The 262500-nt window shown below is 39.9% G+C and overlaps 13 protein-coding genes and 1 non-coding gene across 19 annotated transcripts in view; 10 read left to right on the forward strand and 4 right to left on the reverse strand.

The window, feature by feature from the left end:
- zfand4 (zinc finger, AN1-type domain 4) overlaps positions 1 to 13202 on the forward strand; it is a 16855-nt gene extending 3653 nt beyond the window's left edge. The window contains exons 4-11 of the mRNA XM_059359411.1: positions 589 to 664; positions 1410 to 1477; positions 1622 to 1808; positions 2245 to 2392; positions 2916 to 4154; positions 4995 to 5049; positions 9851 to 9968; positions 11369 to 13202. Coding sequence (XP_059215394.1) covers positions 589 to 664; positions 1410 to 1477; positions 1622 to 1808; positions 2245 to 2392; positions 2916 to 4154; positions 4995 to 5049; positions 9851 to 9968; positions 11369 to 11504 — 2027 coding nt within the window. The 3' untranslated portion in view covers positions 11505 to 13202. The remainder of the gene's footprint in view (positions 1 to 588; positions 665 to 1409; positions 1478 to 1621; positions 1809 to 2244; positions 2393 to 2915; positions 4155 to 4994; positions 5050 to 9850; positions 9969 to 11368) is intronic.
- Positions 13203 to 17546: 4344 nt separating this feature from the next.
- Positions 17547 to 97706, forward strand: marchf8 (membrane-associated ring finger (C3HC4) 8). Of its 2 annotated transcripts, XM_059359070.1 has the most exons (9): positions 17547 to 17809; positions 38457 to 38665; positions 72827 to 72877; positions 81562 to 81641; positions 82069 to 83010; positions 88696 to 88876; positions 89822 to 89957; positions 91751 to 91765; positions 93608 to 97706. In XM_059359070.1, the coding sequence occupies exons 2-9, from the start codon at positions 38558 to 38560 to the stop codon at positions 93910 to 93912; spliced, it is 1818 nt and encodes a 605-aa protein (XP_059215053.1). In that variant the 5' UTR covers positions 17547 to 17809; positions 38457 to 38557; the 3' UTR covers positions 93913 to 97706. The 2 variants fall into 2 exon arrangements, with proteins under 2 accessions (XP_059215053.1, XP_059215054.1); XM_059359071.1 differs by lacking the exons at positions 82069 to 83010; positions 91751 to 91765.
- Positions 97707 to 98679: 973 nt separating this feature from the next.
- Positions 98680 to 108050, reverse strand: alox5a (arachidonate 5-lipoxygenase a). The gene is made up of 14 exons (XM_059359470.1): positions 107488 to 108050; positions 104951 to 105149; positions 104757 to 104838; positions 104555 to 104677; positions 103607 to 103713; positions 103351 to 103523; positions 103116 to 103262; positions 102822 to 103025; positions 102659 to 102745; positions 101436 to 101614; positions 101091 to 101212; positions 100644 to 100744; positions 99219 to 99389; positions 98680 to 99009 (listed from the first exon to the last, which is right to left on the reverse strand). Exons 1-14 carry the CDS (start codon positions 107635 to 107637, stop codon positions 98830 to 98832), a joined length of 2025 nt encoding a protein of 674 aa, XP_059215453.1. The 5' UTR covers positions 107638 to 108050; the 3' UTR covers positions 98680 to 98829.
- An 818-nt stretch (positions 108051 to 108868) lies between these two features.
- slc25a16 (solute carrier family 25 member 16) lies at positions 108869 to 119389 on the reverse strand. The gene is made up of 11 exons (XM_059359694.1): positions 119369 to 119389; positions 119063 to 119264; positions 118191 to 118322; positions 117333 to 117425; positions 117115 to 117248; positions 116813 to 116876; positions 114686 to 114807; positions 113731 to 113797; positions 113460 to 113622; positions 113274 to 113342; positions 108869 to 111387 (listed from the first exon to the last, which is right to left on the reverse strand). Exons 3-11 carry the CDS (start codon positions 118288 to 118290, stop codon positions 111231 to 111233), a joined length of 969 nt encoding a protein of 322 aa, XP_059215677.1. The 5' UTR covers positions 118291 to 118322; positions 119063 to 119264; positions 119369 to 119389; the 3' UTR covers positions 108869 to 111230.
- A 2107-nt stretch (positions 119390 to 121496) lies between these two features.
- tet1 (tet methylcytosine dioxygenase 1) lies at positions 121497 to 155742 on the forward strand. Its single transcript, XM_059359390.1, has 12 exons — positions 121497 to 122140; positions 122746 to 125030; positions 145893 to 148143; positions 148962 to 149052; positions 149534 to 149627; positions 150420 to 150628; positions 150711 to 150861; positions 151114 to 151203; positions 151302 to 151439; positions 151539 to 151715; positions 151825 to 151969; positions 152423 to 155742. Exons 2-12 carry the CDS (start codon positions 122916 to 122918, stop codon positions 153466 to 153468), a joined length of 6507 nt encoding a protein of 2168 aa, XP_059215373.1. The 5' UTR covers positions 121497 to 122140; positions 122746 to 122915; the 3' UTR covers positions 153469 to 155742.
- A 3506-nt stretch (positions 155743 to 159248) lies between these two features.
- On the forward strand, positions 159249 to 168470 carry eif4e1c (eukaryotic translation initiation factor 4E family member 1c). Its single transcript, XM_059359651.1, has 7 exons — positions 159249 to 159377; positions 160518 to 160606; positions 164825 to 164920; positions 165209 to 165272; positions 165429 to 165542; positions 167035 to 167174; positions 167281 to 168470. Exons 1-7 carry the CDS (start codon positions 159360 to 159362, stop codon positions 167393 to 167395), a joined length of 636 nt encoding a protein of 211 aa, XP_059215634.1. The 5' UTR covers positions 159249 to 159359; the 3' UTR covers positions 167396 to 168470.
- A 1287-nt stretch (positions 168471 to 169757) lies between these two features.
- On the reverse strand, positions 169758 to 176104 carry si:dkey-228d14.5 (uncharacterized protein LOC796266 homolog). 2 transcript variants are annotated; one of them, XM_059359708.1, is made up of 8 exons: positions 175943 to 176104; positions 175767 to 175833; positions 173554 to 173601; positions 173403 to 173468; positions 173105 to 173172; positions 172898 to 173028; positions 171879 to 172056; positions 169758 to 170456 (listed from the first exon to the last, which is right to left on the reverse strand). In XM_059359708.1, exons 2-8 carry the CDS (start codon positions 175829 to 175831, stop codon positions 170263 to 170265), a joined length of 750 nt encoding a protein of 249 aa, XP_059215691.1. In that variant the 5' UTR covers positions 175832 to 175833; positions 175943 to 176104; the 3' UTR covers positions 169758 to 170262. The 2 variants fall into 2 exon arrangements, with proteins under 2 accessions (XP_059215691.1, XP_059215690.1); XM_059359707.1 differs by having other exon boundaries at positions 175939 to 176104.
- A 1688-nt stretch (positions 176105 to 177792) lies between these two features.
- On the forward strand, positions 177793 to 183985 carry zgc:110319 (uncharacterized protein LOC796111 homolog). The gene is made up of 8 exons (XM_059323829.1): positions 177793 to 177884; positions 178359 to 178450; positions 179557 to 179692; positions 181394 to 181460; positions 181554 to 181665; positions 181767 to 181830; positions 182642 to 182816; positions 183156 to 183985. The coding sequence occupies exons 1-8, from the start codon at positions 177820 to 177822 to the stop codon at positions 183222 to 183224; spliced, it is 780 nt and encodes a 259-aa protein (XP_059179812.1). The 5' UTR covers positions 177793 to 177819; the 3' UTR covers positions 183225 to 183985.
- Positions 183986 to 184907: 922 nt separating this feature from the next.
- ccar1 (cell division cycle and apoptosis regulator 1) lies at positions 184908 to 201960 on the forward strand. 2 transcript variants are annotated; one of them, XM_059359227.1, is made up of 26 exons: positions 184908 to 184963; positions 186045 to 186206; positions 186330 to 186505; positions 186629 to 186760; positions 187338 to 187370; positions 187841 to 188037; positions 188275 to 188401; positions 188740 to 188859; positions 189588 to 189780; positions 189959 to 190103; positions 190207 to 190362; positions 190515 to 190740; positions 191597 to 191710; positions 192033 to 192199; positions 193018 to 193228; positions 194417 to 194500; positions 195667 to 195855; positions 196165 to 196356; positions 196513 to 196749; positions 196845 to 196974; positions 197247 to 197335; positions 198024 to 198164; positions 198275 to 198395; positions 198846 to 199028; positions 199762 to 199967; positions 200890 to 201960. In XM_059359227.1, the coding sequence occupies exons 2-26, from the start codon at positions 186095 to 186097 to the stop codon at positions 200968 to 200970; spliced, it is 3762 nt and encodes a 1253-aa protein (XP_059215210.1). In that variant the 5' UTR covers positions 184908 to 184963; positions 186045 to 186094; the 3' UTR covers positions 200971 to 201960. The 2 variants fall into 2 exon arrangements, with proteins under 2 accessions (XP_059215210.1, XP_059215209.1); XM_059359226.1 differs by lacking the exon at positions 184908 to 184963 and adding an exon at positions 185187 to 185494.
- On the forward strand, positions 191752 to 191818 carry LOC131958825 (small nucleolar RNA SNORD98). The gene has a single exon (XR_009389315.1). It is a non-coding gene; the product is annotated as a small nucleolar RNA SNORD98 (small nucleolar RNA).
- An 11973-nt stretch (positions 201961 to 213933) lies between the features above and the next one.
- On the forward strand, positions 213934 to 238973 carry stox1 (storkhead box 1). Its single transcript, XM_059359513.1, has 4 exons — positions 213934 to 214441; positions 233234 to 233386; positions 234204 to 236823; positions 238454 to 238973. Exons 1-4 carry the CDS (start codon positions 214111 to 214113, stop codon positions 238605 to 238607), a joined length of 3258 nt encoding a protein of 1085 aa, XP_059215496.1. The 5' UTR covers positions 213934 to 214110; the 3' UTR covers positions 238608 to 238973.
- A 4161-nt stretch (positions 238974 to 243134) lies between these two features.
- si:ch211-198a12.6 (uncharacterized protein LOC563253 homolog) lies at positions 243135 to 249606 on the reverse strand. 3 transcript variants are annotated; one of them, XM_059359391.1, is made up of 2 exons: positions 249440 to 249606; positions 243135 to 246736 (listed from the first exon to the last, which is right to left on the reverse strand). In XM_059359391.1, the coding sequence occupies exon 2, from the start codon at positions 246612 to 246614 to the stop codon at positions 244959 to 244961; it is 1656 nt and encodes a 551-aa protein (XP_059215374.1). In that variant the 5' UTR covers positions 246615 to 246736; positions 249440 to 249606; the 3' UTR covers positions 243135 to 244958. The 3 variants fall into 3 exon arrangements, with proteins under 3 accessions (XP_059215374.1, XP_059215375.1, XP_059215376.1); XM_059359392.1 differs by lacking the exon at positions 249440 to 249606 and adding an exon at positions 248646 to 248889; XM_059359393.1 differs by lacking the exon at positions 249440 to 249606 and adding an exon at positions 248207 to 248440.
- A 2447-nt stretch (positions 249607 to 252053) lies between these two features.
- Positions 252054 to 256174, forward strand: ftr14l (finTRIM family, member 14-like). Its single transcript, XM_059359629.1, has 7 exons — positions 252054 to 252693; positions 252795 to 252890; positions 253001 to 253234; positions 253352 to 253511; positions 254158 to 254343; positions 254888 to 255024; positions 255425 to 256174. Exons 1-7 carry the CDS (start codon positions 252247 to 252249, stop codon positions 255803 to 255805), a joined length of 1641 nt encoding a protein of 546 aa, XP_059215612.1. The 5' UTR covers positions 252054 to 252246; the 3' UTR covers positions 255806 to 256174.
- Positions 256175 to 258154: 1980 nt separating this feature from the next.
- Positions 258155 to 262500, forward strand: part of zgc:154058 (Transmembrane protein 150A-like) — a 30713-nt gene continuing 26367 nt past the window's right edge. The window contains exons 1-2 of the mRNA XM_059359488.1: positions 258155 to 258375; positions 259219 to 259462. Coding sequence (XP_059215471.1) covers positions 259398 to 259462 — 65 coding nt within the window. The 5' untranslated portion in view covers positions 258155 to 258375; positions 259219 to 259397. The remainder of the gene's footprint in view (positions 258376 to 259218; positions 259463 to 262500) is intronic.

Consider the following 262500-nt stretch of genomic DNA (forward strand, 5'->3'; position numbering starts at 1 on the left):
AAGCCAAGTGTTTTTGTGAAGGAGCAAACCACTTTGCAGGGAAAGAACCACTGCTCGCTCACTAACACTGGCTCATGTCCAGCGCTAGGTCAGCAAGTTCACTCATTGTGGGCACAGAGAGCTTCCTGACTACGCATACACTCCATCTAATTTCAAGGAGCAGCTCTGGAGAGACTTTGTATTAATTAGGCTGTCATCCATCAACTGGAATCACATTCTTTTTGGTCAAATTTGTAATAATATTACATTTTAAAAGTTAGACCTATAATAGTCCAACCAACCTAATTTATTTTGGCTGTAAGTCTTTATGGTGTGGTAACACTGTAGCACATCAACAAGATTTTTTTTTTTAATGTGCACTTTTTTAGTTAACAATGCATCTGTTCAGTGTGCTCTTTTCAGCAATTTCACAGTTCTGTCTTTAGAGGGCAGAGCAGAATCATGTTTAGTGGTGGATGGTTGCTTCTGTTGGCAGCATTGCCATATTGCCAATCTGTCAGCTTTGTGAACTTAGTCCATAAAATATGAACAGGTCCTTGTCAACTTTGCTTGTTTTCTCTCCTACCCTCTCTCTGACTGTCTGTGAAGGTATCCCTGTTGCCCAGCAACACCTTATCTGGAACAACCTAGAGCTGGATGATGAACATTGTCTACATGACTATGGGTAAATCTGCTCCTGCCAACCCTTTCTGTCCTTCACAGCACTGACACTGAAGCAAAATCACACCTACGACTCTGCTTTTTAGACCAATTAGGAGCAATATGTTTATATACACTCATGTACATTTAGAGGCACTTTGTATGAGCACTTTAAAAGCCTCCCTGCTGCTGCGGTGGCTCAGTCTAAATTCAGTTTAACATATCGTAAAAGAGCTAGAGATGTAGAAGCGGATGAGACAAGTGACATACTGGTCATATTTAGAGAGCTTGCCCCCTCCGCTCCTGTCAGTTTATGAGATGCAGACCTCACCCTCCAGTGCTCTGCTGGCTGCAGATGGTGGTATTGTTATGAATGCTTGTCACTTAATTTTCCACATGAACAGCCTCTGGTGAGATCTTGCTAGGCTCGCCTATCACACTGCAGCATGTTTTTTGAAGTTTAGAAGCAAGAGAGGGGTAGAGTAGGCAATGAAACATCTGCTCATCAGAAACAAATGTTCCAGTGGAATTCCCAGTCGTGCACTTAAGTTCATCTGGAAATCATCCTGACCCTTAGAGTGCTGTTTACTTTATATCAGAGCCTCTCCCCTCTGCATCAGAAGTAAACCATTTTAGCCTAAATGTAAATATGTTGCCTACTGTTGTTTCCTTCCCTCCAATTACAATTACATACACTGGGGAATGGGCTATACTTTATATACTATGCTTATATATTCTGCTTTATTGATCATCATTGTTTGTGTTTGCAGCATTGCAGAGGGCTGTACTTTGAAACTGGTCTTAGCTATGAGAGGAGGCCCAATTAACACCAGGAGAGGTAAGGAAAATACCAAAGAGCTGGACATCTGTAGTTTGACATTATATCAAAAGAAATAAATTCTCATACAAAGAAGGGAATTTAAATATACTTTCTTCCTGTTTTAATCACACAATGTTTGTGTGTTTTGTCTTCTTTGGTCAGTAACCATGGAGGATCCTATCAAAGATGTGACCGATCTAATGGAGAGCACAAAGGAAGACGGTTGGGAGAAAAGCCTGGCCAATAAGCAGGTTACATTTGTGGTCTATCGTGAAAATGACCAGCTAAACTTCTTCCGAGTAGTCGACAGAGGAGATGGCACCCTGACCCCTCTGTCTGAATCTATGAGGTTGGGAAATTTTCATAAATTCTTTGTTATTACATTATGTGTCCAAATACTGAAACAACACATTGGGCCATGTCATACCCATGTAAATATGTGATTAACCTTAGCTGTAAAAGCTGTGGAAAAGAAGACACAATGATTGAAAGTGCTTTGGAAAAGGTGTAGTCAACCTGTCACTAAGCATAAAGTGACAGTGACATCAGGCTTATAAACAAAGACTTGGATATTAAGAATGGTGCGAGGAAAAAAGAGGCACAAACAGGATAAATAAGTACAATTATCTATTAATACAGCCAGGGTGGAGTTGAGTACTCAACATTGATTGTTCAGTAGTAGGTGTGGCAGCTGAGTTCAGTGAGCAGGGCCACTGCAGAGACTGCAGACAGCTTTGTTAGATCACTAATAGGCAGAGTGTTTTTCTCCCTCTCATATTTTCCAGTGGTGGCTCGGTGTACAATGTGTGTGCAGAGGAGGAGGAGGATGGAGAGAGTTCTGCAGCTGCACAACAAAGCCTTGAGAACTCCATCACCATGAACAAAATGAAGCAACTCAAAGCCAAGATGGAGGACATGAACCTAAACAAAAAGGTTGGAAGCTTCTGAGATACAAAAAAAAACCCAGCATTAACACTGTATTTCCTCTCAGAAAGTGCAAATGCGGCCTCCACACATTCCTTTTATCATTTTGAATGCAGACATCCAAAAAAGGCATTGTCTATTCTCCGTGAAAGCTATTCTTTAAGCAGTTTTTTCATGGAGGATTTTTCTTTTGGCAATAAAATAATAGAATTATGTCTTTTATTGTCATCATATAGAATGCTGCATGTCATAATCACGGGATTTGAATGGTAGCCTGCACCATTTTGCATAATGCAGATGTACTGCACCAAACACTAATGTCTTGATAGTTTTTCAGTACATAGAATTGTATTGGCACTTAAAAGATTTTTTATGCTTATAATTAGTTTATACAAGCAGCTTAAATCAAGTGATGAGATGACCACTGTGATTTTCTTATTTAACAGAATAGAAAAAGTATTAGTATCAGTAATACATTTTTTGAGGCTTAGGGTATAATTTGACTGCCTCTGTTTGTGTCTCTGTCCTTCAGCCGAAGAAGTTGGCAAAGGTAAAACCACGGCCCCCTGTCAGCCCACATCCCTGCGGTGGCTCCCTAGGACCTTCCAGCACGCGACACCATCATCGCCTCTTTCGTTCGCTCCCCCAGATCAACCAGTCTTGGCAGTCAAATGCACAACTACCTCCAATTGCAGACCATGAATCCGTAGATCCTTCCCTGCCCTCGGCTGCTGCAACATCTGCCCACTTTTCTATCCCTAGACGACCCCCGCCTTCTTTCTCCTCTGCGTCCTGTTACATGCTTCAGGAGGAGGAGCCATGGGAAACATGCCCACCATTTGCAAAGATACGCCCCCCTCCCAAAGTGTCCCGGTTGGACATTGGCAGCACCAGGTTGATGAGGGACTGTGTGTACCCCCAGCTCCCTCCACTGTGTATCAGGGGGCCACCTGAAGCTACCTTTGACCCAACTGAGCCTGCAGGGGAATCAATCGGGCTGGGTTTATTAGAGGAAGCTCCTGGGCTTGTGGTGCCAGCACAACCTGGAGCACCATTTGGCGACCTGTTAGACCCTCTGAGTCTGGATGTGTCCAGCCAGCCAGAGGGAGGTCATCTGTCCCTCGACATTGGGACTCAGCACCAGTTGCCAGTCTCCCCCTCCCCACTCAGTACCTGGACACTTGGAACAAGTGATACTTTTACCAGCAGAGGTGATAGGACACAGCTCGGCACACCATTTCATACCAGCCCCCCCTCTCCATTGCCAGGCTGCACCTCACCATCCACTTCTACTAGGCTGCTGCCTCAGGCTTTTGATTCCACACTCTCCTGTTTACAGCCCAACCTTCAAGCACAAGCCTCAGCACAAATTAGGCCAGACAGCACATCCCCTCAACCCTCCACCACCCCGTCCAACCATCCGCCACGCCTTCGTGGTGTTAAAGTGGAGTCACCTGGCAAGAGGCCAGAGCTTATCTCCAAGAGGGAAGCAAGAGGCATCACTAAGATGGCCAACCAAGCCCGTAAGGAGCCACTGGGGTCCCTGAACAACGCTGAACTCTTGGCTTCTCTCTCCACAAGGGCTCCAGAAAGCAGCAACAGAGACAGCCTTGGAGAGAGTCTGGGACTCACACTGGCCTTGCCCCCTGCCACTGCCTCAGCACCAGACAGCCTTGGCTCCAGGCTGCCATCTATTCCAACTAACAGGCTCATACAGGAGGATCTAATAAGACAAATGTCACCATTGCACCGAGCAGCAGCGTCTTACATGGTGAGTATGGAGACGTGATTTGTGGAAATATTTTCGTCATTAATTTGTGTTTTATTCATCAGTGATCTTCAGTGTTGTTTTTTTTTGTATTTGTGAGTTTTTAAACATGGTATTCTGTAAATTGATCTCACTTAAATTTGAGTAATAGTGACTGCCAGAACTTTAGTCTATGCTCATCCCAACCCACAGAGGTAGCAGATGCTCCAAAGTAAAGTAGGAGTGGGTGATGAGAAATTATTTTTGCTATAATTGTCACAGCAGTGTCTTGATAGGACATTCACTGAAATATCTTAATCAGTTTCATCAGTGATTCAGATTGCTTTGTTATTTTTTTGAGCTGATCAAAATAGATCAAAAACTGCATACATTGTACTGTCACATATTTGAGAATTTATGCTGTGACAAAATCCTGCTGATCAGTCATTTAGAAATGAGAATTGTCGGTCTTGATATGGGTTTAGCCACAAGATAGGTTAATTATATTATCTTCCAGGTCTAGAGCAAAGCACACAAGATAATGATAAATGAAGAAAATACTGACATTACTTTTCAGTTCACATATTTTATTGAAAGTGCTGTAGTTGGACTTCATCATGAGACATAAGCCCAATGTGACACAGTGAGGTAGACTATGTAAGGTTCAAAGCACATACTTTTGATGTAAGACTAATTCCTACTGACACTGTTCATAGTTTTTATTACTTCACCTGTAATATTGATAACTTTAAGCTCTTTTCCGGGACAACATTAAGTAAATATGTCTATTTTCCCAACAAAAAGCACTGCAGTTGTTTTGATTTGCTCTAAAAATATTTCATATTGCTGTTTTTTTTTTCTCAGGCCACCAACAGTTTTGCATCAGCTGGTGGAGTCATGACTTCCTTCGGGAGAATAGGTAAGGTAGACACACAAATGCCTTTATGTGTTCATTAGCAGGGATGTAACGATACATGCTACTCACAATTCTATACAATTCTTGAGTGATACAAAAAAAATCTCTTTAAATACAAAAACTAAGGCTTGGTGTGATTTTTAAACAGGAAAGTGCATCCTGCAACTGACATGTTTTTCCACCTTAATAGGGTTACTGACGTGAGGGATCTTGGATGTCTTAAAGAAAAAACACACAGCACCATCTGTTTTTCAAAATAAAAAGAGTTTTTGAATCGCCACCTATTTATATTGTAGATTAACTGATCATTACATCCCTATTCATAAGGATTAAATACTTTGCCATATTACAATGATTGATTCAAATTTATCTTCGTGAGATCACTTAAACAAAGACACAGAAAGACAAACTTTGTAAAGCCACTCACTCATAAAGCACATCATACATTAAACAAAGTATAAAATGATGTATCCACCGACTAATCATAAAAAGCATAAAACAAATGGGTAAAATACAATTAAACACATAAGAACACCCTAGGTAAAATCCTAGCACCTGTAGGGAAATTAGCAGGAACATCAAACGGCCCACTAGATAAAGTGCTTCAAGTGCATTAAAAACATGGTCCCTATTGCACAGTTATTTAACCTGCGAAATGACCTGCACTGCAGTGTTTGTGGTGCTAAGGAGAACGAAAGCTTCAGGATATGTGCTGTCCTGGAACCTGGGCATTCTGGTCGTAATGCTTTTTAGGTTTTTGTGAGAAGGGAATACATTTAAAAAAAAGGTTGTTAGCCAGGTGAGAAGAATCCATTAAAACTTTAGAGCCCTTCTTATGTAGTCTAGCCTTATAGATTTCCATTAGGGATGGAGTAATACATCAGTCATTTTGGATACAGTGTGCACCACTTTGTACACCTGTCTCCTGTCCTCAGCTAACATACTGCCAGTCCACACAGTTATTGGGAAGGTAAGGATGCTCACCACTTACCATGCATCCCAACTGGATCCTAAAAATATAATGTCATCATGTGGGAATCACAGGATCCTAAATCGAATGAATATCTGATGTTTATACTGATCTCTGATGTTGATTAGACCTATCAGCATCCTGTGAGCAGCCACTGGCAGTTATGGGAGTGGTTTAGGTGTCTGTGACAACACAGAGAGGCAACTGTTAGTTCAGAACAACAAGGGTAGCTTTTAAAGTTAAGTTTGAAGTTAACATAGATCCTGTAATAGCATCAGGAGAGTGCACAGAGCAAAGAGTAGCACTAAAGGCTTTTCTTGATGGAAACAATGTTCGCTCTTCTTTGACTGTCACACAACTCTTATGGTGGCTTCTCAGATGTTTCTTTGTAACAAACCATCTAGTGCATCAGGTTAGCCCTGCACTGCTGCTCTATAAAATTGTACCGAACCATCCCTGGATAATGCCACAATTTTTCATTTGTCTTAAAAAGAACAGTGTGCTTTCTTGAGAATAGTGGCAGTGTTGTCTCCCCATTTCAGGGTGGCGGTGATTGTCACTCCCAGGAAAAAAACTACCATTGAAAGAAAGTGTAGCATTGTGGTGGTGGGATCGCACATTTGAGTTGTGGACTTTACAGCCATCTGTTGTACCAGAGTACATTGTAGCCAAACCGCTCTGAACTAAGATGCAGTTCTTGAGAGGTGCAGTCACATACAAAGAGGATGTTGTTATGTGAAAGCCTTCAGTGCATGTTTGTGCTTGTGTGAGCGCTACTACAAAGCACCGCAAGGGTTTTAAATATTCATTATTGCTACAACTGCAGAAGCAGCACAAACAACATAAGGCGCCAGGCCTACACATAAGCACACTCACTTATTTATGTCGACCACTGATATGCTGAGACTTTCCACAGAGAATAAGGATAACTATACATCAAGTAGTGAGTCAAAGAACCCCTATTTTTCATAATTGCTCGACATGTACTTATCAGTGTTTCCAACAGGCTGCAGTCAATTATTGATCACCATCAATAAATTCTCAAACAGCATTCAAAAATGGTATTTGAGTGGACATCCAAAATAAATAACATCAATCAGAGACACTACGTATGCTGACACTGCTGTTCACACATGAGTCATTCAAAAATGATTAATTTAGTCTTCAAAAGATTAATTTTATAGACACTTTTGGAACTAATTACAGCTTCCGGTCTTTTTGCCTTTACTGGCTTGACACACATTCACTTTAAGGTTTCTCTCATTCTTTCACATAAATACCCACAGGCGCTTTCAGGATATGTGAGAATTCTTGGAAATCTCAATATATATTTTCAGTGAGGTCCAAGTTTGTACTCTGATGAGGCCACTCAAGGACAGACAGTCTTAAATCCACTCTGTTATTATCCTGAGTGTGTTGTTGTGGTTGTTGTGCTGAAAAGTGAGTCATCCCTCCGCTGTGAGATTGCGTGTGCTCTTGACTATTTTTTCCCCAGGGTTTGTCTGTATTTGACATCATTTATGGTCTGTCAGGACATATTCCACTTCAGTTTGATAAGAAACATCCTCATAATGATGCATGATGCTCTACCTGCTTTACTGTGGAGATGTGTTGGCCATATGTAAGCATTTGGCATTCATGGCAACAGGCCAGAGACTCTTTTTCCTCATACTTTGAGTTATTGAGTGCAGCTTTTAAGTTGTTTCAGTGACTTCTCTTTGGATAAGCAAAATAAATGAGACAGATTTAAGCTCGGTCTGCTCATAACAATCTAACAAGCACACACTATGTAAATGAGGCTTTTCTGTAATTTGTTTTGTTATTTTGTTAAAAATGGCTGCTTACTTTGTTGCTGTTGGGTAATGTGCAGGTAAAATAAAAAAAATGTCTGTATCTTCCTAATAATTTCCCAGAGGTTTCCTGGAAAGATCTGTGTAAATTGATGCTAATTATATGAGAAGTAGAGATGATGTTCGATTAGTTTCCAATAGTAACTTGGGTTTCAAATGAGTTATTTCAATGGAGTGTTTTTTCTGGGATATTTACTACCTCATAGTTGTTTCAAGGAAACTTCCTTGGAAATTATCAGGAAAGTCCAGACTAAGGAAGGGCAACACAAACATAACACAATCAGGTTAAAGGTACAGATATAAACACTGATAGCAAGTGACTAAGGGTGGAACACAATCGTCATGGCTCGGTTCATAGCCTAGTTTAGGAGTTACAGTTTGGTGAAATATTACATTTTTTAGCAACAAGAAACTTTGGTAAACTGTTTTTATTATTAATGAGCAATTCAAAAACTTGTATATTACAATTTACAAACACCGAACCGACTTTCCCAAAAGGCAACAGATCACAACAGGCTATAAAACTGGAAAGCGTCTCTTATGCTATGAGACTGAAAATCTCATAATGCATAGAAAAATAAAAAAGCAAAAGTCGTGTATGAGGGGGAGTTTTTCAGTCAGTTCCACCTTGGGCATATTGAAATGAGAAGTTCCCAAAAAGTTACCTGTCTTCCTCTCAGTGCACCATGTCTATAACATGTTGCTGTGTACGTATCAGGTCCTCCTCCTTACATTATTGAATTACATGGTCAGGATTCGGCGCAAAGAAAACTTGATGGAACAACCCTTAATGAAATGTAATTAAATTCAAGTTAGGTCTGCTAAACAAGAGAATGTGGAAAATGTGCTTAGGTCTGAATATATTTGAACCCACTGTATGTCTGTATGGCAGCAGATTAAAGTGCACCAAACAAATAAAAAAACCAATCCCACGCCCAGCTGCTTGACACCGAGCTTTCTCTACCTTCATCACAGAGCTGTCAGTTTTATCTGTATGTTCCTGTATCCCCACGGCTCACAAACCCTACCGAGCTGCATGCTTCCACAGACACGATTATCACGGGTACAAGCTGACATAAACCGGTGTTCCCTGACTAAGGAAATTAACAGTTTGTTTTCTGGCTTTTTTTTTTTAACATTGCGACAGGGTAATGGTTCGCATGGCAAAGCCTGAAAATGTCCTAAAGCCCTCTTCAAGCAATTATCTTTGCCATTTCATGAATAACAGTGTAATTACTGCACTCACTATTGACTACAATTATTTTAAACTTTATCATTAACCAAGCTTGAAATGAATTGCCAGAGTAACTAGGAAAACCCTAGATAAAGACAAGAATTTCACAGTGTTGTGTTTTTAAGGGATTATTTTCTGCCAGTTTTTTTTTCCCTGTGGGTATCATGCCACAGACATTAAGCAGACATACGGCATGATATGAAAGCACACTTCCTGTGCTCAATGAAATGGCAATAAGATAGAAACGTAGACAAGACAAAGTGAAATGGTAAAGACTGACAGGTTTTTAGAAATGTGCAGTGACTTAAAAGCACATTGCTTTTTTGGCCACACTCCAGCGTTTGATTTCACAGCAGGTGTTTTGCCTTTTGACAGCTGGTGAAAATGGCTGCTTTGACATCATTGCTGGGTTTTGGTAAGAAGTACAACATGCCTGAAAGTACTGGATAGAAAGAAGTGCATTTTTCCTCTCCTTAGTTGATTCTTTGTTGATCTAACCTTTAATGGCGTCATGATTACTGTGATGGATCGAGCTTGAGCAAATTTGATGTACAAATTAAAGCGCATGTTGTAAAATGTTGCGCCTCATGCAGACATCAGGGACACTTAAAATGGTCTAAATTACAGATGAGAGCCAAACTACGTGACTGGGCTGTGTGTAGATTAATACAAACTTTCTCACTACATTATCAGTTATTCCACAGTGGCTCCTGAAGGGTAAATAATAAAAAATGTTTGCTCCTTTCTCAGGCACTCCAACATACCACCTACCTCCAGTCAAGGCTCCCACAGGCAGCAAGAAGAAGAGCTCAAAGCATTGCTTCCTCTGTGGCAAGAAGACTGGCCTGGCTACCAGCTACGAGTGCAGGTACAAGTGCCTCCAGCATTTCCACCTGTACGCACTCACTCGCCCACTCGCTGCCTGACTCTAAATCAAATCTCCCCCTATTTGTCATTCTTGTCCTTGAAGCAGCTGTTTTAGAAGAAAGTGGTCTTTTCCTAGTTCATCATTTTGTCTCTCAGCCATCTCCAGAGGAAACATGTCTCTGTTCAGTGCTTGTTCTGCCACAAGTTATTAGTATTATCAAAGTTTCTCCCCACGACATCAATCTGGATCACTTCCCTCTCCCGAGCCTTGTCCGGGGCGTACACACTGACTCTGATGCAACAGTATGTAACTTAGAGCTCCCAACTGCGTTCAAAAGACTAAGTGGTGATTCTGTGATTAAATGAGTAATGTAATTTACTTAATATTAGGTCAAGTAAATGAAATACATTACAGATAGTATGTAGTAGAAATAGTGTTGCTCCTTTGACTAATGGACTGATCAAATACGGAGATTAAAGTGCATACAGGAGGCTTTCAGTAAAAGAAGACTAAGCTGCAGGAGTTAGAATAAGGAGGGAGTAATGCGACTCTCCTCAGCAGAATAGCCTGGTTATTGAGCAGATCATGTTTGCTGATGGAGAATGATTTTATTTGCTGACTGTGAGTCTCTAAAGGAACATACTATAAATATATATGCTATACATACACTTCATTAGGTACATCTTTCTTGTCCCAGGTTCAACCGCTTTGTGCCTTCAGTACTGCTTTTTTATGGCATAGATTCAATGAGCTTTAAACTTTGCTCACACGGTTGCTGCAAATTTGTCAGCTGAACATCCATGATGGATGGGTTCCACCACATCCCAAAGGTGCTCTTTTAGTTTGAGATTTGGTCACAAATACAGAGAATTAATTGTTATGTTCAAGAAACCAATCTGAGATTATTTGAGCTTTGTGAGGTTGCACAAAACCTTGCTGTACACCATTACCCCATTACCACCAGCCTGAACCATTAATACCGGCCAGGATGGATCCATACTGAGGGTGCTCTGATCAAGTTGTTTTGGGCCAATCAACGTTTGCTTGTGATCAGTAGTTACAAGTGGTTATTTGCGTTCCTGTTGCCTTTCTGTCATCTTAAATGAGTGGCCCTTCTCCTCTGACCTGACCTCTGCCATCAAGAAGACATTTCCGCCCAGAGTATCTCTGGATATATTCTGTAAACCCTAGATGTGTGTGCGTGAGAATCCCAGTAGATTAGCAGTTTCTGAAAGAACAGCCCGTCTTACACTAACAACCATGCCACTTTCAAAGTCACTTAAATCACCTTTCTTATGCTCATTCAGCAGTGCTGTCACATAATTGGCTGATTTAGATATTTACATTAGTTAACAGGCAGTTTAATAGTGGTACTGTATTTGTTTATTTAAATCTTTCAGGTGTAGTCACAACTTCTGTGCCACCCACCGCTACGCAGAGACGCATGACTGCACTTATGACTACAAGAGTGCCGGACGGAGATTTCTGCAAGAGACCAACCCTCTCATCAGTGCTCCCAAGCTGCCTAAGATCTAGACCCTACAACTGTCGCCTCTCTTAGGGGACGACCTGCAGAACTACAGGTTAGATTGACTGAATGGAGGCGATTCTGCAAAGTCATTTCTAGCAGAAGGAAGGAACTTATTCACCACTGTGTGCTTTTTTTATCAGCCAAGTTTGCTTAAAATTTAAATAAAATATTCTGTAAAGCCAAGTGTGAACAAACAAGAGTAGACTGAAATGGCAAATAACTAATTATTACTTATTGACAATGTGAAGATGTTTATCCTTTTTATCTGTTACCTTGTTCTTTTTTCATTGTGTAAAAACAAAAAAAAACCTGTGCTTGTATGTAGGTAGTTTTTGCTAAATATATCTGCTGCACGACAGACATATCTATTTTTAGTTTTATCAGCCTTTTTTTTCTTTAAAAGATAGTACCGCTGATGACTTTTCATTCGACAAGTCTTTGACAGATGCACTTTAGAACTATCATATTTATACATCTGACTTTCCTTATTGTGAGGGGGAGGATACTTAAATTTTTTGTGTTTGTCTTATGAAGTCTTTATGTTGTCATCCAAATTTTTATATATTCTTCACATCTAAAAATCTTTCTTACATGGGCACATACATACCGACATCACTAATGAAATCTTTTCTCTAAAGAGAACAGTACACCCACTTATTAATGAAATACTTAATATTTATTAATGAATATTATTTAAATTCAAGGTTGGTTTTGAAATAGCAAGTATGCAATGTGTGTAGGTGTGAATGTCAGTTGTAATCTGTAATCCTATCAAGTAAACTGTATTAGGATTGGGGGGGGGGGGGGGGGGGGGGGTGCTTATGGTATTTATGATGTGTCTATAAGTAAGGTGGTTGCCATAAAAAAAATCTTTTGTAATTCTTTTTTATTGCTCAGCTGTTGCAAAAACTTTAAATGCTGTTATGGTATCTACAGGGGTTTGGTCTAATAAAGTTTCTTTCCATTACATACTTTACATCACTGACTCCAACAACTGTCTGATAATTATATTTTCATTTGACTGCTTTTTTTTTTTTAACAGATACATAATTTCTTCATAGTGTCCTTGCTGTTTCAGCTCCTCATTATTTGCACATTGAACATTTGAACCCTAATTGTTCTTCTCATATTGCTGTGAAGTAGATGAGAAAGTGTTTGTGTTTGTTATCAATGACTAATTCTGGTCACATTAAGTACCCTGTCCCCCTGACGCAGACACTCAGCTAGTTCCTTAGCAACAAGCTGAAATTTGCCTCACACCTGCTGAACATTAGACCCCCCCAATCCAATTTCTAGCCAAAGTTTGAACAGATATGGTTGAAGAGAACATCTTGCTGGGTCGTCCTTCATTAGCGATGTGTCACCATCTCCAGATGCGATCACATTAATGAGATGCTTTCCAGTCATTTGTGTTTCTCAGCAGGTTGTGTGTTATAAGTGCCACAACAAGACACCACTCGTGTTTAAAAACAAAACAAAAAAACATCTCTGACCAAAAACAAAAGTGAAAGTGGTCAAGCTTTTAAATTTGGTTCAGATAGGACTTTGCAAAGATGGATTGACCCACGCTGGGCTTTCTGCCACTGGTTCACATTTTCAAATGCTATGTCTGCATATTAATTATTTTTTCTGTGAGAACACTTCAAAGCTATAGTCTGTTGATATAACACGTTCATGTTCAAAAAATAAACTAATTGAGGAATTTGGAGTGCAGATACTGTTGCAATCGGTAAATGTGAGAATGCTTTATGGAATCATAACTATGTTGCCTTTTTATGATTGTGAGTCACTGAGTAGATATGTTTCAATGTAAAGTGAAGGCTGTACTCATTGTACACTTTTCTTTTACTTATACGGATGCTGTTCCTGTGCAACAGACAAACCCTGACCGGAGTCACGTCTTAGTGTTTTTATGTTCACTTTACTCCTTCATGTTGTCTGGCTTTGATTCAAGATAATTGGGCTGTGCAGTCTATACTGCTGAAACACTGCTTCGTCTCTCCAGGCAGATAGATAGATGCCCCTTAACATGGAGAGGGACATCTGTTAAAAAGAAAGAGTATTCACAGGCTTCATTGAATTTTAGAAAAAAAAACATCATAATGGGTTTATTTCAACCTGCTCAGTGAAGAAGCAAGAAGTACCAGGTTTTATTATTAGTTTTTGTCATGGTCTGTCATACTGAAGGATTTCAACAAAATTAGTCATATAGCCTACCAGTAGGTAGGTGTGTGTGTGTGGGGGGGGGGACCCAACAAGACCCAGCATTCGTGATATGCACGCTCTTAAGGCTGTGCAATTGGGCAATTAGATGAAAGGGGTGTGTTAAAATAATTGCAGTGTGGCATTCAATCAGTGAGGTCATCAATTTTGTGAAAAAACAGGTGTGAATCAGGTGGCCTGTATTTAAGGATGAAGCCAGCACTTGTTGAACATGCATTTCTCCTTGAAAGCCTGAGGAAAATGGGTCGTTCAAGATATTGTTCAGAAGAACAGCGTACTTTGATTAAAAAGTTGATTGGAGAGGGGAAAACGTATAAAGAGGTGCAAACAATTATAGGCTGTTCAGCTAAAATGATCTCCAATGCTTTAAAATGGAGAGCAAAACCAGAGACACGTGGCATAAAACGGAAGACAACCATCAAAATGGATGGAAGAATAAACAGAATGGCAAAGGCTCAGCCAGTGATCAGCTCCAGGATGATCAGAGACAGTCTGGAGTTACCTGCTGTGACAGTTAGAAGACGTCTGTGTGAAGCTAATGTATTTACAACAATCCCCCGCAAAGTCCCTCTGTTTAAAAAAAAAAAGGCATGTGCAGAAGAGGTGACAATTTGCCAAAGAACACATCAACTGGCCTAAAGAGAAATTTTGTGGACTGATGAGAGTAAAATTGTTCTTTTTGGGTCCAAGGGCCGCAGGCAGTTTGTGAGACGACCCCCAAACTCTGAATTCAAGCCACAGTACACAGTGAAGACAGTGAAGCATGGTGGTGCAGCATCATGATATGGGCATGTTTCTCCTACTATGGTGTTGGGCCTATTTATCACATACCAGGGATCATGGATCAGTTTGCATATGTCAAAATACTTGAAGAGCTCATGTTGCCTTATGCTGAAGAGGACATGCCCTTGAAATGGATGTTTCAATAAGACAATGACCCCAAACACACGAGTAAACGAGCAAAATCTTAGTTCCAAACCAACAACATTGATGTTATGGAGTGGCCAGCCCAATCCCCGGACCTTAATCCAATTGAGAACTTGTGGGGTGACAAAAATGCTGTTTTTGAAGCAAAACCAATAAATGTAAATGAATTGTGGAATGTTGTTAAATAATCTTGGAGTGGAATAACAGCTGAAAGGTGCCACAAGTTGGTTGGCTAAAAAATGAATACAAATAATAATAAAAATGCATTAATCTGGTTAGTCACATTGGACTGCTATTATATTGAACACTACTATATATATATATATTTATATATATATATATATATATATATATATTTAGATATATATATATATATATATTTAGATATATATATATATATATTTATATATATATATATATATATATTTAGATATATATATATATATATATTTAGATATATATTTAGATATATTTAGATATATATTTATATATATATATATATATAGATAGATATATATTTATATATATATATATATATATATATATGTTTTGTCTGAGTATTTGATTTGGTTTCCTACAGCTGTTTCTTCTGTGGAACAGTCCAACTGTTCCTGTGCAGTGTGTCACATAACAAACCAAATGCCTATTTTCTACTTTCTGTTTCAGGATTATTCAGCTCGCCTCTTGCAACTCTGCCAAGTTCTGCAAGTCTATATTTTCCACAGACCAAAAAACAATGCCTTTTTCTCTTTTTCTAAACATGGCTTTTAGAAAGAGAAATCCAGCTCAGCAAGGCTGGCAGTGGACATACTGAATACAAAAACATATACAGGACTGGAAAGGACTTAGAAAATATACATGTTGTAGATTAATTAATACCCTCACTGCAGTATTATATTTGGGCAAATGAACTGCACATTATACCTAGACATTTTACTGTTGCTTTCATGTGATAATGGCCTCTTTAATCCACAAAAACTGCACTTAGTTAAATCTCACATATTCAGTACAGGCTAAGACTTGTAGTGCTGTAATATGATTCTTCAATCATTATCAACCACTAGACTATTTCATGATTGCAAAAGAGCACACTGTAAACTCTAGAGTTTGCATGCACTAATGCATAATGAGGAACAGTGATCACAAGTTGAAACTAACCCACAGGAATGTGACAAACATAAAGTAACTAAAGGTTTTGCAGACATCTGCTCATTTTAATGCAATGATGCCTCAAAATCCTTTTTTTATCAAGTATTTACAGTACTTATTCAAAGGTATGTGCACTTTTTCTAGAATCAAAACTCTATCTGTGACCACTCAACCATGTTGTTGTTCTAAGTAATATCTGTGGCAGTTTAAAATGAGAGCGTCAACGCTGCTGAGTCATGTGTACAGCACAGGGCCAGAGGGATCAAAACACAAGACAGTCAAGCACCACCAGTCTGACAGGTTCACGCTGCCAGGTAAGAAAGCAGAAAGCACAAACTGCCAGGAAATCTTTAATCACTTTAAAACAAACAGAGGTTATTTCCATTTCATCCCCCAATCTTCCCTACTGACAGGACAAACTCCTCTCCTACATATCTGCCTGCTCACCATTTGTATAACCCACAACTCTTTCTTCCTCTTTATTTTTTTGTTTCCTCATTCTTATGAAGTCCTTCCAGTTAAACTAACACACCCTCCTCTAATCTGTTAAGTGTAAATTCTTGATGTTTGTTGGTAGGGTTGGGTTCACCAGTTGAACTCAGTGTAGCACACGGTTCACTGCATATTTGTTTTTCTGTCCTTCTGTCCAGTCCTGTAATGCGGTGAAAGGCTGTTTTAGTGTCACCAAGACAGCTGAGTTTCACTTGCCTGCTTCTATTCACTTTCAGCACACAACAAGCTACATCCTAATCTTCCCATGCCATGCAGCAAGACAGCCTGTATCTCTCTGACGCAGAGACACATGCATGACAATTTGGCAGACTCACTTCTGAGGTGCCCACTTTGTCCAGACAGAGCACAGAGGCTCCGTTGTCCCACCCCAAGGACGAAGCGGCAGACTGTGCATCAGTAATAAGCTCAAACACAATGACAGGTTTCACAGAGATGGAGCTGAGGCTTTGAGTCAACGAAAGATACATTCCCTCATTTAATAAGTGAGCCTCTCCAAACATAATGCACAGTGATTGAGGAGCTCTTTTAGTGTAGTTACAGTACATGGTGTTATTCACTAGAGTCCTACAGTACACTGCAGCCCATTCATAATCATAAATAATGACTATTGTATCACAATTTATTAATACAGTCTGACTGGATTCAAGTAGCTTCACATAAAACGTTAAATGCATTAGAAAGATAGAACAGAATGACATTCAATTATAAACATTTAACGAGCAGATACAATATTTAGGGGAAAAAATTAAAAGTTAGCTGATAAAATATCAAATATCAAAGGAATAAACGTTACAGGGCAGTATTACTGAAAGAAGTTGTAAGTGGTATGGCATTTTCTGCCATTTTTACACGAGAAAAATATTTTAAGGAGAAATCGGAATCAGTTGGCAGACTAATTGTTACAGCTCCAGTTGGATGATAATGCTCTGTGGGTTTGTCATTACTGTCAACACATTTATAGTAATGAGTTATTAATATAATGTGATTAGTTGAGATTTAAACATTAGGCTACATTGCATCTACCATCATCCTCATGATAGGCTACGTTTTACACCCCTCCGTGCGCCCGCGTGCGCCGCCTGTCCTTTAAATTCATTATTTCCCTTGCATTTTTTTCACTCCATCTTAACGCGGAAGTCAGTGACGCACCACTACACACAGCTGCTCAGCGGGGGCAATGAAATAAACAAAACGTCGTCATTCGGTGCCAAACACAGGGGTGAGTTTCTTCTTTTTCTGTTAGTTGGAATATGGACCAACATTTGGTCCAATGCAGCTATGCGCCCATCCACACTGAGGCTCCTCTGTCTCCGCTGCGCCTCTCGCTTTATTAAATCCAACCGGAGGCGGCTGACGGTCGGTCGGTCGGTCGGACAGGCGGACGTGCGTCTGGACTGTGATGGGATGTGAATGTGTGAGAATTTGCTTTTTTTATTGCCCGCTGTAGAAGCCAAGAGTCGGTCCCTAGCGACGGTCACCGTAGCCTGTTGTGATTAAGGTATGAAAATTCAGTTTAATGTCAGTGGCTGGTGCGCTCTGCAGCAAAAAATAAGCAACGCGTTTGTGTTTGCTCAAATGCCTACTGATTGTAATGAATTTATTGCTTGGGTTTGTCCATTCAGCATGTGCCTGTGACTCCAGAGAAGCCGTAATGTTGACTGTGTCCGAGCAAGCCTTTGTTAGTCTTCTCTAAGCCTTTGTAATGCTCAGTTTGCGTTGGAATAAGATGGGACACCAGCTCATGAAAATATAATTTATTGCAATCCGACACGATAAAGCATTAGGCTATTACACCGGGTAATTTAGCATTGCTTCCCGTCATTGTTGTTAAAGGTGCTTTAAACATGCATTTTCATATGTGTAGATCAGGGATCACAGTGATAGCAGCTGGTCTGTCCCTTCCATACGGGATCAATATTGATTGGGATGATAACAGTGGAATCTGCATGATGGCCCACAGAAGCCTCCTTTGTGTCATTACTGTATTTTCACATTAACTGTAGACTTAATGTCTGAGGCACACTGTTCGACTGGATGCTCCCTTATTATGAACCATAAAGCCAAGTGGATAGCAGCACTGCTTCATTAGGCTAGAGCTGCTGAAGAAACATGAAGAGTGATTCTAGTTTTATATAATCCACTTGACCTCACTAACAACAATTCCACACTTTGATTAAACTGTAAAATGTGGCTTATTTGCATGACAAACAGTGAGGTTTGTACATTATTCTGCCGTCAGTGAATTGTTACAGTTTCTCTCACATTACACTACTGTCTTATCATTTGCTTCAGGATCAGCTTTCCCCAGTTTGTTCCACCTTACACTTCACGACTTCAGTCCTGCTGTGTGCCATGATACCCGCTGTATAGTCTATGCATGTGCAGTGCAGCTCGTTTGAATCTTTCAAATGCAAAGTATGGTAAAGCTTTATGTTCTCACTACCACTGTGTGGATGCCTGCTGCGGTCTTTTTTTTTTTCTTCTGTGGGAGGGCAAATCTTTCACTCATCTTCATTCCAAGGTAACGAGTCCTGGCATCACGTCAAAGACGGCTTCTTATAATACCACCTTTATGATGCAGGCTTCAGTGTGGTGTTCAGCTACTGTCAGGGTTAGAGGAAGAACCAGCTGTGTCTGTGTGTGTTACATCACTGTAGCCTTTGGTTATGTCTTTGCTAGTGTTGTGAAATACTGAGGGCTTGTTGCGATAAGAAGACTCATTGTCCCATTGGTATCTGTGGAGTGCGCATGCATAAACTTGCAGATAACACAATGTGTATTCTCTCTGTTGTGCTGCTGTGTAACTAATCCTGCCTCCTCACATGGGATTACCGCATATAGATTGGCTTCTTTCCTACCCAAACACTTTAAATTTCTGACACAGTGAGTGTTTGAACACTAGTGATGGACGGTGGCCTTTTTGTAGGGTAGGCAGTTGGAGCTCTAATCTTGGTTTCATGCTTAATTTGAACAAAAGGAATATCTTGACTTTGAAAAATAGTAATTGGAACGCTTTTAATTTGTATTAGTAGCGGAAAAAAAGAGAAGGCAGCCTTTTTATTCATTAGCCATTTTCAGCATGTCAAAGGTTTTATATTTTTAGATGATCTATAGCGATATTATCAAAAGTTCAGGGTTTGATTTTCTGAGAGCGTAATAAGTAGAAAACCATATGAAATGATTTTGTATTCGGCAGTAATTTCCCGAAAGTTTGACTGCATTTCCACCAACTTATTTGCAGTACAAAATTCCCATGAGCATTTCCTACACTTCCGACACTTTCTGCCTACTCTGGCTTCCTCTTCCTGGCATGGTCTTCCTTCATGATAGGCTGGATGACTTACTGCCCTTAGACAGTGAAGGATTTTGCAGACATCAACAAGCATTCTGCCGTTATGAGAAATCTCATCCATTGCAGACCCCGAGCTGCCCAAGCTGTCAGCAAACTCTGAAGTCGTCAGTCGTCCTGTCAGGACTGACTGCAGGGAGAAATGAGAAAGTAAAGCAGTGATTATGATTCCAAACGGGAGAAGGAGCGCGACTGAGACTGTCTGTTAAGCTGCTAAAACTGCAAGCGAAGGAGCCTGCAGTCTTAATGGACTGTGCTATTGTGCGCTTGCAAATTAACTCATACTTTCTGTCTTCAGAGATATGTTCTGAGAAAAGTAATTGGAGGGCGGAAAGAATGCAATCAAAAGTATCTGAAGGTTCTGATAGTAGCTTTCTGCCAATTAACTGCAGTCATTGTTTGACACAATTGGTTGTGATGGTGAAATGTGCCTCCCACAGTATTTTACAATATGGAACAGAGCATGTGTCTGACAGCCCCTATTGTGCTATTCTATAGAGGTTTCAATCAAAATCAATTTAACAACATTTCGACTGTCAGCAGGGTTTCAGAAAAGGTTTTTAGCTCTGGTTCACCCACAGTAATCTTTATTTTGGCTTATAAGTTTGTTCCAATACCTAATGCTAGTCTTTACTGATTCCGTACAATATGTTTCAAAGGGCCTGAAGCCGAAACTGAATAAACTGTATTTGCATTGACTTATTTTTTTTTTACAGCCAAACTGATTCTTTGTTAGTTTTGTTAAAGCTAATCAAAATGCAGCTAATTATTTTTTCCACCATTGACATGTGTTAGTTATTTTCTCCAGTAATTGTTTTGTTTATAAAATGTCAGGCAGCAGTAACAAAAATGGCCATAATAGTTTCCCAAAGCCCAAATGAAACCTATTCAAATGTCTTGTTTTGTTCGATCAAAAATTGAAAGATATTACATATAACCATAAGAAAAAGAATGATTGACAAAACAAAACAAAACACAAACACAACATGCTGCCTTGAAACTTGAAGGGCACTTGGAGAGTGCAGACCTCCACCAAGACATGCCCTGTCTCACAATGTTAACGTTCCAACTGGAGGGGGTGTTTACATGAATTTTCCCAGTTCTGAACTAATTTTACCAATTACTCTAGCACCACATGAATGCTGCACAAATGTTAACACAAGTGAAACATAATTCGTTTATCTGCCCTGTGATTTGGATCCACTGCAAAAATGTAATGAGTTTTTCAGCACCATGCTGACAAAAAAGCTAACAGTAAAAGAGAGAAACCATACCTCCTCTGCAGATGTAAAAAAAAAAAAAAAGTGTTAATCCAAAACAATAATTGATTTTTGGCCTGTTGTTTGAAGAAGTTTATCCTCATCAACAAGACAATGTAACTCTGTCTCCCCCAGTCTCTCTTGCTCTCTGATCCGCGCACTTCCTTTTTGTGTTTCCTGTACACAAACACCGGAGGATCTGATAATGTTCTAGTAAGCCGCACCACTTGTGATTTGCACCCCAACCAACCAACAGAAATAGTCTTCAGCTACTATATTTCTACTGCAATTATTAATGTCAACCTGTTTCAAAATGGCACCTGCAAACACCATTCTCTGACTCACTCTGCATCTTTACATCAGCTGCTTAGCCCCTGTCTCCTCGCTCTGTTTCTTAATCTGTAAAATAATATTGATCGCATTCTACAAAGAGACAGGAAATGGATCCAGCCAACAAAAATCAGACTTCATACGTATCCTGTTCCCTTTAACAGGAGTATGTGCGTACTTTATTCAGGATGTTAGTTTTCCTGGACTCCTGTGACTTTAGGGAAGTTCTGATATTGTCATTACCTCTCTTTAGTAGACTCCAGCTTAGCAAGTTTTGCTTTTTAATTGATACTCCGCTGAACTAATTAAAAGTCTATTAACAATATCACCACCATATGGCAGCTGCAATGGTACCACGAGGTTTCCAGTGCCTTGTAGACTCTGTGCAGCTGTCCCATACTGCTTGTGTTATCAGATCCAGGACAATAATCATATGAACGCGTCCCCTGCTAGTCTTGTTCTATCAGCGTCTGGCTGACCTGTAATCTAATAACATAATAAAGGTATATAGCATGTTGTTTCTCTTTGCCTCCTGTGCACTAACTCAATCCTGGCCTGCTCTGCTACATGGTGCCCCGCTGTGGTCTTCATCTGTAGGGAAAGGTAGAATAAGAGTATTGATCCAATCTAATGACTTCCTGCTATGATGATGTCATACACTCCTGTGAACCAAACCTCACTTGACTAATGCTAATGGCAGTAGTTAAAAACATTGGATACTCAGACACTCAGACTTACAACACGTGTGTGCGGTTGTATGTCTGTGTGTTGCATGGGTGCAACGAAATGATAATGTGCAGGATGAAGATGGGCGCAGCTCGACAGCCGATATACATCAGCCGAGCAGAAGTGCTGGCTCAGCTGAACGGACCGACGGATGGCACTGCTGGAGGTAGCAAGCTATGGTTGATGATGTCATTAGGGCTTTCACGGTCTCCCAAGGTTTCTGTCTGCTCATTGGCAACAAATCAAGGAGAGGGTGTGGAGAAGGAGCCACAACAGAACAATACTCTGTGTCGCTGTCGCCAGACACAACACACACTTGTGAAAATGTAAGGGCTTTTATGTTTGACTTTTATCGATTTGATGCTGCTGTTTGGAGTTTTATATCCGAATGAACTATCCAGATATTCAAAATGATATCCCCTGCTGCTCTGTTAAGCTGGTTAGATGCATTTGGATTGTCTCTTGTGCTACAGATTGATGACAAATCACTGAAAAACATGTGTCTTAAAGCTGGGCACAGACTGTAAGCTTTTAGAAACATTCTTGTTTAATTCAAACACCTACTACATGAGTTAATCATGTGCGATGTAAAATTAAAGGCACTGAGCTTGGCCAAAAGCCGGAAGTTTCTGTTATCAGACAGTAAGGGTTTGTTTGTTGTTAGTGCCTCTGTCCTGCTCTTCATTTGGAGCCCAATCTGATCTGTAAACTGCAAAGGGCATAGTGAATAATTCACATTATTTCCATGCTCATCAAACCATTCAATGACTCTTTACATGTTGTATGGAAGAATCTGCATGAATTTTGTTTCTCCTCTTGTTTCTTTAAGCCTTTCCATTTAATGTGCCACCTTTCTGTGCCTTATTGGTGGACTGACTGCAGACTTGACACACTAAATCGGCAATGTTGATGGTGGCAACTGCAAGCAGGGTGACAGTGTGAAAATAGGGGTGAAAATTGTCTTTATGTTCCACATTAAGAATTGAGGCAATGCGTCTTTCATTTATATGGATGTCTTGTAAGTGTCTATCTCTTCAGTGTTTGACTTCACTGTTTTCAGGGCAGGACTTCAAACGATATTTGATTCATTTTTTCAATCAAAAAACGTGTAGCTTTTTTATTATAATCTATTTCCGAGCATGTTGAACCTTACTGTTTCTGAACTTTGATTCATAAGAGCAAAGCTTATTTAAGCTCCAGTCTTTTACAGAAGGCACTACACTACAAAGAATGCTGCATCTCTATCAACTGTTTTCTAAAGCACATCACATTTGATTAGATTTCTTAAAGCCAGTCAGCCTTTCATTTTCATTACTTTTATTGCAGTGAAACCTACTTGCAGAAATGTTTGTGATAGCTAATCCATAATAACAAACATGCTTCCAGGAATCATTTTTTGTCAAAGCTGCAACTTAATTGATACACACACTGATTTGAAAAGTGTTTGTATGTTTCTTTGTGCTTTCATGTGGTAGTGAATGTGATGGTCTGACAAATGCCATGTCCACATTAATGGTCACAATTTTCTTTTGAGCAAAAAAGAATCAACATGATTTTCCTAGTATTCATTATCAGAAGTTCCTTTCTGTCATCCAGTCACCTTAAAATCAGACTTTCCATATCAACTGTGCCGTTAAGTTTCAGAGATTTGTCTTGAAGTAAAGAAAATGCGGCATGGAAGTATGCTACATTAAATAAATAATCTGTGACCTTTGTGTAAATTTTCGTTTTCTAGCCACTGTCTGTCACGCTGATATTATGCAGTAGCGACTCATCCTATAGGCATCTAATGAAGGTTTTCATTTGCCTCTAAACACGCAGCATTTTGTTTGGCCTCAGCAGCAGCAGCCACTGTGCCTGAGCAAACAAAGAAAAATAATTTACATGTCATGTAATTCAAACACCAATTGTCATGCGATCTTTGGGTGGTGCTGTGCAACCTCTGGAACTTTTTTTTGGGGGGGGGGTTCCTTTGGAAGATTATCAAGCTAGCATTTTATATGTGTAATTTTACTTCAGTGCTTGTAAACAGAACAGATATAATCAACTGCTTTTGATGTGGATTCCAAACCAACAATAACATCCCAACAGCAGAATCCCTCCTGCCATTCCATTATGAATATGAAATTAGGTTTTATTACTAATGACTTTTCTGTCGTTCCCCATCGATTATTATTGCTTGTGGAGTTTGGATTGCCAGAGGAGGTAGGGAGAAGTAATTTTTACTTAAGCATATTCATGATTTAAATCTCATCAAACAATACATTCATGTCAGAGTCAGTCCCCTGTTAAAGCTGCAAAAGTAATTCCCGCTCTGAATTGCTACTGTGCCTGAATATGGCACCATTCTTTAATCAGTTTTAATGTGTTGCAGTTATTAATAGTGATTTAATAATTATCCCGTTATTGCATGTACAAATTGGTTTTGTAGACATAATTTGATGGAGTGGGTATGAATGAGTTTTTCAAGCAATAAATTAGTTTGTTTGACAAATATTAATTCAGCTGAGTGAATGCAAGTTGCTCTGTGTGTACAGCTGTTGAAGCTGTGTGATCACATGGACAGTTGTGCTAAAATTTAAACTGCTAGCACAAGGTGAACAGCTGTAGTGATCGGTTGGAGGGCAGAACTGACTTTTTCTTGACAGCCTTTAAACAAGATCTCCCATGTAAACGACAGAATAACTGCCCATATGAGCGTTTGTCAAAATGACAAAGTGTTGAGTGTTTTGCAGACCGGAGCGGAACATTCTAAAAATATACATACATCATTATACACTATGGGTAGCAAAAAAAGCTGCAGTTTTGTTGAATTTAGGCTACAAAACCACTGATCTAAGTTTAGGGCAAAAAACATCCTGTTTAGGTGATGTGACTACCGGAAGTGTTACAGATATGTAAAAACATAAAGCACAAAACATGAGGCAAGGAAGTTCTGTGATGTTTCAATCACATTGTTGACTTTTCACATAGGACACAAACCCCGTTCTCCCGGGTGAAAGTCTGATGTCTGGGGAAACTAGTGTCTAGAGTCTCTAATGTGTGCTGTCCAGGGAGGCATTAGCTGCTCTGTCAGGTCTATGAGGCACTATCTGGTTCCGTATGTGACATTTTTAGGAGTTCACAAAGGCAAATGTGTTGATTATGGCTATGTTACAACCAGTGTTCTTGGTTCCTGCTTGAAGATATTCCAAGCTGATTGTCTTAGGGCCCTGACACACCAGGTTGATGGTCGGCCAATGTCGAGTTGTGAGTGAGCATCTGTGGCCCTAGTTTTTGTGGTTTGATCTGCACTGCTGGCACAAGAGTGCTCTTGTCAGCATATTTCCAGCCAATTGAGCATGAATTGGCAGCAAAGCCAGGTGATGAGAGGAAACTCAAAAGTTGTTTATGTTGTCATATTTGTTGCAACTGTCACTATATCCTGACACGAGACAGATAATCTGTGAGAAAATCATGTTCTTCAGCCTCCTCTTAGTGCTACTAAATGCATGTGTAAATTCCACTATGCATGACAGAAAACAACCAATCATAGCAGAGTCGTATTACTGTACTGTTTTGATGTAAAATGAAAGTTTGTGACCTGGTCCATTTTTTGAGAGCAGATGGTCTTACAGTCTTAGCAGAGAGGAGAGGGGGAAAGCTGCAAAAGGAGGTCCCACTTGATTCCAAATACTACCACAAATTCTGGCTGGGTTTTTTAATGCCTTTTCCTGTTTTCTGCATTCTTCAGCTTTAAGCGAATTAGTCCAAAAGAAAAAAAGTGTGGAAAGCAAATGACTAAAGTGAAGAGGGCATACACAGAAGGCTCTTCTGTTTTGTTTTTATCTTCGTGTCATTTGATCAGTTCAAGAATATTTTTTAGATGACCTGTTCATTTGGAATTAAATAACTGAAATGCAGCTTTTTTGCGATGCAACAGTCCGCTTTCGTTGCCGCTTGTATTTTAATGTTGCTTTGGTGTATCCGGGCCTTTAAAGTCACCCTGTTTGACCAACCAGCATTGTACTTGAAGGAGTGAAACTTGTACCTGCACAATGGTAGATCTAGTTTTGTGAGCATGTGCAACATCAAATGTGGGTTATTTTGGAGCCACGTAGGTCTGATTATCCCCATTACAAAGAGATGAGGGCTGTATGTGGAGGATGCTGGGGCGCTTTGTCAAACCAGCCTGACATGTTCATTTGTTCCATTACCTTGGATATGACTGCTGAGAAGAAAAGTGGGAGGAAGAGGGTCTAAATCAAGACATGTCTAGATGTGTCAAAGGTTGTGTGATGAATAACCCACTCTCTGTATGTGCACCATGTCTCATCAGCCCAAACATCGATGTTAGATCTCCAGAGACTAAAAATGCCTTACAAAAACAAATATTTTTCACATACCCCTTAGTGGCATGTCGTGGATATGCAGAAAATTCTGTTTTAGATGCAGAGGTTCTGATAGGTTTAACATGTAAAGCTGCAACAATTAGCAAATCAATTCACTATTCAACAGAATATTAATCAGCAATTATTTTGATAATCACTTAATTGTTTCAGTTTTTTTCTACTGCTCCAGCTTCTCAAATGTGGATTAGATACTTTCTCTGTCAAATGCTGCATTGATAGCTAAGTATATTCTTGTTTGCATACAACAAGTGTTTCAATTTGTCACTCTAGCTTCTGAGCAATTATTTCACTATTGTCTGGCATTTTATAAACAAAATTATGTCACTTCTTTGAGAAATAAGCAGATCAGCAGATTAAATGAGGCTCATGATATTAGTTGCAGCTTCAGTGACGTGAATGGATTTTTGTAGTTTGGCATTGTGCTCATTTAATTGGAAACACTTTTATTTCCAGAGACAATGTCCCACATACTCAGGATAATCCACAGTTCTTAGTGTGAACAGTGTTTATTTACTTTTTTTAAAAAGTACTTTGAGGCCATATTTTCTTCTTATTAGAGAAGAAAGGACTTGACAGGAAATGAGGGAAAAGAGAGGGGGAATAACACGCAACAATTTCCTCATCCAGACTTAAAGCAGTTCCTGCTATTAGATGTCAGCTTTTAAACCCACAGGCCACAAGGACATCCTGGAACTGCTTTCTAATGAAGAAATAGTCCCTTTAAAAAGTGGCTCGATACCTAGGTATAAGTGAGAAAATAGTTGCTCAGTCAGTTGCTGTTATGTAATATTATATAGATGAAGTGAGCTTTTAAGATTAAGACTGATTCTCGTCAAGTCATCATGACTCCTCAGCTCGAAAATATTTTAGGTGTAAGTATCCCCTGAGTCATTGATGGGAGTTGATAATCTCATATAACAGCAGGTATCAGGAAATGTGGAACTCTACCGAAGTTAGAGTAGGTGTGAAGAAAGCGGTGTGACTGGTCTTGGAACATTTCCACTTGTATTAGTAATCTCCAACTGTTTGCTGTGATAAGCCTTGTGATATCCTGGAAGTATTTAGTCTTTTAAAGGTTGATTTCACATACTGTAAAATCTAACATTTTCCTGGCTATTTCAAATGAGTGGGCACCCCCTTTGGAGTTAAGCAACTGAGCTACACAGACAAACGGAACTACTAGAAATCCAAGAAGCAAGTCCTGAAATTATTGCCAAACCATCAAAACGTTTAGCAGGATTTCATGAAAGTAAACATGTTTATGGTTGCTGTGCTTGTAGGTTTCATTTCACTGGGAAACTTCTGTTTAGTGGACTATGGTTCAATATCAGAGATAAGAGCAATGCATAATGGATTCTGTGCTGTACTTGACTAAACTCTGCTGTCCAGGCCATTACCGCAGCAGCATTGAACTAATTATATTTCAAAGCAAGGCTAAAACACACTAAGCAACAACAATAACAGAACCAGAGCTAAAGCAATAAGACATTAAGCTGTCAAAGATTTTGATTACAAATTAATTGTAGAAGTCATTTTAAGGCAAAAATACCAAACCATTGATGGTTACAGCTTCTGAAATGTGAGCATTACTTTTCCTTGTCCTTAATTTTATTAAATTGAAAACGTTTTAGGTTTTATGCTGGATAAAACAAGATAAGCTTGGGTTCTAGGAAATTGTAATGCTTTTAGACAGATCGAATGACTAATTGATTCAAAACAGAGCTAGACAGTGCAATGGCAGGGATTTGTTTAACACCCTGTTGGCATTTTCATGCACTGAAATCCACAACAAAAATCCAGTTGTGAAGCACTTCACCTGCTGTTGCATCTTTCAGTTTTGGCAGTGTCTTGTTAAAATTAACAGCAGGCGTCCATACAACTTTCCTCAACAACTTCATCACTGGCTCGACCTGAAGCAACAAATCAAAAAGAAGGAGCTTAGTTCAGTTTGAACCTCAACGCTGCTGGGAATATGTGTCAGAAATGAAAGCCACTTGCTTTTCCTTTTGATTACATTTTAATTTCTTGTGTCAGAAGTGTTATCAAGGCTGCAAAAAAACAAAACATTTGCAGGTGTGATTTTCCTAACAGCTAGTGTTCTACAATTTGCACCTGCTCACTTACCATAACTCAATTTGGATACCAGCTTTGGCTACATTCCCAAAATGTAAATGTGAATCTGTAAAGTTTGCATCTGTGCCTGTGTGTATTTGTCTGCCTCATTATCGCTTAAACTGCAGTCTGACTGGGATTAGACCTGCAGAAAAGAAAATCGAAAATGAAGTTTATATTCATGTTTTCCTGCATATAGTACAGTTAGCATCTCTTCCTCTTTGCCATGTTTTACTTCTCCTTATCAGTATCAGTTGTAAGAAAGATCACAAAAGCTGTAAACTCGGTGTGTGTGTTTTGTGGAGTGTAGCTACAATGTAAGTGTCTAACAATTTCAATGCCTGTCTTCACATTCGGGATTTTTGATGTGTTTGCACTTTTCTCGCCTGCTTTTGCTCTACAGATATTTCATTCTGCCCCTCCAGCAAAATCAGCACTCATCTTTCTTGCATTCTCTGTTTACTCTCTTACTTTGTCTTATCTTCCTATCTCTCACACACACACACACACACACACACACACACACACACACACACACACACACACACACACACACACACACACACACACACATGCAGACTTGAATAGTATCCTGTCAAAACTCTTATCAAGTTCTCTTTAAATCAGCCGTGCATTAATATGGTGTTACTTTTCCCTTTGTCTTTCAAGTATTTAGATTTTTTTTTCTGCCTTGTCATGGCAGCTTGTGAGGTTATCAGAGATAGAATACAATTTACTTGTGGACTAAAAAGGAAGTTTTTCTTTCTATGAAAAATGGCAGACAGAAATAACCCCTACTTGTCCTTGTACTTATTTAGAGCAGGTGTGGCTTTGCCAAAACTGATTTGAGATCTGTACCCACCTTTTCGTTGGATGAGAAGGCATACACACTGCAGTTTTGTGTTCACAACAACAAACAGTAATCAGAGTTTCAGGTTGGCCTTTGGGTTAGGTATTTAGGGATTTACCGTTAATTAACTACAGGCTGCAGCTGATATAATCTGCTGCTGGCGATGTTTCTCATTTTTACTGGTGAAACCGTCATTGTCTGATAACAATGCAAGGCCTGCTTCCTGATTATTTTTATGAATCTGTCTTTGTTAATAAAAGACTGAGGAGAGATAAAATATTTGTTCGGAGATTTGTTTTTGATTTTTGACTTTATTGAATCATTGGTGCTTTTTGCCAGCCTGAAACAAAATTTGAGACTGCTGTCTCCCAAAATTGACCCAATAGGTTTCTCCAAGCAGCTAATTGTGACCCATATTTGTCTTTTATTGTTGGTGGTGACCTCCAGTGTTTTAAGTTATTATGACGGATGCAAAGGAGGAAGTCAGGAGTGGTTTAAAGAGTGAGAAAGTTTGTATCAGGATGGATCAATGGGTCTAATAAACACAAGACTTTGACCCAGGACACCACTGTTTATGTCCAGTGTGAAGCCAAAAGTTAATATTGAGTTGTTTTAACAAGGTAATTTATGTAAGATATGTATTTTGACTTATATTGCATGACATACTCTTTTAAACCAAACTATAATCTTTTCCTGAACCTAACCAAGTAATGTTGGTGCCTAAACTTAATCAAACTGTGACAGTTTCAAAATGTAAAAAAAACCCTGCCGTTACCATTAGGTGTGAGGACATGTTAATCTCCTGCAGTGCTCCAGTAGGGGAACTGATTTTTGAAACGCTTCTGTGGGTCTTATTTGAGGACAAATAGGAAATTCAGGAAGTCAATGTCGAACTATTACTGTAAGAGTGGGAGGCCCCAACTTAAAATTCTTGACAATGCTTCATACGTAACGACCTGTCTTAAAGTCTGAATTCTTTGAAATCAAATTTAGCAAGATGGAACTTGTAGGAAAAGAAACCAAAAGGTCTTTAGAGGTTTACTCATGAAAATGCATCACCTCATTTTGGGGCTCATGCTGGAGGAGTGGCTCAGTGAAGATTTATACCTTCATGATTCTATGCAAGTATATAACTTGTTTCCTGTGTCATCCTGAAACAGAGACGAAACGAATGAAACTGCTCTTCTTATAGCCTGTTGGGAAATCGATGGTGAGGGGTAGGTTGACGGCAGTTTAATGATTTCTTCATGTGTCTGGCAGTTCAGTGATCAGAGTGTCTTCCCGTCACTACACTAATCCCTGGAATACAACAAGAATGCATTAAAAGAATCTTGAGGAAATAATTTTTTTAAGTGAACTTTGAATGGCCTACTTTCCCGTATGCAGTGACTAATTAGTCACTGTTTATTGTGGAAACGGTACTGAAAGTAAAGCATTAACTGTAAATGAACGTATCCTCCTTCCTTTTTTTGAGATTGACAGGAGAGGAAGTTTCTCACAGGGTGTTATTTGTACGTGTGTGTACTTGCATCTCTGACATCTCTTTGGTGTCTTGTCTCTCTTTGCGCTGGCTGGCCTTCACACCTCCTTGGCAGCTGAGAAAGAGTGTAAAAAGTGAGAGTAGTTTTGTTACATGTTGGTAAAATACCATAGATGCTGGTGTGTGTAAAAAAAGTCTGGTGTTTGCTCCAACTAACTTGTCTGTTTATCCCAAATGTCTGTTCAGAGCTAATCTCACCAACCACACAATTAATCACATCCAAACTGGGACTCATAAACATATAATAAAATGGGAAGGTTAAGAGAGGCATTATGAATGCAGTGACCTTAAATATCAGATGCTTCTAATTAAACCTACCTATAGGGTAAATACGCAGGGAGACATTTAGGAGGCAGAGAAGAAGTCACAGTTCTATTCAAACCACACTGGTGCTGATAAATGATGCAGCTACATTTGAAATGACAATGACCTAAAAAAAAAAGCATTATGATAATTTATTCCCGCTGTATAAAAAAGTGTTCAAGTAATCACCAGTCTTCAAGCTCCGAGCCACACAGGCCTGTGTGTTTTTGTATAATTTCATAAATATGCACACACATACAATGTCAGTGACGGTAAAATTATCTACCAGTTTAGGTTTGACAGTTAAATTTGTTTAACAACCGATCCAAATTCATGAAGAACTGTGGTGGCAAATTAGATCTTTCTATTCGTGTGTGTATGTGTGAGGATGTGGACTGCACTCTTTATCAGCGGAGTCCATCAGGTTTTACTGACGCTCTGTTAATCTGTGTGTGTGTGTGTGTGTGTGTGTGTGTGAGAGAGTGAGTTCTGGCAGGGCATTAAGTCCAATCACTGCTGCCAACACAGCTATAGGCTCTCTGCCGTGATGAAATTAATGCCCCCGTCTCTCCCCTGACTCAAACCTTTCAGCAGGGGCACAATTCCAACCTACAGGCATATTTGTAGCATTTTCTTTTTATATAAAGTCTTTCTTCTCGTAAACGGATTTGTGACAAACACGCATCACTTAAGGGAACAGCAATCAAAACAAGAAAAATTTTCCAAACGTTGCACAGTACCTGCCAATTGAACTTTAAATGTACGTTTCTGTGGAAGTAAAATTTATGAGAACTGTCTAAATGAGGAACACCTAATAGCCTGATATATTGCTGTGGCTACAGTAATCAAATCAGGGCTTCGTCTTTTTTCACAGTGTCAAATGACTAAGTGTAATATCAGCATTAAATCAAAGATTAAAGCTGGGCTAGACAGTTTATGGAAAAGGCAAAGGTAAAAAAACAAAACAAAAACAGCCCTCTTTCTGCATCTCTCCGCTCTCTGATGTAAGCCCCTCCTACCAGTCGAGCATGGGCATAGTGACACGCTTTATACAGTAACCTGTAGGGATACTAATCTTTAATTTCAATCATCCCCATTGTGATTGTGATCCTAATTCTTTTATTTGGCAGCAATTCTATGATAACCATCCTGTTTCCTTTTGCGAAATTGTGGGCCTGTAAAAACCCTTTGAGATGACATACTGTGATTCAAGACTTTCTTTTAGATAAGTGTCTTGCTTTTTATTTTTTTTATTTTGTCTTTTTTTGGTGTGAACAGCTGAAGTCTCCCATCTTGGGCTACATTTCTAAAGCCTGAAAGCAGAGCCAAAAGGAGGTGCAGGAGTCTAGTTTTCTCTCAGACCACTTGAATTACAATATGCAGAAATGTTATGTTGTTATAGATTTTTTGCGCAATTACGGCAAAACAGACTGCATGCCCCTTTTGTAATGAGGCTGACTTGAAATCCAAAATACAGTTGTATTAGAGCCAATATTTCTAAAACCCTTAATCTATCCTAAATTGTGCTGCAGGTCTCTTTCATAACCCACCAGTCCTCGGGGAAGACACGCCTTTAAATTATAGACTATAGCTGTAGTAGAGAAATGTTAGGATTGATTGATACACAGCCTAGTTTTTCTGCTTGATTGAGCATCAGAACTGGAGAATGGGCTCTCAGCCATATCTCAGGTCTGATCTGACAGCAGGGACACAGAGAGGCCTCTTGGCAAGCTGAGTAACAGCAGAGCTCAGCTGAGCAGAACGTGGAGGACACAGGACTGTGATTTACCTGGCGCAGGAGCAGAGGGGGAAGAGCTGGGGAGAAGGGCTGAATCGTGTTTCTTTAGAATAAATTAACTTTAGTGGTATAATAAGAGCTGCAGTCAGATTTTGATGAGCTTGTCTCTCTGTGGACCTCTTGTGGTCAGGACTCTCCTCTGGCAGATGTTAATGATGTTAACATTTTCATGATGGTTCACTAGGGATGGGCAATAAAACGGCCCTTGACTTCAATATAACAATAGTATCATAATATTTTCCCTTATCAATAGTATCCTGATGCCTGCATTACCATGATGAAACTTGGCCTCCACAGTTTGGTCACGGTCGGTTGTGTTAAACTAGCAGCAGCTGATGTAGCCTCCAGCAGCTCACTCCTCATATAGGAGATAAGGATTGGGCTACAGAAATCTGGTAAACTCAAAATCATACTGGATTTTGTAAAACAATTAACATGATAAGATCATTTCACCACAATACAGTTCCACTGAAAGTAAGTTAGGGCTGCAACTAATGATTATTTTTAATCAGCCGATTGTTTACTAGATTATTCAGTTTATTTTTTACTGTATAAAATGTTAGAAAGTAGTAAAAAAATTCCATCCCAGTTTCTCAAAGTCCAAGGTTATGTCTGTAAATATCTTGTTTTCTCAGTCCAAAACCCAAAGATATATAGTTTAATGAAATAGTAGAGTGAAAAGTATGAAATATCCGTATTTGAAAGGCAGCCTTTTCTGCCATTTTTGCATGAAAAATTACCAAAATAGCTTGATTTAAAAAAATCAAATATCCTGCCGCTCTAAAGTCAATAAATAATAATATTGAGTTAACAGCCAGTCCCCGTGCTTACTTTGAAACCAGACTCTGACTCCAGACTTTGACAGTTACTTCATAACCAGTCAGAGGTGCATCCGTTTATCCGAAGCTGTTGTCCCCTTACCAGCTCAAACAGTGACCCCTGAGCTTCTGCCATTGGGAACAGGTCAGCGTCAGATTGAAACCACAGGAGGTCTGTGATTGGTTGGAGTGCTGCTGGATTTGTAGCTATTAATATTTTTGCAGTGAACTCTTTGACTGGCAGCAAGCCCGGAGGACTCACACAAACATACACACAACTAGTTATCTCACATCCAAGGGACCTTCTGACAGCTTGATTGACAGATTCAGTTTAGCTTTTTTTAATCCTAAAATATTCACGCTATAGCACTAAACTCCATGTTTATAAGTGTGTGTGTGTGTATATGTATGTGTGTGTGTATATATATATATATCTCACAAGTGGTGACTATACATATACATACCCAGCACATCTCTTGCCCCATTAGTGCATCCCCTCAGATCTTAGGCTTGAAACACAATGCCAATTAAGAGTGGAGTGGAGGGTTTTACTGCAGTTGTTATTCTTTGGATTGCACATTAACGACCTCTCTGGAGCAGCAGAAGTCTGTGTTGTGGCCGCAGTGATGGATGCTGTTTCATCGGACTGCTGCAAAACCACCACAGCCCTGCTAATGTCGTGCACAAATACATGACACAGACCTTCATGATTCATTTTGTTCATCCCTCTTATTTACTTCACAACATAGCTCGGGATATGACACAAGAACGCCCCGCTTTGTAAACATTTGTGACTGAAATACGGCAGTAGCTTTAATGACGTGACGATGCCCTCAGGGTGGTAACTCGGTCTCCTGACCCACACTCATTTACTGTAACTCATTAGCCTCAAGCACGCACACACACACACACACACACACACACACACACACACACACTTACAATATGACTCTGTGTGCTCTCTGCCCATCAAAGTGACCTGTATTCTGCAGCCATAGCTCTCCACTTCACAGTGAGGTCACATAATGGCTGATGATACAGACAGAATTACCAAAAAGGGATTAAATTACTTTACTGGCTCTGCATTCAGGTCACAAAATCCACTTCACTTTTAACATAATCATGACCGATGACTGCTGAATGAAGGAATCAAGGCGTGCGGGCGAAAGAGAGTTGAATTGCACTCCGGATGTAAACAGGCTATCATACGTTTTTGTTAATAATATCCATTGCCAACAGATGCAACTACAGTAGCATCATAACAGGCTTTTAAAAAAAATCAAAATGGAGGTTCATGTTTGGGTTGAACATCAGTGGAAAAAGATGAGTCATCCTTTCAGCAGCATCTGAAGAGCTCTGTCCTCCACCACTCTGACCTGTACATATAGTAAAGGGCACGCCGCCTCCTGCATTAGCTCACTAAATTGTGTGCTGAATTTTCAAATGTATACTTCTTATTTTTTCCTGAAAAGACCTGACTGACTGCGTAACTTCTTTTGCGTTTCACAACAAACGCCTTGTAGGTTTTTCACTGGCATGTGAATCAGAAGCTCAAGACAGAAATGTCAGTCTTTGGTGAACTCTCCTTCCGTTCTTTTTTCCTCACATTGTGGTATTGAGTTAACCTTGCTGCTCTATAAACTCAATTAGATTATATACCTCGTCAAGGTTGATGTAGTGGGTGAGAAATTGAAATAAAGAAATCCACAAGGCTCCAGAAAACTTCCTTAGCATGGACTAGGGCTGCTTATTTTCATTATCTGTTAATCTGCCCATTATTTTCTCAACTAATCATTTTTCAATAAAATGTCAAAAGTGAAATATGCCCTGTGTAATCTCCCAGAGCCAAAGTTAATGTCTTAAAACTGGACCAACAGTGCAAAAATCTAAAGCTATTCAGTTTATTATCATGTATCACAAAGAAAAACCTCTAATTTTGACATCCAAGAAGAATGAAACCTGCAAAAATGTGTAATAATACCAAAGCTATTATTCAATTCTCAAAATAATAGCCAATTAATATTCCTTTGAATGACTAATGATTATTTGACTAATTGTTGTAGCAATACTCTCTAGTTCTCTGAAACTATTTCGATAAATATTGGTATCCTGCTTATAATCTGTATGAGATCAGAGTTATCTTTCATCAAAAACATAAAAAGATTAATTGATAGGGGCTACCTATCTCATATCACTGGATACTGAAAGGCTTCAGCATGAAGTAGGAGTTGTTTTCAAGTCACGTTGTTTGAAGTCATATTCAGTCATTTAGAAGTCTTTGTGGATAAACAGTGGGAGTATAGAATTGGTATGTTTATTTGTCAAGTGAGCAAACAAAGTGGTGACTAATGCTCAAACAATAATTATTCTATTTGTTATGAACTAGTTTTTCCTGTGATCAGGTTTGTGATTCTCATTCACCCTTGCCTGCATCCCGTATTCTTCCACTGTGTCAGGGAGTAGTTTACAATTTAAATTGATGGAGAAATAATGAGTGCTGAAGTGCTTTCTGGTTGGTCTTTATTAACACATGATTCCTCCACCCTCTTTGGCACTGAGCTGAGACTGCCAGCTGTTGCACAAGAAGCTCATATGACCGCTGACCGTGTGTGTTTATGAGATCATATGAGCATAATCACCACTCCATCTTGATAAATACTTATCAGAGACATTTCAACTGAGGTGGCAGCTCTGGCTGTGCTGTTCTGAAGCTTCTATTGGACCTGTGTGGCATTCTCAGTCCAAAGCCAACGCCACCCCCACCCCCCTCCCGCCATCAACGCTGGTTTCTGATTACTGCCATTTCACTGACCTCCCATCTGTCTGCCTGCTTTTTGGTTTCTTAATCCTGTCATTTTTATACTGTGGCGCTTAAGGGTTTGCTTGGCCTGTGTGCAAACGCACATAGACACACGGCCTAGTGGTGAGAAGGAGCAAAAGCTTAATTGATGTCAGTGGCAGTACAGATGGCTGCATTAACTGAAGTTATAATGACCCTTATGTAAAACCTCTGGTGTAACTCCTCAGGACAGCCCTATAATGCTGCTCCTGTCATGACTCTTTCTGCATCTATCGAGGAATGATGGGGAACCACATGGATCCCTGCTCTCTTTTGTGGAAATCATGACCCCGAATCTCCATGTCTTTTGGAAAAAAGTGAATTCCTGCACACACAGATTTACCTCTGTGGTGATTTATTACACACATTGGAGATCACCTCCATGATAATTTATTACACTCTGTGCTCCTGCTATTCTGAGACAAACTTCCGCTCTCCTGTGGAAAATCACAAGAGACTACTGTGCCTTTGGTGGTTTGAGAATAGCTCAAAGTTTCTTACAGTGTACTTTAGGTCAGCACTGGCAAAGATTGATGAACCTGCTTTTGTAGGGCCATGATGTGATTTAAAAACTATGGAGAAAAAAATTCAGGATAAAATAAAATTGCTTATTTTTTGGTTAATTTTGCAGACATTGTGCATCCATTTTGTTTTATGTTTAGCATTTCCAAAGATCTCTGTACTGAAACGTTCCCAATAAATCCCCAGAAATCCCCTGGCATCCCTTTCACAAACTCAGCTATAACTCTGACTTATCATTTTGTCGACTTATCAAAGAATAAAACTGCCAAGGAACTCAAAATTTGAAAAAAGCAACACAGGTGGACCTAATCAGGTTTTTTTGTTTGTTTTTTACAAATCATGCAAAATATTATAACCATTGACATAATGAAATATGGATATAGTCTCCATGACATCATCCTCTTAAGAGCTCAATTTGATGGCTCCAGCCATTGCTGTCTTGGCAGTGCATGACTCCTCCTGACTCCTGGCCAATCCAAAAATGGGCAAAGAGCTGGGTGAGCTGAGGTGAGTCGAATGCAGCCTGGTTGCTGAAGCTTGCCACCTGTAATGGCAGCAACCTGTCATTTAAAATGGCCAAGCCTTAAAATACACTCAAAAAGCTGAAAAGGGAGGAGATATATAGGGTCTATGGGGATCAACTAACTTTTAGAGCGTTGGCTTTATTTTTCAGCCCCTGAGGTTGCCACCTCTTTAGCTCCTTTTTAAATTTTCTTACCCCACGTTCATGATTTCCCTTTTTTCTCAAATTCTGCTGTAACTCTGACTTTTCATTTTCTCAATTTTGCATTATAAAAGAACAGTTTACAGTGTAAAAAATGTTTATACACTATTTATGCACAAATACGGCAGAAAAATGAAATGACACTAATCCGGGCTACTTAAAGTGATTTTAGCCCAACAAGTTTCTGTTGAAAACTGGTTTTCCCAGCCTGTACGTCTGCATGATGTTTGAATAAATTTGTGTTGCTATAAATAAAACATGCTTGGTCTATTAACCAATGAGAAGACGGATTCCAGAGAGTCTGTGACGCAGAGGGCCCTTTTTCATTAAAATCTGAATTTAATTTATCTGGGTTTTGAACTGAAAAAGTTTAAAGAACGCTGGTGGCTGAGGAGGCTGTGATCAGCAGACCAGATGAAAACACTAAATGCAGCTGTTTGAGTTTCCTGACTTTCATTTCTTGTTACTTATTGTGGACTTCCTCCAGATGCACTTATAAAGGCGTAAAGTATAATTTATTGTTTAAATGTGATTTTTGTTATCCAGTACCTAATCACTGTGTGTTGTCTGTTTGACCTCTGCAGGGCAGCACGGGCAAGGTGTCACAGTTTGGACCAACATGCCCTTTGGTCTGGCAGCAGGACAGGAAGTGTGTGTGTGAGCGCCCCTGGTTGGCTCTGCTGGGATGAACATGCCACTGCACCAAATCTCTGTCATCCCCCGTGATGTCACTTCATCACGGGTGTCGGGCAATGGGAAAGCTAAGGACAAGGACAAGGACAAGGACAAGCAGGTATGTGAAGAGTTAAAAGGCTGAGGACACAACTGAGGATTAGTCTGTATAAAGTTTATTACCATACGAGAGATTTTCTACAATGGCAAGGGGGGATCCTGACCCTGATCTTGGTGCAGACTAATCTTGTCCCAAACAAGACAAGTAGAGACAAAATGAGTACCCATCAGAAGGATTCAAGACACTTCCACCTTGCATTCTACATTATCTCATACTTACTTATCACATGGTTTCATCATAAAGCACATTTATTTTACAACAGGTTTCAGAATTTCAGGCTCAGAGAAACCATCAATAGTTTCCTCACTTCATGAAACGTGGTGTTCTGTCGGGGATGGACTGAGGAAGTGAAGGGTTGAAAAGTTCTCCTTTTATCTGTAAGGGTGCATATAGGCTGCCAGGAATAATGAAAATACACTATTCATGAGAGTGTTTGCATACATTTAATAAAGTTGCTGATAGCCTGTATTTCCTCCCTCCTGAAAATAATCACAGGCTACCATTCGTTTTTATTCACAGTGCAAAATAATCTCCTGGGTTTTTACAGCAGCAAACAAAACCTCAATTTAGTCTTGTGACAGTTTTTGTTTAATCATTGTTTCAAGTGGCAGAGTGAACTGTTTTGGTACCAGTGCCACATTAAGTTATGCTCTGCTTACTGTCACTCACACACCCACTGGAAGAACATTGTTGCCAGATGCCTTAAAAACTTTATCATGTCTCTTCCCTTTTTGTTAATTGTGTCATTGTTTTTAAACCCGGTTTGACAGTGTGAAATTGTAGTTGTAAAAAACAATTCTTTGTTACATAGAAAAAAAATACAACAATCTACTGAATACAGAAAGATTGACAGAAATGTCAACTAGATGTAGACAAAGAGCAAAGAGTTTTAATCTGAAATGACAAGGGTTGAAGGGGGTTGGCGAGAGTTACCCTCGCTGTCCTCTAGTCATTCACCAGAGAACAATCAGAAAGCTAATTTTCTAATGCCAGGGGTGTCAATCCTAACACAGCAAAATGAATTCTACATTACAATGTTTCTCTCACAAACAAATTATTTCAGTGCTGCCTGTGGGTTGAGCAGAGGTTTTGCATCTAATGAGGCTGGTCAGAGCCTGGTCTGTCTTTTCCATTTGTGCCTAAAACTGCCTGTAGGACATCTGGTTTTGCAGTTTAGTAGTGGATCACATGCAGGATTTGTTACCTTTCATGGGATTTTGTAAATACTTTTAAATTTACAAAAGGAATCAGTAAAATCACCAGCTGAGATGACTTTTATTCATCATCTGTGCTGTGTAGAAAGGTTTTTTGATTTTGTTTTTTCAGTATAGTCCCAAAACATCTGGCCAAATAAAGGCTTCAAGCAATCAATCAGGCCCCTGCTTGGAAGGAGATTTGTGCTGTATCTGAAAAGAATCACAGATTTCTGATTTGAGGACTTTTCTCAGAATCCAAAGTCTCTCAGAAATCTTAAAGCTGGACATCATTACATGGATTGTTTTTTATGTCTGAGGTTGTAATCACTTTTGATTTGTAAATAACAACAGAGAAAGCCAGATGCATGATCCTGACCAAAGTCTTTTCTCAGTCTCACATGCAGCTCATCAATCTTTACCCCCTCTCTGTCACTGTACTCCAGCAGCATCAAACACCACAGTGAAGTGCTCTCAGAGTGCAGTAGCTTTTTTTGAGCCTTGGAACAAAGCGAGGTGCTAAGACAATATGTCCGTGGCTTGCCCTCCCTCCTCGGCCTCATCTTCTCACAATAGAGGCTGGGCGCTAAGTGCAGCAGCACAGGTGTTCCTAAGAGGCTTTTTCATGCTGCATATGGTGCTGTGCTGAACAAGTGATAGTACACACAAACTTACATACAACATATGTATTTTTTTACTTTATACACACACCTAGCTGGTGATTCATTTGTTTGCCTAATCTGTGTTCCCTGTGAAGCTCAAAATGCCTGGTCATTGCAGAAGTGAAAGTGAACTGGAATCCACTCCAACTGGTTTCATTTCTTGCAAAGTTAACAAAGGTTCGAGTTTGTTTAGCTGAGATATCTTTCTATACAATGCATGGTTAACAGGATTAAGGTGTTTAAACTTTGCGAGCAGTTGTAGCAAGGTTACATTAGCCTGCTGGGGAATAAAAGTGAAACTGAGCTGTGTAATGTCTGGGGGGCATTTGGTCTCCCTGCTGCCATGTTTGCTAACAGTGTAAGGATCCAACCCTGCATCTCTCTGCTCAGCATCACCCTCTCCCTCTGTCTGTCTCCTGCTGGCTGAGCCTCCTTTTTTTCCCCTGGGGAATAAGTGGATAAACAGCAGCGACTCCCGTCCTCCCTGTGGAACCATCAGCAGAGTGGAGAAAGGAGAAACATAGTGTAGGAAAAGAGGAGAGAGTGTTTACTTTGAATGCTGATCAGCTTCGGAGTCCTGGGTGTGTGTGTGTGTGTGTGTGTGTGTGTGTGTGTGTGTGTGTGTGTGTGTGTGTGTGTGTGTGTGTGTGTGTGTGTGTGTGTGTGTGTGTGTGTGTGTGTGTGTGTGTGTGTGTGTGTGTGTGTGTGTATGTGTATGTGTATGTGTATGTGTATGTGTGTGTGTGTGTGTGTGTGTGTGTGTGTGTGTGTGTGTGTGTATTTATGTGTGTATTTATGTGTGTTTGTATATATGTGTGTATTTATGTGTGTATTTATGTGTGTTTGTATATATGTGTGCGTGCCCAGAGTTTAGTCACAGAGCACAAGCCCATCTGGCCCTCTTAGACAACACAACTGGTCTTTTAGCGCCTCAAGAAAAAAAACAGAACTTTCCTCTACTTAGAATTCAGAGTTAGTCATCTGCTGCTTTAGAGAGCAACACATCTTTAACTGTTGCTGGCCCCTGACTGGCCTCGCTCCTCCAGCTCCACTCAAGTTCATTTGTCTTCCTCGAAAATCCTTTTTGTGTATGTGCTTGTGGGCACTTTGTCCGTGCACCAGGGGTCTTCAACTTGAGTACTTGTGTAGATAAATTGAGGTTTAAGAAATATGTTTTAAGACGGCGTCAAAAGCCTTGGAGAGCAAGAGTTTTATTTCATGGGGGAAAAGAAAAGTTTCTTGACAGTTCTCAGCTTTGGCAAATAATACAGTCAGATTTATTTGAGTCTGGGGTTTTTGATAAGGCGAGCAGGGAATTGATTATGCATGAGTTGACAATAAAGTGAGCTTTAGCGCAGGTTTGCAGGTAGAGAAGGAGAAAGTCTTGTGATGTATCTCGGAAATGCATACTGAGCTGCAATTGTTTGTTGATTATCTTATCTTTAACCCCATCTGCAATGTCACTTGCTCTTTACAGTAAATATAGTAATTTACATGGGCAGCGTGTGATTACCAACAGAGCTGAGATATATAGCACAATTTCAGTGGACGCAGCTGTAGCTTTCATTTTCACATTAACACATACATTCACACCAACATGCATGACCTCGCTCACTAGTTTTATATTTAGCAGTACATCTCTGTGACTGCACACGCACTGAACACTGTGATACTTGATACCCGCCCTTTAGATACTGCATGTATTTTTTATGAAAGCACAGAGAGCGCTGGAAGCTTTGTCCTTCGATAAGCTTGTGTCGGAGTCCAAGGACAGTGAAAACTCCCTGTCTCTCCTCTGATGTTTTGTGGTTTGATAACAGCCGCCGTCGCCGCAGAGCTCCTGGGCACTGATTTTGGTCTCCACAAAGCCCAGCTCCATCAAACATTGACCGCCATGGCTGGCAAAAACTTTCAGTGCAGCCTCTAGGCTAGACAGGGTCTGTTTAATGTGTCTGCCTTTGCTGTTTTAACGAAGCTCTTCTAGTATAGTGACATAACTTTTTTTTACTTGCAACAGTGTTCTTGTACTTGTGGCTTAGTTGAAGAATTTAGCAGACAGCAGGGTAGCCTGTTTACACCCAGCATTACTTAAAATATTGCCCACCCTCTTAATAAATACTGTTTGATGAAACGCATTTTAAAAATATTTGAAAATGTGTTTTTCAGCCTTGAGGCAGAGAAACATTCTCCAAACATTTGGTGGATCTAAACTGTCCAAATCAGTCCTCTCCAGATTGCCGTGCCCAGAGGCTTGCAAATGGAAATGCCATGATAATCACCCAGAAAGCCTTGGGGCTGGGTAAACTAGGCATGAAATGCTGAATTATCAGCAAATGGAGTGTTTACATGTGTGTGACTCGAGTACATAAGGAATAAACTTAAGGTGGTCACTTCTAGTAGGAAGCAGAGGATGTTATTGGTTTACTTTGCAGACATTAAAGGTGCAAATACAAAGGATTGTCATTTAATGTGTTTTGTGAGGTTATGCACACATTTTCCAGTGTAAATCCATTTAATATTCAGGTTACAAAAAATGTCACTGTGTGTGAACATATTTTCTTTCTTTCTCACACACATGCACTTAAAAACAACCCATATGTTCATCCTGGTGTATATGTTCTGAGGCCAAACAGGTTCCTCTGGCCTGTCTACAAAGCAGAAGCTGGAGAGAGAAGATAACACTTAGGCAGAATGGGATTCTCTCTATTCTGGCAGATGCTTTCATAAAGGTATGAATGTTGTGTGTCAGCAAACTAACCTACTTTGCATATGCCACTCATGGAATTCAGAAAGATTTCATAAACCTGGCGCGCATTCTGCCTTGAGCTGCAGATGTAGAGTAAATGGAAAGTCATTACTGCAGAAAGTTAAAAAGTAAATGTTATTCTGTGGTGCTTCTCTGTACTGGTAGTAGGCAGTAGGGCTGGAACTAATTTTATTTGATTAATTTCATTAGCATTTATGCTAGCATCGGAGTAACACTGATTTTTAATGTGGAACCACTTTATCAATGTTTTACTGGTTTTAATCACCTGGTCTGTTTATTCAATGTTTGCCATTTTTGCTTGATAAATGATGTAAACGCCCGACTATTTCTTTCATCGACTCATTGTTTCAGCGTTTCCGTGCAGGATTCACTGCCCACAGTATATTTCCTGCAGCCCATTAACCTGCCGCTGTTCTTTCTCTGCCTCTTGCCTCTCTCTTGTCTCACTATCTGAGCCCCTCTTTCAGGATACACACATGCAAGGACGTGCAGGTACACACACAAACACGCACATGCCAGCAGCTGGTGTTGTTAGTCAGCCCGTCTGTGCAGGACTTGCAGGAGTCTCCCGGAGGACCCGGCTGCGCTGAGCCACTTGAGGTTGAAGTGCTAAAAAACATAATTAAATGTGGAAGAGCGGACATGACGGCCGGGCCTTTGAGGGCCTTGACTGTTGTAAGGAAGGACTTTGGTTCACCTTGTTTCATTTCATTAGCTCCTACAATGACTCCACGGGTTATTTTACATTCTTTTGGTAGCCATGACACAGTGCTATATTAAGTTTTATATATGTGATTACAGTTGACCTGTAGCAGCAGAAAATAGACTTTGAGGGGCATGGCAGAAAATAATTACAGTCCCTTTGGCTGCTTATATTCTAGTAGACATGTACGTATGATAGCTGAAGGAGCGTTTGCTTTGTCTCCAGTGTGAGGGGGCACAGCGTGCATTTCAGCTTTGGTTTCAGAAGAGCAGCTATTAGCAGAGGGAGAGACGTTCAGAGGAGACAGAGTCTTCTAATTAACCCCTGCCCCGTCGCCATCCACCACCTCCACCCACGCTTATATAGACACTTTCACAGCTCCGCATGAACACTTACTGTTAAATAAGGAATTTCAGCAAGCAGATTTGAAATGTTCTCTTCGGTAAAACACATTTCCAAATGATTATCTCATGATTTACATATTATGTGGGCTGTTGTATAAGCTAATCCGACAGATGTATAGCCATTAACCTACTAACCTACAGAAATTTGTTTGGCCTGTCGCACGCTGCAGGAACAGAAAGTGCACCTGAACCCAAGGAAGCTTTCAGCTGTGAAAGCCAATTCTGCAAGACTAAATTTAAAGAAAGCAATTTAATTTTAACAAGGTGCATTTCTCAGATTTTGAATCTCTCTGTTATAGGTTCGACTGTGGTTATAGTGCACAAGTAAAGCACCAGCAGATATCCAGAGACAGAGAGGAAGCAAAAAAAAAACACAATGAAGTTAATCAAGTTATTTCCAGGATTGAGAAATAAAATCACCACAAGAAAAAATTCATCTACCGCACCTCTCTCCTCTTTGAGATGCTGCTGCTTCAGTCTTTGAACAGTTCTCCATCCAGAGTCCTTCTCTATTCGCTGGAAGGTGTTTCTGCAGGGTGTCTGAGGACATTGTCTAATTGCCTGTGACATGCTGACTTGACTCCAGTGACTCACATGGCCCTGAACATTCAGCCACTGCCAGCCAGATCAATGCTGGACTCCTCTCTGGGCTCTCCCACAGCGGCCATATTCATCTTCCTGAGGAGACACTGCAGATGTTCCCCTCGCCGCAGCCTGTCGTCGAGTTCTGCGGACTCTGACGCACAATGGCTGCCTGATGTATGCTATTCATATGCAGTCGTACGCCCCAGCTGTATAATGAGTCTGATAGGACTCATAGCTCTGTCATCCTCCATTGTGGTGGCCAGTATGTGGCAAGCACACAGGCACATAATAAGTCTCTTGTGCCTCAAGTGAAAGATAGTGGGCAGTCAGTCACTTTCCAGTAAGATATGATAATGTGATTCCCCATTGTGGATCATTTGGATGAGGAGCAAGTTTAGAATCTCCTGCAATGAGACTGCATCTTACTTTTGTCCAATCCCTGTCCCCCTGAATGTCTTGATCTCTCTTTCCTCCTCCCACCATCTCTGCTTTTTCATCCTCCTCCTCCTCCATCATCCTCTCATGGTGTTATCCAGGGGAAGATTAGTGCAGTTAATCTCTCCGCCTATAGATTCACTAGTGTGGCCACACTGTGAACTCCTCCTTGTTGCTGTCTGGCTGTCTGGGGAGGCAGATGCCCAACAGCTGCAGATGTTGACTCAATTTCACTTGTCTGTGGAAAATGCTGTGACTGCTTATTTTGTAATTCTACCATGAGGTATAGTGAGCACATAGTGGGATTATCACCTGGGTATTCTCTTGTTGTAAAAAGCAGCATGTTAGACAATCCCCTTACGTAAGAACTCCTTAGCCATGCTAGAAGTTTGCCTCTAGAAATGGCAGTGTTAGTCTGTCAATCCTGGTGACTTTGGCAACCCACTGACTTTTAGCGCCATCATCAGGTCAAAATTTGTGTCCAATATTTTGATTTATGAAAAAAACCATACAGCAAAACTAATGACATTCCCATCAGCCTCAGCTGTACTTTTTTTCAAATTTTAGCATGCTAACACGCTGAACTAGCGATGGTTAACATGCTGGACATTACAGCTTCTTAACATCACTATGTTAGCATGCTGACATTAGCATTTAGCTCAAAACACTACTGTGCAGCCTTGCAAATCTGTGAGTGTGACTGGTATAATTGACAAATCCATTTTATTAAAATTTGGGTCATATTTTTTAAAGTTTTATACATTATTTCTGCTGGTGATTCTGCTGTACTCCTAATCTAGACAAGCTAACAATTAGTGCACCCCATAGTGTTTGATATGATTCCATATTGCCCAAGTAAATAGTTTTAATGCACAACTATAGCAATAAGCAGAGGTCAAAACTGAAGCATGGTTGTTTGATGGGAAGCCTTTCTTTTACCATTCACTTTTGTTTTATCCAGCAAGCACCATTAGGCTAATTGGCCCCTGTCTGACTTATCTCTGGTGATTTCCCTATTCCCAGAGCTCAACACATACGGTGATGATTACCGTGTTATCACTGATGGGAATGATGGACAGAACAATTTAATTGTTACTCAAGTTGTAATAAACTGTTTCATGTCCATTTTTTGTGTATGACCAGAATGACTTGTCTGTGACCTTGCTCCACTGTACTGAGAGCCCTAAATGGCACAGTGGAGTAAACAGTCATTACCTTTGATTTCAGCTTTGAGGACTTTTTCTCAGCATGGAGCAAAACAAGCCAGATTTACTCCAGTTGTTTACATTGTAGCCAAAGAATGGAGGCTACATATAATTGGCATGTACAGAGTCCGTCTGAGAGACTGGAATAAAACCTGATTTAGACACATTTTAATTTCAAGATATCAGTTAAATTTAGCCGAATGTAATTCCCATCCTCAGAGTAAATTACCACATTGCAGTGTGTGTGTATAGGCTGCCACGTGAGCGTCATATGTGGAAGTAATTTACTTGACTTGTGTCAGCAAAGAACACTTTTTCAACAGTTAACATGCTGCAAAAATCTGAAAATGAAAGCAGTCCAATGGCCACTTGTAATATTTGCTCTTTCCAATGTTACGTTAAAAAAAACCCAGTAAGATAAGGTACCAAAGTTTTCACAGTTCATTGGAACAGAAACACTGCTGTACTGTTTCCTTTCTTGACCTTCTTGACGTGGCAAATAGAAAACAATTTGTAGGATGTTCTTTGGTTTTGGCTTTATATCATTATATCATTGACAGCTATGACATTTTAATTGGTTTGGGCTGTTCCAGAAAATGAAGAAATCAAAGCTTTAAAAGCTGCAGAATGTTTTTTGAAGCACATCTTCAAAAAGCAAAATTGCTTTCACTGTCTTTAGTGTGCACAGTGCAGCTGTGTGATATAAAAAATTGCTATCAAATAAAAGAATGGTCTGGCAGATAATATAAAATGATCAGGATCAAGGGAACATTGCTGCATGTACGCTGAATGTAAATAACACATCATTTAACCAATTGTGAAAAATGTCTTTCTTGCAAATGATGATTCTCATGGATATTTTATGGCCACCTGTGCTGCGCTGATCATCATCTGCGTCAATTAGTATCAAACATTTCTAACCATCTTCAGAATTTTTTTTTCAGTTGTATAATTTTATTACAGGAGAGCTGCTCAAGAGGCAAATAAGCGTCCATCCCACATCATTCTTTCATAAATGATTGACATATCAAAAATACATCAGCATTGTTTCAAAACCACAAAAACTTTATCTAATTGACAAACCTGCTACTTTTTCCCCATTTAGGTTTATTGGAGACAAGAATTTGTTCTTATGTTGAAAAGAAAGAAGAAACGAAGCATTCACAAAGAGTCCCATGAGCAGAGTAGAATACCAGATGTTTGTTGCTTAGAAATGTCTGCAGCTTGAAGCCCAGAGCACATTTTAAAATCTTGCGATCCATCTTTAGCAGGCTTACAGCACATGTCTCAACAAAGATTCATCTTCAGAGGCTTGTTCACAGAAATGAAATCTGTCTGAAACTGTCTCTTAAGACATTTTAGACAGAGGTTTTTATGTAAATGAATTGCTTCTGCAGGTATAGTTCGAGGCAAATGTTTCCTCTTCACACCGGGAAGTGAATATACTATTTTCCCATTATTGCACCACTGGACCACTTCAAGACAAAAGAGTAAGCGATAAAGATAAAAGGCAACTCGAGTCATGATGCTGTGTATTGCAGGTCATAAGCCACTCTTGAACCCATGAAATTGTGTTCACAGTGCTTATCTTATCCCTCCTCATCCTGTTGTGGGCACAGCTGCATGAGCGCACTAGTACCTGGTCCCCTGATGAGGCTTTCACTGAGCTCTGCAGAGTGCAGAGGACTGCGGCCTGGCATTGACATTCACCTCTGTCTACCAAGAAGAGAAATTGAGTCCAGGTAGAGCGCCATGAACAAGCACAGAGAGAGGGTCCAGGTGAGGGAATAAAAAGATAAGGTGAAAGAGAGCACAATTACACTGTGTTGTAAACAACTTGAAGGAGGCAAGAGTGTGAGAGGAGTATGCTGTTGCCGTAGAAACAGAGGGAGTCTAGGCTAACAGTGCAATTGCAATTCAGGACTGAAGCAGCAGAGGCAGAATGGTGAGAAGTAGCGTGCTGTTCACCCCAACATGTCTCAGCTTTGCTTCTGTCAGGGCTGTCAAATGGTTTATGTGGCAGAAGCGTTGTGGTTTCCCACTCTGCTATGTCTATAAGTATTCAGGTAGTGGTCTCTCTGAGGACCAAATGCTAGCCGCCATCCAAACCAATGTCCTGATCCGGAGTCCTCTGCAAGGGCAACCCGACTCAGAAAAAATGTATTCTCTGTGAAATCGAGGTGAAGCCTATTTGTAAGAGCAGGGGCTGTGGATGCTCGCTGTCAGCGATCCGTCATTTTGATTGATGTGTTTATTTGAACCCACGACACCTTCCACACATGCCTAAAGAGGCTGGTGGCTACTCCATTATTCGTCGCCTCAGGTTACGCCGCCGGGGGTGACAGCAATCAACCTGTATCTTTTGAATGCTTGCATGCACAACCACACTTTTTTTTTCTCTTGCAGGGCTTTGGCCTTCCTCAGGCTGGCTGAAAGATAATGATTCTGCTATATGTAAAACATGTGGCCTTTCCCTAATCACAGATTTTACATCACCGATTTCCTCCTCTCCTTCTGTCATTTTGCTGATATTTTAAAGTCATGTCAATTAAATATGAGGTGGGGCACAGCTACATTATTATTATTATTATTATTATTATTTTGACTACATTTTTATTCTCAAATTCTTAAGCAGAAAGACAAACTTTTCGGATCTGACTGTCCATATCAAATACATTTCCTCATAATCTGAATGTACAAACAAAAAAAGCTTCTAGAAGGTATAACCACTGTTAGCTTTAGCCCTCCTTGTGATGTTTGTAACTTGATAACTTGGTACAAATCGAGAACTGAAATGAGAATGGCTCATCACTATAAAATCTACCTCCCAAGGACTTTGTGGAGCTGCTTTTTAAACCAGCATTGTTTTTATCTTTTTTACTTCACACCACAAGGACTCCTTTTAATAACTTTACAAGGAAAATACCCCATACCATAACCATTATCCAGTTTCAGTTTAACAAACTCAAATTGACTATAATTGCTTTTCTGGCAAGCACACAAAGAAGCACACACACTGTTTATATTAACAGTAATGCTTTGCACACACTTTGCACATTTGCAACATTCAACCTTGTTTGTTTTCAGCGTTTTCTACCAAACAAGTCAAGGACAGGGTTGCAGTTGCATAGCTTCTTAGGAATACATTTGGAGAGAAAAAGTGTTGGGATGTTTATGTGAGAGAACACATTCACGTTGACGCCACCGTCACATTGTGAATCTCTGGAAGCATCACATGTTGAGCGATAACTTAAAAGTACATATGCAGTCAGTCGTGACAACTGATAGTGTTGGCAACCGGTCGCCTGTTGAGTGCACACAAAAAACAGAAGGGGACAAAAAAAACAACAACACAGAGACGATTCATATTGAAAATAGTATGTTGGTGTGATGACAGTTATCCACAGTTCAACAGAGTCTGCTGTGTTTAAAGCTGCACACACTGACTCCAGGAAGTTTGCAGATCTGGGCAAAGGAAGAAGGATTTTTCTCAGCAAACCTGGTGAGGATGCTCACAGCGTGTAAATATGTGAGTGTTATCTAACTTACACACATACACATAGCAATGAAGCCAACCATGATTGAAAGCTGAAACTGCTGTGCAATGATAGACAAAGACTTGTTATGATACAGAATTGAGAGAGGACAATGGTGTTTTAGTGGCCGGTGGAAGAGGATCTGATGCGTTGCTTCTGTTGACCACTCGAACTACTCTGACTGAATACAAAACATATAGACTGCTGTTGGTCTCCCAGGGAGCTGGATTACTCAGCTGAACAAACAGCTGAAACTCTAGCTGCAGAAACGAGGCACTTTGTATGAATGAAAAGAAAGTAAAATATGCTGCTTACATAAAGATGTTATCATTCTCTTCCTGAGGGCATTTGATATCTTTATTAGCTGGTTGATGTCTTTTCTCCCTGTCGTCTCTCACATATTCCAAAATAAATGCTTATGTTTCTGAAATGTGCAATACTTGCATGCTTATCTAAGTGGAATGAATATCTAATCACCACTTAGTAATTTTACTGCGAAATGTGAATAATGACTTCTGTTTCTGGGCTTGGAACGGAGCCGTCTCCAGTGAGTCTAAGTTTCAGTATGAAAAGTCATTGTTGTGTGTGTTTATTGGAAGCCACTTCACTCTAACACTGTTGACTCAGGGCTGAGATAAAGACCATGGAGCTCACGACTCAATCCTTTCTACTTTAAGGAAAGGTTGTTGAACTTTTTGCGAGGCCTCGAGTGTGATGAAAGAGGGAGGGATGGAACAAGCGGTGGAGAATTGCTGTAAAAGCCAAGAGATGTCATCAGGAAAGTATCGCCATCTGCTCCCTCTTTGAGAGCTGATTTCAGTCCCAATTTCATGTGGAAACGCCACTCTTTGCGATATTTGTTTAAAGCTGTCTGCACACAGACGGAGAGCTGACCAGATAAATATTGACAGGGTGGAGTGAGATTGGAGCGGTGATTGGAAGGAGGTTTGAGTAAATGGAGAGTCAGTGGAAAATGAAGATGAAACGTAGAATATATAGCGGGGGGGTAGAGAATATGTTTCAGATGGCACCAGTGGGAGATGGAAATGAAGAAAAAGTAAAGGTTGGGAGTGTGGACCAGCTGGGAGCGATGGGATTTTGACTTCATGCTTATCACTTCAAAAGACTGGCTGTAAAAAGCAGTCTGCTCCTCTGCACACCTTCCATCTTTCTCTCTGTCTCTCTCCTCCTAACCAGAGGTGAAGTGGATCATTTTGGAGAATGTGAGGCCTAATAGTTACGGTTTGATATGCTGTGCAGTTTTCTTTCACAGAGACAACCTCTATATCCCGGGGAACTAGCTCATTCAGCACCGCATGTAAGCTTCGGCTCTGAGCTCCCCCCTGCTTAACGTGAGCAGCAGTGGTCACGGACTACAGCCTTTTTGGAGTGTGACATCGTAGCTGTAACAGTTTAAACAATCCTCCAGGGGGACAGGGACAGTTTAAGATATTTAAAATTTAGCATATTGGTGTCAAATGTGACTCTGTTTTGTTTCACGGCATGATGTGCCTCTCATCCATTTCACTGACATCTTGTAGTGTCATAAAAATGATCTGGAGAACGTCACAACAGCTTGCTGCAGCCTCATCGTGAGCCCCCTCACAGCTGTGTCATGTTGCACCGAACAATCCTGACCAACGCCGTTAACAGTGCCACCCATATGGAGACAAAAAAATGGAGCACACATGTTGATGAGATGTAGCCAGTAAGCATGTGAAGCAAACAGCTTGGCGCCTGTCAATCAGGAATCACAGCTGAGGTGACAAACATGATAACAAGGTTGATGGATGGGAAAGGCTGCGTTAGGCTTCAGCTGAGACGTCAACAGGGGAGTGGTGTGGATGTTTGAGATGGCAGCAAAGGTGAACGATGAGAGAATGCAGGTTCGTGTTGCTTTGGGTTACTGTGAGGAGAGGATTATCACATTTCATATATCTTGTAAAGAAGTCTGCACTGTAATTTATGTTGGTATTATATTGTACGAGTCTTTGCATTTTTACTGTTGAACAAGTGGCTAAATTCCTAATAATTAACTCCTTGGGTTTTTCTGGAACAAACTATTTAATTTTTCAGTAATTTCAGGTTAAATAGAGACCATGTTTAAATGCTACACAGTTTAAGGAGATATATTATGAAAAACTCACTTTTCAGTGCTTGTGCACAGACATTTGGTATCTGCAGTGTCTACCAACCCACAAGCTGTGAAATAAGACAACCCTGTGGGCTGCCTTGGTCAGATTTGACAAGGCCTTCAAATCTGGCTCCCTTTCCTATGTCACATGCCAGCTAATTAGAATAGACCCCCCCCCCCCCCCCCCCCCCCCCAACTGAGTATCTCCCCCAACGACTTGTGAACTAACTCTGCAATGGTGCACCATCATTTTTTTGCAAGCCAGTCAGAGCAGACTGGGATATTTTTGGCGGAGGGCTTAAAGAGACAGGCGCTAAAAAACAAAAACTGTTAAAAACAAAAACGGTTATATTCAGACAGACAGCATGACAACAATAATGTTTTATTTGTTGTTGGGTTTTTTTTTTACATTAGAGCATGTAGACATGACTAGTAGAAACCCAAAATACAAGTATGAAGATGAGCATAATATGTCCCTTCAAGTAACTAGTCTTTAAGTCACACAATTAGGAATATTAAATGTAGCAGTACATTCAAGGAAATTCCACTGTAAAATAATTCTATCTATAACCCTGATTCCAAAAAATTAGGATGCTGTGTAAGACATTAATTAAAACAGAATACTTCAAATTCAGAATTCAGAGTGTATATTTACATAAACGTTTGTATATATTTTCCTCTATCATTAGTACTATAATATATAGTCATTTTCTGAGAAATTTAAAACAATGCAACAAAAAAAGACCCATAAAATAAAGTGTCATCCTCACTCCTTTGACCCTCAAGAAAAGTTTTTTGTCTAAGTTCAGTAGAGGGTTTATGCAGGACCAGGTCAGCAGGGGGCAGTAGAGCAAACGGTGTATTTGAGCTTATCCCTCTTCCCTTGCAAGGCCAGAGCATTCAATGTCTTTTGATGCATCACAACACTCATATTTGTTTTATCTCTCTTCTTGTTTTGGGTAAAACTAGCTTGCAACCTCCAAACCAGTACGCTGTGTTCTTAATGTCTGGTGTGCTGCCCAAGGAGAGAGATTCTGTCCTAAATGTGACCTGTTTCCTCTTAAAACTTTGTGAACTTGAATCTAAGTTGTCAGGTTTTTTTTTTAAGGTAACGAGCAATAACAGCACTTAAATCCATAATATTGTATCTCCCAGGTTTCCCCTTCTGAGCTTTTGAGCATTTTCAGGCATTCAAAATGCAAATGTACCTTTCAGTGAATTGCAGGCATGAGGCATGCAAGACGAACAGCCTTTAAATGCAAATTGCTGCTGCTGCTCTGGACCGTATTTATCTGGGAGCCAAATGAGGCCGGACCTTAAAATGGCGATTGGAGTAGGTGGGTGTGGGACAGATTCATTGCTCCATCCTTCATCATCAGTGCACGGCGGTGGGAGAGGAAGAGGGTGTGTAAAACCAAGGTTACTCGCCTCAGGTAGCTGTAGTGTAGACGAGTGAATAGAGTTGCAGCCCACTGGTATACAGAACATCAAAGCGTCGAACACGACAAACAAGCCGTGCTGGAAAGAAATGAAAGTGTCTGAGGACTTTCTGTTTACTGTAGTCTTTTGTTCATTGGCAAAACAACACACCTCTGAGAATGCTGTCCTCTGATGGTAGGACGTAGAGGAATTATTTATACTTCCTCTTTGTGTAGTTTGCTTTGTGACGAGATGCACGCTGTGTCGTTGCTCAGCTAGATCAGAGGTAAAGCAGTTCGTCCTCGCCAACATTATATTACTGCTGTGCTTCTACACTGTCATTAAAACAGTCAAAGACTTTTTGCTGAGGTTATTTTGACCTGTTGTTTGCTGTGGATAAAGGAAGGAATTGAAGGTTTAGATGCAGAAGATGTAGCTTTGTAACCCCAGCCGTGTTTGTGTGCCAGGAGCCCCCCCGCTGAGGGTTCGAATGCTGCAGGGAAGCTTCTTACAACCCTGAAAACCTGATCAGATCTTTAAAGGGCAAGAAAAGTAAAAGTGCAGCTCTGCTTGAAAAGGATATTGTATTCCGAGTGTGTGCAGGTGTTTAAAATATCCTAATCCGTGTATATTTGCAACGCAGACTTCTCCACCTGTCCAGGGTCAGTAATGGGCCGCCATCTGTTTAACAGCAGGTGATGATTGATGATGTCATAGCTTGTGGACTAGAGCCAAAAGAGAGCAAGGCGGGTACTGAGGAGGGGGATGAATTATTGTTTCTTTTTTATAAGCATGCAGTGCCAGTATAAATAAGTGAACACTTTGGATTTACCTACATTTATGCACAATTTGTCCGTAAAATGTGGGTTAATATTCAAAGTCACTGTATTAGAAACTTTATGTAAACTAAAAACATTCAAATATGCAGTGTAGTTCTGCTTAGTTGTGCCTTATTCTGTAAATATTACATTGGCAACATGAATAAGATTTAACTTGTTACTAAAGCCAATTGATTTTGTGTCTTTTGTCAACCTGACTTTTACTTGTTTAAGTGAATAATGTAAAAAGTACATTCAAATCTGAAATTTGTTTTTATGTTACTATTTCAGGCAGATGTAGCTTCCCCGTTATTTTGAATTTGAAGAATATCAGACCACACTTTCTGACTAAATTATACAAAAATTACCCTTTTTTCTATATGCTGAGGTTATTCCTGCAGTGATGCACATTTACAGCAAAGGTTCAGCCCAGACGATAGATCTTAAAAGAGTTTTTTTCAAAGAAATGCCTGAATTGAGTATATCAATCATTTTCACACATCCTTTGAAAAATCATCCCTTCTCTTTTTTCCTAGAAAAAAGCTGAAGAAAGTCTGGGCAAATAAAAAACAGAGCATTAAAACTGTTATTGCTGCCTTCTTATTTGAGAGAGACATGATAGGAATCATAATTACCCTCATCAGACTCCTGATGTTTATAGGAGACAGAGCTAAAGCCGGACATTGATTTTACTTCAAAGAATGCATACAGTTTCTGTAATGGTTTTTCTGCCAGTAAAAAGAACTTAGCAAACTGTGCGGTTATTCAGTTTTAAATACGTGCTGGTGTTTTAGCCATTGCTATTCATCTAACCTGTGGTCACACTAATTGTGTGATGCCAGAGACATGAGGTCAGCCAGGTCGAGAGTTGAAAAGCCCAATGAGCTCTGCAATCGTGGCTCTGTGCCGCTGTCTGCATCTCAATAGCTTTTGATGACTCGTTTCAGCAAACACACACTCGCATGCATACTGTAGAGGTTTAATTAAGTGAGAAACATTCTTGTCATACCTAGTAGCTCTCTGCTGCAACTTACGAACCATTGAGGTTTTATTGATCCACCTTGCTGAGAGCGTTATGCAGGATCTACGCCTGTCGCTGGCTCCTGCTGTCGTCCCGTGCTCCTCGTAGAGCCTAATGCACTGGTGAAATACTTATCTAATTTAGAAGGTTATCACTAGCCCCAGGTGCTGATGTGGAGACCGATAGAGTCAGTGCTTCGGTCTACACAGCGAATGCTGCAGGTGCTTTTTTTTTTTTTTAAATGCTGATAAACCCAGATGCTGGCAGACCTTTAAGAGAGGGCTGCATGGCTGGTGGCTAACGCATATCTTCAGTGCAAATTAGATAACAACCATGAGCCAGTACCTTAACTCTCACTGAGGAAATGATTAAAGAGCAAAAGTCTGTCTTTAACGATTGACCAGCAGTTTGTGGTGCTTTCTCTAAAGGTTAGAGAAGCAGGATTTTGACTGAAAGGTTGTCGGTTTGATCCCTGGAGCTGCAGGATAAATGTGGGCGGGTAAAGAGAAAATGAGCTGCTCCTCCTTTTAAATCACTGAGGTGCCCTTGAGCAAAGCTCTGCTGTCGTGGAATCTGCTGAATCCCAGACAGACCAGACTGTTGTTGAGCTGGTTCCAGATTTGAATGTGAGCACCTGTGAGAATGTCCATGAATACTTTCATGAAACTTTCATAGTTAAAAAATACAAGGCATTACAGCGAGTTGGCGTTCTAGTTTCAGTATATTTTACATCTATTGCTTTTTTCTATTTAATGTCTTTGAAATCTTCTGCACTGTCCTTGTTAAATACACATCTATGTAGATAAATACATTGCAGTGTTTACAGACACACACTCACCTCTCTATGACACCATGAGTGTGTGTATTTACAGTGATACACAGGATTCTATTACATAGCAATGAGATCTGGACCTGCTGGTACTTTTAAATAACATAAACAATGGCTGAATATTTGGGTTAGTGTACTATTCCAGGGTGCTTGAGCTCAAACTTTGCGTGCACTGTGGACCTTTGAATGAGACACTGTTATGTTTTTTGTTTTCAGATGTTACAGTTCAGTCACATGCAGTTTATGCTCAGATGTACTGTAACTGCTGCTTTGATAGGACACTGTGACCCTGTCTATCACCACATTTCTTTTAAGTACAGTGTGTTCTGCTCTTTGCCCTGACTGTGAGTCACTCATTAGTGATACAGAGCCTCTTTTCTCTGTTCTGTAGTCTGCAGCCGGGAAAGCACTGAGACTGTGAAAAGACTCGGCATCACAACTGATATTTGCAGATTGCGCTCTCAGAGAAGAACACTGCGTTCATATTTTCTTTCGAGGGGACAGATTGGACTCTGTGCATTAGGTTAAACAGGCCTGACATAATAGTGGCAGCTCTGACTTGTTTGAGGCAAAGCCCGGCGGTGAGCGATTCAAATCCCTAGGCCTTAAACATTACAAAGTAGTGTAAATTGTGCTGACCTGAATAAAACAAACTGTAGACAATAGAATTCCCAAGCCTGAAACATTTATTTTGGAACCTTTTCTATGCAAAATATTAGCAGATGAATCTCTTAGGGACCAAAACATTTGCTGTTGGCCCTTTGCTAACCTCCCACTTACCACCCACTGTGCAAGTGTTCTGTCAACTTCCCATTACACCGAGTAGTAATAGATTCTTAATTTGTCTTGGATTGAGGTAAATTGATTAAGCACTGTGCAAAATTATTAGGAATATGCATAATTTGAGCTAGCTGAACTGACTAAATAAAACTGTTAAAAATAGATTTTGGCAAAGGGTCCCTCTCTAAGAAAAAAAAACAGTCAGCTTATAGCAACTTCCTTTGTTACAATTCTTAATTAATAGTGCAATTCCGAAACAAATTTAGCAATAAATCCAATAACCAAAACTTATTGGCATGTAGTGAACCCTAGGATTTAATGGGGGAAAAGGAAGAAACCTCAGGAAGAGGAGGAATCCCTTTTGTTTTTTAGTATTAACAAAGATGCAATTCATGTAGTACATACAAAATAAACTCTTTGAACCTTTATGAAAAACTACAAAGGCCAAAATTGGACATTTTTTATTCTTTAAGTTTTACATTGTTTCATGTCCCTATGCACATGAGTGGCTGCTGTTGTCCATGTTTGTTTTGCCTGCCACTATCTTTCCAGACTTGAAAGTTAGATTTTGTGGCCAGATAAAGATAATAACTCAGCTTTGAGTTTTATCAGTTTGATTTAACTCCTACTGTTTCTGCTTGTTGAACAAATCATTTTTTTTAATTTTCCATGGGGAACTTTAAATGTGCTGCTCAGTGTTGTGATGATTCCCTCCTACATCTTTAGTTACTGTTAGCAAATTCTTTATCTTGACACCACTGTGAATGCCTGAATTTTGACTGTTTAAACACAGTAATCAGGTGGATACACTGGCACACTCCACAGGCCTGACGCCAGCCTCGCAGCCCGGCCAAAAATAGCCTTTGAAAGTGTGGCTCCCAGAAAGAGGTCACTTTATAGTTCATTCCCCTCCACCCGACTGCCCCTTCCACAGTCACGTGTGCTCACAGCCCCTTTCCACAAATCTCCATCGGCTTTCACAGGTCGAGATAGATGAGCTCCATTGGGTGTCAAAATTGGAGAGATGGTGAGATACTGGGCAAGACGACAGTGGGCAGTGAGAAGAGCTACAAATCAATAAAGCTGCTACAGCCAGCCTCTTGTTATTTTTGGGGATGGTGATTGGTTGGCATTGTGCCGTGGCCGTGCTGCCGCAGTGACAGCCCACTTAATGTTTGTGTATTTTGGTCTGAAGATTATGTCCCATGAATACACGAGGCTCAGAAACCATCCTCCGCTACATTACACAGAGATATGTAAATGAAAAGCAAAGCTTCAGATCAAAGCACTGCGTACGGTTACAGCAGATAAGCAGCAAAGGATCCCTGTTCAGTTTTTCAACATTTTACAGAATATTAAACAAGGAAAAGAACTTGAAATTATTTCCGAAGAGTTTGTCTTTGATTTTTCTCACGGACCATCTCTCCCCTTCTTCATTTCCGTCTCGCTCCCCTCTTCTCGTTCTCTTAATTTGAGGTAGATTTGATTGAAACGTGCAGCAGCCAGACAAGCTGCAGTGTTGTAGTTATCTGTATGCATGACTGTATTTGAATATGAACTGAAAAGGCTATTACAGCTCAATTTCACGCCCAGCGGGATATCTGACATGTTTCTCCCTCAGTAGAAATCGGTCACTTTTTCTTTCTTTCTCTCTCCCTGCACACACTGCCTTAAATGTCTGTCTTTACCCCCTCCATGCAGCTCTCCAATATTTCACCTCTTCTCCTCTCATGCCTCCTTTGCACATCTCCCCTTTCCTGCTGTAAACTTGATCAGACTGTTATACATCAGCTGGGATTGATATTTTCTGACAGGGGCTGTAATCAGTCCAACATCAGCCCTCTATAACCCACCTTTTTCTCACGCTATACATTAGAAAGCCCTGCAGTAGTGTTGTCAACCTGTACTCAAAAATCACTTGCTTATTATGTGTTGTTAACGTGACGAGGCTCTTATTTGACAGACAACCACACTTGCATCATCTGCAGTAATAGCATGTTCTCACCTGAGCCTAACAATCTGTTCTTTTTTTGTCCATTTTTCCTCTGTTGATGGCTGAATCATATCCGTTTGTCTTAAAACATGCAAAGATTAGTGTTGCTGGAGCAACAGGATCGGAGACATTGTGTTGATGTGCTGTAAATTGGATGCATCATCTCCACCTGTACAAACCATTGTCATCCTGAATGGATTCAGGAACTCGTTATACAAACCTCCTCACTCCGTGAAATCGGCAGCTCACTCGCTCTCTTGTTCCCGGCTGTTGTTTCATCACTTAACTGCTACCTGGATCCAATTTCACACTGTTCATTTACAAACCATAAACTGCTTGGGGTTTGTACCCGCTCTCATTTAACTTATAAAGACTTTTTATTCAGTATTGAAGTACACCAGAGGAAATGATCAAATACCCAAACAATTTCAGTGGAAAATTTAGCTTAGTGCAAAAAGAGTTGCATAAATTGGGTTACCGATGGGCTTTTAACAGATGGATAAATATTTTTGTTTTAATTTTAGCTTTGATTTTATGCTGCAGATACCAATTGTCCCAATGTAGAACTTACCTAGGACATCACAAGTCAATCTCATCTTAATACAGTTTCTTCATCAATGTCTTCATAACATCCAGTTTTTTGACTCAGTTGCATAAGTTAAAAATGATAGACTTTTCTTACTGAAGAAAAAAATTGTCATACTACAATATAAATGTATTTCATTACAAGTAACTTTAAGTAAAAGTTTTGAATGCAAGTCCTGCATTCAAAACTTTACTGAAGTAAAAGTATAAAGGAATTATGAACAAAATATACAATCTAAATGACCATACTATGCAGAAAATGTTAATATTATCATTTTATTATATGATTATGAGGATTAAGGTAGAGGGTGTTGAACTGTTAGAATGTTAAAAAAAAAAAAAAAAAAAAAAAAAAAGATAGGACAGTTTCTTCTGTACTTAATTTTAAACATAGTAGTATACAATTTGAGATAATCCAGTAATACAAGTAGATTCAGTGATTGGAGACTAGTGTAAAGTCTGCAATGTTGCTGTTGTTATTGTGTTAAAAATACAAAATCTCTCTGTTCAGTGAGCTGGCCAAAGTCCATAAGCCAGGGCCAGTGGACATGCTGTAAGACCAGGTATTTAGAGGCCAAAGCTGTTTAAGTGGTGTTACTCAATGAAAGTAAAGTGTAGCTCAGCTCATTATCCAATGGAAAGGACCTGATCTGACGTTAGTGTGTATGGAGAGCAGTAACTCTCACTGCTAATATAAGTTTTGTATCAAAGTACTCATTCAGCCCCAAAGGTTGTAAGCATCTCGGGTAGGAATCCAAAGTTCTTTAATCGATATTGATACTGAACAGAGTAATTATAGTCCACAATAACACAGAGTTGAGTCTTGGGGAGCTTAAGGGATTCTGTACATAGTGTATGTGACGTGCTGGTGACCGTACAAGTATGTCCACATGTTTTAGCATTGCTTAGAGTATTTGAATGGCTGCAAGTCACACACTGTGTTTAAACCTTCTAAGTGAATCAATGTTCTATTAAACAGTTTAATCAGTGTTTATTAGTGGACGTTGGCCTGCAGTGGCCTTTAGTATTGCTGAGTATTTGAGTTATTGTCCTGTGTTGTTACTTTGCCCTTGAATACAGCTGTGAGGATGTGTATAATAAATTACCCTCTGTCATCTCTGCTCCACCTTGCATCCCACTGTGCCTGCTGGGGATTGGTGAAACTGGCAGTAACGGCCTCTCTGATTGGTGAACAGTGGTAGTGGTTTATAAGAGGTTAGGTGGCAGACTCTTTGTTTAATTCAGAGGCAGGAGTGTTGTGTGTGTGTGGTAGCGTGTAGTAGTTGCAGGACAGGCTTAAGTAGGGTTAGGGGAGGGTACTTTAAGGTTAAGCTCAGTGTGCAGAGCAAAGGGAGTCTATTTAAAGGACACCACCTCCCTCTCATGAATGATTCACCAACAGTTTGCCCCTCCCCCACCTCTCATCAAGATCAGCTGGAGGAAGTGGTTCCTCGGCCAATGGGATTACAGTACCGGATTGACTCTGTGTGTGTATTTGTGTGTATATGTGCAGCTGAGAGGGAGAGCAAGCCTGGACAAGTAGCAGCAGCAGCTCTGCCTTTCTGTTTGTGTGTGTGTGTATGTGTGTGGAGAAAATGTAGGGCAGTTCTCCCTCCCTCTGCCATCTCTCTCCCTATCTTTTCCTCTGTCTGTCTTTGTTTCCGCACTCTGCTGCCGTAGCTGCAGTCGCCACGGCGACGGCTGACATTGTTGCTGCGGCTCCACTTCCGTATTTGCAAAGGCTCGGCTCTCTCTCTCTCCATTCTCCTTCTCCGTCTCGGCTCACCTCGAGGATTTACAGAGGGGGCATGTAACCTCCCTGAGGAACCATTGTCTGCGTGAGGGTGTGTGTGGGTGCATGTGTGTGTGATTGTGTGTGTGTTTGTGTGTGTGAAAGAGTAGCTTCAGGATCCAGACATGAATTCCTGTTGGAAAATGAAGATTCAGGTACATATCTGTTGTTCTTGATGCTGTTTGTTTTTGTTAATGGTGCTGTTGTCGATGTTCATTGTTGTTGTTATTATCCTCAGTGCTGCAGGGTGAATGCTCTACACCCCCTTATAAATAACATAGCTTTACATCACATCTACATGCATAGTCGATCCTATACAAGGCGTCTGTGAAGAAAAGGCGATGGCATTAAAAGGAAATGGGGCTCATTGCAGTTTCCATTCAGTGGTTGTTATGGTGAGGCCTTCTGTCTCGGTGGTGATGGCAGAGCCTTTCTGCTGCAGTAACCGAGAGATGAAAGAGTTGCCAGGAATGTGTGTTTTTTGTCTATTTGTGTATGTGTGAGAGAGGAGAGGATAAATGGAGAGCAAAATGAGCAGGGACAGTCAGAAATGGTGTGTCTGTCCATCCTATGGAGCAGAAGTGGTGGTATCAGCTGATGTCTGGAGTTATGAATGTGTTTACATTATGTTTTGCTTGTCTTTCATATCTGCATGTGTTTTTGAGTATTCAGCACTAATCTGTCAGGGATTCTGAACCCTGTTGTGGTTTCCTGCATTCGGTGCATGTCCCTGGGTGTGCATGCATGACATTACTGTACATGTTTGTTTGTGCGGTTCAGAGGAGCATCTGCCACCTCTTCAGTGTGAAAGGTTGACCCACTTTCTCCTGCCCTTTGTTCAGGATGAGTGGGGGTGCACAGAAATACTGTATGTGCCTTGTGAACCTGAAAACCCCATGTGCATTGTAATATTGACTTTACTGCAACCATTTTTGACGCATCCTTTTTTAGACTAAGCATTGTTTTGCACAACGATCTCTTCGGGGTATTTGCATGCTGTCACAATGATTGATTGCTACTGTAAAATACAATATTTGGTCAGATTCAGCAGCAAACATGAACCCAGTAACCCCTCCGCTCTGTCATCGTGACTTTTTTCTTTTTTCTTTTTGCTCATGTGGACTGCCACCCAACTCTCCTGCAGGGAGACGGTCTTCTCCATGGAGTGTGATTGTTTGGTAATGGGTGCAAACAAAAACTCCAAACAAACGCACAAGACCTCAGTGGCAGTGACCTGATATAAATATATATATTTTCCCTCTCAGTCTACAGCTTAGCATATCACATCATCAACTGATGCACCAAATCACAGAGCTTTGTGTCAAATCTGCAGCTGGGGGGGGCAGGGAGGGGGAGATTAATGCAGTCACATGGCATGGCAGAGCTTAAAATCTGTTGGAGAGGGAGGGGACAGAGGGAGAAATGAGGAAGAGGAGGAAAGAAAGAACGAGATGAGGCAGGACAGGAGTGGCAGAGGGCATCATGCACACAGGTGTGTGTGGTTTTCCTGCAGCACGATACTGCTTGCACTCATAAGTTGAGTATTTCGCGACATGCCGACAGAGCAACCTCAGTTAACAACAGTGTCTTGCTCTTCATCTTCTTGTTTTGCCCCCCCCCCCCCCCCTCCCCCCCAGTGTGGTTTTTAACATTAGACAGTGCTGACAACTCATGCAGTTAGTATTCAGCACTCTAGATGCTGAATCATTTTTGGTCTTTTTTTTTTTTAAAACAGGAACTTGTTTCAAATGTTCCTACACTAGATGGGGTGTTCATATTCCCAGCGGGTGCCAGAGCTAATGCTTCTCTAAGCAGCTGCTGTTAGCTATAAAGAAGCTTTAGGTGGGCTCAAACCTCAAGCTGTTATGGACTCTTACTTTTACTGTCTGCATTAGAGTCTGCAAGTTCCTTCTTCTGAAGTTTCGCTGAATTGGTGTTTCATACCCGCCACTTGATATGCATGTTGGTCAATAATTCCTCATCTTCTCTTGTCATTGCTGAGATGATCTCTGGACCATCTGTGAGCATTTCTTTGTTTCTGCCAGCCTGTTATTGAAGGATCATATCACAAGGGGACTGAGGGTTCACACGCTAATAACGGAGCTAATTAGGAGGCGCTGCACTGAACTAATTATCTGTAGCTTGACTTTTTCCCATAAGTCATAAATAATGACTTATGTCATGGAGAAGACAGCAAGTTCAGCTAATGAGGAAATGTGAGTCTCAAAAAACTTCACCATATCTTTGGATCTATTGCTCTCATTATTACTCTTACTTTTAAGAAATCACACCCTGCAGTTTTCGTCATATTCCACATTTCCTTCATGTTCCTCTGCTGCTTTCTGACTGTAGCTATCATTATTGTTGAATTATACTCTGATATTGCGTCTATAATACTTAATAGACCCACAGCCAGACTAGGTCACCGTCCACATGGTCCTGCACTGAATATTATGGTCAGTGTCTCTTCTCTTCCATATCCTGTTTGGACATACTGATGTAATTATGCCAGAGATGAAGAAAGATGAGGGACAGATAGAGCAGGAGGAGGAAGAGGAGGAGGGGAAACCACAGGCTCACATCCATGAGAGCACAGACAGAGAAGCTTGTTCACACACACACACACACACACACACACACACATACACACACACGCAGTCTGTGGGTGTTTCCTACCTCCTCTGCAGTCTCACTTTACATGCTATCTCAGTTTGATGTGGTTTTATGATACGCAGTGAAACACACACACAGATGCTGCAGGCTGATACTGTAAGGCTGTTGTTTTGCTGAGCTGAAGCCTCTTGTGTAAAAACACTTTACCATCAAATATGGCTGCCAGGTTAAACAAGTGTTCAATAGCTTTTTTAAACTTTCTAACTCTATCTATTTCCTTTCTCTTGGCATCTCTTTAGCATGTTGTCCGTCTCCTTTGCCCCCCAGACACAGTAATCCCAGGTCTGGTTAGACGTCTGTGGTCAGCCAAGCTCTCTACTGTTTGTTGTTATGGTGCATAGTTGAAATATCTCCTCTGCTGACGGTCTCCTGCCCAGCTGCCCACTCCTGCATTTCCTCCTCAAGTGGCTGCTGGACATTGACGGAGATAGGAAACCACATAAAGGCCAACTTTCTTTCCTGAAGGGTCTCTTTGTATGGATGTTTAATATCACTTTTGCTGCATGGATGTGTGTCTGTGACCTATAAGAGGGGAGGAACTGGTCAATCCAATGTTTACTCATATATGGATGGATGGATTTCTGTTTCTTCTCCGTGTGCTTTTTTGTGCATCTGTTTTCAGACTAACGGTGTGTTTATTATAGTCAACTTTACATCACTGGCATTTGATTTTTCTGATTTGAGACAGATTTCTCTGAGGAGCTGAGACTATTCAGAGAATTCTCTTATCTCTGTCTGGGAAATTTTGTGTATGCTTCTCTGTAGCAACTTGTGCATTTAAAAGAAAAAAAGAAAAACAGAATGGCCTCATTTTTAGATCTGCATTTGGCAGAATGATCAGCCCTTAGCAGATCATGGTATGCTTATGTCATTTTATTTCAGGGAAAGCTATTCAGACATAAACACCGCATTGTGAAGTCTGCCACAGGCTTTCTGTTGTCATACCTGCAGATTCACAGACTTTACTACCTCACCTGTCAGTCTAATATCTGTTTATCTGTAGATTCATGGTGTTGAACGGAAAACAAAGTGCTTTTTTATGTGCTTCAGTGTGCTGTGGTTTCCTCAGAAGTAATTTTCATAAACCATCATTCTCATTTATGAGTGACACTGACAACTTGAGTTAAAGATGCATGAGTGCATCCTTGCATAGGTTTGTGTTTTACTGACACCAGAGCCCACAGAATGCTGCAAGCAGTCTGAAAGTGAAACCAAGTGTGCCGTGTAAAGCCATTAATTGTTTCATGTGAAGTGAAAGCTGAGATGAAAGGGTCAACCTTTCTTTTGCCTTCAGCTTAGCCTTCATCCTTCCCTCAATTTGCACTCCTCATACATCACTTTAGGTGTCGCAAATTTAGTTTTCTTTAAAAAAAAAAGGTAGCTGTGAATGCAAAACAGACTCACATTTGTTCCGTGAGGTTAAAAGTGACAGGAACAAACCAATCAACTACTGCATACAAGTCAATGTTAACTAACCACAAATGTCTGGAGAAAAACCGATGGACACTCCCATCATCGTCATTGACACATACAAATATTGCATACTGTGTTAACCAGTGCCCTGTTTCTCATCATAATATAAGCTATAGGAGGTACAGTCATGGAAAAAAACATTTGACTACCCTTTTTCTGCAGTGTCTTGTTCCTTTTAATGCCTGGTACAACTTAAGGTACATTTGTTTGGACAAATATAATGATAACAGCAAAAATAGCTCATAAAAGTTTAATTTAAGAGCTGCTATCTAGCTATTTTTCTATGGTTTCTTGATAATAACCAAAATCATTATTTATCCAAACACCTTTAGTTGTACCAGGCATCAAAATGAACAAGAAACTGAAGAAAACAAGAGTGGTCTAATCATTTTTTCCATGACTGTCCTTTTTTTGACTGGGAAGCAAAAGTGCGAGAGGTGCCCTCATCATGACATGAACTGTGCAAGGATCAGAACCTAAAGTGCTTTTCAATCGACATATAATATCGAAATGCAGTTCAGGCACTGTTCTCTTTGATATCACAATAAAAACTATATGAAAAAAGACCTTAGATATTTATGTATTACTTTTGGACTGTTTTACAGATGGGGAATATTCAAATGTCTAAGGTTTCAGCTGCCCTATACCTTTTGAATACAATCACGATAACTAAGAAGTTGAATAATGTAAATATACATTACACATTTACTTGCTTTTCATAGTAATAGAATCACCCCATCGGTTGAGCAGCGGGTGATAAAACACATACTATGGTCTGCATCAGGAAATCTTTGTTATTTAAGCTGTCGGAGATGGAGGTGTAGGTAAGCTGCTGGGCATCTAACTGTGATGATTATGAAATTATACCGCTTCTGTTGAATGAGGAGTTAAGCAGCTTGCAGAGGCCACTTATAAATGTAATGCATTTACAGGGGAAGAACAAAGAAGGAAGAGAGAGACGTACTCACTCACACACGCAAACGTCCGTTCATTCATTTCACTAATTTAATTCCTTCGACAGTCACCTCATTACCACTGTCTGATAGCTATCATTCATGTTGCTTCTGTTTCTTACTTTATGTCTCTTCCTTTGTCTCTTTTTCCTATAATCAATCGGTCGCTTCCTCTTAGTCTTGTTAAGATGTAAGCTATTTGTAGTGGGAGATGATTAAGTGAATTTTTAGGCTCTTATTCAACAGAGTAACTGCTACATTAAACAAGTCTCTGTTGCTGTTTGGAACACTCTGCAAAGAGCTGCTTACTGTGTGAAAAAACTCCCTATGTTCCAGATTTAAAGTTAAGTGCATTTCCTGTAGGGAGGTTCCAAAGTTAGACATCAAGTTGGATGGAGGCCAATTTCCAAGACATCTGTTGAAATGCCCTTTATCGCCCAGAATCAATTTTTTACCTGCTGGTATTCTGAAAGAAAACTCTTTCACATATCTCACCAATTATCAATCCAAAAGCAGCGTTTTCTTACTCTGTGTGATTCCATTAACCTCTGAGAACAGGTGGTTTGTCATTACTGTAGATTGTAGAGTTGCAGGTTATGATTGGCTTTGAGGCAGAGGAAGCTGAAGGTGTTTTTTAATTACGTTTGTGCATGAAGGAGTTCAGTGTTCTTTCTTTTCCAAGCTTGAAGCATGTTGGCAGTGTTTTATTTTTATATTCATGATGCATTTACAAGTGGCCAGACTGTTCCAGGCAGCGGAAACATTTGCTTCTACATGTTGCTGACGATGATGAGATCTGATGGTTGATTTATCCGCTGATAGAAGCCTAAACACACGATAATGCACTGCAGCTAAAAGGCTACTTGTAAAAGAGCACAGAGGTGGCTTATTTACTGCTGGAAAAACAAACTCCTGTGACAATACTATTTCTACAAGTGTCCCAATCACTTTCACTCTCTACTGGAGAGCAGATGTCCAGACAAGTCCAGACAAGTCCTCTGAGCAGTGCCTAAAAATACTCCGGAGATAAAGATGAGCCAAAGTAGATGAAGTCAGTTAAGGAAATGGATGCAACAAGTGTGCATGTATGCATAATATGTAATATATAAGCAGTAATGCATATGAAAGTCGATTTTTCCTTTTAAAAGATCTATTTTTGTCTGCACCATATTATAGCTGTTGTTTTAAAAAAAAACTCCCATTCTCTCATGACAAAAAAATGTTCAAGGTGGAGGGTTGCAGCTTGACAAGCACTTCTCATTTGCGACCCTGACCTATCGTGTGAATTCCATTTCGTGTCTGTGTGGGGACTGAAACTGTTGTTGGTATAGACGAGTGCAGATGGTGCAGTAAGCAGCCTTGCTGACGGTAGGTCTCAGGTTTTTATTCTGAGAAGCTGTTGACCTCAAACACCAACCTATGTTTATGCTCAGCCTCTGGCTTGACACTTGCTGGTTTGAAATGGTGCAGAAACCAAGAGAAAGAATCTCCTTGCACAATTCACTTCTCTATTTTAGAGATTGTCCACAGTGTGACATATATTTTTAAATTCAAGGCTATTTTCAGTCTCCTTTAGTTACCTTTTCACAATCAGTCTTATAGGACTATTGATTGATTTAAATGGTTTAATGTTAGTATTCCATGTGCATTTCCATTCTGCTTTTTTACATTTAGTGTTTGCATGTATGATGAGATAAATATGAGAGCTGCAATCATTAGTCTATTGACAGATTATTAATCAATAATTACCCAACAGTCTTTGGTCAGCTTTTTCAGCGTGAGGATTTGATGCTGTCTTTGTCATATATCATAAGAAATTCAATATAATATTTTTGCGACAAGGACTGGTGGTTGAACAAACGTCAAGAAAATAACAGTCACAACCATCAATAATTATTAATATCAACCCTAAATAATATACAGTCGTTATCAGGAAAACCAGGAAATGTTATATATTCAATATAAAATATATTCAATTAAAGTAATAAAATATAGATATATATTGAGATATAGTCTCCTGCCCGATCTATGACATCTTGATCAAAGACTGCTCAGATGGTCTATTCAACTCCTAAAATGAAAAAGTTGTATTGAGGAAAGAAACTTTGTGAATTTAACCCTGCCTCTTTGAAATGTGACTTTTCACAAAGGTTTTATCTTTAGAGATTCTTGCATAAAAATGGAGCTGAGCCCTCCTCCCTTTGGGCTGAGAACAGAGCCCTGAAAGAGGCAGCGATCCCTCTGAATATGACCTCTCCTCTCATGCTGTACTCTCCTGAGCTTCGTTTTCTTACAAGCCTCAAGTCTTCAGAGTCCAGTCTGAAAGTTGTGTTATCAAAGGCTGGGGCTGCAAACAGACCCACAGAGGAGGTGGAGAAAGACGGACACAGCGGTGTGTGAAACCTGAACCCTTCTTTTACAGAATAATGCATGAGCCAAGAGAAAAAGGCCCTTTATAGTCTACAGTCCTGGCTGCAGTGAAGGTGACTCCCAGAGCTTGTACAGGTAGTACACTTTGAGAGGATTTTTAGAGAAATGGGTTAGAAAGAAAGAGGGGATGCATGGATATGGCGTTGATCTATTTCCTTTCTCATCTTTTGTCATCCATCTGCAGCCTTTCTTCTCTAATCAATGCTGTTCATGAAAGCCATCGGTCCATTTGTGGCCTTGTTATTTCCCAGAAACCCTCGGTCAGCTTGTTATTCCATTTTTGGCCGAGAAGGATGGATTAAGGGCAAGGTTAACCAATTTGTTCTCTTCTTTTGCAGTGCCTGTTATATCTGTCTGTCATCTCCAGTAAAATAAAACTGTATTTTCTCTTTGACAATCTGACAATTGATTTGCAGCACAAATTGCACCCATTGAGAGCTGTCTTTATCTTTTTGTGACATTATATTGAAGCATTGAAGAAATAATGACATGGAGATGGAAAATAACTGCTTCACTTTAATCCACTAGTATATTAGGAGAGTAATATCTGCAGAACCACTGGTATAAAATAATGTTTTATAGGATTTTTCTGTCCTCATTTCTCTACTTTTGCATGTGAATTGAGCCTTCAAGTTGTGTCACTGCATCAGCCAGGAAGTGCGTTTCACAGGAGGTTGGCAGATTTAAACAGAAGATGAAATTCAGTGTGAGATTAGAGATAATGGCCAGAAGCTCGCAGCTGACATTTAGTCAGTTTATTAAACCGACAGGAAATTGCGTTAAGATGTTTATTCAGAATTTTGTTTTTCTTCTGATGAAATGTCAGCTCATTGCTTCATCAGATAATGGACACGTTTGCTATTACTCTGTGACCAGTAGACTTTATGAGAATTAGAAGTGAGATTTAAGAGATGTCTGATGTGGGTTTAATTGCACTCTCTGCTCTGACCACAAATGTATAACCCTTTGCTCCCAGTAAGACCAGACAGAATGAGGGTGACACAGTAGTTTAAAGCTCAAGAATTTGAATGTTTTTGGTGTGAGTGCAGTCACGCTTGTCTTATCTAAACACCAAAAGCTCAATTTCATAAACTATGTCCTAGTTGTTGTCATATCCATGTGGCTGGGACATTCTGTGTGTTTGTGTGTTTTGTTTTTTTTTTGTTTAAATGTCTTCAGGAGTTTAGTGATGCACTAGGAAAATAAGGACGGAGATGGAAGGAAGCAGGGATAAACGGAGTGATGGAGAGACTTGGCACACACATTGGTCCTCAATCACCATGGCAACTAGTCACGGCGAGGACAAGAGCAAAACGCAGTAGTAATTAAGAATTTGAAGCACGTCAGACACTCTTTTTAGTGGTATGTGTGTGTGTTGACTCATGGTTCATGAGTTTCTGTTGGCAAGGTTAATGTACTTCCTGTTTGGACAAGGATGGCAGAGGTAACACTGAAGCATCTTCTTAATAAGAATTCTTATTAAGAATGTTCTCAGGGCCGAGGTTTCCACACAAGCAAAGGCCGCCTGTTAGTATAAGTTTGTGTGTGTATTTGAGGACAGCAATAAATTCAAGTGTAAACAACACAACACTAGGATGCTTTGTAATCCGATCACTTTCCCACTTGCCGAGGTGATCTGGGACGCATTTGACCACATATTTTATGCAGTGCAAACACTAAAGCGTCGTGATGGATCTCCAACAAGGATGTAACATGAACATACATCATTAATGCAGGACATGGTGGTTGTTTTGGTGACAGTGCACCAACTTCTATTACTTGCCCAATTTAGGAAGAGTTGGACGGAGTGTTGCCTTACCATCCATTGTTTTGCTCCATGGAATGAACAGGCCTGGCATGTTACCCATTCACAGGGTTATAACATGTGTATTCTGAACACAATTGGTCAGCTGGAGACACATGATAGAGAAGGGTGTGAATGACAATTGGTTTTGGCTGTCTAGTGTTTTATTTAGTTATTTATTATTGACTGGAAAGGTTCATCTGTCTCTGTTGATGTCCTCTTTTTCAACTCTGAAATACAAAAGCTACAGGTTAACTACTCTTCGATTGTCCAAACCCTATTTTGTTAAAACGGGTAATAAATCTGCTAGTGGAGAAGGGTATTTCAGTTTGTTTACAATGAATACTGAATATATATCAGCAACTTTTGCTGTGGGCATTTTGACATTTTTGGTCCCTAGAGGATGAAGCCTAGTGACTTTGGGGCTTTAACTCTAGTGTCAACATGAATATACAAAGTAGTGCCATGTGCGGTCCACAGTGTGCACTGTATTTAATAAAAGCTTGCCCCCTAACAGTTAACTGGGACCATGCACTGACAGACAGTATAGACAGAGCTGATTTCCCTTTGCATAGATTTGTGTGTCCAAAGCACCACAGCCCTGTCAGACCCAGTGTGAACTCAGCATTATGTAACTATGATTGATTACTCATTAAGAAGCCACGCAGGGCTTTAATAACAACACTAAATTCAGTGAAACACCCCAGTGGCTGTTTATGTGAGTCTCAGTTGCAAGCCGAGAACATTGAGTGGGAATCAAGGATCATTACAGCCTCAGAACAAAACTTCTCTGTGCAGAGTGTTGACAGTATTGGCCTGCTTTGCTCTCTGGGTAATGATACAAATATTGTGACAGCATTTGATTTGGAGTTTGGACGGATGTGCTATGTAATCGCCTCGTCCTCCTTTCGTCTCATGCCAGAAGAAGTTGATTTACCAACTTAAGATGCCAAACAGCTCAGCCTCAGCTGCTGAGAGATGTAGCTTTGCTGTGCACATAAGGAGACAAACCATGAATTCCCATTCCTGTTGTAGCCTTCAACCATATTTCCTTATTCTTATTATCTTTTGTGCACAATCAAAACCTTTGCTAAAGTCTGCTGGTCATTGTAAAAAAACTTTTATCAACGCTAGTAGCACGGCTCTAGAGATGGCAGTGTCAAGTGGTCCACCACTTTGGTCCAGACTGACAGTGACAGGTCTCAACTAATATTAAATTTATGGGGATTAAATTTGGTTCAGACATTCATGATACCAAGAGGATGAATTTTATTGAGTTTTGAGATCCCCTGACATTTCCTGTAGTACCACCAGCAGGTCAAAGTTTCACCTATCTAGTGATGTTTCTGAATCTGTATTGGTTTCCCCTCAAGATGGATTGTTCTAACGTGGATGACTCCTAAACTTTTCACAATGCCATTATCACAACAGAATTTCGCTTTGTCCAATACTTTTGTTTATGACCAAATAGCGACTATAAAACTATTGACACTCCATCTTCAGCTTTACTTTGTGTTTAGGGCTAATTAGCAAATGTAAACACTGTAACTGCATGCTAATTTCAGCATTCAGCTCAAACAGTATTCCTACTTGAAGTTCTCCACATGTAAACTGCAGAGTTCAGCTCAACTTGAAACTCATTTTTGGTAAAATGTCTTTTCCTGTATGTCATTTTTCACCGCAGATAGTACCCAGTTAGTGTAGGCAGAATTCTCTGCTGACCTCTGCATCTCGTCAATTGTGTAGCAGGGTTTAGTGTAGGGCATAGTGTTAATGTCTGTTCTGTTTGGTCAAATAGTGCACAATTCATTACAAAATAAGTATGATGGAAATAGTAAATATGGAACATGCAGTGTGTCAGTTTCCAATGTGCAGAATACATGTGTAGATTGAACAGCATTCATTTTCTGTTTCTGAATGTGTCTTTTGCACCTGCTTGAACTGTCTTTTCTTCTCCTCTTTTACAGAATGAAAAGCCTCTGGGTCATTCTGCAAGCAGGTCCAGCAATATATCAAAGGTGAGCAAAGCACACACAAATGGGGGGAAAAAATGAATGGATGATGTGTGGCTTTCTACGCCACAAAGGGAGAAAAGAGAGAAGACATAAAGAGGAGAATACGGCCGGGAGGTAAACTGTGGAAGAGGCAGAGATTGACAGGAGAGACAAACATGCAGCTGAGTGATAGTAGCTCTCTCAAATCACCCCAATCAGAGCTGCCCGTCTGATCAACCTCCAGAGAGGTTTTACACCTCCACTCCTCAGCTCACTGTGGCTCTCTGTTAGACAGGATGTTTCTCTGTGACGCTTGTCTTTGTCTATTTTCTTCCTTCTTTCCTCCCTCTCCTCTTCTGCGCTCCCTCAGGCAAACCTACATTGAATCTGACTCCAGGGTTTCAATCCCTGTTCTCCTGAGCCTCTTATAGGATAAACCCTATACTTGTGCTAATAGACGTCAGGGTCACTTCATCACCATGGGACCGCTCCTGCAATAATGTTGCCAGTCTCTCTTTAAACGTGAGAGAGATGCAAGTTAATGCACCTGAGTGACATACATATAAATATAAAGGCTGAGTATATCTTATCATACTTCTGATTTAATTAGAAAACCCAAAAGTGAACAGACTAAAAATGTTCTTTACATTCCTCCATTGCATTGTAAAATTGTGTTGTGTGCACAGCTGCAGTGAGTCCGAAGTCTGTCAAAATTTATTCGGGAAGCACACATGCAATATAAATGTTAACAACAGTCAAATTATGTAAGAACTTTAAAGTATGTGTACAAAACAGAGAGATGACTATGAGCTTGTGGTCACATGATTGAGTTGTGTGGTAAAACTGTCATTGCCTCTATATCAATGACCTTTGGTAGCTGATTTAATGAACTGACCTGTAACATGCAGTAAAACCACAATTTGATAAGCAAGAAGATTCAACATGTTAATTAGTGAACTTTAGATGTGGCTGAAGATGGATCTTGTTACCTTTGATCAGAGCCAGGCTACCTGTTTACCTTTATTTCCAGTCTTTATGTTATGCTAAGCTAATCAGCTGAGAGCAGCAGCATGGATTGAACAAACAAATATGAGAGAGGTATTAAACCTTCTTCAAGAAGGCATATTGCCCAAAAAAATATGTATTTTTTTGTTTATTTGACAGGGACAATGCCCCATTTCTTATCTCTGCTGGAGTTGGCTATAAGCTCATTTTTCATCTATATTCCCTGGACAGGAAACAAAGAATAACAGAAAATGTACAATATAACAAAAACAAACTTTTATCATAATTGTTTCCAACAGTTTACAAGTATCTTTGCGTCTATGGAGACAGTAATGTCAGTCTGGAGCTGCTGTAGCAGGATAGTGTCATTTGATAGTTTGATGAGGTTAACTAAACAGATCTATTTAAACGTGCCTGGCTTGGCTCAGATACATAGATCTTGTAGACTGGCTCGGGGAATTAAGGTTATTTTGAACATTCAGTCTAGTTGCAACTGTACAACTGAATATATAAAAATGTGATGGGAAAGATTGAAGGTTTAGACGCGTATGAAAAGTCTGGAGTCATAGAATAACTTTTATCTTTTGTTGCACTTGATTATACTCACACACTCGTGAAAATTAAGAAGTTGTAATGGCAGGTACGCCATGCATAAATGGAGTGGCTATTTAATTAGTAAGTGGTATCTGGATGCCATGCATCGTCATTGAATGTCCTACGTAGACCGCCATACCACTGACAGATGTGTGTGCAATGGAGTGATAGACATAAAGTATGAACAAGGCTCTTAAGTTTGACAGATTTAATTAATAACCAGCAGTCTGCCTGCCAGCTGGTGTTTCCTGCGCCTTCCTAAAGGGAAATACCACTGACTGGCAGGTTTTAAATCTGTATAAATTGTTCTCTGTGTAGACAAGTCTGCTGGGAATCTCAACAGTTAAAGGGAGTGAGACAGCTTGTGACTGGAAAGGTTGCTGGTTTGAATTGCTAGACCTGTTATGAATATCTGAACAAGGAAATAGAAAAAGTCCTCGACAAACTCTTGTGGGATATTGTCATAGAACTAGGGCCTTATTGAAACTATCTATAGCGCATTGTCTATGCATATGGCGTAAGTCCATTTAGGGTGTATCTAGCTCCACCTATGATAGCTAAAAGGCACATAATTTGGGCGCAAAGTAAGGCGTGACGTGTCCTTCTACACTGCTAAGACGCAAAACTCTGCTCACGTCGCCTACACGTTTACGCCACATACATGCGCCAGTGAAGGGAAATAAACAAACATGTCGGATTATTTCCATGCGTCAGACCTTCAAGTTGCTCTGGAAGCTCTAATAAACTTACAGGAGTCTTTCCACGGACAGGATATGTACAGATAGTATTACTGAACAGAGAAGGATCTGTAATTACCACCAATTCATTGGAGGCGAGCCAGACGGCTTTGGACGAGACCTGGGAGATCTAGTCGATGGTGGGATAACTGCTGATGAAAATGCGTGAAAACTTCCGCATGAGCAAAGATGCTTTTATCGCTTTAAGTGATGCCGCCTGGCATGCATACCCAATCGAATTCCACACACTTTTGCGTCACAGTATGCACGCAGATTTCCTCCCGAAAACACTCGTCTGAACGCGGGATAGGTGAAAGGTAAGTAAGGAGGTAAGTGAAGACGCGACACCACGTCTTCTGTTCAGACCGTCATCATGTAAACGTAGCCCGAGTCTCCACCATAAGATGCCCTGGGTCAAGTTTTGACCCATCTTGTATAAAGTTCTCCAATTTCTTCCATGTTGTGCCGGTCAATTCTCATTCTCTATGGTTGTCCTCCGGCAGGAGCTCAACAAAATGGATGTTGATTACCATTGCAATGATTGAATCTTCTGTGTGGCAATGTGAGGCTGCCTATGTATCCTGTAAATAGCAGGAAAACACTGTGCCACTAACTGTATACCAGGTTTTTGGTGGTTTTCTGCTGCCTCAAGATAACTGTGGAAACAATGCGCCTGACCACACCTCATTTTATGGCCAGCGTGAAAATCACAACTGCGATAGTCTGAAACTAGAAAGGGCTGTTGTGCTGCGCTGTGCACCACTTTACGCAGAGTGTAAGATGAGGCCTGAAAACTGAAAACACGATTTAACAGTGGGCTGTTATGAAAGTGTTTTATATTTTCTCCTTCCTGAAACCACCCTCCCTGGAAGCTGCCTGAATCAGAATATGATCTAAGAGACTACAGAAGATCATTTTATGCATATATGCAGTTTCCCCGCACTCTGCAGTATTGGCAGGATGGAACGGAAGATTTTCATATTTTCAACAGTGACTCAAACACTCCTTGCTTAAAGAATTTAAAATGTAGATCAAGTTTATTTATGCTGCAAAGCTCCATAAAATGAAAGATAAAGGCACTTTTGCGGATCACGTCGTATAGCTGGGTAGAAGTGGAGTTTATTTACACTTGTGCCACTGCTTTTGACCACCTGATGGATGATCTTGAGTGACACGTTTTGTTTTTATTAATTTTCACATCAGCTCCAGACAGACTTAAATGAAGGACACCAAAACAAACCCCACCGTGCTGCTTCACATGGCATAGATTCAAGCTGAATCACATCGGCTCATGTCAGATCAAATCAAAGATGAATGTGCTAGTATTCAATTGTTGACCTACTTAAAAAGATATCTCTCTACATAAATAACCACAGCGTCGGCCTGAGAGGAATATTTCATAACCTCTCCAGCTTGGCACGGCAATAGAGTCTGTATAATTTGCTTGTGAGAGCTCAAACATTACAAGAATGTTTTAATTCTATCAGGGCACCTGCTCTAGTTTTATACTGATAATAACCTGGATACTGGTGGTTCCTTTTTGGTGTAGACAGACGCTCAACTAAACAAAACCAAACAAAACCACAAAAACTTAGCAGGTATCCAGTTCCTTGTAACACTCACTGGAATACCTGTCATGAGACGCATACCAGGACAGACCACTTCATATAATAACAGAAAAACAAGCTACAGCATTTAGCCAGGGGGTAAATACTTTCATAAAGATGATATTGCCTCCATCAGTGAGCTTGTCACTGTGGGGGGGATTAAGGTGTATGGGCTTAGATACAAATGTATAAGTGTATCCAGAGCTAAAAACTCATTATCTCTCGTCTGCTGTTTGTTTTTTTGTTCATTGATTCATGTATTCAGAAGGAGTCTCCTATCGAGCTGTTTTTTGTCTGGAGATTTGTGAAGTAAAGGTGGATTTAAGGGCAAATATAATCAGCGTTTTTGTTAAATGAAAGAAGGGTTAGTGTAGAATATATAAATGCAGCTCTGAAAGCAGTAGTGAGCTGAGGATTGCCCGCTGTTTTGGCACGAGTAGATTTTCCACTCGGTGAGGTCAGGAGTCTTAGCTGTAGCTGTTTCTCTCTTTAGCACCGTGCCAGGGAGCTGTGCTATGCCTCCTACACTGTTTGGGAAGGAATTAAACTATTACAGTCCCCATAAAGACACAAAGCAGCAACCCACTGCTCAGTGGGCTGCCGTTGATAGGTAGCCAAACATCTGGTGGGGCTCTAAAATTCAAGCTGCTGCAGTTTTTGCTGTGTTTCAGGCTTCATTGCTGCTATGCACAAACCAGGTCTATCCTCCAGATCTCTACTGGACCGGTTCTGCTGCTGGTCGGTTCGGCTTGGCGGGCCACTGATGTTGGAACTGAGCCAAGCCACTTCTTTGAAAAACAGTGAAGTTAATTGTTAATTTCTTGGAACACATTGTGGTTTGTTTTGTTGTCTTTGTTGAATTGCTCAATCTGGCAGCATTGCTCATTTTTACTGGTCTCTGCTGAAGCTGGCTCTAGTCCTCGGAGGAACCACAATTGAATGGTTTCATTACAAAATGCTTTTGGTGAAAAATTCCATTATTGCCTATTTGTCTGCGAAGTTGTGAAATGACACCTACAGGGGTTAGGCTAAAAAAGATAATATAAACACTGATGGAAATTGCACTTTTCCTCTGAAGCAGCCTGATCACATTTACAAATCGCTGCTGTGAGGCAATTCACACCTGGTCATCCGCTATTTAGGGCTGCAACTATATTGATTATTTTTGTGATGGATTAATATGCAGATTATTCCACAGTGAATAGATTCTTTTTTTTTTAAACCTGAAATCCATCCAAAGTCCAAAAGATTTTTCATTTCTATCAAATATAAAAGAAAAGCACCACATTGTTGCATTTTAGAAGCTGGAACAAGAAAATGTTTAGCTTTTTTCTTCAAACGATTGCTTTAAAAGAGACTAAAACTAATTAGCTAGCAAAATAATTGCTTATGGAATGTATGTCCTTCTGACTAACTGATCAATCAACTGATCATGTCAGCCCTACATCTATTATAGAATCCTTATAAGCATTTTAATCTGAGTTTCCAGAGGAACATGATACAACAAACAAGCCCACCTGCCTGTGTGGGGTTTGGGGTAGAGTTAGGGTTAGACCAGGGTTAGGATTGATGCAAACCATACCAGACTCCACATGAACCTTACTCGTTTACACAAATCAAACAAACTGGATTTTGGGGTTAAGTGTACTCAGATCTTGGCCCAGGTCCCTGAATCCATAATATAATGTAAAAAAGATGAGGATAAGTGGATGTATACACCTTGAGATTGTTTTGTATTTTCAAGGTGAAGCATACATTTTGATGCTTATCTTTTATGTTAATTTTCTATTTGCATCTTGTCCACATCTGGTCCATTCACACAGTCTGTGCAGCGATGTGTCAGCCCTGTTAAAAGCTTCTCATTGGGAGGCAGTGATTCCTTGTTCCTGTTAGATTTTAAAGGTTGTACTTTGAAAGGCCCCTGTGGCTAGAAAATGAGAGCTCTCGTTCTCTCTAGGTACAGATGGAGACGGTAAATGAAGAATGAAGGCCGCGGTAACAGCAGATGTGATAAAAGAGGTGTTGGAGAAATAAAAGGAGGAAGTATAGGTATAATAAGTGGAAAAAAGGATGATTTATGCATGGATGAAGTGCGTGTAGTGAGTGGGAGTGCTCAAGGAGAGAGGTTAAATAAGTAGTTATGATAATGACTTGAGAGACTGTTTCCAAGCACAATAAACAGGGTTCATTACAATGAGATTATGATATGAGACTATATCATATACAATTAGCACATTTAACCAAATGAAAACAAGAACTGAGTGGATAAATTAAGGTGTAAACACTCTTATATTTACAATTTCCATCTTCTACAGTAAAATCCGGTCACCTCTCCATTAAACGCAGGCACTCATTTTCTCATCACAGGTCCTCTTTATAAAAAGAGGGCCATTCTGAGAGCAGATGTCTGATCGTTGTTAGGAAGTTAATCATTACTATCTCAACTACGAGCAGTCTCTAACAGCAGTGATGATAGCGGAGACAGAGTTGGTTATCTATCAGCCAACTCGCACGAGATTAAAACACAAATGATTAACAGAGGCATGACAGCAGCAGAACATTATGTTTACACAGCTAGAATAAAATGAGGAATAAAGATACCATCCAGTGTCATCAGTAGAAGCACGATTTACTTCTGTTTTATCAGTTTACAGTCAGATTTCAGTCACAGGATGCTTTAGCTCAGCATGTGTCATCGGCTTATTCTTTTTAGTCGTTGTCGAAGTGATGCGCTGAAGCAGCATGCAGTTAAATATAGTGCTGGTTGCTATAATAATGTTTTATGGCTTTGATCTGATCTTTTTGTCTCTCACGCTGTTCTCAGAGCTGTCTGCTCATTTTTTATTCCAGCAGCCTGCAGGAGCCCCAAACAGCAGCCTCGAGTGTCAACTATGAAAATAAGAAAATTAAAATAAATATGAAAGAAACATTAAAAGCATCCTTGGGTTAACTATTTAAGAAGAACAATAGAAAAGACAGGGCAGAGGGTTTGTGTGCAAGTGAAAAAAGACACTGTGCAGTTCAGAAAAACAGACTGAAGAGCAGAGCCGGACATTGAATTTTCTATTGATTGGTGTCAGGCCATGAACTATAAATTCCCCCTTAGTTAGAAATGAAATCGATAAGTAATTAGTTCCTTATTGAAATTACCAGGCCCCCTGTGTCTTTACGTTAGCAACCCAAACACCATCTGATCCTGTTCTTTACTACTCCCTTTGTGTGCTGTAGCTTGTCACACTTTGGATACATCGTCAAAGGAATATAATATTTCACATTTGTACAATATGCTTATTGACTTTTTTTGTTGAGAGCTGGATGCTAAATAGAAAAGTAAAACAAGATATAAAGACTGGGAGCAGGAGAACAGCTAGTCTCACTATGTCCACAGTTAAAAACTGTGAGCAGGGACTCCAGGAAGTCACAAGTACTTTTCTTAGCAAGATTTCTAATTTGGGAATTCAGAATAATGAATACACACACTTTCCTGGGGGGGAAAAAAAGCTTGGTCGTAAGTTGTTGTGGCCATGGCTGGAGAAAAGCCAAGAGGTGCCACAACTTTAAAAGGCTGATGGATGCTCTGAAGTCTCAGTGTTTTCTTTTCTGAAGCTGGAAGCAGGAACTTGCACAGAAATTCTGGAGATGCCACCTCGTTTAAACACACTTCACAGAAAGATACTTCAATATTGTATTATAACACTGCTGCGCTGACTGATTTGGTTGGTGTTGGCCTATAAGAAGTTACAGCATCCTATGTGCAAGATTGTACAGTATAAATGTATTGTATTACCAATGAATCCCACCATCCAAAAATGGGGCATGCATCTGTACTCCTGCCTTGCTAGTTTGTTTGATTACAACAATCATGGCAATGTACAGAGCTGACCATAACACAGGGAAATGGACATGTCTCACAAACTGTAGGAAAAACTCCAAATGAGATGTTTATATTCTTTCTACGAACAACGCTTCTTAAACCTGAATAATATCGGCATATCCGGCATGTTTGAACAGAAACTGCTGCATTTGAAATACGTCCTAATCCAGAATATCCAAAAAGAAAATGCTGTTTACTTGACCAATGTCATATTTGGAGTAATAGTGGGATATCAATGTGCATGTAAATGTAGTCACCGTTTCATAAAGGGCAAACATTTTTTTTTTGTGTGTTTATTATTGTTAATATTACATTCATTCTATGGAGGTCAAAACTTTCTAAAGCCCATGCTGTGATAAACCAGTTATTTCCTTTTTAAACCATTTTAAGTAATCCTCACCATACCGTGTGTGAACCATAAATATTGTGAAAGCTACATTAAATAATGCTGAAAGTATTTTTCCTATAACAGCCTCGACCTTCAGGTGCATCTGTTTAAAAATTCTCTGTGGAAGCTGAGAAAGTCTGCAGCCTCACGTCCTCCAGCTGTGTCTCTCTCAGCGTCTCATTCTTCATAACTCTCCCTCTGTCTCCTGAGCGCTTCACTCCGTGGCGGCCCGGTGTTTCGCCGGCTCTGTGATGCGCTGAGACAGATTTTGCCTGGCACTACTTTAATCAGACAGATTAACTGCCAGGATTGTGTTTTTTCTTTATTATCATCTTGTGCATCAATGCGTGCCGCACTTTCACTCATTCTGTAAATATCTGATTCAGGCTGCAATAATTCTCACCACACTGGACCTTTCCTGTCAACACAGGAAATATGATTTGATCCTGTCTTGAATAATACAGTAGTTGTTTCTTTAGTTACATCTTTGTTTTCTTCTTCAGGCAGGGAGCCCGACCTCAGTCAACGCTCCATGCAGTTTCTCCAGGTCGTCGGTTTCCCCTTCCAGCCAGGACATCTGCAGGTAAAAACCACCTCATTTCACCCTCATATCATTTTTGTTTACAGTGATATGAACACCTGAGGACAATAAATTGAATCTATTTATCAGTCCATTACTGATAAAGAACCCAATCAGAGGCTAATTTTCACCCTTTACCCTTGAGCAATACACTCTCCCTGTGAGAAGCAGCCTTGTTCCAATAAAACCTGCAGTAAAATGAGTTTTATAGAAACATGGGCTATCCAGTGTTTGGTATTTTCCTGCAGAGGCAAAACTTTCAAAACCTTTTATCTCCCTTTTTCAAGTCCCTTTGTTATCAAATGCATGACGTCTTTTCCATTTCTCTTTTTTGTCCTTTCTCATTCCTTCTCCTGCTGTCCTTTACCACTGTCGCTACTCATGTTCCTCTTTCAAAAACACACATGCACAAACACTTTCACACTCTCAGTCAGGATCAGGACGGTCAGAAGCAGACTACAGTGGTTCTGTTGAATGCAAACGGTAAAAGCTGTCAAGGTTCAGGAGGTATTTCAGTGACCACCATCTGCACAGACGCCCTACAGGCCTCCAAACATGCCAAACAACGAGACTGGCTCTCCCTGCTCCGCCCCTCCTCTGTCAACATCCGCCCCAGCAGCCCGCTCAGGTTTTCTGTGTCTCTGAACGATGTGGGCCAACGCGTGGACAGTCTTTGTCGAGGTTTGCACTTCATAGACCGCACATGCTCGGAGGGAGAGCTGGAGCTGAAGCCGGAGCCGGAGCCCGCTCAATCACCTTCGGATCGAAGGGCGCACACACTCAATGGCAAACTGGCTGCAGCACCCACACACCAAAACCCAAATCCCGTCTTCTCAACATGCATCCATCCCCACCTAGTCCCCTCCTTCACCAACAACTACAAATACATGTTAGGCCCCTCTCCCCCCAATTGTCTCCTACCTGACCCGGCCATCATCGCCCCTCCTCCTCCTCCTCTTACCAACACACACCTCCACCCTCATCCCTCTCCGAACGCCAACTTCCTCCGTCTCCTCCTCCCCTTCTCTCGATCCTCTACCTCGGCCAGCCTGCAGTGCTCTGAGATGGGCAGCTATGCCTCTCACCTCCACATCAAGTCTTCTAGCGCCGTGCTCGATGGCAGTGAGGCAGGGTTTCCCGTCGAGGAACTACTGGGAGATGACGATGTGTTTGAGGAAGACTCGCCCAATCCAGCTCCAGTGGGACGGAGCCAGCTGACCACCCCAGATAAAGTCACTGAGGCTGGGACAGGTGCTCTTCTAGCCCCTCTGTGCTTTATGGATGAGGACAGTGACTTGGACTGCTGCCCGTCCCCTTTGTCAGAGAAAACTGGGCCACTATCACCCTATTCACTTTCTGGAGACTGGTGCAGGTGGGTGACTGTCTGGATGGTTTAATCCACACCCACCCTTCCTGTGACTTGGTAGAGCCCAGATCATCCCTGTGCCGTTATGTGGCAGTGAACCCCAGAGCCCTTTGGAGTAGTGGAGAGCTTCTCACCCTGTAGTGTAACTACCCAGCAAAAATCTTATGTCACAGCAGCATTTGTCCTTAAAACCTTGGAGTGCAGCTGCTAATCAGGAGAACCTGCACATAGATGCTTTAGTCTACACACACACTGCAACACCATAAGCTGTCCTGATTCAACCCCCCATGCGTGCCTAGAACAGAAATATGACCATGATCATTTCATTTCATTTCATAACATTTCATTTCACTTCACAGTTATCTCAGCGGCGTGTCATGTTTGTCATTGTGCTGTCAAGCTGTGTTTTTAAAATAATTTTTCATTGTTACTAGATCGATGAGACATTAAGGTGTCTTACATAGGCAGTGAAAATTTGTGATTGATTTTGCCCGTAAGCTTTAATCTTTGCAGTCGAGGGAGAAATAGGAAAAGATAGAGGGGCAGAGGTTAGGGTAGAAAATGTAATAGTATTGAAGAATTGAGTGTGTGTCCATCTGAGACAAAGCAGACGGGGCACAATAAACGGCATTGAACCGATGGAGTCTGTCTGTTTGGGTCAACATGGCCGTCATTAGTCTTTTTCACCTGGTTGTCTGTGTGCAATCAGATAGGCAGAGCCAGGCTATGCTGAGAAGGACAAATTGTGAGAAATATTTGATCGCAGGCCAGGTCATGGCTGTGTGGCCCCTACTGATGAGGCTTAGTTGCAGTAGATCTTACTAAGTCTCTAAGAAAAACATTGTGAGCCCTATATGGATCATGTAGAGGTCCTATGGGTTACAGTATCTGTCTGTCAATACTCTGCCTGACAGATTGTTAAGTCTTAAACACAAAGGAATATCAATTACATGTGTCTGTCATGTTTTATTTTGGCCCCTCAGCTGGTCTGTGCATGTAGTCCGTTTCAGATTAAACATCTCATATACGTCAGCTGTGGGCTGACAGAGAAACGTGAGCTGAGAGCTGGCAAGGTGACCAGGATCAGAGATCAGGAGACAGATTATTGGCTTCAAATAGCCTGTGTAGTCTTTGACCACACACACACACACATACACACACACACACACACACACAAACAACGGCAGCTTTCTGTCAGGTGGCTTGAAGCGTGAGCTCAGAGCCTGACCTCACCTTTGTGGGTGGGTGGTTGTTTTGAACAGACGAATGGCATGTTAATTATTAGTTAGCTCTTTTATTGACAACATTTGAGGAAGTAACAATTAAAGGTCTCCTGAGACACAACTTGGTCTCTTTCCTTTTCAGAAATGACTTTAATGTACAAACAAAAGTTTATATTTAGTCTTTCTCACCAAAACACACTGTGTGTGTCCTGACAAACGTATTGACCAATATTCTTTTTAATATTCAATATCCAATATTCTCCTTCTCTTTAAAACAAACGAACCCAGTGATTATAACCGGCTAAAATACTGAATACAGCAGTTTCACGTTGAAAATCAGTGTTTCTTTGACACTGTTCTGCGAGCCAAGCTGCTGCTAAAGATTGCTCAGCTTGTTTCCCTGATAGCTTAATATTGAGATGTCTGACAATTGAAATCCTTCAACCTGTTAAAATCAACCTTGTTCTATTAAAAGTGTAAACATGCTGCTTAGATCAGAATAAAAAAATTAATTTAGGGCAGTTTCTGGCAGACAACCACAACGCTGATGCATGCACAAAGGCGATATGACACCATTCACAGGAGACTAAATGAAACAGACTGTTGCTACCTTGATCAGAATAAATCCTTTTGGGTTTAGACATGTTAATGCGGAAAAGGTACATATTATACCTTTAACCTCTCTTTCATTTGATAGACATGGACACCCTTTGAAGTTTATGGTAATTACTGCAGTTGGGCTTCATTTCTTATCTGTGACTGTCTTTTTCTCCTTCTCCAGTTCTTGCATCTTGCTTTAGCTCATCTCTTCTTCTTCTTCTTAGTGTTTTAAGCCTTGCACGCTCTGCTCATTTGCATTATCGTCCTCTGTGGTCCTCATGCTCGAACTAATAGAGCACCACAGAAACAAACAAAACGGGGATCCGAACATAGACCTCTAGTACCTTTACGCTTTTAGGTCAAATATAATATAAACCGCTAGAGTCTATGTAATTCCTAACCATCCTACTAAAATTATTTCTTCTTGTAATATTCTCTTTTAAGGCAAGCGTGGCCACAGAACGAGAGACAAGTTACCTCTTCGGGCGTGCAGAGAGGGGAAAGGAGTAAAATAGGAGATGGCTTCCAGTGGTGCTGCCTCTAATTGAATTGTGTTTTTCTCTGATCAGCGTGTCTCTGCCAGTGTGTAAACTGTTCAGACTGAAAACAGGCTGAGAACAAAACGCCTCAGATGTCACACACTGCCCCATACCACCCATATGAAAACCTGCTTAGCAGAAACACACACAAACCAAAAAACAAATACATGAAAAACAGATGGTGTTGTAAAATTAATTAGAAAATAAATACATAAACATTTTAGGACGAGGGCAGAGAAGGGAGTAGCTGAAGGGAGGGGGATCTGAAAACGAGTGAAGAGTGCAAAGATCGGCTGCATGCCACAGGAGAAAAGTACGAGGAAGCAGACATGAGCGAACAGGAATGAAGTGAATGCCTCACCACAGCTGTAATGTTGTCGAGCTTGTTTCCCCTCTCCGCTTGCGATTTCCCCACTCTGTTTTGCTTCTCACATTTTAATGTTGACATACTGTAACGGTGCCTCTGCCATCCTTTAAGTCACTGTTGAACAGGGTGTGTTTTGGCTGCTTAAGTGATGCAAATTAAATTTTAACTTTCCTCCAAAGCCTAACAGTGCTTGGAATATTCTGCTGCTGCTGACACAGATACAGAGAATTTAGCTGTTTGAGATTATTCTGTTTAATGTCACTTTGAGTGATGAAGCTGTGTGCCTATTTGTGAGATTTCTATCTTTAAAGTGCCTTTTGCAGCAGTTTAGAGACGGGCATTTAGCATGAAACCTACATTTTTCAGCTTGAGATCCCTACTGTGCTTTTCCATTGATGTTGTCTACTGATCACTTTATTTCTACTGTGACTCCATGTGGAGCTTTAGGGATTTTTCTGTTGTTTTTTTACTCCTACGTTAGAAAAAAATCCACATCAACATTAAAATAATTTGTCAAATCGGTCCATTTCAGCAGGCGCCAACCCTTGATATGAGCAGCAAAAGAGTCCAGGTCCTCAGGCAGGTTTTTGTTTTGTTTCTTTTTTTTCTTTTTTTCTTTTGTTTTTGGAAAGAGGAGTGCACAACGGTATGTGTGGGAAGAGAATCTGCAGTTCATCATTTTGTGATCCATGCAAACAAACAAAGCAGCTCAGCCATAACCATTACAAAAAAACACTCTTCTAGAGATGTTAATTGTGCCTCCTCTATCCCTTAATCCCCCAGTCCTCATTCCCCTCCATCCACCTCCTCCTCTATTTGAGAAACCCGTATAAATGAACTATTTTTATCCCCCTTTGTTCACTTTGTCGTGTAATCTTGTAACGCTTTGGCCAGATCAGTGTAGTCTGGAAATAGACGTCATCTTGCACACTCACTTTCTAATATGTGTGGGCGCATGTGGGAGTGCATGTGTGTCTCCATGTGTCCTTATCTTCTGCTGAAACAGGATAAAGACAAACCCATTTAAACACCCTGCTCTCTTCTCTTCCTCCACCTTCTTTCAATGCCTTCGTTTACTTGTTTATTCATTCCCAGAGAGAAAACCACTACTCTCTGCGTCTCTCTCACGGGAAAAAACAGTCGAAGCCTTTTCCTGGTTTATGTATCTGGTAGACATCAGTAGAAAAAGTGCATTTGATGTATGTGTTTGAATACGGACTAGTGCCTTCCCTTCCGTAGCTTGTTGTACTTGTACTTGTTGTTGAAGAAAGCTCTCCCAATCTGGAGGACTCTGATATAAAGAGCCATAACAAGGTTAATGTCCTGACATTACATTCTGAGATCATAATGACTTTAGCTTCTGCTTCCTGCAAGTGGTGTGTGTGCATGTGATATTGATTTGACTCAAAGGTAATAAGTTGCTCTAAGAACTTTCTCCAATTCCTGATTTTGTCCCTCACCACTTGACTCACTGTGTTGGCAGGCTTGCTCGTGAAAGTGTGCACATACTCTGGATTCTAACACAATCTATCTACCCTGCTCCTTAGAGTCTGTGACTAATAGCTCCTGTCCTCCAACCTGTCAGACAGTGTCCGATATGTGATCTTGAGGAGGAGAGGGGGACCACTCCGGTCCGATATTAAAATCTGATTGGTTCCTCTGGCTGAGAAAAGCCTGTCCAGTGGTCCTTAGAGGTAGCAGACACCAAATCGAATGTTCCAGCTGTCGGTATCTGTGCTCAGAATACCTTACAGAAGACTTAACAAGCATCTACAGAGGATGGGCATAACATCACAAACACCTGTTAAGCTCAATGCAATTGCATGGAGTAGCACTGCAGCAAATACCAGATTTGAGAGGCTTTAAAAATTCAGCTGAGGTTAATTTGTACGTTTGTAGTGATTCCCAACCGGGGGTACTTGTCTCCCAAGGGGTATTTGGAAAGATTGTGGAGTAACTCAACAATAATAAGTCACAAAGTTAAAGACAGACAGAGACAAAAAAGGGCACAAATGATTAAAGTAAAGAACAGCTTGTTTCAGGTCGAGGCAGCAGAGTAAAAGAGGGCTTATAAACCAAATTCTGTATGGACTAAGGGGATGGAGAGAGTGATGGAGCCCCTAGAGGCTACAGCAGAACTGTTTGCGTGACACAGCCTGCAAGCATGAGTGGTGGTGTTGATGGAGGAGTACTTGAGTCCATCTGATGGTGCTGTGAGGCTATTTGTGGGGGTATATATAACACAACAGGTTGGAAACAACTTTTGTATTAGGGTTGCAGCGATATACCGCTTTCAGGGTATACCATAGCATGAAAGTTGACGTTTTTTTCTTGTGTTATTTTATATCCACAGTATGTCACTAAATATGACGGCTTTCTGCAGAACAAATTTAAGGAGAAAAATAACATATTGATGAATGAGCTTGTTAGGTTGCTAACATAGTTCTCATTACTGCCGACTTGTATCCGCTCTTCCAACAGTGAGACTTGAGTTTGCTGCTGCTACAACTGCAGGGTATCTGAGATTAGATTTGCAGTGTTTAATTTTGTGCAGTGACATTGCAAGAACACAGGAGGTTATTTCCTGGAAATGTTATTTTCATTTGCAAATGAATTGCTTTGAATCAAATTAGTTTGTCTTGATTGAGTTTATTCTTGTGGGACATGTGGTCTCTTCTGCGTTCAGGGTGTTTTATTTGTGAAATAATGTTCCCACCTGTCTTCAATATCTGTCTAATTGTGGAATAAATGAGCGTTTTTCTAAACATCTTGTCTTATGGTGCGTACAAGAGAGTAGGCTTCACTTATCTTCCAAAACTCAAGTTCTGTGGAGTTTGGAGAAATATCTGTCAGCTTTGCATGCCAACTTCTCTCTTTTTGATCTGTCGTCTCCCCTGTCTTCCTCCTATTACAGCTGCCTTGCCTCAAGCTTAGTGTTGACTGTATTCTTTGGCTCCCGTAGGATTTGTCACTGTGAAGGGGATGACGAGAGTCCTCTGATCACACCATGCCACTGCACGGGGAGCCTGCGCTTCGTCCACCAGGCCTGTCTACAGCAGTGGATCAAGAGCTCCGACACTCGCTGCTGTGAGCTCTGTAAATATGAGTTCATCATGGAGACCAAGCTCAAACCGCTGCGCAAGGTAAAGCACAGTTTGCATGTTTATGTATTTGTCTGAAGTCAATTTATGCACAAGTTCGTTAGCTCAGCCTCAGCTGATAAATTCAGGCTGCAGCTCCGAGGGTCCCAACTTAGCTCACGTCACTGCTTCGTTATAGAGCCGAAAAATGCCAAAAGCAGCCTCCAATCTGTCACGCAGATAACACAAGCATGACACTGAGCTTTGAAGCCGTTTTCATAAGAGGAACTTGTTTGGGGGGGGGGGGTTGTGATTCATTTCAAATGGTTCAGAGGCAGTACACTCCCATTAAAGGCTCTTATCAATCGTGGTGGCCTGGAGATAGCAGGACACTCTAATTAAAATTCCTCCACCCTTCATTAGCTGCACAAAGGGCCTTAAACAAATGCTCCGCTGTTAATAGCTTCTGAATCCCACTGGTGAACACTGAAGTTCATGTGTAAGTGTGCAAAAACGAGATGTGGAAGTGTTTATCATAGGATTCTTGTTTTCATCTTGCACTGCGGTGCTTGTTTTATGTCCAAGTGGCCCTGCAACTATGTCCTTTCATCACTGAAAACAAGACGAATGGATTTTGTATGTTGGGAGAGCCTGTAGCGCCTATTTATTCATCCGGTATTATATGTTGTGTACTTTTTGTATTCCTGATCTATCTCTCCTGACAGGGCAGCAGTCCTCTGTTTGCCGGGTGCTTTATGCCACTTTCTTTCTCCGTCTCCCTTACCATGCCTAGAAACATTATGTAGCATCGGATCGTGATCACAAAAGCTGAAATCTTTCCATTAAATATTTCTCTCACACTCCGAGCTGTTCCAGAAAACAGAGCCAACAGTTTAAGCAATTAAAGTGTTAAGTGTGTGTTTAAAAGCTTTTGTCTCTGTGTGTGAGTTGTGTCATTGACCTCCTCTAATGTCCTTCCTTTTGTCCTGTCCCTGCCCTCTGCCGCAGTGGGAGAAGCTACAGATGACAGCGAGCGAGAGAAGGAAGATCATGTGTTCGGTCACCTTCCATGTCATCGCCATCACCTGCGTGGTGTGGTCGCTCTACGTCCTCATCGACAGGACAGCGGAGGAAATCAAACAAGGTCAGCAGAGACTCAGACGCACACACAAAAACACACAAAATCGTTGAAGTAACGTTGTCTGTGTCCGTGTTGTTAGATGTCATCCATTCATCCACTGTCTCTGAGTCATTCATGTGCAGTAGTTAATGACAAATCTGCATAACTGTAGTGTTTATTCACTGTGAGTATTAACAGTGTGAATACTTCTCCAAGACTGGAAGATATGTGGGCGTAATTCACTCGCAGAAGCTCAGTGGGCTTCAAAGTCACGAACAAATGTGTAGAAAAGTGTGCCGAGATGCTTTAAGAGATGATTTTCTGTCTGTACATTTTCACTTCATTTCAGTTCACTTTGATTTCAGACCTGTAGTCCATGAAAGAGAAAGTTGGGAGATAAAAGCAAAGAGATTAGAAAAGTAGATATTTACATCTATCATTCTAAGATCCAATTTGAGATTCAGACTTTCAGAGCGAGGTCATCGCAGCAAAGTGAGGTGATTTTGGTTCATCTGTACTTCTTGAAGGGGTTAGATTGAGGTTTTGTGTGCGTGGTGTGGATAAAAATGACTAGTTGAAGGTCACTTAAATGAAAAAAATGGCCCTCATGAGTATAAAAGTGTGTGTTTGTTTGTGTGGTTGTTTTTACCACTATGTGTTATCACAACACAGCAAATAACTTGGTGTCACGGCATTGTAAATGAAGATTGGCACATGCATGTTTGTGGCAAAGACTACATACAGCAGCTGAAAGTCTAAACATAAAGTGATCTTAATATTGTATTTCTGTGGAGCAGTTTAAAGAAATAATTTTACTTTCTGCGAAATGCTTTTATTTGTTTCATTGGCTCGTTATCCTGGTTTCCAGTCTTTGTGCAAGCTAAGCAGCTGCTAACTCTAGCTTCATGTTTACACACACGAGGGAAAGTATCAACCTCCTCATTTAACACTAAGAGAGAGCTCAAATAAGCATATTTTCACAAAATTCCCCAAGTATTCATTTCAGGAATTTCTGGCTGATCCTTGATGAACCAACAGCTTGTGTTAGCATTTTTTGTCACCGCCATTTACAATATTATCTTTATGTGCCAAACTGGAGCCTGCTGCTGACCACAAACTCTGAAAACAAGTGGTCAGTCGGACGTTATGGTCTTTTAAAATGTTAGAATAAGAAGCAAATGTGACTAGGACTATCAAAAGCCCCTTTAGCATCCCCATTGAGCCTGGGCTACATCTTTCTTGACCAAAGTGATCAACAGCACCTTGTTAGGGTCAGATTGACGGCCGGCACCGCCATCAGAGTTCAGCGCTCTCGCTATCAGGGCTAAAAATGGAGACGGCTGCTTTAGTGATGAGCTGCTGTATCATCTGCTGGCATGTTGTCTGCTGCCACTCACTCCTCTCTGGCATATTTGGTGGTGCTGAGACAGAGTACAGATGGAAGAGCAAGCTGTGCTTGTTTAGCCCGACCTGATGATTCAGACTTGTTAGAGTCCCCGAGGGCTGTCAGGTTCAATCACCATGGTGATGCCAAATAGCTCCTCACATAGTCCTGTTTGTCCTCTGCCAAGTCACACAGAGCCGCGTTATGTTTTTCTCTCAATTTTCTTGCAAAGATTACAGCAGCGTTACAACTAACACGCCTTAAAATGTCTTCTATTGTCTACTTTGATTTATGGAGCGGATTAAATGTTTGTGATTGCATGATGAATAACATCCAACTGTAATATTTGACTTTGAATTTCTACGCTTTTACTATCAATCTGTTTGTGAGTCTTTGGTAATACATGATACTTACACTTTCTTTACTCATGCAGCCGGAAGAATCCCAGGTAAACATTTCAACTTTGACCTTTTGACTTTCCAATTGTGTTTCTCCCGTCAGCCTTTCTGTCCGCTGTGTCCAGTTCTTTTCCAACTGCACTTTACACCCCTTTCCTTCCCTTGTCTGCATTGATTTCAGGTTTAAAATAATCATGCTTTTCACCCTTAACCCTCTGAACCCCAAGCAGTTTCAGTGCATTTTTGCTCCTGTCACATTTTACTCCCTGTGGCTGCGTTTTTCACTGTAATATATACAAGTCCTGCACCTCTGTAGAAGTAGGAAGAATTAAATATGTATTTGTGTGGGAAAAATAACTATTTTAGGGTTACATTTAATATCTTTCCTGATAGAAACACTCACACACAGTATGTTCAAGGGCTGTCTGAAAATGTGAAAATCAGACCAAACTTTGATTATTTCTTTAAAGAAAACATGCAGGTTGTGGGGTTCTTTCAGGCCGGTTATATTCACTCCACCTCACTGAATGTTGAACGCAGAGTCGAGCAACATACTGTGATCTGTTTTCTCTGTTATAGTTGTGATTAAAACAAACCCCACTGACATATTGTCACACAGCAAACAACCAGTTAATCTCTTCTCATAGAGCTATGCAGGCATAGTTAATACCATACTGATTATAATGTGTTCGCCTTGTTTGAACTGGTATTCTTCATATTATATGAAAAATGTTTGTATTTCATGCTTCATATAATATTCTATCATCAAGGGAAGGATTTAGTTATCCTTTTGCCTTCATATCTCAAGCTACCTGAAATATAATAGCCACATGAAAAGACGGAAGGGTTGCAGGTCAGCTGTGTATTTTCAAAGACTCTCCTTATTGCTTTTTTTTTTGCTTTGCTTTTTGAAGATCCCTGTTCTGTCTCTTAGTGCTGCAGCTTATTACAATTATATGCACTTCCCCAATTTTTGCCTCTTACTTGGAGAAGTATGTTTCGGGGGTTTTGCATTTAGGAGAAATGCTGCAATAGCCTCAGAGACCACAGAAATGTTTTTGCACGGTTTAGCAAATTTACTGCAAATCTCCATCCTGTAAAGCCTGCTGTAGTGTTGTAATTTGTAGTGGTGTTGTTCACACTTTTCCAACAGTCATTTGTTTCTTATTGTTATTTATATAATTCTTTTGGAGGATATTGATGTCTTAATTGGACAGTGAAATGAGAGCCCACCAGGGAGCCCCTCTGTGTTTTCTTCGATGTAGCTTTTAAGTCTGCAAGATGATTTTCAATTACACATTGAACTTTTTTTTTTATAATAGTTTAGTTATAAGTGCAGTCTGATTTTAAAAGTCTTGAAAAGGAATGTGTAGATGTTATTTTATGTCACAATATTGATATTAAGTAGTAAATGTTCTGGAAAAACGCGTAGTTCAGTAAATGTAATATGATAAATCAGGAAGCGTTGTTGGATTGATTCAAAAGTGAGAGATTGGCATGCAACCAGATGTCTAAGCCTCAGATATAATAGGATTAACATCTGGTTAATATAAAGACTACAGTACATCACACACACAATAGGATATTTTTTATTTTAACACCCTGCACACCGTGTTTCAACAAACAGTTGAATTTCTTCCCAGTTGTTTCTTCTGTGCAGCATTGGGTTGAGTCTGATTGTAGATCTGTTTTATTTTAGTAGCTTCGATATAAAATGTGGATATCTTATCGTGGTATTGGAAAAGTATCAATGTATTGATACTTTTGACAGCCTTAAAAGTAGTATTAAGAACCAGCTTTTGCAGCTTCAGCGTTTGCATTGTTATTTTGTTCAGTCTGGTCTATGTTTGACTGGTGCACATGTTTCTTTTTGTCTGCTCTCTGCTCCACAGGGATCCTGGAATGGCCTTTCTGGACCAAGCTGGTGGTGGTGGCCATCGGCTTCACGGGTGGACTGGTGTTTATGTACGTCCAGTGCAAAGTCTACATCCATCTATGGAGGAGACTCAAGGCTTACAACCGGGTCATATACGTCCAGAACCGTCCAGACACATGTAAAAAGCTGGCGCTGGAGAAGCCGCCTCTCATGGAGCCCAGTCTGGAGAGCAAGGAGGCTCTGGCGCCGAACCAGTCGGACACAAACTCGTCCCAGTACACAGAGACAGAGGACTACAGTATGGAGGTGCTCCATGTCTGACCACTCAGTCCATTGGTTGTATGCTACACACACAAACAGGCCCACAGTGAAGAGCAGCCGTCATGGAAATGATTGGTGACTGAGGAAAGACCACACACTCCCCTTCCTTCCTCTGATCCCAGACTGTCCCTCTGTCCTCTTCTGGTCGACTTATATTCACAAATCAAAGACGGACAGACTATCTTATTCTTTCCTATTGGACCCTATCCCTCCCTCCTACCTGAACCCTCTATCCACATTCCCGCCTCTTTCCTTTCCATGGACCGGACTGTTTTTATTGACTTCTGTAAATGTCTGAAGAGGCCTGGAGCATACCACTTTACACACACACACACACGCACGCACATGCACGCACACACACACACAAACGCACATGCACACACACACACACACACACACACACACACACTTGTGCACCTCTGGGAGAGCAGGACTGAGACAAAAAGACTCACAAACGGCTCCAGAGGAAACGTCTCTGATGCGTGGTTTCTTTGCTTGTGGGTTTGTTAGATTTTTTTGGTTTTACCTCTTGTGGGCTAACCTGCCGTGGATCAGTATGTAGCGCCGCACATCGGATCTCTGGAACATTCCAGCTACTGCCATCTCTGTTGCTGCGGTCCGTCAGCTCCGAGCTGGTCTGCATCCGATCAGGCCTTGATCTGGACATGCATCGAAGCACTTTTGTTTTTTAGTTCCCACAACAAATCCCCTCCCCTCCTTTTGCTCCTGTTTTCTCTTTAATATGAATTAAGTCTTACTGTATATGTTGTACGTTCGGGAGCGCACATTCGAACTCCTGTTTTATTTGACATTTCCTCAAACACACCTATACATACATGTTAACCCTCCCATGGATGACAAAAAAGGAAAAGGGGGTTAACAAATGGAACCATGCTGAAAGAAACATTTGAGTGTTTTAGTCAAAAATAGACAAAATGAGTTTTGAATATGACGTCAGGCTCAAAGCTCTAAATGCAGATCATGGAAAATCCAGCCACATGACTTCTTCTCTACCCCAATATGAACTTTCTGAAGGCTTTGAGAATGTAAACTTTTTTTAAAAAATGATTAAAAAAAATAAAGAAAATGTATAAAGAAAAAAGAAAAACAACATTTTTTACTGGTCACAGGAAATTGCAAGATAATTTCCGTGTCTTGAGAACATTACGAGAGCCTTTGGGCATAAACAGCGTCACTCGTGTTTTTCTATCATGCGAATGACACAGTATTTACAGTGTGATATTCCATGTGCAGTTTTTAATATGTTGATTTGTTTACTTAGTCACGGGATGCGCCCTGAGAAATCCACAGCTGCCTTTTTTCAGTCTGTCCGCTGGTTCCTCCCACTGTGCAGCAATGCATCCACTCACCCTCAAGAGATAGTTTTGATTAAAAAGCAGGCAGACTGTAAGTGTGTGCATTTGAATTTGACTGCTCTAAATAAGCTTTCAGGACCCGCAAATTTATAATCCATCCCGTCAGTGTTGTTATCCTCACACAGAGTATAAGATCTGATGTTTGGTTGTGACGCATAGGATCATTACGGAGCGTTCCAGACGAGCAGAAGTCTCAGTTTCACAGTGAAAGTGTCTTGTTTCTTCTTGCCAGACTCTCCTCACATGGTGGAGCGTCTATTTTAGTGTTTAATCACAAGACAGCCAGCATGTTGCCTCCCATTTGATTGAGTGTTTTTTTCACATCTGGCTCAAATGAGACAATTTGTTTCAACACTTTAATTTCTTATTCATTTTTTAAAGGAAGCACAGCTGGAATACTCAGCATTTATGATTTTTTTTATGAGTGACTTAGGGTCATCAATTTCCTTTTTTTTTCTTTTTTTTTTTTTTTTTAAATAAAGGCAATGCATCCATACATTTGCAGCCTGTGACAGATGCACTCAGTGGCCAATTTATTAGGTACACCTATATAATTGTATACAATCCATTGCAGGTCTTCAGCCTTAAAGGTTATGATGCCCTTAATGTTTATTTCAATTATATGTTTAGCATTGAGATAATAGTAGTGTTGTTGTACCAGACTGCATTGTACTGAGGTGTTTCTAATATTATCGTAAATATAATACAATATCCTGCCCCTTATGTGTATAAATAGGGAGGACAAAAAAATAGAAACGGCACAACACCACTGCAAACTACAACCTCAATAAGAAACGTATAATTGAATTGACGCATTCTTGGCAATGTCAATAAAATATAAACATTATAAGCTATGTTAACGTAGAATTTACGGCAGAGCTGTTGCATTGTATAGGTAAACTTCATAAGGTCACTGAGTTTACATCCAGTATGCATCATGTCTCATTGATAAGCTGACTGCAGCGCCGCCTGCTGGTGAGAAGCTGGCGGTCCAGTGTGACGTCGGCAGCAGTTGATTTCTCAGGGCGATGTGTTTTTGGGGGCTTACAGTCATTGTAAGTGCTTTTGTGTACGTGGAAGCACAGCGATGCTAGGCTCATGTTGAGCCTCACAGCCATTCCAGCAACACACACACACACACACACATTTTTAAAAAAAACCTGTCTTTGATACCAGTGTACTGTCTGTGAACGATGATGGTCCAACAACATATGTGACAATTCCTGCTCAGCAGCAATAATAAATGAAATCTGCGCTTTGTTTTTTGCAACAATTCATACTATACTTGTGTATAAGCCCCACGGTGACTTGAGATCTGGAGTCTAATATAATTTTAATACATAATATGAGCCGAGGGAGATGTTATGTGTCAAGTTGGATTAAGACCTAGTAAAGAGGAGCTTCTCTGAAACTTGGATACCCGCGAGGCTCCGTGCAATTAGACAGATAAAAAGTGCAATTACCCTTTTGTTGTTATTCTATTCTATAGTTATGTAATGGTGTTTAATGTCCAGGATGTCCTCTGGGTATAAGATGATTATTTCTTCATTTTGTGTTGTATTTATTTTTAAAAGAAAACAGAGTACAATTTGTTCATTTAAAAAAAAAAAAAACCCTTTCATTAGTAATTTTATGCGACTGACACTTGTTTTTCCCAGGCATATACACAAGAGCATTACTTTCACTCTTTTTTTGCACTTCAGATATTAGAGTTGTACAAAGCTTGGCTGCTCCACCTTTATGTCTCGCTTTTTAAACTGCTTAATGAATTTTGCTTTAAACATGCATTTAATCACAGCATTACATTTAAAAAAGTTGGTTTTCACATAAAAACATTGAAAAATATTTAGACAGGTGTAAGGTCGAAGATTTAAGATGTGGATTGTGCTTCTTTTTTTTTTTTTTAACTTTCTACTCATAGGAGCTGGCTCCTTTCATGAAGTTTCGAGGCCACTTTAGGACGTTTTTACAAGCAGGCATGTTCCTCTCTGAGAGCAGATTCTCTTTCCTTTCGTCCAGCATCATGAACTGATTTCTGCATTTTATAATCCATTTGGGCAGCAAATCGGCTGAGAAGGAAATGTCCTTTCTCAGCCTGGCTGTTCTGGGATTTTAGGTTTGTTTTTCTGTCTGTCTGTCGTTCACATTTGATCATGTCTGGGAAAAGTGTAACTTGCATAAAGCTACGTTTGTTTACTACTGACTGGACTTGAACATATATGACTGTTCCCCTGTCTTATGATATCATTCCACAAGTTTGTCTGTGAATTTACTTTGGAATAGTAACTGTAAAGAATTTGGTAAAAGTACTTATGTTTTTAAAAGAAATATTGATGTGTTTTCAGTTTAATTTCCCATTATTGAACAAAGTATGTAGAATTAAAAAGAACAACCAAATAAAAATTAAGTTACTTTTAATGCTTTGTTTTTTTTCAGTGTAAATCACATGTTCTGATTTCATGGTTTTGCTTTTAATTGACACTGTTGCAAAATAATCACTGTTATCAGTATTATCAGATATATATATATATATATCTTGAGTTTTACACTCCTGAAAAAGGTGCAAATAGAAATTACATACAGCAGCTTCCAATTAAAACATTTTAAATGCCAACTGACATTAAACTAATTTTCACCTACATAAGTGACAAAAAAAATTAGAAGCAAAGTTGATGTTTGCAAATTGGCTTATTTGTCACTGCGCATTTAAATGTATACAAAATCACACAGTTTTCTGATAGCATATTTGGACAGCTCAGTGATATCAGCAGAACATCAGTGTGCTATTTGTAAAATATCAAAGGAGCAGTGTGCAGGATTTAGACCGCTTTTGCAACAATTTATGGGCTGCGACAATTAATGCAGGGTTGTACCACAGTGTGGGAGTGTTACTCATTTGTCTCTCTTGTGTCCCCCTAATTATGCAGGATGTGAGCCCTATCAAAGTAGAGGGTTTTTAACAGGTGTAAGCCTAATTGAATTGTTGGGTTTGTCTGTTCTGGGCTACATGGCAATGCAACATGTTGGACTCTATGTATACAGTCATGGAAAAAAATATCAGACCATTGTTTTCTTCAATTTCTTGTTCATTTAATGCCTGGTACAACTAAAGGTACATTTGTTTGGACAAATATAATGATAAAAACAAATAAAACAGTTCATAAGAGTTTAATTTAAGAGCTGATATCTAGCCATTTTCCATGGTTTTCTTGATAATAACCAAAATAATTATCAAGAAAACCATGGAAAATGGAGATATCAGTTCTTAAATTAACCTCTTATGAGCTGTTTTTTGTTTTTATCATTATATTTGTCCAAGCAAATGTACCTTTTGTTGTACCAGGCATTAAATGACCAAGAAACAAGGGTGGTCTAATAATTTTTTCCATGACTATATATCAAGGGCTCATTCTAAGCTAACAAACACACGATTCTTAGTTTCAGGTGATTATATACCAATAAAACATAGTTATGGATATTATATTTCTGCCAATAGCTCTACTCCACACTGCTCCTTTAAGTAGAGACCTGATTTTAGACCTCAGACAGCGACACTGTTTGGGATTTTGTCTGGGGACATGTTGTAGTACGGCAGATGCTTCCCCTCGTTCCTCCTCTTGATGGAGCTGCTTAGCTCTGCCAGCTGCTTGCTGAACTTCTTCATGGCTGCCTTCACTGGCTTCTCAATGAAGTGCTCATCAGGATACATGCCCAGGTACAGCTGCAGGGGGGGAGAGAGCAGACGGGTCATTCAGCCAGGAGAGAAGCACATGTTGAATTGGAGTGAAGCTTCTTGGAAAGATTACAAATGTATAGTTTGTATCAAGCTGCTTGTTAAAACAACCCAGTTTTACTGAGAAGTGTGTGTGAGTTCAGCGATAATTATGTGTGTGTTGGTGTGTGTGTGGACACAGAGTGCCCTCCATGTACCTCGCCCTCCTGGTACTGGCTGAGGGCCCAGACGGCCCCCAGGTGCCAGCTGGAGCGCCCGCGATCAGGGAGGGTCTCGATGATGTAGTTCACATCTGCCAGGCCCTTCTTGTTGGGCGGGGGCCTCCTCATGGTAGACGGAGCATTGGGGATCCAGGAGCACCAGTCATACTACCAGTGGTGGAAAAATCATTCAGATCCTTTACTTAAGTAATAGTACTAATACCACACTGTGAAAGTACTCCACTACAAATAAAAGTCCTGTATTCAAAGTAAAGTATCAAAAGAAAAAGTACTTGTTAAGGAGAATGAACCCACTCAGATTGTTTTATATAATCTAAATATATTATTAGATTATTTGTATTGATGCTTTTATGTAAGCAGCGTTTTGTAAAGATGGGGCTCATTTAATTACTTAATATACTGTTCTAAGATTCAATAAAAAAAGTCTAATCTCTTTCATGTTTTTATGTTAAATCTCGACCTGAAAAGTCATTTAGGCTGGCAGCTACATGAAGTAGAGTAGAAATATAAAGTTACGTAAAATGGAAATACTCAAGTAAAGTACAAGTACCTCAAAATTGTACTTAAGTACAGTACTTGAGTAAATGTACTTAGTGACATTCCACCACTGCATGCTACACAATGAACACAAAGATATAAAGTATATGAACACAGTACATTTACTCAAGTAGGTTTTGAGGGCTATTTTCTGCTTTATACTTCTACTCCACTATTTCTGAGGCAACCACTTTCATCTGACTGCTATATAGTCAAATGACAGATTTTACACTGAAAATGCCTTTATACAGATTTCTTTTTTATGGAAGAGGAATCTTGTAATAATAAAAAGATTTTTGTGAGAGCACTTTGTTTGTTTTCTCCACAAATATATATTTTCTATTATTTGGTTGGAAACTAGTTCTCAGGCTTCTTCCCCATCAGATGAAATCTGGGGTTAAAGATTAAACCTGTGTAAAAACAGCAGTCTGGGTCCACTTGGGGCTCCTTTTTAGTTGAGTGGAGAAGTAGACTTCTCACATTGTTTAATGGACACGTGCAATAATCCAATATTTCACAAAAAATGAAGTTATTTTGATGTTTTTGATACTTCTGTATTTTTTATAAAATAGGATTTTGAATAAGTATTTTTTTTCTGTACTAATGTACTAATATCGTTTATTTGTTTTATTTTATGATATTTTTTTACAGTGCTGTTTGTTTTTAACTGTAGAGTTATCTTTCCACTTCAGTTACTGCTACTTCCAGTCTAGGACAACAGTACTTCCTCCATCATCATTTATGTGAGCAAACACACAAAGCATTTGTTAAACTGTGCAGTTACTTAACTTTCATAACTAACTGGAAATGACTCTTGTAAATAATAGATATTGACTGTCAGGTTCCTGTTTGTCTGTTCCTCACCTGTCCAAAATTGACGGCTGCATGTTGAGCTGAAGCACTGAACACAGCGACGGTCAGATACTCGATCAGCGCCTCTCGTGTCTTCAGGGACTTGGGAAACTCTGTGTACAGACACAATTGACAAACCTTCACAAAGAAACCTTGCACAGATCCTTGCACAATGCAGGTAATGGGGAAATGCAGGAAGAATATTACAGCACTAAAGCACAGCAAGGCTCCTGTGGCTTCCTGTCTTCACCCTCAAACCATTCATCTATGACAGAGCAGATTTGAATTTGTAATGCTGTCAGTTCCCTGGCGTACCTGTCTCCTCCAGAAAACCCCACACCAATAAAAATATTGAAGGTTGAGTGAGCTGCTGCTCTCCTTGGATAAAGAAACTTTACATATTGGTTGGTTGCTGCATTTTTATTGTTGTTGCACTTCTAAAAGAAAAATTAAACCCACCACAGTGATCGAAGTCCTGCATACCGAAGCTGCACACATCCTTAACGAAGGCCTGGATTTCTTCGTCTTCCTGCACCGTCTCATCGCTGTCGTAGTAAATACCCACCACATCAGACACAAAACTGCCAGAAAAAGAACAGGACAGCTGTCATGTATAGAGAAAATAAAAAATGCTGTAACTTCTCTCTCTTTCTCTCTCTCTATCTCTCACACACACACACACACACACACGGATAGAAATGTTCCCACACTGTTTATCCTTTGTTAGTGTTTTCTCTCCCTCAAACACAAACAATTTATCTGTGCTGTCTATGAAAACTCTTAAAAAGAGTTGCTGTTCCTCACCTCATGGTAGCCTCCCACACCTTTTCGCCATCGTCTCTGTAGAAGTAGGTGGGCAGCTCGTTCTTGTCTTCCATGCCGCGGGATTTGATCATCTCAGGGAAGCACAGAGACTTGTAGGTCAGATTCTTAACAGCCCGCTGAACCAACTGGACGTGACCGCCTCCACCTGTGGCGTTTGCCTTGAGAGAGGATGGAGAAGATGCAACACCATCAAACATCACTCATTACTCCTGCAGCTAATGAGTCTTCTTCTTCTCTTTTGTCCTATTTTTATATTTCTTGTTGAATGTCCATTACTTTATTGGACACAAAAAAATGCATACGTCTTCATATATAACTTTGACTTTTTTTAAAAAGTATTATTTAGATTGAGGAATGGGGGGGTTGGGCACAAACATTAAAATGGTTTTATCACGTTTCCTACATGCAGTAGAACCAAGACAAAGATTTTGTGATGCTTTCGCCTCGTTTGTTGTTTTCCATATAGTTGTTTCAAATCTCTCTGTGATTTTGTGTCTCTTTATGGCAGTTTTGTGTCTCTTTATAGTCATTTTGTGTGTTTTTATAGTCCTTTTGTGTCTCTTTGTAGCAGTTTTGTGTCTCTTCATAGTAATTTTGTGACTTTTTATAGTCATTTTGTGTCTCTTTGTAGCAGTTTTGTGTCTCTTTATAGTAATTTTTTATTTATTTATAGTCATTTTGCCTTTTTATAGTCATTTTGTGTCTCTTTGTAGTAGTTTTGTGTCTATAATAATTTTGTGTCTTTTTATAGTCATGTTGTGTCTCTTTGTGGTAGGTTTGTGTCTTTGTAGTCATTTTGTGTCTCTTTATAATAATTTTGTGTCTCTTTGTAGTAGTTTTGTGTCTTTTTATAGTCATTTTGTGTCTCTTTGTGGTAGTTGTGTGTCTTCATATAGTTATTTTGTGTCTCTTTGTCTCTTTTGTGGTCATATTGAGTCTCTTCCTGGTAGGCATGTGTCTCTTTGAATGACATAATGCAGGTAAAGACCAGGGGGCCCTGACACTTTGGGCCCTTGGGCGTCTGGTAGCCCATTTTGTATTCAAACCATGGTTACAGGAAGTGAATTGGCCTTTTGGAGGCTTTTTCTTTATTTTCCAGCACCTAATTTTCTTTTACATTTGCTTTGAATTAACAAATTAAAGCCAAAATAACTGCACTTCAAAAATAAAGCCTTAGTTGAGTTTTGTATCTACAAACTCACCTTGTCAAAGATGCCACACTCACAGATGAGCTGCTCTCTGGCCTTGGTGTTGATAGCCATGGTAAAACGAATGTGTGGGATAAGTAGCTGGGAGAGGGAAAATCAATCCATGAATCAGTCAGTCAAGGGAATGAATCAATCAGTTAATGAGTCAGAGTCGTACCTTATACACAGGGTGAACTGCAGGGAGCTGTCTGTACATGGCAATACCAAACACCTCTGTTACCAAATGGGTCCTCAGCAGGTGTGTGACGGTCTGGTGCTGCTGGAAGTCAGCCGAGCGGACCCAGATCTTAGCCAGCAGCCAGTCGTACTGACCATCAGTGGGCAGGAAGATGGGGCTGTCTTCACCTGGAGTCTGTCCAAGCTGGGAAAAGACAGGGGACGAGGGAGAAGTGCTTTTATACTGAAATGTTTCTATCACAGTATAACACACACCTGCTGCTGCTGACTGTACCTGTATGGCAATGGGCAGGATCTTGTTCTGAGCGTTCTTGTAGAGCAGACAGATCGGAGCGGCCACGTACTGCAGCGTGCACGGGTCTGTGGCGTTTGCACTGATGCCGTCTAAAATCTCGTAGTCTACTATGTAGATGTTACCTGCCTGGAGAGAGAACATTAATTCACATCTTACGTCAGCTGGAAAATTAAAGAAGACAGGACTTCACAGAAACAGACACAACTATGTGTACCTCTACTTCCTCTTCCAGAGTCAGATCCCTCTCCAGGCTGACAGAAACCATCTCATTTGTGACGGGAAACTTGTCAGGAATTTTGGTGCACTTTCGGATCACTACGGGGTTGCATCCGTTTAGAAACTGGTACCCAAACATGAAGTCCTCCTTCCAGTGTTTCATCACATACTCTGGATAATACAATACAATACCATATATAATAATATACAAGATAATGTAATAATAGCAATATAACATAATTATTTAAGCTTACCTGAGATTGTGTTTTTGATTCTCATAAAGATCGTCTCAAAGTCATTGAAGTCGCTCCAGGAGGACTGGAACATGTGCATGAAGTTGTTCACACACAGGTTCTCTATTCTGGAAATTCATCATCATCATCATCATCATCATCTCCGTCGCAATATTCATATTAAAAACGTCAAAGTATGATGCATTTTTGTATAATAAGTCAATTAAACACTACAGTGTAACTATGTTTTAGAAAATAAATTGACGGTGGCTTCAGAGAGTATTCAGACTCTTTTGCTCCTTGCACTTACTTTTTGATTTTAAATAAATTTACAGTTCTAAAAACATGATTTCACTTGGATAATTGGGAGTAGGGCAGATTTAGCAGTTTTTATCTTTTTGAAATACATCAACACAGTAAAGTGTGCAAAACGTTTGAATGCTTTCTGGAGCCACTGTGTAGTTATGATCATTTTTGCGGCATGAAGCAGCCTTAAAAGCAAATTTACTTCCATAATTTCTATCCACAGAGGAGCAGCATTTCTGACAACACCTCTGAAGCTCACTATGCCAAATTGCACGACTAATTTTCCATCTTCTCCACTCCACAAATCAATATCATTTTCAAAGGTTTATCTTTTTTTCTTATCTTTGTCAAAACTCCTGCATGAGCCCAACAGTTGAGTTTTGGATGTGTTTTGTGTTATTGTGTGTATGTGCCAGCTCTCCTGCCTACGTGCAAGCTCAATGCAAATGACCATGGTGATAAACAGACAATGACGCCTCTGTTTTTCCAGGAAACCCTGAGTACATAAAATAGAAGCATAGAACCGCATCTGCTCATGGCACCGTGAAATCTTTGCATTAAAAAAGCCAGCAGAGGTTAAAGCTCCACTGACTCCCTCTCTTCTGTCCCCACAACTACTGTAAAGCTGTTTTACTACAGCAGGATGTCAGAGGAAGCACGTACGCCTTACTGTAGTTCAGTACAAAGTCCACCCCCTTCTCACTGTCAAACTGGATGTCCCGCGGCAAATCGCTGTGTCTGTTTGCATCTATGCTCATAGGAAAGCCGGGCTGCCACTCCTTCCATCTGTGAAAGACAGCAGAGAAGTTAGTGAGCAGCCTCCGATAACACACACACACACACTGCATGTGTAGAATATACTTGCCTGTAGGTTTTTCTCCTCATCTCCAGCTCTTTTTGTCTGTGCTGCTTGACCAGGCTGGTCTTATCATCCTGAGGCAGATGTGCTGCAACAGACAAAGTGAGCGATGGAACAGACTGCACACTGTGACTGATGATAAAGAGGGGGCAGGCAGTCTCTTCGCCAAACAAACTAGTAAAAAAAATGAACTGATGTACCTCTTCCATCCCGCAGCACCACTTCCTTGTCATCCACCAGCCAGCGGAAGCAGGGGAACTCCAGATACTCTCCAGACGGGGTCTTGACTGTGATGTACCTGCAGTACCAGTCATCCTGCACCCAGTACTTCTTCTTCTCAATCTTCACCAACACGATCTCACCCAGTTCCTCCCCAACCCTCACGTTGTAGGAGTCCACCTGCAATTCAGTCAGGGGTTAATAAATCATATACAATGGTGGAATGTAACTAGGTACATTTCCTGAAGAACTATACTTTAGTACAATGTTTAGGTTTACTTTACTTGGGTATTTCCATGTTCCATGTGTAACTTTTACTCCACTACATTTTAGGAGCAAATATTGTACTTTTTACTCCACTACATTACACACTACTACAAAACAGGTACTTAAAATAAGCCCTACTTTAATAACTAAAATGTTGCTAACATGAATGCATGAATAATAATAATCCAATAATATATTTGGAATATATATAATAATCTGAGTAGAAACATTCTGCATAACAACCACCTTTACTTTTGATACTTTAAGTACATTTTGATGCTTATACGTTTGTACTTTTATTAAAGTAAGTTTTGAATAGAGGGCTTTTATTAACAGTGGAGTCATTCTGCAGTGTGGCCATAGTACTTTTACTGAGATAAAGGATCTAAATACTTCTTCCACCACTGATCATATGTGCTGGAATGATTTACTGAATCAGGTTTCACATTTCATATGTCAGCACATGTATGTAAATACATGTTTTTTTTTGGTACAGAACATGGATTTTACAGGTTATAATATGAAACAACAGTTCACATAAATTCACACATAGTCACATGTAGGCTTAGGACAATAGGACATCAGGACACATGTGGGTTAAAGCACACAATACAGCACATGTAGATTTACACATGTAAAAAATGGATTTAATGTGTATTTTAAAATTATCTGTTTGCCTTTGTGATGTTAGTGGACGTTAGCCAGGCTAAGTGGACATGCACTTATCAAATTTGATCAAATATTATTTTTGAGATTTTAAGACCATTTTATATCACTTATAATGATAATACAAACCCATGATAACGCAGAAGAAGTTTTAAGTCTAACATATATGTGACATTAGCACCTTATATTTTGTTGTAATAAAATATTATTTAACTCAATAAAAATTTATTTTTTCGACTTAAATTTCTGGTTTGCAGGTTGAAGGTTTGTCTCATCACTGGGTACAGGCATTAAGAATAACTATATAGACATAACCAGTCTTCCTGTTGTTTGATTATGTAGATCATAAAGGGGCATCAGTATAATAATAATAATAATAATAATAATAATAATAATCATCATCATCATCATCATAATAATAATAATAACTGTATTTATATAGCACCTTTTAAAAACAGAGGTTTACAAAGTGATTTGACATTCGACACGATATGTCCTGACGGGTCCTGACGAGTCCTGACGCACATGGTGCCAATAGATTCCTTAGATATTTAGTTTCATATCCTAACCCTGTTAAAATAATCGCCTAACTCGTTTTTTCAAGTTTTGCAGGAAACACAAAAAACACTAAAAAATGATGTAACAAAGGATGGCTATTGACATAGTAATAACACTGTGTGTAAATTGTATAACTTAAGAGAAATAAATGAATTAGGCAATTTTTTTAACATGCCTTTGTGACTCAAGCAAGATTTGGTAACACTTTATTTTGAAGGCGTCTACATAAGAGTCACACAAGCCTGTCAGAAACATGACATGACAAGTATCATGAGCATTAATGTTACTTCAAAGTGTCATTAATGTTTATGACACATCCCATGTCATGTTTATGACACGCTCATGTCACTCTTATGTAGACACCTTCAAAATAAAGTGTTACCATATCTTGCTTAAGTCACAAAGGCATGTTCAAAAAATTGTCTAAGACACATTTTATTTTGACTTAGGCATAATAAATCCACTTAAGTCACACACTTGACATAGGCCATTATCTTAAAGGGGTAAAATCACATGATCTGATCAACTGAGGATGTGGGTGATTTTACCATATGTGGCCGGCGTCATGAGGAGATGATTTAGGCAAACAAAAACAAAAAAACAAAAAAAAAACAATTTTGACAAAAAATGACTTGACGATGGCGATTATTTTAACAGTGTGACGATATGATTCCAGTATTTCCAGTATATTCTGAAAATTGAACCCGCTACGGCCCCCAGAAAAAAACAAAAACGGCTAAACACTAACGGCCCGCCGTCTGAACACTAAGTAGAGGATATTATATTTCCATTAGTCTGCTTTATGTTCACAGCAGCACATTTCTTTCAACTCTTTGTTCCTGCTGATGCATTTATAACAGAATAAACTTCAGGTTCCATCAGTTGTAACTTCTTCCTCTTTTGTATCAACATGCAAACAACCTCACCCAGTGTTTGCCTGCAAGTGCTGATGCTGGCTCACTTTTGATCAGACTTTTAAAACGAATCATGTATTTGTCACACAGTCGTCCTCACTGTAATCACTTACCGCCCCCCTCTCAAAGTCATTGTACAGAGCTTTGTCCAGCAACGTCTTCTCGCTGCATCCCTCCGTGCCCACCAGTGTGATGTAGATATAATCATCCGTTCCTGCGAACCACTGGCTCCCCGTGGAAACAGTCACCGTGTATGAAGGCATGGCGCTCACACGTGTCCTAAGGCCCTCTGAAGGTGAAGAAACCTGCAGAAAAACTATTCTACCACGACCAGAGAAAGGTTCGCCTCAGGATATTAGGCAAGTTTCCCTTTCTTGTTCAAATGTCTCTTTCACTGATGTTCACCTCTCCCCATTTCTCTTGCACAAACAACAAAATGTGTAACCAAACAGAAGAAGGAGGTGCAGGATACAAATCTCCACCCTCACAGTACAAATGAAGTCACAATACAATACAACGGTTCTTCCCAGATGTGTTATCAGTGATAATGGTTGTGGCCCAGATATGAATGTGAGTGCAGGGGAAGGTGTCTTATGTCAGAAAGTTAACACCAAATCCATTGTCTTGTCTGCAAACTACAGGAGGGCGTACAGAGTAAACAAAGTAAATTCTTGTAAAAAAAAAAGAAAGAAAAAAAAAGAAAAGAAAAGAAAAAAGAAGAGAATGACAGGGTTTAAAATTTGATGTGGAAACATCTTTTACACATCTCATTTACCAGTCAAATCAGTATGTGACACTGGACAACAACGGGTAATGTATTTCAGAGTCAGGGAAATAAATGCAAATGACTCATAGAGTTCCTCTGTGGTTTTAAAGCTGAAACTGTAACATTAGCATGAACAGGAGGCGGTGTGTGCAGGTGAAACTCAAGTGTGAAAATAAAATTCACTTTTTCCTGCTAGGGCTGTCACCACATCCACATTTTGTTTGTTAGATGACAAATTGTCCCAGAAATAAATGGAGGAAAAAAATATTATTATTGCTATTTTAAGACCATTTTATGAAACGTATAATGATAATATAACATAATAATGTAAGTACAGTCAATTAAATTATTTGCCAGAGCTTTTAGCTGCCTGAGCCTCACCCACAGTGAAAGTCAGATAAACAGAGCAGCTGAGCAGTTACCTTATCATAGTTTCTACTGAAAAAACACTGAGGCACTGCAGCCAGGTCTTATAATTATCTTAAATCATCTTAAACATTATTGCATCATGTAGGCTAAACTGTTACGATGTAAACAAAACATGCATATAAACACAACATAACCTCGATAACTTTTACTAAGCTTGATTAGTCGATATTGTAATTACTGTGACCTAATTTACTTGTGACCTGCTTCACAAGTTTTAGTTTTTAAAAATCTCTCCAAAACAATCAAAACACACCTGAGTCAGCTCGCACTCACACACAAAATAGAGACAGGAGCGCCCGTGCTGTTTTAAGAACATGTAATGTCACTCAGACTCTGCTTATAAAAAGCAAGCAGACAAAATTGAACACATACAAACACAGAAAATAAAACTGACCAAAATAAAAATGGCATTTTCATTGTTCAGTAATTTTCATCTTCTTTCAGTCACATCTAACAGCTTGAAAAAGTAGTACAGTGCAACATCTTCCCTCTCTTAGATAATAATCTGTTGCAGTGAGCTGCAGGAACATTCGCTCTCATAGCAAATATTATTAAGAACAGCAGAATATAATGAATCATGTATTTGAAATCAAACAAGCAGTACTGTTGCTGAATGAGTGGCACCATAAAAAGCAGAAATGTCACAGAAAACTTTATTTTGTTTCCTCAATGGCAGTTGTCACGTATCACCAGTGCGTGTGTGTGATTATACTCTTAAGCTCAGGCAGGCTGGTACAGTTGGATAAAGTGGTCGTTTGATGTATGTGTTTGAGTGTTTGGACTTTTTCTTTTTGTGAAATATTTTGCAATTTAATCTCTTCAGGCCTCCAGTAATTATTCAAAGGAAACAATTTTTGGATATTTAGAGGGAACATCACTTGTTGCCTCAACTTATACTGCAAAGATGAAACCCTAATTCAGCCATTGCATGGCATGATCATCACGTCTTGGATATTTATATATTTTTACATATATATCTTATGCTGGTGAACCCGATTGTCAATTTTTACGTCGCAGTAGTAGAAAAATGTGGTTGTGAAACAGAGTTGATTTCACTCAGGCTACATGGGGTGCTAAATGTCTGATTTGACACAGAATTGCCAATTAATGCTGTTAATAAATATCAGAAACAGATTTTTTTTTTTAAATCTGTGATGACTGGTCTTACACAGCTTCATTTAAAGGGCTCACAAGTCAAAAAGTTTGGGAACTTTTCTGCCCTTTCTGCCAGAGATCTACAAGCATCCACTGAAAGCGTGCAAAATAACTCCAACAGAATAATGAACTCTGGTGAAGTAAGACATCCAATGCAGAAGAAGGCAAAAGGCTGAAAAAAGGAGGTTACAAACTGATGAGGCGCACATAAACATTTGTTCAAAAGTGATTAAAAGACTATTTCATTCAGTAATGATTGAAGACAGTCATTCAGTAGCTCTACAGAGTAATTGAAATATATATGCATATAATATACAAACTATTTGACAACTTGACATTGTTAAGCAAAATAACATAAAAAATCCAAATATCCTACCATGACTTGTATTTGTTAAGACTTGTATGAAATGTTTATGAATGTTGTGTTCAGCTCTGATTGTAAACAACAAAATTTATATTCAATGCTGCCACCCAGTGGCAACAGGTCATTAAATCAATAAATAAATGAAAAGAGCTACAGTGGTGAAGTGCAAATTTCTCCTGAGTCCTTTCACGACCCTCCCACATGTCACACCTACATCCATATTATGTCAAAATGCTGACATCTTAAACTAAGAAAACATTTCTGATCACAGCTGAGAAAAGCTACAGACTAAAATATGAGGGCACATTTACCAACATAAAAAAAACAACATTTCAGCAACAAAAATGTTGAGTTGTCGTGAACTAAGATAATTTACCACCTCAGTAACTGCATCTTAAAATAACAAAACAGTAGCTTAACTGTATTGATTTTAGATTTGTGTAGAAGGCAAAGACGCAGAAACAGCAACTTCTCCTAAAGTTACTGCATCGAAAACCTGCACCGTCAATTTAAAGACACTGAAAATGACAAATCATCAGCTTATTTCATCAGTGCTTAAACTTCTCATTACCAAGATGGTAAAAAGACGATCAAACAAAAGAAAGATGTAATAAACAATAAGAAAATGTGTTAAATTTAAATGTTAAGGGCTGATATACTTTTAAAAAAATGCATATCACTTATTTCCCTTCTTTGTACATAAAGTTATGGAAAAGAAACTAATTTAATTTAACTAACTTGATCATTTTAAGCTGTTTGCACAAGAAAGATGAGAAGTGAGACTATGAGCATGTGTGTGTATGGGGCTTCTAAACAAACAGGAGGTTGTTGTGCTGTTGGTTAAGAGCACATCGTCCCCCCACGAGTCATCCAACCAACCGAGCCGCTGACCTGCTGCATCTACTGATGAGAGACTCGCTCAAATTCAAGCCACATGCCGTGCGTTTGAGTAAATCTTCTCTTTAGAGGCGGTGACTCACAACAGCAGGAAGATAGAATGAAACAGGATAGACGTGGAGTGCCTTACTCTCTTATGTTCCTTTTTCAGGCGATGATTCCCATAAGAGTGTGAGATGTAGCTGGCTCTACGATGGAAGCACTGAGGTCGATCTGCTTAATGACTTGGAGCGGACAGGAAAAGACTAGTTGAGATGCAGGGTCTGCTTCATGAACTCATAGGTGGTGAAGGCCACAGCCTGGGAGGGGACGCAGCGGATGTAGTTGAGAGAAAGGCCTCGGTACAATCCCTTCTTGATCCCGTACTCGTTATACACATACTTTAGTGTCTTGGTCAGTGATCTGATGAGAAATCAAACAGAAAAAACGTTTATATGTATGGTCAAATTCCTAAATATGCTGAGCTGGGGCCTGATGACAGAAATGTCTTCTGTCTGAAATTTTATCTGATTTCAGTTAAGGTTGACATTTAGGATTTTTGGTATTACAGAAACACGAACTGCATGCACGAACTCCAAACTGCATTTAGAAGAAAAAATCATATCTTATCATAGGATTCCTGGAATGTCATAAAACCTGTCCTGAATTCAAACAACGGCAAGAACTGATGCAATAATCTCATTTTATATTTAAAGTAAGGATTTCTGTCTGAGATAGGATAAGACACAACAGTGAGTGTAGGAATTGCTTCTGGAAAAGGAGGATTGGCGTTTTATTATCTTTAAACTTGAGTTAAGATAGGACAAGCAGTAGGGGTATTTTCCAGAGGTGGGGGGAAAAATCGATTCAGTATTTAGTATCGCAATATTTTGCGTGGCAACATTATATAGATTCATGGCCGCCAAGTATCGATATTTAGCAATCCGACAGCCGGCGGACAGTCAATATTTTCGTCCCCCCCCCCCGGGAGGCTGTATTGGGCTCAATTTTAGGAATATAGATGTACTGGTATCATATGAAACTAGATGATCTAAGGAATCTATAGGCACCATGTGCATCAGGGAAGATTTTGAAATAATGCTGCAAAGTTAGACTTTTTTTTATGTTTCATTCAAAAAAATTCAGAGCAGTAAAGCTTAAAGTTGAGGAAAGTTTGAGAAATTGCTGCAATTGTTGTCATCCATAAATGTTTGATATCAGTTCAGTTGAGTTTGACTGAATACTTTGTTGGTCGGTCTGTGGGTTTGACTCTCACTGTGGAGAAATAATAAGACTGAAGTGAGATGAATAGAATGAGAATTTTCTCTTATTTGACAAAACAATTCTTGATCAAATTTAATTTTGTGGACACAAATGCAGTTAAACAGTTAAATCGTAATATATTGTATTCCAATACTCACCATATCGCAAAATGCTTAAAATCGCAATAATATTGTATTGTGACTCAAGTATCAGGATAAAATCGTATGGTGGGGCCTCTGCTGATTCCCACCTCTAGTATTTTCTGTAATGAGGCCTATAATAACTAAGTATTAAATCACACATTTTAACAGTTTGGGGAGCTAAACCCTGTTGATGCATAGCAGCCATATTAATGCATACAAAATGTGATGTATTGATTGAACTGTGAATGTGTTCGTCTCAAAGGAACAGAACAAAATGCAAGATCAATGAGCAGTGTTTGTGAACTTGTACAGGTATGAACGGTATGCTGCTGAAGTTGCTTTTATGAAGCTCACTGGATGCCTGAAGTATTGAGCTTTAATGTTTTATCTAATGTAAACGGCCCACTGACCTCTGGAATTTTCTCTCCGGTTGTAAGCACGCACTTCATCGTCAAACTCTGCTTATAAAACCAAATGTGGAATCAACGTTTAAAGAGGAAACTCCTCCGTTAATATTCAAATGGAGACGTAGAGAAAAACAGGGATCAGACATTATTTATTAAGGCGCGCATATTACAGAAAGTGCAGATCAAGTTGCCCGAAGGAACTCCCTGAATTAGACACCAACGACTTCTTCAGTACCAATTAATCCAGTAGCTCGATGAACACTTAACCTATAACTAATGACATGATGAAGTTCATCATGTTGTGAAAGTGGTTTTCATCAATTATTACTCTCACCGTACACCCTTATGATTATTTCTCATTCATTTCTATTTTGAAGGGTCATCCATAAGATTCGCTGCAAATGAAATTAGACCACAACAACACTAAGAAATCCTCAAGCAAAGGATTTGTCTCACCATTAGTCTAATGGAGAGTAAGAACACTGGTGATACTTACACACATTTCTCATGGTCAGGAAGCACGGCTCCTAACTGCATTCTTCTCCTCGCCACATCCAAAGGGTACCTAGTGAGAAGAGACACGATGTGATACATCAGCCATCAATTTATCAGTGTAATCAATAACAACCTCCAGACACTTTCTCAGCTCAAGGCTCACTGGCTGCCGGCCAACAGCACTCACGATATTGTCTGAGCGATGGCACCGGCGACCCCCCCGCAGAGCAGGTTAACGTGGGTTTTCAGAATGAGGACATCGGGGTTGTCGGAGGAGGGGCGTCCCAGCAGCTCGGGGAAATGTTTCAAACCGAGGCTCTTCAGGGTGCCAAAAGTGAAGAATGAGAAACCTGGAGGATAAAAGTAGGCAGGAGACAAACACAAAGAATACTGGTTACATGATGGTTGTTCTGCACAAAGTCTGGTATCAATCTATGCAAAATAGTCTCAATTATCACCTGCATAAGGAGCCATTCCAATAAGTGTCGGAGTGAGTCCTCTATAGAAGCCCAGGACGCCGCCCTCCTTTACAAAAAAGAAAAAATAAGTCTGTTTGTAAGAGGAAGATAGAGTTTACAATATTGTGCCTCACTTTAAAGAAGTTGCTCTAATGTTGTTAGAGAACACAAATGTCCTTGTTGAAAAAACTGCCATAAATAAATTAAATTAATAAACATATTTCCACTGTCACTGAACTAAACATTTAAAACAACTTCTGTCCTGTTCCCAACTACCAAATATCCACTAAATATCTGTTTGTTCACATATTGCTACATTTTTTTAATGGAAAAAAAACATATAATTTGATTTTTTTCTGAATAATAAATGCTAGGTTTTTTGTTTTGTTTTACAGTCTGAGTGGTGTATGTCAATGATCAACAACAACACTGATTGTGATGCATTGCATCACAATCCTGAGAAAATTACTAAATCTGGTGGAAAACAGCAAAAAACTACAATTCTGAAGCCAGGACCCGAATGCATATTTTTGTGCTGTAATGGCCTTGGAATAAAAAAAGATTAATACGTTTCAATGGGGAAATATTTGTCCTGAAGGTTCAGAGTGACTGTATTTTGGTTATACAGTTTATTAAAGACTTATTATCAGAGCTGAGGTTTAAATAAAAAAATACCACCAATTTCATATGCATGAAAACAGACAAAATGATTGAAAATAATAAAAAGCCCAAAACATCCTGAACAACATTGATTAAAAAAAACTTTTTATGCAATTCTAATGGCTGTAATGGTTTTTTAAGACTGTGTTGCTTGCATGCTCCAGTATCTCTCCATACATAATGCATGTGTTTTAGTCCTGTTTTTGCAGGTGTGTATCTGGACCTGTTTATGTCAAATTTCCCCTTACATGATGAATTAAGTTAACATCACATTGTTTGAGAAGTTGAACACTACCTTAAGGTAGATAGTGTGGAAGGCATTGATGATTCCAGTGTAGCGATGCTCTCCTGTCACCTGGAAGGCCAGTCTGGCTCGGACAACATCCAGAGGGTAGGTGAATATCACCGCAGTCATTCCTGCAAAACAAGACATACGAAAAAAAAATTTAGACGCACAGTGCTTGAAGTTATTGGGTGTTGGGGCAAAAACCTATCCTCAGTTGCATCCTCTTCCTCTGTTGTAAGGCCCTGTTTAGATGGAGACGATCTGGACAGAAAACGGAAAAGTGGCATTGTGTTCTCACCTTTTATTCCATGTTTAGACGAGAGCTTTTTTTTTCTGCATGCATACTGTGACGCAAATGTCTGTAAAATTCCATGTATGTATGCCAGGTGGCTAGGTGGTACTGTGTGGCACTGCCACACAACACCACCAAGAGCTTGTGCATGTGTAGACACTTCCTAGTAACATGAAAAAGAATAGAATAGAAATTGAAAAAATTGCCCCTGATAAGTAATGTGCCTTCTCTGTTCTGCTATATTATCCAATTCTGCTTAACTGATGAAATGACTTCTGGATAGGGGTGTGCCATATCGTATCGTTCACGATAATACCGGTATATTTTTTTTATGGGTAAAAAAAAAATGCATATCACGATATTGGCAACATGCCCTACTTCTTGACAAAGTGGCGTAAGGATTTCCTATTAATTACCTAGACCTTGGCGGCCCGCCAGTCTCTTGTGCTGCTCTAACGTCACATTTCAAGCTACTGAAAGTATATCTACACTATTCATAACATAGTTATTTTGCGTTGTGTCTCTGCTCAGCAGTGTCTGTCACCCGTCAGTCAGTCTAAACCCCGACCCACCTCTCAGTCCTCCTCCGAGACATGCGCACGCATTCACACACACGCACTGAATATACCGAGCTGCCCTCCCACTGCGCTTCAAAACAAGCACCTACCTGTCTGTAATGTATCAGTCCCGTCCCCTCTCTCTCTCTGTGCGTCTGCGTGTGCGTGAGCCGATCTAAATACTGTCAACCTGTCCTGTCAGAGGTCCAAACGGTCCAAACACACTGTTGCATTGTGCCGTTCGTTAGCCGCGAGCTAACATTAGCTAACAATTAAAGTCGTTTTAATCACAAAAAGCTACTATTAGTTCCTGTCGCTTCACAAATGCAGCTTTCAAAATAAGAGCACAGAATCCACCACAGAAATTACAAGAAGACTGTCAAAATAAGATGCCTTAAATAAAACATAGAAGAACCTTTATTCTCCTTTACAATAATTAATTAAAATAGGCAATGATGTGTTTGTGAGGTGTTTGCTCACATTTAGCTCTCAAAGTGGACAAGATTGATCACATTGTACTATAAAATGTACAAAATTTTCTCCCAGGGGGCCCCAAGACCCCCTAGAAGGTTATTTTTTATTATTATTCGCCAATACTCAAGTAAGTAATTTTTTTTGTATTTGGCAACTGTTGAGATTTGCAATTTACACTACATTTAGATTTATGATTGATTTTTATTTTGTTGTACAATTTTTATTTATTTATATGGACTACAAAATAATTTTCTATATATTTTTCAGTATTTTTGATATCGTCAAGAATATCGTTATCGCGATAATACTCTGAAATATCGTGATAATCTTTTAGGGCCATATCGCCCACCCCTACTTCTGGATAGTTCTCAGAGCTGCTAGGGCAACTTGAATGTCTGACTGATGGAAATAGTCCGACATGTTTGTTGACGTTTGCCTGGACTGCTCATGGATGTTACGTAAACGCGTACACACCGAAAACTTTTGCATTTTCAACCCAAAAATGCCATTGCCATGTAAACGAAAGGCACATCTGATAAAATATTCTTTCGTTGTCACCCAAGAGCGTTGTCATGTAAACAGGCCCAAAGATTATGTCTTGATGCAGGAAAGCCAGAATTGGAAATATATTAACACACAATAACAAAAGGGGTGGCGCGCCCTTGAAACATAGCGAAGCAGTATTTGTCTTATTGTGAGAAAGTTACATTAAAAGAAAAAGTTAGAGGGGCAATGTGCATGCCAGTACAGTACAGTACAGTACAGGATATCTGACTGAAAAGTTCATTCTTATCAGTGAGAAAGATGAATTACCTGCCATAGATCCTGCCATGAGGCGGTGGATGTGTCCAGAGATCCCAGCCTGTTTGCTTAACAGCTGTAACGGGAGAAAACAAAGGTCAACAGTGTCAGTGTCACCCGTAAAAAGCTACACACAGAAATGTCATTGTTTTACGTCACCTAAAGCAAAATGTCATTATAGCAAAAACACATAAAGTAGAAGCCTATCACATTTCATTTAGACAACTGCTATCATCGGTTTTACCATCACCCAGTTTTTATTACATTGCCCTTTGAAATTGTCATTCCACACTAAATTACTGCCATCACTGCACCTTTTTATACTTGTCGAAGGCCATGAACTGGATGGCTCCATAAGGAAATATCCTGACCATCATTGCCCCATTACCCTTGTACAAGCCGCGGTAGCCTTCTTTCTTTGGCACAGCTCTGATAGTAGAAAACACTCCTGCAAAGACAGATTCAAAGATTCACTTGTGTGAAAACAAAGAACACCAATTGGCCTTTAATGTTTGGCTGCTGTTGTTTTTACCCAGATGTTTGTAATGGGAGTTCTGGGCTTGAAGAAGAATCTTGACTCTGTCCAAAGGAGCAATGGTCGTCTTGGCACAACATCCTGCAACACCTAAATAAAAACAGAAACAGAGAATCATTTATTATTTAAATATGTAACTTTTAATGTTATTACAGCAAAACAGTTGGTGATGTTGCAAATGTATCCTTAGTGAATCTGGCAATTAAACAGGCCACTCGTATAAAGAAAGATGAGCAGTTCAATAATTCAACATGGACTTATAAGTCCTGGGTGTCATAAAAGTACCTAACAGTCAGAGAAAAACAGAACAAGTAGAATCGTCAACCCCTTAGACTTTCAAGTGCAACATTTGTTTCAAAATAAAATAGAGGAAGAGCCACAAGCAACACTGAACCTTACTTAACTGTCTTTTCTGTGATACCAGTAAAATGTTGGAATGAAACACTGTAAAAACTAAAAATGTGTTTCTATCCAGCTTGTGCCTGTCTTCCAAATATGATAATTTATTGCAATCCAGCATCACATGTTGGCTGTGCTTTTGTGCTAAAAGTATAAGTTTGCATAAGTTTTAAGAGTAAGCCTAAAGGGACTGAGTATGTGTGAACAAAGCACCCATATTCTCAAATGAAATTGTAATGGATTGCACATGTGTTGGTATGTTTACCAAGTATGTGAAGTCAAGACTGAAAAAGAACTCTATTTTTGCTTTGCAAAGCTCCACAGGGAGGTCAGAGATCAGTGTCATCTCCAGAGTTGCGATGAAAGTTTAGATGAAGCAACCTGTTTAAAGGTGCAACAGTTTCTCGGTCACAAAATAAGTCCAAACACAGTACAAACTGATGTGTGAGACCCTACCTCCTGCTACAAAGGAGCGCAGAAAGTGGTAGTCCCTATTGGCAGGGGTGCTGCTGCTGATGGCAGGAGAGGCAGGAGAGACCACAGCCTCAGAGGTCATCCTCCCTGCTCAGGAATCTGACACACCCATGGCTGTAAACATACAGAAATAGTGATGTTATTATGAGCATTTTTAAATTATTATTATAACCTTAATTTAACCAGGAGAAGTCTAATTGAGATTAAGGATATACTTTACAAGAGACATGCAGCAGCACAATGAATGGGGTTTCAGACATAACACACATGACAATAATCACATAATTAGTAAGAAAATGAATCACAAAATATTTAGCATCAATTATCAACCTTTAGGGATCAAAAGGGACAAAATGTGTCAATCAAAACATTTACAGCCAGATGAATGTCAGGAACATTAATGACACTTTGAAGTAACATTAATGCTCATGATACTTGTCATGTCATGTTTCTGACAGGCTTGTGTGACTCTTATGTAGTCTTTTATTTCTCTTAAGTTACATAATTTACACACAGTGTTATTACTATGCCAATAGCCATCCTTTGTTACATCCTTTTTGAGTGAAATTATCAATAAATGTCACATGTTACACTTTTGGTGAAGTTTTTTGTGTTTCCTGCAAAACTTGAAAAAAATGAGTTAGGCGATTATTTTAACAGGGTGACGATGAATATAACATGGCCATAGTCCAGTACAGTTATAAAGGATAAATGTATCATGATCCTGTGAAATATCTCTGTGGATAAACCAGACTGTCAGTGTTTTTAATTACTTCAGAGTGGCTGATAACAACAAGCAGGTAACGGTAGATTTAGCTAGCTAACAGACGAGGGCACCCCTGGGTGATACTCACAAAACAATTAAAACTATGAGAGCCCCGGAAACAGCAAACTGGAAGGTTGGCTCGATGAAATCTCTTCAACAAATCTTGCTTCTCCCTGGCTGAGTTTCCCTGATAACGTTTCTTCGTCCGGATAATCCTGGCCGTTAAATTGTACCGGTAACATGGACCCCGAGCGGTACCGCACCGAAAAGCTCTTCGTTCACCTTTTCAGCTGAAAATTGGCACAAATGTGTTAATAACTGAAGCTGAAGCACTTTAAACATCCGTGTTGCCACATTGGTGTCCTTTGCCCGTTAACGACTGACGGCATCTGACCTAAAACAGGCGCACGTTAATGACGCAGGATGACGTCTTGAAGGGGAGACATAGGGGCGACACTTTTATGTATTTATTAATAAAAGGATAATATACAAAAATTAAGCTTATCAATAAAAAAAAAATAGCCAATGCAATAAATATAAAAGACATAAAATCAGAATATTAAAAGAAAAATTTACTGTTTTTTTAAAAAACTTTGTGTGTGTGTGTGTGTGTGTGTGTGTGTGTGTGCGTGTGTGTGTGTATATTTCTTTTTTTTAATTAATGAATTGAATTTTCTGGGGTTTTTATTCGCTTCTATTTTAATACTGAGTTTATATAATTGTTTTCTTTTTGGGGAGGATGTTGTATTCTTGGGAGGGATTGTTTTTTTTAACTGTTTCGTCTGTTTGTTGAAAATGAGCAAAAAAGAATACATGAATACAGTACATGAATAATAATAATAATAATAATAATAATAACTAGGACTGCAAGCAGTACTGAACGGGCCCTCGCAGTACATGCATGTCAGGGCATGCTGCCGTCGGGGTGTGTGCGTTACAGGGGCCAGTCTATACCACCCCTATGAATTTCATTGCCTTAAATGTTATAGTGTGGCCACGGTACCAAATATGAAATTAGACTGCCACCACAGTGCCACCTAGGGGCCGATCAATAAAACCTTAAAGGATTATCCTCAGGAGGGCATTGACAATAAGTTTCTGAAGGAGGACTCTTAACTGACATGTATACGTTGGAAGAGGCTGGTAGCAATGGTGGAAAGTAACTATGTACATTTACTCAAGTACTGGACTTAAAGTAAAATTTTGAGGTACTTTTATGTACATTTTATGTAACTTTATACTTCTACTCCACTACATTTTGAGACATATATTGTACTTTTTATTCCTCTACATTTAGCTGACAGCTTTAGTAACTTTTCAGGTCAAGATTTAAAATGAAAAACATGATACATTTAAAATGATTACCCATTTTTATAAATTAAACCACTTAAAAGTTTATTAGGTAGTTAAAATGAGCGGAGTGGAGTCATTTCACAGTGTGGTATTAGTACTTTTACTGAAGTAAAGGATCTGAACACTTCTTCCACCACTCTCTTTTTTACTTCTTTATTTTTTTTTCTTTATTTTCTTAAATGTTTTAATTTTTTTGTTTTTTGTTTTTTAAAATTTTTTAAATTTTTAAATTAAAAAAAAAATTAATTTTATTTTATTTTATATACATTTATCTTATTTATTTTATTTATTATTATTATTATTATTTTTTTTTTATGTTTTTATGTTTTTTTATTATTATTTTTTGCTTCTGCGCATGTGCGGCTTTTCTGCGCTTCTGCGCATGCGCGGGCTGCTTCGCTTCTGCGCATGCGCGGCTCTTCTGCGTTCTGCGCACGCGCGCTCTTTCTGCGCTTCTGCGCATGCGCGGCTTTGGGCAATCCTGCGCATGCGCGCTCTTTCTGGACATTGCGCATGCGCAAGAACCGCGCGTGCGCAGAATCGAAAAAAAGCCGCGCGTGCGCAGAAGCGAAAAAGCCGCGCATGCGCAGAAGCGAAGCAGCCCGCGCATGCGCAAAAGCCAAAAAGCCCGCACGTGCGCGGAAGCGAAAAAGTCCGCGCATGCGCAGAAACGCAGAAAAAATAATTTGAAAATTTTTTTAAAAAGAAAAAGGAAAAAAAAGGAAAAAAAAGAAAAAATTAAAAAGAAAAAAAAGAAATAAAAAAAAAGTAAAAAAAAAAAAAGTAAAGAAGTAAAAAAGACAGTGGTGGAAGAAGTGTTCAGGGTTGTTGCCTAAATCATCTCCTCATGACGCCGGCAACCTATGGTAAAATCACCTACATCCTCAGTTGATCAGATCATGTAATTTTACCCCTTTAAGATAATGGCCTATGTCAAGTGTGTGACTTAAACGGATTTATTATGCCTCAGTCAAAATAAAATGTGACTTAGGCAATTTTTTGAACATGCCTTTGGGATTTAAGCAAGATATGGTAACACTTTATTTTGAAGGTGTCTACATAAGAGTGACATGAGCGTGTCATAAACATGACATGGGATGTGTCATGAACATTAATCACACTTACTTAGTAACATTAATGCTCATGATACTTGTCATGTCATGTTTCTGACTATGCCAGTACCCATCATTTTACATCCTTTTTGAGTGAAATGATCAAGAAATGTCAAATGTTACACTTTTGGTGAAGTTTTTTGTGTTTCCTGCAAAACTCGAAAAAAAAAATGTGTTAGGCGATTACTTTAACAGGGTGACGATAAATTACTACTTGTCCTTATCAAGCGGCTGTGCTTTGGTGATCCATTACATTCATTTTAGCACACCCCTGCGTCCACTTGCTGAAAACACCCGGTGCAGCTGGGAGCACTGGGACCAGCTGCACTCCAGTCCGGGTTTTCTGTCCCTCTCTTTCCTTCAGTGCCGACGACGGGTTTTTTGGCCAGCGGAGACCGTAGGTTGCGTCTGGTGGAGGGAGAGTGAGCGGGGCTGCCCTGAATGGATTGACATAAGAGGGATTTACATTTTAACGGGTGTCGTGCTCCGCAAAGTCTAACACGGTGCACGTTGAAAACCAACTATTCCGCTCGATGTATGTCCACGTTGGTGCTTTTATCATGTCTGTGTGTCATCGTCGAGAGGGGATTGAACTTGCCAGCAGTCTATATTTGCCGAGGAGGGAAACCAATACAAGGTCTCGCTGTCTCTCTGGAGCGGAGTATTATTAGCAGTTCAGACAGTGCAACTGTCGCTCTCTGGTATGTAAAGCATTTCAGCCGTTAACGTGTAAATAAAACCTCACGAGCAACTAAACAACCTACATCTACACGGCGCTTTAAATGACAGCGGTCAAGTGCAGAAATAATAACAAACAGCGACGCAGAAGGCGCTTTTTACACGGTAATAAAAGCCTCTTCCGCCAGTCAGAAAGACGAAAACAGGATCCGACCTCCGGCTGGAGCCCACTCCTCAACGTGCCTGCCCTTTAAACTGTTTGAGCCGTGTGTTAGCCAATCCTCAAGCTGTACGGTTCGTTTTTATACGATATATTTCTGACGCTTTTGTATCTTTATTCAAAATATTGGACTGGATTATCTCTATTGACGTCAGCCTTAAAGCACTTGCCCGTCCGAGCAGATATTTCAGGCGGGGCAAAAGTGTCATTTCCAGCAGCAGAGAAAGTAAAGAACATTTGTAGACTATTTGTTTTTATAGCTATTGTACGACTATGTTGTTACTCAGCAAATAGTACCTAAAGTCTCTGAGTGTGTTTGTACCGTCTTTATTACACTGAAAAATGCATTTAAAAGCACTGAGACTATTTGTATTTTGATTTTCTGCCTGTTTACTTTTGTTTCTATAGGTCATGCATTGCATTCACACAATAACAACAGCATCCTACTTGAAAATTCAAGAATAAAAGAGAAGAGCAAGGTCTTAAAAAGGAAAAATAATTGTGTGCAAAGCGAAAGATAAACATTCACCTGGCTCCCATGCCGGCTGCCAGAAATCCTCCCCCCCACACCCTCAGCCATGCCTGCTACTACCAAACCCGCCAGGAGACAAACACCTGCTCAGAAAAAGAATGTCCAGAAAGTGATCAGCACCAGGAGGCAGACCTGCAACTCAAATAAACCCAGAGGACGAGCAACAGAGAAGCCCCAGAAAACACCTGCAGATCCCAAAAGGTCAACAACCAGGGCCCAGGCGCAGTCAGACCGAAGCCCCCGTGGAAGAGGGGTTATTAGGCCTGCGAGTCAGGGTCCTGGGAGGTCTCCTGGCAGAGTTAACCATGCCCTAAACGTAACAGGATCTACGAGGCTTAGACGGCAGAGCAATCTGCCTGACCACTGTGGCGAAGTACAAGACCCCCTAGGGCGAAGGAAGTCCCTGCGGGGCACACGGATGTCTGTTACTCCCTGTGTTACTCCCAAGCCTTGCAGAGGGGGGAGAAACAGCAGGGGGAGACGAGCAGCATCACAGCAAGGAAACACAACAAACCAGCCTTTAAGCACCAGCATCAACGATTCAACACCTGACGAGGAAAATATAGACACCTGCCATGCTGCAGAAGTACTTCCAGTTTCTCTCAAAACTGAATTTGAACTTCCTGTGAGCATCAAAGATCAGGGTTTAGGAGTTAGTAATGCTAAAGAGGGCAGCCCTCTAAAAGCAGATTCACCACCGTGTAATGACATACTAGAAGACTGTGTGCAGGGCAGCAGTGACAGCACTATCACCCAGCAAGACAAAAAGACCGTCAGTCATAAGAACAGTGAAGGTGACCTGAGGTGTGTGACTGGGGTGTGTGATGATGATGACGGACAGCTACAACTCTGCAGTGACAGAAGTAAAGATAGCCCCTCTGTGCTAACGAGTATCAGCTCTCCGGGGGTGCAGGGCGGCAGCGAGGGAAATGACACTTCATCTATCCTTGAAAATAAGCTTGATCATGTTGCCAGTGATGGTAAGCAAGACGGTGTGTGTAATGTCCATCAAGAGGAAGACAACATACCGGACTTAACAGATGATAGAGTGATAGTTGTCACTGAGAGAAGAGATGAGAGAGGAGAGAGTTTAGAGGCAGATGAGAGACAAAATAAGACTGGGGAAGAGGTGGAGGAGGTTGCTGAGAGGCTGGGCAACTGTGAGGAAGAAGAGGGAGGAAATAGAGAAAATGAGAACAATGTTTCCATCAATCCTTCTGACTCCCACCTGGCCACTCCTGCCTCTCAACCTCCAGATCCACCTCACTCTAACAATGGGCCGACTGTACAGTCAGAATCACCTGTAAGTGTGCTATCAGTCTCCAACACAGCTACCTCAAACCCCACCAAAGCGCCCTCCACCTCAGAGACACTGGAGCCGGAGGTTCTGAGCCAGGGTAAGACAGACATGCAACCTATCATTCATGGTGCTAAACCTCAATTCACAGGGTCCTCAGTGTTAGCTGAAACTGCCCTGATGGTGCAAACTGTTGTAGTAAAGAGAAATACGCCGGTTATTATCCGTAGTGACTCCTTCAAACCCAGGAGGGATTTCAGCCAGGTCGAACCACAGCAACTGCAGAGCCTAGCGATCCCTTCTCCACCGGGAGAGAGACAAGCTTGCACACCCGCAGAGACACAGACCAAAGATAGTGAATCCAATCGAGAGCCATTGGATTGCCACAGCCAGAAAGAGACATCTTCTCTGTCATTGTCGCTCGTTCCTCAGTTGAGGCCTACAGCTGAGTGTGAACCAAACCTCAGCGAGGACAGCGCTGTAGTGTCAGTGCCAAAGATCTCGACTCCTTCTCTGGAAAGTAGCTTCAGCTTCTCCTGCAGCTCAGAAAGCACACGCTCCTCTTTGTCTTTTGACACTGAATCGGATGCAGGGTATGGAGAGCCCAGCCTCTCTGCTCTACCAGGATCCTGGGGTCCAGAGGGGGCCTGTTTATCCTCCTGGACCGCATCGAGGCCACAGAAGAAGGAGAGGAAGAAGCGGAGCAGGTGCGGCACGTGTGAGCCATGCCTGAGGAGAATCAGCTGCGGCCAGTGCAGCTGCTGCCTCAACCGCAGGACTGGCCACCAGATCTGCAAGCTGAGGAAGTGCATAGAGTTGAGGAGGAGAAGACCTTCATCTCTGCTCGCTCTGTCTGCTGCGCAGGTGAGGCTTTTATTACACTGCACGGATGCATTTGATTACATTTAATAGCAACACATTACAGGGGGTTTTAATGCCATCAGCTCTTCGGTTCATTCTCACAAGGAGGTACATTTAGATAATGATTTGAGTGGGACTTTACTGGCGCTTTTTTTTTGCATCTATGAACAGCTGATCTGAAGTGACTGAAAAAAAGCTGTTACTGTCTGACAGCATTGCTTTTGATCTCCGAGGTTTCCCAGCCGCCCACTGGTAGCAGCCATGATTGAGAATGGAATCATCCAAACAGTTAAAACAGAAGGTTTCACTTTCACATTGTGTTTCACTTTTTTCTCGGTCGGTTTCACCAGATGCTGCACACTTAACTTTGTGGTGTCTTCCTGTTAAGTGCTAGGGAATGTGTTGAGTGATAAAAGGGGAAGTACTGTGTGTGTGTGTGTGTGTGTGTGTGTGTGTGTGTGTGTGTTTGTACATGCGCCTGTGTAGAAAATAGATATCAGGTGAATTCCTGCGCAGCTTCAGTTGTGGTGATGCCCAGCGTTAGAGGGGAAGGCGCTGTCACATGACCAGCAGCAGCCCAGCACGTGCTTTAAGCGTGTGTCAGTGTGTATGTGTGTGCGCCGTCCACAGTGCAAAAAGAGAATAAGCTATTTTATGAGTTGCACACAGTGACTAACGGTGTGTATGTGCGTGCTTGTGTGTGTGTGGATGGGTATGGGTATGTAATTAAGGCCAATTTGAACCGGATGTTTTTGCACAGTGGCAATGAGTAGTATTGTGAATGCATATTTTAGAATCCATTAAGGCAATGAACACAATAGGACATGAGTTAAGAGAGGGTTTTTTTTTTCCAGTTAATTGAAATAATCAATTTTTTTTCTGTCATATGACGATGTTAAAACAGTGAGGCAGTGTATAAAGTGGTCACAATGCTTGAATCTGTAGCTTTACAGAGCTCTACAGTGAGTTTAATCTCACTGTTTCAATAAAAGAAATACTCTCCAGTTCTGACTGATGCTATTGCAACATCTACGCTAACCTCTTTAGGGCTGCCATTACTGTTTAGAAGTAAACTGTCACCTCCAAATGTCGTCACTCACACATAAACCACTCCAGTAGCTCTTCACAAGATGCTGATTGGTCTGAGCTGCTGCAGGTTCTGTCAAAGACACTTGACAAGATGGTTTTTCATGTGATCCTGTATTATTAGAGAATCCAGGAAAGTGACTATTGGACTTGGATTCACCAAGTGTCTGGTAACACGACTCCAACAAGGCTATTATGTTGCTCTGTGCAGCATGTGCAAGAAGGCAACTGTTATGCTAAAACTTGAGCAATACCAATATTTTGTCATGGTGGTCATCCTGTTTAAAGCTAATGTAACATCTAGTGGCCAAAGTTATTCATGAAGGATTAATTGTTTATTTGTTTGTGCATGGAACTTTGTGCATGGAACTTTATAAAGAGATTTTAAGCTAAAAGGTGTTTCATATTCTGGTGCTTTATCTATAACATGCTCATGTAGAGATTGGCAGTTACAAGACATGTTCAGAATCATTTTGGTAGGTGGGAATAAGAGTTCCTTAAAACAGCTGGCTAACAGAGCTACATAACCATGTACATAGTTCAGTGGTGTCCATGTGGCTGGGGGAGGGCTCAGTGTGAACAACTGTGAGTGAGGGTCCATGTGGCTGTGCGCTCTTGTGTCTGCAAGCGTGCGTGCATGCCATAGGTGCGTGCATGCATTGGTGGAGCCCTCAGAGCCCTAGCAGTGGCAGTAGCAGATTAGGGCTGATTATATAACACCTGCGGTATTAGAAGTGAAGACCTTTGTGCACTATTCCTGTGTAGGTGTGAGAGGGGGAGAGGAGGAAAAGATCAGGCCAGGCAGAGATTTATAAACGTATTATTCAGAATTCCCTAAAATGTGGGTCAGTGTGTGTGTGTGTGTGTGTGTGTGTGTGTGCGTGTGTGTGTATGAGTGTGACTCAGAGTCAAATACACATCTATAGTATGTGGTTGTGCCTTTCAATGTAACACAGTATTCATGTTTGTGTGGTGCATGCATGCAGCAGAGGACACTGAAGATAAAATGACAGAACTGCACATCATTCAAGCAGAAGAGCCACATTGGTGTGCACATAATAATAGCAATTCCTGTGTTTGTGGTTTGGGAACAGGTTTTTGTTTGATTTTGTGCAACTGCAGGGGTGGAGCCGACACCAGGTGCTGCAAGCTAGCACTGTCGGGATGGCTATCATCATGATGAGCTGGAGGTCAATTCCCCAAATCCAGCCTTTGCTTAATTCCAGATGCAGAGCAGGGGCTGCAGTATTTAAATATATAACTCAAGAATCCACTAAGGCTATTAGTCATTTTTGTTTTAGTCAACTAAGATTTATTTTAGTCCTTTTTGATGCTTTCTTCATGGTGAATGAGTTGTATCTAAGAAACTGTGAAGCACATCTCTGGTACACAAGGTCTAAACTGGAGCTTTTGCATGATTATCTCTGGTGTAACTCAGATTTCTAAATCTGATTAAACATCAAAAATATGTGTCAGTCCACAAAGCGTTTCTTTAGTCAAGGACAGCCACACTGTGATTGCATGCATTTTCTTCATGTGTACATAGTCTGAGTAATGTGTTAAAATAGTTGCTGGCCAGTCTTGCTGATCAAGCTCACACACCCTTTCAACGAATGTTTCTAACCCCACGAGATTGTGAAAATAGGGGCAGAGGCCAAAGAGCAGTTCGTGTAGTGGCATGTGGATTCTGTTCCTGGTTTCACCAAAGTGAGCTGCTATGGTTGTTGGCGTGGCTGTGGTTTAGTTTGGTTTTACTGTGTCATAAAACATTGTGGACTTAACACACTTGCAAAACAGGATGAACAGTGTGAGGCTTGTGTATATGAAAACAAAATAGAAAAAAAGTAAAAGCTGTTAAAAAAAGAAACCTGCAAGCTTCCTCGGTTGGTGTGTTTGTGTGAGAGAGAGTGAGCGTGGTGCTTTCCTTTTAAAAATGTCTGGTTTCACTCAGGCTTGATGGCCCCCTTGTGGCCTCGCCTCGCATTGGGCAGTGAGGACGGGGCTCACTGCCTTGTCTGACCTGGCCCTGAACACACAAACACACACACACACACACACTAACATGTACACACCAGAAACAAAATACTACAGTTCATAGAGTGCAAAAGCTCCAGTGCTGTATTTGTAAAGTGAGTCTGACTGAAACAGTCCTGACATGTTTGGAGCTGTAGGCTGCATAACTGACTCACTTCTTTATGGGCCTAACAAGGCAGGCATCAGCACTTGTAGATAATGTTTTTAACATTCAAATCTCTGCAAAATAGAACAAACTAATGGGTTATAACACACAGTCATCACCCGACAGCTGTCCCTTAGTCAGCTCATTTGAGTTTAACTAGCCCAAGCTCTTTAATATGTAATGGAACTCATAAATGGATGCAAGATGTTGACATCTCTGCAGTTCTGATCCTCTACATTGTAATCAGCTGATACAGTATGTGAGACAGTGTGTAAAATCAACACGTGTCTTGCATCTGCTATTTTTTCTGTCATCACACTTTAGCTGTTAGTCTTAAATATGTTTATTATAGGTTTCTCAAACAAAATACTCTCCCTATGTTTTAGAAAGTATCTCAACTAACTTTAAAGGAGGTATTCCTTGCTGTTAGACATTTTATTTTATTGATCATTAATAGTTCTCTAACTTGTGGCATCTTTTCAAATATTTTCAAACATGCAATTATATTACAAACTAATCTGAATCCCCTAACACTATTTACTGCTCAGTTTCTAAATTGTTGGGGTTTTTTTTAATCTAAGTTGCTGGAAGTCAATTCAGCCCTCTCTTTTATGAATAACAATAATGTTTTTAACAGTCAGCTTTCAGAGCTCTCCATAGCGCAGAAACAGCCCTTGTGAAGCTCTCTAAAGACTTAATTTTTACAGCTGACAGAGGTGACTGCACAGTCCCAGTGCTTTTAGATTCGAGTGCTACTTTCGACTCGATCCATTGCTCTGTTCTCCTGCACCAGTTAAAAAACCTGAGTTGGTCTAAAGGGAACAGATTTACAGCTCAACTCCCCAGTAGAACTTTTTCTATTCTTATTGGAAATTCATGTTCCTCTGTTGCACTTTTTTATTGTGGGGTTCCTGAAGGGTCCTTGTTATTTTCTATACTCATTCATCCACGAGAGTTATGCAGACGGCACACAGTTATATATAAAATATAATAATATATATATATATGTCCAGTAACAAAACCTACTTGGATTCCTTAATGATGCCTTGTTGAAAAACTATGATAAAACTCATAGCTTTTGAAGAGGCACACTCTAGTTTCACAGTAGGCTTGGTTCCCTCACTAGAAATATGAAACAGACTGCTTGGAGTCTTGACGAGACAGTTGTTGCAGATCTCTTTTTTGATGCTCAAGTAAAGAATGTAGTTTCCTCATGCTTCTTTCAGCTAAAAATAATCTGTAAGATCAGATCTTTACTAGTGGAGACAGCGTGTGGCTGGTTTTTGTTCTGTAGCAGGAGCAACCAAAGAAGCAGGTTTGAATACTTTAACAAATGCTTATATGTCTTTAGACAGATTTTATCAATGCAATAGTGTTTACAGTCTTCATGAAACTTTACAGGTGTGTAGTTGAGATCAATATTTGGGTCGAGTTCAAAGATGGACACCAGAAGTAGGAAGTAGGGAAGGAGCCATGAGCCCCTTGACTTTAGGCTGGTGTGATAGTCTCAAAGTGTGGTCTCCCTGCAATTGACATAAGGTTTTACATGCTTTTATTTTTTCTTTTCTATACTTGTGTCATGCACTTTCTGTTGCTATCAGACAGAGCTCCATTCAATGACTCCAACTGGTGCAGTTGGTGCAGCTGTCGCCCGAATTTTAACAGCCACCAAGAAATATGAACACATGACTCCGGTGCTCGGCAGCTTACACTGGCTGTCTGTAATGCACCAAATTGATTTTAAAATTTTACTGACCATTTTTAAAGCTTGCCCCAATTATATCACTAATTTATTGACCTACTGTGTGTCTGGGCATTCCCATGGATCTGTGGAGGCTGTTTGTTCCTCACGCCAGACTTGTGACCAAAGGTGACCGAGTCTCCGCCGTCAGAGCCCGGAGATTGAGATTAGACAGGCTACATCATAAGCATCTTCTAAATCCCTTCTCAGAATTTCCCTTTAAAGGAAAGTGTTTATGAATATTTAATATGTTGCTGGTTTTTACAACCCCTCTCTGGCCATTTCCATTTTATGTATTTATTTTAATTTTATCTACTGGTGTTTTTATGTTTTTATGATCGCCCTGTTATTTGCATTTTAATTGTTTTGTTTTGTTTAACCGGATGTGTTTTACGGAAAACACTTTATTATCTTGTTAAATAAAGTCCTATAATAAATAAGTATATTATAATTACATAGGCATACATACATAAGTGGACTCCTAAAGAAACACCAAAGTAACTGTCAGGAGCATGTTACTGTTTTGGCAATTTAAACACCTTTGCTTTGCACTTTGTCCAAAGTGACTTATCTAGTAATAATAATTATAATTATAATAATAAACTTTATTTGTATACCAACAAGAAATTCAGCAAATTCATGACATAAATTCATAAAAATAGTAAAATGGAGATACAGATATTAAAATAATTCTCCAAATTGGTGGCCTCAGTGATGAAGATTTAAATGTTTAAGGCAAAAGTATTTTGCCACTACCAATTGGCAGTATATGCCAGTTTATGGTACAACACACAATATGTGACTTACCTTAGACTGATGCAAAACAGAGAACTCACAGATAGTATAACTATTATCTGTATCACTCCTTCTGTCACTGCATCTGTGAAGACCATGCACCTGGTGAGGTACACTCTGAGGTGCACCATAATTACACAGCAAAGGAAGCCTTCAGCACAATACAGCTGCAGGTGGACTCTATACTTTTCACAAATAGTAGCCTGCACGCTTTCAGTCAGCTCAGCACCCAGCTCCTCCTGTCAACTAATTTATCTTGTGCACTTCTTCCACTCCTCTTTTCTGTGCTGCGATGCATTTGCCAGAGGAGTAGCCCAGCTGAGATAACACGTGTATCAGAAAAGCCCTCCTCTGGTAGGGAGGACAGGTAGTCTGCAGCACCCAGCGGTGACTGTTTGCATGGTTATGCACATGGCTGTATGTGTGAGTGCGTGAATGTTTTTATTTTCAGTTTAGGCCAGTGTGCAGCAAAATCGCCCCCATTGTTCTCAAATGTAAAGTGAGAGTGATTTGTCCCAGCAGACGCTCCTGTCAGGTCTGCTCTTCCCCCCTCTCACACACACGCACAGAGCAGTCTTCAGCACTGACGGTTGCCATGGCGACCTCATTGTCTGCCGCTGACCTTTGACCTGCCACGGTTGTCTGATGGAGTATTCTCAGGGTCGTAAGGAGGATTAGTGGAGATAACCAGCAGACGTGCACTGTCGGTTTAAGGCTGTGAACTCGGTAACCTATATCCAGGTAATTAGGTTAAACTACTCAGATTGTCCTGCTCATAGCGGGTCAGCAGCAAGCTGTGGCCGTCTGCAGGGAGGAGCGCCTTAAAATTTCCTACATTATCTTTGTAAATCAACCCATTCAGTGAGGTGATAAATAGATAAACTCTGTGTTTTAGCTTCTTTTTATCATTGGGATGGAAACAACTTGAGCCATATTCTGTTTCTGTTTATCTTTATGAATTATTTTCTATATTTGTATTATTTATATTGATTGCTCAGCTTGTTTTTGTGATAGCAGCATGCTCATGATCCAAAAGTGTAATGTAAGAATGTGGCTTAGACTGGATAAAGAGGCTGTTTGTGACAGCTTCTGGCAGACCCTAATGCTGATGCGTGCACACAGGGGATATGAGCAAATAAAACATATTGAAAATTACAGATTTCTCTGTGTTTGAACATTGTTGGAAACATTTGGGATAATCTAAGTACATAACTATCACATTTGTAGTCGTTTTAGGCGTTATAATGAGAAAAACTTACAAATTTCTTCAAACTCTTTTCCTCAGCCTTGGTAGAGATTGGTGTGTCACTCTCCTTTCACAAAAATGATTACAGGTTCTCCCACATATGCACGTAGGCACTCTGGCAATGAGCTGAAGGACAGATGCACATACACACTCTCTTTTTTTTTCTCCTTCGCATTACGTAAATGTGTGGGACAGAAGGGGGCCGAGGTAGCGAGGAAGGTTCATGAAATGTCAGAGACACTGCCAACATTTTAACAAAGCCAACTCATTATGACCAAGCAGATTGCGCTGTGTTTTAGCCTACTCTTTCTCCTCTTCCTCTGCACAGACACACATTTTATTGCATGAGCTTGCCTCTGATTAGGGCTGCTTTGTATTTTCTGTTTACCTGGTCCAAGCCAATTAAATTTAAAGCAACCCTGTGAGGTAGTTATCTGTAATAGCTGCAGGGCAGTTTTCTGGGTAGTGGCCCAGAAAAACGCTCCATGGACGAGGGGAAATGTCTGTTTTATGTGATTTAGGGTTGAGTTATTTGGCCGGAGCCCACTATACATTAGAGCAGATGTATGGCCCGGGCTGTGCCAGGTCGAAGGCTTACATTCAACCAGAGACAGCGAGTTAATGACTTTGATCGGGACTCTACTGAGTTTTCTTTAATATACATTCAGCTGTAGCAATTCTGATTCTTTAACAACAATGATGCAAAGAGTTGTATGTGTTTTAGTATCTTTTATAGCTCTAATTCAGCAAGATGTTTGCAGAGTTAAACTTTGATACCACTAATGCTCCACTCCTGAGCCCTCTTAGGTTCTTTGCGTCTGAGAGTTTGTGCCGTGTCCTGACTGTTGTAAGGCTCTAAGTCCCTGGATAAGCTTTGAAGTCGTGCCACTTGGTTTCTCTGGGTGAAAAGAAATCCTCACTTTGCCCCCCAAAAGAAATGCCACTCAAATCCTACCAAGGGCACACAATGGCCTCTCCTTCTGGAAAAACCAGAGCTTTTTTCATCAACTTGGCCTGCGTAACATATAGCATGTAGCTGATACACCTGAACCGGATAAAAACTCATCTTCTTGCTCCTTCCTGTCGTTATTTCTCTGCGGAGGAATGCTATCCACTGCCATGAATGTAATGAATTCATGTGTTTTTCCTTTGTCTTGTCCATTTTTCTCTTTGTTCATCATTCATTCTGCTCTCAGCCCTGTCTCTCTCTGTACAGTATGTGCAGCAGCTCTTTAATGCACCACTGGAGTTTGTCTCGACACATATTTGTGTGTGTGAGTGCATGCGCACACACGTGCAGTCATATGGCCAACATGCCTACTCAGCATGTTGCACTAGCGCAAACTTAAGTAAGCCTTTTCCTGTCTCATTGTGAAAGGATCTGGGGGCCCCATGCTGCTCTGCCTGCGTAGTGTTTGTGTGTGTATTTGGGTCAGTGTGTGTGTGCGTCTGTGTGTGTCAGTGTTTACATAAACTAATGGACCCGCTCACCTTCCTCCTCTATCCTTCTCAAGGTGAAACACATATTTAGCAACAGCAGCTCCGTAACACAACACCACAGTTAATGCTTCTTTGATTGTTTGTTTGTTTGTTTGACTTTCTATATACCAAAATCTTCAGCTAACAAAGACTCTATAAAACAAGTTCATGTAGCCTCAGGGTCTGACAATTGAAGCCAGTACCTTAAACCTGCATTCTTTTCACTGGTTGAAAAACAAAGTCAGATTGTATAGAAGTGAACGAGAAAATCTCACTTGATTTATTATCTCAGTAAATATTTTCCTAATAACTTTATGGTCTCAATTGCTAGTTTGAAATCTTCTTCAATACAACATGTTTAGAAATGATGGTCCCATTTACAGTAAAATAGACAATATGCTTTATGCTTTCTTTGTGATTGGCAAGTTGCTTCCACATCAAGATAGAGAATGAGTGAATTATAAGAACAGGATACCTGACCTAAAAATGGCACCTTTTCAGCCCGATGAGAATTGCTCGCCTTGAACATATGCATATGCTTCTAGCTCCTGTGAATCTCTCCCCCCGAAATCCCACTCAATGGTGTCATATCCCCTGTGTGCACGTATCAGCATTAAGGTCTGCCAGAAGCTGTCATAAATGGACTCTTTATCCAGTTTAAGCCACATTCTTCACATATGCTTGAGAAAAGTTTTACAAACATTAAAATAAATTAATTAAATAAAGAGTCATAACTGACCATATTTGCAGTTCGAGGTCAACATTTTTACAGACTTTTTTTTTAATGGTGGTCTATGGTAGCCTGGGTATACCCATACTGCCTTGCGCGTTCAAATTTAATTTCGAACCTCCAGGCGGTCTGGAAACCAGGAAGCTTTCTCAGCCCTGTTTTAGGGATCCAATCACAGAGCGGGGAGGGACGGCAAGACGATGATGCATACTACTCGGCACTTGGAAGCTTGTAGTTTTCTTACGGATCCAACATGGCTGCTGCAGACGCGAAACTCTCTTTAGCTGTAGATGGTGTTTTAAATAGTTTAGAGCAAAAGTTGAAAGGCGAAAGGTCTCCCGGCGGCACCGCTGTCCCCCGGCTCGTAGCAAGATCGCCGGTAGCGGGACTATTAGCGCCGCTAGCTACCTACAGACGCTTTTGATAGACATTCTAAGCGCCCAATAAACGGCTCCGGAGGATCATAAACCACACCTCCTCTACGGAGAAATGAACGGCTGGTTCCCAGACCACATCTCATTTGAGATTTGTCTGGTGTTAGCCAGGCTAGGTCTATGGGGGAAATGCAGGCAAATTTTTCATTGCAATACCACGAGTAGCCACTAGGCAGAATTGGCTGCATAGCTGCACGGTGGCACCATATCCAGTTATGCAAAACATCCATGGGATAGAGGTATAGCCATATGTATCCATGGCACTGTGTATATTTGAATAACCATTAACTTGTTTTTGGTTTGCCTCGAATTATGGAAGCAGAGACTTTGCATGGTGCAGCCAGGAGACAGGTGCAGTCAGGTTGCTGGTATAGATGGTCCTGAATACTGTCTTCTGGTTCAGGTTCATCCCTTGCAACTCCCCTCTTATCCAGATATGGTCACCTCTTGCTCCAAAAAACAAGATGGCCACAGACATTCACTCTGAGACAGATGCAGACACATGGATAGTACATGCACCAGATTAAAGCGGACATTTTGTTGATGCATACAGTTTTTAAATCCCTCCCTCCTCTCCAGGCTGTGCTTGAGGTGTGAGAGTTGGAGTGACCTTCCATCCCCTCATGCTGACCAACCAGTGTCAGAGCTTAAATTGAGTCCATGTGGGTTTAGGGTGTGGTGTTGTATGTTGCACATTTCCTTCCAAGAGTAGGATTGCAGTTTGTTACATAACACGCTCTGTGTTTATGTGTGTTAAATGGAACTTTGAATGTGAATCCATTGTGTCCTTAAAATAGCCTGGATTACAAACTATCTGTACAGGAAGTGTGGAAGCTACAAACATGCCTTTGTATTCTGTTTGTTGAGTGAGCCTAAGAGAGTGCAGAAAGCTATTGTGCAGACATGTAGTCAAAGTCCACAGATGTTCTTATGGAAAAAGGTAATAATGTGATTCGTTAGCAGCCTCTGGGGTCTGCTGAATTTGAGCCACACGCTGCCTCCTCTCAGGTAACACTGACTTTATGGTTTCAGATTTCTCTTTAAGGAAAATCAGCTTTCAAACTGCCTTGATCTGACTTCATGGGATCCAAGTGCAAATGTGAGTGTTTGCATATAGATTAGCACTGCTTATTCTTAGTCTCTGAACATTGTGTGTGTGTCTGTCTTTTGGGCTTTGACCAGATCAAATAGGTGTTTGAGTATGTGTGATTGTGTGAGGGGGTTGAGGTTGTGAGTGGACTGGGTGAGCAGCTCGGGGACAGCTACCAGCACAGAGTTATGTTTTCCTGTTTTCCCATGGTTGTTACTACAATTACCTCCGTTATCTCTCTCTGAAGCTTGAAAGTCACAACCTAAACATTGCAGAGAGAAAAGGAGAAACTCCCTGAAACTGCCCTTCATCAAAGATGTTTAGCTTTTCCATGCAAATGAGAGACAAGTTTACATTAGCGTCAGCAGTAATGGCAGTAATGACAACAGTTGGCAACAGTCAAGCTTGGCACAGCTCCATCACCGGGCCAGCCTCCAACGGGTCAGCCTCCAGATGTGTCAGCGACAGTTTATGACTGTGGTGCAGAACAACTTTCTTTACCTCACTTGCATGCTCATATACTGTAACTTAGAGTGATTAATGTCCAGACTACTTATTCCTAACGAGAGCTTGGTAGCTCGTTAAAGGGAAAAAACATATGGGACACTTAAAGGGCTGAAAATTAAGGGCGCGGTGCAATATTGCTAGTAGCTGTGAGTATTTTCGGAAGCAGAAGTGGAATGGCTGCAGGAGAAGGACTGTCAAGAAGCACAGTACAACCAGCGCAGTTCATGCTTAATTTAAAGCAACGATGAGGAACTTTTATTTTGTGTTAATTTTGGCGACACCTGTGGACAAAAGCGGTAGTGTTTCCACAAACATCACATCTTCATGTTGCAAATATTTTGTTCTGGCTAGAGCATGCATCTGTTTTGGAAGTGAGCAAAAGAGGCAACTATTTTATAGCAAACTTCCTTTTTTAAACACAGCTGTTTGCAGGATACATAGCAAGGAGGCAATGTATCTAGTGCTGCATTTCCCCTGCATTATGTGATGCTGCTTTACTTAACTCAACTTTCTGTTTGTTTGTTTGTTTGGTTGGTTAGTTGGTTTTCCATTGGCAAAAGTTGTGGATAGTACCTGGTTTTTGTTATCACCTCTTTCAAGGTTCCAAACGAGCTGCACAGATACTACAAGATGGCATTAAAAACTGCAGAACACTGATTGGTCAATGAGAATTATCACTAGCACCACACATGACCTGCACAAACGCACCAATTTAAAATAGCCCAGTTATTGTCAAAATCGACCGCAGTTTTGAACTCAGTTGCCCAATATTTTTTTAAATGGCAGCCCACAAAACTACGCTGCACATTTTTTCTATTTTTTCTTCATGTTTATAGAGGCCATATAGAGGCATCAGTATTACATTGAGACTGTTTTATAACCAATTAAAAACCTCCTTCTATCCATTTTTTTTATCGTAGCGATTCACTACAATGTCCATGTTTTTATAAATTATAGTGTCATAAAGATAGTGTTACATTGTGGAATAATGTAATAGTTTCTTCACATTTTAAAGAGCTGTTGGTTTAAACTAATGTTCCACTCAGAGGTGAAACTGAAAATAGTTTCTGTTTTCTTTGTATCCTAATGGAGTGAAGTCACAATTTGAATTCCATCTATTGTTGAAATGTGCAGTTTAAATGTAGTCTAAAGTCCATATGTTATATGATAGGACATGGTAACTGAATAAGGGCTTCAGCTGCACGTTCCAGTTGATAGTTGAATAGCAGCAGTTGGTAGGTGTGTATCTGACACGATTGTTTTAGTGTTTATGTTGGTGTAACCTGTTTGACAATGTAGTTTGTAGACTTTGCCACAAATGTCAAACCTGTTAGGCAGTCAGAGTGATTCCCATTCAGAGCTATAACTGCCACATTACATCTGAAAATATCCCATTTAACCCAGATAAAGCTCTCCCCAAAAACTGGGATAAACCAATTATAAACATGTCCTGATGTAAGGTGGGTCCAATGCATCCATTACTGTTGAAATTATTCTTGAGTTACAGGTATGAAATACTTAATTATGAATATGTGAAAGGTGTAAATACTCGTAAAATACTCTTATGTGTGTCCACATTGATTTTGCAGAAGTTTATCACATCCAGTTCAGGGTTAAAATACCATCAAATCTACCGCATGCCCCCATGGGTATGAAATCTGAAAATCTGCAGGCACTGATCCATATTGTGATTAATATAGCTTGAATATATTGTTGTAATGCGGATTGAGGTTTTCTGTTGCTGACAGCACTTGAGAAATATTATTTTGTGGGCATGAAGTTTGCTCCAGCACACCACACACATGCCTTGTGTATATTTCTAGTGTTTAGTCTACATCTCTGTTTGTTTTACAGTGTCAGGAAACTTGTGATTATTACTGTTGGAGAAAAATGACCTCTGTTGAATATTTCTTGTTTTTTATGCTAATCGTGTACTTATAGATGCACAGTATGTTATCGGCTACCCGCTAATGCTTAGAAAATATATCTGATATCTGAACACAGCTTGTTTGAAGTTTAAGAAAATAAATCAAAATGATGAGAAAATAAGCAGTTGGACTCAGCAGCCAACATCACAAATAAATAAAATACCTTCAGTGAGGGGCATTGCTCCAAGACTCTGGTTTTGACAATGTTTGCCGTGAGACTACATATGCATGAAGCCACAACATGCAGGAGTTTGACCATGATAAGTAAAAACTGACAAACTGACAGACTGACTGTTTAACTCTGCAGTGTGATAAAAACAGATAAAAACATGCAAATCTTTTCATTTTCAAAAATTCCACCTTAGTGTTTAATATTGCAGTTACCGTAGCATGCAATATGTAATTCTCTTCTGCTAGGGGTCTCACAACCAACATTATAAAAAAATATGGATCAATCTGTGTCCCAGTTAGGATTCCTTCAATATTAATTGTTCAGGAGGTTTTTTATCGCTAGCCGAGTTATCCACAGAGGTCTCCTCCTCTCCAAACCAAGAAAATTAAAACTGCTAAAAACTAGAGCCAGACCGATATGGGCTTTTCGAGACCGGTGAAAAATTAATCGAGAACCAATATGGTAGCCGATTATAATAATTTTTTGAGCTGGAATGAAAATAAACATTTTTTTATGTGGATTGTGGAGCGATTTTTTTCACCACTTTGCAAATATATCCATAGAGCTACTTTCTCAAACATAAAACTTTATTTACTGAGAAAATAAAGAATAAATAGGTATTAAATAAATAGTTTAATAAACATCATTACTGTTCAGTTTCAGTCAATTGCAAGAATACAAAATGAAATATAAAAATAGTTTCTAAGTCATGCCAAGCAACATTTTCTGCATTCCATGTTAAGTTAAAAAAGTTTTCATAACAAAACATATCAGACAGCATATACACAGATACCGATATCAGCTGATCTGTCAACAGATATATCTGTTGGGCTCGAGTAAAGACACGTAATAGAGCAGTTTCACCTTAAAATCAGTGTTTCTCTAATCTGTTTGACATTTGGCCATAGTGGCTGTGAGCTAACCTACTAAGGTTTGCTCAGCTTGTTTCTGTAATAAATTAAGTTCCAGACGTCCAGGAGGTTTTTACCAGGAGCTGAATATCCGCAGAGGTCTCCTCCTCTCCTGACTAAATCTGGTATTAACCCTGAATAGAGCAGTTTTACATAAAGAATCAATGTTTCTCTGATGAAGTTCAGCATGCCGGTGCAGGGTCTGTGAGCTGGGCTGCCGCTGCTCAGCTTGTGTCTCTGATAATAATAATTTTCACATAAGGATTCAACTTGACCCTTTTTACATACACTTATGATCGTGTGCTATATCGGCTATAATTCAGGCCAATTGGGTGTAACATGCTTATGAATACCTTTTGAGGTTTTGACATGGCTTACTGTGTAATCCCAAAATAATGACTTCATCTTCCAGTGTGCTGTGCTTGCGTATTAGTTATATTCATCCTGATATTTGCATTTTTATTGCATGGACACTTGGCTGATAAGTTTTCATTGTTGTGACTGGATTCAGCTGCACGCTCTCTGCTTCCACATTCAAACACACGGCTGAGGCCGGTTACTAGAGTGTTACCGACAGGCACTGGCTCGCGCTGCCTTCATGTTTCCCTGTCCTGGGATGACCTCAGCGTCTTGGCCACATCGTTGCCTTTAAAAGGGGGAAGTTCTCCACTCTCTCATAACATTTTTCTCTCTTTGTCTTTTGCTTTCTGTCTCCTTGTTTTTTTCCCACTAACCACAGTTTTTCCCCAGGGAATTGTTTAGAAAGAGAAAAAGGCTCCGGGGGTTGATGAGAGAGAATGAGAGGAAGGGTTGTTGAGTCAGTATGGATGCTGTTGACATCGTTTCTCCTGCTCCCTCCGCATAGATCATGGATCATGTGGGAAATAGACGTGCTGCAGAAAATTATCTTGCCACACAGATGCCACTGTGTAAAAGGCATGGCATTATATATCATGCCTCAAACTGTGTGTGATGGGACAGACTGCAACTATAAAGCCTTATATATTTACTGGCTGTAAAATCTGCGGTGTGATAAGAAAAACAGATAAAAACATGCACATTTTTTCATTTTCAAAAAATGCACCTTACTGTTAAAAAAAACTTGACTAATCAACTAATTGATTAGTCAAGCAACAGAAAAATAATTGCCAACTATTTTGATAATAGTTATTAATAATTTTTCATGCAAATATGGCAGAAAATACTGTTTTTATCCCCTAAACATCCCCTCTTTTCTGTTATATGTCAAATTAAACTGAATATCTTTGAGTTTTGAAATGACAAAACAAAATATATCACCTTAAACTTTGAGAAACTGGGATAGCCACTTCTCACGATTGTTTGTTACAACCTGCTTTAAACTCTGGAGGAGCAGTTGAAAGGGGCAGTTCATCCAAAAACAAATCATGCATACTTTTCCTATAACCAGTGTTTGATATTTATCAATCTAGATTGTTTTGGTTGGAGTGAATATAGGAACTATTTTTCTTCTAATACACAGTAGTTTTCTCATGGAACTGCTCACAACAAGGTCTGCGGATGATCTTGAGTAACCTGGTCATGATTTCTAGAAAGAGACATTGCTGTTGAGTTTTTTAAATGTATTTCTGGCACTTTGAGCCCCACCAGCTAAATGCTACATACCGTAGTCCCATTATATTCAAGAGCAGGCAGACATCTATGCAGCTGATATCTGCATAATGAATTGTTTTATCTATAAAATGCCAGAAAAATATTAAAGAATGACCCACAGAGCCTAGAGCCTAAAGATATGCAGTTAATGTTGATATATAGCAGTGTGTGATAATGTGGAAAATATTTGGCATTTTCTTCTCATTAACCGATGTAAGCACTTAATTCATTTTTATCAGTTTACCCTCAAATAAAAAATATTAAACATAAATACATAAAACAATTATTTCAACATTTCAATTTAAAAAAATTATATCAGTTGCAGATTAGATGTTTGTGCTAATCAATTAATGGACGTGTTGTTTCAGTAGTGGAATGAGGAGATCAGTGAAAATCAGTTGTTCAGCTGCATCAGGGTTAATATCTCAGTGGCAATGGAGTTGTTTTCCTGTGATCCAGATCCAGCATGTGTGCAGTGTCCGTTCCACAGCTTGCCACCAATCCATGTGTGTAGGGCTGGAGTAAAAAGCCCACATAGGGGATCCTTTGTTTAGGAGAGTCTAGGCATGGAAGATAATTTACAAGCCGCTAAGGTCCTCACGCCATTGGCTGATGAGGCTCTGTCTGCGTCTGCGAAAGGCATCCTGTATGTGTGTGTGTGTCTATATGTCTATGTGTGTGCGGCGAGTGTGTGCTTGTGTGCTGTAGCAGCACTTTGCTACAGCGGCTCACAGTCACCCTAGTCATGACACCCAGGAGCTTGCCCTGTGCACGGCTACTGTAGCCAGCGTTTTCTTTTGAGGCTGAAGGAAGGCAAAGCAAGATGGCCACCAATACCTTTTAGGGATATGCTGCCTAAACCGGAGGGGCTTCATCCGAGGACAGTCAAGGTAAAGGCAGCCGGAGCAGTGTTCACCCTGGGGTCTATTGTCTCGCTGCAGATGGGTCAGCTACAGTGGAGCTTGTCCAGCGTTCTCTCTCTCTCTCTCTGCCACCCTGGATTTATCTGATTGGAGCGCTTTATTTTGGAAGCTACTTTTGTTATTGTTCCAACTGAATCACTGAGGACCTGCTCCTGTGTGTGAGTGTTTGGCTTGTCTTTTCCAGGTGTGTTTGAAGGATGTGACAACAAAGTCAGCCATAAAGAGGTCAGTTTCCACAGTAACAGACCCCCGTACGCTCCTCGTTGCATGTCTGTTTTAGCTGTTACACTGTATGAGGAGCCCCTTTGCTTCCCCTTTTCTTTCTTGCAGTGTTTTGGACAGCCATATTTCTGCACCTGCTGTTTCCAGAGAAGTGGAGTGCTTGTAAGCCGTGGGTCGTAACTTGTAATTTGGCAGGCTATGCTAGTTTGGCTGCCGTAGTAATGGTATTATTATTGTGTGGTTTGTAGGAAAGGTCCTACGTTGTCTTAATCTGTATAATTTTACAGTTAAATTTCTAATTCATCAAGTGTACTGCGAGCCAGTTCATTTAAGGTTATTAGGTTTATTGGCTTCTATACGACCCAGTTTAATGCTGTTTTCTTTTTAATCTAGCGTGTGCTGACTACGTGACACCGAGCTCAGCGCTGGCAGGAAACGCTCACTCAATGAATGAAGGAAATTCTCACGTGTAGAAAGAAACACACATAAACCACTACTTACACTCTCAGCCCGGAAGGAAGCATGCTTTTACTGTGTTGCATTTCTAAGAGCGGTGTGAGGTGTATGATATCTGCGCAGCCACAAAGTGAACAAGAGCCGAAAGTTCTGTTATTTCATTTATCGGAGTAGACATGTTTATGTGTCTATGAGAGTGTGTTTGTATGTCTGTGTTGTTGAGTGCAGAATAGATACACGCTCCTTAAACCTTCCTTAGAAACCCAGAGAGAGAGGGTTGTTAGGATTCAAGCAACGGTTACACTTCTGTTGCCAGGGTAGGTCTCTGAACGTTTGTTTGTGTGTTGAGCACTGGCCCTTAGCTACTCTAAGGTATGTTTCATTGATTCACAAAGCTGCTGGCCACGTGTTAGTCAAACAAAAAGAAGAAGTTTGCATTTAAAACAGTGCAGCACTGTGTGAGTGACTTTAGACACCTTGAGGCAGACACAACAAGCACAACACAAAGACAGAGCACTAACACATCGCAGACCCAGCTCCCTCTGGAGATCCAGCGGCTAAATGAGAGCACATGACTCTGCATTTACATCCTGCATTAGGCTCTTTGTTATCACATGGCTAAATGTGACATAATTAAAAACAGGGGCTGTTCTTTGATGTCAGCCTCGGATCATAAACACTTGGATGCACAAATGGATGCACACGCATACACACGTGTGTGTCTGGTGCAGTGCTGGAAGCTGGCCAAAGCTGCTTTGTCATGGAAAGCAGTTTATTGTGACAGACACACTGCCTTTCCACCCCCTCTCTCCCTGCTCCCCATCTTTTCCACTCTTCCTCTCAGTCGCTCATTTAAACGTCTCCGTGGCCCATTTCCACACGCTGCGTGGAGCGGGTATCTCCCCCTGTTACACTGGCAGCTTCAGTATTGCCTCAGCCTGAGCTCCAGCTATCTGTTGCATCAGCAGCGTGGTTCTAGTAGTACGGCACGGTCCTGAAAGCAACGGAGAGTGCAATGGACTGAGGAGAAAGCGCTATGGATCAGAAAGGGATCAGGAATACCACATGAGTGGAAAGACTTATCAGCTCCACCATACTAATCAGGTCTGATCGCAACATTTTATTAACCATGAAAGACTTGATGGCCACCCCAACTCATTGTCAAACTTCAGTTTAACCTTAAATGAAAGTTAAGAATTATTGGCATTGGCAATGTGCCATGCATTCCTGCAGATAACTGGCCAATAACATACACAAAGTTGTACCATGTTGAAATATGTCCAGCAGCTACAGTAGAGTCAAATATGAGAAGTATTTTCAGCTATCTCAACCATCAATAGTTAACATCAGGTCAACCAGGGCACCTCCCACATAGTCATAAAAGAAGGGTTTCTATCTGGTGTGACATGTTTTATAGATTTTCATCAAAAGTTGTTCTACATACTATAAGAGTTGGTGTTCTGACATTATCAGACACTAAGTGCAAACAAAATCACACAGCGGCTTCTTGGGTGTCAAATCTCCTTATCAGAAATATAATAGATATTAAGTCAGTAGTCATAATATGATATGTAAAAAAACTAGATATATTGTGTACCAATCTACATGCTTTATAAAGGGTCTTAAAGAAGTAGTTTTAACTCTTCTTGTAAAGGACTTCTCTCTGACTTCACACTACACAGCAACAGATCGGCCTAATACAACTCACAACCTCTTTTAAAAACGTAATGCATGAGATGGCTCAGTATTAATCCTCTTAGGACCTCAGCGCTGCCTTTGACACCTTTTATTTTCCATCTTTAATTGAAAGCTTCTAGCTTAGGATGACCTTATTTTTCAGTGCCTCCTTTCTCATGAATGACGGTTTATGCTCTTGCTCAGCGGCCATCACATGTGGGAATATCACAAGGCTCAATTCTGTTTCCACTGAATGCGCTTGAAAGCCAAACACACTGTTACCATTTCATCCAGGATGTCTCAGAACCTTTTAAGTGGACCAACCCCAGCCCCATGTCTGATGGAAAGAGAGAGAACAAAGTTGAAAAGAGCACATGCAACTGATAAAGTGTTTTCGTTTGGTCTGTGGGTTCATAAGAGTCTGGTTTACATTGTAATGCTTTTGCTGCTTACTTGTGATCCGTCAGCTTTGGAGTGCGCGTCTCCTGCTGTAAAATGCATTCAAACAGGGGCAATGATGGAGTCTAATCTGTGTTTATGCCAGGTAAACAGTGATAAAGGACCGATCTAAAGCCTCCCTGCAGTTGTGCTAGTTCATTAGAGGGAAAATGGGATGCCTCACACACACACACACACAGCTCACAGTAATGCACACATATCCTCCAGCTCCTGCAAACGAGTTTAAGATCCTTTTGTCAGCTGAGTCTTGGCACATGATGCTGATTTTTTTTTTTTTTTTTCGTCACGCTGCAACATTTTTAATCAGTCTTCCACTGCTGAAGGCTTTAGTTCTGAATGTGATGCGGGGCTATATCCTAAAATAATAGCTTTACTTATATGCTCACTCAAGAAGATGAAAAATAGAGAAGGCCTTAGCTGCTATTTCTCCCCAAATTAACTGATTTTATTCCTGTCTATGGCTTCGATTGTCTGCACTTAAAGACAGTCTGAGGTAATGTGTTTCCAACGTGGTTTTTGGATGCAATCAGTGTGTCAATACCGTGGACCTTTGGATGGTCGTAGCTTTGCTGGCAGTCAGAATCCGTCTTAGCCAAAGGGTCAAGCTGCACTGTGTCTGGATAAGATCCCGAGTGGGTTAATCACTCACCTAACAATGCACAGGGGTTAACATGGCAGGGCTGCTGTGTTAATAATCACATGTGCTTGCATACCCATGCATGCATTCACCTAAGAAACACAATACGTTGGACACATGTCCTCAGTGACCCCCCGGTATAGTGACGAATCATGAACTGTACGCGACTCCAAATATTTACTTGTTGGCTTTTCAGCTACCTGTGTGTCCGTAACTCTCAACACTCCACAGCTCGTGCAGGAATGTCGTCCTGATTGAAGCTTCAACTGTGAACTCACACAGTTTTATTTTTTATTACTTCTGTTTAGAGATCGGTTTCGGCAAGATTTATAGAAAGTAAATTCTTTGTTTTTTTTAGATGCCATAATATTTTCCACAGTCTCAGTAGTGGCTGCAGCAGATGCTCATGCCATGCTGAGAGGCAATCTGTTGTGCTGTGTGCCGTGACTGTTTAGAACAAGCTGAATCACTGTTTACTGCCAGAGCTTGTTGAGTCACCTCTCTCCTCTTGTTTCTCTTTCTCTCTCTCTCTCTCTCTCTCTCTCTCTCTCTCTGTCTCAGGTGGTTCCAGAAAGTGGGTCGGTAAATGGCAAAGGCAAGGCACAGATGGATGACACCCACACGGCAGCAGAGGAGGATGAGGGGGAGGAAGGCCACATACCTCATACGCAAGCTCCCCCCATCACCCACTCACTCACCCACAACGCGGCCTCGGACCAAGGCGGACTGCCGGCACTTGTTAAAAGAGAGCCCGGGCTGGAGCTGACCGGCTTTGCACTTCACCAACACGTATGCTCTTCTGTGACTTTTCAGAATGGTTCTGCTGAGAACCTAACAAAACCTAACGGTGCTAATATGACCACTGGGTCACACACTGATCTCAAGTCTGCATATAAGAGGACTTCGATTGCATCAGAGCCTCAAAGGACTATAATAGCTGCAATCCCTAAAGACCGCCCTGAGAATGGACCCAAGACTCCTCCAGATGACATGTCAGTTCCACTAAAAAAGATCAAACTGGAGGAGCCGTGGATGTGGATCACAGAACAGGCCACCACCCAGCTGAGTGATGAAGATGAGGTCTGTGAGGACCCGCTGTCCACACTGGCAGCCGTGGTGTGTCTTTCTGTCACAGAGAGGAAAGGACTGGAGGAGAAACTTTTCAGCTCACGTTCTTCCATTCTTTGCTCCATCAAAACAGAGCCGCCAGATTTGCACTTCGTCAAAAAAGAGCCAGAGGACCTTAAGAACGACTTGTGTCAGAAAAGCACTCCTGTTAGCCTGCAAAGGACTCCCCAGCCTATCAAACGTGAACCTTCTCCAAGTATCTTGCAACCAAGCGTGCAGTCTTTGGCAGAGAGAAGAAATCTTAGTTTTGATCAGGCTATTGCTATTGAGGCCTTGACTCAGCTGGCAGCTATACCTCAAAGCACCCCAGGGTCCATTAAAGTTGAAAGTAAGTGTGAACATCCCATTTCTACCGCTGCCTCATTTTCAACCTCCAATACAAATACAACCCTACAAGTATCCAAACCCACAGCAGCTATCCGCTACAACAAAGTCTCCGTCATCAGCTCACCACTGCACCAGATGTCAGTCATACGCCCTCCTGTGGCCAGACAAGGGAATGTCATCCAATGCTCCCAGGGGGCGAGCTATAACACAAAGCTGTCTCCGCAGAACAGCTCAGACAGTGATAAAGCACCCTGCAAGAGGACAGAGCCAGGCTTTGGTTCTCATGTCATCAAGTCGGAATGCAGCTATAAAGATCCCAGTGGCATGAAGTTCAGTAAAGATCATGAGCGGCTGTTTGGGGAGGACAGAGACGGGACTGTTGGTAAAGTGAGGAGAAACAGAGAAGAGGAGGAGGTGGCAGCGCAGCTGGCAGACCTGGCCTCCATCATCCAGTCTCGACACAACCAGCAGTCAGAGAACAACCCTCCAAAAGGAACACCTGTGTCCGCCATCAAATACAACTACAACTCCCAGTTACCCCCCAATATGAAAAAGCCCCTCGTGAAAAAAACAAAAGCTACACCTTCCAAGCCCAGGAAGAAAAAAAGTGATGGACCTAATGAGGGAATCAACTGCAGGACCCCGCTCTCAAAACGCGCAGCAAACACGGCTAACAGGGGCAGAGGACAGAAGACTCAACTTCAGGGGAAATCAGTTCTTCTCCACAAGAGGAACCTGTTTCTGCCTCAGGCTCAAATTGACCTGAAGAGATACTTGGCTGAGGCTCAGGAGGAAAGGAGGCAACTCATCCATCACAGCATTGCACACAGTGCAGCCCTGTTAGGGCCACAGACTCAGAACTACAGCACTCTCACAAGAATCAACCACAATCATGGTCAAGAAAACCACCCATGGTCCCTTTCAAATGGTCCAATCCACCAACACATCCCATGCAATGGGCATGCTGTACAGGAGTGTGAAAGGCATTTGTTATCTCAGGTAGCGCAGCCCGGTGATGGGCTGCAGCATGGTGCTGACCATAACAACAGCCCAGCCAATACTGCGTTCCACAGCCACACCAGTGGTCACCATGGTCTGCCTAACGGCTTCTCAGGGGGTCGTCAGTCCCCTCCGCCAAGCCAGCAGGGCTACTACAAGCTGGAGAGGGCAGGACCTGTCACTGTCCTGTCCACAGCTACTGATGGGGATCTGGGCCACTCTGCAGAATCCACTCCATCCAAGAACAGCGTCAACAGCTTTCTGGAGTCTCCTATGAGTTTTCTGGATACCCCTACCAAGAACCTGCTCAATACACCTTCCAAAAAACTGGCTGATCTTCCATCCTGTCAGTGTGTGGGTGAGTTGGTGCTACCTAAGATTTTATAGAAGGAAAGTGTGTAATGTCTGCATTGGTATCACATTGGATATATTCCACTTGGTGACTAAGTATACCCTGAAGGTTTGTTTTTGAGTAACACGGTCGTCCTCAAACGGATTCTCTCTCTCTGATGCAAACACAGACACACAGACGCACACACACACACACACACACACACACACACACACACACACACACATACATACACACACAAGCTGTGTCCCAATTCAAAAGCCAATTCAAGCAAAAGGAGGCCGCGTTTCTCTGCCATTTGGACGAGGCTTTGGGATACTTTGTGGAGCCTCTTATGATATATTTGATCTTGAGATGCAGCCATTCAAATGGTGGGCCCTGAACTGAATCCAGAAGCATTTACTTTTTTTATGACATTTACATTATTATTTTACTCCTTTATCACAGACACCAATGCCTATGTGTACATGCACACTAAAATTACACTATCTTTTCCTGAATATGAAATTATTCTCAATGTGGTATTTTGTTTGGATATTTTGGGTCAGGCATTTTTCTGAATCTAATAATTTCCTATTTAGACATTTAGGATATGCTGATGTTATTCATGTGAATTATAATTATTAGTCATTCATTCATTCATAGTAGTAATATTATCTTTTTCAGAATGAAGCCGCAAAACTGAGTATTTTATGAATGTAAAAACAGTCAGTGTTTTTCTCAAAAACATACCAGCATCACATCAGTATTAGAAGGTCAGCTCTACTCTGTAAAGTTGCTATGATATCCAGTACATCTTGTTTTTGTTGTTTTTCCCCCCACAGAACAGATCGTTGAAAAAGAGGAAGGCCCTTACTATACTCACCTCGGGGCAGGACCGAGTGTTGCTGCAGTGCGGGAACTGATGGAGAACAGGTAGGGTGACTACTATCACCATGTTTGCACTGTGTGTATGTGGGCGTGTTTTCTACCAAACATGGTGATAGCCTACTACTCAACCACGGGCTTGGTGGAATGGGGTGGGGTCACAGCCAAAGAGTCTGTCATTAAAAGGAAGTGTTGCTTAGCTAGCTATGCTCGTGTACCCTCTGTCTCAAACATGTTGAAACAGGAAACCAATAGAGCTGAGACAAGGGGCCCTTAAATCATGGTAACAGCCTGTTTAAAACATCTTGAGGTCCATCAATGTCCATCTAACATCCACACACTTTTCAATGAGAAATGCATTTTTAATCAAAGAATGGCGTGTTTATTTTGTACTAAACAGTTGTTTTATTGATTGTATACATCTGTAGTCAAGTATGAGTAGCAATGCAATGTTGTAATACATGTTGTGAGTGACCTGTCCTCTGTGGTCAACAGCACAAATTCAAAGTTTCTCTCATGTGTGTTCCAGATACGGTGCCAAAGGAAATGCAGTACGGGTGGAAGTTGTTATTTACACTGGGAAAGAAGGAAAGAGCTCCCAGGGGTGTCCGATAGCTAAATGGGTATGTGGCCAGTGTTTATTCATGGTAATGTCCCTGAATATGCCTTCTGTATAGTGAAGTGTTCTCATGGATCCCACTGTAGTATTTATAGGGGCAGAGATGGAAGTCACTCCCAGATCCCTAACCACAACCACAGTAAACCCTTACCTGTCCCATGTAACCATAAACTAAATATAACCTTTACTATCTTCATCCCTAAATATAGACATGTAAAGGCTGACACCTAAACATTACCAACTGTTCTCTTAAAACCCTGGTTTAGCAGGTCAATCACAGTGCTTAAAGAACATAACCTTTTAGTATACATCATTTTGTGATGTGTTTTTAAAAAATGGTTGCATCGACGAGATGTCGGCCTTCTCACATATATAATGGAACTAGATGGTACTTGGCCTGTGGCGCTCAAAAAAATATAACCTTTCTAAATCATGACCTCCAAATAATTTACAGACCTTGTTGTGAGTAGTTTCATGTGGGGAACAATTTTTTTACAACATGAAATTGCTCACTCCGTTGATTATTTTGAGTAACCAGGTCATGATCTCTGGAAAAATAAATGTTTCTAATGGGGTTTTCTTTGACACTTCAACCACCACAATTTTGGGGTGAACTCTTCCTTTAAGAGGTATATCTGTAAGATCAGGCTGACACCTATGTACATCATCCAGTGTAACTGAGTGACCGCATGTTTACTGTGTGCAGAAAAAACGTATAAAGCATAAAAAATGCTTGTTTTTTGCTGTGCTACAGTGCTGTCGTTAATCTGCCTTTTCCCTGTGTGACAATCGACAGGTGATCCGGCGTGGCAGTGAACAGGAGAAGCTGCTGTGTTTGGTCCGCAGGAGGCCGGGGCACTACTGCGACAATGCCGTGTTGGTGATCCTCATCCTGGCGTGGGAGGGAATCCCTCGATCGGTTGCAGACAATCTCTACCAGGAGCTGACACAGACACTCTTTAAATATGGCTCCCCCACCAGCCGACGCTGCGCTCTCAACGAAGAGTAAGAGCCTCTTTCTTTTTTTACAATGACATTATCTTTCCCCTCGTTTCTTTATCTTCCCCCCGCCTCTCCATCTCCACAGTCGTACGTGTGCGTGCCAGGGTTTGGACCCAGACACCTGCGGTGCTTCATTTTCCTTTGGCTGCTCCTGGAGTATGTACTTCAATGGCTGTAAGTTTGCCCGCAGCAAAGTGCCACGCAAGTTTCGCCTCCTTGGAGACTACCCGGAGGAGGTGAGGGAGTCGCAATCTTCAAAAAAATCCTAGAGGAGATCATCTATTACAATCTCTTCTATTTGTCTTTCCTGTTGTTTTAGTGATGTGAGAGGATATTTTGTTCATGCTAGTCATATGAATTTTATCTACAATAAAAGCAAACTTAGTTGATAAACTTTTTTCCAAACATTTGCCTCCTAGTGGCTAACACCTGTTTTTCTTTAATCAGCTGTTATTCACCCTTAAACTCAAACTATCTGTTACTTTTAGGAGGAGAGGGTAGAAAACAACCTTCAGAGTCTTGCCACTGAACTTGCACCACTCTACAAAAAACTGGCTCCAGAGGCCTTTCAAAACCAGGTACATTAAACAGCTGCCACATTTACCTCTGGTGATCCTTTAACCATCTTCACCACAAACCAAACTCTTCTCACGTCTTTTCTTTGGACCTCTCATAGGTGGAAAATGATGCTTTAGGGGCCGACTGTCGGCTGGGTGGAAGAGAGGGACGTCCTTTTTCTGGGGTTACAGCCTGTGTGGATTTCTGTGCTCACGCTCACAAGGACACTCACAACATGAATAACGGCAGCACTGTGGTAAGCAAGAGTCATGTGTCTGCCTCTTCAGGTACTGATTGGATAAGGCCCACTGTTTGATCAGTGTGACTGAACAACTTTCCTTTTGTCCTTTTTCAGGTTTGCACTTTAACCAAGGAAGATAACCGTGCAGTGCGTAACATACCAGAAGATGAGCAGCTCCATGTTCTGCCACTTTACAAGATCTCTGACAGGGATGAGTTTGGTCAGGTTGAGGGCCAGTGGGCCAAGATCCGCAGTGGTGCTTTGCAGGTTCTGTCTGCATTTCCCAGAGAGGTGAGTGAACAGGGAACACCTTATACTATTATCTAACTGCAGCATCAGTGGTGTGAGTCCTAAAATTACAACCATGTTTTCAACCATTCACTTTTTCCATATTCATAAGGTGCGTCTGCTGGCTGAGCCCGTGAAATCAGCCCGTAAGATTCGGCAAGAAGCTCGTCTGAAGGCTCAGGCAGAGAAACTGGAGAAGAAGCTCGGTCTGTCTCCTCTCACTCCTGGGAAAGTGAAAAGCGAAACCCCCAACAAAGGTAGTAAATCCAAGTCTCTGCACCCAGCTGCACAAAATCACTAAGGCTAAGGTGTCCCTCATATGTTCATCTATTGACAGCTTGATTGCACCACCAACTCCTATTCAACTCGACTTCTTGCAGTAATATCTTCATATTCTGTGATTACTTCATCTACAGTTAGATTTCTCATTGCTTCTTGCCACATCTACTGCTTGTGTGTGTTTGTTATGGCTGGGTTAATTAATTTTGGATTATGTGCTTGCTTTTTCCATATTTCTCTGAGGAGAACAACCTTCTCATCTTCTGTCCAGTTTGACTTTATTTCTCTTTTTGTATTCTCTTTGTTTCCATTTTGGAGACTCAAGCTAACTCTGAAACGAATGCTGTCAACTTAAGTGTAACCATTTAAATAAAGTGCACACATGCTGTATTCTGTTTTAGAAATACATTTATTTTCTATGTTTCACACAGAGGCACAAGGCTTCTACGGCTCATACAGACTACCACCCAGACCTGCCAGCGTTGGAAGGTTCCCCCCGGAGAGGACTCCACCCGGCACTTACAACCAGAGCACCAGCAGCTACCCCACTCTGGGTGCAGGGGTCACCCCCCAGAACGAGGTCATCTCCCCCACCCACCGCAGCCTGCCTGGCCTCCAGTTTGGCCAGAATGGCTCAGCTCTTAATTATAAGACAATAAATGATGCTGTGAATGGTTATTCTCCAGCGTCTGGTGACCAGAGTGTTCGTATACCTCCACATAATGCTCTTAGTGACTATCCCCGTACTTTTAAAACTGAGCCCAACGAGGTGCACTGCTCTCCTCTGCACAGACCCTCCCCCAGTGGGAGTGCTCCTCCTCCCTCCTCCTTCTCCCCCAGACCTACCTCTGAGGGCCTCTTCAGCAGGCTCAACGGACTCCACAGGGCTGCAGGAGATGTTGCAGCAGAGGTCAGGGGTCATGGCCTCTCTCCGTTCTCATCTCTCCCCCTTCCCCCACAAGCTCCCCCACTTGAACCAGAGGAAATCAAGCAGGAAGAGGTGTGGTCAGACAGCGAGCACAACTTCCTGGACCACGAGATAGGTGGAGTCGCCGTGGCACCGTCACATGGCTCCATCCTGATAGAGTGTGCGCGCCGGGAGCTCCACGCCACCACCCCGATCCTCAAGCCTAACCGCAGCCACCCCACCCGGATCTCCCTGGTCTTCTACCAGCACAAGTCTCTAAATGAGCCAGGCCACGGGATGGCTATGTGGGATGCCAAAATGGCCAAGCGGGAACGGGAGCGGGAGGAGGAGGCTGAGAGATTAAGGATGGAGGAATGCCTGGGCAAAACACATGGCACAGGAGCTGGAGGTGCGGAGCAAGGGGAGGAGACAGGGGAGGAGGCAGAGGAGACGAGGAGGGTCATGAATGTCCCCACACGTCAGGCGTGGACTCTACCGAGGGACGGTGTCGTCACCGTGTCCCCTTATGCTCTTACACAAGTGACGGGCCCTTACAATCGCTGGACTTAGTCGACATGTTTTACACACACACACACACACACACACACACACACACACACACACACACACACAGAAAACTCCTACACCCTGTGCTTCTGCCTTACCTCAATCAACTTCAAACTGCTACTCTCATTTTTACGTTGTTTTCATTGTGCTTTTCTAGTACCTGTTTGTCGACTTTGCCCTTCTTCGTCTCTGCCTTCAAAGCGATGAGGAAGACCAAAGTTTGTTGGCTTTTTAACTGTGAGTTTCTGTGTTTTTATTGTAAAGAGATGGTGCTTTGAAGCATTTTAAAGACGTTTTTAAACTGGTTTTATATACATGATTAAGAACAAAAAAAGATGTGATTATTTATTCTGATCATAACGATTTCTATTTAATTCCTGGTGTAAGCCTGTTTACTGCAAGATTTCTATGATAACCTGCATTATGTGTTGATGCTCAGAATTTACGTTGTACAGTAGGAATATGCTCTTTATTTCAGCCAATAGATCGCTTTTCGTAAGACGAATCTCATTGGCTTTTTACGTTGGTGCCATTCTCACTGTAACCTCTGTTAAAAAAACTCTTTACATCACATAATGTAGACTAATATTGTGCATATATTTACTACAGATTGTCACATGTAGCATCGTGCTTTTCCTTCTGCTGCCTTTGACTTCTGTTGGCAGTCGATGAGAGAAATGTACTTATTCGGTTTCGTTTATTTTCTCCATGTCTGGTTTGTTTTTTATTCACAGATATGTATGGCATATTAAGAAGCACTTTTTTATTTTCCTAAACTTAACTTGAAAAGGGTCCCAATCCATAGGCCTAAATATGTATGTACAGATAGAGATATATATGACAGTTTAGCATGAACCCGGTTTTATTTTTTACAGTAGTTCTGCATATTGATTTGAATCTATTTGATGAAAAGATGGCATACATATCTAATGAAATTCAAAACTTTGCATAATGAGGCTTAGTGAAATGCTGCAACAATTAAGTGCTTATAATATTAGCTCTTAACTTGTGTTCACCTTCTGGAAAAGGAATTTTCAAAAATCTCTCATAGGACACAAATGTGATAATAGGATTTAAAAACCTATTGTAATGGTGCTAATACGACCTTAGTTTTTTACAGAAATCTCAAAGTGTACCAGAATATTATCAGTTTTTATGTCCATACAGGATTTGAATATCAACTGTGTCAGCCGGTGCTAAATAATCCAACCTAACTCTTCTTATTCTTCCTCTGTTCTTTTGTTGGAAAACCACTCAAACATCAGATCCCACTCAGACATTTGCCTAAGACGATTCCGGGTGCTCGACCCTTGTGAAGACTTTGTTTACAGATATTTTTTTACAGGGTCTGAATAAGGGGGTTGGTGTCAACTCCTGGTGAATCAGGATCTTTATTTTTTATTACCAATGAAAGAGAAGCTCTTCATTTTAATCAATTAAATTTCAGCACAACTGAAAAAGACCTTTCACTGATATTCACACTAACACTGGTGGTATAATGTTTCCTGTGAGAAACATGTCGGTCTTTCAAACACTTTGACTTCCTTTTGGTGCTAATAGGACAAGATGTCAAGATACATGCATAGACTTGACCTGGTTATATACTGTACAGTGATGGCATGGTGCTTTTTATAAAACTCAGCACACACTGATCTGATATATGCTTCAACACAAAGGTGGTTTTATAATTTATCTGGATGATTACTGGCTGACAGACTGAGACGCATTAATGTCTCCACCATTTATCATGTTGTTTTTCAAGAAACAAGCAACTAATTGTTCAGATCTAGAGCTCAAATGTCTTCCACATATAAGCAAACTCTGCAACAATTCTCAAAAATTACAACACACACACACACACAAAATGAAATGAATGTAAACTGTTTTTAAATCACTTGATTTAACATGTTTAAACATGACAAAGATCCATTTGTAAATGTTTCTTTTTAATTTACTGTGGGGGACATTGTCAGTCCACATGAAAGTCTTTGTATCAACGAGGAACTAACAACCAGCACCAGCATTAAAAAATATGAAAAAAAACTTTTATTAGTAGAAAATGTGTAAATATGTATGTGAACCATATTGTTTTTACTGTACTGTTTATGGTGTTTAGACAAAGGATGATCTTGGTTATTTTGAAACTGAATTACTGTATGTTGCTCAAAATATATCCAGTTTAGACTTGAGAAGAGACTAAATTTAGCATTCCTTATATGGATGGCTGATCTCTTTTTGGGATTGTGAAATAAAGTCATATTTATATTTTGGACCTGATCATGACTTCCTCTGTCCTGATTTGTCGTGTGTGTGTGTGTGTGTGTGTGTGTGTGTGTGTGTGTGTGAGTGTGTGTGTGTGTGTGTGTGTGTACATATAGATATAGACATAGATATATTTACCTCTTGCATATGAAGCTGACTAATTTGTTCCTGAGACTCTTTTTTTTTTTTAAGCCCAAAAGTCTTTTTTTCTCTCTCAATTTCCCACACTAGCATACTGTATGACTCACTGCTGTGGAATTTCAGTTCAGTAATTTCGACTTTGTCCTCTTAACGTCTGAATCACTTCTTGTTTTGGTACAGTTTGTATCCAGAACTGGTAATATGATGCATATTTCTTTTTCTCCCAAATGTTTGCTGCTGACTCAGTGAGATGACTAATTTAATCAACTTCAACAAACACAAAAGTGTTTCAGGAGTTCATTCGAAATGTATTTATTTTGTATTTACTGTGCCATAGTTAAATTTCTCGTAAAGTTGGAATAATTTTAATTTTCAGACGCAATCCTCTTTTAATTGTGGTTTCATTTACATTGTGATATGTTTGGAAGAGATTGATTAATAAAGTTTTTAGAAGATAAAACCTTTATCTGTCAAGAATAAATCACATTGTCACAATTATTTCATGGAAAAAGGTAAAAAATATTTGATTCCAACTTAATGAGCAAAATTGTAGTTGCTTTCCAACAACACATTTGATTTGATAACAACATTCACAAAGAAGTGAGTTAAGTCTCGATGGTAAAATGTATGCATGACCAAGTTTCCTGTCAGTGATGGAGTGATGAAATCTCATTTAACGGGTAATTATAAAGTCAACTATGGTGAATTGTGAATTAGTGAAGGAGGGAGTGACACAGTTCTGGGCAGTGTAGAGCTTGAATACTGAAATTGGATTTAGTCACATTTGGGAGTGATGAAGTTGAAGTGATGACAACATGAACGCAATCCGTGGAGAATTTAAGGAGTGAGTTATGTGACCTTTCTATAAACAGTAAATTCCTTGAAAAGGTTGGTGATGTATGGACATTTGAAGATTTTGAAAAGCAAAAGAGTCAGTGAGGATTCAGGAAAATTATTGGAATCACATGTGCATCATCAATCACATGAACTCTCGCTTGAGATTTTATTACTGTTGATCAACAAAAACAGCCCAAGCATTCATCTGACATTCCTGTCTTACACAAATAAATCTCTATATTCCTGTAATTTAAATGATGTAATTTCCTTTTTCAGGATTCATGCATGGATTGTATGAAATGTGAAACCAGTGGTGAAATGTAACTAAGTACATTTACTCAAGTACTTTACTTAAGTACAATTTTGAGGTACTTGAGTATTTCCAGTTCATGTAACTTTATACTTCTACTCCATTACATTTTGAGGCAAATGTGTTGCTTTTTACTCCACTACATTTAGCTGACAGCTTTAGTTACTTTTCAGGTCTAAATTTAACATGAAAAACATGAGAAATTTAAAGTGATAAGACATGTTTTTTATATATATAAATTAAAGCACATAACAGCACATTAAGTAGTTAAAATGAGCCCTACTTTGAGAAAATTAAAATGCTGCTTACATAAAAAAAACCATCAATAATAATAATAATACACAAATACATTTGGAATATATAACAATCTGAGTGAGTGGGGTACTCTGCACAATGAGTACTTTTACTTTTGATACTTTAAGTACATTTTGATGCTGATACCTTTGCACTTTTACTAGTAAGTTTTGAATGCAGGACTTTTACTTGTAGTGGAGTAATTTCACAGTGTGGTATTACTGTTTTTACTTGAGTAAGAGATCTGAATACTTCTCCCACCACTGATGATTACGAACCAAATCAAGTTTTTCCCAAGCAAGAAACTTGGAAATCGCTACAACAATACAAAACCAAGGCTTCTGTCTAACAAGCTGTCCATTCATACACTATAATTGCTGTAGAAGCTCCGAGTTCTCAAGTTCAGCTCTGGATCAATACTACATAATACTGCAGCTTCTCTGTGGAGTTATCTGTCAAATGCCTGATCATGTAATATTTGGAAAGAACACCTCACCTTATCTCACCTCACTTCACTTCACCTCACCTCACCTTACCTCACCTCACCTCACCTCACCTCACCTCAATATCACTACATTAGTTTGTCATGGGGAAAAACAGGGACGCTGCATTACAGTTGAGGAGGACAAAAACTATGAAGGGTGTATGCTGTACAGATTGTAAAGCCCCTTAAGGCAAAATTGTGACTCGAGATATTGGGCTATATAAATGAGATTAACTTGTCTTGACTTGTCTAATTCTGCCAAAGATCCCCAAGAGTGTAAGACATCAGAGCCAAACATCTTGAGGGCATGGTTGCCAGAATAGAGCCTGGCACCAGCTGTGGCTGGATTTGTTTCTATTTATTTCAGATGAACAACTAGCAAAAATGAAACAGAAGAAACATTGGACATCAGATTAGTTGTAAATGTAAATGTACATACTGTGTCTGTCATTATTGTGAGGTCCATACATCCTGCTGCTCAGATTAGATGTAGAGTAACCAGGTTAAAGTCCTTTATATATATATATTTAAAAAAGTAAAGAGTCCTGCATTCAAAACTCCACTTGATTGCTTTCCAGCAAAAATGTACTTAAACTATTAAAAATAAAAGCACTCATTGTGCAATGGTCCCCTTCAGAATGTTGAATTATGGAGCCCGCAGGGTGAAGAAAGTTGACTTATTTGTGTGCACAAAATACAAATAATTAGTTATTATATGTGCAACAACATATAAATTAAGAATTTATCAGGTGGAATAAACATGTAGTAAAATAAAAAGTTAAATATTTAGGGTCAGAGCAAGAAAGTTTCAGGGGCTGAACAGAATAAATACATGATTTTAGAAAATGCATGTGCAGGTGAGATACAAACCCTCTGTGGGCTTATTTATTTATTTATTTATTTATTTTTAATATTTAATATTTCATCACTTTGATTTTGCAAAATCATTATAATGATTATACATCATTATAGCGATTAATGATTTATATAAAAAATATTTTTGCATCAGAAGGCAAAGTTTCATGCTATTTTGTTTTTCTTTAGACTTTCTTTAGACTTTAGACTCTTATTTTCACTTGAAGTGGCCCTCAGAACAACTACATGCATTTGGGCATGAAATCTGAAAAAAAAAGTGTAGTGTAAAAATGCAAAAAAAAAAATGCTTCTTGCAATTAATGTTGGTCTGCTGTTCTTGCACTGAAAAAAAAATAACATTAAGTGGGTATTTTTTATTTGCTTCAAGCCTTTTGTATTCCTATTTATACTGTTATACATGCATTTGAGCATGAAATATGTTAAGTTAATTCACTGTTAACATATTTAAAATTGCAGTTTCATCATATCTGGTTAAGTGCACGGTCCTATATGTGGTCCTGTGGTAGTGTCCATGAAAAATTGTGGCCCCCTTCAGCATTTAAGTTGCCCATCCCTGATCTAGATTAAACATATTGATTGTGATTCGTGTCCTTTCGCCAGTGAGCTGGACGTCGGCGGCTTCCGTAGGCGTGTGAGTGGCTGGAGTGTGACGCAGAAGCGCTGAACGGGCAGAACATTTCTACTGTCAAGATGGCGACATCCGAGCCGGTAAGAGAGACAAGAAGATAACTGAAAAAAAATCGACTAATCTGCCTTAAATAACAGCTACAACTCTACTATCTCTGGTGACTTTGTTTTATAATTTCGATTCCTTGAAACGGCAGCTATGATTTTGAGGAAGCGGCTGTTTTTCGGCTCACAGATGTGTCAGTCGGCGTGGATCACAGTTAGCCTTTAGCACAGCAATGTGATGGATCAGACTTTGTTGGCAGGGAGGGACTCACTGACTGGACGTCGTTCATTCAAACTACAATCAGTCACTTGTTTTAATATACTTCGACATTAGAGTCAATATCCCGGTGATTACAATCAACCATCAGCACCTTTATATACTCATACTGCGATATTATTGATTACAATTTACACAATCTTGACACGTGTGTATCGAGCTTGTAGCTAGCTTAGCACGTCTGCTAAAACTAATGCTAGCGATGTTAACTTACCGAACAGCGCTGGCGCATATTTTACTCCCTTTTTAATTTTTATTTTATCGTATTTCATTTACAAACCTAAGTATAGCTGGTTTCTGTGAGCTGTTAATGGTAAAATGTTGACGTCGTAGAGCTGTACACTGCTGTTAAATAATTGAGTTAATGGCCTGCTTCAAAATTAACACTTAGATTTCGACAATGCGACAATTTAACGTGTACAGGGATATTTTATTATTTATGTAGTAGCTTTTGTCTCTAAAAAAATGAATAACTGTAATTTGGATGTGACTTTCTATCTGGCAGATGATTCTGCTAATAGTGTACATGTATTAAAAATGTGACAAATTATTCACGATTAACACCACGATTATTGAAGGCTTTTGCAAATGACACGGTATTTATTCAGCTGGACCAGGTGCATAGGTTAACAAAACACTCCCTGACTTGTTATAATTACTTTTCGACCAGGAGAAGACATTTTTAGGTGCAATGTTACATAACTGTAACCACAACGCCACATCTTGCCTCATATCTCAAGATTAATAAAAATGTGAATACATCTCTATCACCTCAGCTTTGCATAAAACTAACTCTGCACTTGTATGGTTGTGATCAACGGACCTACAGGATGAGACTGACATGGGTATTTTTGTATTCAGAGAAGGTATATGATGTGTCTGTATGTGTTTCTCTGCAGAAAGCACCTGAGCCTACTGAAGAACAACAAACTGACACCCCAGTCGTTGCGAATCCTGAGCAGTATATCAAACACCCCTTGCAAAACAGGTGAGAATAAAACAGCTGCTGTGTTTGGCAGGAACTTGCAACTGAAAGGTGCTTGTGCACACACAAACGCGCTGCAATATTCTGACTCTATTGTAGTTTTAGACAATACTAATCATAGTACAGAATTTGCAATGTAAACAACATTTTGTATCATCAAAACTTTGACATTAATGTAGATTTTGTGGCATTTTGCAACAAATACTGTAATCTGTCTGCTTGATAACACTGTTTAAAAAGCACCAAATATGTGTTTTTGTAAAATGTGGCTCACAAGATGCGCATCAAAATATCACAGTTTCAGCATAACAGAACTAACAGGACAGAGGCTAGAAGTAAACTAATAATAAAACACAAGATGTAGGAGTATTTTTCAGTATAAAGAAGACCACGTATGCTCTTTAGTAAGGCAAAGGCAGTAAAACTGAATTGTTGGTACGGTTTCAAGTCCCCTTTTAGAAAAGATCAATAGTCTTTTATATGTTAACATATAAATTATACATATGAGTGGATTGGAGAGTTTGTATATCACCTGTTTTTCTCTAATTAGCAATATGCATATATAGCATAATGACGGAGGGGCATTGACTGATTTTGCAATCCTTGAATGTTATTCACTACAAATTAGTAAAGTATTTTGACTTACCCCTTGTCATGTTTGATTTGGATACTCCCAGAACAGATGGTAATTGCTATTTATTGTTATTATATAATAATTAAATAATAAATAGTTGTTTGACGAACCACTACCGTAGTAATTCTGAAGATGTGTTGACTAGCTTTTTAAAACTGTTTAATTTATAATGATTATATATTTTTTTCAGAGCACTGTATTTAGCCTTGAAAAAAATAGTGTGTCATTTGCATTTTGTTGCAAAAGTAAAAATAATAATAAATAATATGAATAAAAACAATAAAATAATTTTCAGTTTAACTATACATAATTGGAAGCTGTTTTTGTGTTTAAATCATGAGCACAGAAAGAAGAATTTTGCTTCCTATCTGCATGTTAGTGTTGCAATTGTTGTCCACTATTGTCCTTTAGGAAATGTTATCATAGTTCTGTGGTGGTGATGACCTATTCAGGAGCATTGTACAGTCGGTTTAGGAAATGCTGAATGGTTCACTTCGTAAGTCACTTCTAGGCCTTTCTGCTTGTTCAGCACAGCCTCAGAGGTCAAGGTTGTCCACATCTGCCGCTCCAGCCATTCTGGCTTTAGGCGCTCAGATCTGATTTAAACATGCTGTGGTTGGGTTATTGATGCTTCCACTGTGGATGTCTCAGTTAGAGGGCTCTGTGTTGTTGCTTTTGTCTTTCCTCAGGATTTGACCATATGAAGTTCTGGCCAGTTAAATTAATTAGCATTTTGTTGATTGTGTTTTTTTTTTTTTTTTACAAATATGCACTCAGTTTTCCAGTATATCCTTATTGATGGGGTATACAAAATGATATAAATACCAGTCAGTATCATGCAATTCAATTAAGAATCACAAACTACATCCTCCTAAATTAACATTAAGTTGAATCAATAGCTCTCTTTAACAGTTTCAACAAAACTGAACATTATAACCTTTTTTTATGTTGCTGCATTAGTTTTAGCTAGGCTTACCTATAAACCTGTAAACTGAGTGTATATTGTACACGTAAGTTGCAACACATCTTGTTAGTGTCTCTGCTCTGCAGGCGGATGACTGAGTTAGTTGGATAAATCTAGTTGTTGTTTGACATAAAGATTATAAAAACAATTTCCTACCTCAAGGCAAGAATTCTATGTGGCCTTACATGTTTAAAAAGAAGCCACCCAGTGTGTTCAAACCAGCAGTTCAGGTTTAGTCAGTTGTCTCAGGGGGAGGGGGAAACTTTTGATGTGATAGTTAACCTGCAGAGACTTGAAACTTCTCTTAGATTGGCACCTCAACAGTATTAATATCATATCTGCTTTTATTTTTGTCAACCGTTGTGAAGGTGAATCTAGAGATTGATTTGAACAGGCTGCATGTCTCTGTTTCCTCACTGTAACATCAGTAGACATAATGATCACTTTCAGATTTCAAGTCCTACAACACAGATTTTCATATGGTACTAAAATAAATGGTAGCAAACAGTTAAACAGTTTGGAAGAATCCATTTTGTTTCAGAAAACCAGTAGTATGCTGAGGAAATCTTCTGTGGTAATATACAGTCTATTAAATGGGCTAAAATGAAAAACTCCAATATTCTTAATGATTATGCTCTCGTGGTTTTAGTTCCAGACATAGCTGTTCTTTTCTTGAGGGAAGTCAATGGATTAAATTGACTTTTAAGGGTTAAAAATTGACCTACAGTTTCTCTATGAATGTAAAGGCTGACTGAAACTGAATTTTAAGGCTGATACTGATGTCAAAATGTGGGAGTTTAAAAAAATTAAAAAAAAGTCCAATTGCAAAATATCTGCTCACAATGTCTTTTTTTTAATAAGCATGTAACATAAACAATCTTGATAATAATGCCTTATATTTATTTTTTATTTGACTCAAATTCACAATAAGCTTTTTTTAATTGAAGATCATCTTGTCTGTGCTTTCTGGAGGACAAACTGATAGTGAGGTGGCATTGTAACTAAATCTAGTTTGGCATTTCTGTGCTGATAGTTTTTTGTAGTGCTACCCTTTTGAAAGTAGATGAGTCCAATCATTTGTCGGTGACCACCAGGTTGACGTGAAATTCAAGTTAAGCTGTTTTTTATTTTTATTTTAGCAGGGCAAGCACGCTTGGAAATAACAAACAAGAACTGAGTTGTAAGCTTTAGATTTGAATGATGATGACCTGGTAAAAAAAAGTCAACCGACATCACCACAGTCCCCTTGCTCACTGTCGACAGTTGGACTGGGAGCAGGGAGAGAGGGCGCAGCGAGCACCAAGTCTAGTCAAGAGGTGCAGGAAAGCTCACAGCCAGAGTCGTTGGCAACCTACACTCAGAGCCTTTCCGTGCTCCAACTGCTCGTAAAGGTCCCACGAGGTGAACCTGGCATACCAAGCATCCCTTGGTTCATTATGAACCTGTAGCAGCCCTATATAGACTGTGGCGGGACACATTTATGTGGTTGAAATCACCACTTAAACACAGAGGATTTTCTGATTGCCAGATAGTTTTGTTTTTGTTTTGAACAGCCAAATCTGACTTGAATACAATTATTCTGATTCAGACACGGCCCTTATTTCCTGTTACTTATTGTCCGACATATACACTGAACAATGCATTTGCAAGAGCCTAATATCTATTGTTTTTCTAGCTACAAAGCAATCCTTTTGTCTGTATCAAAATATTGTAATTTTAAAACACATTGTCCTCATACCATTACACATTGTAACAGCCTGTTTGTGCCACATTGTTTGTTCTTGTTTAGTCTCCATTTGTGTTGCCTTTATTTCAAAATAACCACCCAGTTAGCCAAGATGGCTACACCTGTGTTTGACAATGCAGTCTACCACCCACGCCTGATGAAACGTTGAATGGATTTTAAAGCCTTTTTTTAATTGGTCCGCCTCATATTGGTCTGAGAAAAATGAATGACTAACTTGACCTACTGTCTTTCATGTTTGTGTACATGACATGTACAGTGAGATAAAAAAAACAAAAAACCATGTCCTCGTCTGGGTTCATTAGAGGAGTCACGCCTGTGTGCTGTCTGGTCTCCACCGCTGTTGTGTAATAATGTGTGGCAGTGAGAATAGTTGCTACATGGTAGGAGGAGATTTCATGCTCTTTGTCTCTGTGTATTAACATCTGTATTTAGGGCACATTTGATGGTTGGTTACTGTTGTGCTGTTGTGGGATAGTGGAGGGGGAGGGCACAGGGTTCGGCTAATGTCCTCTCATTGCCCTCAGCCCTCCCCTGTTAGCCCCATCCATCCTGAGAATAGATGAAAGAATAACCGCAGCCGTCACAAACAAAGGCTGCACTTGTAGCGCTGATGATGGCCGGCTTTCTCTGTTCTTCTGCATCAAAATGTATGCTTTGTAACAAGCTGTTGTGAAATCGGCTGCATGTCTGTGGTATTGGAACTCTTGCTTAAGGCTGTTGTCGGTATTATTTTGTTTTCCATAATAGCACTCACAGAAAATGCCCTTTTTAGATATTTCCTCAGACTACTGAGACTTTCTGGAACATAAATAAATTATTGTAATTCTCATTTTTCCACAGTTCTTTACAAGGTTTTGTTTGTGTGTGTTCTCTCAGATGGGCCCTGTGGTATTTCAAAAACGACAAGAGCAAAAGCTGGACAGAGAACTTGCGTCTCATTTCCAAATTTGACACAGTGGAAGACTTTTGGGCGTAAGTTTTCTTCACTAAATGTGCAATGTAATTATGCTTTAGTCACTTTATAGGGGAATATGTGGAGCATTTTAGAAAAATGGCATGGTTAAAAATAAGTCTTAAACTCTGATGCATGTTGAGGCAAGAAGAAAAATGATCCTGTCTCTAAATAATAATGCTGATGGAGGCCCAGATCTATGAAACAGTGGTGTACTGTAGCCTATTTTAAGTTTATGTTGAATTTGTCAATGTACCTGTTATCTTAACCATGAAGTCAAAATTTTTGAAAACTTCTTTACTTTACAGATTATACAACCACATACAGCAACCAAGCAAACTTGGCTTTGGCTGCGATTATTGTTTATTTAAGGTAAGGCCTGTTTTTAAAATAAAGTTATTTTTATGTTTCATGTAAAATTAAACTCCTTTGAGCAGCAGAGTTACACTTGTGGCCGCAAATCAGAGTGCTACAATTTCAAGAAACCATAAATGAAGTATCTAACAGCTTTCTGACTTTGTGTGACAGGATGGGATCAAGCCAATGTGGGAGGATGACAGGAACAAGCTGGGGGGTCGATGGCTGATGACTCTCAATAAGCAACAGAGACACAATGACCTTGACCGCTACTGGATGGAGACGGTAAGAATCCCTCTGTCCACACTCATGGACTGGCAGCATGTTCCCATAAGGGTGTGAAGGTTAAAGCCTGATTTCCACCGGGCGCGTAACAGCCACAGAACGGCAGCGCCGCGGTCACCGTTGCAAATAGGTAACACTCTAATCAATGAGAGCATTTCCACCGGGCGCGCTGCGTAACGTTACAGCAACGTCTCAGCCGCGGCTCTCCGCGAGCATTAGGTAGGACTTCTATTTTCTCCGCGAGCCGCTGCCAAACCGCGTAAATCTCAACAGAGCAGATCGCACCAGACAGGAAGTCCGACTCAGAATCAACGTAAAACACTTCCGCCCCCTTTCAAAATAAAACACAATACGCAGTTCATGCAGCCTAAAACTATTTCACATCAACATTATGTTATGACCGGGGCACCAGATCAGCAATCAATCAATCAAAGGGTCTCAGAGGATCAGCGACACGGACAACAAGAGACTGATTGTTGAAGTGGAACATCATACAATCATTTATGACATAACATATTGTTTTTATAAGGATAGATGGTCAGATCAACAGATCTTTCACGTCAGAGAAGCAAAGTAAGCTGTTGGTTGTTGTTGTTGTTGTTTACTTTATACACACAGTTTATCCATAGACTGTATAAATAAGAGTTTATCACGGGATCTCGCGGTCTCCCGTATGGTCAGGATTATCGCGTGTTCTCGTTATCTCGCGTGTACACGGCTGGCTCGTTATGCTGCCGTGCCGCGGCTGTAACATGCCCGGTGTGAATTGACGCTGGGCAGAAGACGGAGCATAACCGCGGTGGAGCCGTTCTGCGGCTGTAACGTGCCCGGTACAGGGTGGCTCTCTTGCATCCATGTTGAGCCCTTTTTGAATACTTTCTGCATATTTCTGCACACTTTGCTGTGCTGTTTTTTATACTTGTTTTATTCTATCTTTTGCTTATTTTGATTCTCCTGGCTCTTTAATGACTGCTGTTAATCGTCTCTACATGCCCTTTTTTACTGTTATAATTGGATGGTTTTGTTTTATGTAAAGCATTTTGATATGGCTTGGTGCTGAAATGTGCTTTCATGAATAAACTTGCCTTGCCTTTCCTAGCCTAACCACAACTATTTAATGTTGTTTGTCAAAACGGTTAAATAGATTATTTGACAATTGCCTCTCTTGCCCCCACTCTGTAAGGCGAGAGCTGTTCAAATCCCTTTAATTCATTGGCTGCGAAAAGTACAAACCATAAAATTAAAAAACCTAAACCAGCAATTCTGCTTAGCATGTTTTGGCATTGTCATGGTGTGATATGTTGCCAAAAGCTGTCCCATATCTAATTATACTATTTCAACTTACCAGGTGATGCCATTTAATCTGTGAGGGTTCAGTGCTTCAGGTTTAGGGGTGGGGGTGTTGTGTTTGGGCCTTTATCTTCTTAACAGTTGAGATTTATGATAGAAACAGTTTGATTTATAAACTGTGTCCCATTTGTGTATTTTGCAGCTCTTGTGTTTAGTCGGTGAGTCATTCGATGAGGCAAGTGAAGATGTGTGCGGAGCTGTGGTCAACGTCAGACCTAAAGGTGACAAAATAGCGATCTGGACGAGCAACTGCCAAAACAGGGAAGCCATCATGACGATAGGGTAAGTTCAAAAGTCAAGTACAATTGATACAGTACCGAAGCTGACCACTAGATGGAGACATTAAGTTAACACTAGTCCTCACATAGCATTTCTTGTCTTTCCGCAGGCAAAATTATAAAGAGCGTCTGAACCTTCCCATCAAAGCCATGATTGGCTACCAGTCACATGACGACACATCCAGCAAGAGTGGATCCACCACCAAGAACATGTACTCCGTTTGAAAAACTCCTCCACTCTCATTTCAACTTGCTGTAGATTTAAACAATTACCAAACCGCATCATCACAATAATAATTTTTGAGTTGTCAACTACTGTAGTGTCTTTTCCTTTTTATTGAAAAGAGAATTGTTCATAGTGTGTACAGACAAAGCTTCCCCCAACACAAGGAAACCAGTGGGGTGATGGTTATAAGCAGGGAGGAGGCCTGAAAGGAGTATTTGGCTCAAAACGTCACATGTGAGCGAGAGAACACAAATGATTTCCTTCTTAGAGTTGAAGAGTTCTGTGATTAATACCAGTGACCTCCCCTAGCTTTGCTAAGAAAAAAGCTTTTTTTCAGTACATAATGGCTTGGAGTTGCAAAAAAATCCCTTTCTTAACTATTACACCCTTGTGTTTTTCTCATGCTGAGTTCTCACTCCTTAAAAACAGTTTGTCACCTCACAGATAAACATGGTAGGCAACTTATCCCTTCACGGAACAAATTTTAAGGGCAATTTTAACTTGATTTTTCCAGAAGTGTTACGCATGAGTTTCAGACACACCAGCTTGAAGAATCTACAGTATCTTTAAGGTTTTGTAAAAGCTGTGGTCACACTCCAAAGTATAGGGTTTGGATTTACGGCCACTTATTGTTTCAGCCATGCTGGAATTGTGGAATATTGCTTGTAGTAGTTTTTGAACTTTTTTTCTTCCCCTTACATTTATTTATAATGTATGCATTGAATTACTTAGTTGAAAGAAAACCATGGAACTTGTGTTTTTTCAAATTGTTTTTTTTTCTCTTTTTTGTTATCAAGGTCAATAATGTGGACTACTGCATATAGATGACATTTTTTACAGTGTACCATAAAGTAAAGATGCTGACAGAATTAGGTGTGCTTTTCACTGTTTTCTTCCTAACAAAAACTGTAGATAATGTCGCACTCCTCTCTTGGTTGATGCAAAGGAAAGATGATATTCATTGTGAAATGATTTTGCTCATAATGTATCTTTATTATCTGTAATTCCAGGATGTATATTACCTTCTTTCAAGTAAAGGTTAAGTGCTTTGCATTAAAACCAGAACCGTGTCAAGTTTTGTAGACATTCATGGTTTCGCAGGGTCTTAAGTATAGCACTGAATTGTGAAAATATACAACTTAAAAGCCTGCCAGTTAGCAGTGTTAGAATCAGTACTCAGACCTTTTACTTCAGTAAACGTAGCACTGCCACAGTTACGAAATGCTCTGTAACAAGCCATGCAATCAAAAATATACAAGCAGAGTTCCAATAAGTGCTGGAAATCCTGGAAAATACTTTACTGCTTGAAAATAAAATAAAATACTGCTTGAAGCTGCTTTAAAATAGGATTTAAAAAAATACTAACAGGTGGCAATTTAAAACGTGAAACTTTGTGGTGTGATGAAGTGATGTAATCAGTATACATTATATAAATTTATCTACCACAGCTGTAAGATGTCGAAAATCTTAAAAATGCACCTTAAAATGTTTTAAAATGTCTTGAATTTGACTTTGAAAAAGGTGTAGGAACCCTGAAAATGTTACAGTAAAAGTATAAAAGTGTTTGTATCAATATAGTATTGAAGACACAAAGGAAAGTACTCATTATGCAGAATGGCTAATATTCATTATCAGTAACCGTTTATCCTAACTGGGGGCGCTGGAGCCGATCCCAGCCGACAATGCGAGAGAGGTGGGTTACACCCTGGCCAGGTCATAGCTAATATTGGAAGAATATATTACTGGATTATAATTATTGATCCATTTAATATTGCAGCTGGGAAAATTAAAGTTGGCAGACAAATGAAGTGAAAAGAAAAAAAGAACTACCTCTGAGATGTAGTGGAGTTAAAGGATATAATAGCAGAAAATAGAAATACTGAAGTGTGAGTACTTGAGTAAATGTTCTTGGTTACTTTACACCACTGCCAGTTAGTTCTAGCAAAAGCCATGTACAGCCCCATCGCTCAAGAAACAAAATACATTTTCAGTTGCTGTAAAGGTGACTTTAATTCAGAAACCCTTATTCTAGTTGATCTAAAGACTCGCACACTGAAATATATCAAACAGGCCGCACCTAAAAACTGTATTGGAAAGGACGGGGACAACACCCACTGCACTGTTCCTAACCAACACTGTGCTTCTGGATCAGTAAGGTGTTGACGTCTTCAGTTTAGAATGTACTGAATTCACTATTCACTGTTTTCTAACTGTCACTCTGCATGAGTCATCCAGTCAAACAGGATCTTTTGTTGTCACAGGGACTGATACGTAGATGGATGTACTGCAGAGTCCTCCACCCTTCTGATGATCTTAAAGTAAAAATCTGTTTATGAGCAGAATAACAGACTTCTCAGCATGTACAGAGGTCATGATTTTATTAAAGTGCCAAAGCTTTATGTAAGCGCTTAAAGGGCTTTAATGTGAAGCTAACATCAGTGAGATTTTCATGAGTGTGTCCTTAATAGTGTACCTAGTGAGGAATTGTTGTTGTATTAACATTTGATAAATGGTAATTGAAAAAAAAAAAACATAAATAAGAAGTATGACACATCAGGTTAATTGTTCTGTTTGTTAATTGTCTCTGTGACTTACACAAAAACCTAATACAACTGATATGTTTTGTTCATTTGCTTTACATAATAAATAAGGAATAGGAAACTGAAATGCCCAAAGAAGAAAATCATACAATTTTAGGCAACAGTATCAAAATGGTGGGATATCATAATCCATAAATGGCTGTAAATCCATCCCAGCCGAGTGATGAAAAGGGTTATTTCTCCTCCAGCCACGGTCCGGCTACAGATGTGTTACGCAGTCCATCCTCACTGACTGTGTGCTTACGCTGGATCGTGGCGGCCTCATATCAGGACATTGACATCATCAGATGCTTTTCCTCCTCTCGTTTGTTCAACAGATTTGAGATCATGTAGGACCCGAAGAAGTAAAACTCCACGGCAAAGCTGAGCTCAAACAGCTCCAAGTTAAGGCTGAGCATCCACTCAAATATAGCCGACAAGTGGACGTAATAGTACTCCTCCTGGGCAAACAAAACTGTATCTGTAGGGTTTCAAGTTAAAGATGTATAGAACCAGAATATGACAACAGGCCCCTTGAACCAGACATGCAGCATTCCTTGTAAGACATATGTGACAGTGCTTATAGTCAGATAACTTTAGGCTATCTTGCATGCAAAATATGGCTAAGAATGTACCTCAAAGGGCAGCACTCTCAGTACTTTAACATTCCACTCAAAAATCTGCAAAAATCTATTGCATTGTCATGCAGTTACAGATTGGCCTGCAGGCCTGTGTCATATGATCGAGGGGCTCCATTCAGATGCATCAGGGTGGATGACAACATTATGGGGTCTTTATGAACTACAACTTTACAGAAATGTCACATAAACAGGCCCTCATAGACAAAGCTTCTGTTGCTGTTTTTGAGAAAAAAAAATTTCCACAGAGTTGAAGGCTGATATTGCATAGAGTACTCAGTCGCTTTAAAGTCCTACAGACAACCTTAGGGGATAAACACTCAGTCAAAATGTATCATGATGAGTTTTTCTTGACATCTTCAAGGTAAATGTTTAGGCTATTCCTTCAGTTTTTCAGTGGGACCTTCTGGCTCTGTTATTGACATGACTGACTAAGCTTTGACACAAGAAATGCCAAGTTATTTACAGCAACTTAACACACAGGCTCTGGCTTAGGGGCCCCTGAGCCTTTGGGCCCCTGGGCCTAGTAGACTTGTTCAGTAAACCACCTGTATGGAGCAGTTAGTGGCTGATGTTTCGCTTTGGAAAGGTCACTTGTAAGAGACTTTCTTTGGGAACTGTTTATGAACAAAATGGAGATCTACAAGGAGGCATGGTGTCTGCTCTTATCATCCTGTGATAGGATATGTATTGTTCTTGCACACATACTTTAGACTAGCGTGTGCACAGATACTGGTTTAAATTTTGACGTGAGCCGCTTCAAACTGGCAGTTCAGTGTCCAAACATGGAAATGTGAGTGACTAAGTGGTGTCATAGCATATCTGAGATTAAAAGAGAACATGTGTTGTGACACTGTGCAGCTTCCAAATGTCAATAATATGAAGCTTCGTGTTACAGGAAAAACAATGTTTAAAGGTTGATGTAGTTAAAAATGACATTCATTGTAATTCTGTCAAGTGACTAATGTAGCCTGTCCCACTTTGCAAACAGAGCAGCAGACCAGATCCAACTATTGCACAAAGGGAAGGCAAAGCCATAGAACAGCTGGAGAGTGGACTTAGACGTCACTGCTTAAGTCTATAGCTGATATGTCCTGTTATAAGCCCCGCCAAATGAACTTACCATGTTTATTGTGTTTACCGTCATCCAGCTGACCAAACCAGCCACAATTCACTGCAAATCTATCATCACAACTGCAAGATTGTTCTCAAATAGAAAGATTGTGCAGATTTTTTTTTAGCTCCAAGTTTTTATGAAAGGATACAGCAGATGGTGACGATGGTTTGAACCACAGTGGAGGTGATGCGTAACGGGTAGAGAATTTTCTCATATCCTGTCAGCACACACCGCCCGGTCAGTGCAGTCAGCAGAATGGTGTAGAAGCAGATGCACGTGAAACTGATGGCAGCTCCGAGGTAGTGAAGGAGGGCAAGGTGAAGCGGCTGTGAGGGTCAGACAGAAGATTCCGGGATCAATACATGAACAATGAATTAATCAGAACCATCCCATTCAGTTGGAGTGCAACCTATTAACTTATTGTCAATTTGCCACATTTAATTGCAGAGATAGAGGTCAAGTGTTTGGGTGGTCAATCTCCACAATTTAATAATGGTAGAATAAAACTTTAACTCTTTTTTTAACAGTAAAACTGGTTTTACAGTCTGGTATGCAGTACTAATGCTAATATTGTATCTTTGATACATTTATGTCTATTTTGGGTCACATAAAAATGGTTAAGTTATGTTAAAAACTATGTAAGAGGTGTAAAAGCTTGAGCCAACTTTGCTCGTGCTCTTTATCACACTACATGACATTAAACAAACAGCTACCCACCTTTGTTTGCTGTTTGAGCACAGGTGAAAATCGAAGCTGTTTGGCTTTAATCTAGTCAGATTACTGTTTTGCAGAAGAAGTAGTAAGATCTTTGACTTAACTAAAAGCTCTAATACTTATATTACATATTTTCTATATTACATGCATTGCAGTGTCGTAGCAAGCTGCAGTATTTCATTTACTTATTTCTTTTTTTTTAATATACTGTTGAGTGATTTAGTTTGCTGTATAATACTGTACTTATTATGTTTTTTTAAATCTTTATCTTCAAAGTAACGCCTGACTTAAGTCATCAACAAATGTATTGAATTAAAAAGTGCAGTATTTGTCTCTGAAATCTTCACCACTCTTGTTTTGTTAGATGACCTTATCTCACAGATTATATGGGCCCTTAAATAGCTATTTAAAACGGATAATTAAACTTATTTCAGCAGGAAGTGCCGTACTTACATTACAGTTTCCAGCTGCGAATGCTCCCAGCGCTGCCACCACACCAAACACTAAAGCAAACTTGCTCATCATAGACTGGCATGCGTGCTTCTCCATAATGTGGGCATGGTGGAACAAACAGAACAGCAGGACTGAAGAGAAAATCACAGCTGTTAAATCATGAACCAGTTAAATCTAATAGAATGTGTCGTTAGCAGGTAAACTCACACAGAAAGGATCCTGCATTGATTGTGGCTGTAAAAAGTGAATTTTCTGGTAAACTGGTTCCACTTGAGCTGAAATCACATAATATGTTCAATTAATTTACTTCGTAAAGGATAGGAAAAAATTAATTTCAGATGCTTTATATCCATTGCATTAAACACAATGAAATCCACTCCAGCAGCATGTATATATAAATAAATAAATAATATATATATAAATAATATAAATAAATGTATATATATAAAATAAAATAAAATGTAAAAGAAAAAGAAAAAGTGTAATATTGACAGTGCCTCCTCACCTTATAGTGGGAACAAGGCAACATCCAATTGTTGACTGATTTCTTTTGCAGTAGTTGTCACGTCCCCTGAAAACAAATGAATAAAGTTCTGGAGAATCTGTCACATTAAACGCTGATGATCAACTGCCTTCAATAATGAGACACAACTCACCAGTCACTGAGAGAGCACACGTGTTTGTTGGCGAAGGCCAGGCCATATCTGGAAAAATAAAACAAAAGAAAAATATAGTGACGCCATTAATATATTTAGGATCTATAACATTATTGATATCATAGGAATTCAGATTAAAAACTACTGAATGGTAGTGTTTTGGCAGTCCAACAGCTGCAATGTGCTGATGAGAAATGGCGCCCTGCCTTGAACTGAAGAAATTTAATAAGTGGCAAGAGCTAAATCAAATAAATTCAGGAAATTCTGGGAAATTTCTATGAAATGGATGAATGAAAAATTGATCATTAAAAAATGAATAGCTCCTCTTTTTTCCTTGAATATTTTATGTTAAGCTCATAACTTAATGCTAAAACCCAATAAATATAATGTAAAATAAATAAATAAATGTAGAACTTCAATCATTCCTGTTAACTGAATCAGCTGAGTTAAATATATTTTTAACTCCAAAACCTACCCTGACAATAAACAACCATAGTTACAGTTTTCTCCTATCTGTGGTAATGATTCAGCATGGAAGAGCAGACAGCGGGTTTAAAATCTGAGCATCTCGAGGTGTAGCTAAAATAGATGACCTCTTTAAAGACAATCATACTTTCCTGTCTTTCGAAGAAGTTTCATACTGTCCAGGCAATGTAATAGGTTGAAACTTCCCCGACTGTCTGCTCTTGAAGACTTTTCAATGAGATTTTCAGACTCCAAGGGGCAGGTGTTCTTTTATTTATAATTTGTTTGTAAGTAAATCCAAGGAGTCATCACAAAACATATCACAATCATGGAGATCCGATGTGCAAGAAAAGAGGAAGAGGAAGAATGGGCTAGAGCTTGTTGAACAGCTCAAACTCAAACTGTGAATACAAACTCTAAATTACTACAATACACATACACCTTTTTAACCCAAATATTCCAGATGCTTGCATTAAATGTAAGCAACAAAAAGTTTCTTTATTCCATTGCATGTGGGAATGCCCTTTTATACTCTCTTTTTGGGAAAAGGTGTTGAACCTGGCCAGTCGATTCATTGAAAAAGGAATACCTCTCAAACCAAAGTTATGTTTACAAGCTTGACAAGTTTTGGAATATCAGGAAGGTTTTTCTCAAGGAAATTAGAAAAATGATATTGAAATAGATGTCTGGAATGATGAGCTGAACTGAAGATTTATTTATCTTTTCATTTTATCTTGATTTGTATACACATTTTATTTTCATCATCATTATTGCTGTCATTATTGTTGTTGTTTTCTTGTATGTGCCTTCTTGTTCCATGTTGTTCACTGCTTGTAAATTAACAAAATGTGCAATAAACATATGTTTAAAAAATAACAAAAAAAAACCCCATAGTTACACAAATGCTCATTTTAATTGGCATTTTTACCGACACCTTATTTTTGCCGTTCATTTGTCACTATACAACTCATGCTGACTCAGTGCTAAAATACTTAACATATTTCTGACATTATAAACAAAGTTGAATGAGGGGAAAAAACACCACTGCTCTGCTGGGATGTATGTTACAGTTAAAAGGGCAATGTTGTCACTCGTCTTGAAAGTCTGGTGTGCACACCTTGCAACAGTCAAACAAACCGGATCACATATTTCAAAACTGTTGTTTCATAATGTGTTCAAGTGCAGGCAGGCAGTGGGGGATTTTTCCCATGACGTTAACTTTTACATGCACATACTCAGAGTAAAATATAAAATATATATACATGAAAAAAAAGTATAAAAACATCTGAAAAACATGTCAGCTGGATATAATGTCATGCCATTTCATTACTTCCTGTTAAGGGCCAACAGTTATCAGTATTACTGCTGGGATCACAATGTCCTGAGCTGGGAATATACAGTTCAAACACAAAACTTGATAATCTTAATGTGTGCTGTTGTCAAAAGTGCCAATCATGAGTCATCATGAAACCTTACGAACACTTTACAGCTTAAAGCTTTAGTTACTTTTCAGGTCGAGACTTAACATAAAAAACATGATCAATTTAATGAGACTTTTTCCACCACTGTTCAAATGTAAATACGACTGATGAACAGGTTTACCAAAATGGCAATAAAGTTAATATAAACTTTGCATTTACATGACAGCAAACAGACTCAGGCAGAATATGAGCTGTACTTTAAAATAAAACATGTTCTAATAACACTCAGGTAAAAAAAGAGGAAATGCATGTTTTTGGTAAACTTACACACTCCATGTTCCGATGAAGGACACCAGGGAAAGGGAGATGGGAAAGATAATCCAGAGCACCATGTCTTGTTGGTGAAGCAGAATGCAGGTTAATAATTAAAACAAGAATTCCTTAAGTCCAGGTGACTCCAAAACACTCACTGTTAGACCTCCTCAGGGGTTCCTCATACCTACAGAGCAAGATTTGTACTGGAACAAAAAACAAAGTGCTATTCCTAATATAAGTGCAGTTCCTGTTCTTCAAGAAGTGTTATAGCGATAGTCTTCCACCATCCAGTTTACAGCCCTGCTTTTATGGGAGTCTTCTCTTTCTCTGCCACTCCTTTGGAGCACCACCTTGTCCTGTAAGAACACATGTTGGGAAACATGGGGTTGGCCTTCTTGATGCTGATGTCACATTGTTTGTTTAATCTACACAGCTGCTTCAGGAAACATCTAAATCAGACACGGTGGAGTTTCTTATACCAGTGACTCTGGGTTTGATGCGTGAAAACTGTTTAAACAGGTAGGGTTATGGTTAGGGTTGGGTTAGGTATGTGAGCACTGTGAGTGTGGAAGTTTAAAAGATACATACCAGAACAATACAGACTGTTATGTAACAAATGCACGGTGTGTTCACTGGTATGCCAAAAAAAGGATGGGTAAAATGCAGAGGTTGAATTTCTTGTTGTGGGACTAGTGATGGAATCGCAATGTTAATCTTAAGAGACACGCTTTGTTTTACCTGTCAGTCACTGCTGGAAACATTTATTCCAGTAAGTCCAGTTTTGACGCTTTGGTGATCAATTGTAGGAGAAATATTTTTTTAAATGTATGTATTTATATATTTATATTAAAACACATTTTTTATTTAATTCTTTGAATGTATTTTTTATTTCATTTTGTATTTGTCTTGTGTATGTTTTTATATTGATATAGATACATATAGTTTATTTGTCTTGAAAAATGTCATAAAAAACTATACTAAAGTATTATAGTAGTAAGTATAAAAATTAGTTTTAACGGAGCTGTATACTGGATGATTTATATTTTACTCTTTATCTACTCTATTACATTTTGGAGTGAAATATTGTATTTTTATGCACTTCAACTTAAGTATACTAGTTACTGTAGATAGAAGTTTTAACTCTTGTAAAACATGATGAGGTAAACTTTCAAATGCAGGCATTGTACTTGTAATTGAGTATACGTAATTAAATTGTGGCTCTTAAGTAGACTACAACCACTTCGGTAACATCTCAATGAGTTGTCACTGAATGAAAAACAACCTGGAGACATGCACTTGCAGAGTGGCAGAATGTAAATAAGTACAATTACTTAAGTACTGTGCTTGAGAACTAATTTTAGGTCCTTTTATGCAACTATTTACTTCTATTCCACAACATCTCAAAGGGAAAATAACATACTTTTACTCCACTTCATTTATCTGACAGCTTAAGTAACTTTACAAAAAAAGACTGTTGCGTACAAAACATATGATGAAAATAATATGTTTTGTTATAAATTTAAATATCCATCAACTTAACAAAAAATCTTAACCAATAAATTATATTTACATTGATTTTCAAAGCAGGACTTTTACTTTTCCAGAGTAGGCTAATTTTTATAGTGTCATATTAGTACTTTTACTAAAATATAGGGCCCGAATACTTCCACATATTAATAATTATATTCATATATTTATAGTATACACATATTAATTATTAAAATAAAATTAATAATAGCTATTGACACGAACCCTTAAGGCACTCTATAACACCAGTTACTGTTCGTGAATACACAATATTCTTTTTATTATTGAATTATTATTTGATTATATTCAATTATTTTATTTATTTAATTATTAAGTTTAAATTATCTTATTTATTTAATTAGTACATTTAGAGCATTATTTTAATTGTATTATTTCATTTTTATCGTTATTATTTATTTCGGTCTCTTTTAACCAATAACTTGTTTTTACTGAGGACATTTGGTGAATATCTGACCGCGGCTCTGGTCAGGACTTCGTGCTGTCACCACATGAGGTCCTCATTTTCAAAACAAACAAAATGGCTGCGCACATGAGATGGGGTCTTCTGCAGTTGTTACGGGCAAGAAATACGGCTCACCTTAGGTTTGAACCTCTCCAGCTGTGACATATAATTTTGTACACATCTTATAGTGCTGATATGATCAACTGTAATGCGTCTGTAAAGCGTTAACTTCTCATTCAGGCGTGTGGTGGAGATTTAGCTAATTAATTAGCTAACTAGCGAACTGCGACACTAGATAACTGTTTGTCTCTATAATCCAAATATCCACATAAATGTTGAGATAACGAAACATTTTTGTTATTTCCGTTGTTTTGATCGTGTTTGATTTCATATGTGTATTCACAGATGCCAAGCACTGTAAGTTAGCTAATGCTTGCTAGCTCAGGCTGTAAACTTTAACAACAAATCCTCTGTTTAACAGTTAGTTACAGCTCGTTACACTTGGTTTCTTTCATCCACCAACGCTGCTTAACTATGTATTCCTTGCTTTGTAAAGTTAAACGAGTTTAATTCTTATATTGATGGACAGAAGTTGTCGGTTTTTTCTTCGCAAGGTTTCCGGTGAAGACCAGAAGCTCGTTCCACTCACAGTGCTCGACCCAGATCTCCAAGAAGCTTCCCGGGACAAGACCCACACACTTCTCCAGTGAGAAACACTGTTTGGACACTTTTAATACATTCACTCACTCTCTGTCATCATGTTCCTACCACATGTTTTAATATGGACAAGAGAAAAATAATATAAAACTTTACTAAGAAGTTGTTTTTTTAATATTTTTATTGCTCTCTGTTACTTACTTTGGACCTTTTAGTACTGGATCCTGCATGGACCTTGGAGCACCTGCACATGGATCATATATTCATTCATTCATTCACATATATGCACATCTACACCTATCGATAGACAGTGATAGAAGAAATATTCAGACCCTTTACTCAAATAAAAGTACTATTATTACCTGCTGAATTACTTCACTACAGTAAAAGTCCTGCGTTCAAAACTTACTTTAATAAATGCAAAGTCAGCATCAAAATGAACTTAAAGTGTCAAAAGTAAAAGTCCTCAGTATGCAGAATGGGCTCACTCAGATTGTCATATATATTCTAAATATATATTTTATTATTGATGCATTGATCTATTTTACTGTTGTCTAGGAAAGGCTAATTTAACTACTTAATATACTTTTATATGGTTATTTCATCAAAATGCGTAATCATTTAAATGCATCACATTTCTTCATTTTAAATCTTGAACAGAAGAATAACTAGTAACTGAAGGTAACAGCTTAATGTAGTGGACTAAAAAGTACAATATTTGCCACTAAAATGTAGTGAAGTAGAAGTATAAAGTTACATATGTAAGTACAAGTACCTCAAATATTGTACTAAAGTACAGTACTTGAGTAAATGTACTTTATTATATTACACCACTGTTGATAGACTATTTGTTGATAGCCAGTACATATTCATATTCATGTAAACATTTATATTTATTGACAGACCATACATATCTTCACTAAATCACTCGTGCAGTGATCCAGGGCGTTATTTCAAGCCTGCTACTTCAGTGTTGTACTTTAACTTTATTTCTTTATGTTTTTATTGTCTTTTAAACCTTTATTTACATTTAGTCATATGTTTTGGTTTTCTTCTGTACCTCTTCTATGTTTCATTATACTGCTGCTGCTGCTGCTGTGATTCTTGAATTTTTCCCTCTGAGGATTGAAACACTTATCTTACCTCTTATTTCAGTAAGACACCTGTCCATCCAGACTCAAGACACTCCGAACCCCAGTAGCTTGAAGTTTCTCCCTGGTAAAGCTGTCCTGGGAAGTGGGACGCTTGACTTTCCCACTTCAAGCTCGGCTGAATGTTCATCTTTAGCCAGGTGTGTGTCAAGTTTGCTGTTCTTATTTTCAGATGCTCAAACATGGAGGTATTTTGCTTATCTGCGTTTTATATCATTAACTACATATCTTTAGGTTTTGGAGTGACTTAACAAGGCCTTACCTTGGACTTTTAGGAACTGGGATGGACATTTTTTTTTTTTTTTTTTTCAAACTAAATGATCCATCGCTTGACCTAAAAACTTTTGGCATCAATACTGAAAATAATAATAACTTTCATTAGTTCCCTTGCCGGTTTGCATATTCATTGTGTGTGTTGTGTTATGAAATCAAAGTATACTGAACAAAAATATAAACGCCCCATGTCAAATATTGATGCCACACGGAGTTAACAACTCTAAGTGAATATATGCTGACTTTTACTTGTACAATAGGATTATTTCTCTTGATTTCTGTAACATTTTAAATCCATCTCTCTGTCAGTGAGCATTTGCTCAGCGATGTAGTGATTTCACTCAGTACATGGCATTTCCAGACGGTGATCAGACAGAATGAGAAGTACCCAGACACTCCTTATACAGGGGACAATAAAAGGCCATCCCAAAATGTCAAATTTTGTCATAAGTCATCATAGCTCAGATATCTCAGGTCATGCAGGAACGCGGCATTGGCATGCTGGATTCAGGGATGTCCAACATGCAGTTGCTGTGCAGCTGAATGTTAATTATCGGATGATAGGCCGTTTGAGAGTTTGTATTCGCCTGACATGTCCCCCATAGAGCATCTTTGGGATGTTCTGGACCGGCGTGTCCGTGACCGCGTTCTAGTTCCGGATAATGTCCGGAGGGCCAGCTCCGTGTGGCCCTCCGGAAAGAATAGAATAACATTCCACAGACCACGATAGACAACCCGATCAACTCCATACAAAGGAGATGTGTTGCTCTGAGAAATGCAAATGGTGGACACACAAGATATTGAATATTCAATTTTTTCAACCTGAACAACGTGTTGAAGGGATTGTCACTCCTTTGCAGATGCCAAAATCAAGATTGTAATGGACGCTGATCTGTAGATTAGTCATTCACAAAAAATTATTTTAATTCGCTTCATATATTGCATAACCCTAATGTTAATAAAAATTCTAAGATTTGACATGGGGTGTTTATATGGTTGTACAGTGTACAAAGACAGGAAGAGGTTTTTTAAAGGCTGCACACTCCAGTGATCCATTTATGTCTGCAAAATATTGTTTTCGGCAGCAGAACTAAAATGTTTTGGTTTACTAAAATGCTCATTTTTGTGAGCTAAAATGTTTATCTCACAGATGAGTGTTTGACATTCCCATTCTCCTTTAAGATATTAATAATTATGATAATTTGACAATGGATAGTATATTCATTTAACTGTTTTGGTTGTGTCTCCAGTTTCTGACAGTGATTAGTTAAATGGTAGAAGAGTACATGCAGTAGATGTGACGAAGGCATCCTGTGACACACCCTCTTTGAGTCCAAGCAACTCAATACAGGAATGCATTGCGTAGACATGATTGTTTGCTGAGACATTTTGTCTTGTCAAAACAAAATTATGAAAAGCAGTGCAGTCATCAGTGACACTCTTGATAAACGCCTGCACAAGCGGATATTGTTATCACTGAATGAACTAACATGAACACGGACTCAATGCTCTCATTGGTATATTTTGGGTTTTTGTTAAACAATAACATGATAACGTGTTTCTTTCAGGGACCTGTTTGATATTGAAGGAGTAAAAAGTGTGTTCTTTGGCCCAGACTTTATCACAGTCACTAAAGTAAGTTTTAAATGTACTCGTACAGCTTATCTCTGTTATTCTATTCCTATGAAATATTGTGTTGAGACAGGACATATTTGTTTTTATCATCAGACAGATGAGGATGTGGAATGGACAGACATTAAGCGTCATGCTGTGGATGCCATTGCTAACTTCTTTGAGAGTGGTGAGCCGATAACAACTGGGGTAGTGCACAATGAAAGCAGTGAGTATGCAACTTTCCCAAATAAGTCATCCTGTTCTGATGGAGCGGATTTACTGTATAATCATCTCACAATATCACACTGTATTATTTCTTTATTTTAGGTCATTCTGAGGATGATGATGATATTGTATCTATGATAAAGGAGCTTCTGGACACCAGAATCAGGTACTACTTATTTATGTCAGTCATCTTATCTTAGGGCGTCTCCACACCTGAAAGTCCGAACCAAGGTCCGTGTTCTGTTACATTGTATACATTTGGTCCTGTTGGTTTTGGTTTCACACTGCAAAAGGAATAACGGACTTTTACAAGACAATTCTACTGACGTCAGTGTTATTTCCTTAACGTGTTTACACAAAATGAATCCAGCGAGCCACCTTTTACCTGTGGTAATACTTTTGCTGGTCTTTTGCTACCAGCAGCACCAGCTTAATGAGCAATACGTGAGACTGCTTGGTATTCGCAAGATGAGCCTCCTCATCATGCGAAAACTGGATCGCAGTCAACAGGAGAGGAGGAGAAAACGGCCCGCAATCCTGCCAGTTATGGCAAAAAACTTCCTGTCATTTATACGAAGGTCCGAACTTTAAAAAAAAAGTTGTTTTCACACTGCAAAAGGTTTGGACCTTGGTTCGTTTGGTCCGGACCGAGACCACCTCTTTGGTCCGCGGCACCTTTCACACCTGGAATTTAGGTTCGGATCAAACTGAAAAGTCCTAAAGTCCGGACCACACAAGATAGGTGTGAAAGCGCCCCTACCTATTGCAATTAGGTAGCTCACTATTTGATACTTTATGAATTTTTAATATGTAAATCCTGATCATACATTTCCTTTCTAATATTTGTTTCCTCAGCAGTCCTAACAATGATGCTCAGTGTAGTAAAAGACAGTCATGCTGAGATAAGAGTCCTAATCTGTCCGTCCTCTGTGCTGCTTTGTTCTGAACAATTTGATATGATCTCATTCCCTCACAAGACCTACAGTGCAGGAGGATGGAGGTGATGTCATCTTTAAGGGGTTCGAGGACGGCACAGTCAAGCTGAAGCTGGTTGGTTCCTGCACAGGGTGTCCGAGTTCTACAGTTACCCTGAAGAACGGCATTCAGAACATGATGCAGTTTTATATCCCAGAAGTAGACAATGTGGAACAGGTGATTACAAAGATCTGTTTTGTTGTAGAAGTTTGTTTTTGTGGATTAGCATAAATTTGTGCAGATTTTTATTTTGAGCCAAGCTTCACTATAGTTCTTATAAAATGATTGGTTTCAGTATTAGGTTTATGTATTGATATTTAAATCATCATATGCAGGGAGTTATCCTGTGATCTTATTCTGATTTTAACTTTCAATCCCTTAAGGTTGAGCCTTGAACCCAGGCAGTAAATGTTCCTTCTTACTTACTTGTCACTATACAGAGTTGAGATTTTGTCATAATTGATTACAAACTTTTACGTCAAATTTAACATTTTGTCAATTGCTGTTTTTGCTCAGGTTGAAGATGAAGTGGATGAAATCAATGCAAAGGTTTTCTCACAGCTGGAGCGCAAATTGCAAGACTGAAATGGGAATGAGTTTTGTTGGAAGTCAAATATATTCCACTGTGTAACAACACAGCTATGCATAATTTCCACTGATTACCATTCTTCAATCATAAGAATGAGAAATTGGTTACCTGCTGTTATGTGTGCATAATTTATACTTTGAAGTGTTCACCCTGCAATTTATGTGTGCATACTGTAGCACCCTGTTACTAAGACAAGTAGATACATGAATATAACTGCACATAGTTAATACTGTCATTCTTCTAGCCAGTCAAAATGTTCTGCTGTGATGGCTGTAAATGTTGTTCTGTATTTATTTCTTTATAAATATTTTATATTTTGAAAGAATATTTTCATAGGTTAGAGATACTGTAAAGGTTTTGACATTTGTCATGCAGAGTGAAGGTTTGAAGATATATATCATCTGAAATGTAACTGAACCAACAAAGGCACAATCAGTAGGATTGAAAATACAGCCAGAGAGCTCTGGAGATTCAGACACAGCCACACACTCCTAGTGGGTCATAAGTGATGATTGAAATTGATTATGATTATATTATTATTTTTGTCTGACTCTATGTATTGTTTATAAGGAATATAATACTCATTGTTCCCTTATTGCACCATCTATAAGTATGATGATATTGAGGCTACAGTTATTCATCAAGCAGAAGTAAGTTTTCTATTGTAACTGCATATAATACCTGCCTGCTATATGTGCTTGTCTTACATTCTTCAGATTTACTGTATCACTGTATTAAACAAAGTTCGCAGTTTGAATGCAAATCTTTATTGTTGACTCACTTTTTTCATTAGTCTTACTGTAATTCCTATTTCTCACAGTTGTTGCTACTCACAACCTTGTTAGAGGAACAAAAGCAAAGAGTAGTGAATTGTGAGAGGCTGTACACTAAATAATTACTTTGTACGTTTTTTTTAACTCATGCTCCGGAGGCACAGGCACATAGGGACAATTTATGTGATGAACACAGATGAAACACTTCGTCACCCTGTTAAAATAATTGCCTAACTCGTTTTTTCAAGTTTTGCAGGAAACACAAAAAACGTCACCAAAAGTGTAACATGACATTAATTGATCATTTCACTCAAAAAGGATGGCTATTGGCATAGTAATAACACTGTGTAAATTATGTAACTTAAGAGAAATAAATGACTTAGGCATTTTTTTGAACATGCCTTTGTGACTTAAGCAAGATATGGTAACACTTTATTTTGAAGGTGTCTACATAAGAGTCACACAAGCCTGTCAGAAACATGACATGACAAGTATCATGAGCATTAATGTTACTTCAAAGTGTCATTAATGTTCATGACACATCCCATGTCATGCTCATGTCACTCTTATGTAGACACCTTCAAAATAAAGTGTTACCATATCTTGCATGAGTCACAAAGGCATGTTCCAAAAATTGCCTAACTCACATTTTATTTTGATTTAGGCATAATAAATCCGCTTAAACCACACACTTGACATAGGCCATTATCTAAAAGGGGTAAAATCACATGATCTGATCAACTGAGGATGTAGATGATTTTACCATAGGTGGCCGGCGCCATGAGGAGATGATTTAGGCAAAAAACAACAAAAATGTTGTCAAAAAATGACTTAGGCGATTCTTTTAACAGTGTGACGACTTGATTCACTAATCTCAGCTGCCTTGCCCCAGAGCATGATTTGGGCTCTCCTACGCGCGCATGCGTATTTTATGTCTTCATCGGCCGGCGCAGGGGACAGCGGTAAGCACTGTTGACAATTATAATTAAAGCATTTACTACGTAAATTATCATGAACATTTAATGTGCAGTTATTATCTGCGTGCAAGAGAGTTTTGCTGTTAGTGAATATGTGTTTCTGTTATTTTAAAATATTGACCATTTAGTGCAGCTGCCAGAGCCATCCAACGGGCCTCGATAACAAATCCAGCACGAGGCTAATCTGGCAACAAAGCTAACGACGTCCAAATGCTAAGTGTTAGCTAGTTATTAGTGTTTAGTCACTGGCGCTATGTCTGTCTTGCAGCACCTTTGCTAAACAAGGCAAGATTAAATAATATTGACCTAGCCATAGCCTTAAAGGCGCCAATTATCTTATGTTAAGCATACCAATAACAGCGTTAGCAGGCTAATAGACGTCAAACGTTGGATGGCTAGCGTTAGCTGCCAGCGCTAGCCGCTACTGTCAGGTAAAGTGGCTAACGTTAGCCAGCCTGCCGTTGCTGTGTCAGCAGTTTACGATACTAATCTTCGGAGCACTGCAGAAGGCAAAGGGTAAAATGTTTGTTTGTCCGTACAAATGAGTGATTTGTTCAGTCTTAGTACCTTGCCTCAAATGTCCTATTTTAGTTCTTCGTGTTAAGATTAAGCATTAAAAATTATAACACAATCTCAGATTAAAGGTTGTGCCTTCTCCAGTCAGTGTAAACAACACAATGGACGTGTCTCAAAGTCATCTACAATTTAACAAAGCATATTGTGTCCTTGTCCCCTTGATACTGCTTTTCATTAAGTTTTGATGCTAACCTACGACATTGGATGTTTATCTTAGCTCTCATTGTTGTTTGCTCTGTTTAACGTTCTTGCTAAATACATACTCAAGTAAACAGTGAACGGTTTTGGCCTTTTTAATTACAATACAGTTCAGGTTTATCGGGTAAACACAAGATTGTGTCATTTTTAATGCCTCAAATGTGTTTCACTGCTTATTTTGTATTCATTTGGCTGTGCATATTATCTAAATTCCTTTCCCCCTGGTACCTATTGGATGTCCTACTAAAATACCAATTTTTTCCTTTTTGCTTTTTCCTTTGTTTTGTTTCAGCGATAAGGATCGGCCTGGTGAGCAGAGACTGCCTTTAACCTGAGTGAGTCATGGCCCAATTCGGGGGACAGAAGAACCCGCCGTGGGCGACTCAATTCGCTGCCACAGCAGTGTCCCAGCCAGGCCACTCAGGACAGTCTCTTGATCTAAATAGCCTGCACTGTGAGTATTGCAAACCAGAGGGTCTGATCAGTTCAATGTCCTCCCCCATGTACAAAACACTTCCCATTTAGCATGTTTTTCCACAACTATCTGAATCTGGTTCCTTATCTTCCCTCTCTGCAGCTCTTGGTGTGCAGCAGCCGTCACTACTGGGAGCTTCCCCCTCTGTTTACTCTCAACAATCAGCCTTGGCTGCGGCCTCTCTCAGCAACCAGTCTGCTGCAAACTATCAGCTGTCTCAGCAAACTGCTGCCTTGCAGCAGCAAGCTGCAGCAGCTGCCGCTGCAGCACTACAGCAGGTCAGTCTCAGTGAGGGAGTCCAAAGCCCACTCAGCAATCTATGCATCTTTCAGTGATCATGTTACACTGCTTTTCGTTGTACTCAACCACTATCTCTCCCATGTTCTTTGTAATGTATACAGTCTCAGCTCAGTTCCGCTCTCCAGCAGTATCAGCAGCAGCAACAGCAACAACAACAACAACAACAACAACAACAGCAGCAACAGCAACAGCAGCAACCCCCTCAACAGCAACTGTACAATGTTCCTCATCAGGTGAAATATAGTCTCATTTGGCTTCATTTTGGAATGTCCCCTGCTCATACTACTTAAACAGCACAAAATAAATGACACAGGCATTATATCATTCTATTATTTATTATTGTATTATTCTTTATATTACAATTACTGCCATGGCTTCATATAGATTTTTATTTTTCACCCAATTAGAAGACTTAAGTGTGAGCAAAATGAGTTTAGGTCAGGTCATAAAGCAGTACATTTGAAATGCCCTAAGCTTTGTTCTGTCTGTGGGTAATATCTCTTTGTGCTCCTTTATTTAATTGAGATTAAATTGACTTAGTTTTCTTATGTAGTTTCCCTTATGCTTTAGTGGTCAGTATTTCTTAACAACTAGCAATTTTCTCTTGAGACAGATGATGTGAATGCAGGGTACTTTGAAACGACTACTCAAGTGGCAGTGTGTGTATACGTGGTACTAAATATATCTTGTTTCCACTAGCAGACTCCATTAGTAAACATACTACCATGGGCTGTACAGTATTGCAGTGTTGGCAAATCTATAACATATAGTAAAAACAAGGTTAACTCTTTTTTTCTTGTTTCTTTACAGCTTCCACAGCCTCAACAGGCACTGATTTCTCAGGTAATGTACAAAAACGGATACATTTGCCATATCAAAAAGTTCAGACTTACCATTGGAGTTGAATTACTGATTTTTGTCAAATAACTTATACATGTATATATTTTATTTTCTGTGTATATTGATTTGACACGTGTATCATGTTCAGTATCCCAAGGGGGTGAAGCCTCACCAAGTGAAAATAGATCTGTCCCATCTGTTTACATCTTGGCATTTGAAAACTGAAATCCAGGCCAAATTTTTCCATGCGTAACTAGATCAAAGCAGTTTTGATTTTTGAATTCTTTATGAATATTATTCATTGTTTCATATTCAGTTTGATTATGTTAGGGGAAATGCCAAATTTTGATTCGCTATAAAAATGTCTCCCTTTGTATTCTTGCAGAGCTTGAGCGATCATACTGACTACATACAACTTATGTGTATTCATAGTAACAATTTTTTGGATCTGTCCTTCTTTTGTGAACCCACAGCCCCCCGTTGCCTTGCCCACCAGCCTGAGCTTGTCCAACCCCCAGCCGACAGCCCAGATTACAGTATCCTACCCAACACCACGTTCAAGTCATCAACAGCAGACGCAGCCACAGAAGCAGCGAGTCTTCACTGGTGTCGTCAACAAGTTACATGACACATTTGGCTTTGTAGATGAAGATGTCTTCTTTCAGCTAAGGTGAAGACTATATTTCTTGTGAAAATATGTGTTGTTGGAATGATAAGTTAACCCTCATTACTTATATTTTCTTTATTGTGTGCATTACATTGAGACCCCCTTTCTTATGCCAGCCTTACCGTGTCTTTGTCCATACCCATTACTTGGCAACCATAACAGGTGCATTTTCTAGTTTTGAAACTGATCTGACTTGATCTACAGAGATGCTTGAATCCTTTTTTTTTAATATCTTTTCAGTGCTGTGAAAGGAAAGACTCCTCAGGTGGGTGACAGGGTCCTAGTGGAAGCTGTGTACAACCCAAACATGCCCTTCAAGTGGAACGCCCAGCGCATCCAGACTTTACCTCAGCTGGCAAACCAGTCGGTGAGAAAACTCAAGAGGTTGCATTTAGTTGCTTAGGAAGGCCATTGTGGGGTGCATTAATACAAGTCTATTATCACTCATGTTTACATATTCTTCTATTAAAAAATTGCCCTGTCTGCTACAAAAATGAATATACACACACATTGTTTAATTATTTCATATTTACTATGTTATATATTTACGTAATATTTTTCACATTTGAAAATGAGTTTCAATGGTACTTTGAGTTGCTCAAAATGTGACAAAAGAATTTGGGTTTGTTTGTTTTTTCCTTGATATGATATTTTCCCTGTACATCTCTGTCTTTAATTGACTGTTGTGTTCTCAATCCCTCCTAGCATCAGCAGCAGCCTCAGCCTTTACCTCAAGCTTCCCCACAGCTCGGCAGCCTTTACAATGAGCCAGGGATGCAGCTGCGCTACTCGGACATGCACTCCACTATGGACAACAGACAAAATGTAATCCCCGAGACCTGAATCACCCACTTTGTGTGTCCTTGTTCCTGCTCTGGTTCTTTCTTCTTCATTTTTTAATGCTATTGCTTCATTATTCATTTTTAAATTTTCTTTTGTGATAGACTACACCCTTTTAACCTAAGTTATATATCTTTTTTTTTTTTTTTTTTTAAACAAACTAATGTTGCGTAAGCTGTAACTTTTGTTTCAGAGGGTTTTTTGCAGTCTGGGCTTCTTAATATTGAAATCAGTTAATCTCTTTACAGGGACTTCGTAAATGAAAGGAAAAATACATAGAGGTTGTGTTAGATTACAGTATCTTTAGTAAAACATTTTGGTTTCAAGGACCACTCAAATCAGTACCACATCAAAATCCGATCTCAGCGCCATGTTTTTCTTTAGAAGTGCTGAGCAAGATGCAGAGCTTCTTTGTTCACTACATGCAGGAAATATCCTCAGATCATGCCTATATCCACACCTGGTATTCTTTGATTAGGATAGCCTATCAGGACACCTCTGAAACATCATTAAACTTTTTTACTGCCATTCAAGCAGATTTTCAGATTTTTCCCCATCTTCTTTCTTTCAAGTAACCACTGACCAAGACCTTTACAGTTCATCCTGTTATTTATTGAGCAGTCATTGCCATGTTAACTAAAATTGTTTCAGGTCTACTTCAGAACATATCCTCACCTCTACTTTTTTTTCTTTTTCCCTTTTTTCCCTTCTAGAGCCAGCCTCAACCCCCTAACATGATGAAGGCTGCCCCCACCATGATGCAGTCGCTACCTCCCCCAACCACGTTCAGTATTCCAACCCAGGCCCCCCCTCCTTCCCTCCTGCAGGCCCAGCTGTCTGCTGCCTCTCTGGCCCCTCTTCTCCAAAACCCTCCTCAGCCTCTGCTGCCACAGCCTCCACCCAAAGGTGAAATAATCGTCAGTGGGATAGCATTTATCTTGTATTGTGTGTATAAAGCCATAATGGATATAAAGTGGTTACAATTACTACTGTCTTTGCTCTGATGTTTTGGCACAGCACCACAAAATTCAAAGCTGGCTTTGTGTCATGTTGTTAAACAAGCTTCCCCCCTCCTTGTCTCTAGACGTGTTTTCCGGGGGTCTGCTTCAGCCCCCAGTTAGAATGATGCCACAGCCGCAGCCTGTCAGACGAATCGAGCCTCCACCTCGTTTCCCTAGTCGCAACGATCGAGGACCTGAGCTCATTCTCAGGACTAAAGAGGAACGCAGGTAAGATGCCCATGGGTATCACCTGAGATGGTCTGATATTTGTCAATAAAATATGTATTCTGCAAAAGTTACTCAACTTGGTGTGTATCCTTGAAATGTTTAGTCGAGACAGAGACCGTGAGCGTAGACGTTCAAGAGAGCGCTCGCCCACACGCAAGCGTTCCAGAGACCGCTCTCCCAGACGTGACCGATCGCCTCGACGGCCTCGCAGGGTGGTTCCTCGTTACACCGTCCAGTTTTCCAAGTTCAGCTTAGATGGGTGAGTACAATTTTTCTATTGTTTCATGCTGTTCATTTCATTGGAAACAGATAACTGAAGTGTTGCACTGTATGTCAACATGTAATTGCTGTGAAAGTCAACAGCATGTCCTAGTTTGTGCAGGTATTAACTGTCCCCTGTGGGTTCTCCAGCTCCAGCTGTGACATGATGGAGCTGAGGAGGCGCTATCAGAGCCTCTACATTCCTAGCGACTTCTTTAATGCTGTCTTCACCTGGGTGGATGCCTTCCCTCTGACAAGACCCTTCCAGTTCAGTAATGCCTGTAACTTCCACATCTTGCACAAAGAGGTGGATCCTCTAGTCAAGAACACAGCTGTGCTCGACCCCCCTGATGCCAACCACACCTACAGTGCTAAGGTATGACTGCAAATGATGAACGCATTGTATCAAATTCGGACCGAACTGTGACTCCTACACCAGACTATGAACCAAACCACAACATTTCTATACCATTACACCACTAGTGAACAATTCCACACAGTGAAATATGTAAAAACCATTGTCATTGATGCAATTATTAGGGAGCATATAATATAGGTAGGTGGCAGTGGGCAAGTAATGTAACTGATTTGTAATTAGCCTATGCCTGGACAGCATATAACAATGACTGCCGTGGCAAACCTAGTGGACTCAACCAAAAAACTACTGTAGAGAGATCATTATTGACTTCAAATTCACTAAATGGTTACTGGAGAAAATAATGCAGGCCATAAACGTTGTGGTGGAATTTAAGGAAAGATTCCTTAGTGAAAAGTATTTAAGAACTTGCTTGTCTTTAAGTATTTAATAAGCAACAATATTATAATATTTATAATCATTTAATATAAGTATTCAAGTACGTCACATCACACTAAACAGCTGACGGGGTTCTATCAGCAAAAAGGCTCAAGAAAATCTTTGCTCTGAACCAAGCTTTTATACAGTTCACTTAGTTAATAGTCCGATGACCTGTAGATTGTTATTTGCAGAGAGAGCACTTTGTCCTTCCATGCTGGAAATGCATGATGATACATGTTTGATTGCACAGTGAATAGATGTACATCTATATTGATCCAGGCATTGTAAGCATGTGGCCAACTCAATTCAAGGTACAGAAGTTCAGAGTTTAGTCGTTACAGAACACATCAAATTACTTTTTCCCCAACAGTTGTCAAAGCAGGGTTTAATTTCATTAATATGATTATAACTGTATTTTGGTCTCTTTATGGTTCAGGTGATGCTGCTGGCGAACCCCAGTATAGAGGAGCTCTATCACAAGTCCTGTGCTCTGGCAGAGGACTCCCAGGAAGTCAAAGACTCCTTCCAACATCCTGCTAGACTCATTAAGGTACATCAAACTTTTTCCATGCTTTGCCGTGCACATGAGCTGACAGTGATGCAAAGATCCTATTCCATTGCTGAATACTCACAATGTGGAAAACTGCTAACTGACGTTGGCTCCCCTCGTTGTGTTTTTTTTAGTTGGATGTGGATCGTCAGACATGTGATTATTTGAACATGCTACTGACCTCTTTGTCTTTCTCTCTGTCTCTATCCTTTTTTTTGCTCTTTCCACCCTCCACGCCCTTTATCCATTGTCATTCCCTGTTTCCATCTAATCGAAACTATTCTGTGGCTCTCCTTTGTACTCGTCTGTCTTTCTCCTTTAGTTTTTGGTGGGAATGAGAGGTAAAGATGAGGCCATGGCCATTGGTGGCCACTGGTCTCCCTCTCTGGATGGAGCCGACCCAGAGAAGGATCCCTCGGTCCTTATAAAGACAGCCATACGCTGTTGCAAGGCACTCACGGGCATAGATCTTAGTCTGTGCACTCAGTGGTAAGAGCTGTTATTCTCTTCAATATTTATTTTTCTTATTGCTTGTACTTCTGTTTAACAACTCGCACTAAAATCCCAAATTGAGTAACACAATCTCACTACTTCTGTACAAAATCTCATCCTGGACGTGTTGGGTGATATTTTTGTTTCCTTTTTTATATTAATGATTATTTTATTGTTAATTTGCTACCTATTATTTATTATAATTTATTGTGTTGTGCATTGTTCTTTTTGGCCTTTTTGTGTGTTGTCGTCTTGGCTCTCTCTTTCTGTCACACTCTCTATACATAATGCATATTTCATTGTGATGAAAATCCAAACGCATGGACTGTGGCTGGAAGCAGTAGCCTGGACCAGAAGACACTGCCATTACGTTGTTTTCTTAATTTATTTTCCTATTCTCCCTGTTAAATATCTTACATATTTAACTGGCTTTCACTGTCCTGTTGATTCTGTCTCTCTTCGCACAACCCTAATGTAGTGCGTTAAGTGTATCCTAGGTTAAATGCAGAGCACTCATCCATAATTGGCTGAAGCTATAATGGGGATGAATTTGGGGATGTGATTTATTTTATGTGATTGTCTGTCAACTTTCTCAAAATGGCTGCCGTAACCTGTGACAACAGTTGGAGAGCTGCAGACTGGGTCCATTTGCTGTGTGTTGTGAGGGAGAAGGGTCACTGTAATGATATGTAAAATCATTCAGTGAGCTCATGGGAGGGAGTAGCTGTAGAAGGCTCGCCTTAGCAAGGCTTGCCTTTTATTCTGTGCCCTGACCAGAATGTTTCTTTCCAATGCACCCTCTTCCTTTGCGACAGGTATCGTTTTGCAGAGATTCGCTATCATCGGCCGGAGGAGACACACAAGGGGCGGACAGTCCCTGCTCATGTGGAGACAGTGGTTTTGTTTCTTCCGGATGTTTGGCATTGTCTTCCTACCCGCTCAGAGTGGGAGGTGCTGTCACGGCGACTCCGGGAGCAGCTGGCTGAGAAGCTGTCGGCCGAGCGAAAGGAGGCGGATGGAGAACAGGCACTGAACCGCTAATCCCTCTCTTCTCATTTCCGCTTCTCACAGGAAGGCACAGGAATTACAAAAAAACAAGATACACATCAGACACAAAGCACACCTCACCATTCACGCAGACAGACACGAACACAGGCAGATTATTGTTCCACTAAACCTCACCTAGGCGTCTTCTGTTTACTCCTCCACCTGTCCCTTCTCCTCTGCTCCAACTCCTCCATTCCTCCATCAGCACATCCACCTTCCCTCACATCCAGCAGACACATACAGTGGAAGCAGTGAGACTAGGTTGTGTTGTGTAGGCCCGCAACTGATAAAACAGCTTCCAGCTCCTCAAACACCTCGTAATTGGGTAGTAATCTGGGCATAATCATCCGTGCTAATCCTGCCATTTTGCTCTGCACAATTTTAAACAAAACTTTCTTAACCTGCTTTCAGTGTAGGTGCTTTCAATTTAATTAAGCAATGGTCTCAAATAATTTCTCAAATTTGGGCCAGTGGTGACTTTCTAACACTGGAATCTGAAATGTTTCTATACGCTGGAATCTGTGGAGTCAGTTGCGTGTAAATGATGTGTTGGTTGTAGAAATGTGTATTTTTATGATTTCCATATCAATTTGATATCATCTGACTTCGAAAAGAGAACCTCCCCAAAGTCCCGTTTCTTGTCTGTTCTTGTTGTTGGATTCTACATTCTCATTTGGACTATCTTTAGAATTTGGTTTTTCCAGGGCAGTTGGTTGGACAGATGGCTCCTATCTGATGTAGGTGTATAAACCCCATTAATGGCAATACCCAATACCCCAGTCATAGACCATGGTAGGGCCACCCTATCCTCACTCCGTTTGGAGACCAGCTTCAGTTCACCTGATGTACCTACACACCTTTTGGTCACACCTCTCATTGATTTTTACCTTTTTTTGTGTTCCACAGATTGATTGATTGGCAGCTGGGGGGCATTTCTGTTGGTTTTTTATAAGAGCTAGAGAGCTTCCCTGTGTACGCTTCAGTAGCAGAGGACTTAAACACAGTCGAGAGCTCACTAGGACGAGACAATGAAAGACAGATGTGACCTTGCTTCTTGCACGGATCAACTTTAAAGTTCATTCAGGCCACGAGCAGCATACTGACAGTTTGTTATCCCACCTCTTTCTTTCTCTCTGCCTGTCTCTATCTTAATGATTTCCTGTCAAGGAGGAAGAGGAGAAGGATGACGACGAATCGAAGGACGTTAGTACTCCCACTCACTGGGCTAAGCTTGACCCGAAATCAATGAAGGTAAGATTCAAGGAGAAAGCCTCATCCTCACTGATAAAGCTAAGATAACAGGAACTTAAGATATTTAGGGCCCGAGCAGGCAACGACCTGCGAGGTCCCTATTGTATTTCGAATGATTATTTATTTTTTTTTTTTTTTATTATTCTCGTACCCAAATGATCGCATATTTCACTGCCTGAACATACCCCAAAACTCATGAAACTTTAAATATAAGTCACACCTGGTGAAAAATTTTATAATCTATTGTCATCCTGAATTTCCACCACTAGGTGGCGCTATAATAAAGGAAAGTGCGTTTAGGCTAATAACTTCCACATACTTTATCACACATTCAAATCCTTATCAAATCATTATATCCACGCGTTCACTGAGTTATGCTGAATCTCGTGATATAGGCCATGCCCATTTTCGCCTACCGTTTTTTTTTTTCCCGCAAATTCGCGAAATGTCGTAAACCTACTTTATCGCACTCCTCCTAGGCAATTTCATCGTTTTGCACCAAACTTTGCACACAGAATCTATGGACCCTCATGACAAAAACTTATTAAAAGAATTTTGATTACCCAAAGAATACTCAAGTTATTAAATAACAACTTCCTGCAGGTGGTGCTATTTTCAACACAAAACACGAAGTGTTGCATATCTCCACATTGGTGTGTCTGAATGACATGAAACTCAGGTTACTACTTCCCCACGAGCCCCTGAGACTCTCTGCAAAATTTTGGCCGATTACCCCTACGTGGCGCTCTTTAAATTGAAGTATTTTATATCTCCACATCAGTTGGTCGGATTAACACCAAATTTGGTATACTTATTGTCAATGCCCTCCTGAGGATAACCCTTGAAGGTTTTATTGATCGGCCCCTAGGTGGCGCTCTGGCGGCAGTTTAATTTAATGACTGCCAGTGTGCCCAGACCATAACACTTAAGGCAATGAAATTCATAGGGGTGGTATAGACTGGCCCCTGTAACGCACACGCCCCGACGGCAGCATGCCCCGACACGCGTGTACTGCGAGGGCCCGTTCAGTACTGCGCGCAGTCCTAGTTATCTTTGGACCTGCATCATCTAAATATGTTAATTATTGTGTATGGAGAACTGTTTAGATTACTTCTGTCCTGAGGTTAAATGTGCATTTTTTATGTCTCTGTTGCCTTCCCTTATAGGTAAATGACCTGCGTAAAGAGCTCGATTGTCGCTCTCTAAGCTCTAAGGGGTTAAAGTCGCAACTGATCGCCCGCCTGACCAAGCAGCTGAAGGTGGAGGAGCAGGTAGAGGAGTCCAAGGAGCCTGAGAAACCAGAGAGCAGTGCTGTTGAGGAAGAGGAGCCAGCTCGCACTGAGGAAGACAGAGAGGTAGAAAGAATTTTATTGATTTATATTTAAAAATCATTAATTTATTTTTGAGTTTCCCGCAATATGAATTGGTCAATGATGAGAAATCATGCACCACGCTGAACCTGTGATGGATAACACTTCCACATTTTCTGAGACCTAAAGTTGGGGGAAAAAAACTTTGCTTTCTTTCTTTGTACAGAACAGCTTTGCAGTGGTTACTGAGAGGAAAAATTGACATTTTCCAGTTTAATTTGAAAAAACTTCCAAAATTAGGTTTGTCTCAAATTTCATCTGAAGTGTTTTCTAACTGAAGTTCTTCTCTGTTAGGAGGAGGAGAAGAAGAGACAGGAGGAGCTGGAACGCCAGCGGAGGGAAAGGCGCTACATCCTCCCTGATGAGCCCACCATCATCGTTCACCCCAACTGGGCAGCCAAGAACGGCAAATTTGATTGCAGTGTCATGTCCCTAAGTGTGCTGCTGGACTATAGACTGGAAGATAACAAGGAGCACTCTTTTGAGGTGAGAATTACTGGACACTTTTATGCTTTATTTAATGAAAGTCTACAGTACTATAATATAATACTTGTATGTAAAACAGTTGAAAGTTTTTATGTTACACATACATTTTATTCATTCTATTCAGGTTGATCATGCATATCTTCTTTTTCTGTCCAGGTTTCTCTTTTTGCTGAGCTGTTTAACGAGATGCTACAGAGAGATTTTGGCTACCGCATATTCAAAGCCCTGGCTGCTTTTCCTACCAAAGACGAGAAGAAGGAAAAGGAGAAGAAAGCCAAGAAGGAGGCGGAAAAGAAGGAGGCGGAAAAGCGTGAAATAAAGAAGGAAAAAGAAGAGGAGAATGAAGAACCAGTAACAAAGAAGACTAAAGAGGATGAGGAAGACAAGAAGAAGGTAAGCCTCTCAATCCTGTTTGGTCTCTTCTTTTTTTTGGTCACTTTTCCATAAATGATGTGTTTTCATACAGTTGTGCGACTTGTGTTTTTCAGTGCGATGATAAGACGGTGAAAAAGGAGTTATCTCGAGACGAAGAGGAGAACGAAGATGATGGCAGCACGGCCAATGCTGAAGAATACGACCCTATGGAGGCTGAAGATGCAGAGGATGATGACGATGATGGTACTGCACTCACTGCTCACATCATTTTCTTTATTTTTGAGTTTCCCACGATATAAACTGGTCAATGATGAGAAATCATGCACCACGCTGAACCTGTGATGGATAACACTTCCACATTTTCTGAGACCTTAAGTTGGGAAAAGCATTCCTTTTTTTGTTTCTGTCTGTTTTCACACTAATTAAACACACAGCATAATGTTAATACAAATATTTATTGGTACTTGTTCAATTTTTACAACTTTCCATCTAAATATTCCATTACTATTCATTAGACAAAGATGATGAAGACTCCAATGACAGAGACAGGAAGGACCGCAAGGATGACCGCAAGTCGTCGAAAGAGAGGTCCTCTAAAGACAAGGTTGGTAGGCGTATTATAAGGAAAGTTATTTATTGAAATGGGGTTGTCTGCGGTACTTTTCCTTAGTGGTGTAATACCTACAGTAGACTTCAATCCTTGTCTCATGAATGGAGACAAACTCGCTGTACTCGGTAAGCCTCCAGTTTGGAGAAGCAAGCAGGAGGACAGACATGGGAGCTAAGGAATATTTTGCTGTGGATGGGGGCAGCAGCTGAATGTATTTTAGCCACTGTATATGCTTTCATAGATCATGAGTTGCAGGCTACACTCTGTGTCAGTAGTCCATCTGGACAATGATCTGGCTCAATTTGAGCTTTGCTACAGAAAAGCCCAGTCTCACTTCATTCAGGATCCTTCCTTCGGTGATTTCTGAGACGTGGACTGGTACAATACTAATAACTGCCACATATAAAGTATTAATAAGATTCAGAAAGATGTTTTTCATTGTGAATATTCAGACTGGTGAAGAGCTGTAAACTTCCTTTTTTCTCCTTGCTTCTGTGATTGTACTTCTGCCTGCTTCTCCAAACTGGGGGCATGCCATCCGCAGTCTACTGTAGCTAATGCACTGACTGTGGATCAGTACCTCATGCAGCTCCACATCAGTAAATTCAAGCTATTGCTTTGAGACACTGATGTAGCATATTCATGATTTTTGGTATGAATGTGGTTGTTGTTTTTAATTCAGGAGAAGAAGCAGATGGTCACACACAACAAGGAGCTGCTGATGGCATTTGTGTACTTTGACCAGAGCCACTGTGGCTATTTGCTGGAGAGAGACCTGGAGGAGATATTGTACACACTGGGACTGCACCTTTCTCGTGCTCAGGTGAATAACACACAACCCTAATAATCATCTTGATTTGTTTCTGGATCTGTGCATCCGTGATTCTTAATCTGTTTTATGCACTCACTGCCTGTTTGCATGTCTGTTTCCAGATTAAGAAGCTGTTGAACAAGCCGGTGGTCAGAGAGTCGTGTTACTACCGTAAACTGACAGACAGGGGGAAGGATGAACCCATTCCTTCCTTTAATGAAGCCCAGATAGAAAACCTCATAGGTGAGCTAACATTGGCCTTTATGGTTAAACATGTTACAGTCAATAAAGCACAATGTTTGAATCTATGATGACATAGAAATTGTCATAATATGGTACTACATGATGGTACTTCACTCACTGCTAACATCACTTTCTTTATTTTTGAGTTTCCCACAATATGATTTGGTCAATGATGAGAAATCATGCACCACGCTGAACCTGTGATGCATAACGCTTCCACAGTTTCTGAGACCTTAAGTTGGGAAAAACATTCCTTTTTTGGATCTTTTATATGTTTCTGTCTGTTTCCACACTGATTAAACACACAACATAATGTTTATAAAAAGATCTATTGGTACTTGTTCAATTGTTTCCCAAATTCCCCAATAATGAGCTATTGCGACCATATGATGAAGGGCTGCTGCAGCAAGCTCTTTTCTCTTATAAAATTCTTCCTCATCTTTCTGTCAGGTAACCGAGGACTGCTTCCTGCTCCGAAAACTCGTGCACCAACTGAGACCAATGAGTCTAGTAATCTGATCGTGTATAATGGAGCCATGGTCGACATCGGCAGCATGATGCAGAAACTGGAGAAGAGTGAGAAAGCAAGAGAGGAAATAGAGCAGAAGCTCATGGTGCAGGATGCCAAAATGGGTATGATTTCAATCTTATTATACAGTATATGTTGTCTTTGGGAAAGCTTTCACAGTGTCATGAGTTGCAGGCTACACTCTGTGTCAGTAGTCCATCTGGACAATGATCTGGCTCAATTTGAGCTTTGCTACAGAAAAGCCCAGTCTCACTTCATTCAGGATTCTTCCTTCTGTGATTTCTGAAACGTGGACTGGTACATTACTAATTACTGCCACAAATAAGTTATAAATGAGATTCAGTAAGATTGTTTTTCATTATGAATATTCAAGAGTAGTAAAGGAAATAGCTAAAAGGTTCTCTACAGACACATTTAGGAAAGAATTCAGAGACTTATTTCTCCCATCAGGGGAAAAAATGTCCTTGTCTCACCAATACTAAAGCCACAATAAAACAAATACAAATCATCAGGGCTGTAGTAATGACCAAAAAGAGCTGACTTTTGTTTGATAAGATTAGTATTTCCAGTATAATGCAGCTTGAAAAACAATTTATCCATAAATATTGTATTTTTTATTTTTTTTATTTCAACAAATGACTTTCCAGGTAGACACTTTTTTTACACTAGTTTGCGCAAGTGCTTTTTTAAATTTTTAATTTTTTTGAATAGTTTATAAGTCTGAGGAGTAGAGAAGTATAATTTTACCTGTAGTTGCTTCTTGGCAGCCACTGTGCTCAAACTGGTGACCAGCCTTCATTCTAATCCTTCATCTGACTCTGTTTTGTCACATTCCAGATGAAGATGCAAAGGTTAAAGCTCAGGTGGAGCAAGCCAACAAATCCTTGTCCAAGGAGCTGGAGGAGCTGAAAAGTACACTGAGCCAAACGGAGCAGACTCTGAAGTCTACAGAGGAGCAGAAGACCATCTACCACAACCAGATAAGCAAGACGTCCAACACCCTGATGTCCAGCTTCAAAGAGCTTCTGGCAGTGCTGAAAAAGGTTTTTATAAACATTTTTAAATAAATTGCTGTTCATCCATTAAATATACATAGCAACAGATAACTATAGTAAAGCCCATGGCTCTGAAATCCCTTACTAAAATCTGTCAAAAGACAAAATTCTTGGCAGGAAAATCAGGGTTGTTGAATAGATCAACATCAAAGATATAAACCAGTTCTTTAGTTCAATCTCCCTGTGACTATGCTGCCACCTCCTGGTTTAATAGTCAACTACAGCTCATCAAAAACCAACTCCAGACTGCATAAAACAAGTTACTTTTTTACAGTTCCCTCCCTGTACCCATCTTGATTTGGCATATTTCAAGCAACTTTTTTCTTCCAGTTGGAAAAAATAGCCATACAAATTAAGTTTGGAACTTAAATATTGTCCACCTACTTCCATTGTTTTAGAGACAATAACACAACAGATTGTCTCAGAGTTCAGTGATGAAATTTTACGTTTTTGTGCTCTTTTAAAAAAAATGTTTTTACAATAGCACAGTAGAAGAACATATTTTTTAATTTTCAATATAATGTTGATTTACTTACATGTTTCTTTTGTCATCCTGTTTCATCCATCTTTCAGGTAGCTGTTCTTCCCTTTTCAGTTAGCTATGTTTCTAGATTCTGTGAAAGCAGGTCACAGTCTTGGTTGGTGCTTACCATACCTAAAATTAATTATTTTCATTTTAGTTTTCTGAATGTAATAATTTGAAAAGGTGCTACAAGACTTTTAGGTTTGTACAGCTGCAGTCTTTACGTTAATCTGACGGTTTTAAATGCAGACTTGTGCTGTGTGGGGCGTGATTTGAAAATGTTATCAAGTCTGACCTTGTATTAAGTCGTAAAAGTTACAAGAGTCCTTATTCAGACACCAGAGCGATATTAACACGTTTCAAATGAGCTGTTTTTCTGTCTCTTAGGATCAAGAAGTAGACGAGTCTGGTGACGAAGTTTCCGGCGATCACATTCGGGCGTCGCAAACAAACGGCGCTGATAAATGAGTGACAAATTTCAAACAAATGAAGCTAATCTGTAACACTGATTATCTTTAAAAACTGTAAATATTCACTAAACAAGCTTAATTTGGCAGTGTTTTATTTGGACCTATTGTCTCCTAAGTACATGTATAAATTTATTAATGAATTAGTTCCTTTGTGTTAATTTGACCTCAGTTTCTGTGTACAATAGATTTCTTTCTGAGGAGTTACTTTTCTTATCCAGAATAATTTGAACGATGACAAAGCTTTGAAGCACTTATTTTCATAGTTTGAAGTAAGTTCGGTTCAGTTGCTAATACTTCTCTTTGCCATTGCTTTAGCTTTGTTATGGCCAATAAAATGCCATGTTGTAGATTTAAATGCCAGTTTGTGTGAGTTGTACTTTTCAGAGATTTTTGTTTTTCTAATGAGCAATAAGGATGCTATTTATGTGCGAGAGAATTCATTAAAAAATATATTTAAAAGAAACTAATTTTGGATGGAAAAGGGTGGGTTCAGACAGAATTTCTTTGTAAATCGCCCCCATCGGCTGTTTAACCACACCGTGTTCAATAAACACAATCAGTTTGTAGTTCTTTTATTTTGCTGATTTAACCGGTTTCTGCTCTTTGTTCAATCACATGGCTATGCATGGTTCCTGCTTCTCTTGGACCTTTTTGCTGTCGGCCCCTCCTGACTGTATCCACCGACTGCTGCACTGTTCCATGTTTTACTGTGACAAACATCTGTCTTGTTTCCTGAAAAAAAGGAAACTTCATGTGAACCAAAAGATAAGCTCAATGAATGTGTTTTTTCTGCTGAAGGAATCTCTGCTGCAAAGACATGAACATTTTGAAAATCCATCTCTGAACTTGTGTGCGTTGGTGTGGGTTGTTCTGGAAAAGAGGCACAATTGCATTAAAATGTGCTCCAAAGCAGGCAATTTTATTTTTCTATTGAAAATGTGCTCTATGGATGTGTTGTGCAAGAGTAAAGTGGTCCATTTTAACACTACAGTGTGTCTGCATTCTGACTTGTACCTGTCGTTTTCCTGTACTTATGAAATCTCTACTGAGGAAGGGAACAAATCTGAATCAAGCAATGGTGACATTTGTGGCACAAATGAGCAGATTTAATTGATAAAAAAGATAATATATCTACAGTAGTGTTCAATATAATAGCAGTCCAATGTGACTAACCAGATTAATGCAGGTTTTTAGTATATTTTTTATTGCTACATGGCAAACAAGTTACCAGTAGGTGCAGTAGATTCTCAGAAAACCAATATAGCAGTATCTGCTGTTGACTTTACAAACACAAAATTATTTTGTACAAACTCTTTTGTTTCTAGGATTTATCAATCCTGTGAATCACTAAACTAATATTAATTTACATTTCTTGGTTTTGCTTCAGAAACAGCATTTTTTATGTATGCCACAAGTTCTCATTTGTATTAAGGTCCGGGGATTGGGCTGGCCACTCCATAACATCAATGTTGTTGGTTTGGAACTAAGATTTTGCTCCTTTACTCGTGTGTTTGTGGTCATTGTCTTGTTGAAACACCCATTTCAAGGCCATGTCCTCTTCAGCATAAGGCAACATGAGCTCTTCAAGTATTTTGACATATGCAAACTGATCCATAATCCCTGGTATGTGATAAATAGGCCCAACACCATAGTAGGAGAAACATGCCCATATCATGATGCTGCACCACCATGCTTCACTGTCTTCACTGTGTACTGTGGCTTGAATTCAGAGTTTGGGGGTCGTCTCACAAACTCTGCGGCCCTTGGACCCAAAAAGAACAATTTTACTCTCATCAGTCCACAAAACGTTCCTCCATTTCTCTTTAAGCCAGTCGATGTGTTCTTTGGCAAATTGTAACCTCTTCTGCACATGCCTTTTTTTTAAACAAAGGGACTTTGCGGGGGATTCTTGTAAATAGATTAGCTTCACACAGACGTCTTCTAACTGTCACAGCAGGTAACTCCAGACTGTCTTTGATCATCCTGGAGCTGATCATTGGCTGAGCCTTTGCCATTCTGTTTATTCTTCCATCCATTTTGATGGTTGTCTTACGTTTTCTGCCACGTGTCTCTGGTTTTGCGCTCCATTTTAAAGCATTGGAGATCATTTTAGCTGAACAGCCTATAATTGTTTGCACCTCTTTATAAGTTTTCCCCTCTCCAATCAACTTTTTAATCAAAGTACGCTGTTCTTCTGAACAATATCTTGAACAACCCATTTTCCTCAGGCTTTCAAGGAGAAATGCATGTTCAGCAAGTGCTGGCTTCATCCTTAAATAGAGGCCACCTGATTCACACCTGTTTTTTCACAAAATTGATGACCTCACTGATTGAATGCCACACTGCTATATTTTTTAACACACCCCTTTCAACTAATTGCCCAATTGCACAGCCTTAAGCGTGCATATCACGAATGCTGGGTCTTGTTGGTTTTCTGAGAATCTACTGCACCTGCTGATACCTTGTTTGCCATGTAGCAATAAAAAATATACTAAAAACCTGGATTAATCTGGTAAGTCACATTGGACTGCTATTATATTGAACACTACTGTACTTTTGCATATCTGCGTTTTCTCTTATCACATTGTTTAAATTCATTTTCATAGTCGCCAGACAGGAGGGGAGAGGTTATAATGAAGCATGTTGTCTTTGAGTTTGTGAGAGGAACAGGGAGGCTCCTGCTTCACAGCCTCTTGTAGATCATTTACCTTTGAAGCTTTTGTTCCCTGAGATTTCTACTCCTTCTCACCACTGGACTTTTCTGACCTCCTGTCGATGTAATGCTACATTTGTTTCCTCTCCCGTCACTCCCTTCGCAAGCAAACACTTACCTTCAATGTGCTTTCCTTCCGCACATGGTGACACAATTACAAGAGAGTTTAATGAATTTTTCAGTAATTAGTTATTCAATAATCACTCCGTCATAGATCTCTGATATGATTGTGGCAAAACAGTCATAGACAATTTCCAGTTTTACTGGAGGCAATCAAGATTTTTTTCCACACCTTTTTATTTAAATTCACTCCCTTTTTTCAGTACTTTAGGCAGGTGCTGCAGCTGTGAAACTGGCTAGTTCCCACCAAGACCTAGTTCCCATTACAAAAAAACTTAGCAGGAAACATCTCCGTCTGTTTCTAGCAGCTTGTCTCTGTCATTTCCTACAGAACAATGACTATCAGTCACCCAGTACTTTGGTTATGTGGCTGCTTTTGTCCTGATGTCATGCTCTCAATGCTTGACAAACAAACCTCATTTGTCCCCCGAGGAACCACACGCACACTCCTCACGCCTAAAATGTGCATGCATATGCATGCACATCAGATGTGTGAAATTAGAGCCCACCGCAGAGAGCAGGGCAGGTAACCCCACTCCCAGGCTGCAACAGAAGGCTTTTGTGGCCACTTCCCCGCCCCTCTTCTTTAACCCACCCATTCCTGCTATCAAAGAGCTGCTGCACTCACAGGCCGCTCCGCTGACAATCAGCCCATTTCAATGCAGGGTCGCAGTTTCCAGGAGTGGGGGGAGACGGGGTTAGCAGAAAGGGAGTTTGGTTTAGTAACGGATCACGTTGCCATTTTCACCCCCTCCTCGCTTTTCATGTAAATCAGACCTCTGAAGTCTTTGGGTGCGGTGATGGAGCATGTGTATGACGTTACACTGGTCTTATTGTTAGTTTAACTTATTCTTACTTTTCCATCGGCTTACTCATTTGTTTAAAATCTCCCCCGTCCCCTCATCAGCACTTTTGGCAAATGGTTCTTTTACATTAACGCCCTCCATCCTATGTGCATGTCAAAAGTTCAGAGTCGTAGTTATCATGACAAAAGCACCTCCCCCTGCCTCACACAGAGCCTATAGAGTCCCAATGGGTCGGCTTTTCAAACCCTGTCAGGAGTCACTGTTTGTTAGCTCTCTGCATTGTGAGTGGACAATCCCACTTCTGATGGTGACATGATAAGACACAAATGCAGGTCTCAGCCCAAATGTAGTCAAACTAAATGATGTATTATAAACCTTTGTTGGTATTTTTGTTCCAGTTTTAACCTCAAAATCAAAACTAATCTACTGAACCCCGCCTGTGTCATTTATCTTCACAGCAGCCTCAACTTTTAGTCTTTGCTGAACTTTCTTTCAACTCAAAATCTGTACAAGAGTTATTCTTTGCTGTTTATTGTCTGGCTGCATTGTGCAGCACAGAGTTGAATTTCCTGGGCGATGAACTTGTGATCGAGATAAGTCATTCAGATGACAAATGACCCAGCTTCCCTCACACTTCCTGTGGGGTAAATAAACTTTTTCTCTATTTGCACATCTCAGAGTTTTGCCAGAAATCTCTCTGACCACCAAAGTCAAACAAACAAGTCAACCACCCTCTTACGTGCTGTTTGATATTTCAGGTAATTGATACATGAGAGGCTCTATTGACCGTTTGCTTGTCTCCGCAGCAGCCTGCATAGGCCCGGGGTGGAGCAGGGATAGAAAGAGGGGGGCCCCTGTTCAGCTGGAGCTGCAGGGACCTGGCTTCCTCGGGAGCGGCGCAGCAAAGTGGTGTAGTTGTTGAGGAAACGATCCCCCTCTCAAAGGCCTTTCCCTGGGAATACTAGGTTACAGTGTGAGAAAGTTCCTGGGTTGTTTTTGACAGCGTGTCTCTGGGGCGTCTCCCGGCAGGAACGCTTCACCTCTGTGCAATGTGGACTGCCGCCTCCCAGAACCATTAGGACCAGCAGAGCATCACAGTCCACTGCTACAGTGTCCCCCTTAAGTGCAGTGCAAAGTATGAATGATAGGACATATATTTAATCAGAAGGCCCTTTAACGCAACTGTAAACCGCTTCACATCAATTTGAAGTGTCACATTTCACCAGTTAACAATAGCAACACAAAGCGCAGCATTCATCCAGGCTTAGCATCTACACTTTGGGGTAAAAGTAGATCTTCCCTAATTGCCACGGCACATTGCCCTGAAGGAAAGTATGTCACTCAATAAGATAATCATAGAGTGGGAACCCAAGATTGCCAGGTTGCTATTTGGAAAAAATAAACATTTCCATTGTAAAAACGCAAAGCTGGCTTCGGCACGGAGCATGCAAACATGGAGCAAAAAACTATGCGTGTGTCTGTGTGGGTGTGTGTGTGGTAAAAACCGGAAACATTTCCATTCAGGCCAGCTGGAATGATAACTACCAGTCAGTAAGAAAGGCTGCAGGTGTGCAGGGTCAGCAGGCCAAGAACTCAAACCAGTAACAAATGTGTAACTTGATTTGTACTTCTGTTTCTCTCCCAGTGACTTTGATTAATGTTCATGTATCTCATGACCACATGTTCAGATCTCATTCAAGGCCCCATCTGAGTTACTTAGTATTATTATAGAGTTTTCGGGCATAAATGAGAGGATTACTGGCTCCAAATCATTACATCAAAATTAGATAATTTGTCTGGTGAATATGCTCACACCTTCAGTATGACAATGTGTCAAAGGCTTTTGCATAATTTACTATTTTTTTAAGGAAGTCAAAGGCCAGAAAAGAAAAAAAAAAAGTGTGCACACGACACACACCACACAATTGTAAGGTACTTACTTGTCTTGCTGCACTTTTTAATATCTGTATTTTTACTTCCATGTTATGAATTGAATGCTTTTAATATGTTATGGGTTTTTTTATGTCCGTTCAAGGTGAACCATTTGGTGCTGGTAATTTCTTTATTGTAAAGCTTTGTTGTGCTGCATTTCATGTATGAAAATTGTTATACAAATAAAGTTTATTATATTTATATTGATCAAAATAGGATCTGTGCCACTCAGCAAGAGTACTTTTTTTTTAGATTAATTCATTTGAATTATGATATAAAATCTACCCCAGCTTTATGTACTGAACTAATAATAACAAGACCGATTTTGTTCATAGAAGTTTTAAATTTGCTGCAGAAACTGGCTATAAAAACCATAACAATTATTGATGTACACATCAATGAGGTCTACTGATTTACTGAGGCAAAACTTTTCAATAAATTGTATACATATGTATTTTTTTGGCCTCTTTGGGGCAGCAGAAACATCATTCGATAGCATTAGCATTTATTTAAGACATTTCTTGCCAAGTGATTACGTCCAAATTTCACCCTCCTTTTTGATTTTCTGCACTAACTCCTGAAGGAAACATCTGTCTCTTTAAAGATCGAACATGTCTAAAGTATTGAAAGCCATCAACTGTCTTGGACATTCTTCCTCTCTGCCTCCTTCCTGAACGTCTTCCTCTCTCAAAGCTCTAAAACATGCCAGGAAGTCACCACGAGGCATTTCCTGCATGCTTCGCATCACCTTGAAGCAGGGGTCGCTGGGAACAAAGGAGGCTCCTTCTTCCTAACATAAGTGTCCTCTGTGTGTTCTTGCATGTATGCATATCTCCATGTAATAAAAAGAGCATGTATCCTTCTTCGGCCCAATAATAATAATGATAATAGGTATTTTCTTTCCTCCTCTAATGAAGCTCGTATGCTCTTCATGTCTTTGATGTCACATTACCACGGAGGCTTTCAGGCTCTGCTTCTTCAGTTCAAAGCTCTGGTCATTTAGATCCTGCTTTAATATACTTAGCGGCAGCCTGGATGTTAATTTGGTGACAGGTGAAACATCACAGACCAGAATACGCCTTGATGTTGGTGCCACTCAGCTGATGGCGTACGATTTAGGCTGCTTTTTGATTTTTTAAATGGTCCCAAAAAAACCTGGCACCCATAAACTGCGTGCAAAACAATGTTATTTCAAAGGACAATATCCAAAAAAAAAGTCTATAGCAATCATATGGGAGAGGTTTTCAAATAAATTAAGCTAATAGGTTATTGATTTTTATTGTAAAAAGATTAAAAGTCCATTTTTGACACGGAAACAGTAAACATAACAATATCACCACAAGCTCCAGTAATTGATCAATTATTTTGTTTATGAAATGTCAGGAAGTAGTATATAAATACCCATCATAAGAGTCTATGGTGATGCCTTCAAACTGCTTGTTTTTCTGACCAACAGTCCAATGCCTGCAGTCTCTACTTCTTTTATTGATAAATTACTTAATTGATTATCAGGGTTACTGGCAATTTATTCAATAGACGTGTTAACTAATGTTTTTGCACTGTTCTGTTCATTAAAAAAAATTGTTTCACCCAGCAGAAGAAACCAACCTTCTGTCTCTTTCTTTGAAGCCGTGAGAAATCTCTCACATGGGAACACAGAAAGCTTCTTGGTAACAAAAAGACACTGTTATGGCTTTACGGAGGTCAGTGTTTGTTGAGAGTCGGTTGCACCTGTGAACTCGGCCGTGTGTACATGGATAGTGCACAAACTGTGGAAGAAAGAAGAGACTAAACCAACCGAGCCTCCTGCACTCTCACACAACCTCAAAGTGCAGCTGTAGACATCTCTCACATGGCTGTGATCTCCAGCATGTCCACAGGCTCTTTGTCTGTGTGTCTGAGTGTGTGTGGTTCATAAGGATGTGGGTGTAAACCATCACTCACCACCTTAATACACTGCACAGCGCTCAAAGTAACTCTAAATCTCCTTTCCTTTTTTGCTCTTTGGTAAAATGGTCCGAGTATAAAAGCAACCCTCCTCCTCCGAGAACTAAGTGCTCTGCTGGATTCCCTCTCTGTCCTAGACTTATTAAAACAACATGACTCAATTATAATCCAGACTTAAGTAATCATGTTTTATGGCAAAACCACTATCATTATGTTTGTCTGGCTCCCTACTGACTCTGGAGTGAGTCGCTCCTGCAGGTTTCACTTAAGATGTGCATTGATTTGTGCTCTGAAGCGCTCGAGCGTGCTTACATTACTGCCTTAAATTTCAATACACACACACAGTGCATAGACTGAACACAAACCAGCCTGGTCGTCCTTTGATCTCGGCTGCGATGGTGGAGTGCTGAAATAATGAAACCGTAATAACAGAGCACTAGGTCTGATGCCGAGACATGTTCGCTCAGGCATAAAGATTAAAAAAAGGTCTGACATGGGCAAAAAAGATCTTAACAAGCAGCTTTGATGACGGAATTACATTCAGGATCCAGGAAAATACAATTACAGCTTGCTTTGCAGAGTTTCACTTGTATGAGATTGAAAGAGTCCATCCTCTGCGTTGTGAAGGAATAGTTCAATATTTTGGGAGATATGCTGTATAAAAGACGTGAACGTGGCCAACGTGATGTCACATGTTGGTTTGTGAACTAGTGTTTTCTCAACAAACCTCCAAGATAAACGCCAGGCTTTGAAGCGAATTTGACATAGTGGCAAAATGGTGGAATAAGAACTCACAGATCCATCCTGTGATGTTATGGGGCAAAAAATACTTACATTGGGAAAGATACATCTGTAAATCAGTCAATACTTTTTTTGGGTGATATGACTAATTTTATTGTCAGAATTGGATCCATTGGTCTGATAACATTTGGAAAGTCTAGAGGAGCTGCATGATTTAATTGTTTTGCAGTCAAGCTAAACTGAAAGTTAGTCAGCTCTGCCCATGGAAGACTCATGTGCATGCTCTATGGGCACCACAGTGCAGAAGATCTGGGTATTTTTATCACTGACATAAAAAAACAGACCTGGATACAGCACTGGAGGCTGGGCCCTGTTCATTCCTATGAAAGTATTTTGTAGTGCATGAAGCCAACTTCCATGTGTGAAATTATCCAGATCTTTCAAATAAGCCGTGTTTCCATTAAAGTCAAATTTTGAAATGTCGCATTAAAGAAAATGGGAATTAGGGATGTTTTCATCATCTGGTTTAGATTGATTAAACAAAGCTACATAAACGTAGTTTGGTCAGAAGATGGCAGTGTAATGTACTGCTGCAGGCTAATCCATCAGTGATCAGTAGAAGAAGTAGAGATCACGCAAGAGAAAAAAAACAACAATACAAAAGAGGTTGCTAATCAGAAAACTTTGGTCACCCACAGAAGTCCTCTGGAATTGGATTCAGTTGGGCAACATATAATTGTTCTTTCATGTCAGCTTGGAAACAGCTGCTCAATCATGGAAGTTAAATGTTTGCCACGTCAGAATTTATTCAGAAAAATCGTTTCCATCTCTTGTTCCATTAACTATTTTTTGAAAAAGACAAACTTTTATACGCATTTTTGAAAGTTTTATTGAATTTTGGTGTTTCCATCGATCTTTTCTCATGCAAATCTTCAAAATGCACGGATAAATTAATGGATGGAAACACGACTACTGATGGGGCCTAAAGGAGCAAGTGCAGGAACTTCTGCTGGCCAACTGGCTTCTTCTGATTTAGCCCTCAGCTAACTTTCATGTGAATAAAATGTTTATTCGTGTGGCTATTCCAAAATTTCCAACTCTTATTGGACATTATTGCTAGTTTTATCCTTTCTGGAGAACCATTTTGAGATGTCACTGAACAAATGACCCACACCGATCCTCTAATGACCTCTGACCTCCACCATATGAGGCAGCACTGAGCGTCTCTGTTAGGACGCAGGTTTAAATTCTTCAGTGGCATCTTAACCCTTACAAAGACGTTGGTACACCCTCTAAAACATGCTTTTATTGATGCAGAAGTTATACCTACTGACTCGTGCAGGAATTCTGCAGATGTTTCAGGATGATTTGGGTCATATTTATTCTTGGCATTGTGGTAAAGGGGAAACCTTCTGGGGCTGTTTTAGTCAGAAAATGTCCCAAGAGCCAAGATCTTATAGCAGGACCAGATGTTTTAGCCTGTATGTAGAGACTCAAACTTTAGGTTCAGGATTGCGGTTCATTGAAATTATCATATTCAAAATATACACTGTGATCACGTCGAAGGTCGCTGGCCCTTCAGAGACACCTGATACTACTTTGAAATTGCTTCATGCACAGAAAGACTGAGCGATACGTATGCTAATTGAAAATCAGGGGCCAGGGTGCAGAATTTCATGTAATTATGGTAACTTGGTGAACTTTGCTTCTTGATAATCAGTCCCACTAGCAGACTAAACATGTGGAAGAAAGAGCCCGTAAGATTTGAAATGCGGGTCAGGCCGGCGGGTCAAGTCCCATTGTCCATGCTCTGATAAAATAACATGTGTGCCAATATTTTTATCTGGAGGAAGTTAACTGTACGGAACAATGAGAGTGTTTCTGCTAACTTCCATGTAACACAAACAGTGCTGAAATGTTGTGTGTCTGCACATGCAATAACTCACTGTATTTTTACTAAAAGAAAACTGCAATGCAAAAAACAGCTTTTATTGTAATTGAGGTCCCATTTTATTTCTTGTTCTTGGGTTTTATGGATTTAATTTGTAGACTTTGCAATTACAACGTCCACCGTTTGAGCCTGGCTGGAGACTTTTGTTGCATTCCCATCTGCACTCATTTCCCTTTCCCCACTCATTTCCTGTCAGCTCTCTGTCCAGTTTCTAATAAAAGCATAAAATGCTCCAAAAAAAAGTACCATCTCTTCATGTCTGAAGCAGCCACTCCACCAACATTGTGTGTGGAAGCTCCTGAACTTGCAACTATGTTACAGCTTTGAACCAGGATGACATAGCTGGAAAAGTGAGAGTAAAAACAACACAATTCCTTAATAAAATGTTCACACTGTATATCTCTACGAACCACAGATACACTTTTCACATGGTTAATGTTGTGAATTCAAACAAAAACTTGGTTAATGTTAGTAAAAGATCAGTTTGGGTTAAAAAACAACAACTATTGCTTCCGTAAGTAAGGATTGCATCTCTTCCAGATGGTGTTTCATATCAACATAGTAAGTTTGGTTTTCAGAAACATACAATGGCAACCTTTTTTCTGCCAACTATGCTGTTACAAAAACCCCTCAAATCTGAAAATATGCGCCCACATGCACAAGAAAACCAACATGCCAGGGGTCAAACTCTCAGGGTCTAAAGTTTGAAAAAACACCTTATTTCACACAGTCTGATAGCATCATATGTATTTTGTATCAGCTTGAATCTGGTTTATATGATGATTTGAACAAGTGTTATATCTAAACCAAAGACTTCATGTTTTCCACTAAATAGAAATAGAAAATAGTTTATTCACATTTCCCCGAAATGTCGCCATACAGATTTAGTATCTTTGGAAATGTTGGGATCTCCTCTAGAATTGAAATAACTTTCCGTGGGTTTAAGCAAAGTTTTGCTGCACAGCATGCATCAGTAATGACTATGAAAGTTGGTCTGAGCTGGCAGTGTTTAAAATAATTATCAAAAGCTTCAAAAATCATGAACCACAAAGAATCTCTTCAACTCAAAGGACATGAATCTTTAATCCCACACAGAATCTTTACAAGTTTTCTCTTTTGCCCACCAACTTCACTCGACTCTGCTTCCCCGGGACGGACTGCACATAATTCACCCTGTGTAGGCTGAGGTGATGTATTCTTTTCATGTACAGAGGAAGCGCAATATCCTGTTCCCGCACGGGCTCTAATACCACACTGAGGCAGACTGGCCCCCGGCCTCTCAGGGGCCTGAGTGCTCCTGAAACTAAAGCCACGGGCTCTCTGAGGCTGTGATATATGAGGTGTGTGTGTGTGTGTGTGTGTGTGTGCGTGTGCGTGCGCATGCGCATGCGCATGCGCTGCAGACTTACAGTGTCAGTAAAAGCAGGGACTAATGGGGTCCCTCTTTTGAGAGCACTGCTTGGAGGACTGGTTCTCATTTTAGTGGCAAATGTTCCCTGAGGCTTATATGACTTTATTGAACAAACTATTTTGCTCTTAAGTCATTGTGAAATACAATATTTTAAGTTTGTGTCATACAACGAAATACATTTTTCTCATGAGACCCATGTTTACAACACAAAACAATTGGCTCTGGCGTCAAATGGTTTATGTGTGGCAGCAACTTGCCAGAAGGAGACTAGTGATGGAAACAAACACATTTTATGAATTAATTTCAAATTATTTAAAATAATTTACTGTGTGGCTTTGTTGGCATCTCAGTCAGCTCGGGTCTCCTTTGATGTTGGTTCATGTATTTAACATTTTCTGTGCAGGAAGTATTTTACAAGCCCTCCATGCTGCTGGTCCTAATTTAGACCTTTCCTTTTCTATTTTATGGACAAGATTTGTGCTTGTGTTGCAACTTGCAGGCGACTTTACTGGATACTTTTATCATTATCCTTCCTGTTGTCCTCGGGTCGAATTTGACCCATTTTAAAATGTTTTTTTGACATGGATTAATTAAAAATAATCTTCTCTAATAAATAAAAAAATAATCCCTCTAATAGTCTTAAGGTAGAAGCTGGCTAAGAAGGTGTAACACAGAATAATTTATACTTTTTATAAACAATCAAACCAAACCAGGTACATTTTGAGCTGGGAGGATATCAGTTGCACAGTCGAAGGAAATAAATAGTTAAATTTTCGTTTTTAGAAACATCTTTAGTTTGGTGAAATGTAAGATTTTTATGGCAAATAATGATGCAAATAGCTCAAACATACAAAAAAAACATGATAGAAAAATAAGGGCATTCAATTTCTAAATAGACAGTTAATTTGCAAAAACAGATGAAACCCATTATTGAAATGAATAAACCAACAACCTTGAGTGCAATGGGGGAAAAAAATCCATGACTTCGAAAGACTTGAGTTATTTATTAAGGAAAGTTTGGGATTTCTCATTAATACAACCCAACAGCAGTTTGATAGATGTTTTCTATGTTGTAAAAAAAACAACAAAAAAAACAAACACCAACACGATTTAGGAAAATAAATACAAACATCTGCTTCACTTTTGAAAAGTAAGTGTTTACTGTACTATGAGTGAAACAGCACCTGTCCTGCAGAAGAGAATCAACACACACACACACACACACACACACAGACCGGTGAGCAGGCGGTGGGAGGTCTACCTGTGTGACAGAGCGGCAGGCTGATGAGCCCTCCTCCTCTCTGCCACCGTCACTGGTTTCCCTGGAAGCCGAGAGAAACCAGTCGGACGTCCACTGCGCCTCCGGTTCACTCGCTGCAGGATCCAGACGCTCACTGGAGGAATGTGCGGCAAAACACGGCGTTTGTTTGGATTTCTAGAGGGGAGAACTCACTTTTAACACGTGCAATTTCATTCCTAGCATGATAGCTCCCTCCTGGAGCGGATAAAGGTTAGAAATGTCTCACCAGCAGCGGGTCGTCCAGCTCTCCGCCGCTTCGCTCGCCGTAGTCTTCGGGCCGGACGAGGAGAGTTTGCGCGCCGGCGGAGGGAAACTCAATGCAAACACTACCAGTGGCCAGGAGATTTTTGCGGACTTCAAGGCGCAAAACTTGCGCAGTTTTTGGAATAAAAGACTCGTTAAGGCCATTGCTGAAGTATACTTTCAGGGATGGATGGAAAATTTTGTGCTTTTCATTCAAGGGAACGCGAACAACTTGGAGGTGCTGAGAGAAGCGTGGATGCGCAGAGCTCTGAGGTCACCAAAGGGATTTATCATTAAAGCTGTCGGTATGTAACCCTGTCAATCAACTTTCATCAATGATAATGTAGTAAATATTATTATGAAGTAAACCATGTTAGTAATACAACTTTACATGTGCACCTGAAGTCCAGAGAGTTACCACAATCAATCCTGTATTATGGCACAGGAAACAGCTTCCACAGCCACAACTACACAACCAACATTTGTTAACCACACTGAGAGAAATGTGTCAAAGCAATAAACTTTAAACAACATGGAGCTGACAGAGTTTAACACCCTTCTTCCCCCTTCTCTGTATTTTCATCAACAATGAAGACTAGATTCAAAATAATCTGATGCCAAAAGGATTTTACTTGTGATGTTAGTGTCAGCAGCTCTTTACTTTTAGTGTTTCTTTGCTCTCACTCTAGATTTGGACAATTATGATGATTATTTTGTTACTCAGATGTTGGAAAGTGCAGTCAAAAACTTCCTCTCTAAACACTTATTAAATGGGCATCATTTATAAAAGCGACCACATTTTGTCACCATTAGCAGTGACATGTTATTTCAACCCCACAGCTGTTGTTGCCTGACAGATGATATTCCTTAAATCTCTATTTCCCCCAAATATAGTCTAGTAGGTCTGAAAGGATTGCCCGACCAATCAGACCCCATTGTTGTCAACACGGTGATATGTTTACTGACGCTTGTTAACAAAGCTCTGTGTACCATATAATTACTTCTAATTGCTCCCCTTCTCTGGCTCTCCTCCTCAGATGTGTTTTAAATCAGCATAGAAACAATGAATGGAAACCTTTATGCAGCCTCCTATAGCATGATCTCATGGGCTGTAAATGCCTGACAGCAGCGGCTGCAGGAGAAAATGACAACCCTAAGTGGGTTTTACACCTAATGACAGTACTCTTAAGGGTTGCAACAGGTTATTCACATTTTCTTTCTTGCTTTAGAAGGATGATACTGAACTCTGGGTTGTAGAAAATACTCATATGTGGGAACTGATTTCATGTTTCTGCCACAAAGCACCACCTTCTGCTCCAAGACACACCACCTAAAGTTCAAAAACTGCAGGTTGAATACTGTAATGTTTGGTTCACACTACACATGACACTGTTTGTTAATGTTGTTGGCACACATGGTCACAAAAAGCCAAACATCTTTGCTATTTATCACCTGTTTCCTCTTCTTGTTGTCCGTCTTGCAAATTCAACACATAAAGTTAAGTTTCTTTTGCCATGTTGTTTTGCTAAACTGTTGCTTTTTGCTGAAACATAACCTAAACGTAGGACAACATGCATTGAAAATTGATGTCAAGTGGTCCTTATGTGATGCCCAGTTAAACTTACACGACTTTAGGTCGCCTGTGCAACCCATTACACCACCCGGCCACCCAGCTTTTCAGCAAGACGAAACAGACTATAGATAGTAAGGATGTTTGGCTATTTTGTGAACATGTGTGCTAACGACAAGATAAACAGGCATGACTACTGTTTTTGTGACTTAATGTAGTTTGGAGGCCAGAAATATTCCTAAGGGATTCCTCCTGATTAAAGATCTTGTTGTGCGTTTCCCCGTCACCAGTCAGTCATTAAGTATGAAAACCATTGTGACGTTCTGTGGTGTGAACAGTCCAGCAATCTGATGACTGAATGAATGCAACCCAATGACCACATGCAACAAATCAATTAAAGACTCAGTTGATAGTATTCCTGATTTTTTGGATTTGATTTTCTTCTTCTCCGAATTAAACAAACTTTTAAGACTTTTTAAAGTCAGTAATGACTAGCGACACTGGCCCAAGTATTCAGATATTGTTCATTGTCTTGAAAATGGTTATGTTTTGCTTTCAAGCTGTCAGCTATATTGATTGTCAATATATTTTGATTGCTGATAAAGTGATAAAGTGCTAGAAAAATGCTTGAATTTTACTCCTAAAAAGCTGTGCAAACACGATTTTAACCTTCTAGGTATCTGAGCTTGAGCGCCAATTTGCTGGCAAATGGCAAGTGAAAAATCAGGACCGAAGTTGTGTAGTATGAACAGGGCATTAAAGGTAGAGGTAAGTTTTCCAAATGTTGGCTGTAGTTGCAGCAGGTTCTTTTTGTTTTGTTAAAACTTTTTTTCCAGCAACACACACAATGGCTCCCATTTGGTCTAGCTGTCTTGCCTCTGTCTTTGTTTGAGTGTTATTTTGTCTGGATTCCGCAGTCTACCTGCTGCCTTTGTGTCAATCCGTCAGCTCTGCCAGAGTGAGCGGTGCACGGACAAGTACAGAGAGGAATGTGATGTGAAGGGGAGGAAGAGACCACACAAGGGGAGTCTCGGGAGGAGGGGGAGGTGGAGGCTGACATGCCATCCCAATCTGAGACAGTTTCACAAACAAACATCATATGAGCCAAAGGTGATGGCGAGCTTATTGCTATGCACCGCGTCAGCACAAAGGTGCACACACACATGCATGAGCTCACAGTCGGATGGGAGGCAGGCATCAAATCCTCATAAGGACTCCTCGTGTTTGAGCTTCACACCCGAAACTTGTAAGCAAACACGTCTGTGTGTGGACATGTCACCTCCTTCTCCCCTTTTACAAATCATTCGCCTAACACTGCAGCAATTTGTATGGAAATCAGTGCTGGCAGGCTGTCACAGTCTGCTTTACTGCCTTCTCACTGAGGATCGGTCAGCAGTGAATCACTGTTCGACTGGCTGCCGACCACCGCCGCTCCTCTGTTACCCAGGATTAATGTCCCTCCGTTTCATGGCCAGTGAGGGACCGTGGAAGTCAGAGTCCTAGATTGATATCAGGCATGGACGTAAAAGCCTTGACATTGTCCCGATATAAATACGTCAGGTAGAAAACAGAAATGCTATGAGTTAAGAGCTACAGTGAATTTCAAACAGCACTATTTCCTTTCTCGGGTCAGAGCAAGGTTGAGACGTGACTTTACGGACGTGAGGAGATTTTTTAAAGGCATGTAAAGGAACTAGTTTAGAAGATATTTAGCTAAAATGAACCAGATGTGACTTAAGTAGTGTTCAGTGGAGAGTCAGAGATGTAAAACAAATTCTCCAGACAAACACACAATAAACTTTGATTCATTTATGCTGTTTCCCTTATTAGTCCTGTCTGCTTATCAGTGCCTGAGTGAAGACAGATTGTTCCGCCACCTCCGGGCCTCTTCTGAGGGGAGAATATGCAGAAAAGGAGGTGTGCGGGAGGCGGGGAGGCTTGATGGAGGAAGGGGATCGCGGTGAGGTTAGGCCGAGGTAAACAGACAGGGTGAGGAGTTAGTATGAACAGGCTTCGTTGTTATCCTAGTGGGAATGGGCCCCACTGGTACTGGGGTTGACCTCTCTGCTTCAACTCATGAACGTGTTTCTCATTCTTTACTTTAAATTATCTCTTCAACCCTTTTCTTCCTTTAAACGGTTGTTTACGGAATAATACCAAAGTTCCACCACAAGGTCATTTTATTAAGGATCAGAGCGGAGTATGTTTACATGCACACTGTAACCTGAATACTGTTAATAATCAAATTTAGATGTTGTTTACAGTATCTCAGTTCACATCATTCACTAATAATCAGGAAGCAGGAAACACAATATGAGAAGGAAAATTAGAGAAAATTATGTGCTGGTGTTTGTTCTTTATTAGTGGTACTGCTCATGGACACAAAACCTTTACAAACACACACACACACACACACACACACACACACACACACACACCGGGAGGCATCCTGATCAGATGCCCCAACCACCTCAATGGGTGCTTTTTGATGTGAAGGAGCAGCTCCTCTACATCAAACTCTCTCTGGATGTGCCAGCCACCCTACGGAGGACCATGATTTCTTTCTTTTGGTTGTCCAAGAAAACTTTGGTGGGATTATATATCTCGGCGCCTCAGGGTTCCCAGGAATAACTGCAAAACTTAGAAGAGTCAAGTCTAGAATACATTGCTTGGCCCTATGACCTGGTCTAGATAAGAAGAAACTGGACAGATGGATGGATGGATGGATGAGTTAACCACCTGTTGACTCCAGCTCCATATTTAACACAGAGGAGAGCGGTATCACCCTTCTCATCTAACTTGAAAGAAAATAAGTGTAATTTCCAAAATGTTGAATTTGCTTAATGAGATTTTGACTACTTTCTCTGTGTGGAAATGCACTAATCACTAATCAAGCTTTAAAAAAAACCTCAAACTTCCTCAAAAGACTAAATTCATGCTGGAGAACTCTCATAGCTTTCCTGTTGAAACCAGAGGCTTCACAATGACTGTTAGCTGGTGCTGCATTATTTAGCATCCTGCTATTGTCTGTGCTGTAGGACGACCGTGGATCCTCCGGCTGAAACATTTATAAGGAGTCAGCCAGTGGTGTAATGAGGTGTCTTGTATCGTCCCGACATAAAGCTCTGTAAACTGTCCTGGACGTGGACTTGAATGAGTCCTCTGGACAGGCCATTTCGCCATGGAAAAGACTTCTTTCGGACTTGTAGGACAAACTGCAGGTTTCCCTCTGTTGTTTTTGCAGAACTAATGCACAACTATGCTGCACTTTTTAAGCCAAGTTTCCCTTTTAAATGGTATGTTTCATTTAACTCTCCATACCATGAGGTGGTGAAGCATTCCTGAAATGCTTCATTTACTCCTGAGATCATTTCCTGAGTTCGTCGGCTCGGAGAGCCTCATTTCTACCCTTTGCTTTTTTCGCCTTGAAAGTGTTGTATTTTCACACAGGGGGTGTCTCCTTTCATGAGGGTGTTTTGTCAGAGTCTCAAAGCGCTTCACTAATGGTCATAACTCTTCCAGATGTTAGCTGATTAACCATGACACCCCCTTACCAGCTTTAAATGGCCCACCCTGTCATAACTAAGCAGCACGGGTCAAAGGTCACAACCTCCCTGCTAACAAGCATCGTCGAGGTCAGATAGCTTCAGAGGGTTTGTTAGAAGCAAACAGAGCAGCAAACATCAATACAGTATCCAGGTGTTCTCCACACAGCTTCTGTTACTGCTTTCACACCTTCTTTGTCTGAATTTCCAAATATGTTTAAACAAATGGAGGATAAAGTGGATACTATTTAACCCTATTTATTATATAAAGGTTGCCTGCTTCGGTCTTCCAGAGCTGGATGTTTCAACCATTCATTGCTTTTAACTAGAGGTGGAAGAAGTATTCAGATCCCTTACTTAAGTAAAAGTACTAATACCACACTGCAGAATTACTCCACTACAAGTTAAAACCCTGCATTTAAAACTTATTAAGTAAAAGTACAAAAGTATCAGCATCATAATGTACTTAAAGTATCAAAAGTGCTAGTTATGCAAAATGGCCTCACTTTATATATTCCAAATATATTACTAGAGTATCATTATTGATGCATTTATTTAAGCCCCATTTATAATTTTCTGAAGGTACGGCTCATTTTAGCTATGCATTAATATATTGTTATGAGGTTCAATTTTTAAAAAAAGTCTAATCTTTAAGTTTATCATGTTTTTTATGTTAAATCTTGACCTGAAAAGTGACATTTTGAGGCAACATTTGCCTCAAAATGCAGTGGAGTAGAAGTAGAAAGTTACATAAAATGGAAAAACTTAAGTAAAGTACCTCAAAATTGTACTTGAGTACAGTACATGAGAAAATGTTCTTAATTACATTCCACCACTGCTTTTAAACAGAGGTGGAAGATTTAGAAGTACTAAGAGTAATATCTCAGGCTAACTGGAGACATTGTTAAAGAAACCGACATGTTTTTGTGTGTATTTTATTTCTGTTTAAAGACAGATTAATGAAGGGGAAATCTGCTCCACTCTGCTCAGTTACAGCTACCATCTGAGCTTCACTACAACAACACTGGTTAGAGATAATCACGCTCCGGCTCCCTCGACTCTGACAGTATGTTATTAAGCTGTTACACAAAATATATGCTGCTGTTTGTCAGGCTCACTATGATGAAGAGTCTGTATTGTGACAGTGGTTGGTTTAGTTTTCTTCTAGAACAGAGGTGAAATGTTTTCGGCAACTGCAAACCAAATCTGTACCCGACACTGTGGAGGTTCTTATGGCTGGTTTTATGTTGGTGGGTTGATCAAAGAACACCTCATTTCATTTATTCTATATAAACAGTCGACTGGAGATTAATTAAACTGTAAGATTGAACGGTTTGGGCTTGGACTGGACTAATGGAAAGAAAGCAGATTCTGCAGCTTTGTTGAACTTTTAGATTGCTTTTTAAATTGCATTGTTGGTATAAGTTAATTAGGCTGCACACATCATTCTTTCTCATATCATATTTTACGGTGACAGTGCCAAAAGTATGTCTGCATGTCTTTCTGTTTCCTGTACTTGTAAAAGATGGTTTAGGAAATGGTCCAGATATGAGGAAACCTTGACCTTTCTCAGACGCGACCTTCCGCCGTCTGTGAGAGACATGTGCGTGTGCATGCATGCCTCTCAGCACATCATTTGTTAGCCACATCCTTTCCCATCGAGCAGGAAGCTCACCCCTGGTGCAGATCAGGCATGTCGGCCTCTTTATCGACCCAAATGTTGGGCTCACCCGTAGCGGTGGAGTGGAGCAGTGCCAACAACAACAGTTGAGGAGTTTCCTCTGTATCCCTCAGCTTATACACCCTGTCAGCGGCCGCTTGGGTTTCCCTCGTGGGATTTATCTCCATTCACTCTCTGGTCAGACAAAGTGGTCGACGCAGGAGTAAGGCTATATCACATTAAATTTGGTATTACTATTACTCTTCTGTTTCCTGACAGGATGTTTTCTTTGCTTCATTTAGCATTTGATAAATGCAATAGTATGCTAACATCAGCTCTGTGATAGCGAAGCTGTGTTATTGTATTTCAGGAGTGAAAGACATAAGAAATACATTCAGGGACCACGGCGGAGCTGTGTGCTGACCAGTTGCAGGGCATTTAAAGTGACGGATCATATGGCAGACACTGGACGGGAGCTCTGCTCTAAATACTGGGATAACAAACACAGGAATCTGCTGCACCTCAAGCTCGGTTAAATAAGAGGAAATGGGTTTCATCTGCAACCAATGACTGCCATCACTCTTGATTAAGGGGTGTGGACCTGCTGGAAACCCTTTTAGATTATATGTACAGGCCTATATGTTGGGGTGTCACTGCAAAAAAGCCACATGGGTGGAGTGGGGTCAAAGTACACTGTAATAAATTATTTTGTAGTGATTTCATTTTACTTAATATATTTGATAAAATGTATTAAATATAAATTAATGATTTGAATTAATTTTTGAATGATTTCGAGGCAGTTGTTTCAGTAACTTTAATATCAAATGTTTAAGATAGAATCTACTTATTTTGATCACATTAAATATACTCTTTATGTGTATATAATTCAAAATCGAGAATTTTGAATGAATTCAACACAATAGATTTATTTTTAATTGACAGGCACTTCCTGTTAAGTTGTTATTAACTCAACTTGTAACGTAGTTAGATTGAATTAATAATTAATTAATTCATTTTATTGAGTAGCTATTGTTTATCTTTTTTTACAGTGTACCTTGATCTTTGAATAAGATGAAGCTGGGTAAAGTAGAGGCTGCTGCCTATTTCTGTGCTCAGTGGTTGGTTGGAGAGGGAAAAGCCCGAGCAAAGTTTAGTTTTGATTGTCACTGAAGCAGTCCAAAGGTGTTGTGAAAATGTACACTGTACAGGTGTTCAAAGTTGACTACTAACAGTATGAATAATGAAAATATCAGGGCCTAAAACTGAACCTGAGGGAACGCCGGTTACACACACACAAAAGACATGCACCTGGGCTTCTCCTGCCTGGCTCAAGGCAAGAGTGAAAGCAAACCTTTACCTGGAACAAGCCTTGTCTGCTTGTCATTTCACATCACTTTATTTTACGTTTTTTTGCATGTTTTTTGTAACTTCATGGCCAATGGTTGAAGCCCAGAAACATGATTACATGATACATGAACATGATACAAGATTGTAAAGAAACAAGAAAATAGAGGATGTGGGAAGACACAGACACTGCTGTGTCTAGTGAGTCATGAGTGATTATTGTGAGGGATGATTTATTTTACTTTTATTTTATATTATATTTTTTTTAAACCTTTTTTAGGTTACCTTTTTTTTTCATAAATCTCGCAAAGTATTCCTTTAAATGTTTTCTATGGCTCTTAAAAGTCTGAAATAATGGCCTTGGTGATGTCATGCAGGGTTATTTATACAAAGAGCTAGTCCAATAGGACAAGTCTGGACTATCCCTATAAACCAAATGTCTTCTATTAAGACGAAAAGTCGGCTCAACCTTGAAGAGATCTGAGCTGAAATCAAGCTGAGATGAAACAGTCCTTCAGGAAACTAATTTGGCATGAGAGGAGGCAGGAGACTTGTGTGTGTGTGTGTGTCTGTGTATATATATATATATATATATATATATATATATATATATATATATATATACCACAGGTACTATGGTCCATGTTTAAATGTCTTCCCAGACGTCTGGCAGGAACGGCGCTGGCAGTTTGGGGGTAATGTTCATGTTCATGAAAGCAGACGAGAGCCAGATATGTCGGGGTGTGACCCATCAAGTCTGAGGAGGTGTGACGTATGAGGTAAAAAGATGGGAAAATAAAGCTTTAAATCCCGTCTCCTGGCACTACCACGGGTCGGGGTCATGTTACACAGAACACTTTGGGCTGCGCTGTAAAATACAGGCCTGTCTACCTCCACATTGTCTTCTTTTAAACACCTGCTCAGGTGTATTTCCTATTTCACAAGAACATGATGACAGGGTTTTTGCACAGCACCAGGTCATTTATTTGTTATGGCATGAGCTGCTATTCAAATTGTTCTTACTGTGAATCAGATGGTAAGAACATTATTTATAGGGGTTTGCAGCCAAGACCTGTGGTGACCAACTATGTGAGCGTAAATGATTTAAGCTCAGTTTTTGGAGCTTAGTCACAGCCTGTCTGTGCCAACATACGTTAAATATCACAGGGTTGGTTTGGCAAAGTGAGTCTCAGGGCTCTCGCTGGATTAGATATCCATATTACACTTCAGCTGCTGGTTCTTCTTTTTCTTGGGCTTTGTATTGCATGTGGCAGGCTGCCGCCACAGTAAAGGTTTCTATGGTGACTCGAGTCAACACAAAGCCTGCCTGTGTTTCTGCTTTAAGTTTGAGCTCATGAGTCCTCTTTAGTCATGGCGTTTTGACTTTACATCTTATCTGTTCCTCCGCTGAATAATGAGCCCTGTTCACTTTAGCTGAAGCTTTCAAAAGTCAGCATTATAATAATATCCAATGATATATTTGCAGTATAAAAATAACAATCAAAATAGCAATGGAGTGGGTCCATTCTGTATAACAAGTACATTTACTTTTGATACTTTAAGTACATGTTGATGCTGCTACTTTTGTACTTTTACTGAAGTAAGTTTTGAATGCAGGACTTTTATTTGTAGTGAAGTTATATCACAGTGTGGTGTTAGTACTTTTACTTAAAAAAAGGATGCATACTTCTTCCACCACTGCTGAATAACGCACAAGGTTCTCCAGATCATGTCTAGTTAATCTGAGTTAACCTGCCAACAACAAAACTTTCCTAGACACTGATTACAAAGAGGGCACAGTCCAAATTTTATTCCTTTTCCTCCCATTTCACTTAATATTTAAACACGAGCACACTGAGATACTGAACTGGCAGTAGATCAGATTAAATATTTACCTAATGCCTTCAAGTTTGGGCAGGAGTGCTGCTTTTATTGTTGTGAATAAATCAATAAAGCTGTAAAATAATCAGTGGCTCTGTCTTTCCGTTTTACTGCTTATTGATGTGTTTTTAAGTAGGACAGTGGCAGCTGTGGTGATAACATTTGAACTAAATACAGTAGGGCTGCCCCCCTCTTGGTCAATAAGTCGACTATTAGGTTGTTATGGTCTAAGTTGACAAAGGTTTCTTTAATTTTTATGCTTTCTCCATGCTGAATGATTTCAAAAACCACAAGAGACTACATCTCTGGTAAACAGAAGCTTTAAAGTGACCCTTTTCATTGATAAGTTCACAAAATTAAACAGCCCTAAAATACAGGCACGGTTGGGAGGGTTACTTTTAACACATACTCCACTACAGATCATTCAAACATGCCCTGAAAGGTCATTTGTAACATATTTAAATTAAATTGCTTAAATCAAGTTATGTAATAGTTTGGAAAACTTTTGGAATAATTGAAAATCATTGTGCTGAGCCTTACATTTCAATATGTCCTGGCTGTGTGTTTCAACTGTCATTTTTGTGTAGCAGGTGCAATTGTTGCACTGAAAAAATGATCTGTTTATAGGAAATGCATTTCTCATATGAATTTTAGAGCAAATAAAACAAGATAAATTGGCACAAACATGCTCCAAGGCCGTGCATTATATGATGGTTCACTACATCATTTAAAAAAAGTAAAAAATAAATCATGCATCTACCCTGTGATTTTGCTCCACATTTAATGACATATGCTACACACTTTCATGAAAATCGGGCCAGTAGTTTTTCCATATTCCTGTTGATAAACAGAAAAACAAGCCAACAAATAAACTGAGCCAAAAAGATAATCTCCTTTGAGGACATAATAAAGTCTAATCTGTTTTTAAAGACAGTAACTCTATCCACATATTTTGTATTTAAATACGTAATCCGGTTGCTTGTATTATGTTATCAATACAAGAAAATCATGTCCAGTAATTATACAGTACCATTAATATTTATTGCAAACATAATGTTTATGTCCAATGCTTCTTGAAATGCTTTCAGAAGGGAAGGACAGGAAAGGGCAGTGTTGTTAGAGGGGGCGAGGTTTTGGTTGTCGGGACAGTCGGGCTGTGATTGCTCTCTGAAGGGATCTTTTCACTCCGTTTATTGGGCCATTTAACTGCAACGCCCACATCTGTGTGTTCTATGGGAGTGTGAGACACAAACTCGTAAAGAACCTTAAAAAGGCCGATGCACACACACACACACACACACACACACACACACACACAAGAAGGGGAGGGCGGGTCACAGAGGCCTGTTAGACCAAGAAACAAAGGGAAGTGGTCGTGGGACTGGGAGGCAGTCACGACATGAATTACAGTTGGCATCTCCTTCCATTACACTAAATCTGACTGTATGAATGTTTGACATTGTCTCACCAGAGACTTAACTATAAATTCACTGAAGCGTGTTCTTCACAAGGTCTCACTCGATGGGAGACAGGAGGGGATTTTGCAGTTTGGGCAGGCCTCAAGTTCATGTTGAATGCCGAGCAGTGTGTCCTTAATGAGGGAGAGAGAAGATTAGCCTGTTTGCTTGCTGGAGCCTAAAGATTAGACGATACCAGGATGAGATAAGTAGGTGTGTGACTGTGACTGTGTGTTTGCAGAGAGGCCATGGAGCGAGGGATTGTGGCAACAGCTCTGATGTTTCAGTCAGATTTTACCTGTGATAGCACAAAGGTGAAAGGTCGAGAAGAGGGTCAGTCACAAGTTGTGCAACCTTTTTTTCTTGCTTTGATTTCTGGTCTCCCATCAAGATGTATATACATTTTCAGGGTTTGTACCAAGTCTGGTCTAAAACTTGGAAAATGCTTATTTTTTTCAATGAACTAGCAAAAATACTTGATTTTCAACATAATCTGCTTTTTTCTACATAATCACTCATGACCCTTAGCTAAGTCCTGTACCCTTTGCATACGCCAATTACATCATTATGTTTCTTTCAATGATGTCAGTGAGAGATATTAAAAAAGGAATTGCTAACATGAGATTGAACAATGGCTGTTTTAGGGAGAGGCTTAGGGAAGCATAAATAATTCATCAAATAATCATGATTAGGTCATTCAAAGTTATAAAAAGAAGTGTAAATATTCACTGATTGCTTTGGGGTATAAATTAATTCTGTAAGCTTTATTTTTTGCAATTGCATTCATAGTAACAATTTATATAAGATGATGAAGACTTGAAAGTGCTTAAAAAGGTGTTTTAATTTTACTCTTAAAAAGCTGCATGAACCCTGTAGTTTAAATCCTGTGCAGATGTATGGTACGATGCTCTCATTCAGAGCAGCAGGGTGCAGCTCTACAGTTTGCACTGTAAGCTGTGGGTTGTTAGTATTTTCTTCCAAGAGACTCGAGGTGATGCAGTCACGTATGAAATGGGACTCATGTGGCCAGCTAACAACACAGCCATGTGAGAACATGTGGCATTGATCAGTGTCTGCAGCCAAAAAGATCTCAGTGGGGATAGAAGAGAGAAGGTCTCTGTCAATCATCTCCACAAAATGAGCAGGCATTTTTTTTCATTTTCAGCCCCTAGAGAGCAACTTTTTCTCACATGGAAAGTTTATGACTTGGGAAGAATGTTTTTCACTCTGCATGGAGCAGAAAGCATGTTGGCTTTGTCACTTTATTTAAATGTTATGGTGAATACCATTACAGCAGAATTGCAGGCTTGATACATAGAGTAGCAATGCTCTCTTTAATCAAAATTGACATATACAGCATGCATTATGCCAGTTGCTTTACTGAAATATGTTGGATACAATTTTTGAGGTCATGGGATGACATATGACATAAAAAAAAAAGGCACAACCCACCTTTATAAAATATATTAAATGAAAAAAACATAAAAGGAAAATGTTATTCTGTTATTGAATGTTTGCCTCTGCATTTTTATATCTCCGCCAGGTGCAAGCCTGTAGGGGATCATGTCCGTCTGATAAAATCTCTACTGCATGCTACTGGGCCACAAACAACTGCTACAGTTACATGGCAAAGGCATTTCCGTCAATCAGCCAGACTAAAAACAAGCTTAGCTGATTTAAGCTTGGCTAGTTTGTTGCAGGCCACATTTTGGCCTATGCCGTGACAAAAAAGATGACTTAATTCAGAACCAGTGCATATTCAGATTCATTCCATCCCTCATACCACCATCTTTGTTCCAATCTTGACTCTAAGTGACCAAAGAGAGACAGTTGACAGTTTTAGGTTTAACTAGATCTTCTGTATTATGTTTGCACTTTTCTCATTCTAGTTTGTAGACAAACAGAACTTCAAAGTGTTTATAGTTTTGAATGGCGAGTGAAGTGAAGCGTCGAAGAAGAAGATGCGGGGGGAATGGATTTCCAAAGCTATTCCACCATCCGACAGTCAGCGATAATGAAGCATACTGGCAGCTTCAGACACTGCCTGCCTGGTAAACACTTACGTCTTTTAAACGCTCAATATGTAAGTTTGAATCAGCCTTTCTGTTATAAATGTGAAGGTGAAATAAGCCCAATGACATCATGGTGACATCATTAAGGTTATTTTCTCAGACTTGACAAAGCTCCTCCAGAGCCAAAGAAGACATCAGACTGTTTTTACATGCTAAACAGGATTGTCCATTACAGCTGAACAGACTTTAGTTGTGTTTCCATTAAATAATTTCTATGCGCATATGAATATTAACATGAGAAAAGCTTCAGAGAAACTCGATGGAAACCTGCTTAAACCTGTTAATATGCATAAAAGTGTTTATGCTCGCTTGAGACGATTTTTGTCTTTTTCAAAAAATTATTAATGTGCTAAATGGGAGATGGAAACACCTTTTCCTGATGATTTCTGATGTAGCAAACATTTAACTCACACAAATGATCAAATGACATGAAAGAACGATTGTAAGTTGCCCAATTGAATCCAATTCCTGAAGAATAAAGAAGTTGTTAGCAATCTTTGTTGTTGTTGTTGTTGTTGTTTTCTCTCTAGCATGCAATCTCTACTTCTTCTTCTACTGTTTTCTGACAGATTAGCCAACAGCAATACATTACACTGCCATCTTCTGACCAATGAAATTTTATGCAGCTTTGTTTATTTGAAACCAGTTGATGGAAATGTCCCTAATTCGCATTTTCTCTAATGTGACATTTCAAAATATTGCTTCACAATTTGCTTCAACTTTAATAGAAATACATGTGGCTTTTGACATCTAAAATTAGTGGAATGCTCCTTTAACTCTAGTTAAATTGAGCCACTGCTCCTTTTCACATGCCTCAACACAAGTCTCGTGCCCTGTTTGACTTCCCAGCGTCCCTCCTTCTTCCTTGTGGCACTTCAGTTGCCATGGCACCCAGCAGGGTATTCATGCAGTGTATGACAATGCGTGTAAAGTCGGTGGCCCGGTCTTAGATTACAGGAACACAGAGGTCCGTTCCCCCCAGAGAGAAGACTGTTACAGCAGTGAACCTCTCTGACGGTCACGCCTGCTAATGTCAGACTCAATAAACACTAATCCTCCGCTGGGCACGTCCTTAGATTACAACCTTTTTCCCACAAATAAACTGCTGTAGGTGTCTCACACCTACATTGTTCGTCTCTCTTTTCTGTTGATTCATTTGTCCCTGAAGAGTATAAATAATGTTAGCAGGTGTTGACAGGATGTCTGAACGAGAGAAAAACCAGAACTGACTCTGTACAGAAAAGTCATTTGAAGGATAAAGTGATTTCCCATCACTTTAATTGATTCCGCGTGATTAATTATCCGACTTCCCCCTCCTTTGACCCGATCATATACTTGCTGACCTTTTGACTGTTGACGGTGGTTATAAGTGGTTGCTATGTGGACGGCCTGCCAGACATTCCTATAGGAAGTGAACAACAATGAGTAGCTAAGTCAGCAGCACTAATTCACTGCCCAGGGAGACTGCTATGGAGATATCCGCTCTGAGGTTTAGTCAGATTAACGTCTTCTGTCGGAGCCAGGGGAAGGCAGATGGCTTTTTTTTTAACAATCCCACCGTGTGCCATAGGATCAGTTTTACAAAGAAAGACCTCCGACTGTGTGACTTATGAGCCTTAAGTGAGCTCACTGTGCCGATAATTGTTTTTTTACTGACTTTGTTTGACATAATCCTCACTGAGGATAAAACATTCTCTCTTGAAGTAAAACAGAAGAAGTAGCAGCTTGATTTGTACATTTTAAGTGAGAAAAAAGTGGTTCTGTGCTCAATTTTCCACCTCGATTTATGGAGATACATTTTCTCAATATTATATTATTCATTTCAAGAGATTGACAGTCTGTGTGTAATTGTGAAATCTGTAAATCAAATTTAAAGCCAATATGTATGTGTGTGTGTGTGTGTGTATATATATATATATATATATATATATATATATATATATATATATATAGCAAAAATTAAATGGTTCTGCGAGTATCCCAAAAAATCCACAAACATATTGCAAAAATTTGTCAAAACATAAAACGATTTTTAAAAAATTAATGAAAAGCATTTGTGAATGTTTTCTCTACAACTACTACTACTTTCAAACATGCTTTTTGAATTACACTTTTTTATTTTTTAATCAAAATTTGCATTTGTGGATCTGGATTTGCATTTAACAAACACAGTTTTGTGACAAACTCTACCAGTCCAGTTGGGCTACTGTTTATTTAATTGGGTTGGTAAAAAAAAATAATCAAAAAAATCTGGCAGATTGTAAATATTTTAGCTACTTCTTTATAGCATCTGGGCAGTTCCTTTAACAAAAACTTGGGCTATATTCCAGTAAATCTGCCCCTCATTTATTAATTATTAGTTTTATTGTGATCATCAGTTGCATGTTAGAATTCTCAGCTTAACAGTCAATAACTTATTCCAACTAGAGCCTTTTTTTTCTTTTCAAATGAGTATTCAGTTTATTTAATTGAGGTTTTAGGCTCTGATTGGACTCCTTTTTTAGACTCAAATGTGGCAACAATCTGTGGTGCTTCTTTGGTCGTAATAGTCCATGCATGTAAAAAAGTGGTGTATGTGTTCTGTCATGCTTCACCATGGCAGATTTTTGATTAGTTGTTTATTTCCCCTGCCTTGGACATAAGTGGTTCAAGTGTGAGGGTTGTAAATGTTTAGTTCACATCAAGTGTGAGCTTGGCAGTGTTTTGGTTGTGAATGCCCCGGGGTTGATGGGAGAATCACTCACAGTCACACGCCACATGTTTAAGCTTAATTCACACATTTATACACAAAGTGCTGTTGTCAGCACAACTGGAAATCACATGAAGAGTGTCTCAACAAAACAAGTTCAAACTGGCTATATAGCTGAATTGTGTGTGTGTGTGTGTGTGTGTGTGTGTGTGTGTGTGTGTGTGTGTGTGTGTGTGTGTGTGTGTGTGTGTGTGTGTGTGTGTGTGTGTGTGTGTGTGTGTGTGTGTGTCTGTGTCTGTGGCATTTTTTACAGTCATGTTTGCACTTGAGTTGTATTGGATACTGTTGATAGTAAATAAAATACAGCAGGTAAATCAATGAAAACTTGTTTAGTGTTACATCACATTCCACCCATTATGCTCCGTACATTAATGAGGTGTAGCTGATTAACTAAAACCAATTTTCCAGCCCTGTGGGTAAGGTTAGGTTCATGCCCTTGTGTCAGCTCCTCATATGAAGGGAGTTTGTGTTAACCCAGCACAGATGCTAATCATTTATCAGCAGTGGGGTCTGGTTTGTTTTGGTGCTCTCGCTGAGCTCACTCCTCATTAGTAAACATCAGGCAGACATTTGTGTCAGTATCTTAAATCATAATGAGCATTGTAAAAGAACTAACTGCTTCATAAAGGCAAATATTTATCTGTTTCCCCTTGAAATTATCCCACTGTAGTTATGCACAGCAACAAAACCTCCAGTCAGATTCTTATCCAAACCATAACCATAACCACAACCGAATCTAATCTGAACCTGAACACAAACAATTGAACTAAAGCTGACCACCTAAAGGCTTATATCTGACTGTAAACATTTATAATGTGATGCAGAAACAAAGCTTTCCAGTTTTTCCAGCGTCTCTGACAATTATCTGGGTGGGATTCAAATTTGACAATGAATGATTGGAAGAATTAAACCTTTATTGCCTCTAGGGGAATTTGCTTTGCACAAACAGCATAAAAGAACATCAAAGGGACATTGACAAACATACATTATGGCACAAATTATACCATAAAACTTAGGCGTCATAGAAAAACATCATAAAGACAAAAACATCATTCAAATTCCAGAAAAGTGCCAAATTCATATCATGGGATCACAGACTGTTAATAGCTAAATGCTGTAGGGAATGAAGGATGTGGAGCCTCTTTCAGTCCACGTCCTGGCCACGTTATACCCTGAAGGTAAAAGTGCATATAACGACTTTAAAGGGTGCGGGGGATCTCTGTGATCTTGTGAGCTAAATTTGGACATCTTGGAAATGTTGTTTTTTTGCCTTCAAGTTGAACTGAAAGTCAAACTCAAAGTCAGTTGTTGCTTTGTAGTTGCCTCACCTTATAAGACAAGGGAAAAATGTGTTTGTTTGACCAGTTTGATGATTAGAGACTTTCATGTTATCAATTATAACCTAATAATTAGATACAACTGTGTGAAAGTCCACATTTAGTCATGATGTTATATCTTGGGAAGAGTCTTTATGGCCCTACTATCTTAACTCTTCCTGCTTCTTCACCAGTGGCAGTGATAAGCCCCTTTCATACCGCTGTTTCAAGTAACGATATTTACGTCCCTGTGACGTTTTGCCTTCAGTTTGAACATCCCAGAGGCGTACCGCCTTCAGAGATGGTGACAGGCTTTAAATCGGCGAGACTGTTCGAGACTGCATCCATGTTGACCGGTGGAGTCTGCAACACGGAAAATATGTGACGTACATTATTTATGCGACCAACAGAAGGAAGAAGAGAGGAAGTGCATCGTCAGAAACGACTCTCACTTGAGTCCAACAGTAATCAAATCGTGTTAAATAAAAATTAGCTCATTACCTCATTACCGCACTTTTGTGGAGAGGCAAAATGAAAAGGGCTTCTGAAAGTTATAGGTAGTTAGTTAACTGTTCTAATTAACATTATCCAGCTGTCATATGGTAGCTAGGAGAGCCCCGCTTAGGGTTTTTTGGAGCAACATCAGTGCACTGTGCTGTGCCTTTTGGGAGATTTAAGGATGTTTATGGTTGCCATTGCAAAAACTCTCAATATCAGTGGCCGTTTAGGGCCCCTTTTCCTAATTCTTTGGGGGGGGGGCTCAAACATGTCCCTGGTCTGCCTCTCCTGAGGGTGCGCCCCTGCTTTGCACACAAAAAACACCTCTTTGCTTGAAGGAACTCAACAAATGCATATTGCTTCAATTACGTTTTTCCATGTGTGAAACTGAAATGAAATGTTTCTAAAATGTCTGGTTGTCTTTAAAAGCAGCTTAGTTTTATGATTTGAAAGCCTTGTGGCTCTTGCCTAATAGGCTCTCACAGTTTGTGTGTCAGAGGAGCACTGTCAGCCTGCAGATTGGTGGTATTTTGATGTGGGGTTTACATATACAGAATGGGATTTATACTATTTTTACAACTATAAGACAAATGTTTCCAAGCCTGTCTCTGTCTTTTCCCTAGTCTCTCTCACTTTCTGTAACATGTTTGTCTAAGGGCACCTCCTAGATGTGTATGGCCGTATGATATGGGGGGCAGGACATCTGATCTACACAGCAGGCAGAGCTGTGGTCATTTCTGTGGGAGTAATGGAATTTCGTGGTTTCTCCCGGCACTGATGGAATTTCAAAAGCAGTCGGGCATGGTTCATATAACTCACATAAATAGACCACATCGGTCATGATTTAGAAGGTGGTTGGGAGAGGAATGTCAACTTCAGTACTTTGAGTTATTTTCACTGGCAGCAAAAGTCAGAGGGAGACCTCGCTAACCCAGGTGTGTTTGTGTGTGCTGCAGCAGACCCACCTGTTTCTCTCAATAATCTGCTGCTGTGTTTGTGTTTCAGGTGACCTGTCCCCAGTGCAGATGTCTCCCGTCCCCCAGTCCCAGTTCATTCCCTTGTCAGAGGTGTTGTGCTCCGTCATCTCAGATATGAACTCATCTCAGATCACCGTCAACCAGGAAGCACTTATCAATTACATGAGCAAAGCCCACCCAGGTAATCCATGAAATATTGCCTCGGCTTGCTTGTTCAAGGCATGGTTTGACATTTTTGATAAATGTTCTGCTATGGTGCTGGTTGTTGAATCTGTGGGTAAATATGAAGCTGAAGCCAGCAGCTGTCAGGTTAGCAAAAATACTTCAAACAGCCACCCTCATAGTGATACAACAATATGTTTTTTGTTAATCCGTACACAAACCAGAATGTGAAAACCGCAATTCAGCATCTTACGAGGGGTTATGTTCTGGACTATTTCTGATGAGATATACATTTTATGTTACAGAACTTATCTAAATACATAACAGGACTTACTATATGATAGTATGTACAATGTTTTTGAAATACAGGCAAATATACGTTAGATTGCCTTTTTTAGTTATAATGTACACCTTCATGGGATTTGTCATTAATGTGTGACATCAGAAATTGATAATTGATAAATCTGCCCTGAGTTGAAACTCAGACTTTGTAGCATTCAGTTGTACTTTTTCTTATTGGAGGTCAGACTATTTGAGTCTGTAGTTGTCTGGAATGTGGCATTAGACATGCTTGTTGGATTTTGTCACCATAGGACAGAGCCAAGTCTGCTGTGTGTCCATTTACATTATTTGTGCTAAGCTAAGCTAAACGTCTGCTGGCTGTTGCTTCATATTTAACTGACAAACATTTCAGTGCTATCAATCTCCTGTAAACGAAAAACCACATTTTCCAAAATGTCAACCTGTTGCTTTATGTAATAATCAATCATAAACTCTTAAACTAGACACCATTGCTTGCCTTTTGACCCTAACACTCCCCTTTTTCTATGTCTCAGGGATAACCATTCCCACTCAGGACATCCTCTACAACGCTCTCGGCACTCTGATCAAGGAGCGCAAAATTTACCATACAGGCGAGGGCTACTTCATCGTCACAGCTCAGACCTATTTCATCACCAACACCATGGTCCGAGAGAAGAACTGGTGGACGTCTGGCTCAGCAGACGACCCTCCCTCACCTCCTCCCATTACCTACCTATTAAACAATGAAGCCTGTATTGAGAGCAATCAAACGCTTCCAGTGGCGCACTGCAAGTCTTGCAGCTGTTTCCAAACATCCACTAATATCGCCTCCACCACTGTAACAGCAACCGTCCCTCCCTCCACAGTCCCAGACCAGCATTCTGTCTCTTTTTCCATCAGTGAATGTACAGGAAAGAGCTTGAAGTGGCCCAAACCTTTAGATCACAAACCCACAGTGCAGCATCAGTCCACCTCAACCGCGGCAGACTGTCAGGCGAGTGAGATCAGCAAAACTACAGCAACTACTAATGCCACGGGCCGCAAAGAAAAAGACAACAAACCGGGGAGGAAGTTTGGTCTCAGTTTGTTTCGGAGGAATGGAGGTAAAAAAGAGAAACCGAAGAAGGAGTATGCATCATTTTCAGCCCAGTTCCCTCCAGAGGAGTGGCCAGTAAGAGATGAAGAGGACCTGAACAACTTACCCCGAGACCTGGAGCACGCCATCATCAAACGCATCAACCCTGAACTGACTGTGGACAACTTGACGCGCCACACGGTTTTAATGAAGAAGCTGGAGGAGAGGAGGGAAAGGGGGATAGACAGAGTGTTGGACAGGGGTCTGGATAAAGATGATATGGGAGTAGACAAGGGGATGTCTACTGAGGTCCTAGCATTCTCAAAGCCAAAGCATCATCACTCGTCTAAGGCCGGGAAAAGATCTGCTCAGAAGGCCTCTCGCAGTAAGAGGAGGGCCCATTCCTCCAGAGAGAAGCCGAAGGAAAAGGAGAAGGAGAGAGTTAAGAGTAAGGCTCCCATATGTGCAGATGATTATCCAGAGGGGGAAGATTTGATCCCTGCGCGGCTCAGGGTGGAAATCCCTGTTGATGAACCAGATCAAGTGGAAGAAGGTGGAGCTGTTGAGGGGAAATCTCTTTATAAAAAACGCATTGAAAACCCTTTCCAGGCTCATCCAATCAAAGATGCTGAAGCCGTTATTCCTGCCACCATCAACAAAGAGAGCAGAAGACGAGAGGTGAAAGAGGGCAAGGCTTCGGGGCCGGGGAGGAAGGATCGGACGAGTCACCGCTCCAAATCTTGGGACCCGCATCGAGCCAAATTGAACGTAGCAGATGGAGAGCACGTGGGGAAATCCCCTACATCTGAGGACAGGTACGACTGCGTCCACGATAGCGGCGATCATCTGTTCCAAGCAGACATGAAGATCAACAGAGAGCTGCCACCGGACTACAGCTCAGCCTACCCACAGAGCAGCACGCTCCGGATTGACGACAAAGTCAGACATCAGAGGGAGGGAAACAGCTGGGAGAGAGAGGGTAAAAATGGGCATTTTCAGGAGGCAGAATGTGATCCAGACCACGGCCTAATTATAGATGACAGCTTCACTAACATCCAACAATACTCCAATGCCATTCTCCCTACCCATCCCTACGATGCTGTGGTAAACCACTCATACGACCAAACCCTGCCCTGGTCCAAGCCCTCTTTACAGCGCAAACACTCCCTCAGACTCTCCAACCCACAGAGGGATGATACTCCGAGGCCAGAGCTCTCTTCACACCAGCAGGCCTGTGAAACTACAACCACACAGGAACAACAGGAGATAAGACACAACACTATCAGTAACAGAGAGCAAAGGGCCTTGAGCCAGGAAGGAAGGCCAGAACTGATGGCTGACAGTCCCACAACAGACACTGATGGGTTTATAGAGGACGACGATAGACTCTATCAGAGAGCGGAGGAGCAGGAGGATGAGGATGCCTGCAGCTCTTTGTGTCTGAACGAGGAGGAGATGGTTGATGCTGCAAATGTGTACCGAACAGGTGTAGGGGACTACCATGGGCACCAGCTGGTTTATCATGAATCTGAGTTGCAGTATCAGGGACCGCGCCGTCACTATTATAATTCGATACAAGATTCAAGGGACAGCACTTTCAAGGATCTCATTCCCCCACTAATGCACAGAGAAGCTTCGCTCAGCTCACCTGCAGAGACCAGCTGGAGGCTCCATCGTCACCATCAGAGGACTCGATCACCAGGGACAAGAAGTGAATCCAGCCCCAGGCAAGGCACGCTGATCCAGGGGGAGAGAGGAGAGATGAACCTTGATTTAGATTGTCCCGAACCATCTGAAGTGGCAGACAGCAGCATCTTCGACTACTGCCAGACCAGCGAGGTCGAATCAGACACAGAGACTGTTCGAAAGTCAGCCGACGAGGGCGACGGTGAATCTGCTCACTGGGTAGCGGAGGTGGAGGACGTGCAGGAGGACGTGTTCAGCGAGACGGGTGTTCTTCAAAGCCACAGAGCGGTTCTGAGCATGCCCAGTGGAGCTAGAGGGGCAGAGATTGGGGAAGTGGTAGAAATGGGAGAGAACCAGAGCATCACTGGAGACAGCGGTATAGATTCTCCTCGGTGAGTGCCTCTCTTTATTGTTGTTCATATTAACTGTGATAAGATGCTGGGATGTAGTCAAAGCCATTGAGCCTACTGAAAGTTAAACAGCTACAGACTGATAGTAATGAAAAGGTCTTATGAAGAGAAAAGAGGTCCAACCAGAAGGGAAATGACTCTCATACTCTCTTAGCCCAGGAGCACATTCTCTTCGAGTTAGTGTTTTTACTAGTTTTCACACCTTGGGCTCCCTGCTGTGCATCAGTTTAGATTATTTTGTGAGTAAATTTCTAGGTGGTACACTGTACACATTATGCACATTGTGTATGACTTTCAACAGTGTAATGGTGAATCCATAGAAATCTCATTTGATTTCTATAGTTGTCTCAAATCATGCTATGAGGGGCTGGGACATTAATCAAATCTTATTTTCAGTTGTGATTTTGGCTTCCAGTGATTATGAAAACCAGATAATCAAGATAAATGAATGACTGTGGCAATGATCTCTGGTTTTGTCTTGTGTTATAAATCCAACTATAACCACTTTACTTTACAGCTGTGACATGTTTAGTTCACCTCAAGCCCAGATGACATAAAAAAGAGGCTTTGGTCATTTGCAGATCTAATTTATTTTGGTAATTTTTGGTGGCCACTGAGGAGGAGAAGTTCAGTGGTGGAAAAAGTATTCAGAGCGCTTACTGAAGTAAAAGTACTAATACCACACTGTGAAATGACCACTGCAAGTAAAAGTCCTGCATTCAAAGCTTACTTAAGTAAAAGTACAAAAGAATCAGCATCAAAATGTACTTAAAGTATCAAAAGTTCGTTCGGCAGAATGGCCTCACTCAGATTGTTTTTTATATTCAAAATACAAATTTTTATATCACTTAAACTACTTAATATACGGTTATGAGGTTTAATTTAAAAAATGTCTAATCACTTTTAATGTATCATATTTTTTATGACCTGAAAAGTAACTGGTAAGTGGTGAAAAAGTAATATTTACATCAAAATGTAATGGAGCAGAAGTATAAAGTTACATAAAATGAAAATACTCAAGTAAAGTACCTCAAAATTATAAAGTATGTTAAGTTAAGTTAATGTACTTAATTACATTCCACCACTGGAGATGCGCCCAACACCCACGTATTCACAGTGTGCTGCATTTTGCCATAGCTGTCAGTGTGAACAAACTTCTGCACTCAGAATAACAAGTGTAAGTAAAAAAGTATGCAAATTGAGACAGCTCATGCCTTCTCTCCGACTGTGAGCCCACATCAGACTTTATCCCGCTCCGAGCTTTAGAGAAAAATAAACACTGTACTGAGGTTAGTTAACCTCTGGGTTACATGTCTCCCAATTTGTGTTTTTTCCTTCAAAGTAAGCTGAACAAACACCTTGTGACCAATTACAGCATCCACTATTTGGACAGGAGGGAGTCATTTTGATAATTATGTGTAATTGCTGTGCCGCACTTAAATTCTCATGTTAGAACCAAAGAGGAAGAAAAGACTTCTTTTCTGACATTGAACTCGCTGTGCACCCTGGTGTGTGGGTGGACAGATGGGGGCACATGAACACGTCACCCTGTTCAAATGGAATTTTTATGGAAGATATCAACCTCATGCCCCCGTTTTTTCCCCCCCTACAGGACCCGCGTCAGTCTGGCTTCCAGTAACACCGTCATCCTGGAGGGTCTCAAGAGAAGAGGCTTTTTACAGAACTTGGAGAAGCTGCATTCGAAGAGCAGCACCATCCGACCACAGAGCTCACTGCTGCAGCTGACTCCTGTCATGAACGTATAGCTGACAGATCTCTTCACACAGCTCAGCATGTGCTCGACTCTATGCAACTGCTCAGTCAGAAACATGTCCAATAAGAGCAGTTTGCAATTGGTTACCTTCAGATACTGATACCTATTAAACAAGGATCTGTGTACAAATGTACAGTGTATATAAATATATATTTCATTTTGTAAATAATTTTAAAGATAATATGCTATGCTGATGTCTTTCACAGTGTGTATTACCTGTTAAATTCATTTTGTATCCTTTGTGATGTAAATGTACAGTGTTTCTTCCTAACCTGACTCATTAGTTTGAATAACATCTCCTAGCGTCTCCTTTTTCCTTTGTCATGTAGTAATTACCACAAATAAAGTTGTATATGTCAACCAAGGTGACTTTCCTGTCATATTACTACAACTTTTACTACAATCAGTAGCTGCGATGACAGCTATGTAACTTGGGACACGTTTGTTATTGCCATGGTTTGTGGCTAATGAAGTCCTTTACGATGTTGGAAAATGACCTCAAATGTAAGTTGTTGTGTTTTTTTTTTGGCTTATTTCAACATTGTGAATACATAATTCAGATGTTATTGCAGACAGACCTATCAGCAGTTAAATAGCCTTCTGCTTATTATTTAATGATTCCCATAATTGTTATTCTTATTAACCTTAGTGTGTTCTTGACTCTTATGTTACAGGTAGGTCTCTTGTGGCTCTTTCTCACTGCTGTTGACACCTGAATCTCACTACAGGAATCACAGGTTTATCCTTTCCCAATACATCTGAATGCTTAAAGTTATCTTTTATTTTATTTTGTAAAGGTAGAATATCAGATATGTTTCCTCTGCACACCTGCTGCAGCAGCAGCATAGTGATGTTGTCTTTAGGGTTTAAGTAAAAAGGGCAATAAATTATTTCTTGATAAAGATCATATCTTATTGGAATAGACTCAAATTTTTTGGGCAAACTGTACCACTTGTACTGTAGGCCAACACAGGACACCGACACACTAAACACAGACGCATGGAAAATGGTCACATGCACACACTTAGTATGTGGATGAAAATGTTTGGCTGCTTTAATATTACGTGTTTTTATCGGATTGAAAACTGTCAGATTTCTAAGACAAACTCAACTCAGAAAAGATCAGAGGCTGACAGCAAGTAGCTCAACAGTTGGGCTGTGAGTGCCCCCTGGTGGATAATTTGAGTTATCTACTATCTACCTGGTAGCATATTGCATTGCATTAATATTTATATGTATGACTTAATCTTAAAAAATCACTTGTTCCACTTCTTCCAGATGAGGTATTTTGTGCAAAATTGATTCTAACTGCCCTCCTGACTATGATCTACATGGATGGATCCAAAAACAGATAAATTATTCATGAACTGCAGCCACTGATACAGTCAGAGTCTGTAAACGACATTAAATTATGTTAAAAGACAACAGAAAATGTTTTTATCAGGGCCCGAGCAGGCAGCGACCTGTTAGGTCCCTATTGTATTTGTAATGATTATTTTATTTTTTTATTCTTCCCAAATGATTGCATTTTTCACTGCCTGAACACCAAGCCAGCCCAAGCCTCCATGGGGCCCTAAGCAGAATTCGATTTTGGGGCCCTCTATTTCTGCCAATAATATTGTTTGTTGATCATTAACACACATACTATAAACTCATTGCGGCTCTGGCAGTGTTGTTTACATTATTCTTTTTCCAGCCTGATATGTCTTTACACATTTATGGGGGTTGGCCCAGTTAATAACATAAATAATACCAATGCAATAATAATACAAATAATACCAATGAATGAATGATGTCCAGGGTGTCACATATGGTTTTTATTCTCAAAATGTAGCATATTCAACTAGAAGAGCGAGCTAGGGTTGATTTACACATCGTTCCAAATGGTAGCACCTCAGGTCACCTTGGCACCATGGATCATCATCAGCTCACGTTGACCCAGCTGAGTGTCTTTCCCCTCAGATTCAGACAGGACTGAGCAGGTGATCAGACGGCCTCTGCCTATTAACGAGAACTATTTCATTCCCCAAAAGGCATGCCGCTATATCCATAGACAGTTAGTCAATGGGGCAAAAGTCAAGCGGAGGTGGTTGACTTATTCATGAAGTAAAGGTGTTATATGATGTATATAGATATGTAGATATTTCTAAGTGATTTTATTTGTTGTTGCACTTTATTGTTGTTCTTGCACTACAATTTATTTTCACACAATGCTGTTGCAGTTTTTTGAAGCCAAAAATAATAAACCATATGACACTTTTACTAAAATATATATATAATATAGTTTTTTTACATAATGTTTTACCATTTGGAGAAAAAAAATAAATAATCATTACAAATACAATACAATAAAAACATTTTCTGTTGTCTTTTAACATAATTTAATGTTGTTTACAGACTCTGACTGTATCAGTGGCTGCAGTTCATGAATGCACAGAAACGCAGAAAAAATAATAATTAAAAAAAACTAAAGAAGTAAAAAAGAGAGTGGTGGAAGAAGTGTTCAGATCCTTTACTTCAGTAAAAGTACTAATACCACACTGTGAAATGACTCCACTCCGCTCATTTTAACTACCTAATAAACTTTTAAGTGGTTTAATGTATAAAAATGGGTAATCATTTTAAATGTATCATGTTTTTCATTTTAAATCTTGACCTGAAAAGTAACTAAAGCTGTCAGCTAAATGTAGAGGAATAAAAAGTACAATATATGTCTCAAAATGTAGTGGAGTAGAAGTATAAAGTTACATAAAATGTACATAAAAGTACCTCAAAATTTTACTTTAAGTCCAGTACTTGAGTAAATGTACATAGTTACTTTCCACCATTGCTACCTGCCTCTTCTAACTTATACATATCAGTTAAGAGTCCTCCTTCAGACACTGTATGAGGATTAAAGGGATAGTTTGTGCATTATTATACAAAACTTGGTACAATTATTGTCAATGCCCTCCTGAGGATAACCCTTTAAGGTTTTATTGATCGGCCCCTAGGTGGCACTGTGGTGGCAGTCTAATTTCATATTTGGTACCGTGGCCACACCATAACACTTAAGGCAATGAAATTCATAGGGGTGGTATAGACTGGCCCCTGTAACGCACACACCCCGATGGCAGCATGCCCCGACACGCGTGTACTGCGAGGGCCCATTCAGTACTGCTTGCAGTCCTAGTTAGCTGTATGTTTTTTCCCCCTTTCGATCAATTGAATAGATGATCCCTGCTGTGCGTCTATTGTTCTCCTGAACACCTGGTGCTACATGGGCGACATCTGGTGTTCATTTAGAGGTATTTTCTTTTTGCTGAGGTTGGCTTGAAATCCTCCTTGTTTCGATACAAATATAAAGTGATTTTCTATTGCAGAGATTTATAGTGCAGAGTGTAAGACTGGAGGGAGACGTAGAAAAAATATAAAATGTAAACTTTAGGGCAAATGTTATGTGATCAAGTCAGGGTTATTCTTATTTGGAGCTTATCTAAAGTTTGCAAGGTCAGCTCTTAAGTGTAAAACCAGGGTCAGAATTCTTGCTTGTAGTTTAAATTTTAGTGTGGTATACACAGATAATATCTGTGTCCATCTTTTAGACTTTGTGAAACCTCACTGTTGAAAAATACTCATACAAAACGTTTTTACTCGTTCACAAACTTCAGATAAGCTCAAGATATTAATGACCCTTATTTGATCCATGAGAATGGTCGTAAAGGTACTACGCACAAGAAATGTGGTTTTGTTGGAAATGTTCTTTACACAGACAAATGGCTTGGCTATTACCATATAAATTCTGAATTACCAATACAACTGAAGCACACATCAAAGTTTTACACAATATATATCCAACAAATCTATATTTCTCTAAAATAAAAACACTGAACTCACTGTAAACCTATTCATTATATATTGTAAATTTTAAATGCATAGCTGCAAAAATATGTTGCCCCCAGTTTCACTGGATATTTTCAAACTTAAAAGAATTGTATGAAACAAGTCCAGGCTCAAGTACATGAACAAAATATATTTTATTGTCAAATCTAAATCTACAGCAAATTTAAACTTTTTACTAGCTTTGACTGTATGTTTTGATTATATATTGCTTGTTGCTTTCCAGAGTCAGTTACCAACAGAGACTCATCTAGTTATTAGCTCTGTTTAATGACAAGAAAATTGTTTAATTTCAGTTAGTGATTGTGTGGATGAAACCCTAGACTATGTTGAAAATCTAGTATTTTTCAAACCATAAAAACGTAACGGACAGAATTATTTTCACTCTATTGTGAACTCTTTCAAGCTCTTTATCATTTCATATTTTTTATCCTAATTGTATTTTTCAACATACCATTTATGTAAACCTAAAGTCTTGTTTCCCTGTACCATCGTGTTGTCTACATTGCAGTTTCTATACTTGAATGCGCGTCTCAATTGAAAAAAATGATGATTTTGTAGAAAGTATCCTAGCTTTTTATCTTTGAGGTTGAATGCTTCTCCCATTTCAAAAACGTGCTTCATTGATTAAATGCCACAAGAGAGTCAACAACCTTTATTTGTCCATATATGTGCCACTCAAACTGGGAAGGTGTTACAGGATTTACCCTTAAGAGAAGCTTATATGGATCATTTACAATTTCTCTCTACAATGAGGCCATCGACAAAAAATGAAGGGGAAAAAAAATAAAGACAATATGGTCGTAACAGTGTAAACACATGGTAATATACATGAAAGCAAAAAAGCAATAGGTATCAGTGACAACAAATTAAATTTTAGGGTAAGTTAGTATGAATAAGAACAAAAGACTCCTGAAAACCCTAACTTTTTTTCCTCGAAAAAACAGCTCGGCATACATTTCTACATAGCATGCAATAAGGCACCTATCTAAACACAAGGAAGAAACCTATGCTACAGTTTGAAGCACAATTGTTATCCAAAAAGAAAAGAAAAAGAAAAAATATTGCTCACCGTAATGTTCACTCCCATAAAAACTGTATATCTCTCATTCCCTTTCATATAACCCAAGCCATATCTAAAAAAATACATCAGTTTGTAAAAGATATCTTACACAGAACAGTAAATAGAGCGCAATCCACTGGAATTCGGAAAAAATCTTTTAAGTCTTGTAAAAGTGAGATTTTCTCATGTAGTCTTTTAGTATACACACATTTTTTTAGATCAAATTGTGATAGTTGGCGGACCAACATGAGCAAGAGTTACCTTTATTCTATATACAGGTAATTGAATTAGTCTCCAAAGCAATAAACAAAGCGTGATGTTGGATTTCGTGTACATTTGGTGCAAGGGGTACAGAGGAAACTGCACGGTAAATAATTAGGACACAGGTCATGTTGTAATATGCTACCCAGTAGGTTTTTATTTTCTATTATGCATTTACTAATGGCTAAATTGCATGTCATAGTAGAATCAGGGCGTTGGCCAATATTGCTCTCTGTACAGTCGATGCAGCAGTGCTAACCCATCGTAGACATACAAGAAAACAACCTTATAAATATACAAGATGGCTCATGTCTGATGGAGCCCAAATTCAAAAAACAAGCTGCATGAGAACACCTGCAACATGTTTATCTCCAACACTTAAAACAAATTAAACTGATAAAAATGAAGGAAAAAAGGGTGGAGACAAAGTGGACCTTACTATCAAAAATGTAATCTTTTGGAACAGCACACTAGTCACCTATACATATATATATAAAAGAAAATCATTAAGTATTTACATTGGATTTTTGATGTTTGCTTCACATGGGTTATTATGTGTGTGAAAAGAAATAACTATTTAAATCAAAACAAGAAGTTATTGTTTAATTGTGTTGGTAGCCTTGGATAAAGTTGCAGCTGAAAAGCGCATGTGCCCACCTGAAAAGGTACATAAACTCAATTCTTCTATCAAAAAGACTAACCAGAGGGTGAAGCACACTTTCCCCAGGTAACAATTTTTTTTTTTAGATCACCAAATCACATTTTTTTTTTTCATTTAAAAGTGTTCAAAAGAGGTCCTGGAGCAAGTGAAGCACAATCACAAACAAGAATAGAGGCTCCTTCACAATCTATTATTATACCCTCTTCATACTGAGCACAAAGTCCTGGGTTCAGCTCTGAATTATAGGTTACACAGTCTTTCCTCTTGTCGAAGACTTGTGTTACTGTCCTTTTATTGTCATCTGCTCCACTTCAATATAGCAATGTGCTGACCTGACCACTGTTGTCTATAGAACTAGGCCTGATGTTGGTGTGGTAATGTCAAGGATGGGACCATTGGTGGAACAGAAAACAAGGGAAGGGGCAGCAGGGGTGTTTTTCGCTTGCATGGGACATCATTAACAAAGGGGAAAGGGGTGCTCACTGGTCTACATGGATCCTATGATGTCTGGAGAGGGAAGATGAATGGTTAAAGCCTTTTCCACACTGAGAGCACCTGTACGGTTTGTCAACAGACAGGATGCGCTGTTTTGGGAAGGCGTTGTTTGGGAATCCCTTCGGTGTGGGGATGGGGCTGTACTGCTGCGGTTGCGGCTGTGGCGATTGTGGCTGCTGCTGCTGCTGTTTGTTCTCCAAGTGAACTCTCTGATGCCGAGCAAGGGAGGAGGAGTGATTGAATCTTTTGCCACAGTGAGCGCAGGTGTAGCTCTTTCCTTCTGAGTGGACTCTTTGGTGCCGGGACAGGGAAGAGGAATGATTGAAGCCCTTGTCACAGTGGTGGCACATGTAGGGCTTGTCTCCCTGCTGGTGCACCCTCTGCTTTGGGGGAGTGCCGTAGGTCAAGGTTTTCCCAGGCTGCGGTGGAGAAAACACTGGATTCTGCAGGTGGGTCTTGTGATGGCGAGAGAGAGAAGAGGAGTGATTGAAGCCCTTATTGCAATGTCTGCAGGTGTAGGGCTTTCCTCCGGCGTGGACCTGCTGGTGCTTCTTCAGATGGCGTTTGCGGACAAAACTCTTCCTGCACATGTTGCATTTGTACGGCTTCTCACCCGAGTGGATCCTCTGGTGCTCTCTCAGAGTGGCAGCAGCCGCAAAACATTTTCCACATTGTGTGCATCGATGGGGTTTGTCTCCGAGCACGACGGCAGCATGGGTCTTCTGGTGCTGCTTCAGGTTGGAAGTTGTGGCGAAGCCTTTGCCACACTGGCCACAGGTATATGGCTTCTCACGTGCATGGACCTCCTGGTGCTTTTTCAAATGCCTTCTGCGGACAAAGCTCTTCCTACACTGGGTGCACTTGTAGGGCTTGTCCTCTGAATGCATTTTCATGTGCTCTCTCAGGGTGATCGCAGCTGCAAAGCTCTTACCGCACTCCGAGCATCTGTGTGGCTTGTCTGGCAAATGAATCATCTGATGAGACTTGAGGCTGAAGGCATCAATAACATCTTTTCCCATAATCTCAACTCCAGGAGGAACATAGGGCTTTTCTTTCATGTGAATCTTCATGTGCTGTTTGAGGCTGGCCTCCACAGCAAAGCTCTCACCACAGTGGACACAGATGTAAGGGTTGAGGTCCTTGTGGATCTCAAAGTGTTGGTGAAGATCGGCTATGCTGCCAAAAATCTCCCCGCATTCGTTGCACTGCAGGCCATGGGCTTCATGTATGATTACACCATTCTCAGACTCCACTGTCAACTCCCCGCCATGATCGGACTCCACTTTCACCACATGCTCGCTTTCCGCCTTAAGCAGCACCTCTCCCAGCAGAGTCTCCCCTCCTGACGTCTTGATTTCTGCACCCGTGAAACAGTGCATGTCACCATGTTCCACCTTAATGTAATCATGGTCTGTTTCGGCTACAATTGCATCCACACAGGCTACAGCTCCGAGCTCCGTACCCAGTCCCTGGATCTTTAAGTCTGAGCCGTGGATCTCCAGCTCTAATCCACGCTTTTCTTCTGTCATGATCTCCGTTTCTGCTCCATAGTGAAGGTCGACATGGCTGTGGGCTATGACACACTCCGACCCAAGTGTGTCAAGGCCCGGCGTGTCACATTCAGTCTCTGACTCGGCCATGAGAACACACTCCAACCCCACGACCTCCGTTTTCTTGCCGGACGATGACACAAAAGGGAATCGGGGGATATAGATCGTTTTTGGGGGCAGTTGCTCGTTGGTGCTCTAGTCAGTGACCAGACCTGCAAAAGAGAAAAATATAAAAAATAATAATTAATTGCCTTTATTCACCAGGACAGTTAAACTTTTACCTGACATGTGTTTCATCCATTGCAAAGCTATTACTGAAAGTTAGCTTTTGTTCAAATGTTTTTTTAGTAAGTCAGAGATAATAGCATTTTCCTGGTGTAATGACTTAATACAACCCTGATTACAAACGAGTTGACACTGTAAACATGAATAAAAACAGAAATCAAATTAAGCAAACATTTTCCCATTCTGCACATTAGATATCTTGTCTTTGTACTGTTAAAAATCATTGCATTCTGCTTTTGTTGTGATTCTTATGGCCTCCTTTTTTGGAATTGGGGTTGTACATTATGAGTTATGAATGGTACAAAGAAATTATCATGTTTCACATACTGAAATTTGCATGTTTATATCGAAACATATTTCAAGTATCACTCTGAAATTGGGTTTATCTACAAAAACATTTTGACAACTGATAATTTTTTGATATGATTGTAACTCGAACCACTTACTGAGGACTCTAGACACAATTATGGAAGAAACAACAAACCAAATATTAAGTTATAAGAGTCTTTCCCAGAGACACTGTTCGTTGATGGTTATATTTTTTTTATCATCATCTGATTTTGACCCACTCCCCTGGAGAAGGAGCTGTGCTCTCTCAGGACAGCCCTGCAGTACCTCAGCCAACACAAACATCCCCATAGTTGGTAACAGCAAAGACAAGAGGTGGTGTGTTTGGTTAACACAATAGGTGACAAGTGTGACAAAAGGATGCTCTTAATACTAAATAAAGGCAACAACTCTGAACTAATGTATATACATTTACTGTGTGCTGGTTTGGTCTAAAGAAAAACAACAAACAACTCTCGGTTTGCTGGACTATGCTTAGAAAACTCAAATGCGTTAAATTGAGCAATACACAGACTCCTAGTAGATTATATGCATTTCTCATAACTGCAGGCATCACATCTCATCAGCTGGCAAGAAGGCAATACTCCTTAGCAAGCTAAGTGATCAATTAGCTAGCCAAGTTAGCGCTCAAGGCGAGCTTCACCTCACTAGCTAACACAATTGATAAAATCAAAGTGGACCGCATCATGATCAAGCTCTCAATTCTGACTTAATCCGCAAGCCGAAACCTGACCGACCTGCTTATGTCGTTTATCCCCGCAGTTCGCTTTGCGTTATTAATAAGTGTAACTTAAAGGTATAGAAATGTTTAAAAGGCAACGCTTTGTTATTAAACACTGAACTGCTGGTTGCTAGCCTTCAATAACAGCTACAAATAGCCTTCATAGCCGCTAGTTAGCTGGCTATGGTCGAGGGGCGACTGGTTAACGACAAAACAGCATTGTGTTAGCTGCTAATGTGTTCGCAATTTAGCCCGCTAACTAGCTTCGTAGCAAAAAGCAACATGCGAGTAATTGAAGTAAGGGCTTCAATAAGAGCGAAATACTCACATTAAAGCGGGTAATTGAAATACGTTACTTGGTGGTATTTATGACACAGCTACCGACGCGGAAATTGTTCTTGTGCGAGTATTAACAGGCCATCTTGTTGTGCCACACCAGCACTTCCAGCTAGCCAAGATGACATGCTCGCCTAAGATGGCTGCCGCTAGCTAGTTAGCAGCGTTAGCTTCCGCCCTTCATAACATGTTGAATTAGAGCGACCCCGAGTGAGACAAAATCACGCAAAGCTTAGCCAAACATGTCCACTACCACAAACAAATTATATTAAATCGCCCTTTTATGAATTAGCCCCACATATGTCACTGTAGACCAAATTAGCAGGCTAGGAGCCACACCGTGAATCCGACCAGGAGTTGGCTAGCTGTAACAAAGATGGCTAACCGTGAGGGCGACCAATGCTGCGCGGGAAAGGACGCCTTTTACTTACATAAGAATCCAGGCTGAACACAAATCTCACACCAAACGCAGTTAGAAAACCAGTATTGGGATAGGAAAGCGCACAGGTTAGTGTTTGAGGAGCAGTGTGAGGGAGCAGGGTTAATGTTGGCTCCGGACCTGAAGCTCCTCTACTGCGGCAGCACCACACAAACCGCACCACCACTCTCCAATGGCGGCCTGCTGATGTTAGCAGCTATCCAGCCGAGACTATATTAGCGTGCTGGCTACATAGCCATGATGCCAAGCTAACAAGCCAGCTAATCCAGTCTGCTAGCACGGCTAAAGGCTGCTCTCCACTTTAGTACTAGCCTGGAGATTGTAAAACATTGGAGCGGAAGCTTTGCTCAGCCGCCCATCCGACCATGTTAAGTCTGGTTTTTGCATGCATAGATAAACTGGATACATGAAAGGGCGGCTAGGTCGATTCTATAACGAACATGTCTCAAAAATAACCTGGATGAGATTCAAAAGCTGAACTAGTTCTTAAATTATACCAGTGTGCCCCTGTGCTGGGCTGCTTTTCAAGCAGAACAAAATGTATCAACCAATGCGAGTCTGGGCCTGTATTTTTCCATTACAAAGTTCGGTACTATCACAACCAGAGACACAAAAATAAACAACCCACCCGCTGGCTACCATAATAAATAGCAGCAGCGATTATATTTAGTTAAACAGAGACTTGCCCCTGGCTTAACACTGCTGGAGTAATTTAAACGATGAATAATCACTAGGAGTAAGAACCACACCGGGTTTAAATCTGTAAATAATTGCATGCACACCCACCTTATGTCCTTTTACTTTTTGATTGCTGAAGAGAGAGAAAAAAGAGAATCGTTTATATGCTTCAAACTCTGGGTTGATGAGGGCTTTGCAAGCTGTTGTGAGGCTCGTCAAAGTGCTGTGTGTCTTCCTCTCTCTCTGCCTGTGTGTGTAGCTGGCGCCACTGCTCATCTGGCGCCAACGTTGGACGACCGACGCACTTTAGCGAAAGCAATCTTTGTCATTTCAATACAGCGAGGAGACCAGTACCGCCCCCAGCAGGCCGGGAGACAAACTGCAAGTCAGAGCAAATGTATTTGTATAGCACCATTCATACAAAAGGTTCAGAGCAGTAGTGGAATTTAACTAAGTACATGTACTCAACTACTGTACTTAAGTACAATTTTGATGTACTTTTACTTTACTGGCCCCAGTGTATTTGGCTGTACTCATACATGTTCATAGACCGACCAGAGCTCTGATGTCTGCAAATGAGTCATACCTGGATGTGCCTAAATGCAGGCTAAAAACTAAAAGCGATCGATCTTTTGCAGTGGCTGCCCCTAAGCTGTGGAACAGTTTACATTTTACTGCATATCCGGTCATCAGAGACTTTGGACATTTTAAAATCTTCTCTTAAAACTCATTTTTTTCTCCCAGGCTTTAGAACCTGTGTGAGAAGAGAGTTGTTTATGTGTGTTGTTTGTTGTATATCTCATATCATATATTACTAGATGAAATTGTTTTTTTAAATTTTATCTTTGAGTTTATTGTTATTCATTTATGTATCTTTTGGGATTTTTTGTTGTTATTCATTTATGTAGAGCACTTTGGTCAACCTTGGTTGTGTATAAGGTGCTCTAGAAATAAAAGTGACCTTGACCTTTACTTGAGTATTTCCATCAATTCAGGTTAAGATTTAACATAAAAACATGATACATTTAAAGTGATTTTTTTAAAAATAAAACCTCATAACAGTATACAAAGTAGTTACACTGAGCCCTACTTTGAAATAATTAAAAAGCTGCTTACATAAATGCATCAATAATAAAAATCAGATAATATATTTGGAATATATATAACGATCTGAATGGGGCAATTCTGCATAATAAGTACTTTTATATTTGATACATTACGTACATTTTGATGCTGTTACTTTGCACTTTTACTTCAGTAAGTTTTGAATTCAGGACTTTTTTAATATACAGTCTGTGACTTGACTTTTACTTGCAGTGGAGTCAATTTACAGTGTGGTAGTAGTTCTACTTAAGTAAGGGATCTGAATACCTTTTTCACCACTGATTCAAAGTGCTTTACATAGGTACAAAAATACATGAAAATACATCAGACATTGAAACAAACATTAAAATGAATGTAATGCAACAATGTAATTAATGAATGTACTTGTACTTGTACTAGAATAAATAAATAAATGAACATTTGAAGGGTCAGAACTGTTTTTATTGTGTCAGCAATCGAGTTTCGGTTAGATTTAAGTCACAGCTATTAAATGTTAAATCGTACATCCTTACTCACTTCATCTTACATTTTCCTATCATCAGGTGTGCATGAAGATGTTATGCTCTTTTTAAAAATATGAAATTATAAAGTTATCTTATCGATATTGGTGATGAGAAACAGTTAATTGTCAGTTAGTTACTGGTTAACAAAAATCAATATCATGTGTCCATCCTCTTTGATTCTACTTTGGACATTTACACAGTGATCTCACATCTTGGACAAAAGTAAATGTTCTAAGTATGGCTACTACTGTTATTGCAGGCCACTTTCTAAAGCATAAGGTTTTGATATTTGTGTTTTCCATGAGTTAACTTGTAGAAACACTTACTTAAGACCAAGTGAGGTAGTCAAGCACAGTACAAGTGAAAATTGCCACAATAATACAATCTTAACAGACAATATCGCAAAGAATGGAAGAAGCAAACTATACAGGATGAGGTAATTGAATATAATATAAGGGATAGAGACTACACAGAGGGGTATATATTTCACGTAGTAATGAATTAGTCCCACAAGATGCTGCTGTTTTCACAACTCCAGTGTTTTGCCATGACAGTATGGGCAGCACATATTGTACATAATACAGACTAAAGATAGGCATAACACAAATGTATGTCGAAACAAAACAAGGTGAAGGTCACTCCCTGACAATGTAGATTAAAAAGAAAATAGTGTGCTTATGAGCTGTGTAGGTTTTTACAGGTGAGTCTGATAGGTATGACACATGGGAAACATAAGATAAGATAAGACAAGATAAGGCTTGATTTACCTTATCTATTATACAAAACATTGATATCAACAGTCTTAATCTACTACTTATACTGAATGTTGTTTATTGATGCTATCCTTTTCCTCAATTAAGTAATATAAATATTTTTACATTTTCAGATAAAAAGTTATACTTTAAATCATCTTGTTTAATTATAAAGCACTATACATACATAATGAAGCACCTTTGTTATTCTGGTAGTTTCAGCTTTTCCTCTTCTTTGTCTCAACACTCTTTGTTTCGGATATTATAGTAACACCCATTCTCAGCCTATTAAACGCCCAACCAGGAATACTGGTTTTACAATGAGAGTAGAGCACATAGCTAACATTCTGTCACACACAGCGTCATTCACACAGTTTCACCGAAGCTGTTCACTCCAGGAACTCATTTTCTCTGTGGATACTGCTTCCTGCTCACTTTTGGTCGAGCTGTTGATCTCAACACATTAGAGGTTAACAACTGAAGAGGTTAACAAACTGCTGCAGAGCTTAATCACCTGTGGATTTTCATTCATATCTTCTGGACATCTCTTTTAAAGATGTCCCACCCTAGCACTCTGGATTTAGACAGATACAGCACCCTGGATAACTCTCGTCGCTCTAACAGTCGTAGCCAGTCCAGGTCCCAGTCCAGGCACCAGGGCAGGTCACACGGCCGGTCACAAGTCAGGTCAGAGGCAGCGTACGGGGACGTCGTGTGTGACTTCTGCACAACAAGGAAGGAAAAGGCTGAGAAGTCCTGCCTGGTGTGTCTGGCGTCTTACTGCGAGACCCACGTCCAGACTCACTATGACTACCCTGCCCTGATGAAACACAAGCTGGTCAAAGCTACGGGTCAGATGAGAGAGAAGATCTGTGCACAGCATGACAAGCTGCTGGAAGCTTTCTGTCGCACTGATGAGACATCAGTGTGTGTTCTGTGCATGATGGATGAACACAAACACCACGACATCGTCCCGGCTGGCACTGAGAGGACCGAGAAACAAGTGAGTGGTGAAATCTATCTGTTCTGCTTGACTTTTGGTTATATTTGAAAGTTGATTTACTGAACAAGGGTAACATGAGCACTCTAATGTCATTATTACAGAAACAACTTGGTACCACGCTGCACAAATCTCAACAAAGGATCGACCAGAGAGTTAAAAAGTGGCAGGATCTTCATCAAGCTGTTGAAGCAGTTAAAGTAAGCAAAAAAATCATCACACGTAGGTCACACTACTTTAAACACAGCATGATGCTTTCCCGTCCAGATTCTATCACAACTCTCCCTCTGTCTCTGATGTGTCTCATCAGCACTCAGCTCAAACTGCCCACGAGGAGAATGAACGAATCTTCACCGAGCTTCTGCTTTCCATCGAGAGGAAGTACAATGAAGTCAAGGAGATGATCCGTTCCCACGAAAGTACCACTGTGACACGTGGGGAGCTGCTGCTGGACCGCTTGGAGGAAGAAATCACTCTGCTGAGGAAGAAACACAACGACCTGGAGAAGCTCTCACACACTGATGATCACATTCACTTTCTGCAGGTGAGGCTGATCTGAACTGAGGACTTTGTATGGTGTAATAATCAGGGGTCTTCCTAGAAGACAGTAGTTACATGAAATGTTTAGGCTAATCTCTATCTTCCGCTACCATTTCACCAGAGCTGGCAGTCTCTGTCAGGCCCCTCAGGATATGAAGACCTCAACAACGTCAGTGTCGTTCCCAATTACTCTTTTGATGCCACCAAGAGAGCCATCGCTTCACTGAAATTGCAAGTGGAGGAAGTCAGCAAGACAGAAATGACCAAAATCTCAGGAGCAGGTACGAAAACTTATTGTCTCTTCATCTCAAGTAGCACTGATCCCTCACTGATTTTGGCCATAACTGAAGTATTTATACACTAAAGAAAACAAAGTTTAAGTTTCACACAAATGTCAAATAGGATAAAATGTTTTAGTGATTTTATATCCAAAGGGTCAAAGGTCAACTTCACTGTGACACCATCAGGTTTTAAAAAACAGGTTTTTTTTTGGCCAATGTTCAACACCATAACTTAAAAACAGAAGGGGAGATTGTGACCATATTTAACATCTGGTCGGATACTGAATTGGTGACAGTAATCTTGGGTGCCCAACTTGAAACTGTGATTGAATAGATTGTATGTGCTTATGTGCATTGGTTTTGCTGATACTGAGGTAATTTTTATTGCGCCATGTGACAAAGCTCTGTATCAGTCCTCTGTACTCTAAAAATAGTCTCTAAGCAAAGACGGCATGTTTCTTACTGGAGTAATAAATGTACAGTGATATTTTTCATTTCTCATAAATAAACTCAATAACTTTTATTAAAATCCTTCTTCACAACATATAACAGCATACAACCACAAGGCAGTGATTTTAGTTTTAGTCTGCTGTCCCTTTTATAAAGCTTATGCTGCCATGTTTTTTTTTTATCTTCCTCTTTATAGTGAAGGATGTCTACATCACACAAGAAGGTGAGACAAAGACAAGGAGAGAATCAATTTTGAGGGATGAACCCAGGATAAGGGAAGAACCAAGGACAAGGGAAGAACCAAGGACAAGGGAAGAACCAAGGATAAGTGAAGAACCGAGGACAAGTGAAGAACCGAGGACGAGAGAAGATTTCCTAAGATGTGAGTTATTGGGTTACTTTTTTTTTTTTTACTGAGAATTAACTTGTTTTTAACTTTTAGCACCAAGTCAGCAAGGCTGCTTGGCAGTTTTATCAAAGCCCACACATACAAGCAATCAAGCAAGTGTTTATGTAACCTATTAACAAGTTTAAATATGACAGTCATGGTGACAAGTAAAACTTCTCCATCATGACTACACCATGTGGTGAAAAGACTGAACATAGAAGACAGAAACTATGCTGCTTGCAGAACTGGTTTGGTGAAATGTAAGAAAGCCAACCTACAGTTCAGTATCACTTAAACAAACACAGGTGTTCCTGTTGGTACTCCACCTGTTGAAAGCATTTTTACAAGCTCAGAGGTGTAAACAAAAGGTTTAAACTAACTTTGTCATTTCTAAATATGTAAGTGTCACAAGTATTTAGTTGCAGTATGTGATCTAATCTCAAAAAAGATAAATACCAAAACACAACATAAAAAATGAATCAGATTCTAAACAACAACCCAGAGAGGATAAATAATGACTTTGTTTCACATTGTTTAGACTCTAGCCAGTTGATTCTGGACGTCAACAGTGTCCATCGCCACCTTCACCTCTCTGAGGGAAACCGAACAGCTACGATGAAGCAAGAGCCCAGGAACTACCCCGATCACCAGGACAGATTTGACCACTGGCAGCAGGTGAGACTTTACTGCCTGTGAGGATGTAACTATGTGGCTGAAAAGAGGCTGAGGGAAGTTAAGTTGTTACAAATGATACAGAGCTAAACGTTGTGATGAAGGGGTGAAGATAAACCTGAATATAGACTTAAGACACTTTACGTCTTTAAATTTTATCCTTCAATTGGCCGACTGAAGCAGCTCAAGTTTTAGACTAACTGAGGAGAATAAATCAATGTATTTTTTTCATTTTGAATTCAATGAATTTTCCTCCTCTCTCAGGCTTTTAGTATTAGTCTTTGAATTCTTACAGTAAAAGTGCTTGTAGTTGTCCAGTTGCTTGAAACTCTCATCTTAACAGCTATAATTAGCCGTGCAAACACTTTGTTTTTATTCACTTATTTTGTCCTTTCCATTGCAGGTGTTGTGCAGGGACAGCTTGGCTGGTCGTTGTTACTGGGAGGTGGACTGGAGGGGAACAGAAATAGACATAGCTGTTACCTACAGGGGAATCCGCCGTAAAGGAAACAACAATGAATGCAGCCTGGGCTGGAACGACAAGTCCTGGAGTCTGTACTGCAATGACTCCAAATTCTCCTTTGTGCACGGTAATAGGAGCAAAGAAATTGCAGCTCCCGTGTCATCTCGTATTGGCGTCTACCTGGATTATGCAGCAGGAACCCTCGCATTTTACAGCATTTCTGGTGGCATGCAGCTTCTGCACAAAGTGCAGACTACATTCACACAGCCCCTCTACCCTGCATTCAGCGTGTGGGGCTATGGTACTAGTATAAGACTGTAATCGAGTTGCTATAGTGTGAGTAGTTTGCATCTAATTTACCAAATATTCCCAATATTGTTGTAAATATGTGATGCAGGGCATTTGATTAATTCTTTTTGTTCAGCTTGCAGCTAAAAGTAATTTTTTCCTCATGTTTGAAAGATAGAATGACTGTTTTTTTAATGATAAAATTGATCTGTTTTTGTTCTTTTGATCACTGATTGTTGTTTTGGGGCAATCTAGTCTACAAAAAGTGTCAGGTATAATAGAAACAATATGTAATAATTGAATATCATGTTTTTTTTCAAAATGTTCAATATCTTTTTTAAATATTATGTTAAAGCATGTTATATTTATATAAATGGTATGTTATAAATACAATTTAATCAAAACATTTTTAAAGAGTGGTTTGTTTACCTTGATTGAAGTAAATCAATTTTGGTTAGTGAGTTAAGAGTAGTGGTGGAGTACTCAAGTAACAACTAAGTACTCAAGGACAGTACTTAAGTACATTTTGAGGTAGGCCTACTTGTACTTTATTTGAATATTCCAATTTTATGTAACTTTATCCTTTTATACTTACTTATTTTTCAGGTCAAGATTTAGCATAAAAAACATGATAAAATTATAGTGATTAGACATTTTTTCAATTGCACCTCATAACAGTATATTAATTATATAGTATTTAAAGTGAGCCCTATCTTGAGAAATGTTAAATGCTGCTTACATAAATGCATCAGTAATATTCAATAACATATTTTGAATAAATAAAACAATCTGAGTGGGGCCATTCAGCATAACAAGCACTTTTAAGTACATTTTTGATGCTCGTGCTTTTGTACTGAAGTGAAGTAATTTTACAGGGTGGAATTGCTACTTTTACTTAAGTAAGGGATCTGAATACTTTTTCCACCACTGGTGGTAAGGTTCTTTTTTGTCATTGTTTATCACAATTAGAGGCTGTAAAACCAGAAGAAAATGATTTATTTTGGCCTCTTGGGGGCAGTAGCTTCACCTGAAGTTAGTCTCTACCAGAAACACCTTTCACATTACAAATTGTTTCCTGAATGTGGGAAAAAAACAACTCATGGGAAATGTATTTGAAAAGATAAGAAACATTTATTAAACACATTTGCAGATTCTAAGAGTTATATATGTGTGGGATTGGAAAGTAAGCTACTCTGTGAATTAGCTTATTATAGGTTATAGGATTAAAAAAAAAAAGGTAATCCTTAAGGTAGTTCAAGAGAGAGACATTATCACAGTAAAGCTCCAGGGGGCATCAGAAACAAGTCTTAAGTTTGAGGAATCTCTCTCTCTCTCTCTCTCTCTCTCTCTCACACACACACACACACACTTACACACACACACACACACACACGGAGAGAGAGAGACCAACCAAACACACACACACACACACACACACACACAGGATATATACCTTCATATATACAGGTTTTGTTATTATCTCCTTACATCCATGGTTCAAATTTAACTATAGATATAGACCTACTTGACTTTTTGTCTCAGTCGTCTGACTTCCCTGTGAAAGAAGAGAACGACCCCATCAATCTCTGATAATGATCAACTGGGAGAGGAAGGACATAAAACAGAACCGCTTGTTGTTGATTATGTTTTTGTATGAAACTAAGCCCAAATAACGGAAAAATCTAAAATATATAAAATGCGATTTAAAATATTTTATAGTTTCTTCGGCAAGCATAATAAGTAAATATAATATAAAGTATCGATATACATATATATATATATGTATATATATATGTATATATATATATATATATATATATATATACATATATATATATATAACAATCTATTTTTCACTAATTTACAATATATGTGCAATATAAAATAACTCGAAAAACCATATGTGCAATTTTAACAATAAGGTTCAATAGCAGCCTTGTAAGTATTTTTTGTATATGTATATCTGTGTATGTATACAATACGATTTAAAATATTTTATAGTTTCTTCGGGAAGCATAATAAGTAAATATAATATAAAGTATCGATCGTACTTCTTCATCTGAATTGTGTTGCTAGGAAACGGCTGGGTTCCGAGTTTACTGTACGTTAGGGTCTCACACTAATAAACCAGAAAGTCCAACAAACTCAAAAATTAGTTGTGAAATGTTCTGCTGCTAACAAACTACTTTAGTTTTTCTTGAACTGCCTAATTATACTGAAAAAGACGACAATGTGACAAAGCTGCCCTGGTGTCGTTCTTTGTGTGTTTGACCCCGCCGAACCGGTGCGCCACGAAACGTAAATGCAACGCACACTGTTACTCCAGGTCCTGTGGGGGCGGAGTCAAACAGCTGGATACTCTGGAGTGTCTCGTGGCGGCGATGCAACGAGACCGAGTGTGAGAGCGAGCCTCCCCCCACTGTTATTCAAAGCGAAAAACGGCTAACGGGACCTCAAGAAAAGACAGGATCGGATATAAAACAAGGCTTCACCGTGTCTTGCGGGTACAGAGTGGAATAGTTTTGGGCTACCCGGGGTGAGGAGGACTGATCGGCGTGCTCAAAGTTACAAAAAACAGCATAAACTTGCTGCTAACACAGAAGGTGAGTGGACACAGATTTGCTTTGGATGCTCGACGTTGTGGCAAGCTAGAAGGTGAGCATCTGTTAGTATGTGCCATGAGAAAGAATGTAGCAAACCAAACATTAGTGGTAAATAAAAATATGAATACAGCTACGTGTAATATGTTACTTATTATAAAGGAAAGCCTTTATTCTTAGGAAATAGACTAGTAAAAAGCAAACTTGAAGTAACTTAATCAACGTTTTCTAATGCTAAAATGGAACTAACGACTGGATAAGATCAGTCCTGTATCAACACATCCGTAACGTATACACACACACACACACACACACACACACACACATATATGTATATATATATGTATATATATATATATATATATATATATATATATATATATATATATATATATATATATATATATATATATATATGTGTGTGTGTGTATATATATATGTATATATAACAATCTATTTTTCACTAATTTACAATATATGTGCAATATAAAATAACTCTCGAAAAACCATATGTGCAATTTTAACAATAAGGTTCAATAGCAGCCTTGTAAGTATTTTTTGTATATGTATATCTGTGTATGTATACAATGTCTTATTTTCTTTATTTTCTACCCATCAAAGCTTCATGAAAGATTTAATTGATGTTGCATTGCATTACAGGTGTTTTTGTTTGTAATCTCTTCCCTAAATTCCTCCTTATTCATTAAATTGCTGAGAGCATCACATAAACCCTGACTATACAGAGTCTAACTCTGATTACTCTAACTGCCAGGGTTTAATGGTGATTGCTTCCTTTGTAGGTGAATGATCCTGACCCTAACTCACATCCCTTCTCTCATTCACCAGCGAAAAGGACACATCTGTCCTTGCCAGTGTCCCGTCTACCGTCCTCCAGCTTCAAGAAAAATGAATCAGTCTGTGGCAATGCAGCTGTCAGTCACACTCAGTTAAATGTTACTTGAGCAGATATCGCTCGGCTGGCCGAAGAGGAAAAAGAAGAAAGGGGCTGCTCAAGGTGCTGGAAGATGTCTCTCTGGATGATACTGCCTGTTAGCCTCCCAGTTCTGACCATCACTGGGATATGGGTTGTGTAAGTATTACATTTCTCAGTAAAAATACTGTAAAAATGAATGTTTCAAGCTCATGATCAAACACGACTAAGTACCCCTTCAATCAACTGAGACTGATATGCTTTGTCAATCTGTCTAGGTAATGAGTGATGCTCAGCGCACTCAGCGCAAGTTTCATGGTTTCCCATGAAATCCTGTTACTGTATTGCAAAAAATGTCATGTCTGGATTGTTAACCACAAGGTTTCAATATAAACTTTGTCAGCAATTCACACCATTTATTTTAAATGCAACCAGGCACAACGAAACACGTTATCCCCAGCACATTTACAGCATATTACAGTGATGAACAATAGCACACCTTCACTATCCATGTGCAGTAGTATAATAAAGCAAAAACTGGCCCACTATGGTACTCCATGCAGGCAGTTTTACTGCTTAATAGAACCATAAAACTAGTTTCACACAAACCTGTTGTGCCTGCATAGCCATTAACTAGTCACAAGCATATTCATATTCATTTTGAATGCAATGAAAATTGCATATTTAATAATAATCATATATATATGATTTTTGCAAGTTTATGTTCTTTTCAGTTTCTTTGTTTCCTCCTTATTAACTTTTACTTGCACATACAAAAAATTAAATATCAAAGTAATGGACAAAATTTTGCAAATTATCTTTCACATAGAGCACACATATTGATACTGGTCATATCCTAATGAGTTACAAATCCGTTGTTTATGTTGAAGCAAATAACTTTACTTCGCCTTTGTTGCCTCCAGGAGAGCAACACTGCATATTTACCCTGAATTCCTGGGAGCCATGGTGATTGCATGTGGATTAACACTCTCCAGGAAAGATCTGGGATTACCAGAACTCTTTTTAAACGAGAGACATGCAGGTTCTCTGTTAATTATCTGCATTTTCTGAGCAGATGCATCGGAGAGGAAAAAGAGTGATTGCCTCCTGGTTATGTTCTGGCTGACAGCTCTGCTCTCTGCTCTGTTATTACTTTTGGAGGAGGAATGTTCACCCAGAGGGGAGAGAGACAGATGTCCTAATTCCAGATTGTCGTAGTCGGCACCTACTGTGATACTATGATGAGTTGCGTGGGGAGTGCACGGTCTAATCAGGTGCCAAAGCGGAGACCTTGCACACCAATTAGTGTTTGTGTGGCTGCTCTGCAATCCAATCCGGAGTGTGTATTCAGGTGTGCAGGGCTTTGCAGACAAGCTTCAGGCTGAGTTGGAGAACGTGCAGCTGAAAATTAAGTGCTAGCATTGCACATTTCTCTCCTGTTTTGGCATTTCTGAGCTAGAAGTTGATCTGAGTTAAGATGCCAACCGCTGCTGACAGTCGGTCCCTTTAAAGCTATTTCCTTCCTGTTACCTTGACAAGGGCGCCTTGTTTCTAAGAGCAGTCAAGGGTCCTTTTCCAGGCTAGTGGAATGTCAAAGGATGTGACATGTTGCGTAACCCCCTCTTTCACTGTTGGTGAGAGGGTGGGAGTAAGGTAAATATTGGAAGGTGGTAATAGAGAGCGTAAGCCGAACTTTCACCCAGCATCTGGCAGCTACGAAAGGTCTGTGTGGAGGCAGAGGAAGGCTTCTGCCCACCCAAGAGACTTGGCTTTCATTCTTTTTGCTGACCTTTTATGAGTTAACCCTATGATCCCAAAGCAGAGTGTTTTCTTTTTTTTTGCTCCTGTTTTATTTTACTCACTGTGGCTTCATTTTTCCTGCACTTCCATGGAAACAGCACAATTATATCTTAATGTAGGGAGAAGTCAAAGATATCTTTTGTGCAGTATAACACATTTTAATACCATAAATAATAGAACGTTGTAAGTTTAATTTCTATAATAATATATTTGACAAAAATTGGGAAAAATTGCATCTATATATGCAACATTTTTCCAAGTTTCCACAAGTGTTACCATTACCGTGAAAAATGAGACTTCGCATGCTATACATATTATTGAATTCATTTTTACAACCTCTCCTGTCCTGTCCTCTCCTCTCTGCTCTGTGTAAACAGCCTGGAGTTCAGTTCACTGAATTCTTGTCACATAACTGTTAGTCTCAGTTGAGTCACTCATGGCTTCCCAGTTATACTGAGGTGCACAGAATGTAATGTTTTTTACAGGATCTGGCTCTGCAAATAACGTTTTAAAGGCATGTCCAGTAAAGTGATGGTGATGAAATATCACTATTTTAAGCAGGGATGCACCAGATCAATACTGATGTCTGATATTCAGTTTAAAATGCTGTATGTTTCCAAGCACACTAGCTTATAATGCCAGCATTCATTCATAGTTTGTGCATCACACCCTTTCCTGGTTTCTGATATGTTATTTTGCATAGCTTTTGGGAATTCTCACTTTCCATACCAGATTGTTTGTGAAAGTCCTTATTCAACCCTAAATAAAATAAACATGATCTCTTCCACCATATATTGCTCACAGGCCTGCAATTACAGTTTACAACCACTGCTGAGCTTTGGTCTAATTATATAAACAAACCTATTATTACTAAGCCTCCTCCGAGTTTAGTTTCACATACCGCTAAAAAAGATCACTTTATTTAGAAATGTCCCGTAGCTGCACTGCTGCTATTTTAGCTTTGGAAGCTGTCCAGATACAAAAACATGCCTCAAAAGTTAAGGAAAACTTTACTGCTGGCTGCAGCTTATTTTCCTGTATATTTTTTGTCCTAATGAAGTCTCTTGGTGATGCCCTACAGTTACTGTAAGCTTCTTTTGTTTTTGGTGTCATTGTATTGGAGCTCTGACGGCAATATTTCACTCACGGCACTGGGTTTCCTCACTGTGTCATGCAAGAGCAGTGCTCTTTACATGTCAGCCATATGGCTTATATGACTTTTTGACATGCTGATTTAAATATCCTAATGCCAACCAATAACCAAATGTTGCCACCCTGTACAGCAGTCAGTCCATGCCAGATGTGAATCTTACAATCATATGTTAGAAAAGGAAGAAGATAATTACATTTTGATTTAATTCTGCTGACCTCTGCTTGCTCATACTGAAGATAAGCAA

Source organism: Centropristis striata, chromosome 20 (assembly GCF_030273125.1).
Source record: "Centropristis striata isolate RG_2023a ecotype Rhode Island chromosome 20, C.striata_1.0, whole genome shotgun sequence".
NCBI classification, from domain to species: domain Eukaryota; kingdom Metazoa; phylum Chordata; class Actinopteri; order Perciformes; family Serranidae; genus Centropristis; species Centropristis striata.

Coding starts and splice junctions, on each gene's coding strand:
- marchf8 (XM_059359070.1), top strand. CDS start 38,558: ATGAACATGCCACTGCACCAAATCTCTGTCATCCCCCGTGATGTCACT. Junction 81,642..82,068: donor TCCAGCCAGGACATCTGCAG/GTAAAAACCACC, acceptor TCACACTCTCAG/TCAGGATCAGGACGGTCAGA. Junction 83,011..88,695: donor CTTTCTGGAGACTGGTGCAG/GTGGGTGACTGT, acceptor TGGCTCCCGTAG/GATTTGTCACTGTGAAGGGG.
- alox5a (XM_059359470.1), bottom strand. CDS start 107,637: ATGCCTTCATACACGGTGACTGTTTCCACGGGGAGCCAGTGGTTCGCA. Junction 103,263..103,350: donor CTCTGGAAGAGGAAGTAGAG/GTACACATAGTT, acceptor TTCTCTCTCCAG/GCAGGTAACATCTACATAGT. Junction 99,390..100,643: donor CAGCCGTCAATTTTGGACAG/GTGAGGAACAGA, acceptor CACCACTGGTAG/TATGACTGGTGCTCCTGGAT.
- slc25a16 (XM_059359694.1), bottom strand. CDS start 118,290: ATGACCTCTGAGGCTGTGGTCTCTCCTGCCTCTCCTGCCATCAGCAGC. Junction 117,426..118,190: donor GCGCTCCTTTGTAGCAGGAG/GTAGGGTCTCAC, acceptor GTTTTTATTTAG/GTGTTGCAGGATGTTGTGCC. Junction 113,623..113,730: donor TGGAATGGCTCCTTATGCAG/GTGATAATTGAG, acceptor TTTATCCTCCAG/GTTTCTCATTCTTCACTTTT.
- tet1 (XM_059359390.1), top strand. CDS start 122,916: ATGCCTGCTACTACCAAACCCGCCAGGAGACAAACACCTGCTCAGAAA. Junction 148,144..148,961: donor TCCATCCTGTCAGTGTGTGG/GTGAGTTGGTGC, acceptor TTCCCCCCACAG/AACAGATCGTTGAAAAAGAG. Junction 149,053..149,533: donor CGGGAACTGATGGAGAACAG/GTAGGGTGACTA, acceptor TGTGTGTTCCAG/ATACGGTGCCAAAGGAAATG.
- eif4e1c (XM_059359651.1), top strand. Junction 160,607..164,824: donor AAACACCCCTTGCAAAACAG/GTGAGAATAAAA, acceptor GTGTTCTCTCAG/ATGGGCCCTGTGGTATTTCA. Junction 165,543..167,034: donor ACCGCTACTGGATGGAGACG/GTAAGAATCCCT, acceptor TGTATTTTGCAG/CTCTTGTGTTTAGTCGGTGA.
- si:dkey-228d14.5 (XM_059359708.1), bottom strand. CDS start 175,831: ATGGTGCTCTGGATTATCTTTCCCATCTCCCTTTCCCTGGTGTCCTTC. Junction 173,469..173,553: donor GTGTGCTCTCTCAGTGACTG/GTGAGTTGTGTC, acceptor ATTTGTTTTCAG/GGGACGTGACAACTACTGCA. Junction 173,029..173,104: donor CAATGCAGGATCCTTTCTGT/GTGAGTTTACCT, acceptor TTTTCTCTTCAG/TCCTGCTGTTCTGTTTGTTC.
- zgc:110319 (XM_059323829.1), top strand. CDS start 177,820: ATGGCTGCGCACATGAGATGGGGTCTTCTGCAGTTGTTACGGGCAAGA. Junction 178,451..179,556: donor AAGACCCACACACTTCTCCA/GTGAGAAACACT, acceptor CTCTTATTTCAG/TAAGACACCTGTCCATCCAG. Junction 181,461..181,553: donor ACTTTATCACAGTCACTAAA/GTAAGTTTTAAA, acceptor TTTTATCATCAG/ACAGATGAGGATGTGGAATG.
- ccar1 (XM_059359227.1), top strand. CDS start 186,095: ATGGCCCAATTCGGGGGACAGAAGAACCCGCCGTGGGCGACTCAATTC. Junction 190,363..190,514: donor TCCAAGTTCAGCTTAGATGG/GTGAGTACAATT, acceptor TGGGTTCTCCAG/CTCCAGCTGTGACATGATGG. Junction 196,750..196,844: donor ATGAGGAAGACAAGAAGAAG/GTAAGCCTCTCA, acceptor TGTGTTTTTCAG/TGCGATGATAAGACGGTGAA.
- stox1 (XM_059359513.1), top strand. CDS start 214,111: ATGTCTCACCAGCAGCGGGTCGTCCAGCTCTCCGCCGCTTCGCTCGCC. Junction 214,442..233,233: donor ATTTATCATTAAAGCTGTCG/GTATGTAACCCT, acceptor TTTGTGTTTCAG/GTGACCTGTCCCCAGTGCAG. Junction 236,824..238,453: donor AGCGGTATAGATTCTCCTCG/GTGAGTGCCTCT, acceptor CCCCCCCTACAG/GACCCGCGTCAGTCTGGCTT.
- si:ch211-198a12.6 (XM_059359391.1), bottom strand. CDS start 246,614: ATGGCCGAGTCAGAGACTGAATGTGACACGCCGGGCCTTGACACACTT.
- ftr14l (XM_059359629.1), top strand. CDS start 252,247: ATGTCCCACCCTAGCACTCTGGATTTAGACAGATACAGCACCCTGGAT. Junction 252,891..253,000: donor AAGCTGTTGAAGCAGTTAAA/GTAAGCAAAAAA, acceptor GTGTCTCATCAG/CACTCAGCTCAAACTGCCCA. Junction 255,025..255,424: donor GATTTGACCACTGGCAGCAG/GTGAGACTTTAC, acceptor TTTCCATTGCAG/GTGTTGTGCAGGGACAGCTT.